Below are 288,358 nucleotides of genomic sequence, written 5' to 3' on the forward strand. Positions count from 1 at the left end.
GAGTCATTTCCGAGGTTCATTCCTCGGTGTTGGCAGGTCATCCGGGAATTTTTGGCACCAGAGATCTGGTGGCTAGGTCATTTTGGTGGCCTTCCTTGTCACGGGATGTACGGTCATTTGTGCAGTCCTGTGGGACTTGTGCTCGAGCTAAGCCTTGCTGTTCCCGTGCCAGCGGGTTGCTCTTGCCCTTGCCTGTCCCGAAGAGGCCTTGGACACATATTTCCATGGATTTCATTTCTGATCTCCCGGTGTCTCGGGGTATGTCTGTCATCTGGGTGGTATGTGATCGCTTTTCAAAAATGGTCCATTTGGTGCCTTTGCCTAAGCTGCCTTCCTCTTCCGATCTGGTTCCTGTGTTCCTTCAGAATGTGGTTCGTTTACACGGCATTCCTGAGAATATTGTGTCTGACAGAGGATCCCAGTTTGTTTCCAGGTTCTGGCGATCCTTTTGTGCTAGGATGGGCATTGATTTATCGTTCTCGTCTGCCTTTCATCCTCAGACTAATGGACAAACTGAGCAAACTAATCAGACTCTGGAAGCTTACTTGAGGTGTTTTGTTTCGGCAGATCAGGATGATTGGGTGACCTTCTTGCCGTTGGCTGAGTTTGCCCTAAATAATCGGGCTAGTTCCGCTACTTTGGTTTCGCCATTTTTCTGCAACTCTGGTTTCCATCCTCATTTTTCCTCGGGACATGTGGAGCCTTCTGACTGTCCTGGAGTAGATTCTGTGGTGGATAGGTTGCAGCAGATCTGGAATCATGTGGTGGACAACTTGAAGTTGTCACAGGAGAAGGCTCAGCGTTTTGCCAACCGCCGCCGCGGTGTGGGTCCCCGACTTCGTGTTGGGGATTTGGTGTGGCTGTCTTCTCGATTTGTTCCTATGAAGGTCTCCTCTCCTAAATTTAAGCCTCGCTTCATCGGTCCTTACAAGATATTGGAAATCCTTAATCCTGTGTCCTTTCGCTTGGATCTTCCGGTTTCGTTTGCCATTCACAACGTGTTCCATAGGTCTTTGTTACGACGCTACGTTGTGCCTGTGGTTCCTTCTGCTGAGCCTCCTGCTCCGGTGTTGGTTGAGGGCGAGTTGGAGTACGTGGTGGAGAAGATCTTGGATTCTCGTCTCTCCAGGCGGAGGCTTCAGTATTTGGTCAAGTGGAAGGGTTATGGTCAGGAGGATAATTCCTGGGTGGTTGCCTCTGATGTGCATGCGGCCAATTTGGTTCGTGCCTTTCACGCTGCTCATCCTGATCGCCCTGGTGGTCTTGGTGAGGGTTCGGTGACCCCTCCTTAAGGGGGGGGTACTGTTGTGAATTAGACTTTTTTGGCTCCCTCTAGTGGTTACTAGTGATATGACTCTGGGATTTCCTTCCCTCTGTCTGCACCCAGCTGGGTCGTTACTTCAGGGGTGTTGCTATATAAACCTCCTGGAACCTTAGTCCAGTGCCTGGCATCGGTGTTATCAGACACATTCTGTTTGCTCCTGTTTGCTGGTCCTGGTTCGTTTTAAATTAAGCTAAGTCTTGCTTCTTTGTTTTTTGGGTTATTTGTTTGCTATCATTTTTGTCCAGCTTGTACTAAATGTGATTCCTGACCTTGCTGGAAGCTCTAGGGGGCTGGTGTTCTCCCCCCGGGCCGTTAGACGGTTCGGGGGTTCTTGAATTTCCAGTGTGGATATTTTTGATAGGATTTTTTGCTGACCATATAAGTTATCTTTCTATATTCTGCTATTAGCTAGTGGGCCTCTCTTTGCTAAATTCCTAGCTCATTCTTATGTTTGTCTTTTCCTCTTACCTCACCGTTATTATTTGTGGGGGGCTTCTATCCAACTTTTTGGGGTATTTCCTCTGGAGGCAAGAAAGGTCTTTCTTTTCCCTTCTAGGGGTAGTTAGCTCTCCGGCTGGCGCGAGACGTCTAGGATCAACGTAGGAACGTTCCCCGGCTGCTGGTATTTGTGGTGCTAGGATTAGTTATATGGTCAGCCCAGTTACCACTGCCCTATGAGCTGGTTTTCTGTATTTACTGACTTAGCATTATTCCTGAGACCCTCTGCCATTGGGGTCATAACAGGAGGGCAACAACCCAGCAGCAGGACCGCTACCTCAGCCTTTGTGCAAGGAGGAACAGGAGGAGCACTGCCAGAGCCCTGCAAAATGCCCTCCAGCAGACCACAAATGTGCATGTGTCTGCACAAACGGTTAGAAACCAACTCCATGAGGATGGTCTGAGTGCCCAACGTCCACAGATGGGGGTTGTGTTCACAGCCCAACACCGTGCAGGATGCTTGCCATTTGCCACAGAACATCAGGATTGGCAAATTCACCACTGGCACCTTGTGCTCTTCACAGATGAAAGCAGGTTCACACTGAGCACATGTGGCAGATGTGACAGAGTCTCCAGACACCGTGGAGAGCGATCTGCTGCCTGCAACATCCTTCAGCATGACCGGTTTGGCAGTGGGTGAGTAATGGTGTGGGGTGGCATTTCTTTGGAGGGCCGCACAGCCCTCCATGTGCTCGCCAGAGGTAGCCTGACTGCCATTTAGTACCGAGATGAGATCCTCAGACTCCTTGTGAGACCATATGCTGGTGCGGTTGGCCCTGGGTTTCTCCTAAGGCAAAACAATGCCAGACCTCATGTGGCTGGAATGTGTCAGCAGTTCCAGTAAGATGAATGCATTGAAGCTATGGACTGGCCCCCCCTTCCCGAGACCTGAATCCGATTGAACACATCAGGGACATCATGGCTTGCACCATCCACCAACATCATGTTGCACCACAGACTGTCCAGGAGTTGGCGGATGCTTTAGTCCAGGTCTGGGAGGAGATCCTTCAGGAGACCATCCGCCGCCTCATCAGGAGCATGACCAGGCGTTGTAGGGAGGTCATACAGGCACGTGGAGGCCACACACACTACTGAGCATCAGTTCCTTATCTTAAGGCATTTCCACTGAAGTTGGATCAGCCTGTAACTTCATTTATGTGATTTATGTAGATAATTTTTAGGTTTAATTGTTCTCAACACATTCCACTATGTAATGAATAAAGATTTTGCAACTGGAATATTTCATTCAGTGATATCTAGGATGTGGGATTTTAGTGTTCCCTTTATTTTTTTGAGCAGTGTATATATTATATTATACAGCGGATGATGCCTAGCAGTAGACATTATAGCAAACGTCATCGACTTGCAAGCAAAGGTCCAATTGTAATTCAAAAATAGATTTTGCTTTTAGAGTAGTATTTTCCAGTAAAGCCATGTCATATTTTGGACCTTCTTCAGGAAGAAAATGTCATCATTATTTTTGATGCAAAACCAAGACATCATCAGTAAATTTGACATCAGGAATAAATATGGTTTAAATCAGAAGTGTTTGTTTATCTACTAATATACAGCATGCAAGCATCGCTCCTAATTATCCCGTGATCTCTTCAAATGACAGCTGTCAAATCGCTGCTGGGACGTGTTTTCCATATAGTCATTCACAAAATACATGAATAAGCTTTGTGTTAAAATAATAATAAAACTGTAAAAAAAATTGTATATGAAAATATGGATCTGGGTCACTGCAAGGACTGATTCCAGGTCTTAGTAAAATTAATATTTAGTAAATTTAGCAGACAGCAATTATACATATGAAAGCGCATGTTGATGGCAAATATTCAGCTCTCCAAGCTGGGTTTCAGCATGAACTGGACTGCTCTCTTCAGCCTTCTGATTGCTTAAGAACATTCATTTGTGTTACATGTTATGATGTAAAGCGCAAGTGATGAATTATCAATACTAAATGATATAGGATTAGTGTTGAGCGATACCTTCCGATATGCAAAGGTATCGGTATCGGATTGGATCGGCCGATACCCAAAAAATATCGGATATCGCCGATACCGATACCCGATACCAATGCATATCAATGGGACACAAAATATCGGAATGGTTCCCAGGGTCTGAATGAGAGGAAACTCTCCTTCAGGCCCTGGGATCCATATTCATGTATAAAATAAAGAATAAAAATAAAAAATATTGATATACTCACCCCTCGGACGGCCCCTGGCTCTTACCGGTCCAAGCGTCTGCCTCCGTTCCTAAGAATGCAGAGTGAAGGACCTTCGATGACGTCGCGGCTTGTGATTGGTCGCGTGACCGCTCATGTGACCGCTCACGCGACCAATCACAAGCCGCAACGTCATCGCAGGTCCTTCACTCCCTGGATTCTTAGGAACGGAGGCTGCCGGTTACACTGCTAAGGTCCAGGGTCCGCCGGAGGGGTGAGTATATCCATATTTTTTATTTTTATTCTTTATTTTTTACATGAATATGGATCCCAGGGCCTGAAGGAGAGTCTCCTCTCCTCCAGACCCTGGGAACCATACACTGGGAACTTCCGATTCCGATTTCCGATATCACAAAAATATCGGAACTCGGTATCGGAATTCCGATACAGCAAATATCGGCCGATACCCGATACTTGCGGTATCGGAATGCTCAACACTATATAGGATCTCTATTCTGTACTCTGTTATAAGAAAGAACGATCAGAGTGTTCATATATTAGAACAATCAAACTATATTAACAAACCTATCAGGTTTAAATTAATAATTTTCCAAGTAAAGACCACCCAAAAATTGGTCTCTGCTACTTATACTTACTTGACTCACCCATTCATGTCATAAAAAAATTACAATACCTATCGAAATGGAAAACACATATAAATCTCTTCCACACAGGATCCTCCTTGCTGCTCTAAAGCTTTTACAAAGTTGTGCAAGAAAATGTTTTTAAGTTTGGTATAAGACTGAACCCCTTCCAAGCGTCATAAATTCAACCTCAAGTACCCAGAAATACAGTGGCATGTAAAAGTTTGGGCACCCCTGGTTAAAATTACTCTTATTGTGAAAAGGTAAGCAAGTTGAAGATTAAATAATCTCTATAATAGCTAAAGTTAAAGATGACACATTTTCTTTGTATTTTAGGCAATATATGCTATATCCACCAGACTTCTGCTCAACACAACTGATGATCCCAACCCCATTAATAAGGCAAGAAATCAAACTTATTAAACCTGACAGGGCACACCTGTGAAGTGAAAACCATCCCGGTGACTACCTCTTGAAGCTCATCAAGAGAATGCCAAGAGTGTGCAAAGCAGTCATCAAAGCAAAAGGTGGCTCCTTTGAAGAACCTAGAATATAAGACATAATGTCAGTTGTTTCACACTTTTTTGTTAAGTATATAATTCCACATGTGTTAATTCAGTTTTGATGTCTTCAGTGTGAATTTACAATTTTCATAGTCATGAAAATACAGAAAAATCTTTAAATGAGAAGGTGTGCCCAAACTTTTGGTCTGTACTGTATATATTTTAATCTTTTACATTTTGAAAATTGCAGAAAGGAAAATGGGCACATGAAATAGTTTGAGCACCCTGCATGGTTTGTACTTAGCAGCATACCTTTTGCAAGTATCACAGCTTGTAAACAATTTTTGTCACCAGGAATTTTCATCCATTCTTCCTTGGAAAATTCTTCTATGTTTTGTGAGATTCCTGGGTCATCTTGCATGCACTGCTATTTTGAGGTCTAGCCACAGATTTTCAATGATATTCAGATCAGGGGACTGTGAGGGCTATTGTAAAACCTTCAGGTTGCACCTTTTGAGGTAGCCTATTGTGGATTTTGATGTGTGTTTAGGATCATTATCCATTTGTAGAAGGCATCCTCTTTTCAACTTCAGCTTTTTTTTTTTTTTATAGATGTCGCTATGTTTGCATCAAGAATTTGTTGAAATTTCATTCCATTCTTACCTCTACCCGTGAAATGTTCCCTGTGCTGTTGGCTGCAACACAATCACAATGCATAATTGATCAACCCCCATGCTTAATGATTGGTGAGATGTTCATTTCCTGAGATTCTGTGCCCTTTTCTCTCCACACATACCTTTGATCATTGTGTCCAAAGAGTTCTATTTTAACCTCATCAATCCACAGGACTTGTTTCCAAAATGCATCAGGCTTGTTTAAATGTTCTTTCACATATTTCTGATGCTGGATTTTATGGTGAAGACGTAAGAAAGGTTTTCTTCTGATGACTCTTTAATGAAGGCTATATTTGTGCAGGTAATACAAAATAAACTAGGCACTCAACTTAAGGATGAATTTATTGACATTAAGAGGCAAAAAATTCATCCTTAAGTTGAGTGCCTAGTTTATTTTGTATTACTTCATGGTGTGGGATCCCACTACGGCACCTTCCTTAGTAGTGCACACAGTTCTCTGTTAGTATATTTGTGCAGGTGTCTCTGAACAGTGGAACAATATACACCATCCCCAGAGTCTGCTAAATCTTTCTGAAGGTCTTTTGCAGTCAATTGTAGATTCTAATTTACCTTTTTAGCAATCCTACGAGCAGCTCTCACTGAAATTTTGCTTGGACTTCCAGACCTTATCTTGACCTTCACTGTTCCTGTTAACTGCCATTTCTTAATTACATTTCAAAGTTAGGAAAAGGCAACTTGAAAACACTTTGCTATCTTTTTATAGCCTTCTCCTGCTTTGTGGGCCTTCACCATTTTTATTTTCAGAGTGCTAGCCAACTGCTTAGAAGAACACACTACTGTGTTTTCGCACAAGGCTAGAGTAGGCTTGGTTTTCATAAAGCTGGGAAATATGCATCACCTGGAATTTCCTAACGATGGTAGTGAACAATACGAAACCCTAACAGGCTAATCAAGGTCCAAAACCTTGTTCAAAGTTATCTGAGCACACAAGTCTCCAAGGGTGTCCAAAGTTTTGCATAGGCCGATTTTCCTCTTTGTAATTTTTAAAATGTAAAAAATTACAATACATATATTTTATTGATAATAGATTTGTGCTGAAAAAACAATGTGATAGGAAAAAAGCTTTTTATTAGTCGCAAACCAGTACTAATAGTGTGTCAATCTGACAGATAGCAAAAAAGGAATTAGTGCTGGAGAAAACGGGCAAACAAGTTGTCAGGGTTATTCAAAACCAAAGATAATCCACATTATTGCAACTTGCCCAAGGATAAGCTGGAAAGAAAAATGGTTGATTATGTGAAAGCAATAAATCATAAACTAGAGCAGTACAATAGTGCTGAAAGAGAAAATGTTATATGTATGAACAACTGGAATGTTCCCAGGTGCTGTAAGGTAAAGCAGCAGGAAGTAAAGGTTTAATGTTATAATACACAATGCAATCAAATGTTAAGTCCCGGCAGAGGGGGTTAATCCACTATAATCAATAGTCCATCAATAGTACACTCACAAAACAACAGAGTGAGAAATATGGGAGGAATAGGAAGGAGGAAACCAAATGGGAGACGATAAGGATAAACATGTAAACTAACTCCACTCAGCAATCTCTTGAAAAACACTGAATTCTTTCCTTCAACTCCAAACCAGGTAGTGGTATCTATCACTGGCAAGGTCAAAAGCAAAGAGGAGGGTTCTTATACATGCTGGGAGTAACAAACTCACAGCAACTCATACAACCCAAGACAGAGATTTCCAGGGGTCCAACTAAGCAGTTTTAACTAGTGTTGAGTGATACCTTTCCGATATCCAGAAGTATCAGTATCGGATTGGATCAGCCGATATCCAAAAAATATCGGATATCGCTGATACCGATACCCGATACCAATGCAAGTCAATGGGACACAAATAACGGAATGTAAATAAGCCCTTTCTGTCCTTCTACATCCTGTTCCAGAGGGGGGAAGAGTGTGGGCGGTGCGTGGGCAGACACTGTGCGTGTCTGTGTGTGCGGGCGGGGTCTGTGCGGGCCTGCCGGGGATCTGTATGGGCCTCTCGGGGGTCTGTGCGGGCTGCCGGGGGTCTGTGCGGGCTGCCGGGGATCTGTGCGTGCCTGCCGGGGGTCTGTGCGGGCCTGCTGGGGCTCTGTGCGGGCTGCCAGGTCTCTGTGCAGGCTGCCGGAGCTCTGTGCGGCCTGCCGGAGCCCTGTGCGGGCCTGCTGGGGTTCTGTGCGGGCTGCCGGGGATTGGTGCGGGCTGCCGGGGGTCTGTGCGGGCCTGCCTGGGCTCTGTGCGGGCTGCCGGGGGTCTGTGCGGGCTGCCGGGGGTCTGTGCGGGCCTGCCAGGGCTCTGTGCGGGCTGCCGAGGGTCTGTACGGGCCTGGGGGTCTGTGCGGGATGCCGGGGGTCTGTGCGGGCTGCCGGGGGTCTGTGCGGGCCTGCCAAGGCTCTGTGCAGGCTGCCGCGGGTCTGTGCGGGCTGCTGGGGCTCTGTGCGGGCTGATGGGGATCTGTGCGTGCTGCCGGGGGTCTGTGCGGGCTGCCGGGGGTCTGTGCATGTGTGCAGGCATCGTCTGATGCATACTACATACATACATACAACATACTACATACATACTACATACATACTACATTCATACATTACATACAATAGATACATACAGACATACAGTACATTAAACATAGATTACATACTCACCATTACTTGTCACTTTGTTCCCCGAAGCCAGTGTCATCTGTAAAAAAGATTAAAATAACAAACAACCAATATACTCCCTGTCCGCAGAAATCCACGAGTGTCCCATGACGATCTCCCGTGGAGAATGGCAGCATCAGCTGATGCGACCGCTCTCCAGGGGCTCCAGGAACACAATGACGGGAGGAAGGTATCCTTCCGCACAGTATTCCTCCGCCGCTGTAAAAAAATAGTCCCTAGTCTCACTTTTGGCATTGCTGTGTGAGAAATTTTCTCACGCAGCAATTGCCATAAGTGAGACTGAGAGGTTACTATAGTTCAGTGATGCACTGCAGGAGCCATTGTCTCCTGTCAGTGTGTCACTGAAGGTCCTATAGAGCAGTGACATCACCCGATGTCACTGTTCTATAGGGGAGATCGTCGTGGGACACTCGTTACTAATTGGACTACGGCGGACAGGTAGTATGCGGTTTATTATTTTATGTTTTTTGCAGGCGCTGAAGTATGGTAAGTATGGTTAAATGAAGAATATTAAAATACTTTTTTCCTAATGTGTGTGTTTTATTAACCCTTTATTACTATTGGATTAATAATGGATAGGCGTCTTATTGACGCCTCTCTGTTATTAACCCGGCTTAATGTCACCTTACGATAGCAAGGTGATATTAACCCCTTATTACCCCATATCCCACCGCTACACGGGAGTGGGAAGAGAGGGGCTAATTGCCGGAATTGGTGCATCTTACAGATGCGCCATTTCCGGGGCGGCTGAGGACTGGTATTTGTAGCCGGGGGGGCCAATATCCATGGCCCCTCTCTAGGCTATTAATATCAGCCCGCAACTGTCTGCATAGCCTTTCTGGTGGGCTGATATTCATAGCAGGCTACAAATATTGGCCACCGGCCGACGGCTTTCCCCCTCTGGGGCAGAAAATTGCGCGAGAGCCCACGCCGTTTTTTTCCGTTTTTTTTTAATTCAACGCTCATTAAGGCCTCTTTCATGCTTGCATAGGTACGGGTCCGTCGCTATGCGTTGGGTCGACGTACTGACCTACGTTGTGATATTTGTGCACGACGTGGGCAGCGAATGCAGTTTTTCAACGCATCCGCTGCCCATTCTGAAGTCTGGGGAGGAGGGGCGGAGTTTCATCCACGCATGCGCGGTACAAAATGGCGGACGCGATGGACAAAAAAACGTTCACTTGAACGTTTTTTCGTGCCGACGGTCCGCCAAAACACGACGGATCCGTTTAAAACCTGCACCAAAAACTGCATCAAAAACTGCACCAAAAACTGAATCAAAACCTGCATAAAAACTGCACCAAAAACTGCATCAAAACTGCCCAAAAACTGCATCAAAACTGCACCAAAAACTGCATCAAAAATCGTTCAAGCCGAAAGTCCACCCCCTCTTCCCCGGACTTCAGAATGGGCAGCGGATGCTTTGAAAAACTGCATTCGCTGCCCACGTCGTGCACAAATTTCACAACGTGCGTCGGTACGTCGGCCCGACGCAAGTATGAAAGAGGCCTTAATGAGCGTTGAATTTACAAAAATAAAAAATGGAAAAAAACGGTGTGGGCTCCCGCGCAATTTTCTGCGCCAGAGGGGGAAAGCCGACGGCCGGGGGCCAATATTTGTAGCTTGCTATGAATATCAGCCCGCAGCTGTCTGCGTAGCCTTTACTGGCTATTAAAATAGGGGGACCCCCCCCAAAAATGACGTGGGGTACCCCTATATTTTATAGCCAGAAAGGCTACGCAGACAGCTGCGGGCTGATATTCATAGCCTAGAGAGGGGCCATGGACATTGGCCTCCCCGGCTACAAATACCAGTCCGCAGCCGCCCCGGAAATGGCGCTCCGATCCCGAGTGCCAGCGGCAGTGCCGGGTATTGACGCCGGCCTTAAACGCAATATGTTTAATTTAAAAAAAAAAATTTGAACAAAAATATGGCGTGGGCTCCCACGCAATTTTCTGCGCCAGAGGGCAGAGGGGGAAAGCCAACGGCTGGGGGCCAATATTTGTATCCTGGGAAGGGGGTAATACCCATGGTCCCTCTCTAGGCTATGAATATCAGCCTGCAGCTGTCTGCTTAGCCTTTACTGGCTATTAAATTAAGGGGACCCAAAAAAAATTGACATGGGGACCCCTATATTTTATAGCCAGAAAGGCTATGCAGACAGCTGTGGGCTGATATTCATAGCCTAGAGAGGGGCCATGGTTATTGGCCCCCCGACAACAAATACAAGCCCCCAGCCGCCCCAGAAATGGAGCATCTGTAAGATGCGCCAATTCCGGCACTTAGCCCCTCTCTTCCCACTCCCGTGTAGCGGTGGGATATGGGGTAATAAGGGGTTAATGTCACCTTGCTATCGTAAGGTGACATTAAGCCGGGTTAATAACGGAGAGCCGTTAATAAGACGCCTATCCATTTTTAATCCAATAGTAATAAAAGGTTAATGAAACACACACACATTAGGAAAAAAGTATTTTAATATTGTTCATTTAACCATACTTACCATACTTCAGTGCCTGCAAAAAATGTAAAATAATAAACCGCATACTACCTGTCCGCCGTAGTCCAATTAATAACGAGTGTCCCACGACGATCTCCCCTATAGAACAGTGACATCGGGTGATGTCACGTCACTGCTCTATAGGACCTTCAGTGACACACTGACAGGAGACAATGGCTCCAGCAGTGCATCACTGAACTATAGTAACCTCTCAGTCTCACTTTATGGCAATTGCTGCGTGGGAAAATTTCTCACACAGCAATGCCAAAAGTGAGACTAGGGACTATTTTTTTACAGCGGAGGAGGAATACAGTGTGGAAGGATACCTTCCTCCCGTCATTGTGTTCCTGGAGCCCCTGGAGAGCGGTTGCATCAGCTGATGCTGCCGTTCTCCATGGGAGATCGTCGTGGGACACTCGTGGATTTCTGCGGACAGGGAGTATATTGGTTGTTTGTTATTTTAATCTTTTTTACAGATGACAATGGCTTCGGGGAACAAAGTGACAAGAAATGGTGAGTATGTAATCTATATGTAATGTACTATATGTCTGTCTGTATGTATTGTATGTAATGTATGAATGTAGTATGTATGTAGTATGTTGTATGTAGGTATGTAGTATGTATGTAGTATGTTGTATGTATGTATGTAGTATGTTGTATGTATGTATGTAGTATGTAGTATGTATGTGGTATGTATGTAGTATGTATGTGGTATGTAGTATGCATGTATGTATGTATGTAGTGTGTATGTATGTAGTATGTATGTGGTATGTATGTAGTATGTATGCAGTATGCTGTATGTAGTATGTATGTATGTAGTATGTATGTAGTATGTAGTATGTATGTAGTATGTTGTATGTATGTAGTATGTATGTAGTATGTAGTATGTATGTAGTATGTTGTATGTATGTAGTATTTTTTTTACATTTAACACATTAGCCGGATGATGGGACTACTACTGTCCGATCATTGGCTAATGTGTCAATCACTGTCACTGTAGCAGGCATCGTCACCCCCGGAAGAAGGCATCGCGCTGAAACGCGCGTTGGGGCTCGTGGCAGTGTGGTTTCCCTCAGGTATTGTAACGATTATTTATTACTTTTGTCAGCCTTGGATTGCATGTTTGGGCTATGTAGATTCTTTGCACTTATGCTCTTTAACTCTTGATATACCCATGCACTCTGATTGACTGTTTTGATCGTTTATGTGCAGTACTCTAGCACATTTCATGTACTAAGTGATTCCTACTATATAGCTTGCCTGTTGGGACCTACACTGCCACGCTTTTTGGTGTTCATTGTCTCAATCTTGTTATTCCCTTTTTATGTGTCTGATTTTATGGTTATTTAATAAACAATTTTGTACTTTTATGGGTTCTTGTAGTGCTCTTCTTCTTTTAGTTTTAAGCCTTGCAGCACTAGAGCTAAGAAAGTCAGAACTGCTAATAGGACAGTGAAGCCGTTATAACTTCCACATGTGTGTGTGTCTACAGACGCTGCGATTGTCTGACCCCACTCTATCGCGGTATCCCCATGACAGTACCCCCCCCCTAAGAGGGGACTCCGGATCTTCAGAACATGGTTTATCAGGATGAGAGGAGTGAAAGGCCTGAACCAACCTGGTCCCATGAACATTGTATGCTGTTATCCAAATTATTTCCTCTGGACCGTAACCCTTCCAATGCACTAAATATTGAAGAGATTGGCGAACCAAGTGAGAATCAACAATTTTAGCTATCTGGAATTCCAGACTACCATTAAACTTGACAGGTCAACGTGGTGGTAGGGATAGTACAGAGGAGGCCACATATTTAGTGAGAAGAGAAAGGTGAAATACATCATAGATCTTAGCCGTAGATGGTAGAGCAAGATGAAACGCCACTGGATTGACGACGGCAATAATCTTATAGAGACCAATGGACCTGGGTTCCAGTTTCCAAGAAAGAACCTTTAATTTAATATTCTTTGAGGATAACCACACCAAATCACTCACACAAAGGTCCAGACCCTGCAAGCGTTTCAAATCAGCCATACTCTTGTATCTGGACCCCATCCTCTTTAAGTTATTAAAAACACCTCACCATACCAATGTAATAGATGAGGAAAACCGTTCCTCCTCAGGTATCTCAGAAAAACGATTATTATTGAAAGCGCAAAACTGTGGATGAAACCGATATTGCCAGTAGATTCATGACAACGGTTATTCACAGCAAACTCAGTGAGACATAAATAAGAAACCCAATCGTCCTGATTTTCAGGGACAAAACACCTAAGCTACGTCTCAAGATTTTGGTTTACTTGCTCAGTTTGCCCATTAGATTGTAGATGAAAGGCAGATAAAAATGAAAAAAAAATCCCTAAATTAGCACAAAATGCTTTCTAAAATGTTGCTATAAATTGAATACCCCTGCCGGAAACAATATCAGAGGGAATCCCATGCAATTTGCGCCAAAATGTTGAAATTTGGTAATGCAGGTAGCGCAATAAAATGAGCCATATTGCTGAATCTATCCACACCCACCAATATTACTGTGCCACCTGGCGACACGAGTAGATCGGTGATGAAATTTACAGACAAATGAATCCATGGTCTGCAGGGAATCGCCAAGGGTTAAAAATCCCCGGTCAAAAGAGTATGTGGGGTCTTATAACACGCACAAGTACTGCAGGCAGCTACATAATCCCGAACATCCTGATGCATCCTAGACCACCAAAAACGATGAGTAAGAGGGTCTGTGGTGACTTTACTGCCAGGATGTCCAACCGAGACCAAATCGTAATGTTCACTCAAAATGCTATAACGGAGGTTCACAGGGACAAACAGTTTACTTGAAGGAAGGGCAGTAGACGCTTCCCGCTGAAGCATCTATGACCTCTTTCTATATTTTCAGAACATATTTCCATCACAACTATGTTACCAAAAACGTATTAATTACTAGTAACACAAGGTACTTCTTAAAAACAAAGATTTTTATTAATCACAATATTCAAAAGTATATATGAAAGGTGCTAAGTCATTAGAGAGAGGACACAATATCATGGGGAACCACAAAGCACAAGCTCATTCAAAGAATATAGCAGCCCTATGCAAGCAACTGACTAGTGATGAAAATGCACAACAAAGTTAAAACAGGCCAAATACAAATGCATATTTCTTATAGCTGAACAGGAAAACAACAGTAAAAGTGATTTAGTCCTATGTAGTGAGAGGCTGTAATGACAACATACCATATAAAAATAGCCAAAAGATGCACTGTTACATTACTGCTATGTGTGCGAGTGCTGCTATCATAGCAGGTACAAATGAGTAAGGTGCAAAGATATAAGGGCATAAAATACCTGGAAAGTAGTGTGCACGTGGATATCCCAGGCATCCCTCTGCCCCGACGTGCGTTTTGCACTACTTCTTCGGGATTACTAGTAATTAATACATTTTTGGTAACATAGTTGTGATGGGAATTTAGTATTTATAGGGGTACTCTACCCAATATTATACGGATGAAAATATTATTGGAAATTAGTGTGTGATTATACACTCACCGGCCAATTTATTAGGTACACCTGTCCAACTTCTTGTTAACACTTAATTTCTAATCAGCCAATCACATGGCGGCAACTCAGTGCATTTAGGCATGTAGACATGGTCAAGACAATCTCCTGCAGTTCAAACCGAGCATCAGTATGGGGAAGAAAGGTGATTTGAGTGCCTTTGAACGTGGCATGGTTGTTGGTGCCAGAAGGGCTGGTCTGAGTATTTCAGAAACTGCTGATCTACTGGGATTTTCACGCACAACCATCTCTAGGGTTTACAGAGAATGGTCCGAAAAAGAAAAAAAATCCAGTGAGCGGCAGTTCTGTGGGCGGAAATGCCTTGTTGATGCCAGAGGTCAGAGGAGAATGGGCAGACTGGTTCGAGCTGATAGAAAGGCAACAGTGACTCAAATCGCCACCCGTTACAACCAAGGTAGGCCTAAGAGCATCTCTGAATGCACAGTGCGTCGAACTTTGAGGCAGATGGGCTACAGCAGCAGAAGACCACACCGGGTACCACTCCTTTCAGCTAAGAACAGGAAACTGAGGCTACAATTTGTACAAGCTCATCGAAATTGGACAGTAGAAGATTGGAAAAACGTTGCTTGGTCTGATGAGTCTCGATTTCTGCTGCGACATTCGGATGGTAGGGTCAGAATTTGGCGTAAACAACATGAAAGCATGGATCCATCCTGCCTTGTATGGAGCATCTTTGGGATGTGCAGCCGACAAATCTGCGGCAACTGTGTGATGCCATCATGTCAATATGGACCAAAATCTCTGAGGAATGCTTCCAGCACCTTGTTGAATCTATGCCACGAAGAATTGAGGCAGTTCTGAAGGCAAAAGGGGGTCCAACCCGTTACTAGCATGGTGTACCTAATAAAGTGGCCGGTGAGTGTAGAGCATATTGTAGCAATAACTACTCCTTTCAGTAATATGGGAACTGGCTCGCAATTACTACCTCCCTCAGGAAAACAAAGAGACAATGCATTCACCTTAATGTTCTTATCCCTTGAAATATAATTCACAAAAAAAGTTGAATCTGGTAAAAAACCAATGACAACCTTAGCTGTCTAGGTCAGAACCAAAAAACACGAAGTATATAACTCATGAATGTATAAAAGAATATATATGTTTAATAATGTACAAAAAAACAAACAAACAAAAAATATATCCCAAGAAATAATTACAATCCAGAAAATCAACAGTAATTACCACAGAGTCATATGAATGTTGAGAAATGGGTGCACCAAAACCAGTGTTGCACCATGGACAAAGAGGGGCATACAATGTAGTAACACAATTGTACTGGGTATCTATATCTTAAAGTGCCAATGCTTAATATACCTCAATGATAGGTGTTACACAAAGTAAAAGGGATATACCCTATAGTCCAGTGACCACCGTTCTATCAATATAAGGGAGCTAGTCCCATGCTGTCCTCTTACCCTTCTCCTTGTCCATGTGTGTCAACACGCGCCCCTACGACGCGTTTCGCCCACGGCTTCCTCGTCTGTCTAGGTGTCAGACGTTTTGCTAATTCCTGATACAATACATTTTTGTGATCTGTAATGACCATGACCGAATGAACTGCCCCCTCCAAAAAAATGACGCCATTCTTCGAAAGCCAAATTTATTGCCTTAACAGCTCCTTATTACCAATGTCATAATTCATTTCAGCTGGCAACAATTTTTTTGAGAAATATGCACACAGACACCATTTACGTCAAGACTAACCCCAAGACAATACAGCCGCAACCCTCACATTATTTTTATTTTATTTTATTTATTTATATTTATATTATTTTTTATTCTTATTATTTATTTATATAGCGCCATTAATTCCATGGTGCTGTACATCAGAAAAGGGGTTACGTACAGGGTTATAGATAACATTTACAGTAAACAAATTTACAATGACAGACTGGTGCAGAGGGGAGAGGACCCTGTCCTTGCGGACTTACATTCTATGGGATAATGGGGAGGAGACAGAAGGTCGGGGAAGCGGCAGCTTGGGTGTTGGTGAGGTGGCAGCTCTGGCGGTTGGTTAGGCGGCAGCTCCGGCAGTGGGTGAGGCGGCAGCTCCGGCGGTTAGTGATGCGGCAGAATGTTTATTTCAGGCTGTAGGCTTTCCTGAAGAGATGGGTTTTCAGGTTCCGTCTGAAGGATCCGAGGGTGGTGGATAATCGGACATGTTGAGGTGTGGGGTTCCAGAGGATGGGGGATATTCGGGAGAAATCATGGAGGCGGTTGTGTGAGGAACATTTGACACGTCCACCTCCGCAATGAATGGTTGAGTAACATCAGCAGAAGCAAAACATTTTTTCAAAGAAGAAAATGCTTCACAGGCCAGTTTGGACCATTTGGAAAAGTCTGTTCCTTTCCTGGTCATATCTATAAGCGGTTTTCCCACTACAGAAAAGTCCTTGATGAACTTGCAGTAATAGTTGGCAAAACCCAGAAACCGCTGTAATGCTTTTACATTTTCAGGACAATCTCAATCAAGTACCATCTGGACTTTTGCAGGATTCATGCGAAACCCGATGGAAGGCAATTGATATCCCAGAATAGGAATCTCCTGAACAATAAACATACATTTTTATGATTTGACATAAAGTTTATTATCCCTTGGTATTTGTAGGACCTGCCTGACATGTACCTGAAGTGACACAAGTCCAGTGGATAAATCAATATTTCATCCAGATAGATTACCATAAATCTACATGCCATCTACATGATGATGGAAAATGTAATTTAGAAAGTGCAGAAACATAGCGGTAGCATTAGTCATCACAAATGGCAGGGGAGGTTTTCATAGTGTCCCTCTGGTGTATTAAAAGCAGTCTTCCAGTCATCCCCCTCCACTGTGATGGTCTTCGGTAAGGAAAGGGGCCTTAAACTGTCCCTGGAACTGGGACCCTAATTATCCCTGTCCCACGGGTACTCTTGAAGGTAGAAAGGTGCGAGTCTCTAACCTTACTATGTTCCTGTTAATGTTCTAAGCTGTCCTCTCCCCCTTCCTCAGGAGAACTGGGACTGGTATGTTTAGTGTATAAACACGTAAGACAAACATGGATAACAAAAAGCAACTTACATTCAAAAACACTCGCCAACATAGAGGAATATAGGGAAGGATAGGAATGTACAAACTAAATGGGATTAGGATTATGGAGACAGCATATGCTCAAAAACAGCATACAACAATCTCCGGCAACAGCTATGACCTCAAACTTCAGCACACCAACTCCAGCAAGCCAGAAAGTAATTAATGGTGAAGTGGGAGTTTTTGCTAATACGAAGTGAGATGCTCGAGAAGAGGATCGAGCAAGGCTGATTGAGCCAACTGAAGGCGATGGTGGAAGCAGGGGTGATGTCAGGCAGCCTGATGGAAGGCCAGGCACAAGCAGGAACCTGAGCCACTGATGGCGGCCTGGTTCATGGCCTGCTGACAGGCCAAGCATCTGGAAGCTTTAAGGGTTCAAATGCACGTGGGTTCCCAACTGACCCAGGGAGCGGTCCAAAGCTCCTTATTGTGCATCTTGAAACAGCAACACCGCTAGTTTCCATAGAGTCCTGTATTTCAGCTGATGTTATTTGTGGGTTTTTCTTTGCATCTTGAACAATTTTCCTGGCAGTTGTGGACAAAATTTTTGTTGGTCTACCTGACCGTGATTTTGTTTTTACAGAGCCCCTGATTTTCCATTTGTTAGTCACAGTTTGAACTCTGTTGACTGACACTATCAATTCATTGGATATCTTTTTGTATCCCTTTCCTGATTGATACAGTTCAACTACCTTTTCCTGTAGATCCGTCGACAATTCTTTTGCTTTCCACATGACTCACAATCCAGAAATGACATTGACTGGATGAAAGATGCCAGAGTCTGTTTGGATCCCAGAAACTCACTCAGCTTTTATGCACACACACTGATTACAAGCAAACAGGTCACAGGTGAGGATGTTAGCTTTAGTAGCCATTCAAACCAATTTGTGTCAACTTCTGCGCATGTTATCAGTAGAAATTTCAATATTCAGTTCGGCTCATGATTGCCGAATTTGCAATATTCGCCGATTTAATTGTCGATTAAATTGCCAAAAATAGCCGAACATACAAAGCACAAAAGCCGGTGTTTAGCAAGCTGTGTGATAGCGTGGGAAAGACTGGAATAGCGCTTCTGATTGGCATTGAAATCATGCCCACAGGTCAGACAGCTGCGGTTCCCACGCTGTCAGAAGACAGCGTGAGCGCTCAGCTGTGATCGGAGGTATAACGTTTACCTTTGGTCACTGGTGTCAGCTGATGGGACTACAGTGCCCATCAGCTGACACTAGCTGCTGCTAATAACAGTGAGAGCAGGAGCGGCGGATGGGAGTATTCATCAGCCGCTCCTGCGCTATAAATAATTGAAAAAAAAAAAAACCTGAATGGGTTCCCCTGTATTTTTGATAACCAGTCAGGAAAAACTCACAGCTGGGGGCTGCAACCCTTAGCTGTCAGCGTTAGCAAGGTTGGTTATCAAGAATAAAGGGGTCCCCATGCCATATTTTTTAATTATTTAAATAAATAATTTAAAAAAATGGCATGAGGTTAGGTGACATCAAGCCCACTGATTAGTAATGAAGAGGCGCCTATAAGACACTTATCCATTTCTAATAAAATGGCATGAGGTCCCTTCTATTTTTGACAACCAGCCTTGCTAAAGCAGACAGCTGAGGGCGGGCATTCTAAGGCTGGTAAGGGACCATAGATATTGCCTCCCTTGTCTAAAAATAGCAACAAACAGCCAATCGGAAAAGGCACATCTATTAGATGCGCCAATTCTGGTGCTTTGCCCGACTCTTCCCACTTGCCCTGTAGCGGGGGCAAGTGGGGTTCATATTTGTGGGGTTGATGTCACCTTTGTATTGTCAGGTGACATCAAGCCCCGAGGTTAGTAATAGAGAGGTGTCAATAAGACACACCCATTACTAACCCCATAGTCACATTTTATAAAAACACACACACCAAGAATAAAGTACTTTAATTTAAAAGATGACAGACTCCAATAATCTTAATTAAACTATACTTACGATCTTGCCTAATTCCACTGAAGCCCTCGTTCTCCGGTAATAAAACCAAAATAAAAAAAACAACAATATACCATACCTGTCTGTCGTTCTGTCCCACGCCGTAATCCATGTCTAGGGGAGAAATAGTCTTCAACCTGCATGGCTCCAAGATGCAACCGTCCAAGCTGAGAACCACTGGTGAATGAGCTGCTGGGAGCGCAGCATCAGTGAGCAGCAGTGACATCATGGAGGCTGCGTTCCCAGCCGGGCTGAACTGTGGTTACCTTTGTGAGGTCCCAGCTAGCACCAAGAGAAAGCCGCACGGTGCAATTCTCGCCTCTGCATGATGCAACTTTCTCACGGTGTTAACGGAGAGCTCACCGAGGTCACGGCAGTTCAGCCCAGCTGGGAGAGGAGCCTCAGTGGCATCACCGCAAGTCACTGAGACTGCGCTCGCAGCAGTTCAGTCACCAGTGGATCTCAGCCTGGATAGTCGCATCTTGGCACCGTCCAGGTTGAAAACTGGTCCACGGGCCTGAGGTTCCCCACCCCTACTGTAATAGATTAGTCTGATCTCAAAACCTGACAAATGGATCTGTATGAATCAATGAGACACCATGGGACTGTGTGCTGCCTGAAGAAAAAGGACAACACACGGATGGGTCACATCGATATGTGAACGTATCCTTATTCTGATTTCAGAGCAGGAGAATGAGAAAATTCACAGTAGTTTAAGAATTTCTTTAAAAAAAATTCTCTGTTTATTTTATTTTATAAGTGATAAGGCAGCTTTATTCTGCAGGTCAGTGTGATTATAGTGATACCACATTTACATCTTTGGGGCTTTTTTTGCTACTTTTCACACTAGTATCAATTTCTTTCATCGCCATACTCAGATAACTCTGGTCCTCTTCTGAGTTACGTGAATTGAAAACAAACTCGCTGGATCACTCTGAGGTTTACGGTATGTGTAAATTGGAAGTTGCTTTTACAATGTAAACTCCTGTGTGATCTGATGTGGAGGTACATGACTCAGAAGAGGACCAGAGTGGCACTGGAAACCAGGGAAGACCGTGACCAGTAAGTGTTTTAATCAACTACGCCACTCTACACACATACTTATATACGGTAGGTGTGGGGGATATTCATTTTATTGGGAGTGCTTCTTCAATGCCAAGGAACCCATGTGACAGGTATGGATTATCTAAAGTTATCAACCTCTTTAGGGCAAGTGCATGTTAGTGATTTTCTTGTCTGAGAAAATGAGTCAGCGCTTCATCAGGATTTCAAAGGATTTTCATCAGTTTTTCTCTGATAAGGAAAAAAATGCTTCTCCATCTTCTCCTATCAGTCCATGAAAAACGGATGGCATCTGAATGCTGTCCGATCTTTTCACTGACCTATAGACTCTCCTAACCAAGTTTGATCCGACACTCGATCAACATCGGACATGTCTCCGCGATTCTGCACTAACCCCTTGGTTCACAAAAAAGCACAGACATGTGAACAGCTCCATAGACTATACTGGGTGAAAAACATGGATACGTAAAAAACTGAAGCGTGAATGAGCCCTTAGGGGTAAAACTCCATTAGCAAGAATAACTTGGCACCGTGACTGAATGATTTAATCATATGCAGTATTGTGTTTGCACGTATGTATCACTATGTATTATGCAGTGTAAACATCAGGAAATAATAGAGAATTTTTTAAAGAAGTGTGCACATCATTTTTTAAAAATCTGTGAATACAAATTTCTTTTTTCTTCTTTCTATGCGTAGATGGTGGGCTGGGTTTAAATGAGCTGCAACTAGTGACATCAGACCCAGTAAGGCAGTGTAAGTATGATAGAAAAGGCGTCTGGCATAGATCGCTGTAGGATAGTGAAGGCATGCTTCAGTGACACAGCCTCACACTCTGCCTCCCACGGTAAAGCCCAGGTATGCAGCAACGTGAGACCAGTGCCTGCACATCGCCTGCTCACTAACACAGGTAACGCTTGCATGCAATACATATGATAATGCAATCTATAATGTCCGCAGAAAAAACTTATTTTATGTCTGTAATATGTGCAAACATTTCTTCTCCTAAAAAGAAGTACCGGTATGTCTAACTTATCCCTAAGGTATAAATATATAAATGCCAATTTTCTTTTCTCGTTTTTCTCTCTCTTTTCTCATAATGAACTGTCTACATTGTGCAGCTTGGAGCATTCAGAGTAATACAGATGTGGACCTTTCCAGCACCTCCTCCCTATAAACGTCTCATAGAAAGGCAAAATCTTTTAGGGGTAGTGTCCCTGTGCAGTACATTGTGCCCTTGTTAGTGGGAAAGAGTTTATCTTTTCAGATACATTTATTCAGCATCCACCGAAGCAGGATGGTTGAGATTTTTTACTGTATTTCAGCTACAGGTTGCCATAAACCCTTTTAAGGCTGAGTTCACACTGGGAGTTTTTGATGCGCTTTTTTTCTCCAGCAAAACCTGAGTGCTTGGCAAGAAAGAAGCTGCAACAAAAATGCAGGTTTTGATGCCTTTTTTTTCATCCATTTTTTTTCCCATTCAATTCAATGGGCGAAAAACGCTGAAAGAAGTGACGTGCTATATTATGTCCAAAAAAGCAAGCAAAGCACAAAATACTGATGACAAAAAAAAAACCAAGCTGTGTGCATGACATTTCTGAAATCTCATAGACATAGCTGGTACTATAAAAAGCAGCTGAAAGCTAGCATAACAAAACGCATTAAAAAAACGCAGCAAAAATGTCCAGTGTGAACAGCCTTAAGTTTCAAATTCATAAAAAAAAAAAAAATTCTGTTCTTGTTGCTGCTTAAAAAATTCTGTAAAACAAATGCTACATTTAATAATCCACACACATACTGTATAGATGATGTGCCTGCCTAGATCACTTTTTCCTGCCACTTTCACCACACATACTGTATGCAACTTCGATCAACAGTGCATGTATTCTCAATGTAGACAAAGGAATAATCAGCTGCCAGACACTTTTTATCTAATATATAAAGCTGAATGTGTGTGTGTGTGTATGTATGTATGTATGTATGTATGTCCGGGATTGGCATCTGAACCGTAGCAGCTACAGCCACAAAATTTTGCACAGTCACACGTCTGGACCCCGAGAGCGTCATAGGCTATGTTGTGAGGTGAAATTTTAACCCCGCGCTTTCCAATTCACCAAACAATTTTGCCCCTATCTACATAATGGGGAAAAAGTGAAAGGAAAAGTGTTGGAGGCGTCGCAGCTACAGGCACAAAATTTTGCACAGTCACACGTCTGGACCCTGAGAGCGTCAAAGCTATATTGTGAGGTGAAATTTTAACCCCGCGCTTTCCAAGTCACCAAACAATTTTGCCCCTATCTACATAATGGGGAAAAAATGAAAGGAAAAGTGTTGGAGGCAAATTAACAGCTGCCAGATGTGAACAAGGGGGACTTAAAGAATGACAGCGATGGCACCAAAGAGTATATACTGTACAGTTGCTAAGGTGGGGCCCCAACATGGGATAATCACACCACCACGGGGATATGAACACACACACAAAATGCGCCACACACTACCACGTGCTCGAACACATATACCACCCTCAGTGCACATTTCACCACACATACACCAACCTCGCCACATAAAAGTAGAAACACAAAAGTCGCCGCTCAAAACTCGCCACGCGCAAAACTCTCCACATGCAAAACTCGCCACACGTGCAAAACTCGCCACACGCAAAACTTGCACACGCAGAAAAATTGCCACACGCAGAAAAATTGCCACATGCACAAAAGTTGCAACACATGCAAAAGTTGCCTCACACAAAACTTGCACATACTCAAAAGGCACCACACATAAAACTCGCCACGCGCAAAACTCGCCATGCGCAAAACTTGCTGCACACAACTTGCTACACTAACCTGTCACATGCAACTCGACACACAAAAAGTTGCTACACGCATGTCGCCACACAAAACTCATCTCACAAAAGTCCCTACATGCATGTCGCCACACGCAACTCAACACACACAACTTGACACACGAAACTCGCCCTAAAACACACACAAGTCTGGTATCCTTCAAAAATAAAAATCAGATTAATAAGCAGACAAACTACAAGAGCAACAAATGTACCATATAGGAATCCGGCAGCTGTCAGTCACATGACCAGTCTATTATGTGTATGTGTGAGCTAATATATACTGCCAGGGGGTGGGCTTACTGTTGGCTGGGGATTTATCAGGCTGCCATTTTAGCTTACAAATACTGAGGTAAAAATACTGACCAAATAACGTGTGAACGAGGGCTAATACAGGAGGAGATGGCATACAGCTATATACTATATACAGGAGATGACACACAGGTATATACTATTTACAGGGGAGATGACACACAGGTATATACTATATACAGGAGGAGATGACACACAGATATATACTATATACAGGAGAGATGACACACAGGTATATACTATATAGAGGAGGAGATGACATACAGGTACATACTACATACAGGAGGAGATGACATACAGGTATATACTATATACAGGAGGAGATGACACACAGGTATATACTATATACAGGAGCAGATTACCTACAGGTATATAGTATATACAGGAGGAGATGACACAGGTATATGCTATGTATAGGAGGAGATGACATACAGGTATATACTATATACAGGAGATGACACACAGATATATACTATATATAGGTGAGATGACACACAGGTATATACTATATACAGGAGATTACATACAGGTATATCTAATATATAAAGCTGAATGTGTGTATGTATGTATGTGTGTATGTCCGGGATTGGCATCTGTACCGTCGCAGCTACAGCCACAAAATTTTGCACAGTCACACGTCTGGACCCCGAGAGCGTCATAGGCTATGTTGTGAGGTGAAATTTTAACCCCGCGCGTTCCAATTCACCAAACAATTTTGCTCCTATCTACATAATGGGGAAAAAGTGAAGGGAAAAGTGTTGGAGGAAAATTGACAGCTGCCAGATGTGAACAATGAGGACTTAAAGAATGAGAGCGATGGCGACAAAGAGTATATACCGTACAGTTGCTAAGGTGGGGCCCCGACATGGGATACTCACCACACACGGGGATATGAACACAAACACAAAATGCGCCACACACTACCACGTGCTTGAACACATATACCACCCTCAGCACACATTTCACCACACACACACACCAACCTCGCCACATAAAAGTCGAAACACAAAAGTCACCACTCAAAACTCGCTACATGCAAAACTCGCCATATGCAAAACTAGGCTCACGCAAAACTCGCCACACGTGCAAAACTCACCTCATGGAAAACTCACCTCATGCAAAACTTGCACACACAGAAAAATTGCCACATGTACAAAAGTTGCACCACATGCAAAAGTTGCCTCACACAAAACTTGCACATACTCAAAATGCACCACACATAAAACTCGCCACGCGCAAAACTCGCCATGCACAAATCTTGCTGCACACAACTTGCTACACTAACCTGTCACATGCAACTCAACACACAAAATGTTGCTACACGCATGTCGCCACACAAAACTCATCTCACAAAAGTCGCTACATGCATGTCGCCACACGCAACTCAACACACACAACTTGACACATAAAACTCGCCCTAAAACACACACAAGTCTGGTATTGTCCTTCAAAAATAAAAATCTGATTAATAAGCAAACTACAAGAGCAACAAATGTACCATATAGGAAATACGGCAGCTGTCAGTCACATGACCTGTCTATTATGTGTATGTGTGAGCTAATATATACTGCCAGGGGGGAGGGCTTCCTGTTGGCTGGGGATTTATCAGGCTGCCAATAGCAACCAATCACAGCTCAGCTTCTATTTTGCTACAGTTAATTAACCTGAGCTCTGATTGGTTAATATAGGCAACAAAGACATTCTCAGTATAACAAAGCTAATATATGTTGTGAAATGCTTCTATTTGCTTAGTTTTTGCCTTTTAATAATTACATTTCTATCTATTTGTTTTGTGGTTTTTGTGTGCAGAATAAATTTTTGTTAACACATTCTATTTTGCTAACAGCAGTCATTAACCCGGGCGAAGCCGGGTAGTACAGCTAGTATGTCATAAAAACAAATGATTGTACATGTTGAAATCCTACATGCCTGACCTTTTTACCACTGACATCTGCTGTCAGAGGAGAATGAAGGAAGCTCTATACACATTAGATGGTTGGCCAATTACAAGTTCTGCTGAGTCCATCTAATGTGTACTGGCACCTTTAGGTGAGATACAGAAAATTAGGCCGCAGTCAGACTAAATGCGCAAAAAATCGGTCCAAGTCTCCCTGCTGAGAGTCACACAAGTGTTCTCCGTATGGTCATCTGTGTGTAATGTGCTTGCAATGCGATTATGCCATTTTCTCGCACCTATGTATCCATATGACATCCATAGGGCTTTACATTTCTCACTGCTTTTCCCCATTTAATTAAATTGCTCAATGGGCTGAAATGAGGAAAATGACATATAGCATATGTAAGAAAGGTATGCAACAGAAAACACAAAAACCATAGGCTTTTTACAGTCAGGACTGAGGAGCAGAGTGAGAAAACAAGATGATTGTGAATTTTCTGAGTTGTTATCCCAGAGCTGGATTCACAGCTTCACAGCTCATTACTGTTATACTGCTGATACCTGTATATGTGATAAACAAAATAAGGAAGTAGCTGAACTGATGTTTACCTTCTTCACGATCGGGCCAATTTATGTTTTTGCATTTTCGTTTTTCCTCCCCTTCTTCTTTATTTTTCTGTCCACATAGATGTATGAGGCTTGTTTTTGTGGGATGAGTTGTACTTTCGATTGGCACCACTGATTTTACCTTGTTATATACTGGAAAACGGGGAAAAAATGTGAAAACACCCTCACAATTCTGTCTTTATTTTTTAAGAATCGTTTTTACAATGTACAATTTCTGATAGAAATGACCTCGCGATATAATTCTGATAACCAGTATGATTATGGTGATAACAAACATGTCCAGGTTTTTTTTAATATTTTAGTGATAAAAAAAATCAAACATTTGATTTTTGATAGAAGCATGTCCTGACTGTAACACACAGCCATCACCTGGCGAGTATGGGGTGGGCTCACCCGTGATTCCGCTCTGTACACCCGCTTTTCACATGTGCCATACATGTGCGGCAGATGTCGTGAACGGGTAAAAGCTGGATTCACATATTGCATTTAGATCTAGTTTTCTAGTGGAGTTTTCAATTGCATCTATTTCTAGTTACTAATAATGCAGCGGACAGATGTTTAGCTAGATGTCATATGAAGTTTATCTGCACACATTGCCTTTTTGTGTACTTTTTTTATACCATAATTGGCTCTGGTGGCAAGGGAGACACTAGGAAAAGATTTGTAATAGAACCAAAATAAGGGCACTGGATTTATGACCAATTTGCTCTGAACTCATTGTCTGTTAGGGGCGAGGGGCACACATCTGTTCTTTCAGTCTGGTGACTTTCAAGATCTCAAAAGCCAAAACAAACACTAAAAAAGTTCGCACAATCACGATCACGACAATGCAAAATTTATACAGGTTTTTTTTTCATCATCATATTCTGATACGCATATATTTTTTGTTGTTGAATAATTTGACTGGGAAAGCTGTAGTTTATTAAGGTACCAATTTGGGGTACATACGACTTTTTGATCACTTTTTAATTCATTTTTTGGTAGATTGCATGACCAAAAACAATACATCCGAATTTTTTTTATTATCTTTATTGAGTTCACTATGCATGTTAACTTTATTCTGTCAGTCAGTACAATTACGGTGATACTCACTTTCTATTATTTTTCTCATGCTTTACAATTGTTGCACAAGAAAATCATAAAAAAATACTTTTTTGAGTTGTCAGACTGTGAGACATATGAGTACAGAACTATATGAGGGCTTGTTTCTTTGTGTAACAAACTGAAGCTTTATTTGTACTATTTTGGAATACATACAACTTTTGAATCCCTTTTTATTTAATTTTTTATGAGAAAACATGAACAAAAACAAAAATTGACTTTTTTAATATTAAAACTGGGATTAAAACTTAGATTTGGATTTTTTATGTTTTTTTATACTTAATACTAACTTAAAAAAATACATTACTTCCTCACAAGGAGACTTGAACATGTGATCATTTGATAGCATTGATAATGCACTGTACTATTTATGTAGTGCAGTTCACTACCTAGCCTGTCAGTGTTTCGACTGACAAGTAGCCTATTAGACCCTCCCTCTAGCCGGATCTGATAGTCAGAGGAAAATGGCAGACAGGGGCCATTGTTATGCCTTCTAGTTGCCATAGCACCCAGCAATTGCATTGTGGGAGTAATGATGATCACTTCCTCTGTCGCACCACTCACATGCTGTTGTCACTAGTGATGACCAAGTATACTCGTTGCTCAGGTTTTCCCGAGCACGCTCGGGTGGTCTCGGAGTATTTGTTAGTGCTTGGCGATTTCATTTTTGTCAACTCAGCTGCATGATTTACATCTGCTAGCCAGCCTGAGTACATGTGGGGGTTGCCTGGTTTCTAGGGAATCCCCACATGTATTCAAGCTGTCTAGCAGCCGTAAATCATGCAGCTGCGTCAACAAAAACTATATCTCCGAGCACTAACAAATACTCGGAGACCGACCGACCATGCTCGGGAAAACCCGAGCAACGAGTATACTCGCTCATCACTAGTTGTCACTACTCACAGTGCCATGTACAGATGTAAAGTGCTGGGATGAAAGCTAGGATTGATCCCAGTAACAAATCAAAAGTTTAGAAGCCGACTCCTGCTGCTGTGCCAGTGCCACCCACCGTTATTTATTGCTAAGAGTCAGGAAGTAACTTCATGGACTGGCAGTCTACTGAGGGAGTGTCAGTCTGTTGGATGAAGCATAGCCAAGTGTGTTACTGGTGAGTGACCAGCTAAAATGTGAGCTGTAGCTGAGAGAGAGAGATACCAGGGTCTCTCTCTCTGAGTGGAGACTGTGCTAAGTATTCTGTTTGTGGGACCTGCAGAGAACCAAGTGGAAACTGCAGCCTGATCGGTGTGAACTGTGCCCTAAGTTGAATACTTGTGTTTGATTCTGGAAGATGCTGAAGCCCAGGTTGGAGGAGATACTACAACTGGTGGGATTGTGCCTCTTCTGTGTATGAAGTCTGATCTGGGAGAAAGGACTGTCATTTTTCCAGGTGAGCCTGCAATGATAAATGTGATCATGATTAAATGCACAGTGCAGAGAGCTGCAAGTAGCAAGTGGTTGCTATGGACATTAGCCGTTTTGTTTGAACAAGCTAGGACTCGTTTAGTTCTGTTTAGATAGCATCTGGACAAGGCTTGGGATTTATGTTTTGATTTTTTAGTTCTGAGCAACCTATGGAAAGTTATAAAAACTGCATGCGTTTGGACCAAAACTGCATTGCCTCTGTGAATGGTACCTGAGGACTAATGCCTACCAGAGAGAGTGAACCCCTACAATTGGTAGAGAATGTGTGCATGAAATCCCAGAGAGCACAGGTGACTGCAGAGTAAAGATTGGATGTCCTGGATAAAGAGAGCTACAGCATTGCAGACACAGTCTGAAAGCATGGAGCAGCTGTCCTGCTGGAAGGTGACATTGCTGCGGTGTCATGGCATCACTGATGCAGCTCAGGATAGCACTGGGAGCCATCTGTTTAAGTGGAGTAGTGAGGAGAAGAACCAGGGATTGCAATGCTAGGGGCTTGTGGACTGCAGCATTGGCCGTCACAACTCCTACTTTGCCTACCCTGACTGCAGTGATGTTCCTAATCCTGGTGAGGGACCTCTGGAGTGCCAGGCGACTGTGAAATGGTGTCTAAGTGATGGACTTAGAGTCTACTAGTCCAGTATATCGCCAGGAGTCAGCTGTGATAACAAGGTCAAATGATGTGTGGTGATGCACACATGATGTGAAGGGTGAATTTTCTCTTGCAGCATCGGAGAGAGAGGAGGATGTTGTGTACTGAGCGCAGACAAGCATCAGTGCATGTGCACAGTGTGAGGCTGTGGGTCTGCAGAGCAGCATGGGTGATATGCAGGCGGCCGGGCCTGTGTGTGTGATGTAGTTTGTAGGTAGCAGAGCATTGCATGTAGTCTGTAGGTGTCAGATCATTGCGTGTAGTCTGTAGATAGCAGAGCTCTGTGTGAAAACTGTAGGTAGCAGAGTCCTGTGTGAATGGTGTTCCCCAGGAGTTGGGAGCCAATAATCAGTTTTAGTAGAGTGACCCCCTGTTGGCACTGTGGGTTGACAGATAGTGCACAGCCCTCTGCTTTGGGTAGCGGGGGGATATGTAGCATAGCTTGGTAGGATAGGGTTAAATCCCAGCTCTGCAGGATATTGATTAGATACACCTGTAGGGTTTTGCTAAGAACCAGGAAGTAGCTTCATGAAGTGGCAGTCTTCTGAGTGAGTGTCAGTCTGCTGGATGAAGCATAGTCGAGTGTGCTACTAGTGAGTGACCAGCCAAAATGTAAGCTGTAGCTGAGAGGGTCATGCCGGGGTCTCTCTGAATGGAGACTGAGCTAAGCAGATTCTATGTTAGAGCTAACAAATGTGATCATGATTAAATACACAGGTCATGTGCAGAAAACTGCAAGTATCAGTGGTTGCTATGGACAATAGCTATTTTGTTTGACAGAGCTCTGGCTAGCTCAGTCGTGTATGAGTATCCAGGGTCTATTCTGTTTAGTTAGCGCATAGACAAGGCTAGGGATTTATGTTTATGATTTTGATTTCGTGCTATGCAACCTGTGGAAAGTAATAAAAACTACACGTGTTTGGATCAAAACTGTATTGCCTGTGTTAATGCTACCGAAGGCTTAATGACTACCAAAAAGAGTGAACCACTGCACCTTAATTTTGATTTCTCTCTATAAATCAATGGCACATGTGAAAATAAGAAGCATTGCAATATATCTTATCAAATAAATATTGTTCTTTTTCCTTCTGAACTGATCTGTCACTCTGCCAACTCTGTGTAGTAAAATCTGCATTCAGTGAATACAGATTTTCACATTATTGGAACAGAAGAGTTGCCTTAATTTCAGAAGAACTTGGATCAGGATGTCAATGTCTGCCTCTAGTTCCTCCTCCTCCCTCCTCTGATCTCCATGTAATCTTATGAACAGCACCTGTCATCTCCTACCTCAGTAATGGAAAAGTCTGTGTTTACTTAAAAACCTTCCTCTAGTGTTAGCTTTCTGTTACTCTTTCTTATGTTAACGGGTCGGATTTGACCCGTGTCTTAAATCACCCCTAGGATACCCTAAAAACAGTTATTTATGATCCAATTTGTTTCTTACCTCTTAGTTACCTTGTTAGGGTTTCTCATCCATGGAAGGATTGATTTTAATATTTTTGTTGTGGCCCCCTGGGCCTTTCATTTGAGAGCATACCCTTCATTTTCAATATAAAAAATATTGTCAAATGAACCTCAACAGAATAATATAAACTTAAAAAAGTTTGTTATATTACCTGACTATTACTGAAGGGTTTTAGAACACATTTCTTAAATGTAAAAAAAATATACATATACAGTCATATGAAAAAGTTTGGGCACCCCTATTAATCTTAAGCTTAATGTTTTATAAAAATTGTTTTTTTTTGCAACAGCTATTTCAGTTTCATATATCTAATAACTGTTGGACATAGTAATGTTTCTGCCTTGAAATGAGGTTTATTGTACTAACAGAAAATGTGCAATCTGCATTCAAACAAAATTTGACAGGTGCATAAGTATGGGCACCCTTATCATTTTCTTGTTTTAAATACTCCTACCTACTTTTTACTGACTTACTAAAGCACTTTTTTTGGTTTTGTAACCTCATTGAGCTTTGAACTTCATAGCTAGGTGTATGCAATCATGAGAAAAGCTGCTTAAAGTGGCCACTTGCAAGTTGTTCTCCTGTTTGAATCTCCTCCAAAGAGTGGCATCATGGGCTCCTCAAAACAACTGTCAAATGATCTGAAAACAAAGATTATTCAACATAGTTGTTCAGGGGAAGGATACAAAAAGCTGTCTCAGAGGTTTAACCTGTCAATTTCCACTGTGAGGAACATAGTAAGGAAATGGAAGAACACAGGTACAGTTCTTGTTAAGGCCAGAAGTGGCAGGCTAAGAAAAACATCAGAAAGGCAGAGAAGAAGAATGGTGAGATCAGTCAAGGACAATCCTCAGGCAACCTCCAGAGAGCTGCAGCATCAACTTGCTGCAGATGGTGTCACTGTGCATCGGTCAACTATACAGCACACTTTGCACAATGAGAAGCTGTATGGGAGAGTGATGCGAAAGAAGCCGTTTCTGCAAGCACGCCACAAACAGAGTCGGCTGAGGTATGCAAAAGCACATTTGGAGAAGCCAATTTCTTTTTGGAAGAAGGTCCTGTGGACTCATGAAACCAAGATTGAGTTGTTCGGTAATACAAAAAGGCGTTATGCATGGCGGCAAAAAACACAGTGCGTTGTATAGTTGACCGATGCACAGTGACACCATCTGCAGCAAGTTGATGCTGCAGCTGTCTGGAGATGGTCTGAGGATTGTCCTTGACTGATCTCACCATTCTTCTTCTCTGCCTTTCTGATGTTTTTCTTGGCCTGCCACTTCTGGCCTTAACAAGAACTGTACCTGTGTTCTTCCATTTCCTTACTATGTTCCTCACAGTGGAAATTGAAAGGTTAAATCTCTGAGACAGCTTTTTGTATCCTTCCCCTGAACAACTATGTTGAATAATCTTTGTTTTCAGATCATTTGACAGTTGTTTTGAGGAGCCCATGATGCCACTCTTCGGAGGAGATTCAAACAGGAGAACAACTTGCAAGTGGCCACTTTAAGTAGCTTTTCTCATGATTGCATACACCTAGCTATGAAGTTCAAAACTCAATGAGGTTACAAAACCAAAAAAGTGCTTTAGTAAGTCAGTAAAAAGTAGGTAGGAGTATTTAAAACAAGAAAATGATAAGGGTGCCCATACTTATGCACCTGTCAAATTTTGTTTGAATGCAGATTGCACATTTTCTGTTAGTACAATAAACCTCATTTCAAGGCAGAAACATTACTGTGTCCAACAGTTATTAGATATATGAAACTGAAATAGCTGTTGCAAAAAAACACAATTTTTATAAAACATTAAGCTTAAGATTAATAGGGGTGCCCAAACTTTTTCATATGACTGTATATATTTTATATTATTAACTCTAGTAACATCTATGGTGTTACGGGTCAATTTTGAGCCATATCTAGCTACTTTATGAAAAAGGCAAAAAACAGATTTTTTTTTATAGAACTTTAATACAAATAAAAGATGACAATTCTATTAACATTAATAGCAATAATAATAAAAAGTAGCTTTTCTAGGTCAAACAAACAAACAACAATCAATCCAGCAAATCAAATCAACAGAAATCAAGTACTAGTTTTTAGATGCATTAGTATTTAGATGCATGTGTGGCAAAAAGTGACACCTTTTGTGTGTTCTTTGCAGAGGTATTTTTTGCAGGCGAAGCACGATGTGTTTGTCTTTCTGTCCTTATTGCTAGGGCAGACCTGACACCTCTTTCTTTTAGAATTAGGTGGTCTCACTGGGGTTGTGGCTGTTGTGGTTGATGTTGAGGCAGGCCTGGTTGAGGAGGATGCTGGTGATGATGCTCTTTGTGTTGCTGTGGGTGTGGACGAAGCACTTGTTGAGCTCTGGAGTTGTCGGACCAAGGCTGCAGCGGCTGGGTCTCGGGGCACTCGTACCCTTTGGTCAATGTGCGCCTTGACAAGGGATCTTCCTAGTTCCTCAAGAAACATCCTCCACTTTTTGTCACTTCCTGATGACACAGCTGCATCTTTGTGAAGTGTGGACATCAGTACCACATTCCGTCGTTTTTTGGGGCAGTATGAAACAGCAGTGGTAATGTTGTGACCCTGCAGTCCAGTAGTCATATCGAGGACTACACGTTTTCCTTGTTTTTTTCAGGGATGCCGCTTGCAGACTTGCCTGTGTAAATCTGTAGATTCCATGCATAGCTAGTTTTTGCATCACAGGCTGCCCAGATTTTTATGCCGTATTTGCCTGGCTTACTTGGCATGTATTGCCGGAAGGGGCATTTTCCGCGGAAAGGGAGAAAACATTCGTCTACTGTCACCTCTGGCCCTGGGTTGAACATCAGCAGAAGGAGCTGCACCCATTTCTCCCAAACATCCCTGATGGGAGCAAGTTTGTCTGATTTTGTTCTGGTGTCTCTGTTGTCAAATCTGAGGACTCTTGATATCATTTGAAACTTTTGAAGTGACATTGTTGCCTGGAAAATATTCCTGCCTGTCGATGCATCCCAGAGACTATCAGTGGCCTCATTGCAGGACTTGTACACTCTAGCAAGGAGAAGAACACCAATGCAGGCATCCAGGACATCATCATGAAGGTCATTCCACATGTTGCCGTGGACTTTTTTCCTTCAAGATTTGTCATAGCAATAATGACTTTTTTTTTAATTGACAATGGCATAAACAGATCAAAACATGTCTTGATGTCACTTACTCTTGTTACAGCAAACCTTGTGATCCCAGGGGTCATTTTTATGACATTTGCAGCATCTTCCCTGCCATGTACATCTGGAGGTACTGAGCTCCAACTGATCTTGCCACTTTTGGATTTGAATCTTTCAGTGGGAGCAGCTTCAGCACCAGTGACCTCCTCATCAGACTGATCAGAACTGTCTGTGTCTTCCGGTTGATACTCCACATCATCTTCCTCCTCAGAAACCTGTTCATCTGTATCAGGCCCTGAACGCGCTCATTCTTAGGAAGGAAGGCTGCCGGAAAGAAGCCGAGGGTGAGTATATTCCTATTCTCACCCTCGGACGCGCCCTGCTTCTTTCCGGCAGCCTTCCTTCCTAAGAATGAGCGCGTTCAGGACCTGAGAATTACGTCACGGCTAGTGATTGGTCGCGGCCGCCCATGTGACCGCCACGCGACCAATCACAAGCCGTGACGTAATTCTCAGGTCCTAAATTCCTAGAATTAGGAATTTAGGACCTGAGGGATGACGTCACGGCTTCTGATTGGTCGCGTGGCGGTCACATGAGCGGCACACGACCAATCAGAAGCCGTGACGTCATGGAAGGTACTGAACGCGCTCATTTTAAACAAAGCAGGCTGCCGTTTACCAGCGGTGATGTCCAGGCTGCGTCGGAGAGGTGAGTATATCAATATTTTTTATTTTAATTCTTTATTTTACACATTAATATGGTCCCGATACCGATTCCCGATACAACAAAAGTATCGGATCTCGGTATCGGAATTCCGATACGGCAAGTATCGGCCGATACCCGATACTTGCGGTATCGGAATGCTCAACACTAGTCATGTTCTTTTTTTATCCCTTTTATTTCATATAATTGTACAGTATATACCATATTGTTTTGTTCCCATTTTGTATCATCTTTGTATATTTTTTTTAAACACCATTCCAGATTAAATATATAAAACTGAATAGCTTTGTTCTTCTTGCTCTCTAAACTGCACCACTGCAGCCATACCCTACCTGTAACAGGTGTCCAATTGGCCTGTATAAAAGATTGGTGATGGTACCTAGTAGTTCATATTGTCATTGTGGAGTTGGCAGTGACCTTACTTGGGTATGTATACATATATATTTTTCATGAGCTCAAATCAGAGGTGGTTATTAGTGTTGAGCGATACCGTCCGATACTTGAAAGTATCGGTATCGGAAAGTATCGGCCGATACCGGCAAAGTATCGGATCCAATCCGATACCGATACCCGATACCAATACAAGTCAATGGGACTCAAGTATCGGACGGTATTCCTGATGGTTCTCAAGGTCTGAAGGAGAGGAAACTCTCCTTCAGGCCCTGGGATCCATATTAATGTGTAAAAGAAAGAATTAAAATAAAAAATATTGCTATACTCACCTCTCCGACGCAGCCTGAACCTCAGCGAGGGAACCGGCAGCGTTGTTTGCTTAAAATTCGCGCTTTTCTTTCCTTACGTGAAGTCCCGGCTTGTGATTGGTCGCGTGCCGCCCATGTGGCGGCGACGCAACCAATCACAGCAAGCCGTGACGTAATTTCAGGTCATTCAGTATTTTAAAATTACGCTCCGGCTTTGTGATTGGTTGCGTCGCAGTCACATGGGCGACGCAACCAATCACAGCAAGCCGTGACATAATTTCAGGTCCTTAAGGATTTTAAAATTACGTCCCGGCTTTGTGATTGGTTGCGTCGCAGTCACATGGGCGACGCAACCAATCACAAGCCGTGACGTCACGGGAGGCTGGACACGCGCGCATTTTAAAATGCGCGCGTGTCCAGCCTCCCGGCTTGTGATTGGTTGACCGCGACGCAAGCAATCACAAGCCGGGACGTCACGGGAGGCTGGACACGCGCGCATTTTAAAATGCGCGCGTGTCCAGCCTCCCGGCTTGTGATTGGTTGACCGCGACGCAACCAATCACAAGCCGGGACGTCACGGGAGGCTGGACACGCGCGCATTTTAAAATGCGCGCGTGTCCAGCCTCCCGTGACGTCACGGCTTGTGATTGGTTGCGTCGCCCATGTGACTGCGACGCAACCAATCACAAAGCCGGGACGTAATTTTAAAATCCTTAAGGACCTGAAATTACGTCACGGCTTGCTGTGATTGGTTGCGTTGCCCATGTGACTGCGACGCAACCAATCACAAAGCCGGAGCGTAATTTTAAAATACTGAATGACCTGAAATTACGTCACGGCTTGCTGTGATTGGTTGCGTCGCCGCCACATGGGCGGCACGCGACCAATCACAAGCCGGGACTTCACGTAAGGAAGTAAACGCGCGAATTTTAAACAAAAAACGCTGCCGCTTCCCTCGGTAAGGTCCAGGCTGCGTCGGAGAGGTGAGTATAGCAATATTTTTTATTTTAATTCTCTCTTTTACACATTTTTACATTAATGTTGTTTCGATAACGATACCCGATACCACAAAAGTATCGGATCTCGGTATCGGAATTCCGATACCCGCAAGTATCGGCCGATACCCGATACTTGCGGTATCGGAATGCTCAACACTAGTGGTTATACAAAATGCTCACTGTGTGTTCCCCAATAGTTGGCTTAGTTGTGGAGGCAGCTGCGGCCACGGCCATCACTAGTCAATTGTATATTTCTCCTGATGTTTGGAGCTGCATCTCCTTGAAAAACTGGTGACGGCGGTGGCATCTGAGTGATCTCCCTAAGAATCTATCTCCAGAGCTTATTTTAAATGCAAGCATGATATAAAATGAGTGACAGTCTGCTCACGTGATCTACATCTCACACTGATAATATCCTCTTTCATTTAAAATAAGCTCTGGAGGCAGATTCTCATGCAGATCAGTGTCCGGCCCATAGATCTTAACAGTTCATTTACAGTAGGTGCGAAAAGTATTCATACCCCTTTAAATTTTTCACTCTTTGTTTCATTGCAGCCATTTGGTAAATTCAAAAAAGTTCATTTTTTTCTCATTAAATGTACACTCTGCACCCCATGTTGACTGGAAAAAAACCAGAAATGTAGTAATTTTTGCAAATTTAATATAAAAGAAAAACTGATATATATGGTCATAAGTATTTAGACCCTTTGCTCAGACACTCATATTTAAGTCATTTTTCTTGTCTTGTGACCCTCCTTGAGATGGTTCTACTCCTTCATTGGAGGCCAGCTATGTTTAATTAAAGTGACAGGACTTGGTTTGGAAAGGCACACACCTGTCTATATAAGACCTCAGAGCTCACAGTACATGTCAGACCAAATGGGAATCATGAGGTCAAAGGAACTGGCTAAGGAGCTCAGAGAGAGAATTGTGGCAAGGCACAGATCTGGCCAAGGTTACAACAGAATTTCTGCAGTGCTCAAGGTTCCTAAGAGGGTCTTCCTAGACCTGGCCATCCAGCCAAACTGAGCAATCGTGGGAGAAAAGCCTTGGTGAGAAAGGTAAAGAAGAACCCCAAGATCACTGTGGCTGAGCTTCAGAGATGCAGTAGGGGATGGGAGAAAGTTCCACAAAGTCAGCTATCAGTACAGCCCTGAAGGTTCTGGAGTGGACATCTCAGTCTCCTGACCTCAATATCATTGAGCCACTCTGGGGAGATCTCAAGCGTGCAGTTCATGCTAGACATCCCAGGAATTTTCAGGAACTGGAAGCTTTTTGCCAACAAGAGTGGGCAGCTTTACCATCTGAGAAAACAAAGAACCTCATCCACAACTACCACAAAAGATTTCAAGCTGTCATTGATGTTAAAGGGGGCAATACACGGTATTAAGAAATGGGGCATGTGAACTTTTGATCAGGGTCATTTGGATGTTTTGGGTTGTCATTATGATTTAAACAAAGAAAACACAGTAGTTTGACAATAAGCGGCTTCACCCAACCACTAACCAAGAGTGGAGAAAAAGTTTTGGTGTTATCATTCATATTCTCTGAAAAAAGGCAAAGAAAGCAAAAACTCTGCCAGGGTATGTAAACTTTTGAGCACAACTGTATATGAATATAATTGGTACAGAAAGAGGAACAAAGTTAAAATGTATTTTAGTGGTCCTTTGTGGTTATTAAAATTAAAAGTGAAAAAAAGTGAAAAGCAGACATATATTTGATGAAGGCGGGAGGGGAGACTGTGAGCTGCAAGGACCTGGGATGTACATGTGAGCATGTGCCAAAATAAAACATTTCATTGGTCGTGGTCTTTTCATGTGACCGAAATGGACTATCATTTATATCGGACAGCTGACACACTGAGGCCACTCCCCCTGAAGAAGCGACATCCATGCGAAACGCGCGTCGGGTACAGCTGGATCCCTTACTCAATATACTTAATATAGATAGTTAATATGTACAGCGCACACCAGAAAACATATAAGTTATTCTACAATAGATTGGGTATATCAGAATCCTCTTGATGCAACATACTGGTGATCCGCTCCATAACTATGCAATCCTGACCATAGCCTCCGGCCACTGCTTTCCCTTCACCTTTGGATCGAAACTTTGTGTACACACAGAAAATTTCATAGAATGAATGTGTACTTCTAATTAAAAAAAAGTTTTCTTGTATTAATAAAACATTTAAATTATTATGAAAAATGACTCATCCTTTTAAATAAAAAGAAAAAGTTGTCAAAGATAAGAGAAAAAAAAACTTTTTTCTATAAATTGAAATGTACATTATTAATTTTTCATTTGTTTTCCCATTACAGATCACTTGAAAAAAAGCAGCCAAGTCTACAATGAAATCTACTTGGGCATTAAAAGCTCTTACAATAATACTACTTTCAGAGTCTACTTTTGGGCAAGTTATGTATGAGTATGAAGATGATGAGGATACACAAGCAGGTAGGAAGCTTTCTCCTCGACACCCTAAAAAAGGCAGAACACATACTTGGTACAATAGTAAAAATTATTGTTAAAACAATAACATGTAAATCACTACATTGCCATCAGAGCGAGCACTCAAAAAATAATATCCTGCAAGAAAATGGTGTGCCTGACGAATAGCGAGAAAGTGTGAAGAGAGGACAGCAGTCATTTCATGTAAATCAAAATAATTATAGGATGTAGTGTACTGTAACCCAAACTAGGAAAAGTAAAAAAGTGCAATAGTGCATCAAAATAAAATAATCGGGTCACAGATCCCAAAGACCACACTGGGTGGCATCCATCTTGATGTGGATTTTGGCTAGTTTGTTTTGCCCACAGAACTCAGTTGTCAAATAATTTGAATAGGTTTCGTAAAGTTAGCTGCATTCCAACTAAACACAAATTAGAGGGATTAACACCAAAAGAAAAAAAGGGGGGACCTTTTAAATATTGATAAATACAGTGCCTTGCGAAAGTATTCGGCTCCCTGGAACTTTTCAACCTTTTCCCACATATCATGCTTCAAACATAAAGATACCAAATGTAAATTTTTGGTGAAGAATCAACAAGTGGAACACAATTGTGAAGTTGAACAAAATTTATTGGTTATTTTAAATTTTTGTGTAAAATCAAAAAATAAAAAGTGGGGCGTGCAATATTATTCGGCCCCTTTAACTTAATACTTTGTTGCGCCACCTTTTGCTGCGATTACAGCTGCAAGTCGCTTGGGGTATGTCTCTATCAGTTTTGTTCATCGAGAGACTGAAATTCTTGCCCATTCTTCCTTGGCAAACAGCTCGAGCTCAGTGAGGTTTGATGGAGATCATTTGTGAACAGCAGTTTTCAGCTCTTTCCACAGATTCTTGATTGGATTGAGGTCTGGACTTTGACTTGGCCATTCTAACACCTGGATGCCTTTATTTGTGAACCATTCCATTGTAGATTTTGCTTTATGTTTGGGATTATTGTCTTGTTGTAACACAAATCTCCGTCCCAGTCTCAGGTCTTTTGCAGACTCAAACAGGTTTTCTTCAAGAATGGTTCTGTATTTGGCTCCATCCATCTTCTCATCAATTTAAACCATCTTCCCTGTCCCTGCTGAAGAAAAGCAGGCCCAAACCATGATGCTGCCACCACCATGTTTGACAGTTGGGATGATGTGTTCAGGGTGATGAGCTGTGTTGCCTTTATGCCAAACATATCGTTTGGTATTGTTGCCAAAAAGTTCAATTTTGATTTAATCAGACCAGAGCACCTTCTTCCACGTTTGGTATGATACTTGTTATGATCCGGTGACCCTGGAGCCGCATGTGACAATCTCTGGAGTTAGTGGTACCTGTACTGACCGCAATCCTAATACTAACACTGCAACTAGAAGTAGCCGTGGGATGTACCTGACATGGCCTAGACACCTCAACACAGCCGGAGGACTAAATACCCCTAAAGATGGAAATGGGAAATCCTACCTCAGAGCACAGCCCCAAAGGATAGGCAGCCCCTCACAAATATTGACTGTGAGTCAAGAGGAAATACGTACACAGGCAGAAAAGACAGAGTTTAGCAAAAGAGGCACTACTAGCTAAAATAGAAAAAGGATAGGACAGAGTACTAAGCGGTCAGTATTAAAACTCTAGAAAAATCCACAGCAGAATATACTATCAACTACATCTTACTAAAGACATAGGATGTATATCTGCATCTCCAAAGAATCCAGCATGACAGAAAAATCCAAACTAAAGTCTAAGCTGGACAAAAACACAATAGATTGCACTGCACATAAAAGCACCCTGCATGCGTGCTACAGAGAACAAAATCAAACACTTATCTTAGCCAAAATGACAGCAGGGCAAGTGGAGCCAGACAGAGATGCAATCCCTCCAAGATACAATGGACAACTGGCAGGGATTGATGGATTCTACAAACCTAAATACCTAATAGAACTGCAATAAACAGAAACACCTGCCAGATTACAATCCAGAGACCACTGCACTACCACTAGCAACCACCGGAGGGAGCCCAAGAGCAGAATTCACAACAGATACTCCTTCCATTTCAATATGATCGCGTGCACAGTGCTCCTTGGGATGTTTAAAGTTTTGGAAATCATTTTGTATCCAAATCCGGCTTTAAACTTCTCCACAACAGTATCACGGACCTGCCTGTTGTGTGTTCCTTGGCCTTCATGATGCTCTCTGTGCTTCAAACAGAACCCTGAGACTATCACAGAGCAGGTGCATTTATACGGAGACTTGATTACACACAGGTGGATTATATTTATCATCATTAGGCATTTAGGACAACATTGGATCATTCAGAGATCCACAATGAACTTCTGGAGTGAGTTTGCTGCACTGAAAGTAAAGGAGCCGAATAATATTGCATGACCCACTTTTCAGTTTTTGAATTTCCACAAACATTTAAAATAACCAATAACTTTCGTTCAACTTCACAATTGTGATACACTTGTTGTTGATTCTTCACCAAAAATTTACATTTCGTATCTTTATGTTTGAAGCATGATCTGTGGGAAAAGGTTTAAAAGTTCCAGGGAGCCGAATACTTTCGCAAGGCACTGTATGTCTCAAAGTATGTGACTATCCACAAGTATAATAACAGTAATGCTACTCATAAACGTGAATAAACACAACATCTGGAATGATGTTCAATAAAAACATATCTTTATTAATGCATAACACATAAAACTATTAAAATATAATACAAAAAAATTCATATATCAAAATACATAGATTTAAATAAAATATAGCAGTGGCATCAGTAAGTATACATATTAAAAATTAATCCAAGTTGATTGATAATTAGAAAATACAGATACCCCAGCAAATATCATAGAATAAACATACCATATACAGTAATAGGAAATAGGACCAAATCAGAAAACCCCAGGACTCCAATGTACAATTTGCCAGATGGCTTTTTTAAGGAGTACTCAGAACCAAATTAGTAATTCTTGCGAAAGCCACCTGGTGAAACCTACGTTGAATATCTTCCAACCCAGAAAACCAATGATCTATCAAAATTGCACTGATTGACTCCTTGAAGAGGAGGCTATGTTCCCACAATGAACTTATGGTTAGTGTTGAGCATTCCGATACTGCAAGTATCGGGTATCGGCCGATACTTGCTGTATCGGAATTCCGATACCGAGATCCGATATTTTTGTGATATCGGGTATCGGTATCGAAACAACATTAATGTAAAAATGTGTAAAAGAGAGAATTAAAATAAAAAATATTGCTATACTCACCTCTCCGACGCAGCCTGCACCTTACCGAGGGAAGCGGCAGCGTTCTTTGTTTAAAATTCGCGCTTTTCTTTCCTTTACGTGAGTCCCGGCTTGTGATTGGTTGCGTGCCGCCCATGTGACCGGCACGCAACCAATCACAGCAAGCCGTGACGTAATTTCAGGTCCTTCAGGATTTTAAAATTACGTTCCGGCGTTGTGATTGGTTGCGTCGCAGTCACATGGGAGACGCAACCAATCACAGCAAGCCATGACGTAATTTCAGGTCCTTAAGGATTTTAAAATTACGTCCCGGCTTTGTGATTGGTTGCGTCGCAGTCACATGGGAGACGCAACCAATCACAAGCCGTGACGTCACGGGAGGCTGGACACGCGCGCATTTTAAAATGGGCGCGTGTCCAGCCTCCCGTGACGTCCCGGCTTGTGATTGGTTGCGCCGCGATCAACCAATCACAAGCCGGGAGGCTGGATACGCGCCCATTTTAAAATTTTAAAATGCGCGCGTGTCCAGCCTCCCGGCTTGTGATTGGTTGACCGCGGCGCAACCAATCACAAGCCGGGACGTCACGGGAGGCTGGACACGCGCCCATTTTAAAAAGCGCGCGTGTCCAGCCTCCCGTGACGTCACGGCTTGTGATTGGTTAATGGCGGCCATGTTGCCGGGACGCGGACCAATCACAGCAAGCCGTGACGTAATTTCGTCACGGCTTGCTGTGATTGGTCCGCGTCCCGGCAACATGGCGCCGTGACCAATCATAAGCCGGGACGTCACTGGAGGCTGGACACGCGCGCTTTTTAAAATGGGCGCGTGTCCAGCCTCCCGTGACGTCCCGGCTTGTGATTGGTTAATGGCGGCCATGTTGCCGGGACGCGGACCAATCACAGCAAGCCGTGACGTAATTTCGTCACGGCTTGCTGTGATTGGTCCGCGTCCCGGCAACATGGCCGCCCTGACCAATCACAAGCCGGGACTTCACGTAACCAAGTAAAAGCGCGAATTTTAAACAAACAACGCTGCCGGTTCCCTCGCTGAGGTCCAGGCTGCGTCGGAGGGTGAGTATAGCGATATTTTTTATTTTAATTCTTTCTTTTACACATTTATATGGATCCCAGGGCCTGAAGGAGAGTTTCCTCTCCTTCAGACCCTGGGAACCATCAGGAATACCGTCCGATACTTGAGTCCCATTGACTTGTATTGGTATCGGGTATCGGTATCGGATTGGATCCGATACTTTGCCGGTATCGGCCGATACTTTCCGATACCGATACTTTCAAGTATCGGACGGTATCGCTCAACACTACTTATGGTGCGTTTTTAATGTTGCAGAATTTCTGAGCCTAGATTTAAATTAGGTTGCTTGTGGTTTTTTTACTGTGTTTTTGTTGCTTTTTTTTACATGTGATTTTTTGTTTGACACTGCTTTTTTGCCTTTTTTTTTCTTGTGTCATGCTTTAAATAAAGCTACTTTATTTTTGACACCTCCTGATATTTGGCTTTGACAAAACATTATTGATATACATAGATGTTGATCAATTGTGTTTTTGATGCTTTTCCATCCCGGAAACACATTACAAAACGCATGTGCATTTTTTACCTATGGATTTTCTGTATCTAATGCAAGTCTATCTGGAAGTTCAGAAAACTCAACGTGCCCGCAAGACATATTGACATGTTGCGAATTTAAGACACACACAGCAGGTCAATTTACACTGAGTAAAAAAAAAACGCATAAGATATCTATAAGTCCCATTCACTTTGCCAGAACTTTAAGACGCTGCTTTTTTGATGCAACAAAAATATGCAGCTTCAAGACCGCATTAAAAGCTCATTGTGGGAACCTAGCCTAAATCTCAATGGCCTGTACTGTAAACTTAAATGGGGTTGACCACCTTTGAGGGCAAATGTTTTTTCTTAACTTAGATCCATGTATTTTAGACTAAAAATCATTTTTGCAGCTAGGCTTTATTACACATTTAGCAACATTTGGCTTTTACATCGTCTTTGCTTCCTTGCATATTCAACCTTAATGTGTTATGTGGCTATAAAACATTGGAGAGGAACTCAGAAAAAGACAGATAAAAAGAGTTGCAAACTATCCTGTTAGTTTGTCAGAACGAACTCAGTGATAGATCCTTAGGTAAACTTTTCCTCTCAGCTGATTTATAACCATAGACTATATTACAGAGATTCTCCAGGATCTGAATGTTTGTTCCATGAAAATAAAAACACTTATACTCACCTTCCATGCTGGTGCTGTTCCAGTTGTGTCAGCACTAGTGTACCTGGGGCTGATGTGAAGTTGTTATGTCACGTGAGTCCTGCACCCAATCAGTGCTGGCGCGACTTTCCCCACCTTCAGACATATTAGTAATCAAGAGGAAATGAGTGGCCAGCTGCTGCACTCACCTTCTCTTGATTAGGCATATGTCTAGAGGTGGGGACAGTGATGGCAGCACTCATTGGGTGTAGGGCTCATGTGACGTAATAAGTACACGAGTATCGACTCTGCTGGTATGTTGCCGACACAGGACTGGAGTATAAGTGCTTTTGTTTTCACGAGGGAAAACATTCAGATAACTGCAAGAAAAATGAGGATCAATAAACGCTTATTGTTCTCTGCTCAAGCATGTACAACCTACCAGCAAAAAAGGGAAGGTGAAACAGGAGCTGTCATGACTCGGTCGTCTGGTGATCCAGGACCAGGGGCTCCTTCCTTTTCTCTAATGCTAGGAGGGGCCCTAGCTCACCCTGTTTCCCGGGTTACTTCTGAAGGTGAAGATGCCAGGGCAATGTACCTTGCCTTATCTCCTCAATCTGCCCTCCATCTGTACCCTTCCCCCACATAATCGAACCGCAGTACACCAGCCAGACGAACAAGGTAACACGAACAAGGGCAAAGGAAAATACAAGGCATACAAATATTCACTCAAATATAACACCGGGGAGTAGAAGATGGGGAAAAAGCAAAGTAGGAGAAGGAAAGAGAATTATCATACTTACTAAACCAAGCAACAGTCATAAATAAACCAACAAACGCCTTCTCATGTAACCACTAACTTTTATCCTCCCATCCATGAAGCAAAAGCTGGCTATGACAATGTGTGTCAGTCAGGACCCAGATTATATAGGGGATAGGAGTGGCTAACAGTGCTCAGCTGAGAGCTCAGACTCCCAGAGCTCCCAACATGGCCGATTAACCCCTGTACTGCATAAAGAAATTTACACTGTTTAAAAAGGTGAAGTGCTTCTTTTCAGTGCAGGAGTGGGAGCAATCAGATGCTACAGTCTTCTGGCTCCTCTCTGTCGCGGCAATGCCGTGACAGGAGGTAGGTTTTCTTCATGTTATCACCCCCTATACAAAAGAGAAAAGATATGTGCACTCTAATAGGTACTCCATGATTAGGAGACATCTTGGTTCCATGATGCAATTAAGAAATGTGTATGTAAACATGGAAATATGTGGCAAGTATGAACAATGCACATCCTAAAGTAATTTTTTAGGTGTCATGAGGTGCGCACTAGGACTCAACTTTTAGAATGTATATTGCATCAGTGAACATTTTATAGGTCAAACCTTTTATAGGTTTATCAGCATTTCACAATCTGATCAGTAGTTTCATATGTTTTCAAGCCATTATCAAGAATGAATTTCAGAAAGTGGGAAAATATACATTTTTACAGATATGACCAATCTGTACAATATCATTAGCTTATATATATTTTTTAAACTAATAGTTATGGCAATTAGTAAGTGAATGCTCACTAACATTATATACAAAGAAATAAAACTCACTCAAAGCAAATTGATGTTAGTTTAAAAATTCAGCAAATTTCAGTGATTTCTCAAAAAATGTTTCATCAGTGTCCAATTGGTTTTGGCTGAATGAAGACCGTAATATAGTTGTAGAAAAACAAATATGGCCATCCAAAGTGAGATTTCTGAACTTACCGGAAAAAGGATACTCAGACCTTTTAGATTGTTGCTGGAACACATTGTCAGAACACCAGATCTATGTAATTAGGAGGGAGTTAGCAATTTGCAATAACACTCCTTTATGTCAATAGAAATACTGTTTGCTTTATTTGTCCTGGCTAGGGCTTTCAAAATGAAGTCGTCTTTGAAAAATATTTTACTTTTCTTTTCAGCTTGAAAAGAATACCAGCACAGAAAGCAAAAACAAATTAACATTTAATATACGATAAATCTTGTGATATATTTCACTTTTCTTTGTTGTTTTTTTTAATCTAGTGTAGGTATTTACAAAAGAAACTTTAGGCAAAATTCATGCCAATCAGCTGTGATCATTGGGGAAATTTACAGCTAGCCATTCATGTCTACTCGTTCAGTGGCTGCTGCAGGAAAACAAAGGCTAAATATGTAATGAATAGACAGTCCAGGTTCAGAAAGGGAACTAATAGCTTATACACTGCTCAGCATAAATGAGTACACCCTCCTTGAAAGGTAAGATTTTCATCAATATCTCATTGAATGCAAGAACAATTTCCAACGTTTTGACAAGTTTGAGTTTCATAGAACATTTTTTCGACCCATAACTTGAAAGTAAGGTTAATAATATAAATTTCATTACAAAATCTTTAGTGTTACTTAAACTAGCTGATGCAAAATGCTTCTTCAGAATTTCCTATAGGAGTTCAGGTGGGTTTAGATCAGGAGACATACTTGGCCACTGAATCACTTTCATGCTGTTCTTCTTCAGAAATGCAACAGTGGCCTTAGATGTGTCTTTTGGATCATTGTCCTCTTGGAGAAGTGCACGTCTGCCAAGAGCACAGAGTGATCGCAGAGTCTTCTCTTTCAGTACAGAGCAGTATATCTATCAATTCATGATACCATAAATGAAATGTAGCTCTCCAAGACCAACAGCACTCATGCAGCCCAACATAAGGACATTGCCAAAAACCATGTTTCACTGTAGGCACTATTCATTTGTCTAAATTCATTTTTCTAAATGCATTGTGATTACAGTGAAACATGATGGTGGCAGTGTCCTTATGTGGGGCTGCATGACTGCTAATGGTGTTGGGGAGCTACATTTCACTGATGGTATCATGAATTAACAGATGTACTGTTCTATATGTCTGTTCTATATTGAAAGAAAAGATGCTTCCTTCACTCTGTGTACTTTTTAGAAGTGCACTTTTCCAACATGACAATGGCCGCCGGGAGATCGAGATCTCGGCGCCGAGATCTTGGGAGATGAGATCTCGGCACCGAGATCTCCATCTGCGCGTGCACTGCCTCCCGTCGGCCATTTTCCTGGAGTCCACCGCCGCACAGGAGTCAGGAAACCATGGAAGAACTTGCGGGAGGCTCTGGCCTTTCACAAAATGTCAGCAGAGCCCCCCGCAGCATCGGGGACACAGCGCAGCACCGCCACTGGGACACCCACTGCGGCACGCCGATAAGCTATATACGCATTATAAATCGCACCCCCATTTTCCCCAAAAAAATTTTGGGGAAAAAGTGTGTCTTATAATCCGAAAAATACGGTATATTATTAACCTTACTTTCATGTTATGGATAAAAAAAATGTTCTATGACGCTCAGTCTTGTCAAAAATTTGGAAATTGTTTTTGTATTCAGTGAAATAGTGTTTAAAATCTCACTTTTCAAGGGTGGTGTACCCATTTATTCTGAGCTCTGCACATGCTTAATTTAATTCACAAATGCAGGCTGTAGTTTTGGAATCTCTTCCAAGTATGACAACTAATGTCACTTTTAACAAACCTAACAATCACAGAGGAACCATAGGAGGAATCTCCCATTGATGAAACATTGTATTGAGAGACATTAGGTTTAGAGTTCTTTTATGAAAAGTGTATTTATTATTACATTTTCTTTGAATGCACAAAATACATGTTTATATTTGTTAACAGGTTGCCGAACTGCTATGAATGATTTAGTGTTCATCGTTGATGGGTCCTGGAGTGTGGGATACGCTGACTTTGACACCGCGAAGAACTGGCTGATAAACATAACCAGCAGCTTTGACATCGGACCTGCTTACACCCAGGTGGCTGTAGTTCAATACAGTGATTTACCAAGGTTGGAATTTCCCCTTGGGCAACATCGGACAAACCAACAACTTATTAATGCCCTAAAAGGCATGAAATACTTGGGAGGAAATACACGGACAGGACGAGCAATTAAATTTGCTACTGAGAATGTTTTTCCATCTTCCCAGAGGACTAATCTCACCAAAAACAAGATAGCCATTGTGGTTACCGATGGTAAATCCCAGGATGATGTGGTAGAGATTGCTGCACAAGCCAGAGCACAGGACATTATTATGTTTGCAGTTGGAGTTGGTTCTGAGATCACCAAGTCTGAACTAGTGTCAATTGCTAACTCTCCATCCACTGACTATGTCCTGTATGCAGAGGACTACACCACCATAGACAGGATTAAGGAGACCATGCAACAGAAGATATGTGAAGGTAATGTCCCAGTATATGGTTGTTATTTGTGATGCTAAAAATCAATTATTATAACTGGCAAACTCAATTAATGATCTAGAAATGATGAATGCATGTGTCCATATTTTCATAAGATTTTAGACTTAAAGGAGTTGTTCAGGTTTGACATGAAAGTCTACAGACACTGAATGTAACAGCAGAATTGTGGCTTCTCACAGCGAGGACGACGGGAGACAACAAATATGCATTATCCATACTCTCAGCCAAATCCTGACTAGATCATCCTATCAAAAACAGAGACATCTACTTCATATCCAACAAATTTCATTAACACATAAGTAACAATACACAATAAAAACTAAAAGACTGTGAGATGGTGCATTAAATAATGCATCACGTGGCATGGCCATACATGATTGGTATAGAACAAAGAACATTAACAAAACCTGATTTTATGCACATATTTCTCTGTCTCTTTCCTCATGTGCAGGCATTGCATGACCTTAGGTATAGGTAAGCAGGACGCATGCAGAAGAAGGTAGACCTAATCGGAAGAAGTGCAGAAGTGGTCGGGGCTTAACAGAGGAAGTACGCAGCCCTCCGCAAAGCCCCGGTACGCAAGTGTGAACCCAGCCTTACCGTAACTGCACTCCCTTGCAGTGTCTTGTTCATTCCGATGCCAGCAGCTGCAGCAGAGGGGTGATCGCGTGTGCCCGCTACCAAAGGGAATGAATATTCACTGCCCTCCATGCTTAAGGGTGTGGAGGACAGTGAATATTCATTTCCTTAAGTAGTAGGCACACGTGGCTGCCCCACCCCTGCAGGAAGCCGGAGGCAGCGACTGACACTGTGCGCGCTATTACAGACAAATGAATATTCAGTGCCAGAGCAGTGAACATTAATTTCTCTTTAGCAGCGGGCACAGGCTTTAGCCACAGCAGCCGGCTCCTGCCTCCTGTGACCAGCTGTTCCACCGCTGCCCCTCCCCCTCCGTCTTCTGGGACCATCACTCAAGTATAACATGAGGAAAGAGACATAAAGAGTCAGAAACACTATACCACTGTATATACTCGAGTATAAACCGACCCGAGTATAAGCCAAGGCACCTAATTTTACCACAAAAAACTGGGAAAACATATTGACTCGAGTATAAGCCGGGTATGCATTGTCCCCTCATCCTCATCCTTCTATGCATGTCCCCTCATCCCTATCCTGGTATGCATGATCCCATCAGAAAAAACTTTAAAAAAAACCAAACCATCGTACTTACCGTCCCTGCACTCCCTCGCAGCGTCTTGCTCTGGTGTCAGCAGCTGCAGCGGCGAAGCGATCACTTGTGCCCACTATTTAATGGAATGAACATTCACTGCCCTCCAGGCTTATGGGCATGGAGGACAGTGAATATTCATTTTCTTATGTAGCGGGCACACGTGATCACCACGCCGATGCAGTAAGCTGGCGGCTGCAACTGACACTGTGCGTGCTATTACATACAAATGAATATTCACTGCTAGTGTAGTCAATATGCATTTCTATTTAGCAGCAGGCACAAGCTTTAGCTGCAACTGCCGTCTCCTGCCTCCTGTGACACGCCTCTGTTGTGAATTCTGCTCTTGGGCTCCCTCCGGTGGTTGTAAGTGGTAGCGCTGCTGTCTCTGAATAGCAGCATTTATCAGGTGTGTTCACTTTTTGCAATCTGGACTGGGCTATTTAGTCTTGCTTCACCCTTTAGTCAGTGCCAGTTGCCCATTGTTCCTGGAGGATTCACATGCCTGCCTGGTCTCTTCTGCTTTGCAGTTCATTTCAACAAAGATAAGTTCTGGCCTTGATTTTTGCTGTCCACATGTTGTGGCCTTATTGTTCAGTTCTTTTCCATGTTTTTGTCTTGTCCAGCTTGGTCTGTATAAGGATTTGTTTAGCCAAGCTGGTATCTCTGGAGATGCAGATATACCCTCCATGTCTTTAGTTAGCTGTGGAGATTTTGTATTTTCTGTGGTGGATATTTTCTAGTGTTTTAATACTGACCGCATAGTACTCTGTCCTATCCTTTCTATTTAGCTAGAAGTGGCCTCCTTTGCTAAATTCTCATTTCCGTCTGTGTATGTTTTTTCCCTCTCCTCTCACAGTCAATATTTGTGGGGGGCTGCTTATCTTTTGGGGATTTTCTCTGAGGCAAGATAGTTTTCCCTTTTCTATCTCTTGGGGTAATTAGTCCTCCGGCTGTGTCGAGATGTCTAGGGAGCGCTAGGTACATTCCTGTTATGGACCTGGTGGTTAGGTGCACCTGGAATGACCTGATGGTTAAACTAGAAGACAGGACAAGCTCTGGGAAGTGGGAACTCTGCTGACCGCAAATCCTAATCCTAACACACACACTAGAAATAGCTGTGGAGCGTACCTAACTCTCCCTAGACGCCTCTTCACAGCCTAAGAGCTGACTACCCCTAAAGATAGGAAAATAAGCCTTACCTTGCCTCAGAGAAATTCCCCAAAGGTAAAGGCAGCCCCCCACATACATTAACTGTGAGTTAAGAGGAAAGTCACAAACACAGGGATGAAACAGGTTTCAGAAAAGGAGGCCAGACTTACTAGATAGACTGAGGATAGGAAAGGGATCTATGCGGTCAGCACAAAAAAACTACAAAAAGCCACGCAGAGTGTGCAAAAAGACCCCCGCACCGACTCACTGTGCGGAGGTGCCACTCTGCAACCCAGAGCTTCCAGCTAGCAAGGCAATATCATGTTAGGAAGCTGGACTAGAACTTAGCAAGCACTAAGAAACATATTCAGTACACAATGAACAACAAATGAACTAGCAGGGACTTAGCTTTTGCTGGAGTAGACAGGTCATCAGAAAGATCCGAGAGAGATCTGAACCAGTACTAATACATTGACAGCTGGCATGGAGTAACAATCTGAGTGGAGTTAAATAGAGAAGCCAGCCTAGCCGCAAACGAGGGCAGCTGAGGAAGCAACCTCAGAACCAGCAGTTCCGCTCACAGCCACCAGAGGGAGTCCACGGACAGAACTCGCCAAAGTACCATTCATGACCACAGGGGGGAGTTCGAGAACGGAATTCACAACAGTACCCCCCCTTGAGGAGGGGTCACTGAACCCTCACCAGAGCCCCCAGGCCAATCAGGACGAGCCAAATGAAAGGCATGAACCAACTCGGCCGCATGGACATCGGAGGCAAAAACCCAGGAATTATCCTCCTGACCATAGCCCTTCCACTTGACCAGGTACTGAAATTTCCGTCTCGAAATACGAGAATCTAAAATCTTCTCCACCACATACTCCAACTCCCCCTCGACCAACACCGGAGCAGGAGGGTCAACGGAGGGAACCATAGGCGCCACATATCTCCGCAACAACGACCTATGGAACACATTATGGATGGCAAAAGAAGCTGGAAGGGCCAAACGAAACGACACAGGATTGAGAATTTCAGAAATCTTATAAGGACCAATGAAACGAGGCTTAAACTTAGGAGAAGAAACCTTCATAGGGACATGACGAGACAACAACCAAACCAAATCCCCAACACGAAGTCGGGGACCAACACAGCAACGGCGGTTGGCGAAACGTTGAGCCTTCTCCTGGGACAATGTCAAATTGTCCACTACATGAGTCCAAATTTGCTGCAACCTGTCCACCACAGAATCCACACCAGGACAGTCCGAAGGCTCAACCTGCCCTGAAGAAAAACGAGGATGAAAACCAGAATTACAAAAAAAAGGCGAAACCAAAGTAGCCGAACTGGCCCGATAATTAAGGGCGAACTCAGCCAATGGCAAGAAGGTCACCCAATCATCCTGATCAGCAGAAACAAAGCATCTCAGATAGGTCTCCAAAGTCTGATTAGTTCGTTCGGTTTGGCCATTTGTCTGAGGATGGAAAGCCGAAGAGAAAGACAAATCAATGCCCATCTTAGCACAAAAGGACCGCCAAAAACCTTGAAACAAACTGGGAACCTCTGTCCGACACGATGTTCTCTGGAATGCCATGCAAACGAACCACATGCTGGAAAAATAGTGGAACCAAATCAGAGGAGGAAGGTAATTTAGGCAAGGGTACCAAATGGACCATCTTAGAGAAGCGATCACAAACCACCCAGATGACCGACATCCTTTGAGAGACAGGGAGATCTGAAATAAAATCCATGGAAACATGCGTCCAAGGCCTTTTCGGGACTGGCAAGGGCAAAAGTAACCCACTGGCACGAGAACAGCAGGACTTGGCACGAGCACAAGTCCCACAGGACTGCACAAAAGAACGCACATCCCGTGACAAGGAAGGCCACCAAAAGGACCTAGCCACCAAATCTCTGGTACCAAAAATCCCAGGATGACCAGCCAACACCGAACAATGAACCTCAGAGATAACTCTACTAGTCCATCTATCAGGGACAAACAGTTTCTCTGCTGGACAACGGTCAGGTCTATCAGCCTGAAACTCCTGCAGCGCCCGCCGCAAATCAGGTGAGATGGCAGACAGAATTACCCCCTCTTTGAGAATACCAGCCGGCTCAGGAACTCTCGGGGAATCAGGCACAAAACTCCTTGAAAGGGCATCGGCCTTCACATTCTTAGAACCCAGAAGGTATGAAACCACAAAATTGAAACGGGAGAAAAACAGCGACCATCGAGCCTGTCTAGGATTCAACCGCTTAGCAGACTCGAGATAAGTCAGATTCTTGTGATCAGTTAAGACCACTACGCGATGCTTGGCTCCTTCAAGCCAATGTCACCACTCCTCGAACGCCCACTTCATAGCCAAGAACTCCCGATTGCCAACATCATAATTACGCTCAGCAGGTGAAAACTTTCTAGAAAAGAAAGCACATGGCTTCATCACAGAGCCATCAGAAGATCTTTGAGACAAAACAGCCCCTGCTCCAATCTCAGAAGCATCAACCTCGACCTGAAAAGGGAGCGAAACATCTGGCTGACACAACACAGGGGCCGAAGAGAAACGACGTTTCAACTCCCGAAAAGCCTCAACGGCCACAGAGGACCAATTCACCACATCAGCATCTTTCTTGGTCAAATCAGTCAATGGTTTAACAACACTAGAAAAATTAGCGATGAAGCGACAGTAAAAATTAGCAAAGCCCAGGAATTTCTGAAGGCTCTTCACAGATGTAGGCTGAGTCCAATCATAAATGGCCTGAACTTTAACAGGATCCATCTCGATAGTAGAAGGGGAAAAAATGAAGCCCAAAAAGGAAACCTTCTGAACTCCGAAGAGACATTTAGACCCCTTCACAAACAAAGAATTAGCACGAAGAACCTGGAACACCATTCTGACCTGCTTCACATGAGACTCCCAATCATCCGAAAAGACCAAAATATCATCCAAATATACAATAATGAATCTATCCAAATACTTTCGGAAGATGTCATGCATAAAGGACTGAAACACAGATGGAGCATTAGAAAGCCCGAATGGCATCACCAGGTACTCAAAATGGCCCTCGGGCGTATTAAATGCTGTTTTCCATTCATCGCCTTGTTTAATACGCACAAGATTATACGCCCCTCGAAGATCTATCTTGGTGAACCAACTAGCCCCCTTAATCCAAGCAACAAATCAGACAGTAGAGGCAAAGGGTACTGAAATTTGACCGTGATTTTATTGAGAAGGCGGTAATCTATACAAGGTCTCAGAGAACCATCCTTCTTGGCCACAAAAAAGAACCCTGCTCCCAACGGTGACAACGACGGGTGAATATGCCCTTTCTCCAAGGACTCCTTTATATAACTCCGCATAGCCACGTGTTCCGGCATAGATAAATTGAAAAGTCTTCCCTTAGGAAATTTACTACCAGGAATCAAATTAATAGCACAGTCACAATCCCTATGAGGAGGTAGGGCACTGGATTTGGGCTCATCAAATACATCTCGGTAATCCGACAAAAACTCAGGTACTTCAGAAGGAGTAGAAGGAGAAATTGACAACAACGGAACGTCACCATGTACCCCTTGACAACCCCAACTGGACACAGACATTGATTTCCAATCCAATACTGGATTATGGACATGTAGCCATGGCAAACCCAACACGACCACATCATGCAAATTATGCAACACCAAAAAGCGAACATCTTCCTGATGTGCAGGAGCCATGCACATGGTCAACTGAGTCCAGTACTGAGGTTTATTCTTGGCCAAAGGCGTAGCATCAATTCCCCTTAATGGAATAGGATACTGCAAGGGCTCCAAGAAAAAACCACAGCGCCTGGCAAACTGCAAGTCCATCAAATTCAGGGCAGCGCCTGAGTCCACAAATGCCATAACAGAGTAGGACGACAAAGAGCAAATCAGAGTAACGGACAAAAGAAATTTAGGCTGTACAGTACCAATGGTGACAGACCTAGCGAACCGCTTAGAGCGCTTAGGACAATCAGAGATAGCATGAGTGGAGTCACCACAGTAAAAACACAGCCCATTCTGACGTCTGTGTTCTTGCCGTTCAGCTCTGGTCAAAGTCCTATCATATTGCATAGGCTCAGGCCTCTGCTCAGAGGACACCGCCAAATGGCGCACAACCTTGCGTTCACGCAAACGCCGATCGATCTGAATGGCCAAGGACATTGATTCATTCAGACCAGCAGGCGTGGGAAACCCCACCATAACATCCTTAAGGGCTTCAGAAAGACCTTTTCTGAAAATTGCTGCAAGGGCACACTCATTCCATTGAGTAAGCACAGACCACTTTCTAAACTTCTGGCAATATACCTCCGCTTCATCCTGACCTTGACACAAGGCCAGCAGGATTTTCTCTGCCTGATCCACAGAGTTAGGTTCGTCATAAAGCAATCCAAGCGCCAGAAAAAACGCATCTACATTAAGCAATGCAGCATCTCCTGGCGCAAGGGAGAATGCCCAGTCTTGTGGGTCGCCACGTAACAAAGAAATAATGATTTTTACTTGCTGAATGGGGTCACCAGAGGAGCGGGGTTTCAAAGCAAGAAACAGTTTACAATTATTTTTGAAATTCAGAAATTTAGATCTATCTCCAAAAAACAAATCAGGAATTGGAACTCTAGGCTCTAACATAGGATTCTGAACTACATAATCTTGAATGCTTTGTACCCTCGCTGTGAGGTGATCAACACAAGAGGACAGACCTTGAAAGTCCATATCTACACCTGAGTCCTGAACCACCCAGCGGTTAAGGGGAAAAGAAAGACAATACACACTGCAGAGAAAAAAAAATGGTCTCAGAACTTCTCTTATCCCTCTATTGAGATGCATTAACACTTTGTGGGCCAGCTGTACTGTTATGGACCTGGTGGTTAGGTGCACCTGGAATGACCTGATGGTTAAACTAGAAGACAGGACAAGCTCTGGGAAGTGGGAACTCTGCTGACCGCAAATCCTAATCCTAACACACACACTAGAAATAGCTGTGGAGCGTACCTAACTCTCCCTAGACGCCTCTTCACAGCCTAAGAGCTGACTACCCCTAAAGATAGGAAAATAAGCCTTACCTTGCCTCAGAGAAATTCCCCAAAGGTAAAGGCAGCCCCCCACATATATTAACTGTGAGTTAAGAGGAAAGTCACAAACACAGGGATGAAACAGGTTTCAGCAAAGGAGGCCAGACTTACTAGATAGACTGAGGATAGGAAAGGGATCTATGCAGTCAGCACAAAAAAACTACAAAAAGCCACGCAGAGTGTGCAAAAAGACCCCCGCACTGACTCACGGTGCGGAGGTGCCACTCTGCAACCCAGAGCTTCCAGCTAGCAAGGCAATATCATGTTAGCAAGCTGGACTAGAACTTAGCAAGCACTAAGAAACATATTCAGTACACAATGAACAACAAATGAACTAGCAGGGACTTAGCTTTTGCTGGAGTAGACAGGTCATCAAAAAGATCCGAGAGAGATCTGAACCAGTACTAATACATTGACAGCTTGCATGGAGTAACGATCTGAGTGGAGTTAAACAGAGAAGCCAGCCTAGCCGCAAACGAGGGCAGCTGAGGAAGCAGCAGTTCCACTCACAGCCACCAGAGGGAGTCCACGGACAGAACTCGCCGAAGTACCATTCATGACCACAGGAGGGAGTTCGAGAACGGAATTCACAACACATTCCATGGCTACTTCTAGTTGCGGTGGTAAGTTCAGGGTCTGCGGTCAGTACAGGTACCACCATCTCCAGAGTACGTCTCATGCTGCTCTTAGGCCACCAGTTCATAACAGTACAACTGGCCAACAATGAGTTAACCGCATCTCAGAAGAAGGGAAGGAAAGTGCTGAGCCATTTTATTTCTGTAGTCTGTTGTGGTTTTTTTTTTGTTTTTTTTCCTTCCCTCTTTACCTCTGGGTGGCTCAGGAGTTCAGTGCTGATATGGATGTTCAGGGATTGGCTTCTCGTGTGGATCAACTTGCTGCTAGAGTACAGGGTATTTCCGATTATATCGTTCAGACTCCGGTTTTAGAGCCTAGAATTCCAACTCCTGATTTGTTTTTTGGGGATAGGTCCAAATTTCTGAGCTTTAAAAATAACTGTAAACTGTTTTTTGCTCTGAAACCCCGTTCCTCTGGTGATCCCATCCAGCAGGTTAAAATTGTTATATCTCTGCTGCGTGGTGACCCTCAGGATTGGGCATTTGCCCTGGAACCTGGGAATCCGGCGTTGCTTAATGTAGACACCTTTTTTCAGGCGCTTGGGTTATTGTATAACGAACCTAATTCAGTGGATCATGCTGAAAAGACCTTGTTGGCCCTGTCTCAGGGTCAAGAAGCGGCAGAATCATATTGCCAGAAGTTTAGAAAATGGTCTGTACTAACTAAATGGATTGAGGATGCCTTGGCGGCAATCTTCAGAAAGGGTCTTTCTGAATCTGTTAAAGATGTTATGGTGGGGTTCCCCACGCCTGCTGGGCTGAGTGATTCTATGTCTTTGGCCATTCAGATTGATCGGCGCTTGCGCAAGTGCAGAGTTGTGCACACTATGGCATTGTCTTCCGAGCGGAGTCCTGAGCCTATGCAGTGTGATAGGATTGTGTCTAGAGCTGAACGGCAAGGATTCAGATGTCAGAATAGGTTGTGTTTTTACTGCGGCGATTCTGCTCATGTTATTTCTGATTGCCCTAAGCGTACCAAGAGAATCGCTAGTTCTGTTACCATCAGTACTGTACAACCTAAATTTCTGTTATCTGTGACCCTGATCTGCTCATTATCGTCATTTTCTGTCATGGCATTTGTGGATTCAGGCGCCGCTCTAAATTTAATGGACTTAGAATTTGCCAGGCGTTGTGGTTTCCCCTTGCAGGCTTTGCAGAGTCCTATTCCTTTGAGGGGTATTGATGCTACACCGTTGGCTAAAAATAAACCTCAGTTTTGGACACAGCTGACCATGTGCATGGCGCCAGCCCATCAGGAAGATTGTCGTTTTCTGGTGTTGCATAATTTGCATGATGCTGTTGTGCTGGGTTTCCCATGGTTACAGGTGCATAATCCGGTATTGGATGGAAATCTATGTCTGTGACTAGTTGGGGTTGTCAGGGGGTTCATGGTGACGTTCCTTTGATGTCAATTGCCTCCTCCCCCTCTTCTGAAATTCCTGAGTTTTTGTCGGATTTCCAGGATGTATTCGATGAGCCCAAGTCCAGTTCCCTTCCACCGCATAGGGACTGTGATTGTGCTATTGACTTGATTCCAGGCTGCAAGTTCCCTAAGGGCCGACTTTTCAATCTGTCTGTGCCAGAACATACCGCCATGCGGAGCTATGTTAAGGAGTCCTTGGAGAAGGGGCATATTCGGCCATCTTCTTCACCATTGGGAGCAGGTTTTTTTTTTGTTGCCAAAAAAGATGGCTCCTTGAGACCCTGTATTGATTATCGCCTCTTGAATAAGATCACGGTCAAATTCCAATACCCTTTGCCTTTGCTTTCTGATCTGTTTGCTAGGATTAAGGGGGCTAGTTGGTTTACTAAGATTGACCTTCGAGGGGCATATAATCTTGTTCGTATTAAGCAGGGTGACGAATGGAAAACTGCGTTTAATACGCCCGAAGGCCATTTTGAATACCTTGTGATGCCATTCGGACTCTCTAATGCTCCATCTGTGTTTCAGTCCTTCATGCATGATATATTTCGGAATTATCTTGATAAATTCATGATTGTATATTTGGATGACATCTTAATTTTTTCCGATGATTGGGAGTCTCATGTGAAGCAAGTCAGGATGGTGTTTCAGATCCTTCGTGATAATGCCTTGTTTGTGAAGGGGTCTAAGTGCCTCTTTGGAGTACAGAAGATTTCTTTTTTGGGCTTCATTTTTTCTCCCTCATCTATAGAAATGGATCCGGTTAAGGTTCAGGCCATTCATGATTGGATCAAGCCCACATCAGTGAAGAGCCTTTAGAAATTTTTGGGCTTTGCTAACTTTTATCGCCGTTTCATTGCCAACTTCTCCAGTGTGGTTAAACACACTGACCGATTTGATGAAGAAAGGCGCTGATGTGACGAATTGGTCCTCTGCGGCTGTTTCTGCCTTTCAGGAGCTTAAACGCCGATTTACTTCTGCCCCTGTGTTGCGTCAGCCAGATGTTTCTCTTCCTTTTCAGGTTGAGGTTGACGCTTCTGAGATTGGGGCAGGGGCCGTTTTGTCTCAGAGGAATTCCGATGGTTCCTTGATGAAACCGTGTGCCTTCTTTTCTCGAAAGTTTTCGCCTGCGGAACGCAATTATGATGTCGGCAATCGTGAGTTGTTGGCTATGAAGTGGGCATTTGAGGAGTGGCAACATTGGCTTGAGGGGGCCAAGCACCGTATTGTGGTCTTGACCGATCATAAGAATCTGATTTATCTCGAGTCTGCGAAACGGCTGAATCCTAGACAGGCCCGATGGTCCCTGTTTTTCTCCGTTTTAATTTTGTGGTCTCGTATCTTCCGGGTTCTAAGAATGTTAAGGCTGATGCCCTCTCTAGGAGCTTTTTGCCTGATTCTCCTGGGGTCCTTGAGCCGGTCGGTATTCTGAAGGAAGGGGTGATTCTTTCTGCCATCTCCCCTGATTTACGACGGGTTCTTCAGGAATTTCAGGCTGATAAACCTGACCGCTGTCCTGTGGGGAAACTGTTCGTTCCTGATAAATGGACTAGTAGAGTGATTTCGGAGGTTCACTGTTCTGTGTTGGCTGGCCATCCTGGTATTTTTGGTACCAGAGATTTGGTTGGTAGGTCTTTTTGGTGGCCTTCTTTATCACGAGATGTGCGCTCTTTTGTGCAGTCCTGTGGGACTTGCGCGCGGGCCAAGCCTTGCTGTTCCCGCGCTAGTGGGTTGCTTTTGCCTTTGCCGGTCCCTGAGAGGCCTTGGACGCATATTTCTATGGATTTTATTTCGGATCTTCCTGTTTCCCAGAGGATGTTGGTTATCTGGGTGGTTTGTGACCGGTTTTCTAAGATGGTTCATTTGGTGCCTTTGCCTAAGTTGCCTTCCTCTTCTGATTTGGTTCCTTTGTTTTTTCAGCATGTGGTTCGTTTGCATGGTATTCCGGAGAATATTGTGTCCGACAGAGGTTCCCAGTTTGTCTCTAGGTTTTGGCGTGCCTTTTGTACTAAGCTGGGCATTGATTTGTCTTTTTCTTCCGCATTTCATCCTCAGACAAATGGCCAAACCGAGCGAACTAATCAGACTTTGGAAACTTATTTGAGATGCTTTGTGTCTGCTGATCAGGATGATTGGGTGGCTTTCTTGCCATTGGCCGAGTTTGCCCTTAATAATCGGGCTAGTTCTGCTACATTGGTTTCACCCTTCTTTTGTAACTCTGGCTTTCATCCTCGTTTTTCTTCGGGGCAGGTTGAACCTTCTGATTGTCCTGGGGTGGACTCTGTGGTTGACAGATTGCAACAAATTTGGGCTCATGTTGTTGACAATTTGGTGTTGTCTCAGGAGGGGGCTCAACGTTTTGCAAACCGTCGTCGGTGTGTTGGTTCCCTGTTGTGAAATTGGATTTTGGGCTCCCCCGGTGGCCACTGGTGGAATTGAACTGGTGTGCGTCATCCTCTCTGTTCACCTGTTTCCATCAGGATGTGGGAGTCGCTATTTAGCCTTGCTCCTCTGTCACTTCCATGCCGGTCAACATTGTAATCAGAAGCCTTTCTGTGCATGTTCCTGCTGCTAGACAACTCCCAGCTAAGTTGGACTTTTGTCCTTGTTTGTTTTTGCATTTTGTTCCAGTTCACAGCTGTAGTTTCGTTTCTGTGTCTGGAAAGCTCTTGTGATCTGAAATTGCCACTCTGATGTTATGAGTTAATACTAGAGTCTTAAAGTAATTTCAGGATGGTGTTTTGATAGGGTTTTCAGCTGACCATGAAAGTGCCCTTTCTGTCTTCCTGCTATCTAGTAAACGGACCTCAATTTTGCTAAACCTATTTTCATACTACGTTTGTCATTTCATCTAAAATCACCGCCAATATTTGTGGGGGCCTCTGTCTGCCTTTCGGGGAAATTTCTCTAGAGGTGAGCCAGGACTATATTTTCCTCTGCCAGGATTAGTTAGTCCTCCGGCCGGCGCTGGGCGTCTAGGGATAAAACGCAGGCTACGCTACCCGGCTACTGTTAGTTGTGCGGCAGGTTTAGTTCATGGTCAGTTTAGTTTCCATCCTTCCAAGAGCTAGTTCTTATGTTTGCTGGGCTATGTTCTCTTGCCATTGAGAACCATAACAGTTTGACCGGCCACAAAGGGTTAAATTAATTGACAGAGAAAGGAGAGAAAAGAGAAGTCTGCTGAAGATTTTTTTTTTTTTTCCTTCAGTTCTGAGTGTGCTTGTAATTGAATCTCTTGCAAGTCTGCCTATATTGCAGCCTTTCTCTCTCTCTCTCCTTCTAATCCTGGAATGGCTCTGTGTTCACCTGTTTAAAATGGATATTCAGAGTTTAGCTGCAGGTTTGAATAATCTCACCACGAAAGTTCAAAATTTACAAGATTTTGTTGTTCATGTTCCTATATCTGAACCTAGAATTCCTTTGCCTGAATTTTTCTCGGGGAATAGATCTTGCTTTCAAAATTTCAAAAATAATTGCAAGTTGTTTTTGTCCCTGAAATCTCGCTCTGCTGGAGATCCTGCTCAGCAGGTCAGGATTGTGATTTCCTTGCTCCGGGGCGACCCTCAGGATTGGGCTTTTGCATTGGCTCCAGGGGATCCTGCGTTGCTCAATGTGGATGCGTTTTTTCTGGCCTTGGGGTTGCTTTATGAGGAACCTCAGTTAGAACTTCAGGCGGAAAAGGCCTTGATGTCCCTATCTCAGGGGCAAGACGAAGCTGAAATATACTGCCAGAAATTCCGTAAATGGGCTGTGCTTACTCAGTGGAATGAGTGCGCCCTGGCGGCGAATTTCAGAGAGGGTCTCTCTGATGCCGTTAAGGATGTTATGGTGGGGTTCCCTGTGCCTGCGGGTCTGAATGAGTCCATGACAATGGCTATCCAGATCGATAGGCGTCTGCGGGAGCGCAAACCTGTGCACCATTTGGCGGTGTCTACTGAGAAGACGCCAGAGAATATGCAATGTGATAGAATTCTGTCCAGAAGTGAACGGCAGAATTTTAGACGAAAAAATGGGTTGTGCTTCTATTGCGGTGATTCAACTCATGTTATATCAGCATGCTCTAAGCGTACTAAGAAGCTTGATAAGTCTGTTTCAATTGGCACTTTGCAGTCTAAGTTTATTCTATCTGTGACCCTGATTTGTTCTTTATCATCTATTACCGCGGATGCCTATGTCGACTCTGGCGCCGCTTTGAGTCTTATGGATTGGTCCTTTGCCAAACGCTGTGGGTATGATTTGGAGCCTCTTGAAACTCCTATACCCCTGAAGGGGATTGACTCCACCCCATTGGCTAGCAATAAACCACAATACTGGACACAAGTAACTATGCGGATTAATCCGGATCACCAGGAGATTATTCGCTTTCTTGTGCTGTATAACCTACATGATGTGTTGGTGCTTGGATTGCCATGGCTGCAATCTCATAACCCAGTCCTTGACTGGAAAGCTATGTCTGTGTTAAGCTGGGGATGTAAGGGGACGCATGGGGACGTACCTGTGGTTTCCATTTCATCATCTATTCCCTCTGAGATTCCTGAATTCTTGACTGAATATCGTGACGTTTTTGAAGAACCTAAGCTTGGTTCATTACCTCCGCACCGGGAGTGCGATTGTGCCATAGATTTGATTCCGGGTAGTAAATACCCTAAGGGTCGTTTATTTAATCTGTCTGTGCCTGAACATGCTGCTATGCGAGAATATATAAAGGAGTCCTTGGGAAAGGGACATATTCGTCCTTCGTCATCTCCCTTAGGAGCCGGTTTTTTCTTTGTGGCTAAGAAAGATGGCTCTTTGAGGCCGTGCATTGATTATCGGCTTTTGAATAAAATCACGGTTAAATATCAATATCCGTTGCCACTGCTGACTGATTTGTTTGCTCGCATAAAGGGGGCCAAGTGGTTCTCTAAGATAGATCTCCGTGGGGCGTATAATTTGGTGCGAATTAAGCAGGGGGATGAGTGGAAAACCGCATTTAATACGCCCGAGGGCCACTTTGAGTATTTGGTGATGCCTTTTGGTCTTTCAAATGCCCCTTCAGTCTTTCAGTCCTTTATGCATGACATTTTCCGTGATTATTTGGATAAATTTATGATTGTGTATCTGGATGATATTTTGATTTTTTCGGATGACTGGGACTCTCATGTCCAGCAGGTCAGGAGGGTTTTTCAGGTTTTGCGGTCTAATTCCTTGTGTGTGAAGGGTTCTAAGTGCGTTTTTGGGGTTCAAAAGATTTCCTTTTTGGGATATATTTTTTCCCCCTCTTCCATCGAGATGGATCCTGTCAAGGTTCAGGCTATTTGTGATTGGACGCAACCCTCTTCTCTTAAGAGTCTTCAGAAATTTTTGGGCTTTGCTAACTTTTATCGTCGATTTATTGCTGGTTTTTCTGATGTTGTTAAACCATTGACTGATTTGACTAAGAAGGGTGCTGATGTTGCTGATTGGTCCCCTGCTGCTGTGGAGGCCTTTCGGGAGCTTAAGCGCCGCTTTTCTTCCGCCCCTGTGTTGCGTCAGCCTGATGTTGCTCTTCCTTTTCAGGTTGAGGTCGACGCTTCTGAAATCGGAGCTGGGGCGGTTTTGTCGCAGAGAAGTTCCGATTGCTCCGTGATGAGACCTTGTGCTTTTTTCTCACGTAAATTTTTGCCCGCCGAGCGGAATTATGATGTTGGGAATCGGGAGCTTTTGGCCATGAAGTGGGCTTTTGAGGAGTGGCGTCATTGGCTTGAGGGGGCTAGACATCAGGTGGTGGTATTGACTGACCACAAAAATCTAATTTATCTTGAGTCCGCCAGATGCCTGAATCCTAGACAGGCGCGCTGGTCGTTGTTTTTCTCTCGGTTTAATTTTGTGGTGTCCTACCTGCCGGGTTCTAAGAATGTTAAGGCGGATGCCCTTTCTAGGAGTTTTGAGCCTGACTCCCCTGGTAATTCTGAACCTACAGGTATCCTTAAGGATGGAGTGATATTGTCTGCCGTTTCTCCAGACCTGCGGCGGGCCTTGCAGGAGTTTCAGGCGGATAGACCTGATCGTTGCCCACCTGGTAGACTGTTTGTTCCTGATGATTGGACCAGTAAAGTCATTTCTGAGGTTCATTCTTCTGCGTTGGCAGGTCATCCTGGAATCTTTGGTACCAGGGATTTGGTGGCAAGGTCCTTCTGGTGGCCTTCCCTGTCTCGAGATGTGCGAGGCTTCGTGCAGTCTTGTGACGTTTGTGCTCGGGCCAAGCCTTGTTGTTCTCGGGCTAGTGGATTGTTGTTGCCCTTGCCTATCCCGAAGAGGCCCTGGACGCACATCTCGATGGATTTTATTTCGGATCTTCCTGTTTCTCAGAAGATGTCTGTCATCTGGGTGGTGTGTGATCGTTTCTCTAAGATGGTCCATTTGGTTCCCCTGCCTAAGTTGCCTTCTTCTTCCGAGTTGGTTCCTCTGTTTTTTCAAAATGTGGTCCGTTTGCATGGTATTCCGGAGAATATCGTTTCTGACAGAGGTACCCAATTCGTGTCTAGATTTTGGCGAGCATTCTGTGCTAGGATGGGCATAGATTTGTCTTTCTCGTCTGCTTTCCATCCTCAGACTAATGGCCAGACCGAGCGGACGAATCAGACCTTGGAGACATATTTGAGGTGTTTTGTGTCTGCAGATCAGGATGATTGGGTTGCTTTTTTGCCTTTAGCGGAGTTTGCCCTCAATAATCGGGCCAGCTCTGCCACCTTGGTGTCTCCCTTTTTCTGTAATTCGGGGTTTCATCCTCGATTTTCTTCTGGTCAGGTGGAATCTTTGGATTGTCCTGGAGTGGATGCTGTGGTGGAGAGGTTGCATCAGATTTGGGGGCAGGTAGTGGACAATTTGAAGTTGTCCCAGGAGAAGACTCAGCTTTTTGCCAACCGCCGGCGTCGGGTTGGTCCTCGGCTTTGTGTTGGGGACTTGGTGTGGTTGTCTTCTCGTTTTGTCCCTATGAGGGTTTCTTCTCCCAAGTTTAAGCCTCGGTTCATCGGCCCGTACAAGATATTGGAGATTCTTAACCCTGTGTCCTTCCGTTTGGACCTCCCTGCATCTTTTTCTATTCATAATGTTTTTCATCGGTCATTATTGCGCAGGTATGAGGTACCGGTTGTGCCTTCCGTTGAGCCTCCTGCTCCGGTGTTGGTTGAGGGCGAGTTGGAGTACGTTGTGGAAAAAATCTTGGACTCCCGTGTTTCCAGACGGAAACTCCAGTATCTGGTCAAATGGAAGGGATACGGTCAGGAGGATAATTCTTGGGTGACTGCCTCTGATGTTCATGCCTCCGATTTGGTCCGTGCCTTTCATAGGGCTCATCCTGATCGCCCTGGTGGTTCTGGTGAGGGTTCGGTGCCCCCTCCTTGAGGGGGGGGTACTGTTGTGAAATTGGATTTTGGGCTCCCCCGGTGGCCACTGGTGGAATTGAACTGGTGTGCGTCATCCTCTCTGTTCACCTGTTTCCATCAGGATGTGGGATTCGCTATTTAGCCTTGCTCCTCTGTCACTTCCATGCCGGTCAACATTGTAATCAGAAGCCTTTCTGTGCATGTTCCTGCTGCTAGACAACTCCCAGCTAAGTTGGACTTTTGTCCTTGTTTGTTTTTGCATTTTGTTCCAGTTCACAGCTGTAGTTTCGTTTCTGTGTCTGGAAAGCTCTTGTGATCTGAAATTGCCACTCTGATGTTATGAGTTAATACTAGAGTCTTAAAGTAATTTCAGGATGGTGTTTTGATAGGGTTTTCAGCTGACCATGAAAGTGCCCTTTCTGTCTTCCTGCTATCTAGTAAGCGGACCTCAATTTTGCTAAACCTATTTTCATACTACGTTTGTCATTTCATCTAAAATCACCGCCAATATTTGTGGGGGCCTCTGTCTGCCTTTCGGGGAAATTTCTCTAGAGGTGAGCCAGGACTATATTTTCCTCTGCCAGGATTAGTTAGTCCTCCGGCCGGCGCTGGGCGTCTAGGGATAAAACGCAGGCTACGCTACCCGGCTACTGTTAGTTGTGCGGCAGGTTTAGTTCATGGTCAGTTTAGTTTCCATCCTTCCAAGAGCTAGTTCTTATGTTTGCTGGGCTATGTTCTCTTGCCATTGAGAACCATAACAGTTCCCGGCTTCGGGTTGGGGATTTGGTCTGGTTGTCTTCCCGTCATGTCCCTATGAAGGTTTCATCCCCTAAGTTTAAACCTCGGTTTATTGGCCCTTATAGGATTTCTGAGATTATCAATCCAGTGTCTTTTCGTTTTGCCCTTCCAGCTTCTTTTTCCATCCATAACGTTTTTCATAGATCTTTGTTGTGGAAATATGTGGTGCCCGTTGTTCCCTCTGTTGATCCTCCTGCCCCGGTGTTGATTGATGGGGAGTTGGAGTATGTGGTGGAGAAGATTTTGGATTCTCGCTTTTCGAGGCGGAAGCTTCAGTATCTTGTCAAGTGGAAGGGGTATGGCCAGGAGGATAATTCTTGGGTTGTTGCCTCCGAAGTTCATGCTGATGATTTGGTTCGTGCCTTTCATTTGGCTTGTCCGGATCGGCCTGGGGGCTCTGGTGAGGGTTCGGTGACCCCTCCTCAAGGGGGGGGGTACTGTTGTGAATTCTGCTCTTGGGCTCCCTCCGGTGGTTGTAAGTGGTAGCGCTGCTGTCTCTGAATCGCAGCATTTATCAGGTGTGTTCACTTTTTGCAATCTGGACTGGGCTATTTAGTCTTGCTTCACCCTTTAGTCAGTGCCAGTTGCCCATTGTTCCTGGAGGATTCACATGCCTGCCTGGTCTCTTCTGCTTTGCAGTTCATTTCAACAAAGATAAGTTCTGGCCTTGATTTTTGCTGTCCACATGTTGTGGCCTTATTGTTCAGTTCTTTTCCATGTTTTTGTCTTGTCCAGCTTGGTTTGTATAAGGATTTGTTTAGCCAAGCTGGTATCTCTGGAGATGCAGATATACCCTCCATGTCTTTAGTTAGCTGTGGAGATTTTGTATTTTCTGTGGTGGATATTTTCTAGTGTTTTAATACTGACCGCATAGTACTCTGTCCTATCCTTTCTATTTAGCTAGAAGTGGCCTCCTTTGCTAAATTTCATTTCCGTCTGTGTATGTTTTTTCCCTCTCCTCTCACAGTCAATATTTGTGGGGGGCTGCTTATCTTTTGGGGATTTTCTCTGAGGCAAGATAGTTTTCCCTTTTCTATCTCTAGGGGTAATTAGTCCTCCGGCTGTGTCGAGATGTCTAGGGAGCGCTAGGTACATTCCATGGCTACTTCTAGTTGCGGTGTTAAGTTCAGGGTCTGCGGTCAGTACAGGTACCACCTTCTCCAGAGTACGTCTCATGCTGCTCTTAGGCCACCAGTTCATAACACGCCTCTCCACCGCTGAAGCTCTCACTCCATCTTCTGGACACCTCACTCGAGTATAAGCTGAGGGGGCTTTTTCAGCACAAAAAAATGTGCTGAAATGCTTGGCTTGTACTCGAGGATATATGGTACATTTCTAATTGGAGATATTTGCTAATATTATTAATATTCCACCTACTACATATTGGGATAGGATCTTGGAGATGGGAATACCCCTTTAATAATCCCTAATAATCAATTTACATGTGATTTATTGAATACATTTCTGCAATTGTCCCATTTATCTAAAAGCAGCTTCCATAAAACCTTGCCCATGATTTAGAAACAAAGCCATTGCAGTAAAAAAATGACTTTCAGCAGCAAATCTGCTTAAATCTGCTTAATGAGGATTTACTAGTGATGAGCGAGTGTACTCATTACTGGGGTTTCCCCGAGCATGCTCAGGTGGTCTCCGAGTATTTTGGCATCCTTGGAGATTTAGTTTTTGTCACTGCAGCTGCATGATTTGTGGCTGGTAGACAGGCTGATTACATGTGGGAATTCCTTAACAAACAGGCAACCCCCACATGTATTCAGGCGGTCTAGCAGTCGCAAATCATGCAGCTGCGGTGAGGGAAACTAAATCTCTGAGCACGCCAAAATACTCGCAGTCCACACGAGCGTGCTCGGGGTAACCCAAGTAATAAGTATACTCGTTCATCACTAGAATTCACCCTAATAGTGCACAGTTGTTGTTAACCCCTTAATCCATTGACTGTGTGATTTTATTTAACATCTTCCTGTCACAGCAAATTTCAATTTTTTCAGTTTTGTTTTTCTTCCTCTTCTTCCAAAAGCCATAACTTTTTTTTTAATTTTTCTGTCAATATAGATCTATGAGGACTTGTTTTTTGCAGGACGAGTTGAACTTTTGAATTACACCATTCATTGTACCACATAGTGTACTGTAAAAAAATTCAAAGTGCTTTGAAATTGTGAAAAAAAACACAATTCTAACATTGTGTTTATGGAATTGTTTTTACAGCGAACATTGTGTGGTAAATATATCAATACAATTACGGTGATACCAAACTTGCCTAGTTTATTTTATTATTTTAGCTTTTCTGCATGAAAGCTCCCAGCTGTTCAATATTGGCCACTCCCCTCTAGTATTTATTCTGGGCCATGGCAAGCACACATTGCCCTCTTGGTAGTTTGCTGTTGATGTTTGAGAAGGATTTTGGTGGATTTATCTGAGACTGTTACCAGGTTTTGCTTGTGTGCCAATTCCCTTCCTTCTCATACTTTTGGTTTTACCCCATCCTCCACTCCCCAGAGTTTACCTCTGTTGTTTGTGTGAGTATATTTGTATGATTGGTATTTTCCTTTATCCCTGCATTACCTTGTTAGTCTTGCTAGTGTATTATGGTAAATTACTTCTCTCTTTTTCCCTGGATGGGGAAGGGTACAGACAGATGGCAGATTCAGAAGCTAAGTCAAGCTACGTGGCCCCGAGGTCTTCACCATCAGAAGTAATCTGGGGAACAGGGTGAGGTAGGGTGCCCCTAGAGTTAAGGACAGGAAAGGAGCCCTTGATCCTGAGACATCTGACAACAGACTCATAACAGTATTGTTGAGCAGCTGTTAAACGCAGCTTGTAAAGGAGCATGGACTGGGTATTGAAACAGCACTGCAGCATAGTGTTTGGGAGAGAAGGAAGCAAAATTATGTGATGAAGATTTTTTTCAAAAATTCATCTCTTTACAATGCCCAGAAAATTATTAACTTAAAAACAAATGTTAGTTTTTCTTGAAGATTACATTTGTTTTTATATTTTTAGTAGAATAAGCATACATGAAATACATGCTATATAAATAAGGTAGATAACACATGACTTGAGAGCACATGAAGCCAAAATGATTTTATACATATTTGTTTCTGTCAGTGAAATATGATATATATGTTAATACCCACAAATCCATGCATACATCTATTTATGGTTCATCTCTATGGTAGAATTTTTCTGCACATATGGCACCCAATGAAGCCAGTACAGCAATTAATGGTGGCTGTACCAGCTCTGTGCAAAGGTGCTTAGGCCTTTAGGTAGGTTCTCCATGAATATACACGTGTTTAAAGCCCATGTACTATATATGCTTTAGATTTACCCAGCCCCATTGAAAAACTCATACCCAACATAACTCCCAATGGGTCGGTCGAACATTTACTCAAACATTAAAAAGAAAATATTTAGAAGAAGTACTCAGTAACGTCATCATTCTCATAGCCTAAACACCTCAGATACACGACTGTGGCTCATGCTCAGCAGCTGATGTAATGCAGGGCACCTATTAAATTTATGAATAGTAATGTTGAAATGCAGCTCATGTTTATTTAACATTCATAAGTCACAAACCTGGTATATGCCCAGCTCTAGACCTGTCAGGAATACATAGTGAACATTGCTGTAAAATTGCTCTATTAAATCTATAAAGACTCTAAGAAAATAACCTAGGCGTGAGCCTGCTGACAGGTACTGGAACGAATAACCTGTGCTTTTCCACGTGACAACTGCTTATGCCAGGGCAACGAACATTGGCAGTATCGTAAACCCTAAAATGCAGTAAAGTTGCGGCCATCCCTTCCTTCCATGTCCTGTCTCCATTTATGTTATAGCCTTGTAATTCATATCACGTATTAAGAGTTGTATAGCACAAGATAGAGATAAGTGTCATAAAGAATAACAAAACGCCCAATGCTTTCTCACTTGGACATTATGATGACATGCGAAGTTACATTGATACCTATGAAAAATATTTATTCCTATTTGAGGAGCCTGCACCATTCCCGGCAGATGAGTGCTTTGTTATTCAGCTATCATCTGCTTCTAAGGGTATGTCTCCATGGTTCGTATCGGCAGTGCTTTGGATTCAGCTCCGTCCAAAGTGCTGCCCGCTTTTGTATGAGCCGTGATTCCGCATGTGTTCATTGAACCATGCGGAATCACAGCATCCTATACATTGGACTGTGATATTTATCTTGTGGAGACTGAGCTTCTCCGCAAGATAAATTGACATGCTGTGTTCTAGAAAGACGCGCCGCATGTGCGTATACGCAGGGAAGCCGGAGGTGTTCCTGCACGCAAAGTGGAGATGTGATTTCGTAAGATCCCATCCACTATGCTGTAACATTTGGACGCTGCGGCTGTACGCAGCATTCAATCCGCAGTGAATACTGACCGTGGAAACATACCCTAACAGGCACAAGTGGTGCAGAACTCGCCCATGGTTGTTAACCTGTTGCATGCTGCTGTCACTTTCTGATGGTGGCATTTACAGTGTGTGGCCCGAGGTGGCGCACTGTTCTTACCTCCCATCAGCTCCCTGCAATGTGATTACCAAGTACCAATGGCTTGCCACGACTGCTCAAATAAATGAGAGCCATTTTCCGAGACCCGTTGCATCTCCATTTTTCATGATCTGGGGTGGGTGAGGGCTTATTTTTTGTGTGCTGAGCTGACATTTTTATTGATACCATTTTGGGGTGTATGCAATCTTTTGATCGCCTGTTATTGCATTTTATTGCAATATTGCAGCAACTAGAAATTCTGGCATTTCAAATTTTTTTCTCGTTATGATTATGTGTATTGTCCATAGAGAGAGACAGGAAAAGTCTTATTATGGGATTAAAGGGAGATCTCATACCCTTTACAAATGGCCATGGTCACTGCAGTTACAATAAGCAGCTCAGACAGGGAGAAAATATAGAATATTGGAATTTTTATTCATCCGATATTAATGAGATGTATATTTCTCCCGGAGACACACTGTCTGAGCTGCTGATTGTAACTGCAGTGACCATGGCCACTGGTAAAGGTTGAGATCTCCCTTTAATCCACTCAAAAACTAATAAGACTTTTCCTGTCTCTCTCTCTATGGACAACACACATCCTCTTCGGTCACCTGTGCATAAAGAGGATTCCTTGCATGTTAATTAAAGGGCACCTGTCACCACGTTTTTGGAAGATGGGATAAAAATAGCGTTAAATAGGGGCAGAGGTGGGCGTTACATTAGTGTGTTTGTTATGCGTTTATTACCCACCGAAGCTGCCAAAATACCTTTGCAAAGTCTCCGTTTTCGCCTGTCAATCAGGCTGGTCTGGTCAAAAGGGCGTGTTGTCTTCCCCCAGATCTTGCTTAGTATTCCGTTGGTGGCGTACTGGTTTGCGCATGCCCAAGGTCCCGAATCCACTGCACAGGGGAGTTAAAAGAGCGCGATGTGCACTATTTCATTGGTGATTGGTGGGGGCGGCCATCTTCCTTTGGCCGCGCGTGCGCAGAAGCGGTGCTCTGCTGGCCGCGGCTTCAGGAAAATGGCCGCGGGATGCCGCGCGTGCGGAGATGGAGATCGCGGCGGCCATTTTCCTGAAGCAGAGTTCGCATCTGGGGGAAGACACCACGCCCTTTTGACCAGACCAGCCTGATTGACAGGCGAAAACGGAGACTTTGCAAAGGTACAGGGCCGGCGTTAGGGGCAGGCAGACTAGGCAGCTGCCTGGGGCCCCCGCTGCCCTAGGGGCCCCCAGCCAGGGGCAGACATACTGTTGATGGCACTGCTCTGGGGCCCAGAGGTGGAGGGGGGCCCCTGCAGGCAGGCCCGGTATCATGCAGGATCGGGCCCCTCTCACTCCCTCCTGTAATCATGGAACACCGAGTGTCGGGGAGAGAGCGGGGCGCGAAGTGCAGGAGATCAAAAAGGGGGCGTGTCATGCAGGGAGAGACGCTGGCCAATGAACGCTTTCCTTACCTCACAGTGACCAGACTGAGGAGAGCGCTCACTGGCTGCCGTCTGTCCCCCTGCATGGAGCGTCCCAATGGTGAGTGCTCACCTACAGTCAGGGGCCCCAGCTGCACAGCACATAGAGCCATCATGGAGGAAGAGCAGGACTTCTTCTGCTCCCTCCACTGTTCTGTTCAGAGCAGGCTGCACCTCACAGAGAAGAGATGGGGAGGAGCTCACTGCAGGGGACAGCACGGCAGCAGCAGGGGGCCGATATCAGTGCTGCCTGCTCTGTGCCCCATCCCCCACAGTGGGGTCTGCAGCCCTCTCCAGCTGAACTGACCTGCAGGGCTCATCTGATCACCTATACAAGATTAGTATGTATGTATGTATATGCTTGTATATGCATGTGTGCATCTGTGTGTATCTATGTGTATGTTTCTATCTGTGTGTGTATCTGTGTATGTACAGTATATGTGTGTATGTATATGGTATAGTTGTATGGCTGTGTGTGTATGCATGTACAGTATGTGTGTATCTGTGTATGTGCAATAATTTGTATGGATATATGGTATATATGTATGTTTATGTGCATGTACATACAGTATATGTGTATGTATATGTGTGTACGGTATGTGTATATACTGTATGTGTGTATGTACGGTACGTGTATGTGTATCTGTATGTTCGGTATGTGTGTGTATGCATGTACGGTATATGTATGTATGTACGGTATGTGCATTTGGGTGTATTTTATATGTATGTACGGTATGTGTGTACTATATGTACTGTATATAACTGTGTATGTACGGTATATGTGTGTGTATCTGTGTGTATGTACGGTATATGTGTGTACGGCATTTGTGTGAATGTACGGTATATGCATGTATGTACGGTATGTGTATGTATGATGGTATATGTATGTGTATCTGTTTGTATGTATGATATATGTATGTGTTTGCATATACTGTATTTGTATGTGTATCTGTGTGTACATACGGTGTATGTATGTGTATTTGTGTGTATGTACGGTATGTGTATACTATATGTGTATATAACTGTATGTGTGTATGCATGTAATGTGTATGTCTGTGTGTGTGTATGTACGGTATGTGTATCTGTGTGTATGTACGGTGTATGTATGTACAGTATATGCCGGAACAAAAATCATTGTTCTCATCAGCACATCGCCCAGTTAAAACTGCAGATATTCTGCTAAGATGATACTGTATGGGGACAGATTGATTTACTAGTAGTGTTGAGCGATACCGTCCGATACTTGAAAGTATCGGTATCGGAAAGTATCGGCCGATACCGGCAAAGTATCGGATCCAATCCGATACCGATACCCGATACCAATACAAGTCAATGGGACTCAAGTATCGGACGGTATTCCTGATGGTTCTCAGGGTCTGAAGAAGAGGAAACTTTCCTTCAGGCCCTGGGATCCATATTAATGTGTAAAAGAAAGAATTAAAATAAAAAATATTGCTATACTCACCTCTCCGACGAAGCCTGGACCTCACCGAGGGAACCGGCAGCGTTGTTTGCTTAAAATTCGCGCGTTTACTTCCTTACGTGAAGTCCCGGCTTGTGATTGGTCGCGTCGCCCCTGTGGCCGCGACGCGACCAATCACAGCAAGCCGTGACGTAATTTTAGGTCCTTCAGGATTTTAAAATTACGTTCTGGCTTGTGATTGGTCGCGTCACGGTCACATGGGCGACGCGACCAATCACAAGCCGTGACGTCACGGGAGGCAGGACACGCGCGCATTTTAAAATGCGCGCGTGTCCTGCCTCCCGTGACGTCACGGCTTGTGATTGGTCGCGTCGCGGTCACATGGGCGACGCGACCAATCACAAGCCAGAACGTAATTTTAAAATCCTGAAGGACCTAAAATTACGTCACAGCTTGCTGTGATTGGTCGCGTCGCCCATGTGACCGCGACGCGACCAATCACAAGCCAGAACGTAATTTTAAAAGCCTGAAGGACCTAAAATTACGTCACGGCTTGCTGTGATTGGTCGCGTCGCGGCCACATGGGCGACGCGACCAATCACAAGCCGGGACTTCACGTAAGGAAGTAAACGCGCGAATTTTAAGCAAACAACGCTGCCGGTTCCCTCGCTGAGGTCCAGGCTGCGTCGGAGAGGTGAGTATAGCAATATTTTTTTTATTTTAATTCTCTCTTTTACACATTTTTACATTAATGTTGTTTCGATACCGATACCCGATACCACAAAAGTATCGGATCTCGGTATCGGAATTCCGATACCCGCAAGTATCGGCCGATACCCGATACTTGCGGTATCGGAATGCTCAACACTATTTACTAGTGATCATTCTGTCCCCAGCCAGTGTAAAGAGGCTGGAAACAAGTGGCGAATGACTTCAATATTGTTGATCACGCTCGTTTAGTGGCCTGAAATCAGCGCATGTAGCTACAACCAAAATGTTTCTGTTGGTGCAATATGTTAGCATTTGGGGCCCCATTTTAAACTTTTGCCTAGGGCCCCACTTTGCCTAAAACCGGCCCTGCAAAGGTATTTCGGCAGCATAGGTGGGTAATAAACGCATAACAAACACACTAATGTAACGCCCACCTCTGCCCCTATTTAATGCTATTTTTATCCCATCTTCCAAAAACGTGGTGACAGGTGCCCTTTAAGCTGCCTCACATCTCTTTGAGCACTTACATAAAGGCAGCTTGGAGTGCCAGCTCCTATTTTCTTATGGCAAGTGGTAGAGGAAAGAAAAAAGGGAGGGAGGGGGGATATGAGGGACCTCGAGGATTTTCAATATTTTCTATGACATATACTGTCTTAAATCCATATTTCATAAAATTCAGACTAATCTAAGAGAAAACCTGCTCCCATCAATACTAAATCAGAGGCTTATTTTGTAACTGAAAATATTTGAGGGACCGAAATTACTGATAAATTAATCCTCAATCGACGAATGACCTCTATTGACAATAGTGCATTCTCTGGTATGTTCTCTAAAACAAATGCACAGTGGGTAAAAGTGAAATAATGGTCAAAATGGTTTAAACAACAATTATTTTTTTGCATTTGGGTAGTCAGACATTTGTAAGTGAAAGTCCAGTTTAGTCTGAGAAAAATGGATTCTACGAATGCAAATATTTAATGTACACAGGCGTGCAGGAATGAGACACGTGAAATTCATTAAGATCTTGGCTAGCTTTATCAGTGGCGTGTGCCTCTGTGCACCTTGCTAGAAGTGTTACTCCAATGTGGGACTAGAGTAACATTTTTGGCATACGAAACATTGCCAATCCTTTGAGACTGACATGCTGGCCTAGCCACACACTCTCCTGCCCCAGGTTCTTTCCAGCATTGCCCACCTTGGCGGAGCTGCTTGAAACTGACATGAAAACGGACAAACTTGCATACTTTCGGTGCAATTTCATGTTACACAAAAATGAAGCAGCTATTAAATTTAATTTTCACCAAATTTTGTAGCAAAAACACTTTGATGTATCATCACCTATGTGTTTTTTTAGCTTATGTTGCTCATGCAAGGTCAAATTCTGGTACTGGTTAATAGATTGTGTTGACTTTGCCATTTACGGTGCTCTCATACTTGGTCGGGTTTAAATCATCGGAGCATTACAGAGACAGTATATTATAAAATCTCATCCACACATTGTACAGAAAATCTTCAGCTAAAACTGTCTGGAGCTGCAGATTTCACATCTAGCTGTGGATATTCCGACTTTTTGTGACTTGCTTGACTCTGTCAAACTACCTTGCTGGTTGCAGTGTGACCCCATTCACCTGCTTTATGTTGCGAACCAACAGTTTGCACCGCGCGATCCTTGGCCCAAGCCTAAGTCTGCAGAATTTCCAAAGCAGAATTCACAGTGAAATTCATACAATTTAGTGTGGATTATTTAATTGCTGAGATTCCACAGTAGATCCTTTGTAAGGCAATGATTGCAATCCCAGAAATGCTGCATTTATTCTGCTGTGTCTTTTCTGCAGGTGTACTAAAATGTGCAGTAGCAATCTGTAGCAATTTGGTAGATTCAGTGATTGTGCAGGGAAACAGTGGAAAGATTATATTATCTGTTTTAATAGTATACTGCAAAGGTTTAATAATTTTAAAGAAATAATATAATGCTGTTTTATGCTGTTACTTCATAATAGAAAAGGAGTGTTTGTGAATTACATATAGCACTTCTAAGCTTGTTTTCTTACAGAATCCGTGTGCCCTACCCGAATTCCTGTAGCGTCACGGGATGAAAAGGGTTTTGAGCTTCTTGTGGGAATGAAAATTCATAAAAAAGGTGAAAAGATAATAGGATCACTGGCATCGGAAAAAGCCTATCTACTTAACCCTGATGTAGATGTGACTGAAAATACAAGGTAAAAATCCTGTTATTCATATGCAATATTCAATGCAGATCTACTCTAACTAATACATTCTAAATAATCACTGATGATTAATCATTTACATAGAAAATATAAAATAAATGAAAGCTCTAGAAATGTTTTGAGAATGATTTCCACAAAGACATGTCGTGCAAGACGGGGACAACCACCAGGGGTAGCAGAAGGGAGGTAACAGAAGCTCACCTGAAGCGAAGATCTGATGAGCTGGGCAAAACTCCGCTAGGGGGCAGTAGAGAGGTCGGACAAGTGAAGCCAAGCAACAGTCGGGAACGCAGTATCAGAGGAGAAGACAGAAGCAAGGTCTGAATTAAGCCAGGGGTCAGAAGCCAGTCGGAAGCGCGGTACCAAGAGGACTAGGCAAAAACATATCCAGAAACACACCAAAGATCAGAGCCAGACGGGACAATACAAAACAGGAACGCAAGACGGAAGGGCAGGTCAGAAATCAAGCCAGGTCATGCACAGCGGGGAATAGACACACAGGACGCACCAAGTCAGAGGTCAGGTATGGGGCAAATATGAACACAGGCAGTCAGGTAGCAAAGGACACACTCAGGGTACGCTAGGTCATCTGCTCTAGCCAAAGACATGAACTATTACTGACATTAGCTGCCAGCAACGGAGCAGGGAAATAGCCACCCATACACCAGAGCAAGGCAGAAAAGGTTAACCCGCGCATGATCAGGTAAAGAAAGAGATAGCCTGAAATAAAACCTGACCTGGATCATGACAATACAGAATTTGTGCAAATGTTGTGTGTTTCCATTTCCCAGTTGCTCATATTAGGCCAAGTTAAGCAAAATATCTTGACCTAACTTGTATACCGAGAAAAATAGCTTTACTTATTTCAGTACAAAGCTTTGTAGACTTCCAGCCATCACTACCCTACTTCTACTCTACTTGATGGAAATCTGTTCTTCAAGATTTCTAGAAATATATACCCGGACTACGACATAATAGAATTATACGGTAATGTCAGACTATGCAGCTAATTTGAAGAATTTTAAGAGAAGGGTGGCAAGAACACCTGATAGGCTGGTTTATTAACAAGCAACAGAATCATTATTATTATTTATTTATATAGCACAATTGATTCCATGGTGCTGTACATGAGAAACGGTTACATACAAATTACAGATATCACCTACAGTAAGCAAACTAAGAGTGACAGATTGATACAGAGGAGATAGGACCCTGCCGTTGCGGACTTACATTCTACAGGATGGTGGAGAAGGAGACAGTAGGTTGGGGGGGGTTGCAGCAGCTCCGGTGTTGGTGAGGCGGTAACTCTGCTAGCGGTGAGGAGGCTGCGGGGTCATTGCAGGCTGTAAGCTTTCTTGAAGAGGTGGGTTTTCAGGTTCTGTCTGAAGGATCAGAATGTGGTTGATAATCAGACATGTTAGGGCTCAGAATTCCAGAGGATGGGGGATATTTGGGAGAAGTCTAGGAGGCAATTAGGTGAGGAACTAATAAGTGTGGAGGACAGAAGGAGGTCTTGGGAGGACCTGAGATTACGTGAGGGAAGATATCTGGAGATTAGTTCAGAGATATATGGAGGAGACAGGCTATGGATGGCTTTGTAGGTCAGTATTAGTAATTTGAACTGGATACGCTGAGGGAATGGGAGCCAGTGAACAGATTTGAAGAGGGGAGAAGCAGAAGAGTAGTGAGGAGAGAGCTGAATTAGTAGGACAGCAGCGTTAAGGATTGACTGAGAGGTGCGAGAGTGTTAACAGGGAGACCACAGAAAAGGATGTTTCAGTAGTCGAGGCGGGAGCTGATGAGGGCATGCACAAGCATTTTAGTAGATTGAGGGTTGAGGAAAGGACAGATTCTGGAGATATTTTTGAGCTGGAGGCAACAGTAGGTGGAGCTTGGATGTGCGGTTTGGAGGACAGGGCAGAGTCAAGGGTTACTCCGAGGCAGCGAACTTCCAGTTCGGAGGAAAGCGTCATGTCATTTGTTGTGATAGATAGATCAGGTAAGGAAGATCTGTGAGATGGAGAATTGCGAATTGACTTGATGAGGATCATCTTCATCAGTGCTGTATGAGACAACTGAAGTGAATTGCTTAAATTCTCCCAAATCCAAATTGGAACCATAAAATAAATAAATGAATAATATATAAATAAAGGTGTTAATATTTTATTGTCACCAATATTGTATTTACAGTTTGATGAAATTAAAGAGTATTTTTTTGAGTGTTATGTAGCCTTACAATGTGTCATTTTGCCTTTATTTCTAAGACAGTTATTTAGCCTTTATAAACCAGCATTTGTTTTCCAGAGACATATTTCCAGAAGGCCTGCCCCCATCCTATGTGTTTGTATCAACCATACGTTTAAAGGCGCCTGAGACACATGAGGTTATTGACCTGTGGAGAATATTGTCCAAAGCTGGAGAAGTCCAGGCAGCAGTGACTCTAGATGGTACAGACAGTTCAGTCATCTTTACTGTTACACTGATGAGTGGAGACATTCAAAGAATAAAGTTCAAAGATTCAAAATTAAAGGTAAAAGACAGGTGACGCTCATTTTAAGAGATGGTTGAGCTCAAAGCTGGAGCAGAAAAATGTCCTGATTGACCACCATCTGAGCAAGGTGGAAACACGATGTCCATAAAGAAAAATAAAAATGTATATTAAGACATAAACATTGATGAGGGTTATGGTAATTGATCCCTGAGGCTTTACTAATCCTGTGTAAATTAGAGAGTGTAAACTTGAAAACTCAACCAAATTGTTGCAGAGTGTGTCTTCTAGCAGTCACCGCTGTAGTTAGGAAAGCTTCAATCAGCAAGATATCTTGAGTAAACAGTATTTACTTTATACTGGTAAACATAAGGTACAATTCAGTGTCACATAGTGCGTGCACACTAAGGCATTACACATCCATGAAGAATAACATGAAGAATCAGGAAGTAAGAAAAGCAACCAACAACAACAGAGAGTTTCCCTCTCCACATTACAGCAAGTATATTACATTACACACTATCGCCATCTGCTGTCTGGTTAGTGTAAAGTCCTCCTTTCACTTATAATAAGTCCTAATCTTTTGCATATGCCAACACCCTTTCTCAACAGTAAGGACTTATTCAATCAAACCCAACTTTTTTATTAGTCTCTGATGTTTATCAGCATTCAACGCCTTCGTGAGGATGTCTGCTGCCATTTCTTCAGTAGGACAGTACTCTAACTTCAAGACTCCTTGTTCCTGATGATCTCTCAAGAAATGATATTTCACATCAATATGCTTGGTTCTTGGATTGACTTTTTCCATCTGAGCAAGAACAAGACATCCTTGATTGTCCTCTTTCAGTTTTGTTGGTCCCAACTGTGGTTGTCCTAATTCTGTCAACAATTGTCTTAACCACACTACTTCTTGACTCGCATGTGCTGCGGCAACATATTCTGCTTCTGTTGAAGATAGTGTCACAATTGACTGTTTCTTACTTGTCCAACTTATTGGTCCACCTGAGAGAAAAAAAATATGTCCACTGGTAGATCTTCTGTCAGTTGGATCTCCAGCCCAATCTGCATCAACATATCCTGTTAAAATGCAAGCATCACTTGTGGGTAATTTCAGCTTAACATTGCTAGTTCCTTTCAAATAATGCATTACTCTCTTCAAGGCATTCCAATCAGCTTTATTTGGTTTTGATACCTTTCTACTCAGGATTCCTACTGCTGCTGTGATGTCTGGTCTTGTAATGGTCGCTAGATACAGCAGTTTTCCTATTGCTGTTCTGTATTCTTCATTATTTGGTAGCATATTTTTTTCAATGTTCATCTCTTTGAGATAATTAGTTTCCATTGGAGACTTTACTGTTTTTGCATCCTTTAATCCAAATTTTTCTGTTACGTCTTGAATCATGTGATTTTGATTCAGTAGGAAACTTCCGTCTTCTTCTCTTTCTACCTGTATTCCTAGGTATTATTTTACATTTCCCAAGTCTTTGATTTCGAAATGTTGCTTCAGGATTTTTAGAATGTTTTCGTTATCCCTTTCTTGTTCAAAACAAATCAAAATGTCGTCTACATATATGAGTATATAAATCCATCTATTACTCAGCCTTTTTGTGTATAAGCATGGATCAGCTTTGCTTCTTTGAAATTTTTCATTTGTAAGTACTTCCGTGATTTTGTCATTCCACGCTTTAGCTGCTTGCTTTAAACCATATATGCTTTTCTGTAGTTTACAAACTTTGTTTGGATTTCTTTCATCTTTGAATCCTGGAGGTTGTTCCATATAAATGTCTTCTGTTAAATCTCCATTCAGAAAAGCTGTCTTTACATCCAGATGTCTCAGTTGCATCTGTTTCATTGCTGCAACTGTAAGTAAAGTTCTTATTGTAGTGTGTTTGACAACTGGAGCAAATGTCTCATCATAGTCTTCTCCATATTTTTGAGAATACCCTTTAGCTACGAGTCTTGCTCGGTATCTTTCAGCTGTGCCATCTGTTTGGTATTTAACTTTAAAAATCCATTTACATCCTATGGTTTTTCTTCCTTCTGGTAAATCTGTTAGTGTCCATGTATTTGAATCTTGCATGGATTTAATTTCTGTTTCTGATGCCTCTATCCATTTATTAGCTTCTTCTTCAGGAAGGTTAGATATGTCTTCCCAAGAGGTAGGCTCATAGATTTTTCTTGTGCTTGTCTTGTATGAGAGACATTTTGGTGGTTTTCCTTTGTTCTCTCTCATTGAACGTCTTGGTTCTGTGTCTGTTTGTAGATGTGATTCTTCACTTTCAGTATTTTGTTCTTCATTAATTTCTGCTTCTTTCTCATCAGATTTTTCTTTAGTTGTGTCACTATTGGTTTTCTCATTTTTTGTTTCAACTGAAATCATAATGTCTTCATTCAAATCTTCAATGAATGTCACACTGTTACTCACCGTAACTCTGTCTGTTTTGGGATATAGGATTCTGTATCCCTTGCAATTTTCACTATATCCAACAAATATTCCTTCCATGGATCTGTTTTGAAGTTTGGAACGTTTTTCTGTTGGAATGAATATGAAAACTTTACATCCAAAAACTTTTAAAATGATTGACACTTGGTTTCATACCTTGCCACAGTTCATATGGAGTTTTCGTCAGTTTTCTGGAAAAAAGCCTGTTCTGTAGATATGTAGCTGTCATTGCTGCCTCACCCCAATATTTCTCTGGTAGTTTGGAATCCGTCAGCATACATCTTATCATCTCTGTTAGAGTTCTGTTTTTCCTTTCTGCTACTCCATTTTGTTCAGGTGTGTATGGAACCGTTTTCTGGTGTTTTATTCCATTTTGTCTTAAGTAGTCTTCTATTCTGTGACCTGTAAATTCACCTCCATTATCACTTCTGATGACAATTGGCTTCCTTTGAAATTTGTTACTTGATCTTGTTACATAGTCTACAAGTTTATCAAAAACTTCACTTTTGTTTTTAATTATGTGACTGTGTATCTTGAGTAATCGTCTATAAAAGTCAACATGTATCTATTGCCTCCTGATGTAGTCACTTTCATGGGTCCACATACGTCAGTATGCACCAAATCAAGTGGTCTTTTGCTTTTCATCTCACTTTCTTTTGGAATAGATATCCTTGTGGCTTTGGATTTTATACAACATTCACATCTTATGGTAATTGAGCAATCTGATATCTTTAAATCTTTTGTCAATTCTTTTCTCTGTAGTTCCCTTATACTGTCAGGGTGTCTATGTCCTAGACGTCTATGCCACATGTGAATACAGTTTTTGTGATCATGTGTACATACCTTCATCTGTTCCTTTGTTGTGTCAAAATGATATAATTGTTCATCTGCCTTGACTTTGGTTATCACCTTGTTTCCTGCAATAATTGCACACTCATTGTCTTTGAATTTCACTGTAAGGGTACCGTCACACATTGAAATTTTCATCGCTGCGACGGCACGATCCGTGACGTCGCAGCGATCGTATGATCATCGCTCCAGCGTTGTAGACTGCGGTCACACGTTGCAATCACGGCGCTGGAGCGATGCCGAAGTCCCCGGGTAACCAGGGTAAACATCGGGTAACTAAGCGCAGGGCCGCGCTTAGTAACCCGATGTTTACCCTGGTTACAAGCGTAAACGTAAAAAAAACAAACCGTACATACTCACCCGTCGGTGTCCTTCAGGTCCCTTGCAGTCTGCTTCCTGCTCTGAGTGCAGCCGTACAGTGAGAGCAGAGCGCAGCACCGCTGTGATCTGCTCTCTCACTTTCCGGCCGGCACTCAGAGCAGGAAGCAGACTGCAAGGGACCTGAAGGACACCGACGGGTGAGTATGTACGGTTTGTTTTTTTACGTTTACGCTTGTAACCAGGGTAAACATCGGGTTACTAAGCGCGGCCCTGCGCTTAGTTACCCGATGTTTACCCTGGTTACAAGCGAAGACATCGCTGGATCGCTGTCACACACAACGATCCAGCGATGTCAGCGGGTGATCAAGCGACGAAAGAAAGTTCCAAACGATCTGCTACGACGTACGATTCTCAGCAGGATCCCTGATCGCTGCTGCGTGTCAGACACTGCGATATCGTAACGATATCGCTAGAATGTCACGAATCGTAACGTCGTAGCGATGGAAATTTCAATGTGTGACGGTACCTTAAGTCCTTTTGCTGTTAAACGTTTCAGAGATAATAATCCGCCTTCCAATTTTGGAACATACAACACATCTTGTACAAGTATTTTTGAATCTTGCCCGAACTTGTTTGAACAATTTAGCATACCTTGTCCGATACCTTCTGCGGTTATTTTGCTTCCATCCGCAAGATAAATGGCTTCTTTCTTATCTAAATCAAGATCAGTAAAGAAATTCTTGTCACTTGTCATATGACTCATTGCTCCTGAATCAATAAACCAACCAAGTGATGATTTCTTGTCTGTTACTTTAAATGTGCCATTCCAATTATTCTCACATGAATCGGAAATTGTGTTTTTTACTTTCTGTGTATGCTGTTTATGTTGTAATTTTTGTTGTTCTGCTGTCCATATGGTACAGTCTTTCTTTAAATGACCGTTTTTCTTACATCTGAAACATTCTCTTGTCTCTTTATTATAGGGTTTTTTGAATTCTGTAGCTTTAAGAGCATTTTCACTGTCCTTTTCAGTAGAAGAATCATTTCTTTGTTCTTTTCTTCTCTGATATGCATCTATTAGTCTTGTTTTCACAAAATCTAATGTAATGTCAGTTTCTGGTCTCGTCTCAAGGGCATTTATCAAGGCTGTATACGAATCTGGTAAACTGCACAACAATATAGCTGCTACATGACTTTCTTTAACATCTTCACCAATAGATCTTAGCTGTGATATCACTTCCATCATTGAGAATATGTGCTTCTGCATATCGTCATTTGCACTCAATCTCATACTGTAAAGCTTTCTTAATAAAAATAACTTGTGATTCAAGCTAGGTCTTTCATACAGTTTTCTTAATGCTTCCCACATTCCCTTAGCTGTTTCTTCATTTCTTATATGTATTAATTGAGCATCATCCACTAATAAGCTAATGGTGGCTTTAGCTTTTCTATTCTTATTATCCCATGTCTGATTATCTTGATCTGGTCTTGCTGTAACAATTACTTCCCATAGATCATCCTTAGATAACAACATCTCTACTTTGAATTTCCATAACTGATAATTTTCACTTTTCAGTTTAGCTACTGTAAATTTCAGTTCTGTGTTACTCATCATCTTTATATAGCCTTACTTGTTTAGAGAGTTGTTCTGAAGATATTCTTCTGTACGTCCAGCTCCTGTGTTGAATTCCTCTGTCACTCTGTGTTTCCTTCTGTTTACAGAGCTTATCTGTGTGCTCCGTTGTTATCTGAGGTTATAAACCAGGATCCTTCTGCTGGGCTTGTAGTGCAGACCTGTAGTGTCTGGGGTTCTGGGCCCATAACCTGTTGCAGAGTGCGTCTTCTAGCAGTCACCGCTGTAGTTAGGAAAGCTTCAATCAGCAAGATATCTTGAGTAAACAGTATTTACTTCATACTGGTAAACATAAGGTACAATTCAGTGTCACATAGTGCGTGCACACTGAGGCATTACACATCCATGAAGAATAACATGAAGAATCAGGACGTAAGAAAAGCAACCAACAACAACAGAGAGTTTCCCTCTCCACATTACAGCAAGTATATTACATTACACACTATCGCCATCTGCTGTCTGGTTAGTGTAAAGTCCTCCTCTCACTTATAATAAGTCCTAATCTGTTGCATATGCAACACAAATATATCACAGATGGATGATAAATTGGGACAGTCTTTAGACTACTTTGTCCAACTTTACACCACCCTTTTGATGGCTAACTTTTAGACCAATTTATTTGTGTCAACATTTTGGCACATCTTAAGCTAAGCCCCTAGAAGCTAGGTCATGATCTTCCCCATTAAGACCTATTTTTGTGCTAAGCATTGACAGTGTTTTAAACACATAAGGCCTCATTCACACATCTATGTTTAAAGACGTACGTGAGAAAATTGTACTAATGTTATCAGTATTTTGGATCAGTGTGTCATGTGTGTGTCGTGTTTAACATCTGTGTGTTATCCGTGTATGGTCTGTGTGTCCGTTTTTACCATCAGTGTGTTCATCAGTGTTTGGTCAGTTCGTTATCAGTGTTTTCAATGGATGGATAAATAAATAAATTACATAGCTTCTCCTATCCATTGCAATGCTGAATCCATACAACACACTGATGGCACACGGATGACATCCATGTGCTGTATGTGTTTTTCACAGACTCATAGATTTGTATTGGCACTTTTCATCCATGATACTAGAAAAAAATGGGTTTTGCACAGAAACATGGTACATGAAAAACACAGACATGTAACACCATACATTAGAGTGAGTACATAAAACATGGACATCTGAATGAGACCTAAATAGGTTTTATCTCGATGCTATAATTTGCACCACTTTGGTGCATTTTTTTGGCAATGTCGAGGTCCACTCACAAGATTAAATATTCGAATGCTGTGCCTTTTTCAGCTAGCACACTAATGGCATGTATAAAAACTACGGACAGCATGAATCAGAGTTTGTTCTATCATTTAGCGAGAGAGAAAAAACATACAGTTAAAAGCCGGTCACGGACAAAGTGACTAGGTTGACTAGTCCAAGAGGCAGCCCCTTGGTAGCTTCTCCCCATTATACTACCATTGAGTGACATATCGCCCTCAATCTACACATATAGGTAGAGACCTGTAACCAGATGTCACAGGGATGCCGCAACATAGTGGTGCCAGAAGATCGAGGTGTCTGGCTACATGTACATTTGTGCTGGTTAGAACTGCTTCACCTTCCTATTATCAGTTCAGGTTTTCCTTGCTCTGTTCTTGCAAGGGTTGAACAGTCCTGTTTGTCTCCTAAAGCTCACCATACTGAGCTGTCTTGTTGGGGGAGGATCTGGAGTGACCCTTCATGGTTAACCAAGTGATTTCCAAATTAATCCACAGGGCATTGCCAGCAACTGAGAATGACCAAACGGAGACGTGTCTCTGTTTGGGAGGATCAAGGCAGATCCCTAACCCTATTTATTATGTCACCTCTTTTATAGTATTTAGCAAGTTATACTTCAACCAATAATATAAAAGCACACTTGCAGCACTTAACCTATAAAAATGCAGGAAAACCGGAGACCACAGTACATATATGACCGTGTCTACATGGCATAGAAAGAAGCATAACAGCATATGTGTCAGAGTCTTACACAGCAATACACCCCCGAGTTTCATATCTTGTTCAGACTGGAACAATCTGGCCCCACAACAGCCATGAACTATAGCCTAGTTAAGTAACAGAATTTATCTCGTAAACAACAAGATGGAGTCACAAGCACAAAATAGAGCCCTAGTTCTAATCTTTCTTAATTTTGTGTCCTTCACAGTCTCAGCTGTGAGTTCATCACTTCCTCTGGTTTAAATACTCCCCTCCAAGCTTCAGTTGTTGCCAGTGATAGCTTGCAGTTACCTGGTTTGAAGCTGGAGGAGATAGCTGAGAAAGAACAGGCGTTTACCTGCATGTATTTGGCTTGTGTGCGTGTCTCACAGTCTCTATTCCCATTTGGGAATAGCTCCTTCCCTATTTACCACTCGATTGTTTGAGACTATTTTTGTGTAATTGCAGTTTTCTTTTACCCCTGTCTGTTTATCCTCTGTGCTTTGCAGTACAGGAGGACTAGCATTAATGCTGTCCTACTCACTAGCCAGGTGTCACGACCAAACGGGTCATTCCAGCAGACGGCACAATGCACACCAAACAACGGGATGGAATGGGGAGAGGAAAGCCCTCACAGTAGGGAACAAGGGAGGGGGCACCTCCTGAACTCCAACCTGTGCTTGTCCCTAGACTCCCCTAACACCATAAGCAGGTCCTTCCCCTCACCGCCATGTCATGTCTAATCCCTGTTTGTCTCTTCACTATTCTCTGACTAGTGCACTGGCCAGCAAGGACGATAGCCTCACCACTGCAGATGGTAAGCAACGCAGGGAGAGGGACAACAACAATACAGACAGAAAAAGCGAAAATAGAACTTAACACTCTCCACGTTGAAAAGCACCACACAGCTAAGGATACGGCACCAGGACCACAAACTCTATGAACACAGCAGAAGCATCTCTGCAACCAGAGAGCTCTTTACTCCAGGCTTGGTCAGCATAGATTACTCTATCACCGACAGTCAGCTGATGCGTCAGGTGATCATTTAAAGGATGGAGGGAGTGGTCACCGCCCACATCAGCTGACAAGCAATGCAGCAGCTGCCAGCAAAGAAACACACTTTAACCCTTGCTGGCCTGAAAGGAAAAAAGCTATATTTAAATTATAGCGGAACCAGAGCTGCCACAAATCAAAGCCTGAATTGTGACACCAGGGTGGTACTTAGGGTAGCACAGGGATAGGAACGTGATCACCGCATGGGGTTAAAGAACCCATCTAGGGATGCTGGGGAGCTCAGGGTGACAAAGGGCAAGTATCAGGGGTGCCCCATTGTATCCTTCCCTAGTGGCATAGCTTCCTCTCTCTCCTGTCTCGCCATGCACCGCTTTTCTTTGGGTAGAAGAGTGACACCAGGGGGAGCAAGGTGGGGAAAATACTCTGGGTTTGGCCCCTTTGACTAGTCACCCTTATGGTACATGCTCAGCTTTTTTTATAAGTACTTTCTGCATAGTGTTTCAGAGCAAAATATACCTGCCTGAAATTATAGAGCTGTTTTTCATGTAACAATTCAGCTGCCTGTTTCCCTTTCAGTAAAAACACAAATTTACTTTGTCCCAGCAACTTTGTGAATAATTATAATTCACAAGAACGCTACCATTTTGTGTCAACAGCTACTATGAAGATTTAGGTGTCTTCTTGATACAGGCTACATAATGATAAGTCTGATTCTGCAGTCATGCACTGTTGTCTTACATATGAGCATACTTCTTCTAAACCTACATAAGAGTATGTCCACATAGTGTTTTTTGATAACGATGTACACATCTAGTTTTTAAAGCAGAAAATGTAACCTCACATATGAGTGCAGCATCAGACTACACTACATTTTAAATCAGTAACATCAGACATAGGTTTGCTTTAGAGCTGCAGATCCATTCTTTCAGATGGATTAGCATAAGCCTTGAAAAATAATGTTTTTATTTTATATTTTTATTCAGGAATTATTTGATGAGCGGTGGCACCAGTTGAAGATACTAGTGCGAAACAGAAGTGCTGTTTTATTTCTAGATGATTCTCTCATTGAAAACAGAGCCATGGAAGAAATTGGACCAATTTTCATCAATGGAAAAACTCAGATCGTAAAGAAAGAAAATTCAGATCAATCAGTACATGTGAGTAAGTGTAACCGAAAAAAAAAGTTCCACATCTATGATACTGACAACCTATTCTTCACAGCCTTAAAAGGGTTGTCCTGACATATACTGATGACTCCACCAATTAACTGTGCTCAGTTCTGGTGGCAGACAGCTGTAAACAATTTGCAACCTATATGTAAAAGAAGTGCACAAAGTGCCCAAACATAATAAAAGGTAACTCTAAAAAGTAGGAAACCAACAGGTGGCATGACAACACTAGGATATGACAAGAGGTAAATACAGAATTCACATAATACTAAGAAGATAAAGGTACAGTGCCTTGCGAAAGTATTCGGCTCCCTGGAATTTTTGGTGAAGAATCAACAACAAGTGGAACACAATTGTGAAGTTGAACGAAATGTATTGGGTATTTAAAATTTTTGTGGAAAATAAAAAACTGAAAAGTGGGGCGTGCGATATTATTCAGCCCCTTTAACTTAATACTTTGTTGCGCCACCTTTTTCTGTGATTACAGCTGCAAGTCGCTTGGGGTATGTCTCTATCAATTTTATACATCGAAAGACTGAAATTCTTGCCCATTCTTCCTTGGCAAACAGCTCGAGCTCAGTGAGGTTTGATGGAGATCGTTTGTGAACAGCAGTTTTCAGCTCTTTCCACAGATTCTCGATTGGATTGAGGTCTGGACTTTGACTTGGCCATTCTAACACCTGGATACGTTTATTTGTGAACCATTCCATTGTAGATTTTGCTTTATGCTTGGGATCAATGTCTTGATTGAAGACAAATCTCCGTCCCAGTCTCTGGTCTTTTGCAGACTCCAACAGGATTTCTTCAAGAATGGGCCTGTATTTGGCTCCATCCATCTTCCCATCAATTTTAACCATCTTCCCTGTTCCCGCTGAAGAAAAGCAGGCCCAAACCATGATGTTGCCACCACCATGTTTGACAGTGGGGATGGTGTGTTCAGGGTGATGAGCTGTGTTGCCTTTACGCCAAACATATCATTTGGCATTGTTGCCAAAAAGTTCGATTTTGGTTTCATCTGACCAGAGCACCTTCTTCCACATGTTTGGTGTGTCTCCCAGGTGGCTTGTTGCAAACTTTAAACAACACTTTTTATGGATATCTTTGAGAAATGGCTTTCTTCTTGCCACTCTTCCATAAAGGCCAGATTTGTGCAGTGTACAACTGATTGTTGTCCTATGGACAGACTGTCCCACCTCAGCTGTAGATCTCTGCAATTCATCCAGAGTGATCATGGGCTTCTTGGCTGCATCTCTGATCAGTCTTCTCCTTGTTTGAGATGAAAGTTTAGAGGGACAGCCGGGTCTTGGTAGATTTGCAGTGGTATGATACTCCTTCCATTTCAGTATGATCGCTTGCACAGTGCTCCTTGGGATATTTAAAGTTTTGCAATTCATTTTGGATCAAAATCCAGCTTTAAACTCCTCCACAACAGTATCACGGACCTGCCTGTTGTGTTCCTTGGTCTTCATGATGTTCTCTGTGCTTCAAACAGAACCCTGAGACTATCACAGAGCAGGTGCATTTATACGGAGACTTGATAACACACAGGTGGATTATATTTATTATCCTTAGGCATTTAGGACAACATTGGATCATTCAGAGATCCACAATGAACTTCTGGAGTGAGTTTGCTGCACTGAAAGTAAAGGGGCCGAATAATATTGCACGCCCCACTTTTTAGTTTTTGATTTTCCACAAAAATGTAAAATAAACAATACATTTCGTTCAACCTCACAATTGTGTTCTACTTGTTGTTGATTCTTAACCAAAAATTTATATTTGGTATCTTTATGTTTGAAGCATAATATGTGGGAAAACGTTTAAAAGTTCCAGGGAGCCAAATACTTGCGCAAGGCACTGTATATTGTAAGGCTAATAAATATGTGTGGCCCAATACAAGTGAATTGAGCAAGCCGCATATGTCTAGTTGAAATGTGGCAAGGAATATGCATATAATGTAAATGCAGTCATATGACCCGTCGATTTTGCTGTCGGCACGGGAGAACCTTCACAGTGCGCTGCACACAACAAGAGGATTCACAGCTCCGCAGTCATAGAGCGACTGTAGACTTTTTTGAAAAGCCTGGACAACCCCTTTAATTTCTAGAATGAAATTATTAATGACTAATATCCTGCTATATGTTTAGATGGAGATACAGAAATTAAGATTGTACTGTGATCCAGAGCACAGCGAAAGAGAGACAGCCTGCGAAATCTACTCTGTGGTGAGTGTTAGAATTCCTCAAATGTGAGCAAAAAACTATGTACTGAGGCTGGGAGCTGGGGCCATGTAATGCCCAATCACAGGCTTTACTGATGTGGTGTTTCATCTAATGTCATCACAATGTTGGTTCATCTTTAGGCACATTTAAGATATCAGTAATTTTTGTCCTATGCAAAAAAAACAGTCACATTAGTGTTTTTGACCAGATTTTCATCAAGTTTGGCCAGTTTGTCACTTTTTATTATCAGTTTCATCAGTTTTTCTTGTATGCAAAAAAAAAGAAAACAAAAAGCAATGGAAGTTTCTTAAACCTCTATTATGAAATAGCCAGTAAAAACAGCATATGGATGGTACCCATATACTGCCAATTTTTTTTTTAATGATCCATTGACACTTGTATTGATGAGTTTGCTCCATGACTCAGATAAAAATATGTCTGTGATTCCGTATGGACCACTTAGTATGAAAAAATACCCTGACGTGTGTGTACAGTTGCTTTAAATCTATCTATCTATCTGCTTGAAAAAGGCTTTTGGAAGTCGAAACGTTGCATCACGCCATGTGGGCCCAATAAAGTCCACTTATATTTTTTGCTAAAATCTGGAGTGCTGCCTTCCATTTTTTTTGGTCCATATCTATCTATCTATCTATCTATCTATCTATCTATCTATCTATCTATCCTCTGTATATACATCTATACAGCGTCGGACTGGGGTGTCTGGGGCCCACCAGAGGAATGGACTCTAGGGGCCCACCCTACAGCTATATGCAAATATCTGTCATTATAGTAGAGCATCGGCTGTAAAACACCGGCGGCTGCTGCACATCTACCATGTGCCCCAATAACTGGGATGTATAATTACGGTAGTTTACATTAATGGGGTTCTTGGTTAAAACAAGTTATCACTGATCCATGGGCTCCACAGGATAGGTGATCGCTTAGATCCGACCATTAGAAACTGCACCGATCGGAAGAATGGGGAAGTTTTATCCCTGACAGGACACTTTTATCACTATTATAAAATGCTGCGGCAGGTGGGATTTCTGACCGCAGCTCCATTCATTCTCTTTGGGGCTTCCAGAAAAAAACAAGTGCAGCCACTGAGGGAATGAATGGATCAGTGACCTAGTCGGACATGCCACTCCAGTCTAATGGGGATAAAAAGTTCCACATTTTGCTGAATGGGTCCAAGCAGTCAGACCCCCACCAATCAATACGTTATCAATTATCCTGTGAAGAGGTGATTACTTTTTTCCACAGGAAACCCCTGTAAGTGCATCTCCGCCGCTGTGTACAAAGCATTAAAACTCTAATGGAAATAAAGAATCTTCTCCTAATTAATATCAGAGAGAACAAATGACCGCCATACACAACACAATCCACTATACCAAGACCAATAATACTACATACAGGAAGAAATACCACCACACCATGACCAGACCACATAGTGACCGAATAATACTACATACAAGGGACAAATACCACCGCACCATGTCAAGACCACATATTACCACCACTTGGTGACCAAATAGCACATACAAGGGACAAATACCACAACACCATTTCCAGACCACATATTACCACCACATAGTGACTGAATACTACAATACTGATCAGAAATAAAAAAAAACAAAACACAATACTATCACCATAAGGCTGCCGTCACACTAGCAGTATTTGGTCAGTATTTTACATCAGTATTTGTAAGCCAAAACCAGGAGTGGAACAATCAGAGGCAAAGTATAACAGAAACATATGCACCACTTCTGTATTTATCACCCACTCCTGGTTTTGGCTTACAAATACTGATGTAAATTACAGACCAAATACTGAATGTGTGATGGCAGCCTAAGTGACATTATACACAGGAGATCTGTACTTAGTATGCAGTGTCTGTGTAGAGGTAATACAGAGATCACTGGTGATATTATACACAGGAGCTCTGTATATAATGTATAGGTAATACAGTGATCACTGGTGACATTGTACACAGGACCTCTGTATATAGTATACAGTGTATAGTGTCAGTGTATAGGTAACACTGACTCACCAGCGACATCTCTAGGTGATGTCCTTCATCTTTCATCCAGCACAGACTGCCATCATTTCTTCCAGCCAGGACTCATTTCTGCAGGAAATAACACAGTTATCTCGAGCTCCGCTTGCAGAACACATTACTTAATTTTTCACAACTTCTGCATTACACCACATGAAGAAAAAGAGGCGATATAGTGTCACTCTGCACACTAACAGGACCGCCACCCCATTTAAAACAGTGTCCTCAAAAAATAAAATAAATACATCACTGCAGTAATAATATCCCTTAATTAGCCCCTATGGTAATAATATTCCCCATCCTGGCCCCGTTTATCTCCTTCCTGGCGTCAGCCATATGTTCTCGCATCCTGCCCTCATGAGTATCCATTCTACACCATATGATCTCCCCATCCTGCCCCATCTGTCTCCATTGTATCCATCCTGCCCCATGATCCAATCCTGCCCCATGTCTTTCATTCTGCCCCTGTTATGACCTGGTGGTTAAGAGGCCACACTGATATGACCTGGTGGCTAAAACGCAACATGGGACGAGCTCTGAGAAGGTGGTATCTCTACTGACCGCAGTCCCTAATTGTTGTGAATTAGACTTTTTGGCTCCCTCTTGTGGTTACTAGTGATATTACTCTGGGAGTTTCTTCCCTCAGTTTGCACCCACCTGGGCCGTTAGTCCAGGGGTGTTGCTATATAAACTTCCTGGATCCTTAGTCCAGTGCCTGGCATCGTTGTAATCAGATCCTTTCTGTTTGCTCCTATCTGCTGGTCCCGGTTCGTGCTAAATTAAGCTAAGTCCTGCTTCTTTGTTTTTTGGGTTATTTGCTTGTTCTCATTTTTGTCCAGCTTGTACTAAATGTGATTCCTGACCTTGCTGGAAGCTCTAGGGGGCTGGTGTTCTCCCCCCGGGCCGTTAGACGGTTCGGGGGTTCTTGAATTTCCAGCGTGGATATTTTTGATAGGGTTTTTGCTGACCATATAAGTTATCTTACTATATTCTGCTACTAGCTAGTGGGCCTCTCTTTGCTATATACCTAGCTCATTCTTACGTTTGTCTTTTCCTCTTACCTCACCGTTATTATTTGTTGGGGGCTTGTATCCAACTTTTGGGGTCTTTTCTCTGGAGGCAAGAAAGGTCTTTCTTTTCCCTTCTAGGGTTAGTTAGTTCTCCGGCTGGCGCAAGACGTCTAGAATCAACGTAGGCACGTTCCCCGGCTGCTGTTATTTATGGTGCTAGGATTAGATATATGGTCAGCCCAGTTACCACTGCCCTATGAGCTGGTTTTTGTGTTTGCAGACTTAGTAAATATTTCTGAGACCCTCTGCCATTGGGGTCATAACAGTATGCCAGGCCAACATTGTATGTTTATGCATTGCAGAAGTGGGATAATAAGAAAGGAAATTCTGAGTTTTTTTTTTTTTTTCCTCTCTTCCTCCCCTTTACCTTTGAGTGGCTTGTGCTTGCTGCAGACATGAATGTCCAGACCTTGATTACAAGTGTAGACCAGCTTGCTGCTCGTGTGCAGGGCATACAAGATTTTGTTACCAGTAGTCCTATGTCTGAACCTAAAATACCTATTCCTGAACTGTTTTCTGGAGACCGATTTAGGTTTAGGAATTTCAAGAATAATTGTAAATTGTTTCTTTCTCTGAGACCCCGTTCATCTGGAGATTCAGCTCAGCAAGTTAAAATTGTTATTTCTTTTTTACGGGGCGACCCTCAGGATTGGGCTTTCTCGCTAGCGCCAGGAGATCCGGCATTGGCAAATATTGATGCGTTTTTTCTGGCGCTCGGATTGCTTTACGAGGAACCCAATCTTGAAGTTCAGGCAGAAAAAGCCTTGCTGGCTATTTCTCAGGGCCAGGATGAAGCTGAAGTGTATTGCCAAAAATTTCGGAAATGGTCCGTGCTTACTCAGTGGAATGAGTGTGCTCTGGCCGCAAATTTCAGAAATGGCCTTTCTGAAGCCATTAAGAATGTGATGGTGGGTTTCCCCATTCCTACAAGTCTGAATGATTCCATGGCGCTGGCTATTCAAATTGGCCGGCGTTTGCGGGAGCGCAAAACCGCTAATCCTCTGGTGGTGTTGTCTGAACAAACACCTGATTTAATGCAATGTAATAGAATTCAGACTCGAAATGAGCGGAAAAATCATAGACGTCAGAATGGGTTGTGTTTTTACTGTGGTGATTCTACACGTTATATCAGCATGCTCTAAACGCCTAACAAGGGTTGTTAGTCCTGTCGCCATTGGTAATTTGCAACCTAAATTTATTTTGTCTGTGACTTTAATTTGCTCATTGTCTTCTTACCCTGTTATGGCGTTTGTGGATTCAGGTGCTGCCCTGAGTCTTATGGATCTGTCATTTGCCAAGCGCTGTGGTTTTGTTCTTGAACCGTTGGTAAATCCTATTCCTCTTAGAGGTATTGATGCTACGCCATTGGCGGAAAATAAACCGCAGTTTTGGACGCAGGTAACCATGTGCATGACTCCTGAACATCGGGAGGTGATTCGTTTTCTTGTTCTGCATAAAATGCATGATTTGGTCGTTTTGGGGCTGCCATGGTTACAGACCCACAATCCAGTCTTGGATTGGAAGGCAATGTCTGTGTCAAGTTGGGGCTGTCAGGGAATTCATGCTGATTCCCCGCCGGTGTCTATTGCTTCCTCTACTCCTTCGGAAGTTCCTGAGTATTTGTCTGATTATCAGGATGTTCAGCGAGTCCAGATCCGGTGCTCTGCCTCCTCATAGGGACTGTGACTGCGCCATAGATTTGATTCCAGGTAGTAAATTTCCTAAGGGAAGATTATTTAATCTGTCTTTACCTGAGCATGCCGCAATGCGTTCGTATATCAAGGAGTCTCTGGAGAAGGGGCAAATCCGTCCATCCTCTTCCCCTCTTGGTGCGGGATTCTTTTTTGTGGCCAAGAAGGACGGATCTTTGAGACCTTGTATTGACTATCGGCTTCTGAATAAAATCACTGTTAAATTTCAGTATCCTTTGCCTCTGTTGTCGGACTTGTTTGCCCGGATTAAAGGTGCCAAGTGGTTCACCAAGATAGATCTTCGTGGTGCGTACAACCATGTGCGCATTAAGCAAGGAGATGAATGGAAGACTGCATTTAATACGCCCGAAGGTCATTTTGAGTACTTGGTGATGCCTTTTGGGCTCTCTAATGCTCCCTCAGTGTTTCAGTCCTTTATGCATGATATTTTCCGGAAGTATCTGGATAAATTTATGATTGTTTATCTGGATGATATTCTGGTTTTCTCTGAAGATTGGGACTCACATGTGGAGCAGGTCAGGATGGTGTTTCAGGTTTTGCGTGAGAATGCTTTGTTTGTTAAGGGCTCAAAGTGTCTCTTTGGAGTACAGAAGGTTCCCTTTTTGGGGTTTATTTTTTCCCCTTCTGCTGTGGAGATGGACCCAGTCAAGGTCCGAGCTATTCATGAGTGGACTCAACCCACGTCAGTTAAGAGTCTTCAGAAGTTCTTGGGTTTTGCTAACTTCTACCGTCGTTTTATCGCTAATTTTTCTAGCGTTGTTAAACCTTTGACGGATATGACCAAGAAAGGTTCTGATGTTGCTAACTGGGCTCCTGCAGCCGTGGAGGCGTTCCAGGAGTTGAAACGCCGGTTTACTTCGGTGCCAGTTTTGTGCCAGCCTGATGTCTCACTTCCCTTTCAGGTCGAAGTGGATGCTTCTGAGATTGGGGCAGGGGCCGTTTTGTCACAGAGAGGCCCTGGTTGCTCGGTAATGAGACCATGTGCTTTCTTCTCTAGGAAGTTTTCGCCTGCTGAGCGGAATTATGATGTTGGCAATCGGGAGTTGCTGGCCATGAAGTGGGCATTTGAGGAGTGGCGTCATTGGCTCGAGGGTGCTAAGCATCGTGTGGTGGTCTTGACTGATCACAAAAATTTGATGTATCTCGAGTCTGCTAAACGCCTGAATCCTAGACAGGCCCGCTGGTCATTGTTTTTCTCCCGTTTTGACTTTGTGGTCTCGTATTTACCAGGTTCAAAGAATGTGAAGGCTGATGCTCTTTCAAGGAGCTTTGTGCCTGACTCTCCTGGAGTCGCAGAACCAGTTGGTATTCTTAAAGAGGGAGTTATTTTGTCAGCCATTTCTCCTGATTTGCGACGCGTGTTGCAGAGATTTCAGGCTGGTAGACCTGACTCTTGTCCACCTGACAGACTGTTTGTTCCTGATAAGTGGACCAGCAGAGTCATTTCCGAGGTTCATTCCTCGGTGTTGGCAGGTCATCCGGGAATTTTTGGCACCAGAGATCTGGTGGCTAGGTCCTTTTGGTGGCCTTCCTTGTCACGGGATGTGCGGTCATTTGTGCAGTCCTGTGGGACTTGTGCTCGAGCTAAGCCTTGCTGTTCTCGTGCCAGCGGGTTGCTCTTGCCCTTGCCTGTCCCGAAGAGGCCTTGGACACACATTTCCATGGATTTCATTTCTGATCTCCCGGTGTCTCAGGGTATGTCTGTCATCTGGGTGGTATGTGATCGCTTTTCGAAAATGGTCCATTTGGTGTCTTTGCCTAAGCTGCCTTCCTCTTCCGATTTGGTTCCTGTGTTCTTTCAGAATGTGGTTCGCTTACACGGCATTCCTGAGAATATTGTGTCTGACAGAGGATCCCAGTTTGTTTCCAGGTTCTGGCGATCCTTTTGTGCTAGGATGGGCATTGATTTGTCGTTCTCGTCTGCCTTTCATCCTCAGACTAATGGACAAATGGAGCGAACTAATCAGACTCTGGAGGCTTATTTGAGGTGTTTTGTTTCGGCAGATCAGGATGATTGGGTGACCTTCTTGCCGTTGGCTGAGTTTGCCCTTAATAATCGGGCTAGTTCCGCTACTTTGGTTTCGCCATTTTTCTGCAACTCTGGTTTCCATCCTCGTTTTTCCTCGGGACATGTGGAGCCTTCTGTCCTGGGGTAGATTCTGTGGTGGATAGGTTGCAGCAGATCTGGAATCATGTGGTGGACAACTTAAAATTGTCACAGGAGAAGGCTCAGCGTTTTGCCAACCGCCGCCGCGGTGTGGGTCCCCGACTTCGTGTTGGGGATTTGGTGTGGCTGTCTTCTCGATTTGTTCCTATGAAGGTCTCCTCTCCTAAATTTAAGCCTCGCTTCATCGGTCCTTACAAGATATTGGAAATCCTTAATCCAGTGTCCTTTCGCTTGGATCTTCCGGTGTCGTCTGCCATTCACAACGTGTTCCATAGGTCCTTGTTGCGACGCTATGTTGTGCCTGTGGTTCCTTCTGCTGAGCCTCCTGCTCCGGTGTTGGTTGAGGGCGAGTTGGAGTACGTGGTGGAGAAGATCTTGGATTCTCGTCTCTCCAGATGGAGACTTCAGTATCTGGTCAAGTGGAAGGGCTATGGTCAGGAGGATAATTCCTGGGTGGTTGCCTCTGACGTGCATGCGGCCGATTTAGTTCGTGCCATTCACGCTGCTCATCCTGATCGCCCTGGTGGTCTTGGTGAGGGTTCGGTGACCTCTCCTTAAGGGGGGGGTACTGTTGTGAATTAGACTTTTTGGCTCCCTCTGTTGGTTACTAGTGATATTACTCTGGGAGTTTCTTCCCTCAGTTTGCACCCACCTGGGCCGTTAGTCCAGGGGTGTTGCTATATAAACTTCCTGGATCCTTAGTCCAGTGCCTGGCATTGTTGTAATCAGATCCTTTCTGTTTGCTCCTATCTGCTGGTCCCGGTTCGTGCTAAATTAAGCTAAGTCCTGCTTCTTTGTTTTTTGGGTTATTTGCTTGTTCTCATTTTTGTCCAGCTTGTACTAAATGTGATTCCTGACCTTGCTAGAAGCTCTAGGGGGCTGGTGTTCTCCCCCCGGGCCGTTAGACGGTTCGGGGGTTCTTGAATTTCCAGCGTGGATATTTTTGATAGGGTTTTTGCTGACCATATAAGTTATCTTACTATATTCTGCTATTAGCTAGTGGGCCTCTCTTTGCTATATACCTAGCTCATTCTTACGTTTGTCTTTTCCTCTTACCTCACCGTTATTATTTGTTGGGGGCTTGTATCCAACTTTTGGGGTCTTTTCTCTGGAGGCAAGAAAGGTCTTTCTTTTCCCTTCTAGGGTTAGTTAGTTCTCCGGCTGGCGCGAGACGTCTAGAATCAACGTAGGCACGTTCCCCGGCTGCTGTTATTTATGGTGCTAGGATTAGATATATGGTCAGCCCAGTTACCACTGCCCTATGAGCTGGTTTTTGTGTTTGCAGACTTAGTAAATATTTCTGAGACCCTCTGCCATTGGGGTCATAACACCTAATCCTAACAACAACACTAGTAATAGCCGTGGGATGTTCCTGACTCTCCCTAGACACCTCTTCACAGCCTAAGAACTAACTACCCCTAAAGAAGGAAATAGAAAGCTATCTTGCCTCAGAGAAACCCCCAAAAGGAAAGACAGCCCCCCACAAATATTGACTGTGAATGGAGAGGGAAATGACGTACACAGAAATGAAATCAGAATTCAGCAAAGGAGGCCAATACTAAACTTGATAGACAGAGAGAAAAGGATACTGTGCGGTCAGTATTAAAAACTACAAAATCCACGCAGAGTTTACAAAAATGAACTCCACACCGACTCACGGTGTGGAGGGGCAAATCTGCTTTCCCAGAGCTTCCAGCTAGCCTGAATAAGACATAGTGAGGAGCTGGACAAAAAGAGACATATTTGCAGAGCAATAGAGTCCAAGCAAATGGACAAACAAAAACTAGCAAAAACTTATCTTTTGCTGACAAGGACAGGCCATATGAGAAATCCAAGGAGAGAACCAAATCCAACCAAGAACATTGACAGCAGGCATGAACTAAAGCCCAGAGCAGGTTTAAATAACAAACCCAGGCAAGGCGATTAGTGAAGGCAGCTGCTACAGCTACCTAAAGGAGCAGCAGTTCCACTCGAAACCACCAGAGGGAGCCCAAGGGCAGAACTCACAAAAATACCATTAGCAACCACAGGAGGGAGCTCCAGAACGGAATTCACAACAGTACCCCCCCTTGAGGAGGGGTCACCGAACCCTCACCAGAGCTCCCAGGCCGATCAGGACGAGCCAAATGGAAAGCACGAACCATAGGTACCACATATCTCCGCAACAAGGATCTATGGAACACATTTTGAATGGTAAAGGAAGCTGGAAGGGCCAAACGAAAAGACACCGGATTGATAATTTCAGAAATCTTATAAGGCCCAATAAAGCGAGGCTTGAACTTAGGGGAAGAAACCTTCATAGGAACATGATTAGAAGACAACCAGACCAAATCCCCAACACGAAGCCGGGGACCAACACACCGACGACGGTTAGCAAAATGTTGAGCCTTTTCCTGAGACAACGTCAAATTGTCCACCACGAGTCCAAATTTGCTGCAACCTGTCCACCACGGAATCCACACCAGGACAGTCAGAAGGCTCAAGCTGCCCTGAAGAAAAATGAGGATGAAAACCAAAGTTACAAAAGAAAGGCGAAACCAAGGTAGCCGAACTAACCCGATTATTAAGGGCAAACTCGGCCAACGGCAAAAAAGTCACTCAATCATCCTGATCAGCAGACACGAAGCATCTCAAATAGGTTTCCAAGGTCTGATTAGTTCGCTCCGTTTGGCCATTTGTCTGAGGATGGAATGCTGAAGAAAAAGACAAATCAATGCCCATTCTAGCACAAAAGGACCGCCAAAACCTAGAAACGAACTGGGAACCTCTGTCAGACACAATATTCTCCGGAATACCATGCAAACGAACCACATGCTGAAAAAATAATGGAACCAAATCAGAGGAGGAAGGCAACTTAGGCAACGGTACCAAATGGACCATCTTAGAAAACCGGTCACAAACCACCCAGATGACAGACATCTTCTGAGAAACAGGAAGATCAGAAATAAAATCCATGGAAATATGCGTCCAGGGCCTCTCAGGAATAGGCAAAAGCAACCTGCTGGCATGGGAACAGCAAGGCTTAGCCCGAGCACAGGTCCCACAGGACTGCACAAACGAACGCACATCCCGTGACAAGGAAGGCCACCAAAAGGACCTAGCCACCAAATCTCTGGTACCGAAAATCCCAGGGTGACCAGCCAACACCGAACAATGAACCTCAGAAATTACCCTACTAGTCCATCTATCAGGAACAAACAGTTTCCCCACAGGACAGCGGTCAGGTTTATCAGCCTGAAACTCCTGAAGTACCCGCCGCAAATCAGGGGAGATGGCAGAAAGAATCACCCCCTCCTTGAGGATCCCAGCCGGCTCAAGAACTCACGGAGAATCAGGCAAAAAACTCCTAGAAAGGGCATCAGCCTTCACATTCTTAGATCCCGGAATATACGAGACCACAAAATCAAAACGTGAGAAAAACAGAGACCACTGAGCCTGTCTAGGATTCAACCGCTTAGCAGACTCGAGGTAAATCAGATTCTTGTGATCAGTCAAGACCACCACGCGATGCTTGGCTCCCTCAAGCCAATGTCGCCACTCCTCAAATGCCCACTTCATAGCCAACAACTCCCGATTGCCGACATCATAATTACGCTCAGCAGGCGAAAACTTTCTGGAGAAGAAAGCACATGGTTTCATCAAAGAGCCATCAGAATTTCTCTGAGACAAAACGGCCCCTGCCCCAATCTCAGAAGCATCAACCTCAACCTGAAAAGGGAGAGAAACATCTGGCTGACGCAACACAGGGGCAGAAGTAAAACGACGTTTAAGCTCCTGAAAGGCCTCAACAGCCACAGAGGACCAATTCAGCACATCAGCGCCCTTCCTCGTCAAATCGGTCAGAGGCTTCACCACACTATAAAAATTAGCAATAAAGCGGCGATAAAAATTGGCAAAGCCCAAAAATTTCTGAAGGCTCTTTACAGATGTAGGTTGAGTCCAATCATGAATGGTCTGGACTTTAACAGGGTCCATTTCAATAGCCGAGGGAGAAAAAATGAAACCCAAAAAAGAAACCTTCTGAACCCCAAAGAGGCACTTAGACCCCTTCACAAACAACGCATTAGCACGAAGGACCTGAAATACCATCCTAACTTGCTTCACATGAGACTCCCAATCATCGGAGAAAACCAAAATATCATCCAAATACACAATCATGAATTTATCCAGATAATTCCGGAAGATATCATGCATAAAGGACTGCAATACCGATGGAGCGTTAGAGAGGCCGAATGGCATCACAAGATATTCAAAATGGCCTTCGGGCATATTAAATGCTGTTTTCCATTCATCACCTTGTTTAATACGCACGAGATTATACGCCCCTCGAAGGTCGATTTTAGTAAACCAACTGGCACCCTTAATCCGAGCAAACAAATCAGAAAGTAAAGGTAAAGGGTACTGGAATTTGACAGTGATCTTATTGAGAAGGCGATAATCTATACAGGGTCTCAAGGAGCCATCCTTCTTGGCAACAAAAAAAAATCCCGCTCCCAACGGTGACGAAGATGGGCGAATATGCCCCTTCTCCAAGGACTCCTTTACATAACTCCGCATAGCGGCATGCTCTGGCACAGACAGATTGAAAAGTCGGCCCTTAGGGAACTTACAGCCAGGAATCAAATTAATGGCACAATCGCAGTCCCTATGAGGAGGCAGGGAACTGGACTTGGCCTCATCAAATATATCCTGGAAATCCGACAAAAACTCAGGAACTTCAGAAGAAGGGGATGAGGAAATGGACATCAAAGGAATATCACTATGTATCCCCTGACAACCCCAACCAGTTACAGACATAGATCTCCAATCCAGCACTGGATTATGTACCTGTAACCATGGAAAACCCAGCACAACAACATCATGCAAATTATGCAACACCAAAAAGCGAATATTTTCCTGATGTGCTGGAGCCATGTACATGGTTAACTGTGTCCAGTACTGAGGTTTATTCTTGGCTAATGGCGTAGCATCAATCCCCCTTAAGGGAATAGGACTCTGCAAAGGCTCCAAGGAAAAACCACAACGCTTGGCAAATTCTAAGTCCATTAAGTTCAGGGCAGCGCCAGAATCCACAAATGCCATTACAGAAAAGGACGACAATGAGCAAATCAGGGTAACAGACAAGAGAAATTTAGGCTGTACAGTACTAATGGTAACAGACCCAGGGACCCTCTTAGTACGCTTAGGGCAATCAGAAATAGCATGAGCAGAATCACCACAGTAAAAACACAGGCCATTCTGACGTCTGAATTTCTGCCTTTCTGCTCTAGTCAAAATTGTATCACATTGCATAGGCTCAGGACTCTGCTCAGAGGACACTGCCATATGGTGCACCACCTTGCGCTCGCGCAAGCGCCGATCAATCTGAATGGCCAAAGACATTGACTCATTCAGACCAGCAGGCGTAGGAAACCCCACCATAACATCTTTAAGGGCTTCAGAAAGACCCTTTCTGAAAATCGCTGCCAGGGCATACTCATTCAATTTTGTGAGCACAGACCACTTTCTAAATTTCTGGCAGTATACTTCTGCTGCTTCCTGACCCTGACACAGAGCCAGCAAAGTTTTTTCTGCCTGATCCACAGAATTAGGCTCGTCATACAGCAATCCGAGCGCTTGAAAAACTGTGTCAATATTGAGCAATGCAGGATTTCCTGGCTCAAGGGAGAATGCCCAGTCCTGCGGGTCACCACGCAGCAAAGAAATAATAATCTTCACCTGCTGAATGGGGTCACCAGAGGAACGGGGTCTCAGAGCAAAAAACAATCTGCAATTATTTTTAAAATTCAAAAATTTAGATCTATCCCCAGAAAATAAATCAGGAATAGGAATTCTAGACTCTAATACCGGAGTCTGGACAACATAATCTTGAATACTCTGTACCCTAGCAGCGAGTTGATCCACGCGCAAGGACAGACCCTGAACTTCCATATGAGCACCAAAATCCTGAACCACCCAGAGATTAAGGGGAAAAAAAAGACAAAACAAGCTACAAAGGAAAAAAAAATGACTCAGAACTTTCTTTTCCCTCTTTTGAGATGCATTTAACACATTGTGGGCCTGCTGTACTGTTATGACCTGGTGGTTAAGAGGCCACACTGATATGACCTGGTGGCTAAAACGCAACATGAGACGAGCTCTGAGAAGGTGGTATCTCTACTGACCGCAGTCCCTAATCCTAACAACAACACTAGTAATAGCTGTGGGATGTTCCTGACTCTCCCTAGACACCTCTTCACAGCCTAAGAACTAACTACCCCTAAAGAAGGAAATAGAAAGCTATCTTGCCTCAGAGAAACCCCCAAAAGGAAAGACAGCCCCCCACAAATATTGACTGTGAATGGAGAGGGAAATGACGTACACAGAAATGAAATCAGAATTCAGCAAAGGAGGCTAATACTAAACTTGATAGACAGAGAGAAAAGGATACTGTGCGGTCAGTATTAAAAACTACAAAATCCACGCAGAGTTTACAAAGATGAACTCCACACCGACTCACGGTGTGGAGGGGCAAATCTGCTTTCCCAGAGCTTCCAGCTAGCCTGAATAAGACATAGTGACAAGCTGGACAAAAAGAGACATATTTGCAGAGCAATAGAGTCCAAGCAAATGGACAAACAAAAACTAGCAAAAACTTATCTTTTGCTGACAAGGGCAGGCCATATGAGAAATCCAAGGAGAGAACCAAATCCAACCAAGAACATTGACAGCAGGCATGAACTAAAGCCCAGAGCAGGTTTAAATAACAAACCCAGGCAAGGCGATTAGTGAAGGCAGCTGCTACAGCTACCTAAAGGAGCAGCAGTTCCACTCGAAACCACCAGAGGGAGCCCAAGGGCAGAACTCACAAAAATACCATTAGCAACCACAGGAGGGAGCTCCAGAACGGAATTCACAACAGCCCCGTGTCTACATTCTGCCCATGCCTCCAGTCCTGCCCCCAGTGTGTCCAGCAATCTGCCCCAGTGTGTCCAGCATATTGCCCCCAGTGTGTCCAGCATTGCCCCCAGACAGTGTGTCCAGCAATCTTCCCCAGTATGTCAAGCATATTACTCCCAGGTTGTCCAGCAATCTGCCCCAGTATGTCCAGCACTGCCCCCAGTGTGTCCAGCAATCTGCCCCAGTGTCCAGCACTGCCCCCAGTGTGTCCAGCAATCTGCCCCAGTGTGTCCAGCAATCTGCCCCAGTGTGTCCAGCAATCTGCCCCAGTGTGTCCAGCAATCTGCCCCAGTGTGTCCAGCAATCTGCCCCAGTGTGTCCAGCATTGCCCCAGTATGTCCAGCACTGCCCCAGTGTCCAGCATTGCCCCCAGTGTGTCCATCAATCTGCCCCAGTGTCCAGCATTGCCCCAGTATGTCCAGCACTGCCCCATTGTCCAGCCCTGCCCCCAGTGTGTCCAGCAATCTGCCCCAGTATGTCCAGCAATCTGCTCCAGTGTGTCCAGCAATCTGCCCCAGTGTGTCCAGCAATCTGCCCCAGTGTGCCCAGCAATCTGCCCCAGTGTGCCCAGCAATCTGCCCCAGTATGTCCAGCACTGCCCCCAGTGTGTCCAGCCATCTGCCCCAGTATGTCCAGCAATCTGCCCCAGTGTCCAGCACTGCCCCCAGTGTGTCCAGCAATCTGCCCCAGTGTCCAACACTGCCCCCAGTGTGTCCAGCAATCTGCCCCAGTGTCCAGCACTGCCCCCAGTGTGTCCAGCAATCTGCCCCAGTGTCCAGCACTGCCCCCAGTGTGTCCAGCAATCTGCCCCAGTATGTCCAGCAATCTGCCCCAGTGTGTCCAGCACTGCCCCCAGTGTGTCCAGCAATCTGCACCAGTGTGTCCAGCAATCTGCCCCAGTGTACAGCATTGCCCCTAGTGTGTCCAGCAATCTGCCCCAGTGTCCAGCACTGCCCCCAGCAATCTGCCCCAGACTATTACCCCCCTGTATGCATGGCTCATATCCCCCCCGCACGCATGGCTTATCTCTCTCCACCCCCCCTCGCTCCCACTCCCATCTTGCACAGCGTGCCGGCTTATGTCCTCCTTCATTCCCCAGTCCCCCCGTCCCTCATAGTCATCCTCACCTGTCCCACACACTGCACGGCCGTGCCGACATCCCTCGCGCTCTGTCCCGACTCCCGGCGGCGGCGCAGCATCTTCCTGCTTGTGCGGTCATGTGATACTGTCATTAAGGTCATGAATATGCGCATATTCATGACCTTAATGAGTGGTACCACGTGACCGCACAAGCAGGACGAGCTGCAGTGCAGACACCGAGACCATCGCTGGAGCAGGGTGAGTATCGTCTTCAAGGAGGGCGGGCGGCCGGGGGGGGCCCTGGAGCAGTGGGGGCCCTGCCAGCAGGTGTCAGTGCCTGGGCCCACCGGAGGATCCTCCGGTTCTCCGGTGGGCCAGTCCAAGCCTGTATCTATACAGTGGGGAAAATAAGTATTTTATACACTGCCGATTTTGCAAGTTTTCCCATCTACTAAGAATGGAGAGGCCTGTAATTTATATCGTAGGTACTTCAACTGTGAGAGACAGAATCTAAAATTAAAAACCCAGAAATCACATTGCATGATTTTTACATAATTAATTTGCATTTTATTGCTTGAAATAAGTATTTGATACAATAGAAAAGCAGAAATTAATATTTGGTACATAAACCTTTGTTTGCATTTACAGAAGTCAGAGGTTTCCTGTAGGTCTTGACCAAGTTTGCACAAAGTGCAGCAGGGATTTTGGCCCACTCCTCTATACAGATTTTCTCCAGAAACCTTCAGGTTTTAATGCTGTCAATGGGCGATATTGATATTCAGCTTCTTCCAAAGATTTTATATTGGATTTAGGTCCAGAGACTGACTAGGTCACTGCAGGATCTGAAAATGCTTCATCCAGAGCCACTCCTTAGTTGCTCTGGTTGTGTGTTATTTGGGTCATTGTCATGCTGGAAGACCCATCTTCAATGCTCTTATAGAGGGAAGGAGGCTGTTGGCCAAAATCTTGCAATATATTACCCCATCCATCCTCCCTTCAATACAATGCAGTCATCCTGTCCCCTTCGCAGAAAATCTCCCCCAAACTATGATGTTTCCACCATCATGATTCATGGTTGGGACAGTGTTCTTGGAGTTGAACTTGTCATGATCCAGGCCGGAGTTTGTTTCTTGTTATGCTCTCCCCGGTCTGGTCATGCTGGGGTTAACTTTCCTCTGCCTCGTTCTGGGATCTGTTTGGCTATTTCTGCCTGCTGCCATTTGCAGGCAGTGTCAGTTATAGTTCTTGCCCAGGCTTGAGCGGCTGACCCCGTTACACTCTGATTTGTCCTCTGCCCCTTTGCTCAGTCCCTATGCTTTCCCACTGCTGCTACCTCGCTTGACTTAGTGTTTGTTCCTCGTGCTCTCACCTCCTGGTATCTGACCCAGCTTGACCTCTGATTCGTTTGTCTGTCTCACCTGTCTGGGATTTCTGTTCCTGTCTGGCTTATGACTTCTCTGGTTGCATCTGACCACATTTAGTGCTGTTTCCTCTGGTACTGCGTTTCCTGACCATTACTGACTCGACTTGTCTTACCACTCTCTCATCACCTAGTGGCGTCTGCACTGCCATACTGATGTGCTATACTGTAAGCTCCCCCTGGTGGGGGCTGTGCATACTGCACTGCGGCAGCATTACAGTACTCATCCTTCTTCTTTCTCCAAATACGACGAGTGGAGTTTATACCAAAAATTTTTATTTTTGTTTCATCTGACCACATGACCTTCTCCCATGCCTCCTTTGGATCATCCAGATGGTCACTGGCAAACTTCAAATGGGCCTGGACATATGCTGGCATGAGCAGGGGGAAGTTGCGTACCCTGCAGGATTTGAATCCGTGAAGGCGTAGTGTATTACTAACTGTAATGTTTGAGACTGTGGTCCCAGCTCTATTCAGGACATTGACAAAGTCCTCCCATGTAGTTCTAGGCTTTTTCCTGACCTTTTCCAAAATCATCTTTACCCCACGAGGCAAAATTTTGCATTTAGCCCCAGTTCGAGGAAGAATGACAGTCACCTTGTGTTTCTTCCATTTTATAATAATTGTGCCAACAGTTGATGCCTTCTCAACAAGCTGCTTGCCTATTGTCCTGTAGCTCATCCCAGCGTTATGCATGTCTACAATTTTGTCTTTGTTGTCCTTAGACAGCACTTTGGTCTTGGCCATGGTGGAGAGGTTGGGGTGTGATTGATTAAGTGTGTCTTTTATACAGGTAATGAGTTCAAACAGGTACAATTAATACATGTAATGAGTGCAGAGTAGGAGGGCTTTTTAAAGAAAAACTAACAGGTCTGTGAGAGCCAGAATTCTTCCTGGTTGGTATTTTACCCACTGTATACACATATGGAAGAGTCGTATCGCCCAACATTTATAAACCAGAACAAATGTTCAGGGAACGTATACAGTGAATTTGTCCCTATTGAAGCCCCTTAGTGTTCTCACATGCGATATCCCTTTTACAGCCATTGTATGATGCTTTCAAAAATGTCCCCGCACACACACACACTGGGTTTTGTATCCGTACAGTGAATTCCCCCCACAAGTGCAGTATGAAGATTCCACAAAGCCTCCGGCAAAGTATTATGTCCCCATAGTCTCACTAACACAGTATAATGCCCCCACAGCATGATACCTTTAAAGAGCCCCCATAGCATTATATTCCCAAAGTCCTCTTCACCCACGGTGTTATGGCCCCAACAAAGTATGGTGGACTGTTAGGATGAAGGTCTTCACTCAGTATGATGGCCCTCACAGCCCCCTCTCAGTAAAATGGCCCCCGCAGCCCCCTACTCAGTATGAGGTCCCCCAGAGTCCTCTATTCACCATGAGGACCATCACAGCCCCGTACTCAGTATAATGGCCCCCACAGCTCCTCGTAGAGAATGAGTGTCCCCATAGCCTCCCACACAAAACAAGGGCCCCTTCTAAGTAAGAGCATCCAACAGCTCCCTAATCAGTATGAGGGCTCCCACAGCAACCTACTCACTATGAAGGTCCCAAGCCCCCTACTCATTATTAAGGTCCACACAGCCCCCCCCCACACAGTATGAGGGCCTCCACAACCCACCACACAGAATGAGGGCCCTCACAGCCCTCTACTTAGTATGGGAACGATTATAACACACAGCTAAGTATGAGGGTCACACAGTATGGGAGCCACCACAGTCCTTAACTCAGTATGGGGGTGCACACAGTCCCCACAGCCACCACTCAGTAAAATCAACCACTCAGTATGAGGGTGACCACCAGCACCCCCACTCAGCATAAAGGCCCTCACAGCTCCCCACTCAATTTGATGGTCCCACAATTACTGACGTTTAAAACAAATCAGTACTCACCTCACCCTTTTCCCCTGGCACGCTGCTCCAGTCTATGCATTGTGAGTTCTGCGACTCCACACTACAGGCACGATGTAGTGGCATCAGCATATCTGTAGTGCACAGATCTCAGACTTACAGGCGTAGGCGGAATGGTGGAATAGTGAGCTTTCGGCTCACTGATCTACCATTCTATTCAATGGTATAAGCGTCCTAACGATGGGGCCTGGTGTCGAGCCACACTGAGCCCCCCGACTCACGAGCCCCACAGTGGCTTCGTGGACTGCAACTAAGGATGGTACACCCATGGACATGTGATCTACTCTATATGCTACCATAGGTAACAGTGCTATCATATAAAACACAGGTAGAACTTGTATGTGAAAAATTGACGTCTTTATAAGCCTTTACAATTAGTCATTATAAATAGGGGAGGAGGACTTAACACATTGTGTAAATTCACTGTTATTAATATACAGTACATGCTGATGAATTTTACATTTTTAAAGTTTAACTATTAACTTGGTTTTTTTTGTCTGTTTTTTTACCAGGATGATCCCAGGGTAAGTACAGCATAAACATACTTAAATATGAAAAATCAGAAACACTAAAACCTATGTAAAATGCTTTAACATAAAATTCTACATAGGCATAAGTTATAAACCTGTAAGGGGATGGATGACTGAGAAGACACACACAGCTTAGGGTAGTTTCACACTAGCGTTCAGCAGGGCTGCGGATGGCAGCCTTCTTCCTCTGTTAAGCCCTGCCCACTGCCACACCTCTTCCTTCAGCTCCGCCTACATCTGCATGCGTCCTGCGTACCCTATCTTTAACATTGGTTATGCAGGCCATGCGGATGTCTCCACATGCGTCGTTTTAATGCTGCGCTGAACTGCGTCGAACACATGTTGCATTTTGTTGCAGTCGGTGCATCGTCAAAATGACGCATGCGGAGGCATCTGCATACATCCGCATGGCCTGCATACCCAATGTTAAAGATAGGGTATGCAGGATGCATGCAGACATAGGGGGAGCTGAAGGAAGAGGTGCGACAGTGGGCAGGGCTTAATGAAGGAAGAAGGCTGCCATCCGCAGCCCTGTCAAACACTAGTGTGAAACTAGCCTTAAACTGAGTGTCTGCAAGTGAACATCGCCATCTGCTGTCCAAAGATGATAAGAAAGGTGACGGCAGATAGAACTACATTAGTAGGAACTGAAGAGCGAGTTACACATTCCCTGAGGGAAGATATTTTAGCGGATGCCAGGTCAAGTGACAGCTGTGGCGCAGTTATTAATTATAAAAGGCCCGGGAAGGCCGAGAAGGGGAGGGGTCGTCACTTGGACCTGTAACAGAACAGTCGTGTGAGCAGCAGAGTTGGCTTAAATGAGAGACCATATTCCACTATAAGAACCGGGAGACCAGACCCGAGTAAAGGAACTGAGAGACCAGACCCAATTGAAGACCAAACCGAAGTAAAGGAACTGAGAGACCAGAGCCGAGTGAAGATGCAAGAGACCAGATCCGAACAAAGGAACCAAGAGAGACCAGAGCTGGGAGAGCTGAGCCTAGTGAACACAGTCAGGGCTGAGAGAGAGACTTGTAGGCCGTCGCTTCAAGTGTAGACGTACGTTACAATGTGGGGGCTGTGTTTGAGGGAGCTAAGGTGGACAGCGTGACGAGTGTGCTGTGTGACTTATCAATCTGAAACTTGTGGCCTAGCGGCTAGTTTCATTGACCCTCTGTTAGGGCCTGTGTAACATTTTGCGTTGCCCAGAGAGTGACAATGGTGATAGGCCCTGTAGTGAAAATGGCTCCCTTTTGGTTAGGGTATAGAGATGATAGCAGTTGTTTAATTGCAATAATAGAACTATATTGTGTAATTAGCATTGTGACCATTTCCAGTTTATCTGAATTGCTGTATTCTCCTTGTAACATAACTTGCTTCCTTTTCACTGTTTGCATTGTCCCCTGACATTGTGTCGAAGGCAGCCCTTTAATTGTGTTAATCAAATAAATAGTTGTTAATTTAGATATATCTCCTCATTTTCTGCTCTGCTGCATCATTGTTCTTCTTAACAAACCCATACATAATTTTCAGTATATACAGTCTGTAGAGTAAGTATTCATTTTACTTTTCACAGTGTCCACTTGAGAGGGTGCCTACATCTGTTTGCCAGTGTCCAGAAGGTCAGCCTGGTTCTCCAGGAGTTCCAGGACAAGAGGTACATCTTTTGTATTACTGTGATGTCCTGCTGAATGATCTTGGTTTTACACATTTGTATTTTACGTGAATAAATTTCATTTTCCTAGGAGAATATATACTTTTTGGAAAAATAATGTACCCAGTTTATATTCAAAGAGACAATATATTAATGTATTCACTGTGATCAGAGCAAATTGTAGAAAGTAATAAATAGCATTGTCTCCATCATGTGATCTTACAGGGTTACAAAGGACCTATAGGAGAGAGCGGTGTTCCAGGACCAGAAGGAAAACCTGTGAGTGACTTCCAAGTTTGTATTGTATTTCTATAGCATGCTATTTCTACCTTTAAATACCACTTACAGGTTTATATCAAAAGAAATACAATTAACATACCTACAGTATTGATACAAGATTATTCAGTGAGGAATAAAACAGTGAATGATGCGTAATGGATTGCTATAAATGAGAATATTGTACCATGGGAGTAAATTACTTTAGTTTACAAAATATTGTAATAATTTCCTAAAACAAAGAATATACTTATATTTTCAGGGTTTACGTGGGCCTCCAGGACCACCTGGCATACCTGGAACTCCAGGAGAAAGGGTATGTTTCCAGCACCCGGGAGTCCTGGGATCAAATCGTACCAAGGAAAAACATTATTTATCTGCAGATATAGGATCAGTATGTAGGTAAATAGCATTAACATTGTTGCTTGGCCACCTAACTGAAAGTTTGGCTACGAGGAGGAAATTTTCCTCGCGGGAGTCTCCGGGAGCCTCAATGGATAAGGACTTAGATTTAGTCTGAAACGCGTAGGTAAATCATACATTTTTTAGGATGTGCCATGATTGTCATTTTTATTACTTTTGGAATAAAGTTTACAACTAATTTTAATCCAAAAACTAGAGGGAAACTCATCTTTTTCTATAGCAGTCATGTGAATGATAGATGTGAAGTCATTACTGCAGGAAGGAATAGCAGGGATCACTGGAGTGTTAGCGGGAAATTGGAAAGCTGAGCAATTGATAAATCATGATGCTATCATATTTCCAGCTCCTGTCCGGTTTTTAAAAAATGCCAAACAGGCCCCCAATGCTTTATATGTACTAGAAATGTAACTTGAAACTGATGTAAAAACCTGTAACAGGATCCCGAAATCATAACCAACATGTGCCTTTTATAATACTGATGTCCTGTTCCCTGTGACCCTGTTTCCTGTTCCCTGTGACCTGTTGGTTGAGATATTTTTTATATGCAAAATTAAATTTAGTTAAAGCACAGCTTCTACCCCTATAAAGCTGATGTGATATAGAGTAAAATATCAGTACTTGTTCTGGTCTGTTTTAAGGGTCCACAAGGGCCACCAGGGATGAAAGGTGATCCGGGTCCACCTGGAATTCAGGTAGGAAGTATCAGACTACCCGTTTTTACCTTGGTTGTCTCATACATTATCTCCTTAGTTATGATATTTTCCTATGTATGCGTTAAACAACTGTCGGTATAAAAATGCAATCTACACTTTTTTTTCTGGTAAAAATTTTTTTACATGAAAATGTTGACTAAATGACAAATATATAGACAAATCCGTAATAACTGGTAGAGCTAGTATCATAAATAATTGGATAGGTCATCAGTATGACAGGCCCAGTACCTCCACCAATAAGCAGAAAATAGCTTTGGCAGCCATCAGATGTAACATGATGAACATAGATACTCAGTGCAGTTCCAATCAATGTTTAGCGCCTCCTGAATGCAAAGGCGCAGCTCCATTCAATGTGTAGCTGTCGCTGCCTGCTACTACCGGAAAGCTCCTATTATTTTGAGTAGGAGCTGTTCTGCAGTACCTGGCAGTGGCTGCTACACATTGAATAAAGCTATGCTGAGCATCTCAGTTCAACATGTTTACATTCAGCTGCCACCAGAATTGTTTTCAGCTGAAACGTGGGGGTGCCATGTGTCGGACCACTTCCAGTCTCATATTGATCATATAGCCTAAAGATAGAAGAATAACATAAGCATTATAGAAGACTGAGATGGTAATTCTTGCAAAAAAGTGAATAATTTGTTTGGATCACACATAATAAACCAAATGTCCTCCAACATTTTGACCTAAACAGTCTATTACAAGAACATCTGTTATACAAATAAGCTTAAATATACATAAAGTATGCAGGTAAATTTAAGTAATTAAAATAAAGTAACATTTTTAGTTTATCATAACTTTATTTTAAACACATTGTAATTTACATATTTATGTTATGCATATTCATTTATATTTATATAAAACATTTCCTTGAAAAAGATCGCTATTTAAATTGAAGTCCTGGACAATATAATTTCTTCTTATTCTAGTTTAACCCCTTCACCCCGAAGCCTGTTTTCAACTTCCTGAGCGGGCCATTTTTTTCAATTCTGCCCACTGTCACTTTATGAGGTCATAACTCTGAAACGCTTCAACGGATCCTGGTGATTCTGAGATTGTTTTCTCGTGACATATTGTACTTTATGATAGTAGTAAAATTTCTTCGATTTGACTTGCGTTGATTTGTGAAAAAAAATGGAAATTTGGCAAAAATTTTGAAAATTTTGCAATTTTTAAACTTTTAGTTTTTATGCCCTTAAATTAGAGAGTCATATCATACAAAATAGTTAATAAATAGCATTATCTACATGTCTGCTTTACATTACCACAATTTTGGAAACATAATTTTTTTTATTAGGAAGTTATAAGGGTTAAAAATTGACCAGCGATTTCTCATTTTTACAACAACATTTGCAAAACCATTTTTTTAGGGACCACCTCATACTTGAAGTGACCCCAAAAGTTGTTGTTTAATTTGTCCTGAGTACGCTGATACCCCATATATGGGGGTAAACCACTGCTTGAGCACATGGCAGAGCTCGGAAGGGAAGGAGCGCCGTTTGACTTTTCAATGCAAAATTGGCTGGAATTGAGATCGGAACCCATGTCGCATTTGGAGAGCCCCTGATGTGCCTAAACAGTGGAAACCCCCCACAAGTGACCCCATTTTGGAAAGAAGACCCCCTAAGAAACTTATCTAGATGTGTGGTGAGCACTTTTAACCCCCAATTGTTTCACTAAAGTTTAGAATGTAGAGCCGTGAAAATTAAAAAATAATTTTTTCTTTCCACAAAATTATATTTTAACCCGCAATTTTTTTTCCCAAGGGTAACAGGAGAAATTGGACCCCAAAATTTGTTGTCCAATTTGTCCTGAGTACGCTAATACTCCATATGTGGGGGGAACCACTGTTTGGGCGCACGGCAGAGCTCGGAAGGGAAGGAATGCCGTTTGGAATGCAGACTTAGATGGATTGGTCTGCAGGCATCACGTTGCATTTGCAGAGCCTCTGATGTACCTAAACAGTAGAAACCCCCCACAAGTGACCCCATATTGGAAACTAGACCCCCCCAAGGAACTTATCTAGATGTGTTGTGAGAACTTTGAACCCCCAAGTGTTTCGCTAAAGTTTATAACGCAGAGCCGTGAAAATAAAATTTTTTTTATTTTCCATGAAAATGATATTTTAGCCCCCAAATTTTTATTTTCCCAAGGGTAACAAGACAAATTGGACCCCAAAAGTTGTTGCCAATTTGTCCTGAGTACGCTGATACTCCATATGTGGGGTAAACCCCTGTTTGGGTGCACGGGAGAGCTTGGAAGGGAAGGAGCACTGTTTTAGTTTTTCAATGCAGAATTGGCTGGAATTGAGATTGGACGCCATGTTGCGTTTGGAGAGCCCCTGATGTGCCTAAACAGTGGAAACACCCCAATTCTAACTGAAACCCTAACCCAAACACACCCCTAACACTAATCCCAACCATAACCCTAACCACACCCCTAACACTAATCCCAACCGTAAATGTAATCCAAACCCTAACTTTAGCCCCAACCCTAACCCTAACTTTAGCCCGAACCCTAACTTTAGCCCCAACCCTAACCCCAACCCTAACTTTAGCCCCAACCCTAACCCCAACCCCAACCCTAACTCTTACCTCAACCCTATTCCCAACCCTAGCCCTAACCCTAGCCCTAACCCTAACCCTAACCCTAGCCCTAACCCTAAACCTAACCCTAATGGGAAAATAGAAATAAATACATTTTTTTAAATTTTATTATTTTTCCCTAGCTAAGGGGGTGATTAAGGGGGTTTGATTTACTTTTATAGCGGTTTTGGGGCAGATTTTTATGATTGGCAGCCGTCACACACTAAAAGACGCTTTTTGTTGCAAAAAATAGGTTTTGCATCACCATATTTTGAGAGCTATAATTTATCCATATTTTGGCCCACAGAGTCATGTGAGGTCTTGTTTTTTGCGGGACGAGTTGACGTTTTTACTCGTACCATTTTCGGGCACATGACATTTTTTGATCGCTTTTTATTCCAATTTTTGGGAGGCAGAATGAACAAAAACCAGCAATTCCTGAATTTCCTTTAGGGGGGCATTTATACCGTTCCATGTGTGGTAAAATTGATAAAGCAGCTTTATTCTTCAGGTCAGTACGATTACAGCAATACCTCAGTTATATCTTTTTTTAATGTTTTAGTGCTTTTACACAATAAAAACTATTTTATATAAAAAATAATTGTTTTTGCATCGCTTTATTCTGAGAGCTATAACTTTTTTACTTTTCTGCTGATGAAGCTGTATGGTGGCTTTTTTTTGTGGGACAAGATGACGTTTTCAGCGGTACCATGTTTATTTATATCCGTCTTTTTGATCGCTTGTTATTCCTCTTATTATTCGCCGGTATGATAATAAAGCATTGTTTTTTGCCTCGTTTTTGATTTATTTTTTTGCGGTGTCCACTGAAGAGGTTAACTAGTGGGATAGTTTTATAGAGCGGGTCGTTACAGACGCGGCGATACCAAATATGTGTACTTTTTTTTATTTACATAAATAAATGGATTTATTGGGAAATTTTTTTTTTCTTTATTTGGGGATTTTTTTTTTTTTTTGCACATTCTATTTTTTTTTTTCACTTTCTAACATTGTCCCAGGGTGGGACATCACTATATGATCAGATCAATCATCTGACACTGCATAGCACTGTGTCAGATCAGCGATCTGACATGCAGTGCAGGAGGCTTTCCTGAGCAGGCGCCGGCTAGCCACCTTACTTCATGACCCGGAAGGAGTCCCGCGGCCATCTTGGATGCGTTGTTCCGGTGGGAGAGCGCAGGGAGCCCCCGACCCTGCGTGATGCCCCTCTATGTCGCTGTCACTACTGACAGCGGCATCAGAGGGGTTAAATGCCCACGATGGACGCTAGCGCCGATCGTGGGCATTGCTGCGGGGTGTCAGCTGTCGTATACAGCTGACACCTGCACGCGATCACCACGGCGCTCACTGTGAGGCCGCGCGATCGTGCCGCCGTACTAGTACAGCGGTTTGCGGGAACTCAGTTCCGCAAGAATTACAGGCTTTGTCTTCCACAGCGCTGAGGTTGTTGTTCTATTACACTGTGTGCACAATCAATAGATAAGTGAGTATTTTGAACATATTTTTATGCAGATTTTCCAACTCCAAGCTGTATAAATCTGAATGCTTATTGGATGAAGCAGATCAGGTGATGTGTATTTGTGTAATGAGGGACGCTGTGGCCTAAGGATATAACACCCGTTATCAAGGTGTGCAGAATTATTAGGCAGCTTGATTTCTTTAGGCAAAAATGAGGAAAACATTTTTTTACCTGACTCTGAAAATGCAAATTTCTTTACTAGTCTCACAGAGTGATGCTAAGATATTGGGGCGTGATCACAGAACCATCAAACATTTTGTTGCAAACAGTCAACAGGGTCACAAAAAATGTGTTGAGAAAAATAATGTGCACAATAAATGTGAAAAGATTTGAGAAAATTCAAACTTGAAGTGACCAGGAACCCATTATCATCCAGTGCGGTCATATTCCAGAGCTGCCATCTCCATGAAGTGCCCAGCAGAAGTACAAGGTTTCAGTGCTCAGAGACATGGACAAGGCAAGGAGGGCTGGGACTTGACCATAACTGAACAAAGCACATTTGTGGAAACATCAAGACTAGGCCAAGAAATATCTGAAGACTAGATTTTATTGCGTTATGAGCCTATGGCTGAATCAGTGACGGGCACATACCTCCACTTTGACTCAGGTGTCAGCAAGATGGCAGTGAAGTAATGCTATGGACTGGTATGATTAAAGATGAGCTAGTTGGACCATTTCAGGTTAAAGATGAACTCAAAATCAACTACTAAACCTACTGTAACTTTTTAGAAGACACTTTCTTCAAGCAGTAGTACAGACAAATTTGTATCTTTCAAGGAAACCATGATTTTTCTGCAGGATAATGCTCCATTGCATACATCAAAGTCTCCACTGCTTGGCTGCCAGTAAAGGCCTTAAAGATGAAAGAATAATGACATGGCCCCTACCTCAACTGACCTAAATCCTATTGAGAAGTTGTGGGCCTTTCTTAAACGGGAGATTTACTGTGAAGCAAAACAGCTCACCTCTCTGAACGTGTCTGGGGGCTGTCCAAAAGTGGATTGTCAATATATTAAGAAAGTGACAGACTCCGTGGATAGAACGCTTATGACTGTTACTGAAAAGAAGGGGGGTTATGTTGGTTACTAATATTTATCTTAAATGTCAGAAATGTATTTTTTTACATTTTGAGTTGAACACTCTCTCTAACAGATGAAAATCAACAATTGGGAAAAATTACATTTTTCATTTAGTTGCATAATAATTCTGCACACTGAAAGTTGCCCAATAATAATTCACACACATATATTCTCCTAAGAAAGACAAAACCTCACTTTTACTTTCTTAAATATTCAGGTTTAGTAACCTTTTGGATTGACCGACGTCACTGTAGTTGTTCAGTAACCAAATTAGTTATCAAACATACACATTGCCTAATAATTGTACACACAGTGTATGTGATAGGATCATTGCCCTGTCCTCAAACACATAGCCTTTATAGCAGTGTTCCTGATACATATTTCTGCCATAAAGAGAGGTCATCAATAATTTCTGTCTGAAACCAATTTATTATTTCATTTACTTTGGATAATAACCAATAATCATTCATTATTATTTTAGGGACCACCAGGAATGCATGGTGTGCCAGGCCAAGTGGGATTTAAGGTATAAAAAAAAATAAAATAATCATTTATTACAATTGAGTATTTTTTTCTGTTCCAAAAATTCCAAGCAATCACACATCTAGCTCTGCTACATACGTTATATAGTAATTCACAATATGGGATGTTAACAGATTAAGGGTTGCCTAATATTACTGAGCTGCATTTCTTACAAGAATTAATTGATCACAAATACTTACCAAGGATGGCTGATTTTTACAACAGGACTAAAGAAAAATAGAAGTGACAATTAATGAATAATTAAAATAACGATTTTATTTGAATATAATATTAAACATTTTTATATTGTTAAAAATTCAGGAACGGGTACTAGGAAAGAATTGGGAGACAGGAAAGCTCACATTATGTGTACCTATAGCAGCAAGGTATATGCTTGCTATTATTATCCCCCCGAAAAATAATAAACACTTTTGATTTTCATTTGACTTGCGATATTTCTGTGCCAAAGTATTTTTTGAGTCAGTGTTTTTCCATCATTGTGTCATCAGTGTTTTTCTGGTATGGATAAAGAAAGAACTAAAATTACAACCCTATAGGTTAAAATGGGTTAAAAAAACGGATACCACATGTACTGGAAACAAGAATGTGTGAAGAAGTCCTAAAAGAGAAATTGTCGTCATTGTCCTCAGCAACCAATCAGAGCACAGCTTTAGATTTTTAAACAGCTAAGTTCAAGTGATGCAGGATTAGGGCTCATTTCCACTGGCGAGGAAAATGGACGAGTGCAATCCGATAAAAAATCGGATTGCACTCGGACCAATGTTATTCAATAGGTGTCTTTTCATTTGCGATTTTTTTCTCAGCCGAAATCGGACTGAGAAAAAAATCGCAGCATGCTGCGTATTGCTGCGATTCTCGGACGAGACTCGCCAATGCAAGTCAATGGGTGCGAGAAAAAAATCGCACAGCACTCGCACCATGCGAGTACTGTCCGATTTTTACGCACCAGTGTCCTTTGAAAAGCAGGTAATTCAGCGCGGTGTACAGTAAAATCACACTGACAGGTTAGAATAGAGTAGATATATATACTGTACACATAGAATAGGTATATATACATATATTTATGTCAGTGAGACACCTATATATGTATATTTAAATTTAATGCAGCGCAAGATAGCATTAAAGCCGCTAATTCAATTGCCGGCTTTTTCTTTCTCCTTCCCAAACCCGACATGATATGAGACATGGTTTACATACAGTAAACCATCTCATATCCCCCTTTTTTTTGCATATTCCACACTACTAATGTTAGTAGTGTGTATGTGCAAAATTTCGGCGCTGTAGCTATTAAATTTAAGGGTTAAATCGCGGAAAAAATTGGCGTGGGCTCCCGCGCAATTTTCTCCGCCAGAGTGGTAAAGCCAGTGACTGAGGGCAGATATTAATAGCCTGGAGAGGGTCCATGGTTATTGGTCCCCCCTGGCTACAAACATCTGCCCCCAGCCACCCCAGAAAAGGCACATCTGGAAGATGCTCCTATTCTGGCACTTGGCCACTCTCTTCCCACTCCCGTGTAGCGGTGGGATATGGGGTAATGAAGGGTTAATGCCACCTTGCTATTGTAAGGTGACATTAAGCCACATTAATAATGGACAGGCGTCAATTATGACACCTATCCATTATTAATCCAATTGTATGAAAGGGTTAAAAAAACACACACACATGATTAAAAAGTATTTTAATGAAATAAACACACAGGTTGTTTTAATATTTTATTGCTCTCTCAATCCATGTGATGACCCTCGCTTGGAAAAATAATAAACCAACAATATACATACCCTCTCTGATGAACTGTCACGTCCCACGAGGTAATCCATCTGAAGGGGTTAAAATATTTTACAAGCAGGAGCCCTGCTATAATGCAGCTGTGCTCGTGCTTGTAAGCCCCGGGGAATGAAGGAAATGTAGGTCAATGACCTATAGTTACCTTCAGTCGCGGTGATGCGCCCCCTGGTGGATGTCCTCATATGACCTGGAGCGTGGGAAAAAGTTCCCAGGCTGCTGTTCATGAGGACATCCAGCAGAGGGCGCATCACCGCGACTGAAGGTAACTATAGGTCATTGACCTACATTTCCTTCATTCCCCGGGGCTTACGCGGGAGCCCACGCCAATTTTTTCCGCGATTTAACCCTTAAATTTAATAGCTACAGCGCCGAAATTTTGCACATACACACTACTAACATTAGTAGTGTGGAATATGCAAAAAAAAGGGGGATATGAGATGGTTTACTGTATGTAAACCATGTCTCATATCCTGTCGGGTATGGGAAGGAGAAATGAAAAGCCGGCAATTGAATTAGCGGCTTTAATGCTATCTTGCGCTGCATTAAATATAAATATACAGTGTCTCATTGACATATATATATGTATATATACCTATTCTATGTGTATATATCTACTCTATTCTAACCGGTCAGTGTGATTTTACTGTACACAGCACTGATTTGCCGGCTTTTCAAAGGACACCGATGCGTACAAATCGGACAGTAATACGGATGTCATACGGATGATGCGATTAAAAATCGCATTGCACTCGCATTGCACTCGCATGACACTCGCATGACAATCGCATACGTTACATCCGTTTTTTCGGTCCAGATTACGGACCGATTTGTCTCTCGCCAGTGGAAATGACCCCATATACTGTTACTTTACTTGTCACATTTACATTTTTGTTTAATGTGTTTTGCAGACTTTAGTTACAGTTAAAAAAGTATATTCAAAGTAAAAAAAGCCTAAGAAAAATTAAACAAAGTATCTTTGCCAGGAAATAAAATTTAGTACTTGTTTGTATGGTAAGTGTACTACAATATGTATCCTTTGAATAAGCATTAAGTAATTGTTATTTTGTTTTTTCGTAATAGGGACCAATTGGACAAAGCGGTCAGCCTGGAAGTCCGGGGATTCTAGGAAAAAAGGTACCGTATATATCGAGTATAAGCCAACCTGAGAATAAGCCGAGACCCCTAATTTTGCCACAAAAAACTTGGAAAACGTATTGACTCGAGTATAAGCCTAGGGTGGGAAATGCAGCAGCTACTGGTAAATTTAAAAAATAAAAATAGATACCAATAAAAGTAAAATTAATTGAGACATCAGTAGGTTAAGTGTTTTTGAATATCCATATTGAATCAGGAGCCCCATATAATGCTCCATACAGTTCATGATGGGCCCCATAAGATGCTCCATATTAAAATATGCCTCATATAATCCTGTATAAAAGGTTAATGATGGCCCCATAATATGCTCCATAGAATATTATGCCCATATAATGCTACACGAAAGGATGAGGGCCCCGTAAGATGCTCCATAGAATATTATGCCCCATATAATGCCGCACAAAGGTTGATGGCTCCACAAGATGCTCCATAGAATATTAAGCCCCATATGATGCTGCACAAAGGTTGATGGCCCCATAAGATGCTCCATAGAATAATATGCCCCGTATGCTGCTGCTGCTGTGATAAAAAAAAATGACATACTCACCTCTTGTCACTGGGAGCCTGGTGCCGGAGTCACCGCTGGCTCAGGTCCCGGCACTTGCGATATTCACCTGTCCGCATTCCACCGCCACACGTCGCTGTGTCTTCCGGGTCTCTGCAGTGACTGTTCAGGCAGAGGGCACACACTAAACACGTCATCGCGCCCTCTGATCTGAATGTCACAGCCACAGGATGCGGAAGACAGAGACCGACGGTAGAACGGGGACAGGTGAATATCGCGTGGCTCACCCTCCCCGTCATACTCACCCCCTCCTGGCACAGTCTCTCTGTATGTCCCTGCTTCTCCATGGTCTCCGGCACCTGCCGCCTGTGTTCAGCGGTCACATGGTACCGCTCATTAAAGTAATGAATATATGCTCCACTCCTATGGGAGTGGAGTCGCGTCCATATTCATTACTTTAATGAGCGGTACCACGTGACGCTGAACACAGGAAGAGCTGCGGGGCCGGAGACCATCGGAGAAGCAGGGAAGTGCAGAGACTGCGCAAGTGAGTATGATGTAACAGCTGCCACTCCTGCCGCTCCCCCTCCCCAGCCGACCCCCTGGGACAATGACTCAAGTATATACGGTAAATTACTTTTTAATGTAAAAATTAGTTTATCTAACGCCTCAAACCCAATTTTTTACCCTTTACACCTGTACAGTGTTGGACTGGGGTGACTTGGCACACAGGTTGTGGGCTCTTGGCTGTAAGCCATAATCATCAACATTAACAGAAATAAACACTTGAAATAGATCACTCTGTTTTCAATGACTGTATATAATATATGAGTTTCACTTTTTGTATTGAACTACTGAAATAAATTAACTTTTTGATGATAGTCTAATTTTGTGAGAAGCCCTTGTATATGTCTCACATATCACCTGTTTCTATATATGGTGCTGCCATCTACCCTGAGCTAAATGTACAGAAATAACCTAAATGTCATGTCAAACATACCCAGAGCTGAGAGCAAAAATGAATAAGAAGAATTAATATTTAACAGGGATCAATTTTATTTTGCACACGCATAGATTTGAAAAACAAATCTAATCTTATATAAAGAAGAGAATAGTGCATGCTGCGTTTTTTTTTCCACATAGACATTCAGTCCATGTCAAAAAGTTGTCATCTCAACAGCCCGATGCAGTAACATTGATCAGTGTACTGTCCAAGTCCTAAAGAAATTTGAACACAGACAGCAAATGCTTGTTGGAGTGAGTCCTTAGATAATATCTGATTAATGGTTAGCAGACAATCATATTTATCATGCATCATGACTTTTATCACTTAACTTTAAGGTTTCTCTAATGTGGGGGAAGTGAAAAATAAAAATCTTAGTAGCTCTCACTTCCTGTGGATGTATGTGATTTGTCCTATGGCAGGGAGAGTGAAGCCAGTACTGATTGGCTGAAAAGATAGCGTGACATAATAATGTCACATGATCCGCAGAAGAGCCAGTGCCGACACTGCTGCACCAGAGACGAGTATAAGTGTTATTATTTTACAAGGAGGAGGCATAGAGATTGAGAAGGAGTTGTCTGAATAGTCGATAACTCCTTTAAAGTAAAAATAAACATGCCTCAAGTGTCTTATTTTATATAACTCTTAATATTATATCCATATTGCTTTCTAGGCAAATAATTTAGAATTTTCTAAATTTTTAATTTTCATTCTTAGGGCAGTAAAGGGGAAAGGGGAACAATTGGTCCTCCAGGACCTCAGGGGCCATTAGTAAGTATTGTTCTTAAATCTTATTTTGTACAAATATTGAATCCGTGATTCATAGTGAACTAAAGTGAATTTGTCAGTAAGATCAACCCTCCTAAGCCATCTACAGTGGGTACGGAAAGTATTCAGACCCCTTTACATTTTTCACTCTTTCATTGCAGCCATTTGGTAAATTCAAAAAAGTTAATTTTTTTTATCATTAACCCCTTAACACCCAAGGGCCAATTTTTACAATTCTGACCACTGTCCCTTTATGAGGTAATAACTCTGGAACGCTTCAACGGATCCCGGTGATTCTGACATGTTTTCCCGTGACATATTGTACTTCATGATAGTGGTAACATTTCTTTGACATGACTTGTGTTTATTTGTTAAAAACATGGAAATTTGGCGAACATTTTGAAAATGTCGCAATTTTCCAACTTTGAATTTTCATGCCCTTAAATCACAGAATTTTTTTTTATCAGGAAGTTCGAAGGGTTAAAAGTTGGCCAGTGATTTCTCAATTTGTTAGAACACTTTGAGGAATCTATATGATAGAAAATACCCAAAAGTGACACCATTCTAAAAACTGCACCCCTCAAGGTGCTCAAAACCACATTCAAGAAGTTTATTAACCCTTCAGGTGCTTCACAGGAATTTTTGGAATGTTTAAAAAAATGAACATTTAACTTTTTGTTCACCCAAAATTTAATTCAGATCCAATTTGTTTTATTTTACCAAGGGTAACAGGAGAAATTGGACCCCAAAAGTTGCAAAATTGGCTGGAATTGAGATAGGACGCCATGTCGCGTTTGGAGAGCCCCTGATGTGCCTAAACAGTGGAAACCCCCCACCAGTGACTCCACTTCGGAAAGTAGACCCCCTAAGGAACTTATCTAGAAGTATGGTGAGCACTTTGAACCCCCAAGTGCTTCACAGAAGTTTATAATGTAGAGCAGTAAAAATAAAAAATCATATTTTTTTCACAAAAATGATATTTTCGCCCCCAATTTTTTATTTTCCCAAGGGTAACAGGAGAAATTGGACCCCAAAAGTTGTTGTTCAATTTTGTCCTGAGTATGCTGATACCCCATATGTGGGGGGAACCACTGTTTGGGCACATGGCAGAGCTCAGAAGGGAAGGAGCGCCGTTTTGGAATGCAGACTTAGATGGAATGGTCTGTGGGCGTCACGTTGCGTTTGCAGAGCCCCTGATGTACCTAAACAGTAGAAACCCCCACAAGTGACCCCATATTGGAAACTAGACCCCCCCAAGGAACTTATCTAGATGTGTTGTGAGAACTTTGAACCCCCAAGTGTTTCACAAAAGTTTATAACGCAGAGCCGCGAAAATAAAAAATAATTTTTTTCCACAACATTTTTTTAGCCCCCAGTATTGTATTTTCCCAAGGGTAACAGGAGAAATTGGACCCCAAAAGTTGTTGTCCAATTTGTCCTGAGTACGCTGATACCCCATATGTGGGGGTAAACCACTGTTTGGGTGCACAGCAGAGCAATTCAATGCAGAATTGGCTGGAATTGAGATCGGACAAACCCCCCAATTCTATCTCCAACCCTAACCTGAACACACCCCTAACCCTAGTCCCAACCTTAACCATAACCCTAACCACACCCCTAACCCAAACATACCCCTAACCCTAATCCCAACTTTAACCGCACCCCTAATCCAGACACACCCCTATCCCTAATCCCAACCCTAAACCTAATCCAAACCCTAACCCCATCTCTAGCATCAACCCTAACCCTAACTTAAGCCACAACCCTAACCGTTAAATTTAGCCTCAACCCTAACCATAACATTAGCCCTAACCCTAACTTTAGCCCCAACCCTAACTTTAGCCCCAACCCTAACCCTAACTTTAGCCCCAACTCTTACTCTAACATTAGCCCCAACCCTAACCCTAACTTTAGCCCAAACCCTATCCCTAACTTTAGCCCCAACCCTTACCTTTGCCCTAACCCTAACCCTAAATATATTGGAAAATGTACATAAATACTTTTTTTAAATTTATTATTTTTCCCTAACTAAGGGGGTGATAAAGGGGGGTTTAATTTACTATTTATAGCGGGTTTTTATAGCGGGTTTTTGTTTGGCAGCTGTCACACTAAAAGCCGCTTTTTATTGCAAAAAATATTTCTTGCATCACCACATTTTGAAAGCTATAATTTTTCCATATTTTGGCCCACAGAGTCATGTGAGGTCTTGTTTTCTGCGAAACAAGTTGACGTTTTTATTGGTATCATTTTAGGGCACATGATATATTTTGATCCCTTTTTATTATGATTTTTGGGAGGCAAAATGAACAAAAACAAGCAATTCATTAATTTCTTTTGGGTGGGGCGTTTATACCGTTCCGCGTCTGGTAAAATCGATGAAGCAGTTTTATTCCTTGGGTCAATACGATTACAGCGATACCTCATTTATATCTTTTTTTATGTTTTGGCGCTTTTATACAATAAAAACTATTTTATATAAAAAATAATTATTTTTGCATCGCTTTATTCTGAGGGCTATAACTTTTTCACTTTTTTGGCGATGATGCTGTATGGCATCTCGTTTTTGCGGGACAAGATGACGTTTTCAGCGGTTCCATGATTATTTATATCCGTCTTTTTGATCGCGTGTTATTCCACTTTTTGTTCGGCGGTATGATGATAAAGCATTGTTTTTTGCCTTGTTTTTTTTTTTTTTACGGTGTTCACTGAATGGGTTAACTAGTGGAACAGCTTTATAGGTCGGGTCATTATGGATGTTGCAATACTAAATATGTGTACTTTTATTTTTTTTTATTTACATAAAGAAATGTATTTTTTGGTAAAATATATATATATTTTTTTTCTTTATTTAGGATTTTTTAAAATATTTTTACACATGTTAATTTTTGTTTCTTTTTTACATTGTCCCAGGGTGGGACATCACTGTATAAAGTCAGATTGCTGATCTGACACTTTGCAGAGCACTGTGTCAGATTAGCGATCTGACAGGCAGTGTAGGAGGCTTCTCAGGTCCTGCTCTCAGCAGGCACTGACAAGCCACCTCCCTGCAGGACCCGGAAGAACCCTGCGGCCATCTTGGATCCGGAGGCCTGCAGGGAGGACACAGGAGGAGACGCTCGGAACAACGCGATCATTTCGCACTGTTCTGAGGGTCTCAGAGAAGCGCAATGCTTCTCTATGCCACCGGAAGGCTGTGATCTTGCTTGATCGCAGTGTTCTGGGGGTTAAAGTGCCAGGTGTCAACTGTGATAATCAGCTGACACCCGGCCGCGATCGGCCACGCTCCCCACCGTGAGCGTGGCTGATCGCGTATGACGTACTATCCCGTTCATGGGAATTAAGTCCCAGGTCACGTGAACGAGATAGTACGTCCGATGGCAGAAAGGGGTTAATGTACACTCTGCACCCCATCTTGACTGAAGAAAAACAGAAATGTAGTAAATTTTGCAAATTTATTAAAAAAGAAAAATTCAAATATCACATGGTCATAAGTATTCAGACCCTTTGCTCAGTATTGAGTAGAGGCACCCTTTTGAGCTAGTACAGCCATTAGTATTCTTGGGAATGATGCAACAAGTTTTTCAGACATGGATTTGGGGATCCTCTGCCATCCTTTCTTGCAGATCCTCTCCATTCGCATCAGGTTGGATGGTGAATGATGGTGGACAGCTAGTTTCAGGTCTCTCCAGAGATGCTCAACTAGGTTTAGGTCAGGGCTCTGGCTGGGCCAGTCAAGAATGGTCACAGAGTTGTTCTGAAGCCACTCCTTTGTTATTTTAGCTGTGTGCTTAGGGTCATTGTCTTGTTGGAAGGTGAACCTTTGGTCAAGTCTGAAGTCCACAGCACTGTGGAAAAGGTTTTCATCCAGGATATCTCTGTACATAGCCACATTCATGTTTCTTTCAAATGACAACCAGTCGTCCTATCCCTGCAGCTGAAAAACACCCCCACAGCATGATGCTGCCACCACCATGTTTCACTGTTGGGATTGTATTGGGCAGGAGATTAGCACTGCCTGGTTTTCTCCACACATACTGCTTAAAATTATCACCAAAAAGGTCTGTCTTCATCTCATCAGACCAGAAAATCTTATTTCTCATAGTATGGGCGTCCTTCGTGTATTTTTAGCAAACTCTATGCGGGGTTTCATATGTCTTGCACTGAGAAGAGGCTTCCATTGGGCCACTCTGCCATAAAGGCCCAATTGGTGGAGGGCTGCAATGATAGTTGACTTTGTGGATCTTTCTTCCATCTCCCTACTGCATGTCTGGAGCTCAGTCACAGTGATCTTGGGGTTCTTCATTACTTCTCTCACCAAGGCTCTTCTCCCACAATTGCTCAGTTTGGCTGACAACCTGGTCTAGGAAGACTTCCGGTGGTCACAAACTTCTTCCATTTCAGTATTATGGAGGCCACTGTGTTCTTAGGAACCTTGAGTACTGCAGAAATTCTGTTGTAACCTTGGCCAGATCTGTGCCTTGCCACAATCTTGTCTCTGAGCTCCTTGGCCAGTTCCTTTGACCTCATGATTCTCATTTGGTTGACATGCACTGTGAACTGTGAGGTCTCATATAGACAGGTGTGTGCCTTTCCAAATCAAGTCCTATCAGTTTAAATAAACACAGCTGACCTCCAATAAAGGAGCAGAACCATATCAAGGAGGATCACAAGGAAATGGACAGCACGTGACTTAAATATGAGTGTCTGAGCAAAGGGTCTGAATACTTATGACCATGTGATATTTCAGTTTTTCTTTTTTATTAAATTTGCAAAAATGTCTGCATTTCTGTTTTTTTTCAGTCAAGATGGGATGCAGAGTGTACATTAATGAGAAAAAATGAACTCTTTTGAATTTACCAAATGGCTGCAATGAAACAAAGAGTGAAAAATTTAAAGCGGTCTGAATACTTTCCGTACCCACTTTATATGGGCCTGCAGGTTGTTGGAAATTGAATAAAATGCTAACTTGATATCTGCAATCTGATGTGTTATTCCAGAGACACCCACGTTTTTTTAACCCCTTCATGACCCAGCCTATTTTGGCCTTAATGACATTGCCATTTTTTGCAATTCTGACCAGTGTCCCTTTATGAGGTAATAACTCAGGAACGCTTCAACGGATCCTTGCGGTTCTGAGACTGTTTTTTCGTGACATATTGGGCTTCATGTTAGTGGTAAATTTAGGTCGATAATTTCTGAGTTTATTTGTGAAAAAAATGGAAATTTGGCGAAAAATTTGAAAATTTTGCAATTTTCACATTTTGAATTTTTATTCTGTTAAACCAGAGAGTTATGTGACACAAAATAGTTAATAAATAACATTTCCCACATGTCTACTTTACATCAGCACAATTTTGGAATCAAATTTTTATTTTGCTAGGAAGTTATAAGGGTTAAAATTTGACCAGTGATTTCTCATTTTTACAACAAAATTTACAAAACCATTTTTTTTAGGGACCACCTCACATTTGAAGTCAGTTTGAGGGTTCTATATGGCTGAAAATACCCAAAAGTGACACCATTCTAAAAACTGCACCCCTCAAGGTGCTCAAAACCACATTCAAGAAGTTTATTAACCCTTCAGGTGTTTCACAGCAGCAGAAGCAACATGGAGGGGAAAAATTAACATTTAACTTTTTAGTCACAAAAATGATCTTTTCGCAACAATTTTTTTATTTTCCCAAGGGTAAAAGGAGAAACTGGACCACGAATGTTGTTGTCCAATTTGTCCTGAGTACGCTGATACCTCATATGTGGGGGTAAACCACTGTTTGGGCGCACGGCAGGGCTCGGAAGGGAGGGAGCGCCATTTGACTTTTTGAATGAAAAATTGGCTCCAATCTTTAGCGGACACCATGTCGCGTTTGGAGAGCCCCCGTGTGCCTAAACATTGGAGCTCCCCCACAAGTGACCCCATTTTGGAAACTAGACCCCCCAAGGAACTTATCTAGAAGCATAGTGAGCACTTTAAACCCCCAGGTGCTTCACAACTTAATCCGTAAAAATGAAAAAGTACTTTTTTTTCACACAAAATTTCTTTTAGCCTCAATTTTTTCATTTTCACATGGGCAACAGGATAAAATGGATTCTAAAATTGGTTGGGCAATTTCTCCTGAGTACACCAATACCTCATATGTGGGGGTAAACTACTGTTTGGGCACATGGTAAGGCTCGGAAGGGAAGGAGCGCCATTTGACTTTTTGAATGAAAAATTATCTCCATAGTTAGCGGACACCATGTCAGGTTTGGAGAGGCCCTGTGTGCCTAAACATTGGAGCTCCCCCACAAGTGACCCCATTTTGGAAACTAGACCCCCCAAGGAACTTATCTAGATGCATAGTGAGCACTTTAAACCCTCAGGTGCTTCACAAATTGATCCGTAAAAATGAAAAAGTACTTTTTTTTCACACAAAATTTCTTTTAGCCTCAATTTTTTCATTTTCACATGGGCAACAGGATAAAATGGATCCTAAAATTTGTTGGGCAATTTCTCCTGAGTACGCCGATACCTCATATGTGGGGGTAAACCATTGTTTGGGTGCACGGCAAGGCTCGGAAGGGAAGGCGCGCCATTTGACTTTTTGAATGGAAAATTAGCTCCAATCGTTAGTGGACACCATGTCGCGTTTGGAGAGCCCCTGTGTGCCTAAACATTGGAGCTCCCCTACAAGTGACCCCATTTTGGAAACTAGACCCCCCAAGAAACTAATCTAGATGCATAGTGAGCACTTAAAACCCCCAGGTGCTTCACAGAAGTTTATAGCGCAGAGCCATGAAAATAAAAAAAATATTTTTCTTTCCTCAAAAATGATTTTTAGCCCGGAGTTTTTTATTTTCCCAAGGATAATAGGAGAAATTGGACCCCAAATGTTGTTGTCCAGTTTGTCCTGAGTACGATGATACCCCATATGTGGGGGTAAACCACTGTTTGGGCGCACGGCAGAGCTCGGAAGGGAAGGCACGCCATTTGGCTTTTTGAATGGAAAATTAGCTTCAATCATTAGCGGACACCATGTCGCGTTTGGAGAGCCCCTGTGTGCCTAAACATTGGAGCTCCTGCACAAGTGACCCCATTTTGGAAACTAGACCTCCCAAGGAACTAATCTAGATGTGTGGTGAGCACTTTGAACCCCCAAGTGCTTCACAGAAGTTTATAACGCAGAGCCATGAAAATAAAAAATTATTTTTCTTTCCTCAAAAATGATTTTTTAACCCACAATTTTTTATTTTCCCAAGGGTAACAGGAGAAATTGGACCCCAAAAGTTGTTGTCCAGTTTCTCCTGAGTACGCTGATACCCCATATGTGGGGGTAAACCACTGTTTGGGCACATGCCGGGGCTCGGAAGGGAAGTAGTGACGATTTGGAATGCAGACTTTGATGGAATGGTCTGCGGGCGTCACGTTGCATTTGCAGAGCCCCTGATGTGCCTAAACAGTAGAAACCCCCCCTAAGTGACCACATTTTGGAAACTAGACCCCCCCAAAGAACTTATCTAGATGTGTGGTGAGCACGTTCAACCCCCAAGTGCTTCACAGAAGTTTACAACGCAGAGCCGTGAAAATTAAAAATCATTTTTCTGTCCTCCAAAAAAGATGTTTTAGCAAGCAATTTTTTTTTCACAAGGGTAGCAGGAGAAATTGGACCCCAATATTTGTTGCCCAGTTTGTTGTGAGTATGCTGGTACCCCATATGTGGGGGTAAACCACTGTTTGGGCACATGCCGGGGCTCGGAAGGGAAGTAGTGACGATTTGGAATGCAGACTTTGATGGAATGGTCTGCGGGCGTCACGTTGCATTTGCAGAGCCCCTGATGTGCCTAAACAGTAGAAACCCCCCCTAAGTGACCACATTTTGGAAACTAGACCCCCCCAAAGAACTTATCTAGATGTGTGGTGAGCACGTTCAACCCCCAAGTGCTTCACAGAAGTTTACAACGCAGAGCCGTGAAAATTAAAAATCATTTTTCTGTCCTCCAAAAAAGATGTTTTAGCAAGCAATTTTTTTTTCACAAGGGTAGCAGGAGAAATTGGACCCCAATATTTGTTGCCCAGTTTGTTGTGAGTATGCTGGTACCCCATATGTGGGGGTAAACCACTGTTTGGGCGCACGTCAGGGCTTGGAAGGGAAGTAGTGACGTTTGAAATGCAGACTTTGATGGAATGGTCTGCGGGCGTCACGTTGCATTTGCAGAGCCCCTGATGTGCCTAAACAGTAGAAACACCCCACAAGTGACCCCATTTTGGAAACTAGACCCCAAAAGGATCTTATCTAGATGTGTGGTGAGCACTTTCAACCCCCAAGTGCTTCACATAAGTTTATAACGTAGAGCCATGAAAATAAAAAATAATTGTTCTTTCCTCAAAAATTATGTTTTAGCAAGTAATTTTTTATTTTTGCAAGGGTAACAGGAGAAATTGGACCCCAATAGTTGTTGCCCAGTTTGTCCTGAGTACGCTGGTATACCATATGTGGGGGTAAACCACTGTTTGGGCGCACGTCGGGGCTTGGAAGGGAGGGCGCACCATTTGACTTTTTGAATGCAAGATTGGCTGGAATCAATGGTGGCGCCATGTTGCGTTTGGAGACCCCTGATGTGCCTAAACAGTGGAAACCCCTCAATTCTAACTTCAACACTAACCCCAACACACCCCTAATCCTAATCCCAACTGTAGCCATAACCCTAATCACAACCCTAACCCCAACACACCCCTAACCACAACCCTAACCCCAACACACCCGTAACCCTAAATCCAACCCTAACCCTAATCCTAACCCTAATCCCAACCCTACCCACAACTGTAACCCCAACACAACCCTAACCCTATCCTTAACCCTAACCACAAGCCTAATCTTAACCCTATTTCCAACCCTAGCCCTAATTCCAACCGTAAGGGTACCGTCTCACATAACGATTTACCAACGTTCACGACCAGCGATACGACCTGGCCGTGATCGTTGGAAAGTCGTTGTGTGGTCGCTTGGGAGCTGTCACACAGACCGCTCTCCAGCGACCAACGATGCCAAGGTCCCGGGTAACCAGGGTAAACATCGGGTTACTAAGCGCAGGGCCGCGCTTAGTAACCCGATGTTTACCGTGGTTACCAGCGTAAAAGTAAAAAAAAAAAAACGTACATACTCACATTTCGGTGTCCTTCAGGTCCCTTGCCGTCTGCTTCCCGCTCTGACTGAGTGCCGCCGTACAGTGAGAGCAGAGCGCAGCGGTGACGTCACTGCTGTGCTGTGCTCTCACTTTCCGGCCGGCAGACAGTCAGAGCAGGAAGCAGACGGCAAGGGACCTGAAGGACACCGAAATGTGAGTATGTACGGTTTTATTTTTTTTACTTTTACACTGGTAACCACGGTAAACATCGGGTTACTAAGCGCGGCCCTGCGCTTAGTAACCCGATGTTTACCCTGGTTACAAGCGAACGCATCGCTGGATCGCTGTCACAACGATCCAGCGATGACAGCGGGAGATCCAGCGACGAAAGAAAGTTCCAAACGATCTGCTACGACGTACGATTCTCAGCAGGGTCCCTGATCGCTGCTGCGTGTCAGACACAGCGATATCGTATGGATATCGCTGGAACGTCACGGATCGTACCGTCGTAGCGATCAAAGTGCCACTGTGAGACGGTACCCTAACTCTAATTCCAACCCTAACCCTAAGGCTATGTGCCCACGTTGCGGATTCGTGTGAGATTTTTCCGCATGATTTTTGAAAAATCCGCAGGTAAAAGGCACTGCGTTTTACCTGCAGATTTACAGCAGATTTCCAGTGTTTTTTTTGTGCGGATTTCACCTGCGGATTCCTATTGAGGAACAGGTGTAAAACGCTGCGGAATCCGCACAAAGAATTGACATGCTGCAGAAAATACAACGCAGCGTTTCTGCACGGAATTTTCCGCACCCTGGGCACAGCGGATTTGGTTTTCCATAGGTGTACATGGTACTGTAAACCTGATGGAAAACTGCAACGAATTCGCAGCGGCCAATCCGCTGCGGATCCGCAGCCAAATCCGCTGCGGATCCGCGGCCAATCCGCTGCGGATCCGCAGCCAAATCCGCACATGCCATAACCCTAACCCTACCCCTAACCCTACCCGTAACCCTACCCGTAACCCTAACCCTACCCCTAACCCTACCCCTAGTTCTAACCCTAACCCTAGTTCTAACCCTAACCCTAGTGGAAAACAAAAAAAAAAAAAAAAAAAATTCTTTATTTTATTATTCTCCCTACCTATGGGGGTGATAAAGGGGGGGGGGTATTTATTATTTTTTTTATTTTGATCGCTGTGATAGAACCTACCACAGCGATCAAAATGTACTTGTAAGGAATCTGCCGGCTGGCAGATTCGGCGGGCGCACTGAGCATGCGCCCGCCATTTTGGAAGATGGCGGCGCCCAGTGAGGAGACGTACGGAAACCGGGAGGATCGGTAAGTATGAAGGGGTGGTGGGGGGGTGGATTGGAGCACAGGGGGGGTGATCGGACCACAGGGGGGGTGAATTGAAACAAGGAGGGAGCGAACAGGAGGACGGGGGAGCCGGCAGGCGGACGGAGGGGACCGGACCCCATAACGGAGGACTGGGGGGGCGATCGGTGGGTGTGGGGGGGGGTCACTTAAGTATTTCCAGCCATGGCCGATGATATTGCAGCATCGGCCATGGCTGGATTGTAATATTTCACCATTTTTTTAGGTGAAATATTACAAATCGCTCTGATTGGCTGTTTCACTTTCAACAGCCAATCAGAGCGATCGTAGCCACGGGGGGGTGAAGCCACCCCCCCTGGGCTGAAGCACCACTCCCCCTGTCTCTGCAGATCGGGTAAAATGGGAGTTAACCCCTTCACCCGATCTGCAGGGACGCGATCATTCCATGACGCATACGCTGCGTCATAGGTCGGATTGGCACAGACTTTCATGACGCAGCGTATGCGTCAAAGGTCGGGAAGGGGTTAATATATAAATTCATTGTAAAAATCTATGGGCCGGACTCTGATCTTCATGGGAATCTGCCTCCAGAGTTTATATTAAATGAAGGGAGGAGTTACCAGTGTGAACCAAGTAATGACTGACAGTCTGCACTCCTGATCTACATGTCTCATCATTTAATCTTGAGTTTACTTTAATATATTAGTAAAATATTCAGAAAAGTATCTATAAAATGTACACACAGATCACATAATCAATAACGAACAAAATTATTTGGTCCAAAGCCAATTCTGATAATCTAGTTTTCTGTCTCCTTTCATAGGCAATTGGTATAGCAGAGAAACAACAAAATAAAACTTTTCCACACATAAAAATTGCTTGTCAAACTAGGAGAATCTAACATTTCACAAAGACACCAAACTCTACAATTAAACAAATAAATTACAATTTTCGTTATGTAAGAAATCTATTTCTGGTTCTAGGGTGAAGCTGGATTACCTGGAAGAAATGGTGCCCCTGGTCTAGTAGGGTTAAAGGTAAGTCGTTTCATATAATAAATGTATACTTATTTTTAACATATGACATACTGGCGCTGGACTAAAGAGAAAAATATCAAAGAATCAGGAACTTACCTTTGTAGACCGTGTGTCGGTGTGGTCTCTCCAGTATACAGCAGTCCATGGACAAAGGATACAACCAAACAACTCGTAAAATAACTATTACACAGTTTTAGCCTGATAGGCTAGCAGGAGGCCCTCGTTGTCACAACAGATGCCTTGGGGGAAATACCACTCTGCATCCACTGTAGTCATCCCCCCCAAAGTAATTCTTTCCCTCAAACAGGCATCATGGAAACAGATACACGTTTCTCCAGCTCTCTGGTCAGTTTCTGGAACACAGCGAATTCTGAGCTCCCAGGATGACATTGAATTTCTCTCTCATTCTTCCTCCTCCAGTCAGCTCTCTGCTGGTATGGAAAAAACCATGGAGTCTGCAATAGAGTCTATCCAAGAGGCAACCATGACCTCTTGTGACTAGATGAGACAATGATTAACGGTCTGAGGAGTGCAGGAAAGAGACACAGAGGATCCATCTTCATCAAGTTGAACAACCACCTGATGAAGACGGATCCTCCGTCGAATTGTGGTTTAACCCCATCTCTCGTCTGTGTCTCTTTCCTGCACTTCTCAGATCATATATCATTGTCTCATTGCTCCCATCCTCCATTAGAGGTTCTCGGCTGGAGCTGGGGTGGAGACCTGACATCCTGTCCACCCCTGGGCTGCTTCCTAAGCGCTCCTATATGACTGCTCATCACTGACTCTCATTTCTCTTGTGGCTAGAGTCCAATACTGCAAGTCTACTCATTAGCATCTCAGACCTTAGGGACATATTTCCATTAACACAGGGATATAAAGATTAAAGCGGTGGTCCAAAACTAACATTGATTTGAATCCAAAATTCCTATCTAGTTAATGTGATTTATTGATTTTAATTGTAAATTCCTATTTAGTTAATATAATTAAAACGTCCCTACCGTTTCCTCTCTACTCTAACTAGAACATCATACCCTCAGTGGAGCATGGTGGATGCAACATTATGCTTTGGAGCTATTTTTTATTGAGGCTTTAGTCAAGGTAAAGGTAATTATGAACAGTTCCAAATATCTGTCAATTTTGCAACAATATCTTCAGGCATCTGCTAAAAATCTGGAGCTGAAATTGAATTTCACCAAAAGAATTGCTTTGCTAAAAGAAGATCAAAGTTGAATGATCAAATTGATAATCTCAAAAGGGCTACACACAGGAGATTTGGAGCGCTAATGAGTGGACTAAGATGGCCAATGTGTCATGCTGATAGACTCCTACCCAAAAAGACTGAACGCTGTCATAAATTCAAAGGGTACTTCAACAAAGTGTTAGTTAAAGAGTGTACATATTTATGTAACCTCATTGTTTTAGTTCTTTGTCTTTTTCCACCCAAAAAGATTTCAGTTTATGCTTCAAATGAATTGTTTAAATTATAGATGACATTAAAGGTGGAACATTCTTAAACAATTCTACGTGGTATCATTTCTTTACATGAAAAAAACCTGGTATTTTAACAGGGGTGTGTAGACTTTTTAAAATTCATTGTATGACGTGAAGCAAAGATTTAGCTTGGTACAAGCCTTTATAGTTATTTTTTAAAGATCATTAGTTCAAATAAAGATAATAAACTTTGCAACATATTCCATTACAGGAAAATGTCTCATTTTCCACTTAACAGTCTCTTCTTTACTCACTTCTCCAGCACTAGTCATTTATGTGCCTGATATTTAATTTTAATGTAGGAAAAATATATATATTCGTACCATGTTTGCCAGTAGATAGAAAAATATTAAGATTTGAGAGTCCTCAGTGGTTGAAACCTTTTAATGGTATCAACCTCAAAGGACTCTCAAATCGTAATATTTTTCTGGTACTTCAGTAACACTTCAAGTATAATTGACAGATTGGTTACAATTGGGTGTGGAGTGGTAGGAGAATTTTGTTGCCTCTGTTCAAATCAAAAGTGCATTTTTCAGTGCCCGTCAATGACCTTTGTGACTCTGAGTACACTGGGGATTTTAGTTTGGTAACTTTTCATGTAATTATTTGTAGGGAGATAAAGGTCCGCCAGGTCAGCCTGGAGTAGATGGTCGTCCCGGATTACCGGTAAGAAAATACTGTATGTGCTATTAAATTTTAAGTATGACCACAAATGACAGTGCACTTACCCTAGTCTACACCATTCAACCAATACTATTATTTTATACTTTATTATTTCTCATTAACTCTAAACTCAGCAGCTGGGACTATATGGTGAGACTTGTCACACAACAGCAATTCTCAGGCAATTCACGTGACCAAAAACACTTGTGAAACTTGTCTGTGACTTCCTGTTGTGTGACTATTTTAGAGCTGTAATTTGTAAAAAAAAATACACAAAAGATTGTCAAATTACAAATGAGTTGCATGCAACTTGCATTGAAGTCTATGGCAAATGAGTCATATGTGACTTACAGCAAGTAGCAGAAGATCCAACACATCTGATAACATTTGTGACTCTGTCACAATTACAGTAGGTTGCAGATCACATTGTAACAGCATAAGAAATCATTTGATAATGTGTGCAAACTGTAAAGCGCTGTGGAATATGTTCAGTGGTAGATACCAGTCCTACAGAGCATATAACAGATCACAGCACAGTTACAGATAATGACTTACCGCTGATGTTCTTTGATGGAATCGTTCACTTTTCCGTCTTTTCCATCTGGCCCAGAACGACATGACAACTTCTTCCAGCCAGGACTCATCTGCAGAGAATACAACAAAGACACATTTCACTTCTCATATTCCAGCCCCATCACCATCTATTCCCAACCTGCACAAACTCCTCATTCTGCTGATACCCCAATACAGAGCCGCTGCTACCGTATGTGTCCCTATTACTGCCCCTGATACCCCAATACTGAGCCACTGCTGCCGTATGTGTCCCTATTACTGCCCCTGATAGCCCAATACTGAGCCCCTGCTGCCGTATGTGTCCCTATTACTGCACCTGATACCCCAATACTGAGCCACTGCTGCCATATGTGTCACTATTACTGCCCCTGATACCCAAATACTGAGCCACTGCTGCCGTATGTGTCCCTATTACTGCCCCTGATAGCCCAATACTGAGCCGCTGCTGCCGTATGTGTCCCTATTACTGCCCCTGATACCCCAATACTGAGCCACTGCTGCCGTATGTGTCCCTATTACTGCCCCTGATACCCCAATACTGAGCCCCTGCTGACGTATGTGTCCCTATTACTGCACCTGATACCCGATACTGAGCCAGTGCTGCCGTATGTGACCCTATTACTGCACCTGCTGTGTAAATTCTAAAGCACCCCTCTATAATATAGTAATGCCGGGTGCACGTGCCCTAGAAAACAGTGCCCATATTTTGCCCCCTAGAAAGTAACATTGCCCTGTGTGCCCCTTTGATAGTCACAGTAACCTGAGTTCCCCTATAACCATAAGTGCCCACTTTACATTTAATAATGCCCCGAGTCTCCCCCTGTACAGCTCCTCTATACACAGTATGATGCCCCCTCACTGTATAGTACCACCCACACAGTATACTGACCCCTTAGTAGCCCCCAAACTGTTTGATGGCTCCAACACTGTATGATGGCCCCTTCACTGTAATCTCCACACTGTATGATGGCCCCATAGATAACCTCCATATAGTATAATGTGCCAGATAGTCCTCAATATAGTACAAGACAGTACCCCTATAGGCAGACCCTGTAGTATAAGGCAGTACCCCTATAGGCAGACTCTGTAGTATAAGGCAGCACCCCCCATAGGCAGAATCTATAGTATAAGGCAGCACCCCCATAGGCAGATCCTGTTGTATAAGGCAGCACCCCCCATAGGCAGATCCTGTTGTATAAGACAGCACCCCCTCCATAGGCAGCTCCTGTAGAATATAAGGCAGCACCCCCCATAGGCAGATCCTGTAGTGCATAAGGCAGCACCCCCTTAGGTAGATCCTATAGTGTATAAGGCAGCACCCCCCATAGGCAGATCATGTAGTGTATAAGGCAGCACCCCCCTTAGGCAGATCCTATGGTGTATAAGGCAGCATCCCCCATAGGCAGATCCTGTAGTGTATAAGGAAGCACCCCCATAGGCAGATCCTGTAGTGTATAAGGCAGCACCCCCCCATAGGCAGATCCTGTAGTGTATAAGGCAGCACCCCCCATAGGCAGATCCTGTAGTGTATAAGGCAGCACCCCCCTTAGGCAGATCCTATAGTGTATAAGGCAGCACCCCCCATAGGCAGATTCTGTAGTGTATAAGGCAGCACCCCCTTAGGCAGATCCTATAGTGTATAAGGCAGCACCCCCCATAGGCAGATCCTGTAGTGTATAAGGCAGCACCCCCTTAGGCAGATCCTATAGTGTATAAGGCAGCACCCCCCTTAGGCAGATCCTATAGTGTATAAGGGAGCACCCCCCATAGGCAGATCCTGTAGTGTATAAGGCAGCACCCCCTTAGGCAGATCCTATAGTGTATAAGGCAGCATCCCCCATAGGCAGATCCTGTAGTGTAAAAGGTAGCACCCCCCATAGGCAGATCCTGCAGTGTATAAGGTAGCACCCCCCATAGGCAGATCCTGTAGTGTATAAGGTAGCACCCCCCCATAGGCAGATCCTGTAGTGTATAAGGCAGCACCCCCCATAGGCAGATCCTGTAGTGTATAAGGCAGCACCCATAAAAAAACACAATAAATAAATACTCACCTCTCTTCCTCCTTGTTCTATGGTGCTCCCTGCTCCCGTTCTTGTCCTGACAGTGGGTGCCGGGCGGTGACGTCATAGCACCCGCTGTCAGTGTCGGTGTCTGCGTCGTCAGACGCTAACAAGGGAATGATGGGAGAAGGAGCGCAGCGCAACACTCCTTCCCTCATCTGTGCGGTTATCTGTATCGGCTAGATGTCGATACAGCTCACCATGCAATGACGGGCGGGGGGCCCACTGCTGGCACCGGGACCCCCCTGCCTGCTCAGGGGCCCCATAGTTGTAGAGCAGGGAGATTGATTCTCCCTGCTCTGCCGCAGAATATAACTGTATAGGCGCGCTGCGCGCGCCGATGAAGTTCCAGTAGCGTAGCTCCGGGTGGGCCCCCTCAGAGAGTGGGGCCCTGGGCGACCGCCCCCTCTGCCCCCCGGTAGCTACGCTACTGAGCGCTATATAAAAATAAAGATTATTATTATTATTTATTATTTGCTGCAATGTTACAATGCGACACTATGATCTCAGTATCACACAACACATGTCGCTGTGTAGCCCCAGCCTAAGGCCACATTCAGTATTTGGTCAGTATTTCACATCAATATTTGTAAGCATAAATCAGGATTGGAACAATTAGAGGAAAAGTATAATAAAAACACATGCATCTTCTCCATTTTTCACTCACTCCTGGTTTTGGCTTACAAATACTTAGGTAAAAAACTCACCAAATACTCAATGTGTGAACATGGCTGCAAATTAACATTCATTAAATTGTGAGATCTTTTTAGCAACATTATAATTGTGTATTTTCTAGGGTTTTCGTGGCACTCCTGGTCTTCCTGGTCCAATAGGATTAATGGTAATTTTACATCATCAGTATAGTCTACTAACTTGTTTTGTGCCTGCTGCAGCGTTAATTATTCAACTAAGTCTCCTGTCCCTAAAAAACCTTCAGATAATTGTGTCGTATAGCAGATACACAAATTATTCAGCAACTAGTAGACATGAGCAAATTGGTTTGATATTAATTGAATGTATGTTGAATTTTAGGAAATTTGCCAGACCCTGCAAAATTCAAAAAATTTGTGATTCGATTGGCGTGAAAAATACTCCACAAATGCCCACCACTATTTTACATATTGCAGAATATTTTATTGGCCACAGAATGCTCACATGACCTCAGGAACAGCTGCAGCTATCACAAATACAGCCAATCAGGAGGCACTATTATAGCCTGTATAAAAGCAGACAGGGAATGCAGCAGCTGCATTGTAGTAAATCTGTACAATTACAGAACTTCATAGCTCACAGTTTAGCAGTAGAGATAAGGAGATAAACCTTTAAAACTGAATAACTATTATTATTAATTACAAATACTGTGTGATATGATAGCAGTGAAAAATAGTTACCATCTATTTATCTATGGCCATATATTTTGAGGTTATTTTGACATTACGAAGAGTATGTTTGCAATAAAGAGCTTGAATATTGTTCATTGGAGTCCTAGGAGACCTCAGAGTGTTACACAAATATTTTTAGGGTAATTGGAGGCCTTTCCGTACTTGCGATTTGCAGTGGAATAATTTGCTGCAAATTCATATTTTGGGGAAAAATGTAACATAGCTATCAAGTTTGAATTTCAAAAGATTTGCTCATCTGTAGATACTAAACATAATATAATGTAAGCGATATAAGCTTTTTAAATGCTTAAAATGGAAATAGCACTGAGAAGAGGACCTGTCACCAGGTTACTAGTGGGGTCAGTTTTTGCTACCTAATATATGTCAATAGGGATGTAGTGTAATGTGCTTTTGATTATGGTTTTCCAAATAATAGCTGCTGATTATAGCCATGGGGTGATTATTAGTAAGACTTTCCACAATTAACTCATAACTTAGAACTGGGAAACTCACTATTTTAATAGCAGTTGTCCAAAAAGGAAAATCAATTAATTGCTGCTTGTGAATTATACAGGTTTCATTGATACCAGTGGAAAAACAACAGTTTTCTTACCAAAAAAGTTACTATTTCACCCTTACTTTATGAGATTTTAAGAAAGAACCATTCTGGGGTCATTTACGCTTTTGATGTACTTTATTTCTACACTTAAAGGTAATAAATAATAAGGATGATGCATTTTACTATATTATGACATACCAAAGGGTCATTTCAATTATGAACATTACTTATCTAATCCCATAATTTATTTTTACAGGGAGAAAGGGGAATGTCGGGACCCAAAGGTGCCTCAGGACCTCCGGGCCTTAAAGTAATTGTTATAAACTGAAATAAAGTGGAAGGACTCTTGGTTAATGTGAAAAAACTAATAATACACTTGTTATATTATTATGTAACGCTGATACTGTCCATATAGATTCCAACCATGGCATCTAAGATGTTAGGGCTCATTCAGACTGACTATAATGAAGCAGCAGAGTTACTCTGGACTCCAACTGGCCTCTGCTCAGCGTTGCTCTTCTTTTCATAAGTGCACAAAACTGTGGTGGGCCGTGCCGTTATGCATGCCTAAAAAGACATACATCGTCGGATCACAGGTCAGATGAGTCCACAGTGCCTCTATCTGCCCCATTATAGGGAATCTTCCACCAGGAGTTCTATTTGAATCACGTATCTGTGCGCTCAGCACAGAGCGCAGGATAAATATGAGCTGAGCCTTAGTGCGATCTTTGGGAGGCAGAATGAAAAAATTAACAGCAGGTGAATAATTGGTTTCATTGATTTTTTTTTACGCCGTTCCTTGTGCGGTATACGGTAATTGATTTGACAACTTTATTCTTTGGATCGGTGCGATTACAGTGATACCAGATTTATATTGGGTTTTTATGTTTGGCAGCTGTCACACACTAAAAGACACTTTTTATTGCAAAACTAGTTTTTGCATCGCATAATTTGAGAACTACCGTATTTTGCGGATTATAAGACACACCACAAATTTTGAGAAAAATAGGAATTTTTTTTTTTTTAATAAAATGATGGTGATTCTTATAATCCATGCGTCTTACTGCTTACTGGGGGTGAAGTGTGTTGCGAACTCTGTTCTCGGACTCCCTCCTGTGGTCGTGAGTGGTACTGCGTGAGTTCTATTTTTGGGCTCCCTCTGGTGGCTCTTTTGTCATTCTGCGGGTCTGTGGCTGGGATCAGCTGCCTCGTCACCTGCTATTCAGGTTTCCTGTTTAACTTACCTGGACCTTCATTTGTTGCCTGCTGTCGTTGTATTCAGTGCTGGTCCTGATCTCTCCTGACTTCATTCGCTATCAGTCTCTCCAAGAGAAGCTAAGTTTTTTGCTAGTTCATTTTTGCTCATCTTTGTACAATATGTTTCTCAGTATATTATAAGTTCTGTCCAGCTTGCTAATATGTGATTTTCTCGCTTGCTGGTAGCTCTGGGGTGATGAGTTGCTCCCCTCACATCGTTAGTTGGTGTGGGGGTTCTTGCATTCTCTGCGTGGATATTTTTGAATAGGGTTTTATACTGACCGCACAGATTCTTTGCTATCCTCTTTCTATTTAGTGATTAGCGGGCCTCCTTTGCTAAACCTGTTTCATTTCTACATTTGTGCTTTCTCCTTTACTCACCGTTATTATTTGTGGGGGGCAGTTCTAAACTTTGGGGTTATTTCTCTGAGGCAAGTGAGGCTTTTATTTCTCTCTAGGGGTAGCCAGTTTCTCAGGCTGTGAAGAGACGTCTAGGATTTCTAGGTACGTTCCACGGCTGCCTATAGTGTGTGCGGTTAGGATCAGGTTTGCGGTCAGTCTAGTTACCACATCCCCAGAGCTCGTCTTATGTTCTCTTACTTAGCTGGTCAGATTTGTGATCCTAAGCCACTAAGGATCATAACAGTACAGCAGGCCCAAAAAGTGTTAAATGCATCGCAGAAGCGGGATAAGAGAAGTCCTGACTGCATTTTTTTTTTCTTTGCTGCAGTTTGTCTAGCTTCTCTCCTCCCCTTAATCTCTGGGTGGCTCTGAGTTCAGCTGCAGACATTGATATTCAGAGTTTGACTTCTAGTATGGATCATCTTACTGCAAGGGTACAGAGCATTCAGGATTATGTTGTTCACAGTCCTATGTCTGAGCCTAAAATACCTATTCCTGAATTGTTTTCTGGAGATAGATCTAGGTTTTTTAATTTTAAGAATAATTGCAAGTTATTCCTTTCTTTGAGACCTCGTTCCTCTGGTAATCCTGCTCAGCAAGTTAAAATTATTATTTCCTTGTTACGTGGTGACCCTCAAGATTGGGCATTCTCCCTGGCGCCAGGAGATCCTGCATTACTGAATGTGGATGCGTTTTTTCTGGCGCTTGGATTGCTTTATGAGGAACCTAATCTTGTTGATCAGGCAGAAAAGGCTTTGCTGGCCCTCTCTCAGGGTCAGGATGAAGCAGAGGTTTATTGTCAGAAATTTAGGAAATGGTCGGTGCTTACTCAATGGAATGAGTGTGCCTTGGCAGCAATTTTCAGAAAAGGTCTATCCGAAGCCCTTAAGAATGTTATGGTGGGGTTCTCCACGCCTGCGAGTCTGAATGAGTCAATGGCTTTGGCCATTCAGATTGATCGGCGTTTGCGGGAGCGCAAACCTGTGCACCATCTGGCGGTATTTCCTGAACAGAAACCTGAGTCTATGCAATGTGACAGGATTCTGACCAGAATTGAACGGCAAAATCATAGATGTCAGAATGGGTTGTGCTTCTACTGTGGTGATTCAGCTCATGTCATCTCAGATTGTTCTAAGCGCACAAAAAAGTTCGCTAAATCTGTCACCATTGGTACTGTACAGCCTAAATTAATTTTGTCTGTTACTTTGATTTGCTCTCTGTCATCCTACTCGGTTATGGCTTTTGTAGATTCAGGTGCTGCCCTGAATCTGATGGATTTGTCATTTGCCAAGCGCTGTGGTTTTGTCCTGGAGCCTTTGCAGTTCCCTATTCCATTGAAGGGAATTGATGCTACGCCATTGGCCAAGAATAAACCTCAGTACTGGACTCAAGTGACCATGTGTATAACTCCTGCACATCAGGAGGTGATTCGCTTTCTTGTGCTATATAATTTGCATGACGTTGTCGTGTTAGGTCTGCCATGGCTGCAGGCTCATAATCCAGTCTTGGATTAGAAAGCAATGTCTGTGTTAAGTTGGGGTTGCCAGGGAATTCATGGCGATGCTCCTTTGGTATCAATTGCTTCCTCTACTCCTTCTGAAGTCCCTGAGTTCTTGTTGGATTAAAAGGATGTATTTGATGAGCCCAGGTCCAGTGCCCTACCTCCTCATAGGGATTGTGATTGTGCTATAAATTTGATTCCTGGTAGTAAGTTCCCTAAGGGACGACTGTTTAATTTGTCTGTACCAGAACATGCCGCTATGCGGAGTTATATAAAGGAATCTTTGGAGAAGGGGCATATTCGTCCATCCTCGTCCCCTCTTGGTGCAGGATTCTTTTTTGTGGCCAAGAAGGATGGTTCTCTGAGACCTTGTATAGATTATCGCCTTCTAAATAAAATCACGGTCAAATTTCAGTATCCTTTGCCATTGTTGTCTGATTTGTTTGCTCGGATTAGGGGGTCTAGTTGGTTCACCAAGATAGATCTTCGTGGTGCGTATAACCTTGTGCGTATAAAGCAGGGCGATGAATGGAAAACAGCATTTAATACGCCCGAAGGCCATTTTGAGTACTTGGTGATGCCTTTTGGACTTTCTAATGCCCCTTCTGTGTTTCAGTCCTTCATGCACGACATCTTCCGAGAATATCTGGATAAATTTATGATTGTGTATCTAGATGATATTTTGGTCTTTTCTGATGATTGGGAGTCCCATGTGAAGCAGGTCAGGATGGTATTTCAGGTCCTGCGTGCCAATGCCTTATTTGTGAAGGGCTCAAAATGTCTCTTCGGAGTCCAGAAGGTTTCCTTTTTGGGCTTTATTTTTTGTCCTTCTACTATTGAGATGGACCCAGTCAAGGTCCAGGCTATTCATGGCTGGACTCAGCCTACATCGGTTAAGAGTCTTCAGAAGTTCTTGGGTTTTGCTAATTTTTACCGTCGCTTCATCGCTAATTTTTCTGGTGTGGTTAAGCCTTTGACGGATTTGACCAAAAAGGGTGCTGATGTGACTAATTGGTCTCCTGCGGCCGTGGAGGCCTTTCGGGAGCTGAAGCGCCAGTTTTCTACGGCTCCGGTCTTATGTCAGCCAGATGTCTCTCTTCCTTTCCAGGTCGAGGTTGATGCTTCTGAGATTGGAGCAGGGGCTGTTTTGTCACAGAGAAGCTCTGATGGCTCTGTGATGAAGCCATGTGCTTTCTTTTCAAGAAAATTTTCGCCTGCCGAGCGGAATTATGATGTTGGTAATCGGGAGTTGTTGGCAATGAAGTGGGCATTTGAGGAGTGGCGACATTGGCTTGAGGGAGCTAAGCATCGTGTGGTGGTCTTGACTGATCACAAAAATTTGATTTATCTCGAGTCTGCCAAACGGTTGAATCCTAGACAGGCTCGTTGGTCGTTGTTTTTCTCCCGTTTCGATTTTGTGGTCTCGTACCTTCCTGGTTCGAAGAATGTGAAGGCTGATGCTCTTTCTAGGAGTTTTGTGCCTGACTCTCCTGGAATTTCAGAGCCGGCTGGTATCCTCAGAGAGGGGGTGATTTTGTCTGCCATTTCCCCAGATTTGCGACGGGTGCTACAGGAATTTCAGGCGGATAGACCTGATCGTTGTCCACCAGAGAGACTGTTTGTCCCAGATAGATGGACCAGCAGAGTTATTTCCGAGGTTCATTCTTTGGTGTTGGCGGGTCATCCTGGGATTTTTGGTACCAGAGATTTGGTGGCTAGGTCCTTCTGGTGGCCTTCCTTGTCGCGGGATGTGCGTTCCTTTGTGCAGTCCTTTGGGATTTGTGCTCGGGCTAAGCCTTCCTGTTCTCGTGCCAGTGGATTGCTTTTGCCTTTGCCTGTTCCGAAGAGGCCTTGGACGCACATTTCCATGGATTTTATTTCGGATCTTCCAGTTTCTCAGAGAATGTCTGTCATCTGGGTGGTTTGTGATCGTTTTTCTAAAATGGTCCATTTGGTGCCCTTGCCTAAGTTGCCTTCCTCCTCCGATTTGGTTCCGCTGTTTTTTCAGAATGTGGTTCGTTTGCACGGCATCCCTGAAAACATTGTGTCTGACAGAGGATCCCAGTTTGTGTCCAGATTTTGGCGGTCCTTTTGTGCTAAGATGGGCATTGATTTATCTTTTTCGTCAGCCTTCCATCCTCAGACGAATGGCCAAAATGAGCGAACTAATCAGACCTTGGAAACTTATTTAAGATGTTTTGGTTCTGCTGATCAGGATGACTGGGTGACTTTTTTGCCATTGGCCGAGTTTGCCCTTAATAATCGGGCTAGTTCTGCTACTTTGGTTTCGCCTTTTTTTTTTGTAATTCTGGTTTTCATCCTCGTTTTTCCTCGGGTCAGGTTGAGCCTTCTTACTGTCCTGGGGTGGATTCTGTGGTGGATAGGTTGCAGCAGATTTGGAACCATGTAGTGGATAATTTGACATTGTCACAAGAGAAGGCTCAGCGCTTTGCTAACCGCCATCGCTGTGTGGGTCCCCGACTCCGTGTGGGGGATTTGGTATGGTTGTCTTCTCGTTATGTGCCTATGAAGGTTTCTTCCCCTAAGTTTAAGCCTCGTTTCATCGGTCCTTATAAAATTTTGGAAATCCTCAACCCTGTGTCATTTCGTTTGGACCTCCCAGCATCGTTTGCCATTCATAATGTGTTCCATAGGTCTTTGTTGCGGAGGTATGTGGTGCCTGTGGTTCCTTCTGTTGATCCTCCTGCTCCGGTGCTGGTTTTGGGAGAATTGGAGTACGTGGTGGAGAAGATCTTGGATTCTCGTATTTCAAGACGGAGGCTTCAGTACTTGGTTAAGTGGAAGGGCTATGGTCAGGAGGATAATTCCTGGGTTGTCGCCTCTGATGTTCATGGGACCGTGCCTTCCATGTGGCTCATCCTGATCGCCCTGGGGGCTCTGATGAGGTTTCGGTGACCCCTCCTCAAGGGGGGGTACTGTTGTGAACTCTGTTCTCGGACTCCCTCCTGTGGTCGTGAGTGGTACTGCTTGAGTTCTATTTTTGGGCTCCCTCTGGTGGCTCTTTTGTCATTCTGCGGGTCTGTGGCTGGGATCAGCTGCCTCGTCACCTGCTATTCAGGTTTCCTATTTAACTCACCTGGACCTTCATTTGTTGCCTGCTGTCGTTGTATTCCGTGCTGGTCCTGATCTCTCCTGACTTCATTCGCTATCAGTCTCTCCAAGAGAAGCTAAGTTTTTTGCTAGTTCATTTTTGCTCATCTTTGTACAATATGTTTCTCAGTATATTATAAGTTCTGTCCAGCTTGCTAATATGTGATTTTCTCGCTTGCTGGTAGCTCTGGGGTGCTGAGTTGCTCCCCTCACATCGTTAGTTGGTGTGGGGGTTCTTGCATTCTCTGCGTGGATATTTTTGAATAGGGTTTTATACTGACCGCACAGATTCTTTGCTATCCTCTTTCTATTTAGTGATTAGCGGGCCTCCTTTGCTAAACCTGTTTCATTTCTACGTTTGTGCTTTCTCCTTTACTCACCGTTATTATTTGTAGGGGGCTATTCTAAACTTTGGGGTTATTTCTCTGAGGCAAGTGAGGCTTTTATTTCTCTTTAGGGGTAGCCAGTTTCTCAGGCTGTGAAGAGACGTCTAGGATTTCTAGGTACGTTCCACGGCTGCCTATAGTGTGTGCGGTTAGGATCAGGTTTGCGGTCAGTCTAGTTACCACATCCCCAGAGCTCGTCTTATGTTCTCTTACTTAGCTGGTCAGATTTGTGATCCTAAGCCACTAAGGATCATAACAGAAGTGGGGTCCCAGTGTCGTTGTTGGAGTGTTGCTGCAACCTGGGATGAGGGGGTGTTCGGATGTGCGGTGCGGCGCTGAGGGTGTTCGGTGCTGTGGGGGCTCTGCCGACTTTTCTTTTAAAGCCCAGAGCCCCCGCAGTTACATGGTTTCCTATGCAGTGGACTCCGGAAAATGGCTGCCAGGGGCGGCGCATGCGCAGATGGAGATCTCGGCACCAAGAGCTTGGGTTTTGCCTTTGACAAAACTTTGTTGATACCGTTATGTACGGATTATGTGCATTTTTAATTCCACAACATTCCACGACAGAAAACAGTAAAAACGCATATGTGATTTTTACTTTTCAGCATTTAATGCAATTCTACGGGGAAAATCCACACATAAAAGTCATCATACCCAAAATGGAAATTGACATGTTGCCGATTCCAAAACTGCACCGCTAGTCAGTTTCTGTGTAAAAATACAGTACAGAGGGCAGGAAATCTCTAGAAATCCCATACTTTTTGCTGGAACTGTATGACAATGTGCCTTTTTGTGCAGTTAAAATATGCAGCGTCAAAAACTCACCCAAAACTTATTGCAGGAACTTAATCTAAAGATGTGGGATAAAAACTTAAAAAGCTTTGTGTCATGGATGCCAAATCTGGCTGTGGTATCAAGTGTTTAACAAAACCATCATATTATGGCTGCAGAAACAACCCTTGGAACTGGTTTTAAAGTGAGCTTTTATGCATATTACTTCAGTCATAGCTGTTTTTACTTAATTAGTGCTTCTGTTATTTTATAATTTAAAGAATGAAATAAATCAAGCACATACCCAGCCTTCTTTCATTTCTATGAAGGTCACCACCTTTACCAACCAGTCATCCCATCATGTTTATTTGGCAGTTATTCATTTTTATTTTCTTAAAACTGACTTTATTCATTTTAGGGTGAAAATGGGCCACGTGGACTTCCAGGAGCAGAAGGATCCCAAGGGGCTAAAGTACAAAACTACATATTTGATTTTATGTAATCACTATTGCTTCTAAATTCTTTATTTTTTTAATTTTTGATTTTATGTATGATAGGGTGTACATGGTGAAAATGGGCCTCCGGGGCCACAAGGACCTCCTGGAATAAAAGTAAGTGAACCATTAGAGCTGCCTGAAAGAGAACCTGTTGGCACGATTTTGTAATGTAAAGTATTGTACAGACATGGCAGTAATGGCGCTGTGATACAGATTAAATTGATATTTTTGGTGGAGCAATCCACTTTGTGGTTCTTCTGCAATCACCATTTGAAGTTTTCTACTAATTAGGGTATGTGCACAATATCGGGAATGGCTCAGTATTTGCTCAGGATTTGACACAGGTGAAATCTGCACCAAATCTGCATCTGAGGTCATTGGCAGGTCACCTGCGCTTTTGATACGTTTTTTACATGCGTTTTTTCCACATGTGTTTTTGAAGCATTTTTTGCATTGCATGCGTTTTTTTTGTTACTTGAAATAAAGCTAATTGAAAGTTGGCTTCTGGGAAGGAAAAAAAGTGATTTCCTGTTTGTGGGTATGTTCCCACAGTCAGTAAACGCAGCGGGTTGGACGGTGCGCACATCTACAGTGTCCAACCCGCAGCATCCAGCTGTTACAGCACAGTGGAGGGGATTTCAAGAAATGCCATGCCCACTATGTGTGCACCAATGCCCGCAGACCCGCAGAGACTGACATGTGGCACGTCTTTCCAAACTGCAGCATGTCAATTTATGTAGCAAAGACGCTCAGTCTCCGCTGCGTAAATTACCCATACACTTTTATTAGATACTGCAAAACTGCATTATCTTCCTAGTCAAATGTGTATTAAGTGCAGGAACGCAGCTTACTACACATGTGTACTAAATTAAATAATGGTAAATCTTGTGACAGCCAGGAGTACATGACACAGGAAGTGGAAGAAAGCACAGAGAGAGGTCCCCTCATTTTTAATAAATAAATAATAATTTAAAAAATAAAATAGCGTGGGGTCCCCCTATATATGTTAACCAGCCAGAGTGAAGCAGACTACCGGTACTGGTATTTAAAGCTGGTAAGGATCCAATATCCATGAACCTTACCAACCTGGTAATACCAGGCCGCAGTAGTCTGCTTACCTTGGATGGTTAGCAAAAATCGTGGGATTCCCTCCAAAAAAATAGACTGGGGTCTCCCTATTTTTTTAACCAGCCAAGGAAAAAGCAGACAGCTGCGGCCTGGTATACTCAGGCTAGCAAGGCCCATGGATTTTGGCGCTCACCAGCCTAAAAATATCAGCCCACAGCTGCCCTGCAATTGGCACATCCAAAGATGCGCCAATTGTGGCACCTTACCCGGCTCTTCCCACTTGCCCTGTAGCGGTAAATAAGATTTGTGGGGTTGATGTCACCTTTGTATTGTTAGTTGATGTCAAGCCCACGGCTTAGCAATGGAGAGGCGTCTATAAGAAGGGATCTTATAGATGCCTCTCCATCGCTAAGCCGTGGGCTTGACATCACCTGACAATACAAAGGTGACATCAACCCCACAAATCTTATTTACCGCTACAGGGCAAGTGGGAAGAGCCAGGTAAGGTGCCACAATTGGCGCATCCATTACTAATCCTATAGTTGTATGGTAAATACACAGCCAGAATAAAGTCCTTTAATTGAAATAATGACACAGACTCCTTTAAGAGAACTTAATTAAACCATACTTACTGCATCGCCTATTCCACCAACGCCCTCATTCTCTTGTAAGAGAATTAAAATAAAAAAGCAACAATATCCTTACCTGTCCGCCAAGAAGCTATGCATACTGTCCCACGACGAGTCCAGCTCTGCTACATCTGGATGCCTTTGGCTGATTCGGTGGCATTATGCCACCATTCAGCCTAACATCCAGACACACTGGAGCTTGAAGATGATCATCGGAGATGTCCCTGGCGGTCACGTGCACTGATCGTGAGAACTTGGCTAATGTCGGAGATAACCCCATCCCCGGCGGTCACGTGCACGGCAGGTCTCGCGATTAGCTCAGCTCATCGCGAGAACTGCATTGTAGGTGAACTTCAGGCCGTGTCACAAGGTACACCTTTATTTAAATTAGTACACATGCGTAGTAAGCCGCGTTTCCGCACTTAATATGCATGTGACTAGAAAGTTAATGCAGTTTTACCGCATCTAATGATAGTGAATGGGTAATTTAAGCAGCAGAGACGGAGCGTCTCCGCTACATAAATAGACATGCTGCGGTCTGGAAAGACGCATTGCATGTCAGTCTCCGCAGGGAAGTCGGAGGCATCCGTGCACGCATAGTGGGCATGGGTTTTCTTGAAATCCCATCCACTATGCTGTAACATCTGGACACTGCGGGTTTGATGCTGTGGATGTATGCAGCGTCCAACGCACAGCGTTTACTGACTGTGGGAACATATCCTTAGATTACAGTGCCCAAAGGCACTGTGCACTGGGTCTTCTCCTCCCTGTCTGTGATTCCTTGGGCCCCGCCGGCCTCTGGTCATTCGCAGATCAGATGCAGGTGGAGGGGCAGTAAATCACACACAGGGAGGAGAAGAGCCAGTGTACAGTCCAATCCCTGTGCACCGAATCTAATTAGCAGAAAACTTCAAATGGCAATTAAAGAAGAACAAGAAAGTGAATTTCTTCACCAAAGGTATCAATGTAATGTGTGTTTCAGTGCCATTACAGCCATGTATTTACTTTGTATCACAAAATTGTGCCAACAAATTCTCTTTAAAGGGTTATTCCTATCTTCATGTGTGAATAATGTTGGATAGTGTCTGTAAAAACAAGCACTTTTGCAATTTACAGCTTATTAAACTTTGCAGCTTTTATTGTGGTCTAAAGTTTACATTTTTCTATTGCTTACAGCTCGTTGCCTTAGGAGCCCGATTACAAGTGCTATCCAGCTCGTAAACACTGTGCTAAAGCTGGTTGGGATTAGGAGGTAACAACATAATCCAGCAATCCCACCAGCTTCAAAATTGTGCTTACAAGCTCAATAGAAAAGAGCTTGCAAGCACTGTGTATGTTCTGCTCTTTACCAAAGATTGTATGTGTCAAGGCAACAAGCTATAAACAAAAGTGTCAATAATACAACAATACCACTGGCGCTCAGCACTACAATGCACCACCTACTAAGACTATCTGAAGAGATCACCCAGCTGCTGGTATTCTCAGAAATGTGCCCCTTTCTGTGAAAAAACCAAATTTACTACCAAATAATACCGCGCTAGGGTGATACTGAACGTACACTGGAGTGTAATGGTTAAGGGAACATACCACACACTGTGCACAGAAATGCAATAGATTGTACGCTGCTAGGCCAGCTGTACGACTCCCTAGTACCTATATAGTCCGAACACCACGGACCACACGGTCACTAATAAAACAGTTGATTAAAACACTATCAATGTCTGAGAAGCAAATGCTGATTGTAGCTCTTACCGAATGTTGTCCTGTATGGCCTCCTGGTGCGTGTCCAACAAGGGGTATGCAGACCACAGCGGATGATGTTGGCACGTGCAGGGGTAGGGCTGGACGCTACACAGTAATGCGACGCGTTTCGAAGGGTATGCGCCCTTCTTCCTCAGGGTACCTGAGGAAGAAGGGCGCATACCCTTCGAAACGCGTCGGTTAGTCTTTTTGGTCTCAGCGAGACTCCATAGGCCCGTGACGTCACACGCTGATCTCTCAGCGGCGGCCATTTTTTCGTAGTGCATCCAGGGACGTCTCCGGCCGGGACGTTTCCTGGCGCTGCACTGAGTATCTGCACCACACGCTGGTCACGGCTTACCAGTGCACACCTGCTCATCCAAGCATTACTGTGTAGCATCCAGCCCTACCCCTGCACGTGCCAACATCATCCGCTGTGGTCTGCATACCCCTTGTTGGACACGCACCAGGAGGCCATACAGGACAACATTCGGTAAGAGCTACAATCAGCATTTGCTTCTCAGACATTGATAGTGTTTTAATCAACTGTTTTATTAGTGACCGTGTGGTCCGTGGTGTTCGGACTATATAGGTACTAGGGAGTCGTACAGCTGGCCTAGCAGCGTACAATCTATTGCATTTCTGTGCACAGTGTGTGGTATGTTCCCTTAACCATTACACTCCAGTGTACGTTCAGTATCACCCTAGCGCGGTATTATTTGGTAGCAAAAGTGTCAATAGTATCTTAACAACGAATGAAAACTTTAATAAGTAGTAAATTATAAATGTATTTGTATTTACTAGCACTTTCTGATCATTCCCATAGATGAAGATGGGAATCACCTTGTAAAAGGACCTTCATAAAGACTATTTGGTTTAGCTAACCCCTTGTTATATGCACTATGAAAATGTAATAAAGTGACACTTTCCAGAACTTTCAGGGGGTGGATAAAATTATTTCCCATATTATTTTTTAATGTAAATGTTACTATCAAAGATTTTTCATAACTACTGCTAAGTTCTATCTGTTCTGTAACATTGTTATATATGGCCTTTACATCATTGTTTTTTTTTTTTTAAATTGTCATGTTTTGGTCCAGTCCTTCATAAAATATCTCATCATGTAATTTGCAGCTCAGACATTCTAATACACTTTTATTGAACCATAAAATGTAGATGTTATTGTCCTTTAGAAATTTGTAGTAAGTTAATATATTACATTACAGCACCACCCTTGCCCCATGGTTGTGTATGGTATTGCAGCTCAGCCCTACATGTTAGTAATGGGTTGAGCTGCAATACAAACTAAGCCCTCCTTCACATGTTCTGGTGATTCCTGTACAGGAAAAACCAGTACTGGTGCAATCCATGGTCCGTGTCTGTGTGTCATTCCTGTGTTTGTATGTGACATCTGTGTAGCTGTTTGCTGTCCATGTGTCGATGTGTTCGCGTGTCACATCCGTGTGCTGTCCATGTGTCCATGTGTCACATCTGTGTTTCATCTGTGTGTTCGTGTGACACGTACCGGTGAAAAACAGCACAGATAGCGCTGATCCCTGGCGCCAGCTGCTGAAGGTAGCTCTCATCATTGTCGCTTGGTCTACCTGAGATCAGCACGACCAGGCAACAATGATGGGATTTGTATTCAGCAGAAGCTGTATATATTCTGTGTAAAATAAAGAATTACGGTATATAAAAAAACAGAGTAGGCTTCTGCGAAATTTTCATAATCACCAGCAAAGGGAGAGCCCATAGCTGGGGGCTGATTTTAATAATCTGGGAAAGGGGTAATATCCCATAAGGTTCCAAGGCTATTAATAATAGCTCACACCTGTTTGCTTAGCCTTTTCTGGTGAGTTTTTGTGGAACCCCCAAAAAATGATATAGGGTTCCACTATAAATTCAAACTAGTAAAGGCTAAACAAACAGGTGTGGGTTAATATTTATAGCCTGGGAAGGGGTCATGGATATTGTCCGCCCCAGGCTACCCACATCAGTCCTCAGTCGCCCCAGAAATGGCGCATCCATAAGATGCACCAAATCTGGAACTTAGCCTTGCTCTTCCCACTTGCCCTGGTGCAGTGGCAAGTGGGGTAATATTTGCGGTGTTGATGTCAGCTTTGTATTGTCAGCTGACATCAAGCCCAGCGGTTAGCAATGGAAAGGAGTCTATAAACCCATAGTAAGTTTAGAAATAAACACACAGCAAGAATAAAGTCCTATATTTGAAATAAAACAAAACACCCTCTTTTACACATTTATTTAAAAATAAAAAGCAAAGTAATACTCACCATTATGCCTAATCCACTGAAGCCCTTGACTCAGGTAAAAAAAAAATAATCATGAACAACCATATCCCTCACCTGTCCATACTGCCCCACACCATAATCCATCTCTGCGATATTTGGTTTACAACCTGAACAGTAGCATCATGCGATCATCCCGGCTGAAAACCATAAGACAATGAGCTTCTGTGAGTGCAGATTCAGTGATCAGCGATGATGCCATAGAGGTTACCGCAGGTCAAGCAAGGGCGTGTTCCCAGGCTCACTTCCCTGTTGAGGTCACCGCGAGCACTGTGAGAATTTTCTGCGTGAAAAACCTGACATGTGCGCACCATGATTCAATTGAATGGGTGTGTGTCCTTATTTGCAGCCCTTAAAAATCGGACTGCATACAGACACAAAAAATCAGACATGTGAAGGAGGCCTAAAAAAGAAAAGAAAGCAGCCATTTGTTTCCAATCATATACAACTTCTTTAAAGGGAACCTGTCAGCAGGATTAGGCATAGTAACCGACAGATAGTGTCAGGTCAGCGTCGTTATACTGATTAAAATTATACTTTGGTTGATGTAAGCCATCTTGTGGTTGATGTTTAATTTTTATTTTCAGTTTTGAGTTAATGATATGCTCGTGCTCCGGGGTGGCCTGTGGGGGTCTTCATGTGGTGCTCTAATTAGGTATACATAATGCAGACGGCTGACAGGTCCACTTTAACATATGACACAGACAGAGAGGACTGGCAACAACGCTCTCATCCAGAACATAGCCATGCTCAGCAGAGTGGGCACTCCAGTATATAGGAGAGTCTGGGGAGATAGCTGCGCGCCGATCATTCTTGTAAAGTATATGGAGGGCTTAGAGATGTTTTTCCCCTTCATTTACATTCCTCTCCTTGGCTGCAGTTAGCTATATAAAAAAACCACACAGTTCTGTTCTTACTTTCCTTGGGTCCACTAGCGAGTTTCCACCGCTGTGCCAGGTGTCTGGTATTACCTGCACTTCTGACCTCACCTTGGCAGCGCGGTAGCCAATCACTGAACTCCACGACTCAACGAGGCATTCCTGTGTAGATGGATCGCCCTGTTCAGAGCCGCTGAGCTTACTGATTGGCTGCTGCACTATCAATGTGACATCAGTGCCATAGCCAATGGCAGACATAAGGAAAAGTGGCAGGGACTCATCCATGGACCTGGGAAAGGTGAAAATAGATTTTTTTTTTTTAATTGCAAACTGCAGCCAGTGTAAAAAAAAATATTGAAAGGTAACAACCTATTTTAATCTGATGACAGGCAGAAAGAAATCTACTGACATGTAGAAAGCTGTCCGTTAGGGTAGAATTAGCCTCCCACCCATGAACAACAAGGTCTCAAGATGACATTTATTACAATGTAATTTTAAGACATGCACAGCCACTTAAATGCTTGCATATTATTTGATATTATGTCATGGAAATATTTTTTAGTTTAATTTTTTTGAAGGCTTCAAAAATCAAGAAATTAGCAAACTTATAAATGTAATTAATGACCTTAAACAAAATAATATATGAGAAACCCAAAGCTGGTTATGAGCAATATAAAAACTGCTTTTGTTTGCATGGTTTGATTTCCATAAGGATTTTATTGGAATACCCTGTAAAAGCAACCATCATTTATCTTTCCAGGGTCAAAGAGGAGACCCAGGCTTGCCTGGATTAGAAGGTTCAGTGGGAAATCCAGGGCCAAAAGGATGTAAAGTAAGTTGTGATATAGTTGGGTACATAGTATGGGAATTTACATTTATATGTTTTTACTGTAACTTACATGGAACCTGTCATCAGACCACGGCTCGCATGAATCAGAGACTACTGGTATATGTTTCTGTGAAGTGCTATGGTTTTTCAGAGAAAGTTCACTTTAAAGATCTGGCCAGGGATCATAGCCAGAGACGAGACCGTTCTGCACCCCTCACCCACACCCAACCCCCCCGACCCGCTTTTTCCAGCATTCTCATGGAGAGAGACTTGGCAGTCACATTCGGTAGAGTTGGGAGGAGCCCACTGAGGATCGGTATCAGACTATTCTCATCTCTGGCAATGGTCCCCAGCCGAATCTTCAAGGTATTTTCTCTCTAAAACACAGGAGCCTTTCTGAGAAGTATACACCTGGCTGCACTCATGTGGCCCGGATCTGATTCATGCTGCCCGCGGTTTGGGAAGCATGAATTACATGACAGGTTCCCTTTAAAGCTTCATCTATATTTTTAACAGTTGCTAATAAAAAGTTTGCATTTTGTTACATATTGGCTGAGCACAGATAAATTGGAAACGTTTCCTATATTATGGCAGAATACGTGAATACTTCACTTTCTAGAATGCAAATTACCAGAGACAAGCTGGGGCGTAACTTGTAGGGTGTCAAGCGAGAAGTTACATTTGGGGCCTTGAGTTTCATGGAGTCCAAAGACCATTTTGCCGCACAAGAGAACACCAGTATTATAGATGGTGCAAGGTAGCTGGAGACCTGTTATACATTTTGAGTCCCAAGAGCTTCAAGTTCCACCTCTGTGTACAAGCAGTGACCAAGCAAGGTGTACTACATCAGTAAAGTTCAGCACCCTACCCTAACAAGATGTTATCACATATTGTACCCCAGGATCTGTTCAACAGAAATAAAGCACATTACCTAATTTTATGGTGTAGATCAGAGGTGTCAAACTGCATTCCTCGAGGGCCGCCAACAGGTCATGTTTTCAGGATTTCCTTAGCATTCCACAAGGTGCTGGAATCATTCTGTGCAGGTGATTAAATTATCACCTGTGCAATACAAGGAAATCCTGAAAACATGACCTGTTGGCGGCCCTCGAGGAATGCAGTTTGACACTTCTGGGGTAGATGATATGGCTATATTAATTATAAGGCTATAGATGTAATCATGATGTTGAAATAAATAGATTAAGAAAAATCATATTAATAAATAATGTAAAAATGTGTTTTTTGTATCCTTTTATGTTCAGCTTACGAAAAAAATGTATGTATCAAAAAATAAAGCTTGAATAAACTGTCTTACAGGGTGAGAATGGAGATGATGGAGTGAAAGGGGATCAGGTAACTTATTTCTAACCCACTACACTAAATTACAGTACTTATTGCCATTTCACACATGAAAGGGAAGATATTGCTTATTTAGCCCTAGATATGTTTAAAGTAGCTGCAAATGTGAAATACCAAAATAAATATTACTGAAACCTTTTTTCCCTGAGCAGCTTCAGATCCTCCTGATCTTTATTTAAAGTAGTCGGCATGTGACCGCTGCAGCTAATCAGTGTCCGCAGCAAATACATGCCCTATTACTGGTTTTATGGCTCCAGTAGAGGTGTGTGGTGAGTGGTCTTTATTTTGTTATATTATCACATCTGCTGCAATTTTTTTCTTCCTAAGGTTAGATAATACCTTAATACTTACCGGTAATACTCAAATGGGTTAATCAGTTGCAGCAAAAAACTGTCCAAAAATAGCTGGCTAGTCAATAAAAATAGGGGTCTTTTTTCAATGTCAATAGAAGAAATGTCAGGAGTCCATAATCTTTTTGAAGCTTAAGAAGCTTGTGCTGGTTCTTATGCTTGTAATTATCAGCATTCTACAGGTCAGAGTAAATGCTGGTAATGTATTTATATCAGTATGTTAAGCTGTAGACATGTTTTTTTCTATAATTGTAATGATTCGTTATGTTTTTCCAATGTGTCCTTAAACAATGATGGCAGTCAGTGGTTTTGTGATAAATTGTCCAGAAAAAAGATTGTTGGCAGATCCCATCCTATATGTGACACTCAACCTATAACAGTAACATAGAAGTGATAGTCTTTCCATAGAAATTCATGGCAGATATTGAGATAGCCAAGACAGTGGCTTCTCATGACTTCACCTCTTCTCAAGTGGCACAAATACCCGAGAGATAGACGTCCCATGGGTGCATAGTGCATATAAAAACTATTTTTATTATGGTTGCTTATATAGCTCTGACATACTGTATTTCACAGCAATTTACAGATATTATCATCACTATCACTGTCACAATCTAAAGCCCCTATCTGTTAGGGCTAGCGGAACGCACCAAATAATTAGAGAAAAGGAATAAGGTGCGTTCACAGCCCGGGGTCCACCGTGCAGAGATGGAACCTGCTGCTAAGCAATGACGGACTATATGGCGGTACAATGAGAATACACACACGGGTTAGCTTCACCCTGTGTGAAAGAAGCTAACCCTGTTGCGTCACAGGGCCGCAGTACCGCACGTAACGGAAATAATAATAAAGTAGCACGAGAGTGCATGCGGTGCCGCACTGACGGACGCCACTAACCACCCAGACTTGGCTTTGGAAAGCGCGGTGATAGCGCACGGCGCCGCACTGGCGGTCACAGCAATAGACGCTGTTTGTGTACTAGTGTTGGTTGGTAAAGTCGGGCGCTAGATTACAATCATCCTCCTTACGCGAGCATTCGAACACAAGGGAGGGGATGATTAAAGAGCGACTTACACTTACAACACACACACATAAACAAGTGGATACTAGCGCATGGCCGTGTGGCCATGCGAACCTTTTATAGCTGTAGCAAGTTCAGGACCTTCCTAGAGGACCAATGAGAACTGCTACAGTAACTGAGCAACTTCAAGACCTTCCTGGAGGACCAATAGGAGTTACTGCAGTACCTGAGCATGTGACCCCAGACCTCCACTGAGAGGTCTTCCTTTGGGCATGCTCAGAAGGGGAAAAGCAGGACTTAGTCCCAGAGACGTCTGATCAGTACAGGCTACAATGGCAGAGCCTGGAAAGGCAGCAGTAACCCTTTGCACAGAGCCAGAATGAGCGAGACGCTGGGACCGACGTCTCCGCTGAGCAGGCTCCACTGTGGCTGATGCAGAATGAGAGAAAGCAGCAGACAAGGTTCGAGATTCCCTCTGTGCAGCGGCGGGAACTTGACTCCTAACTTTAGCCCTCCTCCTAGGGTCCCCCCTCCTTGGGCCTCGCTACACTCAAAGGCTGCAATGAGCAGCGGAGCCCGAATGTGCTCTACAGGTTCTCAGGTTCTGTCCTCAGGACCGTGGCCCTTCCAGTCCACCAGATAGTATTTTTTGCCACGTACTACCTTGCACCTCACGATAGCATTCACCTCGTACTTATCCGTGGACGAAACCGATGTCCCGGGAGATGACTCAGAAAACCGGGACATATAGACGGGCTTTAAGAGGGAGACGTGGAAGGTGTCGTGATACCAAGGCGCGGAGGAATAGCCAAACGGTAGACCACAGGGTTAACCTGTTCCAGAACCTTGAAAGGACCAATGGAGCGAGGCGCAAACTTAGTGGACTCAACTCGCAGCCTGATGTTACAGGCAGAGAGCCATACTAAGTCGCCAGGAGCGAAGGTCGGAGCTGGGCGCCGGTGAGCATCGGCAGAAACCCTCATTCTCTCCTTGGAAGCCCGAATGGCATCCTGTGTGCGGTCCCAAATGTCACGTGCCTCCACTGCCCAGTCTGCCACCCTGGAATCAGTGGATGACACGGGCATGGGCACAGGGACACGAGGATGCTGGCCATAATTAAGGAGAAAAGGAATCTGCCCAGTGGAATCGGCTACAGCGTTGTTCAGAGCAAATTCTGCCCAAGGTAGCAAAGATGCCCAGTCATCCTGCCTAGCAGAGACAAAATGCCGCAAATATGTCACCAGAGTCTGGTTGGCCCTCTCTACCAACCCATTCGTCTCGGGATGATATGCAGAGGAGAGATTTAGTTCTATGCTGAGTAAACGACAGAGCTCTCTTCAAAACTGAGACGCGAATTGGGGACCCCGGTCACTGACAATTTTATTAGGCATGCCATGTAAACGGAAAATATGTTTAATGAACAATGCCGCCAAGGCCCGTGCAGAAGGTAACCGTGGAAGCAGCACCAAGTGCACCATCTTAGAGAAATGATCGGTGACAACCCAGATAACGGTGCAGTTACGAGACTTGGTTAAGCCCACCACGAAGTCCATCCCGACCATCTCCCAGGGCCTGTCTGCCACCGGCAGGGGTTAAAGTTGCCCAGCAGGCCATTGCAGAGGAGATCGATTCTTGGCGCAGGAGACACACGCCCGAATATAGTCCCCAACATCACGGGCCATATGCGGCCACCAGTACGTCCTCGCCAAAAGCTCAGATGTTCTCTTGGTCTCAAAATGTCCACCCACCCTGGACGAGTGAGCCCAAGAGAGAACCTCTGGTCACAAATTAGATGGAACAAAAGTCTTGCCTGGGGGCACAGACTCTAGTGAAACCGGAGCCACAGTTCTCAGACTCTCAGAAGGGACAATAAGCCGAGGCTCCTCCTCCTCAGATGACACTACAGAGCGAGAGAGAGCGTCGGCATGAATGTTCTTCTCCCCGGAGAGAAAATGGAGAGTAAAATGGAACCGGGAGAAGAACAGGGACCATCTAGCCTGGCGAGAATTCAGCCGCTGGGCCATCTGTGAGTACACCAAGTTCTTGTGGTCTGTGAACACTTGGAAGGGAAAGCGAGCTCCCTCCAAGAGGTGTCTCCACTCTGAGAAAGCCAACTTCATGGCTAGCAACTCTCTGTCCCCGATGGAATAATTCCTCTCCACTGGTGAAAAGGTCTTGGAGAAGAAGAAGCAAGGATACTTCCGACCTTGAGCATCCTTTTGGAAGAGTACTGCTCCAGCACCAATGGATTAGGCATCCACCTCCATAATAAATGGCTTATCTACATCGGGGCGATGCAGGATGGGAGTGCTAGTGAAGTGTGACTTAATCGAGAGAAAGGCCTTGGAGACCTCCTCCGACCACAACTTGGGATTTGCTCCCTTCTTGGTGAGGGCAACCAAGGGAGCTACCAAATTTGAGAAGTGTGGAATGAATTGGCGATAGTAATTAATGAACCCCATAAAGCGCTGTATTGCTTTGAGAGAATGGGGTTCTTGCCAGTCCATCACAGCCTGTAGCTTGGCAGGATCCATAGTCAATCCCTGGGCAGAGATGATATAGCCAAGGAAAGGCAAGGACTTCTGCTCAAACACACACTTCTCCAACTTGGTGTAGAGGAAGTTTGCCCGTAAGAGGTCGAAGACTTTGCGAACATCTCTCCGATGGGAGTCAATATCTGGAGAGTAGATGAGAATATCATCCAGATAGACTACGACCGAGTTGGTGAGCATCTCCCGGAAGATGTCGTTCACAAAGTCTTGGAAAATGGCTGGGGCATTGCAGAGCCCGAAGGGCATCACCAGATATTCATAGTGCCCATCCCTGGTGTTAAAAGCCATCTTCCATTCGTCCCCCTCACGGATGCGAATCAGGTTGTAAGCACCCCACAGATCTAACTTAGTAAATACCCTTGCTCCCCGTAGCCTATCAAAAAGCTCAGATATCAGGGGTAGTGGGTATTTATTCTTAACGGTGATGGCGTTAAGACCCCTGTAGTCTATGCATGGACGTAGTTCTCTATTCTTCTTCTGCATGAAGAAGAACTCAGCCCCTGCAGGTGACACTGACTTCCTAATGAATCCTCTTGCCAGATTCTCTTGAATGTACTGGGACACTGCCTCCGTCTCCGGGAGACACAACGGATAGACTCGACCCCGGGGAGGCTCAGCACCAGGCAAGAGGTCAATAGGACAGTCATAGGGGCGGTGAGGTGGAAGGGTCTCTGCAGCCCTTTTGGAGAACATGTACACATAGGACCAATAGTGCTTGGGGAGAGAGGAAAGATCTGCGGGTACCTCTTTAGAAGCAACCTGAACGCCCTCCCTCTGACATCTACCCTCACATGATTTACTCCATCCCAAAATTTTCCCTGTGGACCACTCTATATGAGGAGAATGATAGTGAAACCATGGTATCCCCAACAGGACCTCATCAATCCCCTCAGGAATGACAAATAGGGAGATAATCTCCTGATGTGATGGAGACATAGAAAGAGTGAATGGAATGTTCTGATGTGTAATCTGTGAGGGTAGTGTCGACCCATTTACTGTACCACTCGAGCGGTTACAGGTTTGGCAAGCATCACCAGGGATATTGCGTGACGCTGGGCGAAAGCAGATGACATGAAATTGCCTTCCGCCCCGGAGTCCAGGCAAAGCTCTACCATAAGAGTGGATGAGCCTATGGTAATTGTCCCCTTGAAGGACAATTTAGAGGAAAACGTCTCTGTGTCTAGTGTACCTCCTCCAACTACCACTAGACGCCGACGTTCCCCCGACCGCTGAGAATACTTGGAGGCAAGATATCCTGACTGCTGGCAAACATGACAGACCATAAGTGCACGAGCGGACCGGGACTTAGATCCCACACGCAACGCCTCTACGGCCTCATGTGACTCGGACGCCTAGACCGGAGATTCCAGAGGTTTGGCGAAGGTGGGAGCCAGCTGAAACCTTTGCCTACACTGGGCTCACTCCAGCCTTCGCTCATGAAAACGAAGGTCGATGCGGGTTGACATAGCTATGAGCTCCTCCAGTGTAGCAGGAATCTCCCTAGTGGCAAAAGCGTCCTTCACATGGTCAGCCAGCCCTCTCCAAAATACCGGGATAAGGGCTTTATCTGACCATTCCAGCTCAGACGCTAATGTCCAGAAGTGGACGGCAAAATGGCTGACCATGGACGAACCCTGAGTCAATGCCAGCAGTTGGAGCGCCGTATCATGGGTGACGTGGGGTCCTAAAAAGACCTGTTTCAGAGTGCTCAAAAACCGAGGAGCACTCTGCACCACATGATCGTCGCGCTCCCACAGCGGCGTAGCCCACTCCAATGCCCTGTCCGACAGCAGACAAATTATGAATCCCACCTTTGCCTCCCCTGTGGGAAAACATGCAGCCAGGAGTTTGAGGTGTATACCGCACTGGCTCACGAAACCCCTACAGGATTTACTGTCACCAGAGTATTTCTCTGGCAGAGGGAGGTGAGATAAGGTCGGAACAGAGATGGCAGTGGGTAAAGCTGCCGAAACCACGCTAACAGCCTGAACAGCTATTGCGGTAACATCCACCGCTGAGGTTGCAAAACCTGCCCTCCAGCAGCAGGATGTACCCCTGCAATCGCTGTTCGTCATTACTTAGCCAGACCCTGGCGCTAGTATAATGTCAGGGCTAGCGGAACGCACCAAATAATTAGAGAAAAGTAATAAGGTGTGTTCGCAGCCCGGGGTCCACCGTGCAGAGATGGAACCTGCTGCTAAGCAATGATGGACTATATGGCGGTACAATGAGAATACATACACTGGTTAGTTTCACCCTGTGTGAAAGAAGCTAACCCTGTTGCGTCACAGGGCCACAGTACCGCACGTAACGGAAATAATAATAAAGTAGCACAAGAGTGCATGCGGTGCCGCACTGACGGACGCCACTAACCACCCAGACTTGGGTTTGGAAAGCATGGTGATATCGCATGGTACCGTACTGGCGGTCTCAGCAATACATGCTGTTTGGTAAAGTCGGGCGCTAGATTACAATCATCCTCCTTACGTGAGCATTCAAACACAAGGGAGGGGATGATTAAAGAGCGACTTTCACTCACAACACACACACATAAACAAGTGTATACTAGCGCATGGCCGTGCGGCCATGAGAACCTTCTATAGCTGCAGCAAGTTCAGGACCTTCCTAGAGCACCAATGAGAACTGCTACAGTAACTGAGCAACTTCAGGACCTTCCTGGAGGACCAATAGGAGCTACTGCAGTACCTGAGCATGTGACCCCAGACCTCCACTGAGAGGTCTTCCTTTGGGCATGCTCAGAAGGGGAAAAGCAGGACTTAGTCCCAGTGAGGTCTGCTCGCCGCTGATCAGTACAGGCTACAATAGCAGACCCTGGAAAGGCAGCAGTAACCCTTTACACAGAACCAGACTGAGCGAGACGCTGGGACCGACGTCTCCGCTGAGCAGCCTCCACTGCGGCTGATCCAGAATGAGAGCCCACAGCCGACAAGGTTTGAGATTCCCCCTGTGGAGTGGCGGGAACTCGACTCCTCACAACTATCAATATGTATTTGGAGTGTGCAAGGAACCCCACACAAACTCGGGGAGAACATACAAACTCCTTGCAGATGTTGTCCTTGGTGGCATTTGAATTCAGAATTACAGGGCTGGAAAGTAACTGGGAGTTGCTGAGAGTTCAGCAATCTGTGTGCCGAACTCTTAGCTGTAAATGCTCCAGAACTCCTAGCTGTCTTACAATGTCTTATCTTATTGTCACTGTAGGCTAGATTGTGATTGTCACTATATGCTAGATTCAGTTAAAACATCACATGACTCTGGAGACTGTCAATCAAGAGAAGGAAGGGGGTTGGGCAAGGGTTTATAGTTGAGACCCCATGTGACACTAGCCACTTCTCACGGACAAGCCGTGAGGCAGGGTAATGTGACGCTAGTCTCTACTCACATAGAAGCCATAAGGCACTGTAGTCAAACGTTCAGGGGTCAGATTCTAAGTAAGAGAGCACATAGTAAACTAAAGAGGCATGACAAAGGCGAAGTCAAAATTCCAAGAAGATAGCGGATCACAAAAGGGGCTAGGCAAATGATGGTTAGAGCGAGGTCCAAGGTCAGGCCTTTATAGATCAAGAAACAAAGCACAGAAATACAAGGCAAACCACCGAGCAAATGCTACGTCTGGAAGAGTTCTGGTACTGACAGCTTAGCTAAGTACCTGGGTAATCACCACTTAGAACAGAGAACACCTAAAGGAAGCTCAGAACCTCCCAGTCTCAGATTGGATGGCTGAGCTGTCAATGAAAATACTGAGAGCTCAGCATGCCCCTGAGCTAGAATCATGAAAGCCCAGATCACTTTCTAGGTTAATGAATGCCCAACAGACACTCAAATTAGCATGTAGCACAAGGGTCACTAAATTTTCATTTTCTCTTTTATGCTAGCAATCAGTTTAACAAAATGGAGATATTTAAACTTAACCTTTTGCCCTGGGAGGTGATGCATTTTGAGGGTGTCAAAACTACTGAAATACTTATTTAAATTTTGCTACAGCCATTCCTTCCTTATTGTTATTTAATAATACTAATAATACTATTATACCAATAATATTGGAAAACTATTATGTTGGATTGCTACACATTTATAAACGATCAAGGTTTAGAACAATTTACACCCTGACATTTTATATCTGATTGAGTATTTAATTACAACTATTATCCATTTGCTGCAGGGGGAGAAGGGAGAAGCTGGTCAACCTGGACTTCCTGGAATAAGGGTAGCCACAAAGCTTGTTCATTGCTTCTATATGTAGAACATATAAAAATACTTTTAATGATTCTAATTGTTTTTCAATTTGCTTCCAAAATTTAGGGTCTGGAAGGAGGTAAAGGACCAAAAGGAGAGGTACTGTAAGAAATTTCCAAAAGCACCTATTAGTTTCATTACTCTTTCATCCCTAAATTAAGAAGCCTAGTGTATTTTACCATCAATCTAAGGCTGGTTTTGAACATACAATTTTCACGTGACCTGAGAACAGATCATGATGTCTGAACCGACCACAGTTCTCCTGACCCAAACTTAACAGCCTCACATACGCCCAAGTTAGGGTGACCAGAGCCACAGACTGCCTGGACATTAGGGTCTGTACTCGGACTGTGAATCTCAGATTTTGGAAAGCGACCCTAGTTCTGATAATGGAAGGAATATTTCAAAGCATTAATATGGACATAAGTGAGCAATATGCTGTGATTAACCCCTTTACTCCCTAGCCTGCTTCCTGGCCAGGCTATTTTTTTTCAATTTTGGCCAGTATCTCTTTAATAAGTCTGAAACGCTTCAATGTGTCCCAGTGATTCTGAGACAGTTTTTTCGTGACATGTTGTACTTTATTAAGCAAAAAGATTATCCCGAAAGGTACCAAACAGATATTAAACAGGTTTAAACTCAAAAAAGTCAAATTAACACAAAACCTCACTTAGCGTAATTAAAGCACAAGAAGGTCAGAGAGTATATTAAACCGTAAAATCAAATGTATTAAATCTTTTAAAAAGTCTTATTCCAAATCAGAGTATCACTAACCAAGCAGAAAAATTTAAGGGGATAATCAACATGAGTATAGCCAAAGGCACAGAAAAAAATTAACTAATTAAATAATATATATCAAAACACAATTCATTTAAAATTTGTGCAAGGTCAAAGCAGCACTTGAAGGGCGTGGGATAAGCACCAAACAAATGATATAAAAAAAATCCTAGTTTGATATACTCGCTGGCCTTCTTGTGCTTTAATTTCTAAGTTGTACTTTATGTCAGTGCTAAATTTTGATCTATATAATTTGTATTTATTTATAAAAATGTTGAAATTAGAAAATTTTGCAATTTTCAAACTTTGAGTTTTTATGCCCTTAAACTAGATAGTTATATCACACAAAATAGTTAATAAATAACATTTACCACATGTCTACTTTACATCAGCATCTTTTTTGAAAGATATTTTTTTTATTAGGAAGTTAGAAGGGTTAAAAGTTTATGAGCAAATTCTCATTTTTTCAACAAAATTTACAAAAACAATTTTTTTAGGGACCACATCACATTTGAAGTGACTTTGAGGGGTGTGTGACCAAAAATACTCAAAAGTGACACCATTTAATAAACTACACCCCTCAAAGTGCTCAAAACCACATTCATGAAGTTTATTATCCCTTTATGATCTTCACCGGAATTAAAGCAATATGGAAGGAAAAAATGAAAATGTTTGCTTTTTCCTACAAAAATATTGCTTTAGCCCCAAATTTTGAATTTTCACAAGTGTAAGAGGAAAAAAATGGACCAGAAAATTTGGTGTGTGATTTCTACTGAGTACACACCAAATATCGAAAACTACTGTTTGGGCACACGGCTGAGCTGGGAAGGGAAGGAGCACCAATTGAATTCTGTAGCACAATTTTGGCTGGAATAGATAGCAGATGCCATGTCACATTTGAAGAGTCCTTGACATGCCAAAACAGCAGAAAACCCCCACACGTGACCTCATTTTGGAAACTATACTTCTTGAGGAATTTATCTTTGAGTGTAGTGAGTATTTTTAACCTTCAAGCGATAGACAGAATTGTATAACATTGGGCTAAGTCAATGGAAAATTGCCAATTTTCAAAATCAATAATAGGTGAAAATAGACCATACAATTTGTTATGCAATTTCTCGAGTAAGCTAATACCCCATGTGGTCAAAAATAACTTTTGAGGCACTGTGCAAAGCTCAGAAGAGAACTAGCACCATATTGGAGTTCAGATTTTGCTGAAATGGTTTGAGGGCACCATGTCACATTAGTAGAACCCCTGAGGTGCCAGAACAGCAAAATTCCTGCATAAGTTACCCCATTTTACAAACTGCACTTTTCAATGAATTGATCTAGGGATGCAGTGATTATATTGACACCACATGTGCCTCACAACATTTTATACCATTGGGCAGTGAAGAAAAAATAAGTACATTTTTACCACTAAAATTTTGTTTTACACCCAAGTTTTTAATTTTTATAAGGGCAAATAGGAAAAAATAGACCACATAGTTTGTTGTACAAATTCTCCTGAGTGCGCCAATACCATACATGTAATTGGAAACTACTGGCAAAGTGGAATGAATGATCAGAAGGGAAGGGGCACCATATTATAGTTCAGATATTTCTGTTATGGTTCGCTACTCCCACTGGGAGAGTGCCAGAGCAGCAAAACCACCCCCCATGAGTGACCTCATTTTACAAACTACACCTCTCAATGACTGTTTTACTAACTTTAATACTATTGGGCGGTGAAGGAAAAACAATTACGTGGGCCCCTGCAGGGCGGCTAATCCCTGCAGCTTGGCAGCGAAGCGGCACTGCAGGGATCCGATGCTGTCCTGCTTCCTGTCCACTACCTGGCGCTTCCTGTCTGACACAGCGCGGCTGGATGATGTCATCATTCAGCACTGCTGTTTCAGTAAGAAAGCTGCTGGCGCCGAAGATGCTGCTTCCTGGATGTGCTACGGCTGCGGGGAACGTGCGGATAGGTGAGCGTTGCTATGTCTCTGTTTGTCTGCCTGCTTGAGTGTATGTGGCGCGATGCTGTGTGTGTGTGTGTGTGTGATGCTGTGTGTGTGTATTAGGGATTGGCAATGATGTGGGTGATGGAGAGAGGAGCGATGGGAATGCAATGTTGTTGGTGGTGGAAAGGATGATGGGGTGGTGAGGGAGGAGGCAATGATGGCGGTGATGGAATGGGCAATGATGGGGTGGTGGGGAGAAGGCAATGATGGTTGTGGTGGAAAGGACAATTATGGTGGTGGTGGTGGGGGGAGGCAATGATGGAGGTTTTGGAATGGGCAATGATGGGGTGGTGGGGGAGAAAGCAATAATGGGGTGGTGGAAAGCACAATGATGGTAGTGATGGAAAGGACAATGGTGGTTGTGGTGGAAAGGACAATGATGGTGGTGGTGGTAGGCAATAATGGAGGTGGTGGAATGAGCAAGGATGGGGTAGTGGGGGAGAAAGCAATGATGGGGTGGTGGAAAGCACAATGATGGTAGTAGTGGAAAGGAAAATGGTGGTGAGTGAGGAGGCAATGATGGAGGTGGTGGAATGGGGAAAGATAGGGGTTGTGGGTGAGAAGGCAATGATGGAAGTGGTGATGTGGACAATGATGGAGGTGGAGGGGGTTGCATTATACCCTATGAGGGGAGCTGCATTATACTTTGAGGGGGCTACATTATATTCTGTGGGGAGGCTGCAATATTCTCTCAGGGGGCTACATTATATTCTGGGGAATACATCATACTATATGAGGGGGCTACATTATGCCCTATGAGGGGGCTACAGTCTATTCTATGGGGGCTGCATTATACCTTATGAGGGGGTTGCATTATACCCTATGAGGGTGCTACATTATATTCTACTGGGGGGCTGCAGTATACTGTATGAGGGGGGCTGCATTATATTGTGTGGGGTGCTGCATTATACACTATGAGGGGGCTGCACTATATTCTATGAAGGACTGCATTATATTCCGTGAGGGGTGCTATATTATATTCCACGAGGAGGGCTGCATTATATTCCATGAGGGGGACTGCATTATATTCCATGAGGAGGGCTGCATTATATTCCATGAGGAGGGATGCATTATATTCCATGAGGAGGGCTGCATTATATTCCATGAGGGGGACTGCATTATATTCCATGAGGAGGGCTGCATTATATTCCATGAGGGGGGCTGCATTATATTCTATGAGGGGGGCTGCATTATATTCCATGAGGGGGGCTGCATTATATTCCATGAGTAGGGCTGCATTATATTCCATGGGGGGGCAGCATTATATTCTATGAGGGGGCTACATTATATTCTATGAGGGGGCTACATTATATTTTATGAGGGGGTTACCCCAACCCCTGCTACATATTTAAGACGTGTACTACCTTATATTATACGCTGATATTAGTGCATTTTACCACACAATTGGTGGTCTTGTATTTATTTCTATGTAGCTAAATAGTGGGCCCCAAGAATGATTTTCTCTGGTGGACCGAAGGTGCTCCAGTCCGACGCTATTTCCAATACTGGAGTGATGATAGCACAGGGGCAGATCACTGACAGTCAATGAGTGTGCAGAGGGCAGAGCTGGACATGAGGCCGGGGCGGTGTCAGCGCTGACTGGGAGAATTGTTATGATCCGGTGACCTTGGAGCCGCATGAGACTTTCTCAGGAGTAGGTGGAACCTATACTGACCGCAAACCCTAAACTGTCACCGCAAGTAGAAGTAGCCGTGGGGTGTACCTAACACATCCTAGACACCTCGACACAGCCGGAGGACTAAATACCCCTATAGATGGAAATGGGAATTCTATCTTGCCTCAGAGCAGAACCCCAAAGGATAGGCAGCCCCCCACAAATATTGACTGTGAGTATTAGAGGAAAGACACATGCAGGCAGAAATCAGGATTTAGCAAAAGAGGTAACGCTAGCTAAATAGAAAAGGACAGAATACTAAGCGGTCAGTATTAAAACCCTAAAAATATCCACAGCAGATAATACAAAAATTCCACCATCTAACTAAAGACATGGAATGTATATCTGCATCTCCTGAGAATCCAACTTGACTGAGATATCCAAACACAGTCTAAGCTGGAAGAAAAAACATTGAATAGTACTGAATTGTAAAGCACACAGCATGTGTGCTGCAGAAATAAAACCAGACACTTGTCTTTGCTGATTTGGCAGCAGGGCAGGAGGAACCAGACAGAGATGCAAAACCTCTAAGAACAATGGACAACTGGCAAGGGCTAATGAATCCAGCACACCTAAATATCCCAGTCAGAGCTGCAATCAGCAGGGACACCTGCCCAGGATTGCAACCCAGGAACAACTGCATTACTACCAACAACCACCAGAGGGAACCCAAGAGCAGAATTCACAACAGAGAATACATAATACAGCACAGGGAGCTGTCAAGTTTGGTAGAGGCGCAGATAAACAAAGTGGGAGCAGGTAATTAAGTGAAATTCAGGAGGAACGAAAGATAGCAACAAAAAACTAAATATACAGAGGTGTTGTATATCACTATACAGCACAGATTAGCTTGCAACAAAAAATTGGATTTCGGGGTCAGACAACCTCTTTAAATTATTATCTAGACTTTGATGCCTGTCCCTGTACCATGAGTATATTATTACCAATTTGCTGCAACATTAATTTGCAAATGCGTTTCTTTCAAAACTAGTAACGAATATGCACCCATAATTGGAAGTCCATCGGTATATACACACTATTATTTTAACATCGGAATAATAATTTTATATTTTCTGCTTCCTGTCAGTGGTTACATCTAGCAATAAATTTAAAAAAAGTTATATTGATTTCTTTCAATTTTGAAGAAAGGCTGAAGAGTGTTTTGTTCCCCATCAAAACAATTCATAGAATATTTTATAACTGAAAGAACCTGTTGTCACCCCATTTTAGTGCCATTTCTTCTTGTCATTAGCTAATGCTGTCCAGCATAGATACTCTCAACATGAATAGAACAGAAAGATACAGTAGTTTTATATGAACATATCGCCACCTACTGGACGCAGACAGAAAAAGCAACACAGTTATTATTTAGTGGTAGTAGCTGGTTTTAGGTACATTTTTAAGAACATTTGTATATATGTGTGTAAATATAATATATACACACAGTGCTCAGCATGAATGAGTACACACCCTTTGAAAAGATAAATTTTAATTAATATCTTACATAATACAGGAACAATTTCCAACATTTTGACTAGACTGAGTTTCATAGAACATTTTTTAACTCATAATACGAAAGGTACAGTAACTCCCTAATACCGACAGCACTCACGCTCCCTCATATTAGGACATTGCCACCACCATGTTACTGTCCTTAAAAATCATAGCGGTCATACCAAATATTAGCTGTAGTAGTTTTTATGTGGTGTGTATTCATTTTTGCATCAACTCATTTGAGTAAAACAAAGATTTTGTAATAAAAGGTATATTATTAATCTTACTTTCATGTTATGGGTTAAAAATTTTCCATGAAACTTGGTCTTGTCAAAATTTAGGAAATTGTTCTTGTGTTCAAATTGATTAAAATTTGACATAATAGATTAATTAATTCATATCTACTGTGAGTGTGGATCCCTCCATCGAACGAACTGTGCCCTACCTATGGAGATTCAATGGTTTCCGACCCGGGCCCGGAGTGTATGGATGAGTTATACAGTACATACCCCCATACAGTGCATACCCCCGGCCAGTGGGAGCGGTCTCGCTCTCTATACAATGGTGTTTACAAGCGTATGGAGCAAGGTCGCTCCTACTGGCCGGGGGTATGTATGACTCATGCATACCCTTCCTTTCCCGGGTCTGAAACCGGCGAATCTCCGCAGTTCACAGTGTGTGCGCTGGGGGATCCGCAAGTCAGAGTGACTGCAGACTTACCGGCTTTGACCACGCAACCCCTTTAATACACTAAGATATTGGTATTGTGAATTTCAGAAAGGTGAAACTGGTGAATATGGTGACAACGGACCAGAAGGCAAGAAAGGTGAAGCAGGAATACAAGGATTACCAGGGATTCGTGGTTTTCCAGGTGAAATGGGCCCTCAGGGACGATCTGGAATACCTGGCATTCCAGGAAAACCGGTAAGTAAAGCCAATTAGGGTAAGTTCACACACGGCGTTTTTGCTGCGTTTTTTTATGTTAATTTTCAGCTGCTTTTTACAATACCAGCAAAGCCTATGAGATTTCAGAAATCTCATACACACACATTGGTTTTTTGCTTGATCAGTATTTTGTGCTTTGCTGCGTTTTTTGGACATAGAGCATGTCACTTCTTTTAGCGTTTTTGCTGAGTTTTTTCACCCATTGACTTGAATGAGTGTTGAAAAAAAACGCAGCAAAAACGCAAGTATCATTATTTGCTGCATTTTTGCTGCTGAAAATCCAAGGACATTAGCATGGACGAAAAAAAAAAAAAAACGCACCTAAACCTGCGTTTTTGATGCAGCTTCTTTCCTGCCAAGAACATCAAGTTTTGCTGCAGAAAAAAAAAGCAGCAAAAACGTCCTGTGTGAACTTACCCTAAAAAGCTAAGTATTTATTCCAAATTTAAAATTGCTTAAAGAAGGGTTAAAATGATTCTTCCAACCCTACTAAAATTAGGATCTCTGGGTCAATAATCCAAGCATGATAACCAATAAATGCTAAAGTAAAACATATAACACAAAATCCATAAAGAAAGGGGTCTTATGCAAATGAAGATTACATTTTATTATACATAAATAACAGACAAATGTTGGTTATCAGGTAAGAAAAAATGGCAACAGCTAAAGGAAACCGGTGCGAAGAGATATGAAAAACGATAAAGATAAAGACGCATCGGAGAGAGAAACATGTGTCCCTTAGCAACAACCGCACAAATGTAAAAAAGTAAGCCACTATACTATAGACAGAATGCAAAAAGAAATTAAATTAATTAGCCAGTACGCCAATAAGCATAGTTAGTAAGCTAAGCAACAGATTCAGGCATAATAGCCTGATTTTTCTCTGAGACAGGACGCATAGATAAAGTGCTATAGGTGCATATGGTACTGGCTAAATGTCAAAATACCGGCATAAATGTCCTAGGGTAAGGAGTTTACCTAGATCTAAGAATAGTATGAAATAACGTTACCTTGAGACATATAGTAATCAAAGTGCGGGAGTGCAGGTGGGGCACGCAGGAGCCTCGACGCGCGTTTCACGGCCTTGGCATCATCTCTTTGCACCGGTTTCCTTTAGCTGTTGCCATTTTTTCTTACCTGATTACCAACATTTGTCTGTTATTTATGTATAATAAAATGTAATATTTATTTGTATAAGACCCCTTTCTTTATGGATTTTGCATTATATGTTTTCCTTTAGCATTTATTGGTTATCATGTTAGGACTATTGACCCAGAGATCCTAATTTTAGTTGGTTTGGATGTTTTGGCCTAGGGGTGTGTCTCACTTGGCTGTGCAGACAATTTTATAAGTTATATATTTAAAAATTATTCTTGTATATTACCTTTAGATATTTATAACCAGTTGTATCCTATTTTGTAATTGGTACTTTGTTTTCTGGGGCAGTGTTACTCTAGGATACTCTAACATTTTTCAAGCAAAATGAATATTGCTCTGAGTCCTGAATAAAGGGCTTATCACCACATAAAGTGCTCTTATTTTATTCCTGCTGATTCCCTCTGTATTCTGCTTTTTGTTTTTTGTCTTTTTAAATCTGTCTTATGATTCCAGAGATATGGGCTTTATTTGTTAAAGGGGTATACTCAAGTTGTCCTTTGAGCAGCTAAGAGCTAGGCAATCTCCTTAGTCTCCTCACTTCCTGGTTTCTGGTAGGGTGGGCTCTCCTCCTTGAGTGAAAGATCTGATGAATAGCTGAGTGTAGTATTCGTAGAACTATAAAGTTCACCACAAGCTCTTCTGTAACACATTCAGCTATCATTTGTTTGTACCGTAGTGCTATCACTTCAGTTACATATAGAGAAAACAGAGGATATGAATAAGTACACAGCTCAAGAAAGTGAGAACCATGATTAGGGGAACTGGTCGGAATGCTGCTGGTGGTGGGGGCTGGAGATTTTGCAACATTTATAACAACAGCTTGTCAGGAGCCGAAAAGAAAGGGAGTCAAGTCAGCAGATAACTACTATATAGAAATCAATAGGCTGGAAAGAGGTGGCAGGTATGTTAGGAGTTAACCCCTCATCTGGAAAGTGTTGCTACTGTGCACTCTCATTCAGGGACAGGGCAGGCCCTAGTTGCTGAATGCCATGGAAACCAGATGTACACTATAAAAAAGAAAAAAGTAGCAGTTCTGCTCACCTGCTTAGTGCACAATAAAAAAATGCTCAAAGCAGAAAGTTCTGCTCACTCCATCCATAAAAATGGCTTATAATTCCAATAAAGAAAAAAATAACTGAGAACAGTTCACACAGCAGTACTCCATGAGGCTCAGAGGGAAAACATAAAAATATAACACAACAGATTTCTGACCTTTATGGTCCTTAATCACTGCCTAAATGTACACCTAAGATTTATACAAACAAAGAATTAGAGAGCATGTTAGAGCAACTTCTGACCCCAATGCATCAAATCCGTCTAATATGTCCAGGGACTTTTTGCAGACACATGCAAGAGATTTAACTCCCTTTTCCTTCTGTGCCGTTGAGAGGGTCAACAGGTCTGGAAAGGGATGGGGGTACTGGAGGAGAGATCTCCTCAACAGAGAGATGTTTTGGATTCTAGTGTTGAATGCCTCATCCCCACGGGATCTTGGGTGACCATTCAGTCAGTGATTAAGGATCACAAAGGTCAGAAACCCGTTGCCTTATCTTTTTATGGTTTCCCTCTATGCTTCAGGGAGTACTACTGTGAGAGCTGTTCTTGATTTTATCATTGGAATAAAAGCCTTTTTTTATGGATGAAGGGAGCATTGGTCTTTTCCTAGACTTTATGCTATGAAAAATAAAAGGTCTCACAGCAGGAAAATGACAGCAGAACGAACAGAAGAACAGCAGAAACAAAACACTTACATTAAAAGGGTGTTCCCATCTCCAAGATATTATCCCAATATATAGTTGGTGTAATAATAGTAATTATTAGCAAATACCTCCAATTAGAAATGTAGCATAGTTTTCCCTTCTCCCATGACAGCACATGACATTCCATCTCTCCCATGAGAGAGGGATCCGCCCAGCTAGGACAGGAAACCTACTGAAATAAAAGGTCGGGACCTCTTCCCCACTTCAGTTGGTTTCCTGTCCTGGATGGGAACCCTGTTGCTGACACCTGGCGGTGCAGGCATTACAGAACCTTAGGTATCCATGGTTATGACCACTAACAACTGTCACTATATCAATGGTCGTAACCATGGATACCTAAGGTCTTGCAATGCCTGCACATGAGGAAAGAGACATAGCAACTCAGGAAGACTATACTACATTTCTAATTGGAGGTATTTGCTAATAATATTATTACACCTACTACATATTGGGATGGGATCTTGGAGATGGGAATACTCCTTTAACTGGATATTTCTGACCTGGTAACAGGTACTTTTTAAAGGGGTTATCATCTAGGGATAGGTCATCAATATCAGATCAGTGGCAGCTCTGTTTACTTTGTAGTAGTCAGTGCAGATCAGCTCTTATTCAATTACGAAGAAGCTGAGCTGCAGTCCTCAGCAAGCTACCTCTATTTCTTTACCCACCATGCACTGATGTTAGTGGTTAAAAAACAACTGATTATGATGAAACTTATAAAGACTGATTGGCCAATCTATCATGATCCTTTTTTTTTTCAAAATGGTAAGCCATTATGGCATCTACTTCTGGGGGTTCCTGTTACCATGCTATATGGTATTTTTTATGTCAAAACCAACACAGTCTACAGCTCTGTTAGTGAAGTAATGGGATTGAATGTCGTAACCTTAAGCCTTGTCTTTCTTTGCCATAGGGAAAATCGATGACTGATGATCAGGTCATTAAATTGTGCAGTAATTTATTGCGTGGTAAGTCCAGATTTTAGAGTTTGTAAACTCATTACAGGTCACAAAAAAAGATCAACAATGGCTATAAACATGGTATAAAACAAGGGCTATATTTTATTATTCGCTAATGCTTGCCTTGTGAAAAATGAATGGTACCAATACTAAAAAACACAGACTATGTCTCGTGTTTATAACACAGACGTAGAACAGCCAACTGGAAAGCCGAACTAGGGAATGTGCGCACAATGTCTTTTTCAGGTGGATTGTATATTGTATGTAGAAGTGACACCTAGTGAACTTTGGCTGTGAGACAAGTGTCGCAGCCAAAGTCACAGTGTAGTCCCAGCCTACAAGGACGTTGCTCTTGAAGTATCACCACAGCTCCTTCATTTTTCATGAGTTTGTTTTCTATGCAGACTGCTTTTTTTCCGTTTATGTATTTTTTTTTTTCATGAGCTATACACTCACTTTGTAGAACAGCTTCCCTCGCTGATTCATAATATTAGCCCAAGATGCCAACCTTGTGAGGGAAAGGCAGGAATGCCAGGGATGCCAGGTCTCCAAGGAAAAGCTGGTGATAGAGGGCCACCTGGGTACCCAGGCAGAGGAGGAAGAGCTGGCTATCCGGGAATTCAAGGAGTACCAGGACCTCAAGGAAATAAAGGTGACAGTATAATAGATTTAGTCTAAGTTGTCTACCAGCATGATTTAATTTTTATAATATTTTCTGAACAATTTTGAAACAGTATATACGGTATCTCACTAAAGTGAGTACACCTCACATTTTTGTATATATTTTATCTTTTCATGGGACAACACTGAAGATATGATACAATGTAGTCAGTGAACAGCTTGTATAACAGTACACATTTGTGTGCCCTCTAAATAACTCAACGCCCAGCTATTAATGTCTAAACCGATAGCAACAAAAATGAGTACACCCCATAAATGAAAATGGCCAAATTATGCCCAAAGTGCCAATGTTTTGTGTGGCCACCATTATGTAAAAGCACTGCCTTAACTCTCTTGGGCATGAAGCTAACTAGAGCTTTACAGGTTGTCACTGGAATCCTCTTCCACTGGTGGATATTGAGACCTTGTGCTCGTCCACCTTCCATTTGAAGGTGAACACAGATGCCCAATTGAGTTTAAGTCTGGAGAGATGATTGGCCAGTTCAGAACCTTTACCCTCAGTTTCTTTAGCAAGGCAGTGGTCATCTTGGATGTGTTTGGGGTCGTTATCATGTCAGAATAATGCCTAACGGCCTAGTTTATGAAGGGGTGGATTATGCTCTGCTTCAGCATGTCACAGTACATGTTGGCATTCATGGTTCCCTCAATGAACTGTAGCTCCCCACAGCACACAGCACTCATGCAGTCCCAAACCATGACACTCCCACCACCATGCTTGACTGTAGGCAAGACACACTTGTCTTTGTACTCCTCACCTGGTTGCTGCCAGACACTCATAATACCTTCTGAATTAAATAAGTTTATCTTGGTCTCTTCAGACTACAGGACATGGTTCCGGTAATCCATGCTCTTAGTCTGCTTGTCTTCAGAAAACTGTGGGCTTTCATGTGCATTATCTTTAGAAGAAGCTTCCTTCTGGGACAACAACCACGCAGACCAATTTGATGCAGTGTGAGGTGTATGGTATGAGCACTGACAGGCTAACCCCCCCATCCCTTTAGCACTGCAGAAATGCTGGCAGCTCTCAAACATTTATTTGGAAAAGACATCCTCTGGATATGACGCTGAGCACGTACACTAAACTTCTTTGGTCGACCATGGCGAGCCAGTTCTGAGTGGAGCCTGTTTTGTTAAACTGCTGTATGGTCTTGGCCACCATGCTGCAGTTTAGTGTCAGGGTGTTGGCAATCTTCTTACAGCCTAGACCATCTTTATGTACTGCAATAAATCTTTTTTTTTACAGATCCTCAAAAGATCTTTGCCATGAGGTGCCATTTTGAACTTCCAGTGACAAGTATGAGAGAGTGTAAGAGCGATAACACCAAATTTAACACACATGCTCCCGATTCACAGCTGAGATCTTGCAACACTAATGAATCACTTGACATCGGGGAGAGAAAATGGCCAATTGGTCATTCATGACTGTGTGTCGAGTTATTTAGAGAGCACACAAATTTACACTGATATACAAGCTGTACACTGACTACCTTATATTGTATAAAAGTGTCAGATCTTCTGTGTTGTCTCATGAAAAGATATAAAATATTTACAAAAATAGGTGGGATGTACTCGCTTGTTTGAGATACTGTTTTCACTTACATTTTTATTTGATAGTTGTCTAGTTTATTATGTCTTGAAAATGTTTATATCTGCTCATTGCAGGCGATAAGGGATCAAGGGGAGATAAAGGTTCTAGAGGAGAACGTGGCATAGGAGAGCAAGGCCCACGAGGAGCTCCAGGTAAAATGTGAATTACACATGCTCCAATGTACTTTGTATAAAACCACAGTAATGTAAAAGGAAATGTACGACTAATTTCAACAAAAATATTTATTTTAGTTATTACCAGTTATTGATGGCAAACTTGAACTGGAAGGGGAGAGAAGGGTATCACCACCTAGATACAGCCGTGTCTCTTTTATTAAATTGCAAATCTTCATTTTTTTCCTGAAAGGCCTAGAATAAGACGTCATAACAATAAGTTAGGTGGGGTTTAATCTGCTTGTCAAGAATAATGGGTTCTAAACTTAAAAGTTGTTTTCTTTCTAATAACTTTTGATTATATGTATTGGGAGGTAAAAAAAAAAGAACTATTACTTATCTTCGCCTGGTCCAGCGTGTGCTCTTTGATGATGCCCTGTTCTCTTTTGTTGACAGTGCTGCAGATAGTCACATAGTTCACTGATTGGCTGCAGCGCTGTCAATATGACATCAGAACTGCAAACAACAGACTTCAGGACCTGGGAAAGATAAGTAATAGTTTGTTTCTATAACCACTGCAGCTTGTACCCAATTCTCTGGCTCTTTATTTTCTTTTCTGTCTTCTGGATGGGTCATATAAGTAAAAAGAGCATTGTTGAGGATACAAGTTGGTTTAGTAATCAGGGTAAAACATTTTTTTTGCAAACTACTTAAAGAACAATCTACTATGATCAGATAGTGTGAATTTTTAGGAAAATATATTCAAATATTAAAAGTATGTAAATTGTGTTGGCACATGGCAGGATTACCTGGAATTAATGGAAGCAACGGAGAAGGACTGGTTGGGTCTCCAGGAAATCCTGGAAAAAATGGAGTACCTGGAACTCCAGGAAAGCGTGGTTATCCTGGAACAGCTGGAGTTTGTGACATGTCTGTCTGTCTTTCTGTTTATGGTGTTAGAGAAGATCCTTTCAGAAAAGGACCAAATTTCTGAATCTATTAAAGACTGATCCATTTGAAGACTTCATCCTGCTTATTATCTCAGGAAATGGAACTGGAACTATTTGGCATGTTACAGTGTACAGCAAAGGATTTGTACAGGGCACATGATACACCTCTTGCACTGATGTCTTGCATTTTGTTTATAAATGGACAACTGTCATCAAAAATACATTTATTTTCCAGTTTAAGACAGACTGCAGTATGGCAATACCCTTAAGGTACCGTTACACTAAGCGACGCTCCAGCGATATAGACAACGATCCGACCTAAACTAGATCGCTGGAGCGTCGCTGTTAGGTCGCTGTAGAGACGTCAAACACAGCAGCTCCAGAACAATGCAGGAGCGATCCAGTGACGTAACGGCGACCCACTTATCGTTCACGCTCCATGTAAAAACATTGCTGGCATCGTTGCTTTTGCTGTCAAACATGATGATACATGCCGATCTAGCGACCAAATAAAGTTCCAGACTTCTAGCTCCGACCAGCGATATCACAGCTGGATCCAGATCGCTGCTGCGTGTCAAACACAACGAGATCGCTATCCAGGACGCTGCAACGTCACGGATCGTTGTCGTTCTCGTTGGAAAGTTGTTTAGTGTGAAGGTACCTTTACTAAAGCGCTTATCTTATCATTTCCGTTATCATTTAAGAATGTCTGACATGATTTGGATACATTTGATTAGAACAGCAAATGTTATGTCTGTTACTTTGGATGAGTTACATAATTTACAGTACAATGTTTGGTTTCTTCAAAATGTGATCTTCTATAATATATTAATAGGGTGTTCTCAAGTTCTTAAATTACATTAGTTAAGACACTATGAAAATAAACAAACTTGCAATTCACTTGCTTTTTCTACATACTGTCATTCTGCTATAAGAGCTTTTATCTTTTGTAGTTTACAGTTGTTTTCCATGGAGTCTGGATAAAAGTGTCTGGCTAAGAGTGCACAGTAGATACATTCCAGAAGAGGGGTTAACTCTTAACATCCTAGTCAGCTCTCTCCAACCCACTGATTTCTATAGGAGTTATTTGCTCACCTCCATCTCCTTCCCTCTCATTTTGTTAAGAGATACAGTTATAAATAACTATAAATGTAGGCAAAGAGAAGCTGAATCCAACGTTGTATCACTTAGATTACTGAGTGCAGCTGTTCTGACACAATCGGAGCTTTAAGATTTAGAATGAAGCAGAGCTTAGAAATCAAACCCCGCCCACACCAGGCTCTGTATATACAATGTCTATAGACAGTGAGCTGCTTATCACAGGAGGGGTTGCAGGACTAGTGTAGTCCAGCGATGTTAATCTCTTAGTGATAAATCCTTCCTAAACAACCACAGACACTTTGACAAGTGACACTTCCCTGAAATCTTTGCTTCAGCCTCTAGCTCCTGCTGTCTTCAGATTACATAGCAAAAACCTGCTGACATATTAAATTTAAACCTACACTTTAAAATAATGAATGAAATATATTCATTAAAATGTTTACATGAATCTTAACATATCAGTATTACAATATTTCTTTTATATTTTACTTTGTTATCAAAGTCATAATTTCAACCAAATGATGAATGTGACCCTTCTCATACGTTATAAACTGTTCTTATATTGTGTCTGTCACAATAAAACATGTCTCACTTTTATTGTGTGTTTAATTGATTAAAGCCTTGCTTTAATTTTTTTTAAACTTTAAATGCCTTGCATTGATGTAGAGCTGGGGTGGGACTCAGACCTTCTTTGGGCCGCAATGCAGCTTAAGTGGCTGCATAGACGGTATATCCGCCCCTTCCACAGACCATCCTCCTGTCTCAAGTGATATGCGTGGAAATGATGATGATGGATATAAGAGAATGTTAGATTTTCTGCAAAATAGCAAGTGTTAGAATGTCCTTATCGAGCATTTCTAAGACAGAAAACAAAAAGGGTTCAGAATGCAGTTATGCGGCATATTTTATTGGCTAATTGAGCAGATGGAAGATTTGCAAGATCAATGTGGTATCAGCTCCCATCCCCAACACTGATAAACTGTTTGAAGGGAACCAGGCACTCGAGTGTCATGCTTCATTATATGCTAGGCAGAGTGCCATACTTTTAGTTACGGCTATTCATTATACTCTTATTCTGTCCTATTCACTTGCAGAGGAAGAAGCTATAGTGAGCTGTAATACCAGTAGAACGTCTACTAAAAGTACAGACCAAAAAATCGGTCAGAAAAGTAGAACAAGTGTCATGCGAGTACAATGCGATTTTTACCAAGTTAGCATCCATCTGACATGCGTATGTAATCTGTATGCAATGCGTTTTTAATATCAGCTTTTACTGTACATAAAGTACCGTATATACTCGAGTATAAGCCGACCCGAGTATAAGCCGACCCCCCTAATTTTGCCACAAAAAACTGGGAAAACTTATTGACTCGAGTATAAGCCTAGGGTGGAAAATGCAGCAGCTACCGGTGAATTTCAAAAATAAAAATAGATGCTCCATACCGTTCATTATGGCCCCATAGCTGTGCCATATAGTGCTCTGCACCGTTCATTATTGCCCCATAGCTGTACCATAGAAAGCTGTGCCATATAGTGCTCTGCACTGTTCATTATTGCCCCATAGCTGTGCCATATAGTGCTCTGCACCGTTCATTATTGCCCCATAGCTGTGCCATATAGTGCTCTACACCGTTCATTATTGCCCCATAGCTGTACCATAGAAAGCTGTGCCATATAGTGCTCTGCACCGTTCATTATTGCCCCATAGCTGTGCCATATAGTGCTCTGCACCGTTCATTATTGCCCCATAGCTGTGCCATGTAGTGCTCTGCACCGTTCATTATTGCCCCATAGCTCTGCCATATAGTGCTCTGCACCGTTCCTTATTGCCCCATAGCTGTGCCATATAGTGCTCTGCACCGTTCATTATTGCCCCGTAGCTGTGTCATATAGTGCTCTGCACGGTTCATTATTGCCCCATAGATGTACCATAGAAAGCTGTGCCATTGCTGCTGCAATAAAAAAAAAAGACATACTCACCTCTCTTGCTTGCAGCTCCCCAGCGTCCCGTCCCGGCGTCTCTCTGCACTGACCGATCAGGCAGAGGGCGCCGCGCACACTATATGCGTCATCCCGCCCTCTGACCTGCACAGTCAGTGCGGAGAGACGCTGGGAAGATGGAGCGGCGCCCGGCGTGTGGAACGCGGACAGGTGAATATGTAATACTTACCTGCTCCCGGCGTCCCGCTCCTTCCCCCGGACAGCTGGTCTTCGGTGCCGCAGCCTCTTCCTCTATCAGCGGTCACCGTTACCGCTCATTAGAGAAATGAATATGCGGCTCCACCCCTATGGGAGTGGAGTCCATATTCATTTCTCTACTGAGCGGTCCCACGTGACCGCTGAACAGGGGAAGAGCTGCGGCACCTGGAGACCGTGGGACTGCGGGGACAGCGCCAGTATCCCCGGAAGCAGGTAAGTATGCCTCAGCGCCCTCTCCCCCTCACCCACCGACCCTACCGCCGACCGTGACTCGCGTATAAGCCGAGAGGGGCACTTTCAGCCCAAAAATTTGGGCTGAAAATCTCGGCTTATACTCGAGTATATACGGTAATTCTCTGTCATTTCAAGCTAGTTTTCTAATTAATAAAACAATCATATATAAAGATAGTCATTGAGACATACAGTGAAGAAAATAAGTATTTGATCCCTTGCTGATTTTGTAAATTTGCTCACTGACAAAGACATGAACAGTCTATAAATTTAAGGGTAGGTAAATTTTAACATTGAGAGATAGAATATCAAAAATAAAATCCCGAAAATCACATTGTATAAGTTATATAAATGTATTTGCATTTTGCAGTGAGAAATAAGTATTTGATCCCCTACCAACCATTAAGAGTTCTGGCTCCTACAGACCAGTTAGATGCTCCTAATCAACTCATTACCTGCACTGACTTACATAGTTACCTTTATAAAAGACTCCTGTCCACAGACTGAATCGATCAGACAAACTCTAACCTCTGCAACATGGGCAACACCAAAGAGCTTTATAAGGATGTCAGGGACAAGATCATAGACCTACACAAAGCTGGAATGGGCTACAAAACCATACGTAAGATGCTGGGTGAGAAGGAGACAACTGCTGGTGCAATGGTAAGAAAATGGAAGAAATACAAAATGACTGTCAATCAATATTGATCTGGGGCACCATGCAAAATCTCACCTCGTGGGGTATCCTTGATCATGAGGAAGGTGAGAGATCAGCCTAAACCTACACAGGGGGAACTTGTTAATGATCTCAAGGCAGCTGGGACCACAGTCACCAAGAAAACCATTGGTAACACATTACGCCATAAAGGTTTAAAATCCTGCAGTGCCTGCATGGTCCCCCCTGCTCAAGCAGGCATATGTGCAGTCCCGTCTGAAGTTCGCCAATGAACAGTTGGATGATTCATGTACCATGAAATCCTGAGTATCAAACTCCTTCCCTCCGCCAAAACATTTAAAAATGGATCGTGGCTGGGTCTTCCAGCAAGCCAATGACCTAAAACATACAGCCAAGGCAATAAAGGAGTGGCTCAAAAAGAAACACATTAAGGTCATGTAGTGGCCTAGCCAGTCTCCAGACCTTAATCCCATAGAAAACTTATAGAGGGAGATAAAGCTCCGAGTTGCTAAGCAACAGCCTCAAAATCTTAATGATATAGAGATGATCTGCAAAGAGGAGTGGACCAAAATTCCTCCTGACATGTGCGCAAACCTCATCATCAACTACAAAAATCGTCTGACTGCTGTGCTTGCCAACAAGGGTTTTGCCACCAAGTATTAAGTCTTGTTTGCCAGAGAGATCAAATACTTATTTCTCACTGCAAAATGCAAATACATTTATATAATTTATACAATGTGATTTTCTGGATTTTATTTTTGATATTCTATCTCTCAATGTTAAAAGTAACCAACCCTTAAAATTATAGACTGTTCATGTCTTTGTCAGTGGGCAAAGTTACAAAATCAGCAAGGGATCAAATAATTATTTCCTTCACTGTATAATCAGTGCAGTGTACTGTACATGTATTTAGCTAATAAATAAAAGAAAAACTGTCGGTCGGCTTTATTATGATGTCGTCGTCATGGACAAGCTCATTAAGGGCTTTGAATTCCTGAGTTGACAAATTTGGATATTTAAATTATTTTCCTGTTGTTCCTTACCGTTTAAGCAAATCCTATTTCATAGCAGACATAAATGCATCTATTTCTGCTGAATATGTAGGTGGGGTGAAATTACTTTTTTTTTTTTTTTTAAAAAAAAGAGACACACTCTGCAAACTTAACTCCCTTTCTTTCACCTTTTCGGTAACTATTACATTAGAAAACCAGTCCTTTAATTTGATTGACCTAAAAAACATTGGAAATCAATTTCTAACTCAAACCAGTCCACATGTATCCCTGGTCCAAATGTTAGCCCCTTATTCAATACTGACATTTGATCAACTGTCAACTCTTTCTTTGCCATAGAACAAACAAGCATACATTGGTGAAAACAAAAGACAACTTAGAGATAAGATGTATATCATTAAATGAATAGAGGCCCCAAATTTGATATACAGAAAGAAATAAAACAGATTCTAGATAGGGCCATAAAAGAAGGAATCATTGACCAGGATTTTTATGATTATTTGTTTGTGGGGCATCCGGTAACACCGGTGCTATACGTTCTCCTGAAGATTCATAAGTCGCTTGAAAACCCGCCAGGATGGCCAATCGTCTCGAGGGTAGTTTCAGTTTTCAATAAAATGGGGCTTTCCTTGGATAAAATTATAAACCCTTTAACTAAGGAATCTAAATCCTATATAAAAGCTACTACAGATTTCGTGTTGAAACTAAATGAGGTAGAACTGACTAATGAAGTTATCCCGGCATCTTTCGATGTTACCTCACTTTATACATCGATTGACCATGAAAGGGGCCTAACAGCAATAAAAAGGAAACTGTCACTTCTAAGATTATCAAAAGAGGGTGAAGAGTTTATTATTTCACTATTGGATATTATTCTTAAAAGCAACTCTTTGGGGAGGACTTTTATATGCAAAAACGGGGTTCCACAATGGGCGCGAATATGGCACCTGCTTATGCAAATATTGTAATGACCACATTGGAGGAGGACTTCGTCTATGTGTCCCCCCACTTCCGGCAAATACTGGAGTGGTGGCGATGCTTAGATGATGTCTTCCTCCTCTGGATGGGTACACAAGAAGAGTTATTGACTTCCATCTATTTCTGAATCAAATAGATCCAACTGTAAAATTCACCTTAGTTCACTCTAAAAAACGTATACAGTTCTTGGACCAGACTGCCCGCAGTTGGGTATAATAAAAGTTATTTTTCTTCTCTTACAGTATAGAATGCTGTATATCAGCCCTGAAAGGTGGTGGCCGTAACTCGTATCGGCCAAACGTGATGACAGGTTCCCTTTCAAGGGAATCTGTCACCCCCCTGGACGTGCATGACCTATTAATATGGGCATACAGGTATTAGAAATGTTCCACTAGTCCTACCTGTATGCCTCTTATTAATGGTCTTGTTGTGGAGAAAAGTTATAGTCTGTATTTATACTAATGATTTGTTCCGTGCGGTGCCTGGAAGAAATCAATGCCCACCCTGTCGTCATTATAATACTACCCCCCTTCCATGCATGTCAGTTATGGCCCCAGAATCCTGCACCTGCACTCCTTCAGAAACACATACCTCGTCCTCCCTTCTATGGGCACTGTATTCAGGGATCTTCTGCACAGGCGAGTCACTGTGACCTACGGTATGCGCGTCGATAAGATGCTCTCCTCACTGCCTACATGCATAGTCATCACTAGGAACCAAATGGACATAGCGATGACTATGGAGGAAGTGGGGAGAGCTCCTTATCGGCGCGCACACGGGAGGTCACTGGAATGGAAGTTGCTGGTGCTTGCACAGAAAATCCATGAATACGCCCCGGAGCCTGGGAGAAATCATTAGCATAAAGACAGAATATAATATTTCTCCACAACAAAACCGTTAATATGAGGCATACAGGTAGGACTAGTTTAACATTTTTATTACCTGTATGCCCATATTAATCACCCCCATTCGCTCCATTCAAAATAGAACAGTAAAAAAAATACACATATTTGGTATTGCCGCATTCAGAATCGCCAGATCTATCAATATACAAATAGAATTAATCTGATCAGTAAACAGCGCAACCAGACAGTAAATAAAAATGCCAGAATTACTTTTTTTGGTCACCGCAACATTGCATTAAAATGTAATAACGGGTGATCAAAAGATCGTATCTGCACCAAAATGGTATCAATAAAAACGTCAGCTCGGCGCCCAAAAAATAAGCCCTCACCCAAACCCACATCACGTGTAATGGAGACGCTATAGGTCTTGAAAAATGGTGCCTTTATTTTGTATAAACTTTGGATTTTTTTTTCACCAATTAAATAACAAAGAACCTAGACATGGTTGGTATCTACAAACACATACTGACCTTGAGAATCATAATGGCAGGTCGGTTCTTGCATTTAGAGAACATAGTAAAAAAGCAAAACAAAAAACAATTGTGGAATTGCACTTTTTTTTGCAATTTCACACCGCTTTGATTTTTTTTTCCTGTGTTTCAGTACACTATATGTCAAAATCAATGGTGGCGTTCATAAGTACATCTCGTCCTGTAAAAAACAAGCCCTCACATGGCCATATTCCGTCCTACGCCCAGCTTCTCTATTTTGTACCTCCTACTACCTGTCTCCGGGTTCCAGCTTCTGCGGCAATAGTCTCCCTTGGGTCTGCCCCTAACGCTCCTTGTATAGGGGGTGGTCTACCTGGTCAGCTCACCCTTGGGAGGTTCGTTCTCGTGGATCTGCGGGTCCATCCCAGGTATTCCAAAAGATCTCACAATAGGACTGCACTCGGATGACATCTGAGTGCAGTCTGATTTTTACAGGCACTACCATCAGGGACTGCAGATCAGTGGGGCACTACGTCCAGTGACTGCAGATTAGTGGGGCACTACCACCTGGGACTGCAGATCAGTGGGGCACTACCACCTGGGACTGCAGATCAGTGGGGCACAACCGCCTGGGACTGCAGATCAGTGTGGCACTACGGCCAGGGACTGCAGATCAGTGGGGAACAGCCGCCAGGGACTGCAGATCAGTGGGGAACTGCCACCAAGGACTGCAGATCAGTGGGGCACTACCACCTGGGACTGCAGATCAGTGGGCATCACCACCAGGGACTGCAGATCAGTGGGGCACTACCTCCTGGGACCGCAGATCAGTGGGGCACTACTGCCAGGGACTGCAGATCAGTGGGGCACTACTGCCAGGGACTGAAGATCAGTGGGGAACAGCCGCCAGGGACTGCAGATCAGTGGGGAACTGCCACCAAGGACTGCAGATCAGTGGGGCACTACCACCTGGGACTGCAGATCAGTGGGCATCACCACCAGGGACTGCAGATCAGTGGGGCACTACCTCCTGGGACCGCAGATCAGTGGGGCACTACTGCCAGGGACTGCAGATCAGTGGGGCACTACTGCCAGGGACTGCAGATCAGTGGGGCATTACCGCCAGGGACCGCAGATCAGTGGGGCACTACCTCCTGGGACCGCAGATCAGTGGGGCACTACCGCCAGGGACTGCAGATCAGTGGGGCATTACCGCAAGGGACTGCAGATCAGTGGGCATCACCACCAGGGACTGCAGATCAGTGGGGCACTACCGCCAGGGACTGCAGATCAGTGGGGCACTACCGCCAGGGACTGCAGATCAGTGGGGCACTACCTCCAGGGACTGCAGATCAGTGGGGCACTACCTCCAGGGACTGCAGATCAGTGGGGCATCACTGCAAGGGACTGCAGATCAGTGGGGCACTACCTCCAGGGACTGCAGATCAGTGGGGCACTACCGCCAGGGACTGCAGATCAGTGGGGCACTACCTCCAGGGACTGCAGATCAGTGGGGCATCACCGCAAGGGGGTGGAGATCAGTGGGGCATCACCACCAGGGACTGCAGATCAGTGGGTATTACCACCGGGGGGGGGGGGGGGTTTGCAGATCAAACTACTACTGAGACTACTGGACATGTGAGTCCGGCCTCAGTGTGCGCTGCTCTGCGCCTGGTGTCCTCTATATACTGCTTCATGCTGCCTTGACTTGTCAGGATAAGGTTTGCTCACTGTGATCACCGGTAGGTATAGGTAGCTTTACTTATTTTACCCTTTAACCTGTACACAGCACACCTTCAGCAGATATATAGACCCCTTCGTAGGTAAAGCAGCACTAACTCCAGCACTAGCAGTAATGTGGTGCAGAGCATAAATAGTGCAGTGAAACAGGTATAAATAAAGGTCCACAGGTAGAATGAATCCTCTCCTATCTGCAGCCCTGTCACAAAGTCACACAGAGCAAAGTGAACAGCACCCGCGCATGCTCAGCTCTGCTCAAGCGTCCTCGGCATTACCTCAGGTCAGGAAGGGCAGTCACATGACTGTCCTCAGCCAATAAAGGAACTGTCCTGCGCGCATGCCTACTACTCAGCTCTTGGTCTTCCTATCTCCATGTTTAGCCCTGGCACTCACGCTGTCACCGAGGTAAGAGAGGTCGGGCATGGAGCACCCTGCATTCACCCACCAAGCTGCGTCCAGCACCACTCTGTTCTCCCAGAGCACAGTACTAGTAGAGTAGGTGCAGACCCCAAAGATTACCCGTGTGTGTAATATCTAATGGAGAAGCATATATTGTGCCCTGTCAGCGCAGAGCTGTGTGCTCAGTGTGATTCCTGCTGTTTTCTCAGTTATTGGGGAGTTTAGAGTTTATTGCTTGGAAGCTGGGACAACTTGTAGTTATTGGGAATATCAAGATTTCCAGTTGAAGCAGCATTTTTTACATGTTATTTTACCTCTGGAGAGATGTCACCAGGGGCGCGAAAAGACCCCAGGCCCAAGCCAAAGAGCGCCTGTCTCCCCATACCACCTCATTTAGAGGAGCTATACGTATATAATTCCTGTATACCCCTGTTACTAACCAAAAATACACTATACAGAGGTCAATGTCATCAAAATTACTAATATAAACTACACTATGCCCACTACAGTAGGTACGTCATAATATAACCATTATATAATAATATAACCAACTATGATATGACCATTACCGCTACATACAACGTTCAGTACCACCAAACGCATTCTACATAATGACTGAAATACATTAAGCTGTTACTAAATAAAGGGTCAAAAGCCGCTATTAAAAAGAGCAATATTACCGCCATATGGTGACCATATAGTTGTAGATCCAAGTCCTGCAGAAATAGTGGAGATCACAGCATAGTTATAGATGGTGACTTAGGCTACTTTCACACTAGCGTCGGGCCCGGCCCGTCGCAGTGCGTCGGGCCGAGGTCACCGACGCTAGCGTTGTCTCCGCCGCACAACGGGGGCAGCGGATGCATTTTTCCAGCGCATCCGCTGCCCCATTGTGAGGTGCGGGGAAGTGCTTGGAGGTGGGGGCGGAGTTCCGGCCGCGCAGGTGCGGTCGGAAAAAGCGGACCGTCGGGAGCAAAAAACGTTACATGTAACGTTTTTTGCTCCCGGCGGACCGCCACAACACGGCGCAACCGTCTCACGACAGTTGCGACGTGTGGCAATCCGTCGCAATGCGTCGCTAATGTTAGTCAATGGAGAAAAAACGCATCCTGCAAGCACTTTTGCAGGATGCGTTTTTTCTGCAAAACGACGCATTGTGACGGATTGCAGTTAACGCTAGTGTGAAAGTAGCCTTACAGCTGACATTCTTTCTGGTGGAGTCGCTTTTTCCCATCTGGCCCAGACCGACATGACAACTTCTCCAGCCAGGATTCAGCTGCAGAGATTACAAGAAAGGCTGGAGACACACTAGTAATTTTAAAATCGGTCCACATTTGTTCCTGCAAAGTCGGACGAGTGTCATGCGTTTTTCATGCGAGTACAATCTCTGATTTTTAACACCTATCTATTAGATAGATGAAAAGCCGGCAGTTCAGCAACCGCATCCAGTAAAATCACAGCGGGACATGACAGGATAGAATAGATGGATTAGATACAGTATATACACATAAAATAGATAAAAAAAATGTCAGTGACATATACAATTTGTACAGTGCGTGTGCAGCTTACTGTACATATATTTAATAAATAATTATTTTTCTGAAAAAAATGGCGTGGAATCTCCCAACATATTGTAAACCAGCAGAAGGAAAGGAGACAACTGGGGGCAGATGTTTATAGCCTAAGAAGAGGGTAATACTCATTGCGGTTCCCAGGCTATTAATATCAGCTCACAGCTGTATACTTAGCCTTTACTGGCTATTAAAATGGGTGACCCTCCAAAAAAAGATGACATAGGGTCCACCTATAATTAATAACCAGCAAAGCCTAGGCAGACAGATGTGTGCTGATATTAATAGCCTAGGAAGGGGCCATGGATATTGCCCCCCTAGGCGAAAAACATCAGCTGTCAGCTGCCCTATCAATAAGATATGCCAGTTCTGGAACTTAGCCTCGCTCTTCCCACTTGCTCTGGTGCGGTGGCAAGTGGGAGGGGGGTAGATGTAACCTTTGTATTGTCAGGTGACGTCAAGCCTAGAGGTTAGTAATGGAGAGGCGCCCCCATTACTAACCCCATAGTCATATTGTATAAAAACACACCCGGAATAAAGTCCTTTAATTGAAAGAATGACACAGACTTCTTTAATCAATCTTAATTAAACTATACTTACGGCATCTCTCATTCAAGTGAAGCCATTGTCCCCTGTAAGAGAATTAAAATAATAAACAGCAATGTTCCTCACCTGTCCGCTGAGAATATAATCATTTGTTCCACTACGGGTCTAGCACTTATACATCTAGATGGCAGGTTGCATGATGCGACTATACAGCCTGCCATCCAGCATAGACACTGAGCAGCATGTGCTACCGCTGCTCAGTGTCTCGTGGAAAAAAAGTATGATCTGACTGACGTCACCGTGAGCGTGAGAAAGTTCACACACTTGTAGTGCCGTCAGAAAGGTCGTGGGAGTTCAGAGCCAATGAACTAATTTCACCTAACTGACGTCAGCGCGAGCGCCATTAGAAATTTTCCCACCGTGCTGGCAAGTGGGAAGAGCGAGGTTGAATGCCAGATTTATCTCAGCTTCTGGATGTGCCATTTCTGGGGTGGCTGAGAGCTGATGTTTTTAGTTTATGGCCCCTTCCTAGGCTATTAATATCAACCCGCAGCTGTCTGCCTAGCTTTTGTTAGTTATTAAATATAGGCGGACCCTACGTAATTTTTTTGGGGGTCTCCCATTTTAACCCCTTCACGACCTTGCCCTTTTCCGTTTTTGAGTTCTCATTGTTCACTCCCCTCCTTCCCAGAGCCATAACTTTTTTTTTTTTCTGTCAATATGGCCATGTGAGGGCTTGTTTTTTGCGGGACAAGTTGCACTTTTGAACGACATCATTGGTTTTAGCATGTCGCGTTCTAGAAAATGGGAAAAAAATTCCAAGTGCTGTGAAATTGCAAAAAAGTGCAATCCCACACTTGTTTTTTGTTTGGCTTTTTTGCTAGGTTCGCTAAAACTGACATTTGACATTTTGATTTTCCGGGTCATTACGAGCTCATAGACACCAAACGTGTCTAGGCTACGTTTTATCGAAGTGGTAAAAAAAAACAATCGTGCCATTTTCCATTTCCGAACCCCCACAAACCCAACTTATCCCGCCCCCTCCCAGTAAGACAGCCCATCTTGTTTAATAGTTCCACACTCAAGTCTATAGGATGACTATCCCCTCAGTTAGGACTATAGGCTACGTGTTATGTTTTCACCAATTCAGGGTCTTGATTCGCCCGTTCTCTATAACCAACCTATCTACTCGGACAACATGACAACAGTTGCCCACCTTCGCCATCAGGGAAGTACAAGACACGAGGATCTAAAGGCCATATCAGCCAGAATATTTTCCTGGGCCAAAGAACATGTTCTCTCTTTCTGCCCTACACATAAAAGGGGAAATAAATATACAGGCCGACTTCCTGAGCAGGGAAAGGATCCATCCAGGAGAATGGGGTCTAGACCCGGAAATTTTTCAAATTTTGGCCAGAAAGTGGAGACAGCCAGAAGTGGACCTGTTCGCAAACAGTCAGAACACAAAGGTGGACCAATTCTTCTCGCTAGATCCAACCAATCCGGGGCTAGGTGTAGACGCATTGGCCCAACCATGGACATTCTCACTGGCCTATGCTTATCCGTCGTTACCAATTCTTCCAAAAGTCCTACAAAAGATAAGGACAGAAAGGGTCAGGGTAATCCTAGTGGCTCCATTTTGGCCCAAAAGAAGCTGGTTTGGGACCCTCATCAGCCTAAAAGTAGATGAACCGATGGCACTACCCACAGTCAAGAACTTTCTCTATCAGGGGCCAATACTTCATCCAGATCCCAAGAGATTACACCTGAATGCCTGGCTTCTGAATTCTCAATTCTGAGGACCAGAGGGCTGTCAAAGAACGTCATTAGAACGCTACAGAAAAGCTGAAAGACAGTAACCAATTCCATCTATCAGAAAATATGGAAGACCTTTATCACATGGAGTGCTCCTGAACGGCCTAACCCAGACCGGCCGAACCTAGCCAGGATCTTGGATTTTTTACAAGATGGGCTAGAAAAAGGTCTCAGACCCAGCACCCTCAAGGTACAGGTGTCGGCCCTGAGCTCGTATTTTGACCAGCCTTTAGCCGAACATAGATGGATAAGAAGATTTATGATGGCAGCATCCCGCATATCTCCAAGATCCATAAATATAGTCCCATCCTGGGAACTCAATATAGTCCTGAAGGGACTTACACTTCCACCTTTTGAACCCTTGTCATCAATAGGAATGGATAGACTCGCCTGGAAAACCACCTTCCTGATAGCAATAACTACAGTCAGGAGAGTAGGTGAACTTCAGGCTCTGTCAATCAATGAGCCCTACACGAAGATTCTACAAGACAGACTTATTCTGCGATTGGATCCATCCTTTCTCCCAAAGGTCGTCTCTGACTTCCACAAGTCGCAGGAGATAATTCTCCCCTCCTTTTATCAGGAACCAAAGAATGAGGAAGAACAGTTCCATACTTTGGATGTTCGGAGAACGGTACTTTATTATCTTCAAGTTTCAGACAAAATTAGAAAGGATCAGAATTTGTTTATTCATCTTCACGGCCAGAATAAAGGGAAGAAGACTTCCAAATCTACAATTGCCAACTGGATCAAGAGAGCAATCTTGGAGGCTTACCAGATCCAAGGCCTTCCACTGCCAGAAAAATTCACAGCTCATTCTACCAGAGCAACAGCTGTCTCCTGGGCCGAGAAAGCCAGTGCTTCAATCGAGCAAATATGCAGAGCTGCTACATGGTTCTCGGTCCATACATTTTCCAAACATTGCAGGCTAGACCTGATGTCAAAGCAAGACTTAGCCTTCGGAGAAAAAGTCCTTAGAGCTATAGTCCCTCCCTAAATGTTACTCTTGGGTACTGCTCCAGGTGTGCTGTCGTGGGGGGGGGGGTTACTAGAGAAAATAGAATTATTCTTACCGTTAATTCGGTTTCCAGTAACCCACCACGACAGCAGGAGTAATCCCTCCCTTTGCTTAATATGCGTTCTGAAAAGAATGAATATAATTTGAAGCATTACTTCTCCTGTGGTCCTTTATAATAACACTGAGGGGAGGATGAGGGAGGGGTTATTTAACCTCTTTGTCATTTCCTGTCGCTATTAGGAAAGGGGTAACATCCTCCAGGTGTGCTGTCGTGGTGGGTTACTAGAAACCGAAATAACGGTAAGAATAATTCTATATTTTTTTTTTTTTGGTATATCTTTATTGAGCTTACAAAAACAGACAAATCCGCATGAAAAAAACGCATCAAAAAACGCATGAAAAAAGCAGGTGACCTGCCAGTGACCTCAGGTGCAGATTTTACCTGCGTCAAATCCTGATCAAATCATGATGCAATCCTGAATGTGGAAACATAGCCTTAGCGACACTTCGCTCTCTGCCCCTACATCAGGCTGCTCTCAGGTTACATAGCAAACACCTGCTGACAGATTCCCTTTAGCAGTGTGTAGGTCTCCCTCATGCCACCAAAACTCTTCGGGAATGCTAATTGTTTTGTATTAAGGCATCTATAATAGCAATTTTTGTGCAGACCGTCAATGTATTGGATGAAAAATCACTGATGTCTGAATGAGCCCTCACGGGGTACGTTCACAAGACTATGTTTTCGGTCCGAGTGCTGTCCGTGGAATAAGTTCACCTCACACGGGCAGCACACTGACAGATGGAACTATAGAGCGCTGTTCAGATGATTTTTGTCACATGGACCAAATGACTGTGTGAAGAAAATGGCAGAATGCACTAGTGTTTTCTGCATTTCGAGAATATTTGGATCATTGTTATAGCGTCCAATTTTTAGATTGCAATTCTTGAAGTAAGAAACTGTTTTTGATTTTGTTAATTTGATTACTGTGTGAACTCGGGGTTAGGCTTTGTGTGTACAGCAGTCGATCGTTGTGTAGCTTAGATGCCAGAGACCATAAGAGTATCCTTTTGACCTTTGCTGTGGGGTATATGTGCGTATTCCTATATATCCGGGGCAGCGTATAATGTAGGTCACTGTACTCCTATATTGAGACCTTTGAAACAGTGCTTGAAAACCGTGTCCACACAGCCTTACTCACTTCACGTTAGTGGTTTTATTGTTATGGCTGATTGGTATATATATCGTTATGCATATAGGCCCCAATTCATCAAGATTGGAGTGTTGGTGTGCCTGGAGTAAGATTTCTGACGTTGACAACACCACAGCTCGTCATGTATTAGACAAACTATGGCGTAACGCATCTCTGTTCTGCCCACATTTTTGAAGCTGGGAGAAGCTAGCACAAACGCCCAAAGTTGCAAAATATTTGAAATTTTTCAATGCAATGTACGCCAGAATTCTTTCGAAATGACTTTGATGAATCGGCGAAAAAATAGGTAAATTTTTTTTCATTGATGTCTGGCTTCTGAAATAGGAAAATTGGTCCCCGCAAAGACTATACTTAGGGTAAGTTCACACTAGGCGTTTTTTCAGCGTTTTTTTGCTGCAGCAAAACCTGGTCTCTTGGCAGGAAAGAAGCTGCAGATACAAGTATGTTTTTGATGCAGTTTTGGCATGCTAGATTTGTCTCTTGTGCATGGTAATAAAGTTTAGTTTTGAAAAAAAAGTCCTATTCCAAAGAATCAGGTTTTGACACAAAAAACGCAGCAAAACCTGATGCCTGCGTTTTTAGTGTAATAAGTGAAAAATGTTGAAAAAATGCTGAAAGAAGTGACATGCTCTATTGTGCAAAAAACATGCAAAGTACAAAATCCTGATGGCAAAAAAACAAGTTGTGTACATAAGATTACTGAAATCTCTGGTATTGTAAAACGCAGCTGAAAATTTGCATTAAATAAGCTGCAAAAACGCCTAGTGTGAAATTAGCCTTAGGGTACCGTCACACAGTGGAATTTTCATCGCTACGACGGCACGATTTGTGACGTAGCAGCGTCGTATAATTATCGCTCCAGCGTCGTAGACTGCGGTCACACGTTGCAATACACGGCGCTGGAGCGATAATTTCATGACGTATTTGCGATGTAGAAGCCGTTGGTTACTGTGCGCACATCGTATACAACCTGTGTCACACGATGCAATCATGCCGCCACAGCGGGACACTAGACGACGAAAGAAAGTTTCAAACGATCTGCTACGACGTACGATTCTCAGCAGGGATCCGGATCGCAGTAGCGTGTCAGACACAACGATATCGTAAATGCATCGCTGGAACGTCACGAATCGTGCCGTCGTAGCGATGAAAATTTCACTGTGTGACGGTACCCTTACACCAGATTTTACAATCTAGTACATACATATGAATGGGCTGTTTCTGCAGCATGGCATGGAGTTCTGATCACTCCATTCAAGTAAATTCAGAAAACTGCAAACATTTCTCCAACAAATCTGGGGTCCAAGAGCTAACGTTTCTCCTTATGGAGAGTAACATAGTAACATATGCCAGGATGAGGAGGCTTATAAGGCCATGCAATGCTCCTCTGGGAAATTAAATATGCATATTGCCTCTTCAGAGAGGAAGAAGACTTGAACTCTAGTACCACCTATTGGAAGTAGCAATCCTAAAAGTCAATATTAATCCTTTATGAGCCTTGCTAAATGACTTATAAATAAAAGCCAAACCAGAACCTCAATTTGCAGACACCTGTTTCAGGGTGTTGCCCCCTTCGTGTAAAGGTACCGTCACATTAAGCGACGCTGCAGCGATAGCGACAACGATGCCGATCGCTGCAGCGTCGCTGTTTGATCGCTGGAGAGCTGTCATACAGACCGCTCTCCAGCGATCAACGATGCCGAGGTCCCCGGGTAACCAGGGTAAACATCGGGTTGCTAAGCGCAGGGCCGCGCTTAGTAACCCGATGTTTACCCTGGTTACCAGCGTAAAAGTAAAAAAAACAAACAGTACATACTCACCCAGCGTCCCCCAGCTTCTGCTTCCTGACACTGACTGAGCTCCGGCCCTAACAGCACAGCGGCTTTCACTTTCACTTTAGGGCCGGCGCTCAGTCAGTGTCAGGAAGCAGACGCTGGGGGAGGTATGACGCTGGGTGAGTATGTACTGTTTGTTTTTTTTACTTTTACGCTGGTAACCAGGGTAAACATCGGGTTACTAAGCGCGGCCCTGCGCTTGGTAACCCGATGTTTACCCTGGTTACCAGTGTAAAACATCGCTGGTATCGTTGCTTTTGGTGTCAAACACAACGATACACGGCGATCGGACGACCAAATAAAGTTCTGGACTTTATTCAGCGACCAGCGACATCACAGCAGGATCCTGATCGCTGCTGCGTGTCAAACTAAACGATATCGCTAGCGAGGACGCTGCAACGTCACGGATCGCTAGCGATATCGTTTAGTGTGACGGTACCTTAAAGCATGAGATCTGATTTGGCTGTATGAGAGACATCTGACTGGGGCCTAAGGGGTAATCAGATCTCACACATTGCACTGAGGAGGAGTAACACCCAGAATCATGTGTCTGCAAATTGAGATTCTGGTTTGGATTTTATTCTAAGTCGTGTTGCAAGGCTCGTTAAAGGAGCAGTATTGGCATTTAGGATTGCCACTTCCATTAGTTGGCACTAGAGTTCAAGTCCTCTTCCTTTCTGAAGAAACATACATACTACAAATCTGCCACATGTGAACATGTCCTGAGAGTTTGCCAGTTCCTGATTATATGTATTTTCTACACCAGCCTCTGCCCCTCTTTTTTTTTTTTTTTTTTTTCCTTAAACTTCACTATAATTGTAGTAATTAGACTTGGATTTATTCATTTAGTGACAAATTCTTGGTGCTTTGGATCACACACAGATGATCAGAACTTCCTCAACTGTATACATTCACTGACCGAAATGCTATTGAGATCTGCAATCAGAGTTCAGCTTTGGAGCTGTCCTTCTCCTTGGAGCCAGTCAGCAGTAGCCGTGCTTTCCTATAGGAAGAGGTTGTTGTCCGCTTCTTCTGACAGGTCACATCACACAGGTATGTTCCTCCTTTAGATTTCTTTCCACCGAGGGTCAAAGTTTTATAAACTTCGAAAGACCGCCAATTCTTTTATTTCCAAACACAATATAAAAATAACAGCTGCATTGCAGTTACTTTAGTTTCTTGCATAACGCTCCTCCATAGACGACCAATAAATGAAAATGACCTTGATTTGTGGTGATAGACGCTGTGGGAGAGGTGAGTGCAGCGCCAGCACTCCTATGCAGTGGCGGAAATAGCATCAAACTGTGAAACACGACAGTGTCAGGGGGCAAAGATAGAAGCAGTGAGTGATACCAACGCCTCCCCCTGATGACTATTTGTTTGAGGGCGGTGATAGAAGCTGTGGGGTGGCGCTGGTGTCACTAAGTACTTCTATCTCAGACCTCTTCTGATATGTTTCACAGTTAGAAGATGCGGTGGTGTAGATACGGAGTGCTAGCGCTGCACTCGCCTCTCCCATAGCTTCAATCACCATGGATCCAGGAAATCTTCAGAAGACGGCAATGCAAGAAACTATAGTAAGAAACCGCTGCCCCCTGACGTCTTGTTCCAGTAGGGGCATTAGACGCTACAGGGAAGTGCTTCCTGTGATGTCCTGTTTGAAAACTTTCTCAAATGAAGTGTCACAGGAAGTGAAGTAAAAAAAAAAAAACCAACACATTTAAGGGTTGGCAGGATAGGGAGAAGGGTAGGGAATTTTATAATAAAGCTAATTATAAAAGTGGTTAGGGTGTAAAGACAGATATTTAGAAAGGACATTTTAGGTACTGGACCACCCCTTTTAAGCATGTGTTAGACCAGGGCTCCCCAACCTGTAGCTCGGGAGCAACATGTGGCTGGCGGCCCCATGAATTGTGGCTCGCGACTGTCTGCCAGCTTGATGCATTAGGTCCAGGTCTATCAAACAGGTATGAAGACCACATCTCAAAATGGTGAATTTTGTGAGTAGCCCTGCACAGAATTGCAGATCTGGATGCACATTTACTGGTCTTAGGGGTTTAGAGTTGTTTTAGGTATGGTACGCTGGAGGTTTGTACTACCTGTTAGAGGAGGTGCGTGAAGCTGGATGTGACAGTGCGTTGGGAGAATACTGAATGAGGGTATTGTGGGAACCCCTGGATCTGTGTGCTGCTCTGGAGTGATTTTTGTGGAAAAGCTTTGGTTATCATTATACCTGTAATGGGGGCTTTGGTTGACACTACTTTGAAGGGGGTGGGAGCTGGATGTGGCTCGCGACCCTCTCTCAGTGCTGAATGTGGCTCGCGACCCTCTCTCTAAGCTGAATGTGGCTCTCAAGGTCAGAAAGGTTGGGGACCACTGTGTTAGACCAATCGTGTGAACTAGAATGGTGGTCAGCTGTACATGTGTGACTCAACGTATCTAAGTGCTGTAGAGGAAACTGATGAGCTTTGCTTTCTAACAGGGCTAGATGGGGAAGGACCCCAAATGAATATTCATAAAGGTAATTTTTAGAGCTTGTGCAGAGCGATTTGCAGGACCCTGTCCATAAGCCAGGTTTTCTCATGTGCGTCACAGTGCAACTATGATGACGTGCCAGGCCGGCTAATTAAAAGAAGGGCCGTGGGTGTCAGGAGGTAAGAAGCAGTTCTCAAGGCTCCTGTCCTGAGATCAATTGTGTGCTACTGGACCGTGTTCTGCGAATCGAGTCGCACCAAATCTAGTCATCTTGATTTTAAAAATACAGTAAAAAATGAGTCTTCTATGCTATTCCATACAGCAAGAAAATGGAAACTCTCATCATATATTGGGACCCTATGGGTAAGCTTGACATATGCACCGAAATCATTCAGGAAATGGGCAGGGGAAACATAGTGTGAAGTTAACCTTAGAAAAAAATGCAAACCTATTAAAAGGAGAACACGTTAAGAAATGCTGCTTATTTTTAGGAATGACAGAGCAGATATTGATTTTAATTTCCTAAGTGGGGGAAGATTTCCTCCCAATTTCGCATCATAAATTGGCCCTAAATGAAGTCTCATTCAAAAACTCCCTACACATTTCACTGCTAAAATGCGACATGTCATCACCTGAGAGATGGTTACGGTGCAGTGTATGTCAAAGCCTGGAATGGTTTGGGGAGGTATGTCAGAAAGGTATAATTTACCTTTGTTATGAAACCAGTGGTTTTGTACTGCGCATACCTTTTAAATGGAATCTGTTGCTAGGTTTTTGCTATGGAATTTTAGAGCAGCATCATGTAGGGGCAGAGAACCTGATTCCAGCAATGTGTCAGTTTACTGGACTGCTTGGTGTATTTTTTTATTTTTATAAAATCACTTTTATCTCTTAATGCTGTGCTCTGTACAACCCTGCTCACACCACTGGTTGACCACATCCTGTGCACGCTGTGCATAGGCATAAAGCTGTTTATCACTGATGGGACCAGGCTTATACAAAGCTTATTAATATGAAGGACTACATGGCAGCAGTTCTAATAGTCTTACAGTGATATACTCCTTTTGATAAAACTGTGATTTTTTTTTTTTTTTTTTATTAAAACTGCAGGAAGCAGCCCAATAAGTGACATATCACTGGAATCGGGCTCTATGCTACTATATTATGCTGAGATTGGGGGGGGGGGACAAGTGACTGATTCTCTTTCAGAAATTTGAGCTTTCCTGTTTGACTTTTTTCAGCAGTAAATTACAAGCACATGGATTATTTATTGAGGTGTATAAAGGAGTTGTGTAAATGTGAGACAGACTTTGGGTTTGGGTGTGCAGCATAATTGCCTTCATTTCTACAATAGTGTCTAGATGTTGGTAGTGACACATGTAGAACTACAGTGCAGCCTTTCATGCGACACTTTGAGTGAACCTTGCACTTTGGTAAGACACTTAAAATGACTGAACTCTGCACATCGTACCTCTCTGCGGACTGATTTGTGAGCACCGTAAGGTAGGCTATATGTTTAATTGTGAATGTGAGCTAGCTGGGTTACTGGGAAGCTGATGCCTAAGTTGCTGTGAGTGCTGCGTATCTGAGATTCCAGGGCTTAACGGGAACCGGTCAGCAGGATGTGCACAGTAACCCACACACAGTGTCAGGTCGGCGCCATTATGCTGATTAGGGCTTGTTTCCACTTGCAAGAAACACGTCCATATCTCGCATGTGGAAACCAAGCTGTGGCGCCGGCACTCCAGAGCGGAGCGTGCAGCCGCATAGGAACACATGGAGCTGCACAGCTCCGCTCCCAAGTGCCGGCGCCACAGCTTGGTTTCCAAAAGTGGAAACAAGCCCTTACAATGATACCTTGGTTGATGAAATCTGTCTTGTGGTTGTTGTGTAATCTTTATTTTCAGTTTTGAGTTAATATGCTCGTGCTTTGGGGCGGCCTGTCAGAGGGTCTTCATGTGGTGCTCTGCTTAGGTATTCATCAGTCAGGCTTCTGACAGGTCGCTGCCAGCAGTAGGGGATTTTTTTTCTAGATATATATAATATTCATTATGTAATATAGGGGGCAGGTCACTGAGGGATCCTGCTGACAGGTTCCCTTTAACTGCAGGTAATGCAGCGCTCACATTAATCCAAGGACTATCCTCACGATTATCTGAAGAATATTGTATAACTTCTGTAAGAGCAGAAAATAATGCATCATGTCATATCAATGTAGAACAATGTAGGGATTTTATGCTTCTAAATACTGAAACATTTATTTCTTTGTATCAGTGCAGGTTTCTTTATCTCATTTATGTGACAGATTTCTGTACCCTTTCAGTTGAATGTAATTATTAATTGTAAATCAACAAGCATAAAATAATTATATGGAAAAGAAGCTTATGCAGAAGGTTGCACACCACTCACATTTTACCTTGACCCATTAAGCCCTTTGTTTCGAGGCCAATTTTCGTTCTTCCACTTTCATTTCTTCTAAATATTTCTGTCGTCACAGCCGTATGAGGGCTTGGTGTGTGTTTTTTGGTGATATAAATTCAAGTTTTTAACCCCTTTACCCCCAAGGGTGGTTTGCACGTTAAAGGGAACCTGTCACCTCCACAATTGAAGGTGAGCTAAGCCCATCGGCATCAGGGGCTTATCTACAGCATTCTTTGCGCATTCTTGGCATTCTCTTGATGAGCTTCAAGAGGTAGTCACTGGGAATGGTCTTCCAACAATCTTGAAGGAGTTCCCAGAGATGCTTAGCACTTGTTGGCTCTTTTGCCTTCACTCTGCTCTGATGAAGACGCTTCAATAGCGTCGATACGCGTGGGGCTTTGGTCTCCCAAGGGACAGGACTTGGTAACCCACTATTGCATTTGCAACAAGACTATCTCGATATATACTTTATTATGGTTCCACCTTTTTCCATGCTTTAGGATGCCAGGTTTAGATTGGGATGTGGCGACTTCATGCACATGTCTGTTCGTCAGATAGGATGTGGGAGTGATTGCAGCCAGGCACCTGATTATTTGGCCAGCAGAATATAGGTGTTGGATCAAGCCTTTGGCCACTTAGGTTTGCATATGCTACGATACGTGTGATGAGGTATCCTACAACCAGTTCTTATGTTCTTGGTGGAAATAGGTGGGTTACTTTAGTTTAGGATGTACTTTTTTATGGTATCCACCGGGTCAGCTGGCAGCAAATTGGTGCTGTTATTTTTCACCTGATCGGGGAATTCCATTTGTATACCTATTATGTATGCTCTTTTGTCCTGTGTACGTCATAAATTATTTGTTCTTTCTAGTGCCTTGGGGAGGCTCTTCAATGGCCCACTCAGCCATGTTGGTGTTTTAAATTATTTTAACTGTGTGTTTTGCTTTGCCTTTTTGTACTATCGATAAAATTTACTATTTAAGGTTGATCCCATTAGTTTGCATATCTTTTTTTTTCTTGTTTTTCTTCAGTATTTGTTTATATGCATATGGTTGATCCCTAGTTTGTATACTTATGCGGTGCCCACTATCCCTCCTTTTTTTTTCGGTATAAAACCATTTTTTTAGGGACCACCTCTTATTTGAAATTACTTTGAGGGGTCTATATAACAGAAAGTACCAAAAAGTGACACTATTCTAAAAACTGTACCACTCAAGGTGGTCAAAACCACATTCAAGAACTTTATTAACCCTTCAGGTGCTTCACAGGAATTTTTGGAATGTGGTGAAAAAAAATGAACATTTACCGTATTTTTTGGACTATAAGACACACTTTTTACCCCAAAATTTTTTAGGGAAAATGGGGGTGCATCTTATAGTTGGAATATACTTACAAATACTGTGGCGCCGGTCTCGGTCCAATGCAGCAGCCTCCCTTCCCAGGCTGGTGCGGCTCTCTGTTGCGGCAGTGGCCTGTTGGCCTTGTCCCGAGATCTGAATCTGAACATGCACCGCCCCGGCGGCCATTTTCCTGGAGGCTACCGCATCGTAGAAACGGATCTGCGCGGGCCTCCAAGCACTCGCAAAATGCCGGTGGAACCCCACAGAGCACCGCCTCCCTTGTGCCACCGCAGCCCCACAGAGCACCGCAGCCCCACAGAGCACCGCAGCCCCACAGAGCACCGCAGCCCCAAAGTGCACTGCAGCCCCACAGGTGTTTCACAGAAGTTATAACATTCAGCCGTGAAAAAAAAAAAAAAAAAAAAACACTTTCCCCACAAATATGTTTAGTCCCAAATTTTGCTTTTTGATATGGGTAACAGGAGGAATTGCACAGTGCAATTTGTTGTACAATTTCTCCTGAGTACATCGATACCCCATATGAGGGAGAAAACTACTGTTTGGGCTCAGGGCTCGGAAGGGAAGGAGCATCATATGACATTTTGAATTTAAAATCTCCTGGAATCATTAGTGGACGCCATGTCCCATTTGGAGAGCCTCTGATGTGCCTAAACAGTGAAAGCCCCCCACAAGTGACCCCATTTTGGAAACTAGACCCCTTAAGAAATGTATTTAGATGTGTGGTGAGCACCTTGAAGCCCCAGGTGCTTCACAGAAGGTTATAATGTTGAGCCATGAAAAAAAATCAAATTTTCCCCACAAAAATATTATTTTGGCCCCAATTTTTGATTTTCACAAGGGTAACAGGAGAAATTGCATCATAAAATTTGTTGTACAATTTCTTCTGAATACCCCATATGTGAAGGAATAATACTTTTGAGGTACAGTGCAAAGCTCAAAAAATAAGCGGCGCAATATTGAAGATTACATTGTGCCAGAATGATTTGAGGGTACCATGTCACATTGGCAAAGCCCCTGAGGTGCCAAAACCGAAACCCCCCATATGTGAACTCATTTTACAAACTACACTCCCCAATGAATTCATGTAGTGGTGCAGTGATAATATTGACACCACATGTGCCTCACAGAATTTTATACTATTGAGTGGTGAAGAAAGAATAAATTATAGTTTTACCACTAACATGTTTTAGCCCCAAGTTTTTATTTTTTCTAAGGGCTAATAGGACATTTGTTACAACAAACTGAGGTCCATTATTTCCTGAGTGTGCCTATACTCTATATGTAATTGGGAAATCTTTTCAGGCACAGTGCAAAGTAAAGAAGGGAAGGAGCGCCATACTATACACTGTGTTCCAAATTATTATGCAAATTGGATTTAAGTGTCATAAAGATTTAATTGTTTTGTTTTTCAAATAAACTCGTGGATGGTATTGTGTCTCAGGGCTCAATGGATCACTGAAATCAATCTTAAACACATGTGATAATTGGTTTTCCAGATGATTCTAATTAAAGGAAATCTACTTAAAAATTATGTTCCACATTATTAAGCAGGTCACAGTTTTCAAGTAACATGGGAAAGAAAAAGGATCTCTCTGCTGCTGAAAAGCATCAAATAGTGCAATGCCTTGGTGAAGGGATGAAAACATTAGAAATTTACCAAAAACATAAGCGTGATCATCGTACTGTTAAGAGATTTGTGGCTGTATCTGAGCACAGATCTGTTTGTGCTGATAAAGGCACAAGAGGAAGATTTCTGCCAGGCAAGTTCATCAGATTAATAGAGCAGCTGCTAAAAAGCCATTACAAAGCAGCAAATAGATATTTGAAGCTGCTGGTGCCTCTGGAGGCCCTCGAATCTCAAGGTGTAGGCTCCTTCAAAGGCTTGCTGTGGTGCATAAACCTACTTTTCGGCCACCCTTAAACAGTGTTCACAAGCAGAAATGGTTGTATTGGGCCCACACATACATGAAGACTAATTTCCAAACAGTCTTATTTACTGATAAGTGTTGAGCAACCCTGGATGGTCCAGATGGATGGAGTAGTGGATGGCCACCATGTCCCAACAAGGCTGCGACGTCAGCATGGAGTTGGAGGAGTCATGTTTTGGGCCGGAATCATGGAGAAACAGCTGGTGGGGCCTTTTAAGGTTCCTGAAGGTGTGAAAATGACCTCTGCATGCAAAGTATATAGAGTTTCTGACTAACAACTTTCCTCCATGGTATAAAAAGCAGAAACGTGCCTTCAGGAGCAAAATCATCTTCATGCATGACAATGCACCATCTCATGCTGCAAAGAATACCTCTGAGTCATTGGCTGCTATGGGCATAAAAGGAGATAAACTCATAGTGTGGCCACCATCTTCCCCTGACCTCAACCCTATAGAGAACCTTTGGAGTATCATAAAGCAAAAGATCTATGAGGGTGGGAGGCAGTTCACATCAAAACAGCAGCTCTGGGAGGCTATTCTGACTTCATGCAAAGAAATACAAACAGAAACTTTCCAAAAACACATAAGTTCAATAGATGCAAGAATTGTGAAGGTGATATCGAAGAAGGGCTCCTATGTTAACATGTAACTTGGCCTGTTAGGATGTTTTGGCGTTAAATAGCTTTTCTGTTCAGTGAATGTGACCTCCTAATGCTGCAAATTCCACAAATGAGCATTTTCAGTTCTTTAAAACATATCAAATGTTTAGAAATTCTACTGTGCCTAATAATTTGGAACAGTGAATTTTGAGTTTTTATTCATTTTGGAGACTATACTGTTATCATTAGGAGGTATCTTCAATAAAATTTGATGTATAATCTAACGGGTGATGACTTTTATTAGACTGACTGTCACTTGCAACAACCATTTAGGAAAATCTGATAAAATGTAATTTGCATAATAATTTGGAACATAGTGTAGTGCAGATTTTACTGTTATGGTTTGCGGGTGCCATGACCCACTGGGAGACCCCCGAGTTGCCAGAGCAGCAGAACCCCCCCCCCATAAGTGACCCCATTTTTACAAAGTACACCTCTCAACTAATTCATCGGGGGGTGCAGTGATCATATTGAAACCACAGGTGTATCACTGAATTTTATACCATTGGGCAGTGAAGAAAAAATAACTTAATTTTTACCACCAAAATTTTGTTTTAGCCCCAGAGTTTACATTTTCACACAAGAAGTGGGTAAGGATGGCACCATGTTTTGTCCCACAATTTCTACTGAACGTGACAATACCCCATATGTGGCTGTACAGTACTACTTAGCCGTGTGGAGAGACTCTAGAGGGACGGAGCGCCATTTGCCTTCTGGAGCGCAGATTTTCCTAGAATAGTTTGTGGACTCCATATACAGAGCCCCTAATTTCTAGAAGAGCAGAATCTCCCCTCAAGTGACCCCATTTTGGAAATTATACCCCTTTGGGAATTTATATGGTGTTTAGGTACACTGTGGGGCTCAGAAGGGAGGGGGCATTTGGATTTGGGAGCACATAATTTGCTGAATTTCTTTTGATGGCGAGGAGCCATTTAGCTTTTCCAGAGCCTTTGTACTACCAGTGACATGGAAGCCCCCTATATTTCTGTTAACAGATGACAGACCGGAGTGGGGGCTTGCTTTTTTGTGGATTGATTTGAAGTTTTTTTTGGGAACATTTTACATAACATTTGGGATCACATTTATCCGGCGCTCTACGCTGAGCACTTACTTTGGGTTTCTATCTAAATCTCTGAGTGACGTGACAGATGAAACCCCCGAGGGATCCAATCACTATAATGAGGCAGCAGAGTTATTTGAGCACACGTCAGGATTTCTTGCAGAAATTTTCCTGACAAAAACCAGACATTTCTGCCAGAAATCCGCATGCGTTTTTTTTTCACGTTTTTTGATGCGTTTTTGACGCTTTTTTGTGCGTTTTTTTTCCAAATGCATAGAATTGCGGGAAAAACGCAGAAAATCCGCAAAATTAATGAACATGCTGCTTTTTTTACTGCGATGCCTTTTTTTCGCGGAAACAAACGCACCATGTGCACAAAACATGCAGAATGCATTCTAAACGATAGGATGCATAATGTATGCGTTTTTAATTGGTTTTTATAGCGTTTTTATCGCGAAAAAAACTTGAGAAAACCTGAATGTGTTCTCACAGCCTAACTCTCGACTTCGTCTGGACTCTGTTCAGCGGTGTCCTTCTTTTCAGAAGTACACAAAACTGTGGCCAACTGAACTTTCATGCAATCTTAAAAAGACGCAGACCGCCGAATCACAGGTTCTATTGTGTCCACAGTGCCTCCATCTGCCTCATTATAAGGAATCTTCCGCTGGGGGTTCCATCTGAATCACGTATTTCAGAGAATTAAACGGAAACCCCGGTGTAACGCTCAGCGCAGAATAAATGTAGTGCGATCTTTGGGAGGCAAAATGAACAAAACAGATGAAGAATTGATTTTATTTTTTACACCATTCCTTGTGCGGTATAAATGATTAGGCAACTTTATTCTTCGGGTTGGTACAATTACAGCGATACCAGATTTATATTGGGTTTTTATGTTTGGCTGCTGTCACACACTAAGACATTTTTTTTTTATTGCAAAAACTAGTTTTTGCATCCTCATATTGAAAGCTATAATTTTTCCATATATCAGCCGACAATCATGTGATGGCTTTTTTTTTTGCGGGACGAGTTGACATTTTTAGGCTGCCGCCACACTAGCAGTATTTGGTCAGTATTTTACATCAGTATTTGCAGTATTTACTGTGAGGATGAGCGAACACCTGCGGAATATTAATAAGAAATTTTTCTGACCATCCACTATCTAATCACTTTTTGATTCACCATGGAGGTTCAATAAAAGGTACTATCATCACAGGCCTCAAAATAGTGAAAAAAAGCTGGAGAAAAGGCAATTATATCCAGCAAATGTCCCGTGAAGAAAGCAGATTTATTTTTTAACTAGACACTCCGATACCCAAGGGCCTCAATAGCGAGATTGAATTGTTTGCTTTTAACATATGAAAGACTGCCACCTGATAATCAGGAACTATAAAGGTACTCAGGACCACTACTGGACCATCCCTGACAAAGGAATCCGTGTATTCCAAAACGCGTAGGATTATTGGCCCAACTTGCGCTCCATAGCCAGTCACGTGATTCATTACGTGCCCGTGATAAAACAAAAGGTCCTGGTACTCCAAGTGTATCTAATTGGCTTATACAGCGGTACTCGGCTTACGATACACTCGGGCTCAGGACACCGAGGGACGCCTGTCACCGGCCGGGACAGTGCCCCAGAACAATCAGTCTTCTCACCGAAAACACTGGTCCCGCACCACGGAAGGTTCTGACTTCATGTGGACACCACAGACATCAGTCTCCTAGACGCATCTGCCCTGCATAAGGTAACACTGCCTAGAGCTTGGGTGGCTCCATTTATCTATTCATCTAAGCCTTGATTCATTGTCTGAAGCACATAGATTAACCTATGCTCAGCCAGGAGTGCACCATATAGGTCCACGGTGACATGCTATCCTGGGTTGTAAGAACATTGTCATATAGGAACCAGCACTGCTTATGGGATTATCCCTGAATTTTTCTTATTACTGACCGAGGAGATTATTGGGGCAAATTATTGTCTCAAGATTGTTAATTGAAGACGCACTTCAGCGCAAATAAAAGACCTTTTTTCAGCTTTTTATAAAAGTCTGGGTATCAGTCTGACCTTTTCGTCAGCCTTTCACCCAGACACCAACGGTCAAACAGAAAGGACTAATCAATCTTTGGAGCAGATATTACAGTGTCTTGCCACGTCCAGACAGGATGCTTGATGCTCTCTGTTACCCATGGCAGAGTTCGCTTTCAATAATCGTGTCAATCAGTCCACTGGTACTTCCCCGTTCTTTTGCAATTATGGTTTTCACCCTTGCTTTGGTGAGTTTTCCGGTTGGTTTTGGGGTGTCCAGGGGCTGATTTGTCCATTCCGCAGTTGGAGTAGGTCTGGAGGAAGGTCCAGAGGAACATTGGGGAGGCTCAGAGTAGGTATACATTTTTTGCGGATAGACGATGGTCGGTGTGGCCGGCATTCCAGGTGGGGGATAAGGTATGGTTATCCACCTAGAATATTAGGTTGAGGATTCCTTCTGCTAAGTTGGGCCTCAAGTTTATTGGTCCTTATGAAATTTTGGAGGTGGTTAATCCTGTTGCGTTTCGGTTGCGTTTGCCTTCGCTGCGAATCCCCAATGTGTTCCATAAGGCTCTGTTGAAGCCTTTGGTGTCTTCCACAGGTGCCTCTTCCTCACTTCCGCCGCCTGTTGTGGTGGATTGCCACACCAAGTATGAGATGGAACGGGTTGTTAATTCTCGTATGCTCCGCTATTCACTTCAGTATTTGGTTCATTGGAAGGGGTACAGTCCTGAGGACCGGTCGTGGGTGCCAGCGTGTTCGTCCATGCAGATCAGTTGGTTTGGGCCTTTCAAGCTCAGTATCCAGGGAAACCTGGGGGTCCGGTGGCCCACAATCTGGTGATTGTCAGACAGTAATATATTTTGGGGACTTATCACCCTGTGTGTTTGATGAGTGGTGGCAGCACGCTAAGTAATCGGGGTGTGTGGACTGTGTAGGGCGTGATTTATAAAAGTAACCGAATTAGAAGTGTTTCTGCGCTCTCTGGAGTTATGACATGAATTATAGTAGATAAATAGATAAAACTGCATTTTTGTTACGTGTTTCAGAGTCCACTGTCCTTCCTCAGGACAACTATACAAAAATAGGGATTTATGCTCACTTTATAGCCTAAAACAGAGGTTGAGCATTGGATTGAATGAAGGGAGACAAATTAACCCTTGCAGGTGCACCCATTGTCATGTGTTGAGGAGTGTGTACGTGACAATGGTCATGCTCGGTCTTCACTCCATTCATTATTTATAAGACGGCTGAAAATAGCCGAGCACTGTACTTGGTTGTCCCATAGACAATGAATCTCCTCTCAATTGAGAACAGGATTGCAGAGCCCCAATATTGGGGTTCCAAATCTCCAGTCTTGATATCACTGGTGGTCTCAGCAGTCAGACCACCGCCAATCAGCAATCTATACCCTATTAGGAGGGGCAAAGGGGCATGCCACTAGAAGTGTTATTAGGAGGGACATCTCACTAGAAGTGTTATTAGGAGGGACGTGTCAATAGGAGTGTTACTTGGAGGGACTTGTCACTAGGAGTGTTATTAGGAGGGACGTTTCACTAGGAGTGTTATTAGGAGGGATGTGCCATTAATAGTGGTAATAGGAAGGATTGGCGTTTTAATTAATTTTATTAATTTTGTTCAATTTGGTTCAACTAACTTTAGATGGAAGTTTAATTTAAAAATGGTAAATTAACTCTGCAATTATTTTCTATGAGGATAATAATTCCCACCTTTGCAGATATCTTGCGTATTGCTCTATTTTATACATTATAAATACAGACATTACAATAGCAGATATATAACTACCGCCCTATTATTTCTGGTTGCCTTCATATTGTGGCAACCATGGATCCTAAAAATGAGAACTCACATATACAACTACCTGAGTGCTGTATAAAATAAAGACATAAGGAGACCGATCATTGATTTTAAACATATTTTATTAAATACAATCTTTACCTCTACCTAAGACCAATGATCCAGAAGAAGGCAAAAAACCTGGACACGTTCAGCCAATTTGTGTTACAGTGAAAAAATTCCTTCTTGACCCTGAGAAAAGGCGATCAGTTTGAGAACCCTGGACCAAGGTCATACTACAGCTAACTGACTGACATATATATATATATATATATATACAGCAATAATATTCAATATGGTGACTCGTTTCTGGATAGAAGATCTTCTTTGTCCTGGTAACTCGCCTCACCTGTCCTATTCAGATCGGACTCTGGAGCTCATAGCTTCACTATGTTCATCTCCCCTGTAAAAAAACAGAGCACTACCCCCCCACAGAACACTACCTCCCTACAAACACTGCCCCTTAATATACAGACATAGGATTGTTGCATCATATCAGAACCATTATACAGTTGGCAAACAAATAAAGTTGCACTCTGTAGTGCTAAAGCATGTAAATATGTATGTACTACTCCTTATACAGTTGGGTAAGACAGCAGACACCTAAACAATATGATGTCATGATGCACTGATTCCAGGATTAGATCCATATAATCAGCATATAATGACATCATAAGACAACAAATATCATGTACAGACATAATAAATGATTAACAAAAAACAATGGCGTGGCTCTTTAGATTCTTCAATCTTCCTTCCAGGATCCAGATTCTCTCCCTGGTAAGAAAGAAATAATAATATGAGGGGAAGTATCAGTATAAAACCTGTATAAAAGTGTCATAAATATATTGTACTTTATGCCAGATAAACAACCCCCTTTTCTTCAGTTTTAAGCTTAGACATAGACACTTAAAAATGGTGTAGTAAAAATTCATTGAAAAAAATGTTGCAAATGCAGTTATATATAAGTTAAATAAATAGTACAATAAAATGGTAAAAAAAGAAAATAAATAGAAATTAAATAAATAAACGTATTTTCCCCAATGTATGTGCACCAACCTCTGTCCCATGTGGGGGAATAATGGTACATTTTTTGCCCCAATATTCTTAAATTAAGGTGACAGAACCACCACCAACAATCTGTACTAGCTACAGATACCACTTGAAGTGTCACTGACCATAGTAGCTACAGTGGTGTCTCCATCCGAGGTGCGATCTTTGTGCTGACCTCTCTGATGTCCCCATGTTTGCTGCATAGAACTCTGTGTCCAACATTCCGCTGTGTGACCTCACAAAGAACCTTCATCACCCAAGTCTAGAGATTCTACCAGCAAGGGCTGAAGAAATGTAGAACCTTACAGACACAATCTGTAGACTTGGAGAGTCCATGCTGGCACTAAGTTCACTAAATTATATCCCTGTAAGGTTTCTTATTTACCTGTATCCTCAATCCAGGAACTTCCACTCTTCTCGTGTCCATCTCCTGAAATAAGAATCTTTGTTTTTGTTCCTGGATCCTCCGCTCTCCTCCTCTTCATATCCTGAAATGAGAATCCGTGTCCTTGATCCTGGATCCTCCTCTCTCGTCGTCTTTATCTTCTGAAATGAGCCTTTGCCCCTAGAACACCTATTTGTATAGACCCACAGTCATTGTGACATCATGCGGTGAGGTAACAATGGCCTCCTGTATTTGATGATGTCACATATGACCATGAGTGATATCTCCACAGGTGTTAATTAATATTAATAACAAGTAGTAATAATATGGCAGATCACATTGGTTAGCATCAAGGCTGGAGGAGCCGGGCGATTAAGGAAAAGTTCTCAAAAGTAAAATGCATTTAAAACAAGAACATTGAGTGTTTCTTTGCTGGTGATACATCTAGCAATGCACAAATGACATGTAAGAGAATTAATCATTGTCTATGAAAGAAACCATTTCCATTGTTTCACATTTCCACACATTTTGTAGGTGCAGGAACTATGGACATTCCAGGTTTTGTGGTACTGCAGCTCACAGCATTGTCAGCGTAGAGCACAGGCTAAGTATAATAAAGAATGGCTTTTTATTTATTACTAGATGGTGGCCCGATTCTAACGCATCGGGTATTCTAGAATATGCATGTCCACGTAGTATATTGCCCAGCCACGTAGTATATTGCCCAGCCACGTAGTATATTGCCCAGCCACGTAGTATATTGCCCAGCCACGTAGCATATTGCCCAGCCACGTAGCATATTGCCCAGCCACGTAGTATATTGCCCAGCCACGTAGTATATTGCCCAGCCACGTAGTATATTGCCCAGCCACGTAGTATATTGCCCAGCCACGTAGTATATTGCCCAGCCACGTAGTATATTGCCCAGCCACGTAGTATATTGCCCAGCCACGTAGTATATTGCCCAGCCACGTAGTATATTGCCCAGCCACGTAGTATATTGCCCAGCCACGTAGTATATTGCCCAGCCACGTAGTATATTGCTCAGCGCCGTAGTATATTGCCCAATTACGTAGTATATTGCTCAGTGCCGTAGTATATTGCCCAGTGACGTAGTATACAGCACAGAGCCACGTAGTATATTGCACAGCGAAGTAGTATACAGCACACAGTCACGTAGTATATTGGCCAGTCACGTAGTATATTGCCCAGCCACGTTTGTCATAGGTTAAAAAATAAACATATACTCACCTTTCCGAGGGCCCATTGTAGTCCACGGCAGCTTCCGGTCCCAGGGTTGGTCTGAGCGCAGGACCTGTTATGACGTCGCGGTCACATGACCGTGTAGCGGTCACATGACCGTGACGTCACATCAGGTCCTTTCCGCGCAGGCGCGCAGGACTTGTCATGATGGCGCGGTCACATGACCGTGACGTCATGGCAGGTCCTTCTGCCATACGATCTTTGGGTTAATAGCGGCGGTAACGGAGTGCGTTACCCGCGGCACAACGCGGTTCGTTACCGCTGGCATTAACCCTGTGTGAGCACTGACCGGAGGGGTGTATGCGGGCGCCGGGCAGTGAGTGCGGGGAGTAAGGAGTGGCCATTTTTTTCCGGACTGTGCGCGCCGCTGATTGGTCGCGGCAGCAGCTGCCGAGACCAATCAGCGAACGAATAACCGCGACAGAAAGACGGAAGTACCCTTAGACAATTATATAGTAGATTTTCATGACATTCACCGCACGGTATAAGGCCGGGGTCACACATGCGTGTTTTACGGACGTAAGAGCGCAGAAACTACGTCCGTAAAACTTGCATTACATACGGCACAATTATTCTCAATGGGGCTGCTCCTATTAGCCGTATATTACGGTTCAGTATTATACGGCTTTCTACGGCCGTACAAAATCGCAGCATGCTGCGTTTGTCAGCGTATTGCGCAAAAAAATCGCCAATGAAAGTCTATGGGGGCGAGAAAAATACGGATTCCACACGGACCAGCAGTGTGACTTGCGAGAAATACGCAGCTGTGTTAGTGAAAAGTCGGTAATTCAATTGCCAGCTTTTCATTTCTCCTGCACAAACCCGACAGGATATGAGACATGGTTTACATACAGTAAACCATCTCATATCCCCTTTTTTTTTGCATATTCCACACTACTAATGTTAGTAGTGTGTATGTGCAAAATTTCAGCGCTGTAGCTGCTGAAATAAAGGGTTAAATGGCGGAAAAAAATTGGCGTGGGCTCCCGCGCAATTTTCTCCACCAGAGTGGTAAAGCCAGTGACTGAGGGCAGATATTAATAGCGAGGAGAGGGTCCATGGTTATTGGCCCCCCCCGTGGCTAAAAACATCTGCCCCCAGCCACCCCAGAAAAGGCACATCTGGAAGATGCGCCTATTCTGGCACTTGGCCACTCTCTTCCCACTCCCGTGTAGCGGTGGGATATGGGGTAATGAAGGGTTAATGCCACCTTGCTATTGTAAGGTGACATTAAGCCAGATTAATAATGGAGAGGCGTAAATTATGACACCTATCCATTATTAATCCAATTGTTTGAAAGGGTTAAAAAAACACACACACATGATTTAAAAGTATTTTAATGAAATAAACACAGCGGTTGTTGTAATAATTTATTGTTCTCTCAATCCATTTCCAGGCCCTCGCTTGGCAAAATAATAAACGCACAAGATACATACCTTCTGATGTCAGATCACGTCCAACGAGGTAATCCATCTGAAGGGGTTAATAATATTACAGGCAGGAGCCCTGCTAATGCACTCGCTCGTGCCTGTAATTCCCCGGCGAATGAATGAAATGTAGGTCATTGACCTACATTTTCTTCAGTCGCGGTGATGCGCCCCCTGGTGGATGTCCTCATCTGACCTGGAGCGTGGGAAAAAGTTCCCAGGCTGCAGTTCATGAGAACATCCAGCAGGGGCGCATCACCACGACTCAATGTAAGTACAGATCCAGCTTTCCTTTCAGCACCCGGGGATTACAGGCACCAGCGAGTGGTTTATCACAGCTCGTGCCTGTAATATTAGTTAACCCCTTCAGATGGATTACTTCGTGGGACGTGATCTGACATCAGAAGGTATGTATCTTGTGGGTTTATTATTTTGCCAAGCGAGGGCCTGGAAATGGATTGAGAGAACAATAAATTATTACAACAACCTGTGTGTTTATTTCATTAAAATACTTTTAAATCATGTGTGTGTGTGTGTGTGTGTGTGTGTGTTTTTTAACCCTTTCAAACAATTGGATTAATAATGGATAGGTGTCATAATTGACCCCTCTCCATTATTAATCTGGCTTAATGTCACCTTACAATAGCAAGGTGGCATTAACCCTTCATTACCCCATATCCCACCGCTACAGGGAGTGGGAAGAGAGTGGCCAAGTGCCAGAATAGGCGCATCTTCCAGGTGTGCCTTTTCTGGGGTGGCTGGGGGCAGATGTTTGTAGCCAGGGGGGGGGGGCAATAACCATGGACCCTCTCCTGGCTATTAATATCTGCCCTCAGTCACTGGCTTTACCATTCTGGCGGAGAAAATTGCGCGGGAGCCCACGCCAATTTTTTCCGCCATTTAACCCTTTATTTTAGCAGCTACAGCGCTGAAATTTTGCACATACACACTACTAACATTAGTAGTGTGGAATATGCAAAAAAAAGGGGATATGAGATGGTTTACTGTATGTAAACCATGTCTCATATCCTGTCGGGTTTGTGCAGGAGAAATGAAAAGCCGGCAATTGAATTACCGGCTTTTCACAGATATCGCGCTGAATGAAATCTAAATACAGAATATATATATATATATATATGTGTCTCAATGACATATATATATATATACACTGTATATATGTTTTCCCTAACATTTGAGCACATAACTCCATTAGATGTCGGTTTTGCAAGCCTGCGCGAAAATCTCGCAGTACGGATGCCATACGGATTACATACGGAGGATGCCATGCGCAAAATACGCTGAAACACCCTAACTACGGATCAATATTTTGGGAACATTTCTCCGTATTACGGCCGTAGTACAGACGTATAATACGTGGCGTATTGTCTTACGCCAAGTGTGACTCCAGCCTAAGTGATAAGACAGCTTCAGTTTTTATGCCAGTACAATTACAGCAATACCAGATTAATATAGGAGTTTTAATGTTTTCCTACTTTTGCACACTAAAACCGACTTTTTTTTTTTTTGAGTTGCATAATATTTTACATTTTTTATTCATATATTTTGAATGAATAAACATCAGCATTGCAGGAATTGTTTTTGTTTATTTATTTTTTCATGCTATCCACTGTGTGGTAGAAGGGATACGTCAGCTTTATTTTGCAGGTCAGTATGATTGTGGTGATACCAGATTTATTTAGGTTTTTATATTTTGCTAATTTGAAAAACTTAACCCCTTCACACCGCAGCCCTTTTTCGGTTTTGCAGTTCTGTTTTTCGCTCCCCTTCTTCCCAGAGCCATAACTTTTTTTTATTTTTCCGTCAATATGCATTTTAATGCAATGTTGGCGTGACCATAAAAACATAATTCTAGCGTTTTGACTTTTCTTCTCGCTACGCTGTTATCCTATCGAATTCATTCTTTTTATATCTTGATAGATCGGACGATTCTGAACCCGTTTTATTTTGAATGGGGCGAATGAGGGGTGATTTAAAATTTTATATATTTTTTATTTTTTTAACCCCTTTACCCCCAAGGGTGGTTTGCACGTTAATGACTGGGCCAATTTTTACAATTCTGACCACTGTCCCTTTATGAGGTTATAACTCTGGAACGCTTCAACGGATCTTGGCGATTCTGACATTGCTTTCTCGTGACATATTGTACTTCATGTTAGTGGTAAAATTTATTCGATATAACTTGCGTTTATTTCTGAAAAAAACGGAAATTTGGCGAAAATTTCGCAATTTTCCAACTTTGAATTTTTATGCGCTTAAATCACAGAGATATGTCACACAAAATACTTAATAGGTAACATTTCCCACTTGTCTACTTTACATCAGCACAATTTTGGAACCAACATTTTTTTTTGTTAGGGAGTTATAAGGGTTAAAAGTTGACCAGAAATTTCTCATTTTTACAACACCATTTTTTTAGGGACCACATCTCATTTGAAGTCATTTTGAGGGGTCTATATGATAGAAAATAACCAAGTGTGACACCATTCTAAAAAATGCACCAAAACCACATTCAAGAAGTTTATTAACCCTTCAGGTGTTTCACAGGAATTTTTGGAATGTTTAAATAAAAATGAACATTTAACTTTTTTTCACACAAAATTTATTTCAGCTCCAATTTGTTTTATTTTACCAAGGTTAACAGGAGAAAATGGACCCCAAAAAGTTGTTGTACAATTTGTCCTGAGTACGCTGATACCCCATATGTGGGTGTAAATCATTGTTTGGGCGCATGGCAGAGCTTGGAAGGGAAGGAGTGCCATTTGACTTTTCAATGCAAAATTGACTGGAATTGAGATGGGACGCCATGTTGCGTTTGGAGAGCCCCTGAGGTACCTAAACATTGAAACCCCCCACAAGTGACACCATTTTGGAAAGTAGACCCCTTAAGGAATTTATCTAGATGTGTGGTGAGCACTTTGACCCAACAAGTGCTTCACAGAAGTTTATAATGCAGAGCCGTAAAAATAAAAAATCATATTTTTTCATAAAAATGATCTTTTTGCCCCCAATTTTTTATTTTCCCAAGGGTAAGAGAAGAAATTGGACCCTAAAAGTTGTTGTGCAATTTGTCCTGAATGCGCTGATACCCCATATGTGGGGGTAAACGACTGTTTGGGCGCATGACAGAACTCAGAACGGAAGGAGCGCCGTTTGACTTTTTAATGCAAAATTGACTTGAGATGGGACACCATGTCGCTTTTGGAGAGCCCCTGATATGCCTAAACATTAAAACCCCCCAAAAGTGACCCCATTTTGGAAAGTAGACCCCCTAAGGAACTTAGGCAGCCTGCCTACACCCCTCCCTGCGCGATGCTTCCCTGTACCGCCGGTACACCACGATCATGTTTGATCGCGGTGTGCCGGGGGTTAATGTGCCGGGGGCGGTCTGTGACCGCTTCTGGCACATAGTCACGGATGTCAGCTGCGATCGCATATGTCGTACTATCCCGTCGGTGATCATACGGGCCCACCCCACCTCGACGGGATAGTACGTCAGATGTCAGAAAGGGGTTAATATTTTTAAAAACATTTTTTTACTTCTCACTTGATTCAATAGTCTCCATGGGAGGCTAGAAGCTCTGATAATCCGATCACTTCTGCTACACACAGGCAGTGATCAGATCACCTGTATGTAGCAGAAATGCTCACATACTATGAACGCCGACCACTGGGTGGTGCTCATAGCAATCCGTCAATGACAACCACAGGGGTCTCCTGCAGACCACGGGTTGTCATGTCAACCCATTGGCGGCCCGCGGTCATGTGACATGGGCGCCGATGAACTGGATTAGTGACTCGCTTCTGGCGTGATCACACTAAATGCCGATGTCAGCATTTAACATGTTAACAGCAGCGGGTGGATCACAATTCCACCAACGGCTGTTCAAAACAGCTGACATGTGTCAGGAAAAATGTGGGCACAGCCCCGCAGCCCTCATCAAAGGGAGAGACATGACATGCGCCGTATATGTATGGCGCATGTCGTGAAGGGGTTAAAAGTAAACATTTTTTTTACAAAAAAAATAATTTGTTTTTCAGATTTGTATTCTAAAGTCTATAACTTTTTATGTTTCCTCCAACAGAGCTGTACGAGGCTTTCTTTTTATGGGACACAATGATGTTTCCAGTGATTCCATACTCTTTCCATATACATATATTTGATTCTTTTTTGCTCTCTATTTTCTGTGTTGATTTCATGAAAAAACGACATCTTTGTCAGTTTTTTATGGTATTTTCAACACAAAATAAATAATGTAAAAGATTCAGATCTCTTGTTGTTACAAACGAGGCGATACCAATTTTGTGTATGATTTTTTTTGTTATTTCTGTCTTTATATAAACATTTCCACATTTGATGATGTCTGTAAAGCCCTGGGAATATCAATGGCGCTATATAAGCAAGTAAATAAATAAATACACATTTTTCCATGATGTTTTCCCGTTTTGTTTTTTTTTTTAATTTGTTATAAATTTTATTGATTATTTTTTTCTTCGTCCCACTGCAATACTACTTCAGTACTGCTGATCGCTGTTACACTGACACTTTGCCTGTTAGACACTGCTTATGGCATAGCCTAACAGGCCACCATAGCTAGCACCCCACAGTCAAGTGCTCATGGGGTTAAAGAGGGAGCTTCCTCCCAGTGTTAACCATGTCGATGCTGCTATTGCTATTGACATATGGCTGATGCATTTTCACCTTTCAAGAACATTTTTCCTCAACTATGTTAAAAAGAAAAAAAGTTGCAATGGGGAGCCAAAAGGGGAGCCAAGAACGAAAAATATCTTGATTAAACTTACTAGTGTACCTAGTGTATTATGATGTCAGGCCTGGTGTGTTGATTTCACAGCTGATCCCAATTCACTTCCCGGTCTATCAGGACACAGAAAGAAAACTTCCCCGCTGTTGGCATGTGACCATGTGCTCTGTAAAAGGGCAGAGACAGACTGCCGTATAACTCGTGCGAGGATGGCATTGTAAACCTAGTAATGGCTGTCTGCTCTTCTGACCTTAGCTTGACAGTTGCATAGAAATACATCACGCTGTCATGCTCAGGTCAGCAGAAATGCAGGGCCAGTGTGTGCAGTGCAATGCGATCAGCATCGGACTGGAGCTCCTTGGGCCCACCAGAGAAAATCATTCTTGGGGCCCACTATGTAGCTACATAGAAATAAATACAAGACCACCAATTGTGGGGTAAAATACGCTAATATCAGGGTATAATATGAGGTAGTACACGTCTTAATTATGTAGCAGGGGTTGGGGTAGCCCCCCTCATAGAATATAAAAAAGCCAACTCATAGAATATAAAATAGCCCCCTCATAGGGTACAACGCAGCCCCCTCATAGTATATAAAGTAGCCCCCTCATATAGTATATTGTAGCCCCCTCATAGAATATAATGCAGCCCCCAAAGAATATAATATACCCCCCATAGAATATAATGCAGCCAGCCTCATAGAGTATAATGCAACCCCCTCATAAGCTATAATGCAGCCCCCCATAGAATATAATGTAGCCCCCTCATAGGGTATAATGCAGCCCCCATCATATAGTATAATACAGACCCCCAGAATTTAATGTAGCCCCCTCAGAGTATAATACAGCCCCTCCATAGAACATAATGCAGCCCCCTCATATAGTATAATGCAGCCCCCCACAGAATATAATGTAGCCCCCTCAGAGTATCATGCTGCCCCCCTCTTAGAGTATAATGCTGCCCCCCCTCATAGGGTATAATGCAGCTCCTCCCATAGAGTATAATGTAGCTTCCTCTATAGGGAATAATGCTGCCCCCTCATAGGGTACAATGAAGCCCCCCTCATAAAAGTATAATGCTGCCTCCATAGGGAATAATGCTGTCCCCTCATAGGGAATACTGCTGCCCCCATAGGGAATAATGCTGCCCCCTTCATAGGGAATAATGCTGCCCCCCTCATAGGGTATAATGCTGCCCCCATAGTGAATAATGTTGCCCACTCATAGGGAATAATGCTGCTCCCTCATAGGGTGTAATGCTGCCCCCCCTCATAGGGTGTACCTCCACCATAGGGAATAATGCTGCCCCAGACTTACACTGATTATATATATATATATATATATATATATATATATATATATATATATATATATATATATATATATATATATATATATATATATATAACCCACAATACTCACCTCTCCTCCTCGCTCCCACGCTGATTTCGGCGGCGGCTCTGCTCCGATGTCAGGAGCTGCACTGCCGTCGGCCTCACACACAGCAGGTATGCGATGCAGGGACATCATTGCACACCCGCAGTAGGAACGGGCTTAGGCTTCCTGTCACCCGCTGCTGTTCCGCTGGCATCGGGGGACCCATAGCAGCTGTGTGGTGTGCCGCTATTGGCGACACCCCACTGGCTGGGGGCCCCTGGAGCAGCAGGGACCCTAGGCAGCTGCTGGCCCTGTATGCCAGCATGTTTCAGGGCCTGGGCCCACCGGAGAAACCTCCGGTTCTCTGGTGGCCCAGTCCGACGCTGCATGCGATCATCACACAAGTTATACGGCAGTCTGTCTCTGCCCTATGGGGGGTGATGGTGTGAGTCATTTCAGGAGCAAATCCTTAGCTATTTAATTAAGCCTAATGTTACGATCCAGTCCGGGTTTTGTTTCTTGCTATTCTCGGTCTGGTAATGCGGGGGTTAACCTCCTTTGCCTCGTTTTGGGATCAGCTATAGATCTTGCTCCCGGCTTGAGTGACTGACCCCGTTACACCCTGGTTTGTCCACTGCCCGTTTACCCAGTTCCCCGCCTTTCCATTCCTGCCTCCCCGCTCATTTTGCTGTGTGCTCCTCGTGCTTGACCTTGGTATCTGACCCGGCTTGTCCTCTGACCTGTTTCTTTGACTTACATCTCTGGCATCTCCGCTCCCGACTGGCTCTGACTTCTTTGCCTTGTATCTGACCATGTGTATTGCTGTTTCCCCTGGTACTGCGCTTCCTGCCTGTTCCTGACCCAGCTTGTCTGACCTCTGTCACCATCTAGTGGTGCCTGAGCTGCCGCACTGAAGTGTTTCGCCCTGAGTGCTACCTATCTTCACTCTCCAGCACCCCCTGGGATAGGATGCACAATACTGCGCTGGAGCAGCATTACATTATAGCTGACCCTTACATTTAAAGGGGATTTTTCTTTTTTTTTCTATGGTCATGGATCCTCTTCGTAACCTGGCGGATCAGGTGTCCAGTTTGGTGCAGATGATGCGGGAATTGTCAGTGGAAAATAGGGCCCTCGCCACCTCCCATACTGAATTGCAGAAAGAGTTGATGGAGCTAGTAAAGATGGTGCAGGGTACCACCCCTCATGTTGTTAGTAGGTTTGGTGACTCGGTTGATGTCGCCTTGCACTCTCCCGAACCCTCTTTTAAACTTCCTGACACTAATTATGGTAAGAAGGACAAGTTTTGTACGTTCAGGGAGAATTGTAAATTATTATTTTTGCTTAGACCTTGATCATCTGGGGATAAAAGCCAGAGAGTGAGGATAATTATTTCCTTGCTCAGGGAGGGTCCCCATTCTTGAGCTTTCTCGCTGCCCCCTATTGCCCCTGAACGGATGTCAGTGGATAGGTTTTTTAGGCCTTGGGACTTATCTGTGATGAACCGTACCATGTCAAGTTGACAAAGGACACTATCATGGGTCTTGTTCAGGGGAAGCTCTCAGCCGAGTTGTATTGCTCGGAGTTTAGACGATGGTCTCTGGAGGTGTCCTGGAATGACTTTGCAGTCAGGTGCCAGTTCTGGAGGGGACTGTCTGATCATCTGAAGGACATTCTGACTCTCCATTCACCTCCTAGTTGCCTGGAGGAGTCTATGTCTGAGGCCATCTGGATGGATCATAGACTAAGGGAGAGGGGTGTTATGCAGAGAGATGTTTCTCTACTCCCGAGTAATCCCAACGCTACTCCACATTCTGAGCCCATGGAGGTGGGTGTCACCACCAAGGAAAAGGAGAGGAGACGACGACAGGAAGGGAGACTTTGCTTTTACTGTGGTAGTCCGGGACACTGGAAGAAGGACTGTCCCTCCTGTCCTCTGATTCCCAAGGTGTCGGGAAACGCCTAAGTCTGGGTAACTGTTGAGGAGGTTGCAGAGACACTCAGATACCTTTTTCCTCATTGCTTAAGGAACTGTAGCGACAACTGAGATCAAGATCAGCAGGCAGCAGGCAAGTAGGTGAAACTTATTTGTGGGAGAATTAAATGAAGAAGTGAGTCCAGTGTTGGCCAGATGTGGGAGGAAAGAGTCTTGTCCAGCAGAGGACACAGTTCAGGGACACAGCTCCAAGGATCAAATGTGGCTGTATTAGTGCAGGGTTCACTGCAATAACATATCGACCCGTGTGTCCCTGCATCAGGAAGATGGAGGTTCATCTGATTTTCTCTGCTTATGTACCATGCACATGTAAAGTGCCATCGCCTGAAACTGATAAGAATGCACCTCCATATGAGACAGATGAAGTTGTAAAGTGTACTGACTGCTGCCTTGTGTACCTAAGTGTCTTTCCAAGTAAAGCGTGCCTTGATTTTATGAACATGTCTGGTGTCATTGTCTTGAAGTCTAATGAACCTAGTGAGGAGTGCAACGGGACTGACCTGAAGGTGAAGGTACAAATAGCAACACTGCTAGCAAACACACACATATCCAGAACTCTCATTTTGTCTGTAATGTGTCTGACTTATGACTTTCTCCTACGGTTACCACCCTGGGCAACGTTACAGTACCAATATTGCATCCCTGTCTGCCTGTGAGATGGAAGCTGAGAATAACCTGCATATGTGGCAGTTATAATAATGCACATCTCTCCAGTGAGGTCAGGAGTGCAGCATGTGATGCTAGTCACTTCACGGATAAGGCTGCCATCACACAAGCAGTATTTGGTCAGTATTTTCCATCAGTATTTGTAAGCCAAAACCAGGAGTGGGTGACAAAAATACAGAAGTGGTGCATATGTTTCTATTATACTTTTCCTCTAATTGTTCCACTCCTGGTTTTGGCTTACAAATACTGATGTAAAATACTGACCAAATACTGCTAGTGTGACGGCAGCCTTAGTCGTGAGGCTGGGTAGTCAAGAGGTCCGAGATCAAAAGCCTAGAGTACATCATAGACATAGCGATGAGGTAAATATTCCAAGAATGTAGCGGAACATGACAAAAGGACTAGGCAGACAGATGGACAAGACTAATACTAGGTTGAGCAGCAAAGATCACAATACCAGACAAGACGCACAGAGAAAGCACACACCTCATGAGAAAATGTACAATTGCCAGCAATCAAAAACCGAGCACTGGTTAAATAGCCATTTATTTACTCTGGACAAGAGACACAGGGAGGAAGCCCTGGCCCACCCTGGTCCTGATTGGATGTCTAAACGGTCACTATAGACACTTGACTACTCAGCACGCCCCAGCATCCGATTGGAGAATAGAACGGTCATTCACTGCATTCAGACACTCAGGAGGAATTCTGACACATCACACTGGTAACACCATCTATTATTTAAAATGATCCCAGGATTAAGATTCATATGGTGCAAAGGGAAAATGAAGCCAGCTCACCACATTCCAGGTGCACGGGAACTCCATCCTGATGAGACGATTTCTTCATTAAGATTCTTATGCAGATCTGTGTCCTGTCCATAGCCCTGAACAGAAAAATGTGGATTTCTCTGGAATAAGACTGTTTAGTAGGGTTGATCCTGTTGATAGACTCCCTTTAATTGTCTTCATTTTGAAATTCTGAAAAGGGGATTCAAACTTTTTTTCTTTTTCCTTTTTTAAAACTTTCCTTTACGTTGTTCTTCAAAGGAACTTGAACTTGTGATAATTTGATCACTTATTATATTCTGCAATAGTTTCAATATTGCAGTAAGTAATAAAAAATGATGATCTCCAATGAATCCCTGCTGGGATTTATGAGAGTACAAATATAGCTGTGACCTGTGGTCTTCAATTGGCAGGGATGACGACTTAAATGATGCATTCAGAATTTCACAGCTGCATCAAAATGGTTAAAGCACCACTCTAGCTTTTGGTGGTTAAGTTAATAAAAAAAAAAGCCTAAGTGGTGTTTTCACTAACAATAATCTCAGATAGCTCTTGTCGCTGCTGTTTGAGGCTGGTTTCAGCTGCGTTAGGCCGGTTTCACACGTCAGTGGCTCCGGTACGGGAGGTGACAGTTTCCTCACGTACCGGAGACACTGACACACGTAGACCCATAAAAATCAATGCATCTGTGCAGATGGGAGGGATGTCAACGAGGGATGCGGGTGAGTATTTTCTGAACAGCGGGGGGGCGCACAGGGGGTGGGGGGGCGGCGGACACATAGATCTTTCATTTAAACACTATTATTCATATCTTCTATGCAGCAAACGCTGCTGCACAGAAGATATGAATCGCGGCTTCAGCACGATGCAGGGGACAGCGCTAAACTTTAGCGCTGTCTCCTGCACGCTCCGTGTGGTACCCACTCGCCACACGGGCGGCACACGTGTGCCGCACGTATGGCCTACGTGAGCTCACGGGCACACGGACACGGATAACTCCGGTACCGATTTTTCCGGTACCAGAATTATCTGGACGTGTGGGACAGGCCTCATACAGATTTATGAGATTGCTTCATGCAACCTGGTGTATGTGGTTTTTGTATTTTTTTCTCTCTGCAGGGATCACAGGTCTGTGCCAAGATAATCACAGCAGGCATTACTTTGGCCCAGATCATGGAACGGTCTTTGTAGAGGATTTATCACAAGATTTTACAATACAAGCTGCATCATTTTCCAAATTTATGTCCCTAAACATCAAATTAATTAATTTAGCCTTCAGACCTCCAATAATGAATTCAGCCCCCATACTGGAGACACCCCAAAAATTAATTACTACCCTGTGGTACAGATCATTGAAAACATATAGTGATCACAGACTAAAAGCACCCAAAAATACATTTTTTAGAAATCTACTATTGAAATATTCACATTGGAAACAGGTTTAATTTTTTTTAGGGTGGACTGAAAGTTTTGCACTATAAACCATACACCATTGTTATTGTGATTTGACCCTCCACTCTAGCAGTCTTTAATTTAATTTTTAATTTTTAAACTGCATTTAACCCCTTAACGACCGCCGATACGCCTTTTAACGGCGGCCGCTAAGGGTACTTAACCCCTTCATGACCCAGCCTATTTTGGCCTTAATGACCTTGCCGTTTTTTGCAATTCTGACCAGTGTCCCTTTATGAGGTAATAACTCAGGAACGCTTCAACGGATCCTAGCGATTCTGAGATTGTTTTTTCGTGACATATTGGGCTTCATGTTAGTGGTAAATTTAGGTCGATAATTTCTGAGTTTATTTGTGAAAAAAACGGAAATTTGACGAAAATTTTGAAATTTCGCAATTTTCACATTTTGAATTTTTATTCTGTTAAACCAGAGAGTTATGTTACACAAAATAGTTAATAAATAACGTTTCCCACATGTCTACTTTACATCAGCACAATTTTGGAAACAATTTTTTTTTTTGCTAGGAAGTTATAAGGGTTAAAATTTGACCAGTGATTTCTCATTTTTACAACAAAATTTACAAAACCATTTTTTTTTAGGGACCACCTCACATTTGAAGTCATTTTGAGGGTTCTATATGGCTGAAAATACCCAAAAGTGACACCATTCTAAAAACTGCACCCCTCAAGGTGCTCAAAACCACATTCAAGAAGTTTATTAACCCTTCAGGTGTTTCACAGCAGCAGAAGCAACATGGAAGTAAAAAATGAACATTTAACTTTTTAGTCACAAAAATGATCTTTTAGCAACAATTTTTTTATTTTCCCAAGGGTAAAAGGAGAAACTGGACCACGGACGTTGTTGTCCAATTTGTCCTGAGTACGCTGATACCTCATATGTGGGGGTAAACCACTGTTTGGGCGCACGGCAGGGCTCGGAAGGGAAGGAACGCCATTTGACTTTTTGAATGAAAAATTGGCTCCAATCTTTAGCGGACACCATGTCGCGTTTGGAGAGCCCCCGTGTGCCTAAACATTGGAGCTCCCCCACAAGTGACCCCATTTTGGAAACTAGACCCCCCAAGGAACTTATCTAGAAGCATAGTGAGCACTTTAAACCCCCAGGTGCTTCATAAATTGATCCGTAAAAATGAAAAAGTACTTTTTTTTCACAAAAAAATTATTTTAGCCTCAATTTTTTCATTTTCACATGGGCAACAGGATAAAATGGATCCTAAATTTTGTTGGGCAATTTCTCCTGAGTACACAAATACCTCACATGTGGGGGTAAACCACTGTTTGGGCACATGGTAAGGCTCGGAAGGGAAGGAGCGCCATTTGACTTTTTGAATGAAAAATTATCTCCATCGTTAGCGGACACCATGTCGCGTTTGGAAAGCCCCTGTGTGCCTAAACATTGGAGCTCCTCCACAAGTGACCCCATTTTGGAAACTAGACCCCCCTAGGAACTCATCTAGAGGCATAGTGAGCACTTTAAACCCCCAGGTGCTTCACAAATTGATCCGCAAAAATGAAAAAGTACTTTTTTTCACACAAAATTTCTTTTAGCCTCAATTCTTTCATTTTCACATGGGCAACAGGATAAAATGGATCCTAAAATTTGTTGGGCAATTTCTCCTGAGTACGCCGATACCTCATATGTGGGGGTAAACCACTGTTTGGGTGCACGGCAAGGCTCGGAAGGGGAGGCGTGCCATTTGACTTTTTGCATGGAAAATTAGCTCCAATCGTTAGCGGACACCATGTCGCGTTTGGAGAGCCCCTGTGTGCCTAAACATTGGAGCTCCCCTACAAGTGACCCCATTTTGGAAACTAGACCCCCCAAGGAACTTATCTAGATGCATAGTGAGCACTTATAACCCCCAGGTGCTTCACAGAAGTTTATAACGCAGAGCCGTGAAAATAAAAAAATAATTTTTCTTTCCTCAAAAATGATTTTCAGCCCAGAATTTTTTATTTTCCCAAGGGTAATAGGAGAAATTGGACCCCAAATGTTGTTGTCCAGTTTGTCCTGAGTACGACGATACCCCATATGTGGGGGTAAACCACTGTTTGGGCGCACGGCAGGGCTCGGAAGGGAAGGCACGCCATTTGGCTTTTTGAATGGAAAATTAGCTCCAATCATTAGCGGACACCATGTCGCGTTTGGAGAGCCCCTGTGTGCCTAAACATTGGAGCTCCCGCAAAAGTGACCCCATTTTGGAAACTAGACCTCCCAAGGAACTAATCTAGATGTGTGGTGAGCACTTTGAACCCCCAAGTGCTTCACAGAAGTTTATAACGCAGAGCCATGAAAATAAAAAATAATTTTTCTTTTCTCAAAAATGATTTTTTAGCCCACAATTTTTTATTTTCCCAAGGGTAACAGGAGAAATTGGACCCCAAAAGTTGTTGTCCAGTTTCTCCTGAGTACGCTGATACCCCATATGTGGGGGTAAACCACTGTTTTGGCACACGTCGGGGTTCGGAAGGGAAGTAGTGACGTTTTGAAATGCAGACTTTGATGGAATGCTCTGCGGGCGTCAGGTTGCGTTTGCAGAGCCCCTGATGTGCCTAAACAGTAGGAACTCCCCACAAGTGACTCCATTTTGGAAACTAGACCCCCAAGGGAACTTATCTAGATGTGTGGTCAGCACTTTGAACCCCCAAGTGCTTCACAGAAGTTTATAACGCAGAGCCGTGAAAATAATAAATGTGTTTCCTTTCCTCAAAAATATTTTTTTACCCCAGAATTTTTTATTTTTGCAAGAGTAACAGGAAAAATTGGACCCCAAAAGTTGTTGTCCAGTTTCTCCTGAGTACGCTGATACCCCATATGTGGGGGTAAACCACTGTTTGGGCACATGCCTGGGCTCGGAAGGGAAGTAGTGACATTTGAAATGCAGACTTTGATGGAATGGTCTGCGGGCGTCACATTGCATTTGCAGAGCCCCTGATGTGCCTAAACAGTAGAAACACCCCACAAGTGACCCCATTTTGGAAACTAGACCCCCCAAGGAACTTATCTAGATGTGTGGTGAGCACTTTCAACCCCCAAGTGCTTCACAGAAGTTTATAACGCAGAGCCGTGAAAATAAAAAATAATTGTTCTTTCCTCAAAAATTATGTTTTAGCAAGTAATTTTTTATTTTTGCAAGGGTAACAGGAGAAATTGGACCCCAACAGTTGTTGCCCAGTTTGTCCTGAGTACGCTGGTACCCCAAATGTGGGGGTAAACCACTGTTTGGGCGCACGTCGGGGCTTGGAAGGGAGGGAGCACCATTTGACTTTTTGAACGCAAGATTGGCTGGAATCAATGGTGGCGCCATGTTGCGTTTGGAGACCCCTGATGTGCCTAAACAGTGGAAATCCCTCAATTCTAACTTCAACACTAACCCCAACACACCCCTAATCCTAATCCCAACTGTAGCCATAACCCTAATCACAACCCTAAACCCAACACACCCCTAACCGCAACACACCCGTAACCCTAATTCCAACCCTAACCCTAATCCTAACCCTAATCCCAACCGTAACCCTAATCCCAACCCTAACCACAACTGTAACCCCAACACACCCCTAACCCTATCCGTAACCCTAACCACAAGCCTAATCTTAACCCTATTTCAAACCCTAGCCCTAATTCCAACCCTAACCCTAAGGCTATGTGCCCACGTTCTATATCGGTCTGACAACGAGGGAGCTGCGCATTAGAGTGAGAGAGCATGTGAGGGACATCTCAGCCGCGAAGGAGGTGGAAGATGTTTTGACATTAAAGACACTACCTAAACACTTTCTACTGTATCATAATTCTGACCCCAGTGGCCTCAAGGTTAGGGGCATTGATAGGATTCATGGGGGGATAAGAGGGGGTAATTTAAAACAACTATTGGAACAAACCGAAACTAGGTGGACTGTAGAACTTGGTACTATGTCCCCTGTGGGACTTAATGAGAAATTAAGTTTTGTTCCATTTTTATAGATCTCTGCTTTTTAACCTTTTGTGTCCATGTCTTCGTTTATGTAATTGTATGTTGTTTTTTATATTTCTGCTCTAGTAATAATCTGAACAATCGCTCCACAATAAATGCCTCAGCTTAAAGCATTTGTTACTCTACAGCCTATTACATCTATTGGCCCACTGCATTATATTGGGATAGATGAATATCACCACATCCCTCAGAAGTTTGGATACTGAGTATGATCTGGAGATAATGGGCGGAGGATTTCCTTCTTGAGGACTTATATGTGTTGTTTTTGTGGTGATATGTGATGATGGTATTCTCATTATGTTCCCTCCGTGATTTATGATTGGCTATGATGTGATCTCTGGCATATATTTGTTATTATGTTTATATCATATACTGCTTCTTTATGTGGTGGTGGTATATTTCATTATATATATTTTGCCCTCTTTTTCTTATATTTTGCATTCCTTACCGCTTTAGTTTTGGGCTATAGTTGTCAGTGTAATGGCTGGTTTTTCTTTTTTCTTTTTCCTTCTTTTCTTATTTATCGCTCTATGGTATTAAAATCTGACCGCAACAATATGGCGACGCGCATGCGCACCGCGCCCGGGAACCACCATTTTGTTGAAGGCCTCTTTACCGACGGCTGTGCGGACGTGACGTCATGGAGGATTTCCTCCCCGCACGCCGACTGTGAGTGCCGGAAACAGATGCACCTGGGACCCGGGGGCGGCGGTGCCATGTGCGACGCGGCATTGGCGGCTGCGATAATGAGTAAGCTTTATTAACTGGGGCTTAGTAGTGACATGGCACGCACAAACTTCTACCCCTTGATAAAGCAAGAACGCGAAACGTGCGTCGGGGCTCTTTTTGGGACTGAGGACAGGTGGACTTTGTGGGTATGTGTCGGTATTTATTAACCCTTTATGCACTTGCACTTTGGAGTGTGGTCTGAGAAATGGCTATTTTACCTTTAATGCATGCCTTCATGAATTTGGTGGATTAGAGATATCGACTTCATCCCCATAGCCTGTGATATTCTTTACCTCATGTCTCTGACTTTTGTGCACTTTACTTGGGTATCATCCTTCCTCTTACTGTCTATTGAATGTTATTACTCTTTTTAGCATGTGTGTACTTTCAATAAAAATTGTTATCTTTTTTATATTGCCTTGTCAGTGGTGTGTTCTGATACTAAGTATCTTTTGGGTTAGTGTAAGTTTCTCACACCCCCTATATGCTATTTGTGGGATTTCCTATCCTGGTGGAGGAACCCTTTAATTAGCAATACTATGTTTAAGGACATTTTTGTTTATGTGCCCACGTTGCGGATTCGTGTGAGATTTTTCCGCACGATTTTTGAAAAATCTGCAGGTAAAAGGCACTGCGTTTTACCTGCGGATTTACAGCAGATTTCCAGTGTTTTTTTGTGCGGATTTCACCTGCGGATTCCTATTGAGGAACAGGTGTAAAACGCTGCGGAATCCGCACAAAGAATTGACATGCTGCGGAAAATACAACGCAGCGTTTCTGCACGGAATTTTCCGCACCATGGGCACAGCGGATTTGGTTTTCCATAGGTGTACATGGTACTGTAAACCTGATGGAAAACTGCTTCGAATTCGCAGCGGCCAATCCGCTGCGGATCCGCGGCCAATCCGCTGCGGATCCGCGGCCAATCCGCTGCGGATCCGCGGCCAATCCGCTGCGGATCCGCGGCCAATCCGCTGCGGATCCGTGCCGCTGCGGATCCGCGGCCAATCCGCTGCGGATCCGCGGCCAATCCGCTGCGGATCCGTGGCCAATCCGCTGCGGATCCGCGGCCGATCCTCTGCCAATCCGCTGCGGATCCGCGGCCAATCCGCTGCCAATCCACTGCGGATCCGCAGCCAAATCCGCACTGTGCACATGCCATAACCCTAACCCTACCCGTAACCCTAACCCTACCCCTAAACCTAACCCTACCCCTAGTTCTAACCCTAGTTCTCACCCTAACCCTAGTGGAAAAAGAAAAAAAAATATTTTCTTTATTTTATTATTGTCCCTACCTAGGGGGGTGATAAAGGGGGGGGGGGTTATTTATTATTTTTTTATTTTGATCGCTGCGATAGAACCTACCACAGCGATCAAAATGTACTTGTAATGAATCTGCCAGCTGGCAGATTCGGCGGGCGCACTGTGCATGCGCCCGCCATTTTCCAAGATGGCGGCGCCCATGGAGAAGACGGCCGGACACCGGGAGGGACATCGAAGCTAGGTAAGTATGGGGGGGTGGGATCGGAACACGGGGGGGGACCGGGGGAGCGGACAGGAGGGAGGAGGGGAGCGGACAGGAGATCGGGGCAGAAAGGACGACTGGGGGGGCGATCGGTGGCGGTGGGGGGGCAGATCGGGGTTCCAGCCATGGCAGATGCTATTGCAGCATCGGCCATGGCTGGATTGTAATATTTCACCATTTTCTTAGGTGAAATATTACAAATCGCTCTGATTGGCTGTTTCACTTTCAACAGCCAATCAGAGCGATCGTAGCCACGGGGGGGTGAAGCCACCCCCCCTGGGCTGTAGTACCACTCCCCCTGTCTCTGCAGATCAGGTGAAAATGGAGTTAACCCTTTCACCCGATCTGCAGGGACGCAATCTTTCCATGACGCAACATAGGCGTCACAGGTCGGATTGGCACCGACTTTCATGACGCCTACGTGGCGTCAAAGGTCGGGAAGGGGTTAAACCATAGCGCCGCTGTGGAAAAAGTGAATAGCGCCCCCCAGAGTCGGATTTTCTCTGGGGTCTCGGTTACCGAGGGTAGCTGAGACCCCAGAGAACATGATTCGGGGTTTTTTTTTTACCAACCCCTGAGTTGCGATCGCCGGTAATTAACCGTTTACTGGCGGTCGCAAAAAAAAAACAACAAAAAAACGCGATTTCCCATTTAATTTCTCTGTCCTCCGATGTGATCGCTCCCGATAGCCCCCGATAGCCCCCTGATACTCACCTGTCTCCCCCGGTGCCCCTCGTGGCTCCCGATGGGCGCCGCCATCTTCGGCAAAAAAATGGCAGGCGCAGTGCGCCCGCCGGCCGGCACCCGGGAGATCTTTGGGGTCTCGGCCGCCGGGGGTAGCCGAGACCCCAAAGAACATGATCGGGGTCGGTTTTTACCTGTTTTGCGAACGCCGGTAATTAACTTTTTACCGGCGACCGCAAAAAAAAAAAAAAAAAGTGTAATTCGCTGTCCTCTGATGTGATTGCATATCAGAGGACAGAGAAATAGGGGGATTCGGGGACCCTATCATACTTACCGGTGTCCCTGGGTCCTCCTGTGTCCTCTTCTGGCCGCCGGCTTCTTCCTTCTGTAAGAAAATGGTGGGCGCATGCGCAGTGCGCCCGCCATGATCTGCCGGCCGGCAGCTAGAGGAGTTGGGGCTAAATTTAGGGCTAGGGTTAGGATTGGGGCTAAATTTAGGGTTGGGGCTAAATTTAGGGTTGGGGTTGGGGCTAAATTTAGGGTTAGGGCTGGGGCTAAATTTAGGGTTAGGGTTGGGGCTAAAGTTAGGGTTGGGGCTAAAGTTAGGGCTAGGGTTGGGGCTAAAGTTAGGACTAGGGTTGCGGCTAAAGTTAGGGTTAGAGTTGGGATTAGGGTTTGGATTAGGGTTGGCATTAGGGTTACATTTGGGATTGGGGTTAGGTTTGGGATTAGGGTTAAGGTTAGGGTTGGGATTAGGGGTGTATTGGGATTAGGGTTAGGTTTGAGGTTAGGGTTGAGATTAGGATTAGGGGTGTGTTGGATTTAGGGTTCTGATTAGGGTTATGGTTGTTTTGGGGTTAGGGCTGCGATTATCCTTAGGGTTGTGATTAGGATTATGAATCGGGTTGGCATTAGGGTTAGGGGTGTGTTGGGGTTAGGGTTGGAGTTACATGTGGGGGGTTTCCACTGTTTAGGTGCATCAGGGGGTCTCTAAACGCCACAGCCAATTTTGCGCTCAAAAAGTCAGATGGTGCTCCCTTCCGAGCTCTGCCGTGCACCCAAACAGTGGTTTACCCCCACATATGGGGCATCAGCGTACTCTGGATAAATTGGACAACAACTTTTGGGGTCCAATTTCTCCTGTTACCCTTGTGAAAATAAAAACTTGGGGGCTAAAAAATCTTTTTTGTGGGAAAAAAAAATATTTTTTATTTTCACAACTCTGCATTATAAACTTCTGTGAAGCACTTGGGCATTCAAAGTTGTCACCACACATCTAGGTAAGTTCCTTGGGGGCTCTAGTTTCCAAAATGGGTCACTTGTGGGGGGTTTCTACTGTTTAGGTACATCAGGGTCTCTGCAAACGCAACATAATGCCCGCAGACCATTCTATCAAAGTCTGCATTCCAAAATGGCGCTCCTTCCCTTCCGAGCTCTGCCATGCGCCCAAACAGTGGTTTACCCCAACATATGGGGTATCAGCCTACTCTGCATAAATTGCACAATAAATTTTGTGGTCCAATTTCTCCTGTTACCCTTGGGAAAGCAAAATTTTGGGGTGAAAAATCATTTTTGTGGAAAAAATATGATTTTTTTTATTTTCATGGCTCTACATTATAAACTTCTGTGAAGCAGTTGGGGGTTCATAGTGCTCATCACACATCTAGATAAGCTCCTTGGGGGGTCTAGTTTCCAAAATGGGGTCACTTGTGGGGGGTTTCTACTGTTTAGGTACATCAGGAGCTCTGCAAATGCAACATGACGCCCGCAGACCATCCCATCAAAGTCTGCATTCCAAACGGCGCTCCTTCCCTTCCGAACCCCGATGGGTGCCCAAACAGTGCCCCCACCCACATATGGGGTATCGGCGTACTCAGGACAAACTGGTCAACAGATTTTGGGGTCCAATGTTTCCTGTTACCCTTGAGAAAATAAAAAATTGCAGGCTAATAAATCATTTTTGAGGGAAAAAAAAAGGATTTTTTATTTTCACGGCTCTACTTTATAAATTTCTGTGAAGCACTTGGGGGTTTAAAGTGCTCACCACTAGTGTTGAGCATTCCGATACTGCAAGTATCGGGTATCGGCCGATACTTGCTGTATCGGAATTTCCGATACCGAGATCCGATACTTTTGTGGTATCGGGTATCGGGTATCGCAACAACATTAATGTAATAATGTGTAAAAAAGAGAATTAAAATAAAAAATATCGCTATACTCACCTGTCCGACGCAGCCGGGACCTCAGCGAGGGAACCGGCAGCGTTTTGTTTAAATTTTGCGCTTTTACTTGGTTACGTGAAGTCCCGGCTTGTGATTGGTCAGGGCGGCCATGTTGCCGGGACGCGGACCAATCACAGCAAGCCGTGACGAAATTACGTCACGGCTTGCTGTGATTGGTCCGCGTCCCGGCAACATGGCCGCCATTAACCAATCACAAGCCGTGACGTCACGGGAGGCTGGACATGCGCGTATTTTGAAAAGCGCGCGTGTCCAGCCTCCAGTGACGTCCCGGCAACATGGCCGCCATTAACCAATCACAAGCCGGGACGTCACGGGAGGCTGGACATGCGCGTATTTTGAAAAGCGCGCGTGTCCAGCCTCCCGTGACGTCACGGCTTGTGATTGGTTAATGGCGGCCATGTTGCCGGGACGCGGACCAATCACAGCAAGCCGTGACGTAATTTCGTCACGGCTTGCTGTGATTGGTCCGCGTCCCGGCAACATGGCGCCGTGACCAATCATAAGCCGGGACGTCACTGGAGGCTGGACACGCGCGCTTTTCAAAATACGCGCATGTCCAGCCTCCCGTGACGTCACGGCTTGTGATTGGTTAATGGCGGCCATGTTGCCGGGACGCGGACCAATCACAGCAAGCCGTGACGTAATTTCGTCACGGCTTGCTGTGATTGGTCCGCGTCCCGGCAACATGGCCGCCCTGACCAATCACAAGCCGGGACCTCACGTAACCAAGTAAAAGCGCGAATTTTAAACAAACAACGCTGCCGGTTCCCTCGCTGAGGTCCCGGCTGCGTCGGACAGGTGAGTATAGCGATATTTTTTATTTTAATTCTTTCTTTTACACATTAATATGGTTCCCAGGGCCTGAAGGAGAGTTTCCTCTCCTTCAGACCCTGGGAACCATCAGGAATACCGTCCGATACCTGAGTCCCATTGACTTGTATTGGTATCGGGTATCGGTATCGGATTGGATCCGATACTTTGCCGGTATCGGCCGATACTTTCCGATACCGATACTTTCAAGTATCGGACGGTATCGCTCAACACTACTCACCACACATCTAGATAAGTTCCTTAAGTGGTCTAGTTTCCAAAATGGGGTCACTTGTGGGGGGTTTCTACTGTTTAGGCACATCAGGGGCTCTCTAAACGTGACATGGCATCCGATCTCAATTCCAGCCAATTCTGCATTGAAAAAGTCAAACGGCGCTCCTTCTCTTCCAAGCATTGCGGTGCACCCAAACAGTGGTTTACCCCGACATATGGGGTATCGGCGTATTCAGGAGAAATTGCACAACAACATTTATGGTTAAATTTCTGTTTTTACACTTGTGAAAATAAAAAAAAAATGGTTCTGAAGTAAAATGTTTGCAAAAAAGAAGTTAAATGTTCATTTTTGCCTTCCACATTGTTTCAGTTCCTGTGAAGCACGTAAAGGGTTAATAAACTTCTTGAATGTGGTTTAGAGCAGAGGTCCCCAACCGCCGGTCCGCGGACCGGGACCGGGCCGTTGGGGTTTTTCAGCCGGTCCGCGGCGCCCCTGTTCAGCGGTCACGTGGGACCGCTCATTAGAGAAATGAATAGGCTGCTCCACCTCCCATAGGGGCGGAGCCGCCTATTCATTTCTCTAATGAAGCGGTGCCGGTGACCGCTGATAGAGAAAGAGGCTGCGGCGGCACCGAAGACAGGCAGGGGGAAGGAGCGGGACGCCGGGAGCAGGTAAGTATGTCATATTCACCTCTCCTCGTTCACACACGCCGGGCGCTGTCTCCATCTTTCCGGCGTCTCTCTCTCCTCACTGACTGTGCAGGCAGAGGGCGCGATGACGCATATAGTGTGCGCGCCGCCCTCTGCCTGATCAGTCAGTGCGGAGAGACGCCGGAAAGATGGCGCCGAGGAGCTGCAAGCAAGACAGGTGAGTATGTGTTTTATTATTTTTATTGCAGCAGCAGCAGCACAGCTATGGGGCAATAATGAACGGTGCAGAGCACTATATGGCACAGCTATGGGGCAATAATAAACGGTGCAGAGCACTGTATGGCACAGCTATGGGGCAATAATGGTGCAGAGCACTATATGGCACAGCTATGGGGCAATAATGGTGCAGAGCACTGTATGGCACAGCTATGGGGCAATAATGGTGCAGAGCACTGTATGGCACAGCTATGGGGCAATAATGGTGCAGAGCACCAGGGAAACAAGCATGGTGCTCCCACTCATTCTGAACCTATGGTAAGTTGAATCACATTCTCATTATAAATGTCATAATTATATGATAAGTATGCACTAAGCTCCATCCCTCCATAACCCCACCCCCATATGACCAAAGCCCCGCCCCTGCCCCACCCCCACCGGGCCATGGAAAACTGGTCTTGCTTAAAGCCGGTCCCTGGTGCAAGAAAGGTTGGGGACCTCTGGTTTAGAGCACCTTGAGGGGTGCAGTTTTTAGAATGGTGTCACACTTGGTTATTTTCTATCATATAGACCCCTCAAAATGACTTCAAATGTGATGTGGTGCCTAAAAAAAATAATGGTGTTGTAAAAATGAGAAATTGCTGGTCAACTTTTAACGCGCTTAACTCCCTAACAAAGAAAAAATTTTGTTTCCAAAATTGTGCTGATGTAAAGTAGACATGTGGGAAATGTTATTTATTAACTATTTTTGTGACATATCTCTCTGATTTAAGGGCATAAAAATACAAAGTTTGAAAATTGCAACATTTTAAATTTTTTTGCCATATTTCTGTTTTTTTCATAAATAATCGCAAGTAATATCGAAGAAATGTTACCACTAACATGAAGTACAATATGTCATCTCTTGTATCTGATTAGGAAAAGATCCAAACACTTACAATTAACACTTTTTTTAAAATTAAGAAAAGGGAGGTACCGCATAGCTAAGATGTTACATGTCCTAGTTGCTTTCGAATATTGGATGTCTGCACAGTACGGAGCAATATAACTCTACACCCTGAGCATGAAGCCCAGATCACTGCTGGGGTTGTGTTTCCCACTGTGCGCTGCATCACTATGGCAGGTGTTGAATGGCGTCATTGAGCTTTCTACTATGAATTGATTGGGGAATGCTAATATTTAGTTTGGTTTCAGATTTTCTCATCGTTTTGAAAATATATAATTAAGTAGTTTTACATTGCGTTGGCTGTTTAACCGAGCAGGATCCAGTCCAAATCCTGCATAATCTAGTATTAATTGCACTCTTAGAGTACAAGCATATTTGAAATATTAATTTTCGTGTGTAAAATTGTATAGGTAAATAATGTATTTTTAGATAAAAACTAATTTCACAAGTGTAGTACCAACACAGGACCTGATCAGGTCATCAGACCCAGTCAGGTCAGGACTTGCAGCCTTATCAAACTTTACTTTTTTTTTTTACTGGAATTTCATGTATCGGGGTGTCTGACTACTCAGACAATCACAGGTGGCTAAAATGGAGGATTTTAACCACTTCGCCTAGTATTGCTTAGGTTGCTTCTCTCCGGCAGCGAGCCCACATCTTTTCTTGCACATGTCAGTTGTTTTGAACAGCTGACATGTGCCCGGAACAGCTGCGGGTGGAATCGCAATCCACCCATGGCTATTAATCCGTTAAATGCCGCTGTCAAACTCTTGACAGCCGCATTTAACGCACGCTTCCGGCCATAGGGCCGGAAATCCGTCCATCGGTGACCCGTCAGGTGATCGCAGGTCACCGATGGGTTGGCATGACAACCAGAGGTCTCCTGGAGACCTCTATGGTTGTCACTGCCGGCTTGCTGTGAGCGCCGCCCGGTGGTCGGGGCTCATAGCAAGTGAGGTATTCTGCTACATACAGGTGATCTGATCATTGCCTGTATGTAGCAGAGCCGATCGGATTATGGCAGCTTCTAGTCTCACACGGAGAATAATGAAGCATGACAAAAGTAAAAAAAAAAATGTTTTTAAAAAAATAGAAAATATATAAGTTTAAATCGCCCCCCCTTTCGCCCCATTCCAAATAAAACAATAAAAAAATCTAACATACACATACCGTATATATACACACGTGGGACCGCTCATTAAAGTTATGAATATGGACTCCACTCCCATAGGGGTGGAGCCGCATATTCATTCCTCTAATGAGCGGTAACGGTGACCGCTGACAGAGGAAGAGGCTGCGGCACCCGAAGACCAGCTGTCCGGGATAAGGAGCCAGGGATGCCGGGAGCAGGTGAGTATTACATATTTACCTGTCCACGTTCCACACGCCGGGCGCCGCTCCGTCTTCCCGTCCTCTTGCTCTGACTGTTCAGGTCAGAGGGCGCGATGACGTACTAATCTGCGCGCCGCCCTCTGCCTGAACAGTCAGTGCGGAGAGACGCCGAGACGGGACGCTGAGGAGCTGCGGGCAGCAAGAGAGGCGAGTATGTAATTTTTTTTTTTATTGCAGCAGCAGCATTATATATTGCACAGATTTATATAGAGCATCTATGGGGCAATAATCAACGGTGCAGAGCATTATATATGGCACAGCTTTATGTGGAGCATCTATGGGGAAATAATGAACGGTGCAGAGAATTCTATATGGCACAGTTTTGTATGGATCATCTATGGGGCCATAATGAACGGTGAAAGCATTCTATATGGCACAGCTATATATGGAGCATCTATGGGGCCATAATGAACGGTGCAGAGCATTTTATATGGCACAGCAATATATGGAGCATCTATGGGGCCATAATGAACGGTGCAGAGCTGTTGTGAACTCTGTTTTCAGGCTCCCTCTTGTGGTCACTGGTGGTATGGTATGACTTTTGCTTTGGGCTCCCCCTGGTGGCTTTGTTTGTTATCCTGCTGGTCTCTGGCTATCAGCTGGTTCGTTATCCTCTGGGAGGTTCCTATATAGCTCTGTTTTACTTCCACTTGTTGCTGGCTGTCGATGTAATCAGTGCTACTCAGATTCCTTCTGACTACCTTGCTCCCAGTCCATCTAGGACAAGCTAAGTTTTGTTTGCTCATTTTTTGATCAGCAGTGTTTATCATGTTTTCTTGTCCAGCTTGCTAAAATGTGATTCCCTCTCTTGCTGGATTCTCTAGTGGACTGAGTTTCTCCCCACACACCATTAGTTGGTGCGTGGGTTCTTGAAATCTCAGGATGGATATTTTGTAAGGGTTTTTTATTGATCGCATAGACCCCTGCTCTATTTTCTGCTTTCTAGTACTAGTGGGCCTCATTTGCTGAATCTGATTTCATCCCTACGTATGTGCCTTCTTCTTACTTCACCGTTAATATTTGTTGGGGGCTTCTATATCTTTGGGGATTATTTCTCTGGAGGCAAGCGAGGTCTTTCTTTCTCTTTAGGGGTAGCTAGTTCCTCAGGCTGGCTCGAGACGTCTAGGAATTTTTTAGGCACGTTCACCGGCTACCTCTAGTTGTGTTGGATAGGTTCAGATTTGCGATCAGTCCAGTTACCATCTCCCTAGAGCTTGTCCTTAGTTTATTCACTTGCTGGTCTATTCGTGATCCTCAGCCACTAAGGATCATAACAGTACAGCCGGCCCATAAAGTGTTAATTGCATGGCAGAAGCAGGAGAAAAGAAGCCTTGAGAATTTTTTTTTTGTTTTTTTTTGTTGTTGTTGTTGTTGCCGTGTGTCTAGCTGCTGTGGCTAGCTTCTCTCCTGCTCTTAATCTTGGTGTGGCTCTGAGTTCAGCTGCTGACATGGATGTCCAGAGCTTGGCTTCCAGTCTGGATCATCTTGCTGCTAGGGTTCAAAGTATTCAGGATTTTGTTGTTCACGGTCCTATGTCAGAGCCTAGAATACCTATTCCGGAGTTGTTTTCTGGAGATAGATCTAGGTTCCTGAATTTTAGGAACAATTGTAAGTTGTTTCTTTCTTTGAAACCTCGTTCCTCTGGTGATGCCGTTCAGCAAGTTAAGATTATCATTTCCTTTTTGCGTGGTGACCCTCAAGATTGGGCCTTCGCATTGGCGCCAGGGGATCCTGCATTGCTTAGTGTAGATGCGTTTTTTCTAGCCCTTGGATTGCTCTATGAGGAACCTAATCTTGAGAACCAGGCTGAAAAAACGTTATTGGCCCTCTCGCAGGGGCAAGATGAAGCAGAGGTGTACTGCCAGAAATTTCGGAAATGGTCGGTGCTTACTCAGTGGAATGAGTGTGCCCTGGCTGCAAATTTCAGAGAAGGTCTTTCTGAAGTCATTAAGAATGTCATGGTGGGGTTCCCTACGCCTGCAGGTCTGAATGAGTCAATGACTCTGGCCATTCAGATTGATCGGCGTTTGCGGGAGCGCAAACCTGTGCACCATTTGGCGGTGTCTTCTGAACAGACACCTGAATCTATGCAATGTGACAGAATTCTGACCAGAAGTGAACGGCAAAATTATAGACGGCAAAATGGGTTGTGCTTTTACTGTGGTGACTCAGCTCATGTTATCTCAGCATGCTCTAAGCGCAAAAAAAAGGTTGATAAATCTGTCAACATTGGTACTTTACAGCCTAAGTTCATTTTGTCTGTTACCCTGATTTGTTCCCTGTCCTCTTACCTGGTTAATGCTTTTGTAGATTCAGGTGCCGCCCTGAGTCTGATGGATTGGTCATTTGCCAGGCGCTGTGGTTTTGATTTGAAGCCTTTAAAATTCCCTATTCCACTAAGGGGAATTGATTCTACACCATTGGCTACGAATAGACCTCAGTACTGGACACGAGTGACCATGTGCATGACTCCTGTTCATCAGGAGGTGATTCGCTTTCTTGTACTGCATAATTTGCATGATGTCGTCGTGTTGGGTCTACCATGGTTGCAGACTCATAATCCAGTCCTGGATTGGAAAGCTATGTCGGTGTCAAGTTGGGGTTGTCAGGGAATTCATGGTGACGCTCCTGTGGTGTCAATTGCTTCGTCCACTCCTTCTGAAGTCCCTATGTTTTTGTCAGACTACCAGGATGTATTTGAGGAGCCCAAACTCAACTCTCTACCTCCTCATAGGGACTGTGATTGTGCTATAAATTTGATTCCTGGTAGTAAGTTTCCTAAGGGACGACTTTTCAATTTATCTGTGCCGGAGCATGCTGCCATGCGGAATTATATAAAGGAGTCTTTAGAGAAGGGACATATTCGCCCGTCCTCATCCCCTCTTGGTGCAGGATTCTTTTTTGTGGCTAAAAAGGATGGTTCCCTGAGACCCTGTATTGATTATCGCCTTTTGAATAAAATCACGGTCAAATTTCAGTATCCTTTGCCATTGTTAACTGATTTGTTTGCTCGCATTAGGGGGTCTAGTTGGTTCACCAAGATAGATCTTCGTGGTGCGTATAACCTTGTGCGGTTAAACAGGGTGATGAATGGAAAACTGCATTTAATACGCCTGAAGGCCATTTTGAGTACTTGGTGATGCCTTTTGGACTTTCTAATGCTCCTTCAGTCTTTCAGTCCTTTATGCATGACATCTTCCGTGAATATCTGGATAAGTTTATGATTGTGTATCTGGATGATATTCTGGTTTTTTCGGATGATTGGGAGTCTCATGTTAAGCAGGTCAGGATGGTCTTTCAGGTCCTGCGTGACAATGCTTTATTTGTGAAGGGCTCAAAATGTCTTTTTGGAGTCCAGAAGATTTCTTTTTTGGGTTTCATTTTTTTTCCTTCTACTATTGAGATGGACCCAGTCAAGGTTCAGGCTATTCATGACTGGACGCAGCCTATATCTGTTAAGAGTCTTCAGAAGTTCTTGGGTTTTGCTAATTTTTACCGTCGCTTCATAGCTAATTTTTCTGGCGTTGTTAAGCCTTTGACGGATTTGACCAAGAAGGGTTCTGATGTGACTAATTGGTCTTCTGCGGCTGTGGAGGCCTTTCGGGAGCTGAAGCGTCGGTTTTCTTCGGCTCCGGTCTTATGGCAGCCAGATGTCTCACTTCCCTTCCAGGTGGAGGTTGATGCTTCCGAGATTGGAGCGGGGGCTGTTTTGTCGCAGAGAAGCCCTGATGGCTCTGTGATGAAGCCATGTGCTTTCTTTTCAAGAAAGTTTTCGCCTGCCGAGCGGAATTATGATGTCGGTAATCGGGAGCTGTTGGCTATGAAGTGGGCATTTGAGGAGTGGCGACATTGGCTCGAGGGAGCTAAACATCGTGTGGTGGTCTTGACTGATCACAAGAATTTGATTTATCTCGAGTCGGCCAAGCGGCTGAATCCCAGACAGGCTCGTTGGTCGTTGTTTTTCTCTCGTTTTGATTTCATGGTCTCGTACCTGCCGGGTTCGAAGAATGTGAAGGCTGATGCTCTTTCTAGGAGTTTTGTGCTTGACTCTCCTGGAGATTCAGAGCCGGCTGGTATCCTTAGAGAAGGGGTGATTTTGTCTGCCATCTCCCCAGATTTGCAACGTGTGCTGCAAGAGTTTCAGGCGGATAGACCTGACCGCTGTCCACCGGAGAGACTGTTTGTCCCGGATAGATGGACCAACAGAGTCATCTCCGAGGTTCATTCTTCGGTGTTGGCGGGTCATCCTGGAATATTTGGTACCAGAGACTTGGTGGCCAGGTCTTTTTGGTGGCCTTCTTTGTCGCGGGATGTGCGTTCCTTTGTGCAGTCTTGTGGAATTTGTGCTCGGGCGAAGCCTTGCTGTTCTCGTGCCAGTGGTTTGCTGTTACCTTTGCCTGTCCCGAAGAGGCCTTGGACGCACATTTCCATGGATTTTATTTCAGATCTCCCTGTCTCTCAGAGAATGTCTGTCATCTGGGTGGTGTGTGATCGTTTTTGTAAGATGGTCCATTTGGTGCCCTTGCCTAAGTTGCCTTCCTCCTCCGAGTTGGTTCCACTGTTTTTTCAAAATGTGGTTCGTTTGCACGGGATTCCTGAGAACATTGTTTCTGACAGAGGATCCCAGTTTGTGTCTAGATTTTGGCGGACCTTTTGTGCTAAGTTGGGCATTGAATTGTCTTTTTCGTCGGCCTTCCATCCTCAGACGAATGGCCAAACCGAGCGAACTAATCAGACCTTGGAGACTTATTTAAGATGTTTTGTTTCTGCTGACCAGGACGACTGGGTTACTTTTTTGCCGTTGGCCGAGTTTGCCCTTAATAATCGGGCTAGTTCTGCTACTTTGGTTTCTCCTTTTTTTTGTAATTCGGGGTTTCATCCTCGTTTTTCCTCTGGTCAGGTGGAGCCTTCTGACTGTCCTGGAGTGGATGTTGTGGTGGATAGGTTGCATCAGATTTGGAATCATGTGGTGGACAATTTGAAGTTGTCACAAGAGAAGGCTCAGCTCTTTGCCAACCGCCGTCGCTGTGTGGGTCCCCGACTTCGCGTTGGGGACTTGGTGTGGTTGTCTTCTCGCTTCGTTCCTATGAAGGTCTCCTCTCCTAAGTTCAAGCCTCGGTTTATCGGTCCTTATAAGATTCTGGAAGTCCTTGGCCCTGTGTCATTCCGTCTGGACCTCCCGGCATCATTTGCTATTCATAATGTGTTCCATCGCTCGTTGTTGCGGAGGTATGTGGTACCTGTGGTTCCTCCGGTTGAGCCTCCTGCCCCGGTGCTGGTTGAGGGAGAATTGGAATACGTGGTGGAGAAGATCTTGGATTCTCGTGTTTCTAGACGGAGGCTCCAGTATTTGGTCAAGTGGAAGGGCTATGGTCAGGAGGATAATTCTTGGGTTGTCGCCTCTGATGTTCATGTGGCCGATTTGGTTCGTGCCTTCCATGTGGCTCATCCTGATCGCCCTGGGGGTTTTCATGAGGGTTCGGTGACCCCTCCTTAAGGGGGGGTACTGTTGTGAACTCTGTTTTCAGGCTCCCTCTTGTGGTCACTGGTGGTATGGTGTGACTTTTGCTTTGGGCTCCCCCTGGTGGCTTTGTTTGTTATCCAGCTGGTCTCTGGCTATCAGCTGGTTCGTTATCCTCTGGGAGGTTCCTATATAGCTCTGTTTTACTTCCACTTGTTGCCGGCTGTCGATGTAATCAGTGCTACTCAGATTCCTTCTGACTACCTTGCTCCCAGTCCATCCAGGACAAGCTAAGTTTTGTTTGCTCATTTTTTGATCAGCAGTGTTTATCATGTTTTCTTGTCCAGCTTGCTAAAATGTGATTCCCTCTCTTGCTGGATTCTCTAGTGGACTGAGTTTCTCCCCACACACCATTAGTTGGTGCGTGGGTTCTTGAAATCTCAGGATGGATATTTTGTAAGGGTTTTTTATTGATCGCATAGACCCCTGCTCTATTTTCTGCTTTCTAGTACTAGTGGGCCTCATTTGCTGAATCTGATTTCATCCCTACGTATGTGCCTTCTTCTTACGTCACCGTTAATATTTGTTGGGGGCTTCTATATCTTTGGAGATTATTTCTCTGGAGGCAAGCGAGGTCTTTCTTTCTCTTTAGGGGTAGCTAGTTCCTCAGGCTGGCTCGAGATGTCTAGGAATTTTTTAGGCACGTTCACCGGCTACCTCTAGTTGTGTTGGATAGGTTCAGATTTGCGATCAGTCCAGTTACCATCTCCCTAGAGCTTGTCCTTAGTTTATTCACTTGCTGGTCTGTTCGTGATCCTCAGCCACTAAGGATCATAACACAGAGCATTATATATGGCACAGCTTTATATGGAGCATCTTATGGGGCCATAATGAACAGTATGGAGCATTATATGTGGCACAGTTTTATATGGAGCATCTTATGGGGCCATAATGAAATGTATGGAGCATTATATGTGGCACAGTTTTATATGGAGCATCTTATGGGGCCATAATGAAATGTATGGAGCATTATATGTGGCACAGTTTTATATGGAGCATCTTATGGGGCCATAATGAAATGTATGGAGCATTATATGTGGCACAGTTTTATATGGAGCATCTTATGGGGCAATAATGAATGGTATGGAGCATATATTTTTATTTTTGAAATTCACCGGTAGCTGCTGCATTTTGCACCCTAGGCTTATACTCGAGTCAATAAGTTTTCCCAGTGGCAAAATTAGGGGGGTCGGCTTATACTCAGGTCGGCTTATACTCGAGTATATACGGTATTTGGTTTTGCCACGTTCTGAATCGCCCAATCTATCAATAAGAAAAAAGAAAAAGGACGAGCCTGATCGCTAAACGGCGTAGCGAGAAGAAAAAAAAAAAGTCAAAACGCCAGAATTAGGTTTTTTGTTCGCCGTGACATTGCATTAGAATGCGATAACGGGCGATCAAATAATCGTATCTGCACCGAAATGGAATCAATAAAAACGTCAGCTCGGCATGCAAAAAATAAGCCATCACCCAACCCGAGATCACGAGAAAGTGGAGACGCTTTTGGTCTTGAAAAATGGTGCAAGTTTTTTTATTTATTTTTTAACAAACTTTGTTTTTTTCACCACTTAAATGAAAAAGAACCTATACATGTTTGGTATCTATGAACTTGGAATGACCTGTAGAATCATAATGGCAGGTTAGGTTTAGCATTTGGTGTACATGGTAAAAAAAAATTAAAAAAAACCTTTGTGGAATTGCACTTTTTTTGCAATTTCACCACACTTGGAATTTTTTTCTAATTTTTGAGTACACGATATGGTAATACCAATGGTGTTGTTCAAAAGTACATCCAGGGATGATCCAGGGAACTAGTCTGATTGCCGCATGTGGAGTCGGGAAGGAATTTTTTTCCCCAATGTGGAGCTTACTCTTTGTCACATGTTTTTTTTTGCCTTCCTCTGGATCAACATGTTAGGGCATCTTAGGTTAGGCTATGGGTTTAACTAGATGGACTTAAATTCTTCCTTCAACCTTAATAACTGTTACTATGTAACTTGTCCCGCAAAAAAGCAAGCCCTCACATGGCCATATTGACATAAAAATAAAAAAAGTTAAGGCTCTGGGAAGAAGGGGAGTGAAATACAGAAACGCAAAAATGAAAAACTCTGCGGTGTTAAGGGGTTAATCTCTCATTTGAATAGAAGGACTGTCAAACATGCATACTGCATCTTCTTTTATTTTCTATGTGACTTCTAGAGATAATGGCGTATAAAATTGCCCAGCTGTTTCATGCAGCCCAACATAGAATAAATTGTTGAAATGTGCATGCTCCACTTCTACTTCATTGAAATGGAGAACCGAAGTCCCCCATTCTGACACTAAGGGCTTGTTTCCACTTGCGAGAAACACGTCCGTGTCTCGCATGTGGAAACAAAGCTCTGGCGCCGGCACATTGGAGCGGAGCGTGCAGCTCCATGTGTTCCTATGCGGCCGCACGCTCCACTCTGGAGTGCCGGCGCCAGAGCTTGGTTTCCACATGTGAGGACGTGTTTCTAGCAAGTGGAAACAAGCCCTAAGTGGAATTATTACTCTTTAATGGAAACTTGACATGTCTCCAAACGCTATTAACCCTCCGTCAGGCTCCCCTCTGACACTCCTGAGTTCAGGTGCAGTGCATCTGACAGGCACAGGTTATAAAACCACCTATAATATCTAATTATCTTAATTTCATGACTCTAAATGTAATCAGTGACCTTCACAGCGATGTATTAAAAGAGTACACAAAATAAGATGCCCCCAAAACTGTAATAACCCTAAACATATAAAAACAAAAAGTATCAAATTTCTCAACTAATGCCAAATAGACTCCAGTTTTCAGGATATAACCATTGATAAACATTAAAATTAGGAAAAAAACTAATTGTAATGCACTTAGATGATACCACAGGTCTGCAAAAATAAATTTTTAAGAGCTGTTTTGGTGATTCTATGTAATTTTTGTTTTTTGGTGCACTGAATCAGAAAATTACCTCAGTTTTTTCATAGGACATCATGTTTCCTGACAATTTAGGTAACTATGTTAAACTAGATGGTGGCCCGATTCTAACGCATCGGGTATTCTAGAATATGCATGTCCACGTAGTATATTGCAAAGCCACGTAGTATATTGCCCAGCCACATAGTATATTGCCCAGTGACGTAGTATACAGCACAGAGCCACGTAGTATATTGCACAGCGAAGTAGTATACAGCACAGAGCCACGTAGTATATTGGCCAGTCACGTAGTATATTGCTCAGCCCCTTGTAGTCCACGGCAGCTTCCGGTCCCAGGGTTGGTCTGAGCGCAGGACCTGTGATGACGTCGCGGTCACATGACCGTGACGTCATGGCAGGTCCTTCTGCCATACCATCTTTGCAACCGCAACCTGCAACGGAAGATGGCGGGCGGTGCGAGCGGCTCAGCGGACTACAGAGGGTGAGTATAGCAGGTTTTTTTTTTTTTTATTTATTATTTTTAACATTACATTTTGTACTATTGATGCCGCATAGGCAGCGTCAATAGTACAAAGTTGGGGACACACAGGGTTAATAGCGGCGGTAACGGAGTGCGTTACCCGCGGCATAACGCGGTCCGTTACCCCCGGCATTAACCCTGTATGAGCGGTGACCGGAGGGGTGTATGCGGGCGCCGGGCAGTGAGTGCGGGGAGTAAGGAGCGGCCATTTTTTTCCGGACTGTGCGCGTCGCTGATTGGTCGCGGCATGCATGACAGGCAGCTGGCGAGACCAAACAGCGAACAAATAACCGCGACAGACAGACAGACAGAAGGACAGACAGAAAGACGGAAGTACCCTTAGACAATTACTGTATATAGTAGATAAGGCAATACCGCAAAATAAATGAAAATAGACTTATAAAATTTTTTATTACAAATGTTTCATGAAAATCATTTTTGAACTGAAATGAGCTCACTAACATTCACTAAAATTTGTTTGTTTATTTTTTCCTGTGAGGTTCCTCTTGGTACGTTCACGTTTCTTAGTAGCATCTGGAATGTTTCTCTGAAGCATTATTATCTATCTATCCATCTATCTATAGATCTATCTATCGATAGATCTATCTATCTATAGTTCTAACCTATAGATATATATCTATAGATCTACCTATATATATATATATATATATATATATATATATATATATATATATATATATATATATATACACACTACCATTCCAAAGGTTAGGGTCACTTAGAAATTTCCTTATTTTTTAATGAAAAGCACAGTTTTTTTCCAATGAAGCTAACATTAAATGATTCAGAAATAAACTCTATACATTGTTAATTTGGTAAGTGACTATTCTAGCTGCAAATGTCTGGTTTGTAATGCAATATCTTCATAGGTGTATAGAGGCCCATTTCCAACAACCATCACTCTAGTATTCTTATGGTACTTTGTGTTTGCTAACTGTGTAAGAAGGCTAATGGATGGTTAGAATACCCTTAAAAACCCTTGTGCAAGTATGTTAGCACAGCTGAAATCAGTTTGGCTGATTAGAGAACCTATAAACCTGACCTTCTTTGAGCTAGTTGAGAATCTGGAGCATTACATTTGTTGGTTCCATTAAACTCTCAAAATGGCCAGAAAAAAGAACTTTCATGCGAAACTTGACAATCCTTCAGAAAGATCCACACTTGGGATCGAAACGTCGCCATATGGGCCATTAAAGAGCACCTTTTTTCTACTTTATTATGGTGTGTTGCTTCAATCTTTTTTGATTTTTATCTACTGTATAGATCTATCTATTTATAGATCTATCTATCTTTCTGTGTGTGTAAACATTATTCTTCAATGGAGTATGTAAGGCTAGGGTCACATTGCGTTATGTGACCGCGTTTAACGGACTACGTTACACCGCGGCATAACGCGGTGTTAACGTAGTCCGTTAACGCCGCCATAGCCTGTAATGGTGAACGCGTCGCTAGCGCCCGCCCACATTGGGCGTGCGCTAGCGATGTGCCGTCATTTGAGTGACGGCCCGCGAACGCTGCTTGCAGCGTTCGCGGTCCGTTCCTCGCTAGCGCAGATCGGGGATCTGCGCTAGCGGGATCGGCTAACGTGATCCCTTTTGGGACATTGCGTTAGCGCAGTCCGTAGCGCTATGCGCTAAACGGACTGCCTTAACGCAATGTGACCCTAGCCTAAATGAAGAGTTTGGACAAGAAATTACATCACAGTTCTTTTTTTTTTTGTTAAATAGATCTTTATTTAGCTTACAAAAATGCATACAAATCCGCATGAAAAAAAAAACGCATCTAATCCGTGCGGATTTTTACCTGCGTTTTCTGCCAAGAGATGCAGAATCTGCGCAGAAAATTCCACAGGCAAATCGGCAGCGTGTGCACATACCCTTATTCTATAGGGCAGCTCAGATCTGCTATTATTTTCTCGTGTTGATTCAGATCGCACTCACCCATACAAGTCTATGGGTGCATGTGAAACATAGGACTGCACTCTGATGTCGGCAATGGAAGAGATGGAGAAATTGCTTTCTCAGTCTCCGCACCTGTGCTGCAATTCTCTCATGTGAGAGAATCGGAATATAGTGCACTGACACTTTAGACTCCTTTTTCTTTAAGGACCAGAGCTTTAATTGGCATGGTAGAGCTTTGGTTGGGGAAAATGTTTGCAACCTAAGATTGATTAATGAGATGACAGCAGAACTTTCCAAAAAAAATAGCTTCAGAAAATACACAGTGTGAACATACCTTTAGACAGGAGGTGACTGAATTCCGTATATTACTTCTTAAAATATAGTACTTTATTCCTGGGGTCTGTGACAACATTCTGCCCCATTGAAATCACTAGTTTGGGAATCGTGAAGATTAATAGAGGTTCAAAAGTCAAGGACATTTAGTGGACAACAGATTTGGAGATTCGTTGGATTATTATGGCAAGCCTACAGGTGTACATTCACATTAGAATAACCTCTTCCCACAAATCTAACTGTACATGCACATTGCAGGTAGGTTAAAGGGAATCTGTCAGTACTGTAGCATCAACCCTCCTAAGCCGTCTACATGGGCATATGGGTCATAGAAAGTTGAGTAAAATGATACCTTGATTTCTGCAATCCGTTGTCTTATTCTAGAGAAATACACATTTTTTTAATATGTAAATGAGCTGTTAAGATCTATGTAATAGACAGAGATCTCCCTGAGTATCTGCTTCCATTGCTTAATTTAAATGAAAGGGCATTACCAGTATGATACATGTAGACAGTGTCGCACTGGGGTGTGTGGCGCCCACAGGGGGAATGGACCCTTGGGGCCCACCCAACAGTTATATGCAAATATCTGTTAGCCGTTATTCCTGATATAGTGAAGCGTCGACTGTAAAACACGTGGCTGCTGCACATCTACTGTGCGCCACCATAACTGAGATGTACAATTATGGTAGTTTGCATTAAAGGGTTCTTTGATGAAAACAAGTGATCACTGATCCACAGGTTAGGTAGGTAATAACTTATTGATCAGTGGAATCCAACCAGTGGAAACCGCAATGATTGGAAGAATGGGGAACTTTTCATCCATGACAGGTAACTTTTTATCCCAATTTTAAAATGGAGCAGTATATGGGATGACTGACCACAACTCCATTCATCCTCTTTGAGGGCTTTCAGAAAAAGTAAAGTGCAGCCCCTTAGGGAATGAATTGATCAGTGGTCGAGTCGTACATGATGCTTCATACTATTATTGGAGATAAGTTACACATTCTGCAGATCGGTGCCGGTCCCAGCAGTCGGACCCCCACCAATCAATAACTTATCACTTATCCTTTGGCCACGTTAACACTATCTGTATTTGGTCAGTATTTTACATCAGTATCTGTAAGGCAAAATCAGGAGTGGGACAATCAGAAGCAAAATATAATAGAAACACGTCACCACTTCTGATTTTATCACCCACTCCTGATTTTGGCTTACAAATACTTAGACAAAATACTGACCAAATACTGAACGTGTGAACATGGCCTTAGGATAGGGGATTACTTGTTTTCACCATAGAACCACTGTAAGTGCATATTTGCTACTGTGTAATAGTCACAGGACAGGGAGGGGTTAAAGTATTTAATCTCTGTTTGAAATCAATAATGTTTCCCTTATTGATATCAGTAACCTCCATACACAACAAGAAAAACAGAAAACGGAGCCGGAGTATGACTTTAAAACATGCATGATGGTAAAAGCATGTTCACACTGGTCATGGAAACAAACAAAAACAAAGAAAAGACAATGTGTGCATATACCATAATGAAAATAAATACTGTAAGCAAAAATGCAAGTGCATTAAATAATTAACATAGGCTACCGTATAGTGCTCCATACAGTATAATGGGCCCATGTATTGCTCCATGCAGTATAGTGGCCTTATGTATTGCTCCATGCAGAATAATTGCCCCACATAGTGCTCCATTCAGTATAATGGGTCCCATAAATTTCTCCATACAGTATAATAGTCCACATATAATGCTCCATACAGTATAATGAGCCCCACACAGTGCTCCATACAGTATAATGGGCCCCGTATATTGCTCCATACAGTATAATGGCCCCACACAGTGCCCCATACAGTATAGTGGTGCCATATATTGCTCCATGCAGAATAATGGCCCCACATAGTGCTTCATACAGTATAATGGGCTCCATACAATATAATGGCCCCCATATAATGCTGCATACTGTGTATAATGGGCCCCATACAGTATATATTGGGCCCCATATATTGTTCCTCCATATAGTATATATTAGGCCCCATATATTGCTCCTCCATACAGTACGGTATATAATGGGCCCCAAATAATTTTCTTCCTCTCCTCTCTCTGGCTACCCTGCCAGCCAAGTCATTACATGTCTCACACTGGTAACACCTACTTTCATTTAAAACAAGCTCCGAAGGCAGATTCTCAAGGGGATCTGTCCTGCCCAAACAGTAGCTTGCAAAAGTATTCACCCCCTTGGCTTTTTACTTATTTTGTTTCTTCTACAACATGTGTTTTAAATATTTTTGTAATCAGATTTGTGTGTGTAATGCATCAGCACTAAATACATAGTTACATAGTCTATATTTTTCTCACTTCACCAATTTAGACATAAATTAAATTTATGAGATCAAATAATTAAAAATTGGCATTTGCATATGTATTCACCTCCTTTGCTAGGAAGCCCTTAAAAATTTGTTGCAAGCAATTACCTTCATAAGTCACATGCTTGATGAAAGGAAGTCCACCTGTGTGCAATCTAAGTGTGACATGGTCTGTCAGTATATGCACAACTTTTCTGAAAGGCCACAGAGGCTGCAACACCAGTCTCATCAACTGAAAAGAAAATGGTACCACAACAAACCTGACGAGAGGGCCTTCCACCAAAAACACTCAGCCCAGGCAAGGAGGTCATTAATTAGAGAGGCAGCACAGAGACGAAAGGTAGCACTGAAGGAGCTGGAGAGTTTCCAAGAAGAGACCGGAGTATCTGTCCATACGACCACAATAATCCGTACACTCCATAGAGGTGGCCTTTATGGAAGAGTGATCAGAATAAAAGCCTTTACTTGCATACAAAAATTGTAAGGCTCGTTTTGAGTTTGCCAAAAGACATGTGGGAGACTCCCCAAACGTATGGAAGAAGGTGCTGTGGTCAGATGAGACCAAAATTGAGCTTTTTGGCTTCCAAGGTAAACGCTATGTCTGGCACCAAACCAACACAGCCCATCACCCCAAGAACTCGATTCCCCAAGTGAAACATGGCGGTGGCAGCATCATGCTGTGGGGATGTTTTTTGGTAGCAGGGACCGGGAAAATAGAGTTGAGGGGAAGATGGATGTGCTAAATACAGAGCTATTCTTGAGCAAAAGCTGTTTAAGGCTGTCAGTGATTTGAGTCAGGGACTGAGGTTTACCTTTCAACAAAACATTGACCCAAAGCATGCTGCTAAAGCAACACTTGAGTGGTTTAACCCTTTAATGACCGCCGATACGCTTTTAAAGGCGGCAGTTAAGGGTACTTAGTCCTCCACGTCGCTTTTTAACATCGCTGAGAAATAAGTGTATATTGCCCTCCAGTGTTGGAAAATCTCCAGGGTCTTGGCTACCGGTGGTAGGTGAGACCCCAGAGAACATGATTTGGGTTGGTTTTTACCGTCCCCGGTCTTGTGAAAAAATTTCTGATTTTCCATTAATTTCTCTCTCCTCTGATATGATCTAGCATACCAGAGGAGAAAGAAATGGGGTCCCCTGAGCCCACCCAATACCTCTACCATCCCTGGATCCTCCTGCTCTATCCCCTGGCTCTCCGTGTCATTTTCCCAGAAGAAAATGACGGGCGCATGCGCAGTGCGCCCGCAGAGATCTGCCAGCCGGCACCCGACAACAATAGGAGATTTTTCCTATTGGTTAATTTTGATCAATGTGATAGACCCTATCACAGTGATCAAAATAAAAAAAAAATTAGTAAATCAAACCCCTGTTTGTCATCCCCTTAGGTAGGTAAAAATAATAGAATAAAAATGTATTTTTTTCCACTCTTTGCAGTTAGGGTTGGGGTTGAGGCTAGGGTTAGGGTTGGAGCTAGGGTTAGGGTTCAGGATGGGGCTAGGGTTAGTGTTGTGTTGGGGTTACGGTTATGGTGTTGGGGTTAGGGTGACGTTGGGTTGGGGTGGTGTTGGGGTTATGGTTCTGGTTGGGATTAGGGTTAGGGGTGTGTTGGGGTTAGGGCTGTGTTGGGGTTGGAGTTAGAATTTAGGGGTTGCCACTGTTTAGGTACATCAGGGGGTCTCCAAACGCGACATGGTGCCCCGCTGTTGATTCCAGCCAATTTTGCGTTCAAAAAGTCAAACAGTGCTCCCTCCCTTCTGAGCCCTGCCTTGTGCCCAAACAGTGGTTTCCCCCATATATGGGGTATCGGCATACTCAGGAGAAGTTGCACAACAAATTTAGTTATCCATTTTCTCCTGATACCCTTGTGAAAATAAAAAAGTTTGGTTCCAAAGTAAATTTTCTGTGAAAAAGTAAAAAGTTCTTTTTTTTCCTTCCACATTGCTTTAGTTCTCGTGAAGCATCTGAAGGGTTAATAAACTTTTTGATTTTGGTTTTGCACACCTTGAGGGGTGCAGTTTTTAGAATAGTGTCACTTTTTGGTATTTTCAGTCATATTGACACCCCAAACTCTCTTCAAATGTGAAGTGGTCCCTAAAAAAAAATTGCTTTGTAATTGTTGTTGGAAAAATGAGAAATCGCTGGTCAACTTTTAACCCTTATAATGTCCTAGCAAAAAAAATTATGTTTCCAAAATTCTGCTGATGTACAATTGACATGTGGGAAATGTTATGTATTAACTATTTAGTGTAACAGCACTCTCTGATTTAAGGATACAAAAATTAAAATTTTGAACATTGCACCAAATTTCCATTTTTTTCATAAACACAAGTCGTATTGAAGAAATGTTACTATTAACCAGAAGTTCAATATGTCACAAAAAAAGTCTCTGAATCAGTGGGATACATTGAAGGGTTCCAGAGCTATAGCCTCATAAAGTGACAGTGGTCAGAAATATAAAAATTGACTTGGTCATTAAGGTCAAAATTGGCTGGGTCAGTAGGGGGCTAAGGGGAAACATGTAAATGTTTTGGAATGGCCTAGTGAAAGCCCAGATAATCTGTGGTCAGACTTTGAAGATTGTTTCTTCTGATGAACAGCAATCTAACTTGAAGGAGCTGGAGCCTTTTTTTCTTGAAGAATGGACAGAAATCCCAGTGGCAAGATGTGGAAAGCTCATAGAGACTTACCCAAAGGGACTTGCAGCTGTAATTGTCACAAAAGGAGGCTCTAAGAAGTATTTATTTTAGGGGGGGGGGGGGGTGAATGCACACTGACGTTTTGAGTTATTTTGTCCTATTTGTTGTTTGCATGATAATAAAAAGAAAACCGAATGTTCACAGTTGTAAGTATGTTCTTCACATGAACTGATGCAAACTCTCAAAAAAGGTGAAATTCCAGGTTGTGAGGTGGTAAAACACGGAAAAGGCCACCGGTCACTTCGCTCCATGGAGATGTTCAGAGAAGCCCGGTTGTGACCTTCCGGTCACCTGGCCTGCTACCTCAATGAACTTTCGGCTTCCTAAGCTTGTCATTACCTCCTTTCTGTGCATGCCACAGGTGGGGGTAGTCGGCCCTGGAAGCTCTGAAGTCACAGCTGCTCTTATCCCGATGAATCAGCGAAACTGTGAGACTGTAATTTTGCTAAATCTTTGGTATTTTGCTGGGACTGTTCTATGTGTTATTTGTCTGTTTTTTGGTTCAATAAAGTATTGCCACACTGTTTTACCTTTACCCTGTGTTGTCTGAGTAGTATTACGCCCACGGTAAAAGGAGAGCAGGCGTTCGGTGGGATGAGCCTTGGTCCATGCAGTTTCATCTAGCGGACTACAGCACCCGCTGAACCCCCGTGTCTCCACAGTATGGTTCCAATCTCAGCACTTTAATTCTTCAGATGCCACTGTCATTAGTGACGGTGGGATGTGAGGAATTTGACATGAAGAGTGCCCCCTTTGTCAGCCCATTGGCACCCCAATCGCAGGGTGCTGATGCTAACTTCGCTCTCCTTTATAGTTCTCCTTAACGTTCATGTGCAAGGGGAAGTTGGTCACGAAGGTAAAAACAGAAGGAAATTGCATTTAGATCTGATCCAAAAATGTTTTACTTTGCTTTCATAAACACACTTGTTGACTTCAGAGCTGTGGTTCATCTACGAGGACACTTTATTCTATTTATGCACATTTGGTTACCAAGGGTTTGGCCAAAATAAACTTCATATCCCTGGAGAGTATCAGCCCACTAATAGACATGATCATTCTGTTATTGTAAATAGGAGGAATACATTAGACGTGCGGCCCGCTATTCTTGCCATGTTTTTGGAGCCACTGATATCTGCCAGAGTTCACCGTATTCCTTTCATTCTTCACCACACTTCCTTCCTGCCTCTTAGCTGTTACCAACAAGTGGGTATGTCATGAGGACACTATTTCCAGGGTCTTCAATATGCATAGATATGTTGGATCTCTTTTAATGAAGACACTAAAAATATTGTAACGAGTCCTGTGTCTTTACTCTTTACTCTACAAAAGACTTACAAATGTAATCTATTTTTCCTGAAACTAAAATTTCAGGTTTATAACTATACACTTCTACATAGGGTTACTTACATAACCAAATAGGAATATAATAATTCACAAATGTATAATTACTTTGCTATTTATGACTTTTTTTTGCCCAGAACCACCTTCAAGCTTGCATAAAAGGTTAGTCAAACTTTCAGTTGTATTTTAGCAGCATTCTCATATCCCAATGTTGCCATTCACTCACTTGTATAAACACTACTACACCTTCTTGCTATAAAAAAAAAAAATACAAAAATATAAAAGTACAATGAAATCCAAAACGTGGGCATAGTGCAATCTACTTATCATTATTTTTGTTGTTCCTTTATTGTCCTTTAACTGCCCCTTTTTTTCAGTGCTGACGCATTATCCTCAGTAAACAGATTCCTTTTTATCTAGGTCTCATTCAGCATTTAATCATTACTATTGTGGTTATACACTATTCTCCCTTAGGTTTCCATTTGCGAAAATCTATTACCAGATAAAAAATATAAAAGTACAATGAGATCCAAACATGGGCATTCTAGTAAAGCGAAAACAAGAAAAACTTGGTGGCGATGTGACATCATCTTAATATAATACAACTTGGGAACAAGTACACAGGCTTTTGTGACATCCACAATATAGAACACAGCCTACAAATGAAAGAAAACCTTTTCTTTTTCCCATAATATCAGGATTTACAGTACATATCAATCATTTTAGCAAAACATAGCAAGGACCAGAACAAGTATAACTAAATACAACTAGTAAGTTACAATGACAGTGAGGACCCTGTCTGCGAGGACTTGCTATCTACAATGGAAAAATAAATTAGGTGAGTGTGATGCTGAGTCACTTCTCACAGCCAAGCTGTGAGTCGGGGTAGTGAAGGAGTTCAACTTCAGAAGCCAGAAGGGAAAGTCAAAAACAGAAGAAAGAGACAAAGGGGTACTCTGGTATCGTTCCAAGGTCAGAATTTCAGGAGGATAGCAGATCAGAGCAGAAGGGGTTAAACAGACGGATAGTCAGAACGAGGTCCAAGGTCCGGCAACAAAATATCTACAAAAAGAACGCGAGACACAAAGTAACAGACTACAAAGTAGCTGAATGTACATCTGGCACTGGTCTGGGAGAAACAGCCCAGTTAAGTAGCATGGCAATCACCTTAGACAATGAACACCTGAAGACAGCCAGCGCCTCCCAGTATCAGACTGGATGGCTGAGCTGTCAATCAACAGACTAACAGCTCAGCACGCCCCATTGCCAGACTGGATGAGATCACAGAACTGTCAAAGTACTGACCACTTCAGCAAGCCCTTGTTCCAGATTGGACTAGCAAGCTGTTAGTAATTGCATCCCAGACACACTTGCGTGTGTATTGCAATGGTAGCACCCAATGCATTGATGAGGCAGTGACCCAACAAAGTACAAAGCAAGAGTCTCTTTAATCTTCAACTCACAAAAACACAGCACACGATATCCTCTAGATCACAGCTGGCAACCATATTCTCTGGATTTCAGCCAATAAACACGCCAGTCCACCTCCGTGACCGGTTGCCATGGGTGACAGCACTGCCGTGTTAATGTTTATCTCACAGCAATACACAGTACATGATATCCTCCGGATCGCAGCCGGGAACCATATGCTCCAGATTGCAGCCAATAAACACACCAGTCCACCTTCGTGACATGTTGCCGTGGGCGACTGCACCGCTGTGGGTGCCCAGCCTTTCAGCTGCCTTGGCTAGTTTGGCTCTGCTTGCCTGTGTTGCCTCACACAGGTGGAGCTCTGCAGCGCCTCCTTTAGACACCAGACTGACTCTGACCCTGACTCACCCTACCCTCTGCTGCAGGGGTTTTTACAAGCAACCTGTGGACTTCAGCCTCATGGAAAACCTGGCCAGGAATGAAACGGACTGCACCACTACTATTCTGTAGTCCATTTCAAAACACAAAAGCCCAGAGTAGGTTTTCTTAAATCTACCCTGGACACATAGCATGTGCCCAGGACCAATGCTCACTTTTATTCTGCATTGCAACCACAGCTACACCTGTGACTGCAATGCACTCCCATGGCCTCAATACTCCTCCATGTGCATCCTAGGGGGAACACACAGCGACCCCTACATGTAACACCGGTCACTTCCTCACAGGTGGAACCTCGACTGCGAGACTATAGTAGGTGAGACACCACTACAGTAAAACACAACATAGGCTTAAAGAAAATGGCCCAGGTGTCAGGAACTCCCCTCCCACCTTGTGTATGATAGCCCTATAAACTTGCTTCCTGGAGCGAAATTACCCAAGACCAGGATTATTCAATGTGTCTGGCCCTGAAAAGCAGGCCATGAAGGATTACATCTCTGAGACTCTTGCTAAGGGACATATTAGACCCTCCTCTTCACCTGTGGTAGCGGGGTTCTTCTTTGTTGAGAAGAAAGATGGGGACCTGCGTCCCTGTTTTGATTTTTGTGAGTTTAACTGGATTACTATATGAGACCCGTGAGATTGTTGGGGCAAAATGGTTCTTTAAGTTGGAAATCAGGGGAGCCTATATTCTGATTAGGAATTTAGGATCAAAGAGGGGGATGAGTGGAATATGGTCTTTAACACTCCTGAAGGGCATTATGAAAACCTTGTCATGTGTTTTGGTTTGACTAATGCCACTGCCATTTTTCAACATTTTGTTAACATTTTTTGTCACCTTTTGGGTAGATTTTGTTGTGGTGTATCTTGACTATATTTTCATATACTGATCTCAAGTCACATCAAGTACACGTCGGGCAGGTGTTATAAGTTCTGCAGGATAATAAGCTGTACCCCAAATAAAAAAAATGTGTATTCACCGTACAAGAGGTTCAGTTCCTGGGTTTCCTAGTGTATGCTGCAGGTTTCCGAATGGGTCCTGATAAGGTTCGTGCTGTTCTGGAATGGGATCTGCCAGAAAATATGAAAGCGTTGCAATGCTTTTTGGGGTTTGTTAACTACTATTGCAAGTTTATAAAAAACTTCTTGTCGATTGTCAAACCCCTCACTGACATCACAAGGAAATGTACGGACTTCTCGAGGTCGTCCGACTGCGCTCATCAGGCATTCTCTTCTTTGAAGCAATGCTTTTCCACTGCTCCTGTACTCATTCAATCCCGTTTCTCAACCATTTACCATTTATTTTTGAGGTTGATGTATCTGAGGTAGGGGTCAGGGCTGTGTTGTCTTAAGAGTCGTCCCCTGGTAAATGGCATCCATGTGCCTTTTTCTCTAAAAAAAAATTGTCATCAGCAGAAAGGAACTATGATGTGTGCAACACAGGACTTTTGACAATCAAGGTAAAGCCATCCAAGTGTCACCTGTTAAAGCCCGAAGTGCAGTACCTGGGCCATGTGGTAAGCTCTGAAGGAGTGGCACCAGACCCTTACAAGGTCACCGTGATCAGGGATTGGCCGAAGTCAGGTAGTTCCTCCGGTTGGTAGGCTAATACCGAAGGTCCATTAAAGACTTCACTAAGATAGCCGCACCACTGCAAGACCTGTTTATGGGCCAATCCAAGAGCAAGGGTCCTCCATTTGAGTGGAACGACAGGCTGGAAGGATCCTTCACTCGGTTGAAGTTGGCTCTCACGGGAGATGAGGTGCTGGCTTACCCTGAATATGACCAGCCGTTTGTGCTCTACAGACGTCAGCAACGTGGGATTAGGAGCAGTGTTGTCCCAGGTGCAGAAAGGCAAAGAAAGAGTAATTGCCTATGCCAGCAGGAAGCTTCGTCCCACTGAAAGGAACCCTGAAAACTACAGTTCCTTCAAGCTGGAGTTCCTCGCCACAGTCTGGGCAGTAACAGAGCGGTTCAAGCACTACCTGGCCTCAGCAAGATTCACAGTTTTCACGGACAACAATCCGCTGACACACCTGGAGACGGCAAAACTAGGTGCCTTGGAGCAGCGTTGGATGGCCCGGTTGTCCAACTATGAATTCACCATCAAGTACCGTGCAGAACACAAGAATGCAAACGCAGATGCGTTGTCTAGGATGCCCAATTTACCAGAAGTGGGAGAAGATCCGGAAGCACTTAAAGAGATTGAGTTACCAGCCTTCCATCGTCCCGGGGCGACTCGGTTCTCCCATTATGTGAAGAACAAACGCAAAGATAGGCGAGAAGCCACGCTGAACCCATTGCCCCACCATGGATGGGCAGAGATGCAGGATAGCGACCCAGCAGTCCATCTGGTAAAAGAGCTGCTGACGCAAGCCGATTCACACCCTGGTCCAGATGCTCCACAAGAGACTCAACAGCTGTGGAAAGAGGCAAATTGTTTATCTACAACAGTAAGCTGTGCTGGGGAAATCTCGATCCACGCACTCACGAGTTGGTCTGGCAGGTTGTGGTCTCGAGACAAGATGCACCAATGGTCTTGGAAGCGTACCACGATGGAGCAGGACACTTGCGATGGAAGACTTTAGAGATCCTGCTAGGTGGAAGGTTTTACTGGATTGGCATGAGAAAAGCCATTAAAAAGTGGTGCCGAGAGTGTGGCCCATGCAACCTGCGCAGAAAGGACAGTGACAGCCAGAGGGCTCCCTTACAGCCCATAGTAACCAAACAGCGACTTGAATTGGTCGCTCTGGATCATGTGAAGCTAACTCCGAGCTGGTCAGGCTATGTCTATGCTCTTACCATAGTGGACCATTAAGGACCAGACAGCATAGACGGCAGCCAAGGCCTTCCAACAGCACTTTTGTCGACCACACGGTTACCCTGAAAAGGTACTCACCAACCAAGACCCAGCCTTTGAAGCGGAAGTGTTCCAAGAGTTCTGCAACCTGTACGGGTGTAAGAACAACGCCGTATCATCCACAGACCAATGGTATGTGTGAGAAGATGAACCAAGTGATAATCGACCTGTTAAAGACCTTGCCTTTGCACGAGAGAAACTTATGGCCAGAGAAGTTGCCAGACTTGGTAGATTTGTGTAATCACATCCCAGTGAATTCCACCAATTGCACTCCAGCATGCCTGATGAGAGGAAGATCTAGCAAATTACCTGTTGATCTAGACATGGAAGTCTCAACCTCAGATGCAGATTGGGATACTGAGCGACAAAAGAGATACCACCAAGTACAAGAGTGTGTGGAAAGAAGCTTGTCCCAGGCAAGACAAAAACAAGAGAGAAACTACAATCAACGTGCCCCTGCAATTCCCTTGTCACCAGATGAACAAATGTTAAAGCGAAAAAGGAGAATGCATAAACTTGATGACCAGTGGGAAGCAGAACCATATACCATCTTACCATCAAACTTTGATAATATTAAAGTGTGTCTAATACGCAAAGATGGAGGAGAAACCTCGACTGCGGTATCTAGAGATCATCTTAAAATATGCCCTGACAAACTGAGAGACAAGGAAAAAGACCCAAGTACTTCTCAACCTATGAAAGAAGAGGAAAAGAGAATCCATACCGTTTTGGAGATTTTTCCCAGTCTTGGACGCAAGTACATCAAGCCATAGTGATACCTGTTTTGACTTTTCCCCAGTTGGGAATACCAGAGGAAAATGTGAATCAAAACCATCCTGAAGCAGAAGAGACTCTAGACCAGCAGGCTCAAGCAACAGATGTCACACCAGCAGTGGAACCAGAGAATCCACCCTCTATCGGTGAATCTGTCAGACCCATGGTGAGTCTAAGATTTTTGCCCAATTTGCCAATACAATACTGGCCTTTGGAAGGTAATCTTACATGCAACATTTTCTGACTCCAGGCCAGAAGGGGGAGCTCTAAACCCGGTTTAAGGGGAACTTCCCTATATACATCCTGGTCTGGAGGAGGAGTCAGTCTGGTGCAGACACGCAGCGAGTTGGTAGCAGACAGTGAAGGAGCACAGAAGGACTTAGGAGCTAGAGGAGGACTGCTACTGTGTCTCTCTATGCTGAGCACAGAAACCGGGCATCGGGAGCCCGAGGTCGTGAGGAACTACAGGTCCCACGGCAGAACCGGAGGGCAGGAAACTAAAAAGGACTTGCCCACATAATACCAGAGGTGCAGCAGCAATCAGAGCCCGGAGTCACCGTGGACAGAGACTCCAAAGGAACGGCTCAAGTTGCCTACCGTGCAGGTACTGTCCCTGAACAGGGAAGAAAGAGGACCTTGTTAGAGAGCTACAGGCAGCAAGGGACCACAAATCAGCGCATAGTGGAAGGCTCACAAACTGACCTGTCAAGGGGATTTCCACCTGTCTTCGGGCCGCCTGGACTCCATCTTTACCTGTTGCCGGTACTCTGGACTGAGGCTGTTTAACACCAGTAAACCAAGTAAAGGCTGCAATCCCGTGTCCTCCATTTATTTGCTGGCATTCACCATCCCTGCCAAACACACCCGGAGCCCTGGGGACCCCTTTTCACCTGTGGGAAGCGACACCAGCTTTGCTGCAGCACCATCGCCCCCAGAGGACCCCTTTAAGCAGCGTCGGTCACCTCTGACCGAGAACCACAGGTGGCATCACGAACTTTCATTATTTCCACAACTCCTTTTATAGGCCGTCCCTTTTACTTGGGCGACTAGGGCCACAGACCGGGTCGCTGCCACTGTGACCACCCCTTTAATTGTGACCGGACCCGGTACCGAGTATCCCCACTGCCCTGACGGGCGACTCAAACACGGATACTGTTTTGATGTACAAAAGTAGAGAACAGCCAAGGAATGAAGATGGTTAATAGTATGACATCATTAATTCATTAATAAAAAGCATAGCCTAGGAAACACTTAAGACTTCACCACAATACAACACAGACTAAAAATAAACACTACACAGACACCATTATAAAATAATTGAATCACAAATATGTATTAGGAACTCAGAATAGGATTAGAAACTATTATGAAAAGAAAAGCTGATCACTATTAGTCATAGCCAAAAGTGTTGGCACCCTTGAAATTGTTCCAGAAAATGAAGTATTTCTTCCAGAAAATTAGTGCAATTACATTTTGTTATACACCTGTTTAATTTTTGTGTGTAGTTCTACACAAAGGAAATAGAGAAAAATGCAAATTGGACATACGATAATTCCACACAAAACCCCAAAAATGGGCCGGACAAAATTGTTGGCACCCTCAACTTAATAGTTGGTTGCATACCCTTTGGAATAATAATAATAATTTTTATTTATATAGCGCCAACATATTCCGCAGCACTTTACAATTAAGCGGGGACATGTACAAACAATAAATTCGGTACGAGTTAAGACAATTTAAACAGTGACATTAGGAGTGAGGTCCCTGCTCACAAGCTTACAATCTACAAGAAAATGGGGGGACACAATAGGTGAAAAGTGCTTGTTATTTCAGGTCTGGCAATTATAATAAACAGGGATTTTCATATAAAGCTGCATGATCCGGTCATCAGTTCGTGTGTTTAAGTGCAATAGTCAAGTATCAAGTGCAGTTATCATGTGCATGAAGGGTGAGGAGACAGATGAATAGTAGGGTGCAGATTCAGAGTAATATTTGTAGGGAGGGAAGAGGGCAAAGTTAGTTTACTGAGTAGTTGATGTGGTAGGCTTGTTTGAAGAGATGGGTTTTCAAAGCGCGCTTGAATAGGTCGGGGCTAGGTATCAGTCTGATCGTCTGGGGAAGTGCATTCCAGAGAGCAGAGAGAACGGAGGGCACATGTAGGGCGATAGACAGAGATGCGAGAGGAGATATAAGGCGGTGCAGAACTGTGGAGAGCTTTGTGGGTGAGAGAGTTGAGTTTATACTGGACCCTGTAGCGAATGGGTAGCCAGTGTAATGACTGGCACAAGATGGAGGCATCGGTGAAGCGGCTGGACAGAAATATGACTCTGGCTGCAGCATTTAAGATGAATTGGAGAGGAGAAAGTTTGGTAAGAGGGAGACCGATCAGAAGAGAGTTGAAGTAGTCCAGACGAGAATGAATAAGAGCGACAGTAAGAGTCTTAGCAGTTTCAACGGTGAGAAAAGGTCGGATTCTGGAGATGTTTTTAACCCCTTACTGACATCGGACTGTATAGTACGTCCGATGTCAGCTCCCCTGCTTTGATGCAGGGCTCCGCGGTGAGCCCGCATCAAAGCCGGGACATGTCAGCTGTTTTGAACAGCTGACATGTGCCCGCAATAGCGGCAGGTGAAATCGCGATTCACCCGCCGCTATTAACTAGTTAAATGCCGCTGTCAAACGCAGACATTTAACTACCGCATCCGGCCGGGTGGCCGGAAATGACATCATCGCCGACCCCTGTCGCATGATCGGGGGTCGGCGATGTGTCAGGACAGTAACCATAGAGGTCCTTGAGACCTCTATGGTTACTGATCGCCGGTAGCTGTGAGCTTCCCAGTTATGGCTCTGGGAAGGAGGGGAATGAAAAACGAACACGGAAAAACGAAAAATCCCACGGTCATGAAGGGGTTAATGTTTTAGATGTTTTTGGAATAAATAATTGCAATCAATTGCTCCCTATAACCATCAACAAGCTTCTTACAGCTTGCTCATATTTGAAGGGTGCCTTTGCCCAACAGCAATTTTAAGATCTCTCCACAGGTTGCCAATGGGATTTAGATCTGGTTTCATTGCTGGGCACTTCAGAACTCTCCAGCGCTTTGTTTTCATCCATTCCTGGGTGCTTCTTGAAGTATGGTTGATGTCATTGCTGGAAGACCCATGACTTATGACGCAAACTCAGCTTTCTAACACTGAGCAGTACATTGCGACCCAAAATCCTTTGATAATCTTCAAATGACATGATGCCTTGCACACAGTCAAGGCACCCAGTACCAGAGGCAGTAAAACAACCCCAAAACATCTTTGAACCTCCACCATATTTAACTACTGATTGTGGTAGATCAGCTCACTCGGCAACTTATCGAGGTAGTCAAAAGAATGCTTTTCATTTAAATCGTCAGCAGGTTTATTAAAGCGTGCATCATAAACCAGTCCAAAACAAAATAGACATATTCAGTCTTGTTGGCATAAACAAACAGCACTCACTACAGTCCGCCTGCTCAGAAAACAGGGTTAAGCTCTGTTTTAACAAGAGCACAGCTCTGGAAGTCATCTCAATTTCAGAGCACACACACTCAATGAATTCAGAGGCTAAACGTTTTACCTCCTTGGCCGCATCTTAGGGTGGAGATATGGTGAACTGCTGTCCCACTCAACTCTTTAGCGGTTTGCAAAAAACCTGGCCATGTCATGGCCGAATAACCTCTCTCAGCACATAACATGCTGGAGCAAACTTCCAGGTTAATATGTTTCACTGAGGTTATTAGCTTCAGTGATATCTCCCCTCCAGCACATTACCAGTGACCCTCTTACATGATAAAAAAGACAAATGTTTGTGTGCTCACTTTCATTTTATTTTCCTGTAATTTTTTTTTTTTTTGCAGGCAGTATGAATGTAATTACAGAAAGACATGGAACTATTTTAACAATTGGCATTAACAGACCTGAAGCCAGAAATGCTGTAAATCCTGAGACTGCATCCTTGCTTGTCAAGGCATTTGATGAATTTGAGAAGGACCCATCCCTAACAGCAGCTGTTCTCCATGGATTAGGTGAGTGTCAATTTATTAAAACATAAAAATGCCCCATATTGATAAGGGTACAGGATACGGTTTGTTTGTTTGTTTTACTGTGCATCTGTTTTAGTCGGCCCCTCTACAAATTAATTTAGCACTAAGCAGATAGTTGGCGATTGATTTCTAATGTTCCTGTGAAACACAAAGCGCCAAAAATTGCAGTCAAATAGAGTCCAAGTAATGAAAGATAGAAAACACTTTATTAAGTAAAAATACACATAGGTGCACAGTAATGGCAGGCAAGAAATTCCCCTAACAAAGTCCACACCCACAGATCCTATAACCAAGGACTAAACCACAGAGCACTAGTGTTTATTGCAGCGTTGCAACACATATAGGTAATCAGTCCAGATACATTGCAGTGTAGACAAAATTATAAAAATATTGACTGATTACCCATGTGGCCCCAAAGACTCATGTCATAAATATGGTACATACCGCACTATCAAGTCACAGGGGATGTGCACCGTGGGTAATCAGTGGGGAGGACGCGACCACGGTGCACATCCCCTGTGACTTGATAGTGCGGTATGTACCATATTTATGACATGAGTCTTTGGGGCCACATGGGTAATCAGTCAATATTTTTATAATTTTGTCTACACTGCAATGTATCTGGACTGATTACCTATATGTGTTGCAACGCTGCAATAAACACTAGTGCTCTGTGGTTTAGTCCTTGGTTATAGGATCTGTGGGTGTGGACTTTGTTAGGGGAATTTCTTGCCTGCCATTACTGTGCACCTATGTGTATTTTTACTTAATAAAGTGTTTTCTATCTTTCATTACTTGGACTCTATTTGACTGCAATTTTTGGTGCTTTGTGTTTCATATATATATAAGCAGTTGTCCTTTGTGGTCCCCGGTCTGTCCTATCTTTTATGGGTCACTAAATGCTCTATGGGTTTACCTATTAGGACAGACTATGTATGCCACTGAATATTTTCTAATGTTCCTGTAGAAAGTCATTGCAACATTTAGGAAACACTTCTGAGGAGATGGACTTTGAACGTGAGCTACAGGCAAGCTAGGAACTATGTGGTACCCTAATTTTAGGCCACACGGATCAGCAACATTGTGACTTCGCTAATTTAATAGAACATTAATTACATCAGGTAATTTGCAAAAACCCTTGGTAATTTAGAAGGAATTTACAAACTGCACCAACATGTTCAGATTTCAGTCGCTCAGTGAGACTTTGTGCTTAAGACATTTCAAAGGAGGCAACAGACCTCTAGAAACAACCAGCCCTATACAGGAGTGCTGTTCCATGGCCTGAAAAATTGTTTGTGACAAAAAAACAACCATAGATAGGTATGAGCAGACCTATGGAAGCTCTGGTTCTGGTACCTAACCCGAACTTTAGTCCAAAGTTTGGTCCAGGTACCTGAACTGTTCACAAATCCCATTGCAAACAATGGAGACCCGAACTTGGAAAAAAATTACAGTATCTCTCTTTCTTTCTCTCTCTCTTTCTCTTTTTTTCTCTCTTTCTCTCTTCTTTCTCTCTCCTTTCTTTCTCTCTTTTTCTTTCTCTCTCTTTATCTCTTTCTCCTTCTTTCGGTTTGTTTTTCTTTCTCTTGCCCTGGAACTCCAAACTTTGCAACGGACTTCCATGAGAAGTACATGTTCGGCGTTTAGCACTAACTGTCCGGATTGAACCCCAAACTTTTAAGTTAAGGTTCGCTCATCTCTAACCATAGGCAATGGGACAATGATAAGGTTAATAAAAAGTGGCAGTCAGATAAAGCATGTACATGCTGTAGCAAGGTCTAACTGGGGTGTCTGGGGCTCACAGGGGGAAAAGACTCTAGGCACCCACATTACAGCTATATGCAAATATCTGTTAGCCATTATTCCTGTTATAGTGGTGCGTCAACTGTAAAAGACATGCAGCTCCTGCACATTTACTATGCACACATCATAACTGGGATGTACAATTGCGGTAGTTTGCATTAAAGGGTTTCTTTCTAGCTAAAACAAGTTTTAATAATAATGGCACATACAAGGGAAAAATACCGCCATACCGTGACCAGACCACACATTACCACCACATAGTGACTGAATAATACTAAGTACACACCATGACCAAGCCACATATTACCATCACATAGTGATTGAATACTCCAATACTGATCATGAATAAAAACCACAATACTAGCAACAGTGTTATTACCACCAGTGACATTATACACAGGAGCTCGGTATATAGTATAAAGTATAGTGTACAGGTAATACAATGACTCACTTGTGACATAATACACAAAAGCTCTGTGTATAGCTTATAATCTACAAGTAATAAAGGGATCACTGGAAGCATTATAAACATTTAACTGTATATAGCATTCAGTGATCACCAGTGACATTATACACAGGAGCTCTGTATATAGTGTACAGTGATCACCAGTGGTTACAGGAACTGTGTATGCAGAGTAAAATGTGCGTGTATGTGTGATACACAGCACACTGGTGACATCTCTAGGTGAAGTCCTTCATCTTCGCTTTTCTTCATCTGGCACAGTTCGCTATCACTTCTTGGTGCTGGGACTGGTCTCTGCAGGGAATAACACAGTGATATATAGTTGGTCTCTTCTAGAACACATTCACATTCCCCACTTTTTCCTAGACTTCTAGACTATGCCAGATGAAGAAAAAAAAGTGACAAGGTGCATCTCTGCACAGTAACAGGACCTCCCTTTTGTTCCCCCTCCCCACATTGAAAACAGTCTCCTAAAAAGTCAATTATATTTCAGTAGTAATAATGTCACCTATTTGCCCCCTACAGTAATTATGTCGTCCACTTGCCACCATAAATTCATAATATATGTACTTCATTCTGGTTCCCATACAGTAATTAAGCCCCTCATGTTGGTCCCTTTAACCCCTTTCTGACATATGACGTACTATCCCGTCGAGGTGGGGTGGGCCCGTATGATAGTACGCTCACGGGGGGAGCGCGGCCGATCGCGGCCGGGTGTCAGCTGACTATCGCAGCTGACATCCAGCACTATGTTCCAGGAGCGGTCATGGACCGCCCCTGGCACATAACTCCCCGGAACACCGCGATCAAACATGATCGCAGTGTTCCGGTGGTATAGGGAAGCATCGCGCAGGGAGGGGGCTCCGAGGGTCTCCTACCTCCTTCTCCCTGCAGGCCCTGGATCCAAAATGGCCACGGGGCTAAATCCGGGTCCTGCAGGGAGGTGGCTTACCAGCGCCTGCTCAGAGCAAGCGCTGGTAAGCCTGCAGCTCTGCCTGTCAGTCAGTGCTGTGCAAAGTGTCAGATCAGCGATCTGACACTATAACATGATGTCCCTCCCAGGGGCAATGTTATAGTGTAAAAAAAAATATTCAGATGTGTAAAAAAAAAAAAAAAATTCCTAAATAAAGAAAAAAAAAATATTGTTCCCATAAATACATTTATCTACATTATAAAATCAAACAATAATAAAACTACACATATTTAGTATCGCCGCGTCCGTAACAACCCCACCTATAAAACTGTCCTGCTAGTTAACCACTCCAGTGAACGCGGTAAAAAACAAAACAAAAAAAACGAGGGAAAAAACAACGCTTTATTATCATACCGCCAAACAAAAAGTGGAATAACACGCGATCAAAAATACGGATATAAATTACCATGGTACCGCTGAAAACATCATCTTGTCCCGCAAAAAACGAGCCGCCATACAGCATCATCAAAGAAAAAATAAAAAAGTTATAGTCCTCAGAATAAAGCGATGCAAAATTATTTTTTATATAAAAGTTTTTATCGTATAAAGGCACCAAAACATAAAAAAATGATATAAATGAGGTATCCCTGTAATCGTACTAACCCGAAGAATAAAGCTGCTTTATCAATTTTACGAAACGCGGAACGGTATAAACGCCCCCCCCCCCCCCCCCCCAAAGAAATTCTTTAGTAGCTGGTTTTTGGTCATTCTGCCTCACAAAAATCGGAATAAAAAGCGATCAAAAATGTCACATGCCCAAAAATGGTACCAATAAAAACGTCAACTCGTCCCGAAAAAAACAAGACCTCACATGACTCTGTGGACCAAAATATGGAAAAATTATAGCTCTCAAAATGTGGAGACGCAAAAACTATTTTTTGCATTAAAAAGCGTCTTTTAGTGTGTGACAGCTGCCAATCATAAAAATCTGCTAAAAAAAACCCTATAAAAGTAAATCAAACCCCCCTTCAACCCCCCCGTAGTTAGGGAATAATAATAAAATTAAAAAAATGTATATATTTCCATTTTCCCGTTAGGGTTGGGGCTAGAGTTCGGGTTGGGGCTAGGGTTAGGGCTAGGGTTGGGGCTAGGGTTGGGGCTAGGGTTAGGGTTGGGGCTAGGGTTAGGACTAGGGTTAGAGCTAGGGTTAGGGTTAGAGTTGGGGCTAGGGTTATGGTTGGGGTTAGGGCTTCAGTTAGGGTTGGGGCTAAAGTTAGGGTTGGGGCTAAATTTAGGGTTAGAGTTGGGGCTAAAGTTAGGGTTAGGGTTTGGATTACATTTACTGTTGGGATTAGGGTTAGGGGTTGTCAGGATTAGGGGTGTGGTTAGGGTTATGGTGGGGATTATTGTTAGGGGTGTGTTGGATTTAGGTGTGTGGTTAGGGTTTGGATTAGGGGTGTGGTTAGGGTTATGAGTAGAGTTGAGATTAGGGTTAGGGTTGTGTTTTGGTTAGGGTTTCAGTTAGAATTGGGGGTCTCCACTGTTTAGGCACATCAAGGGCTCTCCAAACGCGACATGGCGTCCGATCTCAATTCCAGCCAACTATGCGTTGAAAAAGTAAAACAGTGCTCATTCCTTTCCGAGCTCTCCCGTGCGTTCAAACAGGGGTTTACCACAACATATGGGGTATCAGCGTACTCAGGACAACTTTTGGGGTCCAATTTCTCTTTGTTACCCTTGGGAAAATAAAAATTTGGGGGGCTAAAAAACCCTTTTTTTGGGAAAAAATGATTTTTTTATTTTCACGGCTCTGCGTTAAAAACTGTAGTGAAACACTTGGGGGTTCAAATCTCTCACAACACAACTAGATAAGTTCCTTGGGGGGGTCTAGTTTCCAATATGGGGTCACTTGTGGGGGTTTCTACTGTTTCGGTACATTAGGGGCTCAGCAAACACAATGTGATGCCTGCAGACCATCTAAGTCTGCATTCCAAACGGCGCTCCTTCCCTTCCGAGCTCTGCCATGCGCCCAAACGATAGTTCCTCCGCACATATGGGGTATCTGCATACTCAGGACAAATTGGACAACAACTTTTGGGGTCCAATTTCTCCTGTTACCTTTGGAAAAATACAAAACTGGGGGCTAGAAAATAACTTTTGTGAAAAAAAAGAAGAATTTTTATTTTCACGGCTCTGCGTGTAGTGAAACACTTGGGGGTTCAATGCTCTCACAACACATCTAGATAAGTTCCTTAGGGGGTCTACTTTCCAAAATGGTGTCACTTGTGGTGGTTTCAATGTTTAGGCACATCAGGGGCTCTCCAAACGCAACATGGCGTCCCATCTCAATTCCAGTCAATTTTGCATTGAGAAGTCAAACGGCGCTCCTTCCCTTCCGAGCTCTGCCATGCGCCCAAACGGTGGTTTACCCCCACATATGGGGTATTGGCGTACTCAGGACAAATTGGACAACAACTTTTGGGGTCCATTTTCTCCTGTTGCCCTTGGTAGAATAAAACAAATTGGAGCTGAAGTAAATTTTTTGTGAAAAAAAGTTAAATGTTCATTTTTTTTTTTAAACATTCCAAAAATTCCTTTGAAACACCTGAAGGGTTAATAAACTTCTTGAATGTGGTTTTGAGCACCTTGAGGGGTGCAGTTTTAAGAATGGTGTCACACTTGGGTATTTTCTATTATATGGATATAGATATTCTATCAAAATGACTTCAAATGTGATGTGGTCCCTAAAAAAAAAATGGTGTTGTAAAAACGAGAAATTGCTGGTCAACTTTTAACCCTTATAACTCCCTAACAAAAAAAAATGTTGTTCCAAAATTGTGCTGATGTAAAGTAGACATGTGGGAAATGTTACTTATTAAGTATTTTATGTGACATCTCTGTGATTTAAGAGCATAAAAATTCAAAGTTGGAAAATTGCTAAATTTTCAAAATTTTCGCCAAATTTCCGTTTTTTTCACAAATAAATGCAAGTAATATCAAAGAAATTTTGCTACTGTCATGAAGTACAATATGTCACGAGAAAACAATGTCAGAATCATCAGGATCCGTTGAAGCGTTCCAGAGTTATAACCTCATAAAGGGTCAGTGGTCAGAATTGTAAAAATTGGCCCAGTCATTAACGTGCAAACCACCCTTGGGGGTTAAGGGGTTACAGTAATTAATCATTTGCAAACATAAAGAAACAGAATAGGTCTTAAGAACGGGGATCACCACACGTTTGGATATGGCAAACAATCAAACACAACTTTATTTATGTATAAATATACAAACATGCCTGCAGGCTTTAGCCTTATCAGGGGCTATCTGTATAGGGTCTATATGTATTCCATTTTTAAATGTTTTTAATGTTTGTGTTTTGCCTCATGTTTGTATATTTATACATAAAGTTGTGTTTGATTGTTTGCCATATCCAAACGTGTGGTGATCCCCGTTCTTAAGACCTATTCTGTTTCTTTATGTTTTACTATTGGTCTTTCTACAGGTCTTGGTGTATATCCCACTGACCGTGGTGCCCCCAAAATTCTTATATATATAATTAATCATTTTTCCCATCTTGGGCCCTTATGTCCCTTGGCCTGGCTGGCCCTTATGTGGCATCCACAGAAGAGAAAGGCCACGTTCACACGCTGCGGGTTCCTCTGCGGGTTAATCCCGCAGCGGAATTGATAAATCTGCAGGGCAAACCCGCTGCGGTTATCCCTGCAGATTTATTGCGGTTTGTTCCGCGGTTTCCGCTGCGGGATTACTGCTGTACTATTGATGCTGCATATGCAGCAATATGCAGCATCAATAGTAATGTAAAAAATAATAAAAATTGACTATACTCACCCTCTGACGTCGCGATCTCCCCGGCGCTGCAAGCGGCTGTGCCGACAAGGACCTTCGTGACGTCACGGTCATGTGACCGCGGCGTCATCACGGTCATGTGACCGTGACGTCACCACAGGTCCTGTTCGGCACAGCAACTGAGACCGGACGCCGCGGGCAGCGCTGAGAGGTGAGTATAGCATGATTTTTTATTTTAATTCTTTTTTTTACACCCAAATATGGTTCCCAGGGCCTGGAGGAGAGTCTCCTCTCCTCCACCCCGGGTACCATCGGCACATTATCCGCTTAACTTCCCGCAACGTGGGCACAGCCCCATGCGGGAAGTTAGCGGTTCAATGCATTTCTATGGGTGCAGAATCGCTGCGATTCTGCACCAAGAAGTGACATGGTCCTTCTTTTTTTCTGCAGAAAATCCGCGCGGATTTTCCACAGAAAAAAAGGATCGTCGGCACAGCGGGTTTTGTTTTCCATTAGGTTACATTGTACTGTAACCTACATGGAAAAAGGATGCGGACCCGCAGCTGCAAAACAGCTGCGGGTCCGCAGCAAAACCCGCAGCGTGTGAACATAGCCAAAAAAAGATTACTCTCCCCTGCCTGTGCTCCAGCGCTGTGTCTTCTGCTTGCAGATCCGGTGCGCTCATGCTAAAATAGCTGCCGACCTAGCAGAGGCAGGCGGTTCATGCGAGTGCGCCTTTTAGCCAGTCTTCATGTGTCACTTGCGACAGGCACACATGCGTCAGCTGCCGACTTCTTTAACTATTGCAGTGGGGCAATACATTTCAACTGAATGTGTGTCCTTTGGCGCATATTCAGTTGAAACCAGTGGGCCCCCTGTATGTCCTGCTCGGGGGCCCACCGTGGAATGCACCGGTGTGTGCTGGGCCAGTTCGACCCTGTGCTGTGGGGAATATTCATGCAGGCTATTACTTAATACATGAGTGAAAAGGACACTTGAATCATAAAAAAATGTATATTGTGCTTCTTTATTATTTCCTCCTATTCTTAGTTTCACGCATCTTCTTTTTGGTACCTGTGCTATCCATTATTTTTACAGATAAGTACAGACCTATTGCAATCAATGTGCAGTTACATACGTCCTAATTTATTAAGGACCAATTGTCTGAAAAAAGAAAATTGAGACTTATTCTACTTTAATATGTGTTATGGATCAAACTTGGCAATGTTAGTCAATGGCCCGAAAAGGAAAATGCATGGTACATAGATGACATCCATGTGCTGTCCAGATTTCACTGTTTAATGGGTAGGGGAAGCCAAGTTTTCTTTTCTTTCATACACTAAAAATGGATGCAACAGGGATTGAAAAAACTCAAACGCAGATAATAAAACAGTGAAAAAAACACTGACTATTTTTCACATATGAAAAAACCCTGATATGTGAAACTGGTCTAAGTCTATATGCATACTGTGTCTGCTAGACACCACCGAGTATTCACAGGCAAAGCCACTTCAGGAGAGTGCCGGCTGTCATTTTCCTGATCAGGCTTCCCCAGCAGTTTTGCTGGCATTCTCACAGCGGCTCCACCACCGGCGTCTATTACTCTATACTGTGAGGTTTATAGAGCTGATGGCTTCTCAGCGGAAGCCCCCAAAGAATGAGCATGTCACTTCTTTGACCGCTTCTAAAGCAGTTAACAGACCTGACGTGAGGCAGGACATATGCACAGCAGCGTCATTTCTACATTGCTGTGCATCATGTTCATTTTATTAGACGATTGAGGTTTATAGAGCTGATGGCTTCTCAGCGGAAGCCCCCAAAGAATGAGCATGTCACTTCTTTGACCGCTTCTAAAGCAGTTAACAGACCTGACGTGAGGCAGGACATATGCACAGCAGCGTCATTTCTACATTGCTGTGCATCATGTTCATTTTATTAGACGATTATACAGGGCTTTTTCAGGCTGACTCCACCTGAAAGACGTCAGATGCAAATACTTTTAGTATGCAGGCTTTACAGAGAAGTCAAAGCTGTAAAACTTTTGTGCAACAGCAATTCACAGACAAGTGGCACACGCATCTTCAGACCCTTGACTTGTCTGGGACCTGTTGTTGTGTGACCAGTGTTGCTGGGTAATTACTATTTATGAAAGTTAGAAATCATTTAAGTACATTGTAAAAAGGACGTAGCTGCAAATAGAGATGACACCTACAAAAGTCAGAGTAGGTAAAAAATATAATCAATTATTTGCATAATTCACTTCCAAAGAGGAGCTCAAATGGAATAAGGAGGTCCAGTGTGTTGATACTGGCGCTATAATAGTTCATCAATTATACTTTCGACCAGTTAGTAGAATGTAAAACAGCAGGCTGTCAGCACATATATAAAGGCTGCTTGAATGTATTTTAATCTTCAAAGACAAGTGTAGGGTTTGCGGGTTTGGGTGACCATAACCTCTAACATTTATCTAAAATCACCGTTCGATTCAGTAACAACTGTTACAAAGCACACCCAGGTATCTTGCTTTACGTGATCTGATATGGCAAGATAATCCCAATCAGGTCTATATCACAGATTCTTTAGGATGAGGCGTAGAGGCATTGTCTCACAGGAGAAAAGATAGAATTGTCGTGGGCCACCTGGGAGGCGCCATATGTTGCAGAAGGGCCACCTGGGGCATGTAGTCCCACGGCCAGCAGATACTAATGTCACGGTAGCTGTAGTGGGTCGCTGGACCCCTCAACACTTCCCTCGTGTCCACAACAATTGTCAATAGCAGGAGGTGGCACTTGCGGATGGTATAGGACCCCCGGGGGCACTACTGTAGCGGTGGTGTCTGGGTGCAGGTTTTGGAGCGCCCATGGTGTTTGTGCAATCTCAAGCAGCCAGACACACAGGTGAATTTGTAAACATAACAATTTTACTGAAAGAGGTAAGGGTATGTGCACACGTTGCGGTTTTTGCTGCGGATCCGCAGCATTTTTGACGCTGCGGATCCGCAGCAGTTTTCCATATGGTGTACAGTACAATGTTAACCTATGGAAAACAAAAAACGCTGTGCACATGCTGCGGAAAAATACGCGCGGAATCGCTGCGTTTTTTTCCCCGCAGCATGTCAATTCTTTGTGCGGAATCCGCAGCGGTTTGACACCTGCTCCATATTAAAAAACCGCAGGTGTAAAACCGCAGCAGAATCCACACAAGAACCGCGGTAAATCCGTGATAAATCTGCAGGAAAAACGCAGTGTTTTTGCCCTGCGGATTTATCAAAATCAGTGCGGAAAAATCCGCACACCAGGACGCAGCGTGTACACATACCCTAACAGGGTACAGTCTCTCTCTTAAAGGCAAAGTTTGCGGTATATTGAGCATATGAAAGTAATGATTCTCTCCTCATGAGACAAGCGAGGTTATGGCCTCTCAGAGCGGCTGGAGCAGAGTTCTCTTCACTTCCTATTAGAGAACGTGCTATGCAGTTGAAGAAATATTACACTGATGGAGGGACCTTCACAGATTGGCTCTCTGTGGAAACACACTAAAGCGTGGAAGTGCTCAGTTTTGAGCCTACCGTTCCCTATAGCAGGGGGTAGGTTAAAGGGAACCTGTCACCTCCAAAATCGAAGGTGAGCTAAGCCCACCAGCATCAGGGGCTTATCTACAGCATTCTGTAATGCTGTAGATAAGCCCCCGATGTATCCTGAAAGATGAGAAAAAGAGGTTAGATTATACTCACCCAGGGGCGGTCCCGCTGCGGTCTGGTCTGATAGGGGTCGCGGTCCGGGGCCTCCCATCTTCATACGATGACGTCCTCTTCTTGTAGTCACGCTCCGGTGCAGGCGTACTTTGTCTGCCCTGTTGAGGGAAGAGCAAAGTACTGCAGCGCGCAGGTGCCGGGAAAGGTCAGAGAGGCCCGGCGCCTGCGCACTGCAATACTTTGCTCTGCCCTCAACAGGACAGACAAAGTACGCCTGCACCGGAGCCGCAGCGTGAATACAAGAAGAGGACGTCATCGTAAGAAGATGGGAGGCCCCGGACCGCAACCCCCATCGTACTGGGACAGCCCCTGCGTGAGTATAATCTAACCTCTTTTTCTCATCTTTCAGGATACATCGGGGGCTTATCTACAGCATTACAGAATGCTGTAGATAAGCCCCTGATGCTGGTGGGCTTAGCTCACCTTCGATTTTAGGGGTGACAGGTTTCTTTTAAACAAAGTTGGTGGCGTGGCAGCCATGTGGATCTGATCCTGGCTAGAAGCAAACAGGATAACCAGCATGCAGGAGAGCACATATGCATCATTATCTCTCCTGACTAGAAGACTTCACTCCTTTGTGGAGGAGAATATATGGAGAAAGATGTCCCCTCAGCATGGACTCACATGGAAATCTATGCTGGAAGCAGTAGTGTTTGCTCCCTCAGGCAGAACTGTAATTTACCTCAGGAAGTGTGAGTCCTGAGCTGGGAGTTACCTGGGAAGTCTGTGTGAGTCCTGAGCTGGGAGGCTCCTCCCAGCCGTTTCTATGACAGCTTGTTGTGAGGAGAATAATCACTTCGCTATCATGTTCACATTGGCCTGTAGATGGCAGCAAAGCACATTTATGAGTCGGTATACAATGCAATGTATTACATTTTCTAACTCGCAGTGCCCAGACTAAGGCTACTTTCACACTAGCGTCGGGCTCGGCCCGTCGCTGTGCGTCGGGCCGACGTTCCCGACGCTAGCGTTGTCTCCGCCGCACAACGGGGGCAGCGGATGCATTTTTCCAGCGCATCCGCTGCCCCATTGTGAGGTGCGGGGAAGTGCGGGGAGGTGGGGGCGGAGTTCCGGCCGCGCATGCGCGGTCGGAAAAAGCGGACCGTCGTGAGCAAAAAAACGTTACATGTAGCGTTTTTTGCTCCCGACGGTCCGCCACTGCACGACGCATCCGTCGCACGACGGGTGCGACGTGTGGCAATCCGTCACAATGCGTCGCTTAATGTTAATCAATGGTGAAAAAACGCATCCTGCAAACACTTTTGCAGGATGCGTTTTTTCGGCAAAACGACGCATTGTGACGGAATGCAGTTAACACTAGTGTGAAAGTAGCCTAATTCTGACGCACTGGAACAAATCTACTGCCACACTACAACTGCCTCATTCAGCAGCAGTAGAGTGGGTGCTGGGATACCACAGAATGATACAGCTCTGGCAAAAGTTAAGAGACCACTGCAAAATGTTCAGTTTATCTGATTTTTCTCTTTATAGGTATATTTTTGAGTAAAATGTAAATTGTTCTTTTAGTCTATAAACTTCTGACAACATGTCTCTGAATTTCCAAGCAATAATTTTTGTATTTTTTTTTCTGACAAAGAAAAATGGTCAAATTTTTTTTGAAAAAAACAGTGCTTTCAGACCTCAAATAATGCAAAGGAAACAAGCTCATAATCATTTAGAAATACTAATGTTTTAACTCAGGAAGTGTTCAGAAATCAATATTTTGTGGAATAACCATGATTTTTAATCACAGCTTTCATGCGTCTTGGCATGCTGTCCACCAGTCATTCACACTACTTCTGGGGCAAATATTTAATCAGTTCTTTTTTGTTTGATGGCTTGTGACTAGTGTTGAGCATTCCGATACCGCAAGTATCGGGTATCGGCCGATACTTGCGGTATCGGAAATTCCGATACCGGGATTCCGATACTTGCCGCGTATCGGATACCGGAATCGGAAGTTCCAAGATTCAAAATGCAGAAATTCAGCCAATGAGAATGATTCCAAGTGTGGGCACATCCTGTTTAGCATGGAGGGCATGAAACTACTGGCAAGGCTGTGATTGGCTGCTGAAATGATGTCATGCTGCAGTTTAAAAGTCGCTGGCGCCATTTTGCGATCACTCTGCTGTGAATTCAGTTAGTGACAGGACGCTGTTTGCTGACTGAGGGACAGTTTAGAGATAGCGATTTGCTTCTTTGTGCTTTCCAAAGGCTAATTTAGCAACCGCTGTGTTCACCTACTATTCACCTTGCTTTTGCCTTGTAGCGCTGTTTTCACAGCGATCTGCAAGGTCTGTGTGTGTGTGTGTGTGAGTGCAGCCCACTCTCTAGTCTGAGTGCAGCCACATAGGCCATCCATAGCTGGTTGTATTCAGTTCAGGGAAGGTGGTTCATTGCCTCATACTGTTCTTTTTTTTTTTTTTTCAAGTAGTGTAGTCTGCTGCTAATTTATTCAAAAAAATCCTATTAGTGTCTTTCCACCCGTCTCCAGCTAATTTGTGGAAAAACACTACATAGGATAAAGTAGAGGAGGGTTTTTGGGCCTTGCAGTGCCGTTTACGGCTGTCTGCACGGTCTCCGTGTGACTGCAGCTCGCCCTGTAGTCTGTGAGCAGCCATAGCCTGGTTGTCTCCAGCTCAGGGTTGTTCACTGCGTCATACCGCCAAATCAATTTTAATTTTTTTTCAAGTAGTGTAGTCTGCTGCTAATTTATTTAAAAAAATCCTATTAGTGTCTTTCCACCCGTCTCCAGCTAATTTGTGGAAAAACACTACATAGGATAAAGTAGAGGAGGGTTTTTGGGCCTTGCAGCGCCGTTTACGGCTGTCTGCACGGTCTCCGTGTGATTGCAGCTCGCCCTGTAGTCTGTGAGCAGCCATAGCCTGGTTGTCTCCAGCTCAGGGTTGTTCACTGCGTCATACCGCCAAATCAATTTTAATTTTTTTTCAAGTAGTGTAGTCTGCTGCTAATTTATTTAAAAAAATCCTATTAGTGTCTTTCCACCCGTCTCCAGCTAATTTGTGGAAAAACACTACATAGGATAAAGTAGAGGAGGGTTTTTGGGCCTTGCAGCGCCGTTTACGGCTGTCTGCACGGTCTCCGTGTGATTGCAGCTCGCCCTGTAGTCTGTGAGCAGCCATAGCCTGGTTGTCTCCAGCTCTGGGTTGTTCACTGCGTCATACCGCCAAATCAATTTTCTTTTTTTTTCAAGTAGTGTAGGTTGCTGCTAATTTATTTAAAAAAATCCTATTAGTGTCTTTCCACCCGTCTCCAGCTAACTTGTGGAAAAACACTACATAGGATAACGTAGAGGAGGGTTTTTGGGCCTTGCAGCGCCGTTTACGTCTGTCTGCACGGTCTCCGTGTGACTGCAGCTCTATCTGTTGTCAGTTCAGCCCCCAAAAAAGAAATAAATAATAAAGTTCACCAAACACACCAGTTACACCACTTTACATTTGTGTAGGCCACATTAGCTCATATTAAAGTCTAGTCCACACTTTAGAAAATTAGTGTTTCTTATACCTGTTAGGAGGAGTTGCTCAGGAATAAGCACACAAATCCGTTAGTACTTTTCTGCTTATCTTTATCAGTCAACCAAGATGAAGAAGGCAGTGAGTAAGGCACGTGGGCGTGGGCGCGGAGCAGGGAGGGGACGTGGGGATTCTGTGCCTGCTGCGGGCACCGGTGACTCATCAGCACCCACTTTCACCAGGCAACAGTCGTTCATGCGCAGCTTTGTGTCAGAGCGCCGTACACCGCTGCTGCGTCAAGAACAAATTGAAGCTGTTGTCGGATGGATGGCAGCTAATGCATCAACTTCCATTAGTGCCACATCCTCTCAGACACAGAGCACTGGAGAGCAGCCATCTGTCTCTTCACCACCTGCCAAATTGCCCAGGCAGACAGAGAGCCCAGGACAGGAGCCGTCTCTACTTCTGTTCTCTGAATCTCTTGGCTTGGAAACAGGGGGCCAGCCAAGCAGCATTGGAGAAATGGAAGAAGAGGCAGGGTGCAGTGATGCCCAACAGCTTTTTCTGTCTTCCTCTGAAGAGGCGGGTGGGCCAGTGGCTCCGGTCACCACATCGCAGGCCGCATCAGCTGATGATGACACTCAGGTGCCACTTACTGGTGCGTGCTCTGCTGCTGAGACTACCCAGGAGGAGCAGTTGGGGGCAGAGGGTAGTGTAGATGATGAGGTCCTCGACCCATCTTGGCGTGAGGGACAGGAAGGTGGTGGGAGCAGCTCTGAGGAAGAGATTCCCCGTACGGCCCAAAGAGGGAGAGGGAGGGGGAAGACTGCGGATCCTGCAGCCTCCGCTTTGGCACCCGTTAGGAGCATGTCTCTTCCAAAAGCCAAAAAGGGCGCTCCCAAGACTTGCAGTGCCTGGTCCTTTTTTGACACAGTTGCAGATGACATTTGCTATGTCAGATGCAAGGTGTGTCATCAAAAAGTCAAAAGAGGGAAAAATGTCAGCAACCTCAATACCTCCAACATGTGGAAACATGTGCGCAACAGGCACCCGGCGGAGTTAGAAAAACACACTGAAGAGGTAGGCCAACCAACAGCGGCAGCTACCACCTCTTCAGCTCGTGTTGCCTCTTCCTCTAGCTCACACGCAGCTGGTTCGGCTTCCTCCCAGGATCGCCGTGGAAGAACCTCTGGCCCTGTTGTCCAGAGACCCGCTGTAATTCCACCCGCAGCACCACTTTCCCAGTCATCCACACACTCCCAGCCCAGTCTACAGCCATCGGTAGTACAGGCATGGGAGAAAAGGCGGCCTTTCTCGTCAAACCACCCACGAGCACAGGCTCTGACTGCAGGCATTGCCAAACTTCTGTCACTGGAAATGCTGTCATTCAGGCTGGTGGAGACTGACAGCTTCCGTGACTTGATGTCATTGGCAGTCCCACAGTACAATGTGCCCAGCCGCTTTTACTTCAGCAGGCAAGCCGTCCGTGCCCTGCACAAGCATGTGGAGGGACACATAAAACACGCGCTACTGAACGCCGTCAGTAGCAAGGTCCACCTCACCACCGATGCGTGGACCAGTCAACATGGACAGGGGCGATACCTTTCCCTCACTGCCCATTGGGTTAATGTCGTTGAGCCGGGTACAGACCGTGCGAGTGGCGCAGGACGTGTCCTGCCCACTCCAAGGATTGCAGGAATCCATTCTGTACGCATTGACTCCTCCTCTTACACCAGTTCCTCAGAATCATCGCTGCAGGAGCCGTCACAGTCCACCTCCACATGGACCCGTGATGAACGTGTACCTGTTACGACCGACATGAGCACAGCCGTAGCCAAACGTCAACAGGCCGTGTTGAAATTAATTTTTTTGGGGAATCGTAGCCACACAGCGCAGGAGCTCTGGAATGCCATCAAGCAGGAGAGCGATGTGTGGTTTGTGCCAGCGAATCTCCAGCCAGGCATGGTAGTGTGTGATAATGGCCGAAATCTGGTGGCAGCTCTGGGCCTCGGCAACCTCACTCACATCCCATGTCTGGCACATGTGCTCAATTTGGTCGTGCAGAGCTTTTTGAGGGACTATCCGGATCTTGATGCACTGCTGCACAAGGTCCGCCTAGAGTGTGCTCACTTGCGGCGTTCCAGCACGGCAAAAGCGCGCATTGCGGCTCTGCAGCGCCGACACCGCCTGCCGGAACATCGCATCATATGTGACCTACCTACCAGGTGGAATTCCACGTTACATATGTTGGAGCGGTTGTGTGAGCAGCAGCAAGCTGTAATGGAGTACCAGCTGCTTCAGGCGCAAAAAAGTCGCAGTCAGCGCCGTACAGACTTCACAACCACAGAGTGGGCCACTATGAATGACGTCTGCCAGGTTTTGCGTCCCTTTGATTATTCCACGCGGATGGCGAGTGCAGATGATGCACTAGTCAGCATGACTGTCCCCCTTATCTGCCTGCTTGAAAAATCACTGCAAGCGCTAAGGGATGATGTTGTGGAAGAGGTGGAGGATGAGGATTCACCATTTCCATCATCTTCTGGACAGTCAGCGCCACGTGGTTCCTCACAAACGCGTAGGCAGGGGACAGTTTGTGAGGAGGATGAGGAGGAGTCAATGGAGGAGGAAGACGTCCGTCCAGAGGAGGGAGTTACCGAATTGTCCAGTACTCAGTGTGTACAGCGAGGGTGGGGTGATGACGAGCAGGCAGAGATCACGCCTCCAGCAGGGGACAGCGTTTCTTGGGCAGTTGGCAGTCTGCAGCACATGGTGGATTACATGCTGCAGTGCCTGAGAAACGACCGCCGCATCGCCCACATTCTCAACATGTCTGATTATTGGGTGTTCACCCTCCTCGATCCTCGCTACCGGGACAACGTAGAAAGCCTCATCACACCGTTGAACCGGGAGCGAAAAATGCGGGAGTACCAAGACACACTGGTCAATTCCATCATCTTCTCCATTCCAACTGAGAGAAGTTCTGCTAGTGCATTCCAAAGCAGCTCAGTGCGTCCAGGCAGTGGTGGAGGCTCTGCACAAAGAGGGAACAGAAGCAGTGCCTCTGCCCAAGTCAAGACCAGTATGGCCCAACTGTGGCACAGTTTTCTGTGCCCCCCACAAAAGTCTACACCATCACAGACGGCTCCAGTCAGCAGGAGGCAACGGTTCCGTCAGATGGTGACAGACTACATGTCTTGCCCTCTTGCTGTACTCCCAGACGGCTCTTCCCCTTTCAAGTTTTGGGTCTCAAAGCTGGATACATGGCCAGAGCTAAGCCAGTATGCATTGGAGGTGCTGTCTTGCCCTGCGGCCAGTGTATTATCGGAACGTGTCTTTAGTGCTGCAGGTGGTGTACTAACTGACCGTCGCATGCGACTATCCTCCGATAACGTTGACCGGCTTACTTTCCTGAAAATGAACAAGGCCTGGATCTCGCAGGAATTTGCCACTCCTCCTCCTGATTAAATAATTAGGTCACTGTATACGTTATCCAGGTCTCCTGTTGTGTTCATCTTTCTACCACCTGAACTTAAATTCCTGGGCTCCAACACCGCCAGTTGAGGCTCAGAAGTGCCGTCTGCACAGTCAAAACATACGACCCAGTGTTATTGGGTTTCAGTAATGTCAGCTGATCCCCAGCTGTGTAGCCGGCAATGTGTCATGCGACCGCCACGCTGACACAACAACTGAAATGTAAGGGAATCTGTCCCCCCCCCCAAGGCGTTTGTTACTGAAAGAGCCACTTGTGCAGCAGTAATGCTGCACAAGGAAAAGGTAGCTATTTTTGTTTAGCACCTTGCACACGCAGAACTTAACACTTATAAAATGTGTCCACTGATACCGTAACACCGTCCCGAAGGTGGGACTTTCCTTCGTAATGTGACGCAGCACAGCCGTCATTCCTACCCCCCGGCGCCGCGCACCCGCTCCTCAGCGTTGTTTGATTCCGTCCCGGAGCCTGCGCTGTTATGTTATCCCGTGGCCAGGCACACTTAGCGCTGCCCGTCTTCTGGCATCATTTGGTGTCAGGATGGCTGCGCCTGTGCGGCCGCGCTGGCAGAGAGCCCGCCTCGCAGTGTCTTCTGATTTAATCCCACTGGGGGCCTGGGATCCATGGACATGCGCAGTGCATATCTGAACCTCCACCTCTCACTCATCTCCCTATGGCTTCTTCAGACTGTTTGGTGTCAGCTGGTCCCTAATAGCATGCCACGGCCGTGACACCGCACAGTCTTAAGAAGCCGTAGGGAGGGGAGTGAGAGGCGAGGATATGCACTGCGCATGTCCATGGATCCCAGGCCCCCAGTGGGATTAAATCAGAAGACACTGCGAGGCGGGCTCTCGGCCAGCGCGGCCGCACAGGCGCAGCCATCCTGACACCAAATGATGCCAGAAGACGGGCAGCGCTAAGTGTGCCTGGCCACGGGATAACATAACAGCGCAGGCTCCGGGACGGAATCAAACAACGCTGAGGAGCCGGTGCGCGTCGCCGGGGGGGTAGGAATGACGGCTGTGCTGCGTCACATTACGAAGGAAAGTCCCACCTCCAGGACGGTTTTACGGTTGCAGGGGACACATTTTATAAGTGTTTAGTTCTGTGTTTGCAAGGAGCATGATGAAAAGAGCCACCTTTTCCTTTTGCATCTTTTGTGCTGCACAAGCTGGCTCTTTCAGCTACAAACGCCTTGGGGGGGGGGGTTAAAGGTTCCCTTTCGACTTTCTCAGGCTTCGGCCTACATTGTGTTCCTCTGCTTTTCCACCTGTCCCTGGGCTCCAACACCGCCAGTTGCCGTCCAGAAGTGCTGTACGCACAGTCAACAGTCGCTCCTCTGTTATTGGGGTTCAGTAACGTCAGCTGTTCCCCTGCTGTGTGTGTGGCAATCCCTCCTACCTCCTCCAACCTCCTCCTCCTCCACCTGTCCCTGGGCTCCAACACCGCCAGTTGCCGTCCAGAAGTGCTGTACGCACAGTCAACAGTCCCTCCTCTGTTATTGGGGTTCAGTAACGTCAGCTGTTCCCCTGCTGTGTGTGTGGCAATCCCTCCTACCTCCTCCAACCTCCTCCTCCTCCACCTGTCCCTGGGCTCCAACACCGCCAGTTGCCGTCCAGAAGTGCTGTACGCACAGTCAACAGTCCCTCCTCTGTTATTGGGGTTCAGTAACGCCAGCTGTTCCCCTGCTGTGTGTGTGGCAATCCCTCCTACCTCCTCCAACCTCCTCCTCCTCCACCTGTCCCTGGGCTCCAACACCGCCAGTTGCCGTCCAGAAGTGCTGTACGCACAGTCAACAGTCCCTCCTCTGTTATTGGGGTTCAGTAACGTCAGCTGTTCCCCTGCTGTGTGTGTGGCAATCCCTCCTACCTCCTCCAACCTCCTCCACCTGTCCCTGGGCTCCAACACCGCCAGTTGCCATCCAGAAGTGCTGTACGCACAGTCAACAGTCCCTCCTCTGTTATTGGGGTTCAGTAACGTCAGCTGTTCCCCTGCTGTGTGTGTGGCAATCCCTCCTACCTCCTCCAACCTCCTCCTCCTCCACCTGTCCCTGGGCTCCAACACCGCCAGTTGCCGTCCAGAAGTGCTGTACGCACAGTCAACAGTCCCTCCTCTGTTATTGGGGTTCAGTAACGTCAGCTGTTCCCCTGCTGTGTGTGTGGCAATCCCTCCTACCTCCTCCAACCTCCTCCTCCTCCACCTGTCCCTGGGCTCCAACACCGCCAGTTGCCGTCCAGAAGTGCTGTACGCACAGTCAACAGTCCCTCCTCTGTTATTGGGGTTCAGTAACGTCAGCTGTTCCCCTGCTGTGTGTGTGGCAATCCCTCCTACCTCC

At 43.7% G+C, this 288,358-nt stretch overlaps 2 protein-coding genes across 7 annotated transcripts in view; both read left to right on the forward strand.

The window, feature by feature from the left end:
* Positions 1-38,859: 38,859 nt before the first annotated feature.
* LOC143783273 (uncharacterized) lies at positions 38,860-182,638 on the forward strand. The gene is made up of 29 exons (XM_077271685.1): positions 38,860-38,985; positions 48,171-48,731; positions 76,597-76,762; positions 79,076-79,301; positions 88,459-88,632; positions 90,792-90,869; positions 109,763-109,774; positions 111,357-111,437; positions 111,660-111,713; positions 111,973-112,026; positions 112,772-112,825; positions 118,529-118,573; positions 121,456-121,509; positions 123,756-123,809; positions 135,227-135,280; positions 137,387-137,440; positions 140,867-140,911; positions 142,268-142,321; positions 149,858-149,911; positions 149,997-150,050; positions 157,318-157,389; positions 158,704-158,739; positions 166,852-166,896; positions 166,992-167,024; positions 173,652-173,798; positions 177,651-177,705; positions 178,160-178,348; positions 180,040-180,117; positions 180,882-182,638. Exons 1-29 carry the CDS (start codon positions 38,880-38,882, stop codon positions 181,070-181,072), a joined length of 2,880 nt encoding a protein of 959 aa, XP_077127800.1. The 5' UTR covers positions 38,860-38,879; the 3' UTR covers positions 181,073-182,638.
* Positions 182,639-190,567: 7,929 nt separating this feature from the next.
* The window catches only part of LOC143782421 (enoyl-CoA hydratase EchA19-like), a 187,109-nt gene continuing 89,318 nt past the window's right edge, over positions 190,568-288,358 (forward strand). The window contains exons 1-3 of one of the 6 annotated variants that reach the window (XM_077269830.1): positions 190,568-190,704; positions 199,544-199,747; positions 268,135-268,302. In XM_077269830.1, coding sequence (XP_077125945.1) covers positions 199,618-199,747; positions 268,135-268,302 — 298 coding nt within the window. In that variant the 5' untranslated portion in view covers positions 190,568-190,704; positions 199,544-199,617. Of the gene's footprint in view, positions 190,705-195,888; positions 195,949-197,123; positions 197,146-199,543; positions 199,748-202,550; positions 202,673-268,134; positions 268,303-288,358 lie in introns of those variants that run through there. The other 5 variants (XM_077269831.1, XM_077269833.1, XM_077269832.1 and 2 more) reach the window with 5 other exon arrangements.

The sequence above is a fragment of the Ranitomeya variabilis genome, chromosome 6 (genome assembly GCF_051348905.1).
Source record: "Ranitomeya variabilis isolate aRanVar5 chromosome 6, aRanVar5.hap1, whole genome shotgun sequence".
NCBI lineage: Eukaryota > Metazoa > Chordata > Amphibia > Anura > Dendrobatidae > Ranitomeya > Ranitomeya variabilis.

Excerpts from the sequence above, each read along its gene's own strand:
- LOC143783273 (XM_077271685.1), top strand. The coding sequence starts at position 38,880 with ATGAAATCTACTTGGGCATTAAAAGCTCTTACAATAATACTACTTTCA. Across the intron at positions 111,714-111,972 it reads CAGGACCAGAAGGAAAACCT|GGTTTACGTGGGCCTCCAGG; the intron begins GTGAGTGACTTC and ends TTATATTTTCAG. Across the intron at positions 149,912-149,996 it reads AAGGATCCCAAGGGGCTAAA|GGTGTACATGGTGAAAATGG; the intron begins GTACAAAACTAC and ends TATGTATGATAG.